The sequence below is a fragment of the Pteronotus mesoamericanus genome, unplaced genomic scaffold (genome assembly GCF_021234165.1).
Source record: "Pteronotus mesoamericanus isolate MK-2021 breed Mesoamerican mustached bat unplaced genomic scaffold, CSHL_Meso_final contig_20, whole genome shotgun sequence".
In the NCBI taxonomy this organism is placed as follows: domain Eukaryota; kingdom Metazoa; phylum Chordata; class Mammalia; order Chiroptera; family Mormoopidae; genus Pteronotus; species Pteronotus mesoamericanus.
The window spans coordinates 72494765-72783122 of NW_026555085.1; the positions used below are offsets into that span (position 1 = coordinate 72494765).

Sequence of the window (288358 nt, forward strand, 5' to 3'; positions counted from 1 at the left end):
ATATACTAATGTTTATCCCTTCTCTTATTGATGTTGTTTGCAATTTTGTATTGTTATTAATAAAACTGTGAACATATTGTGTATATATTTTTGTTGACATATGGACTCATTTGTCTTTTATTGTAATTGGGAGTGAAAGTACTTATTAACATAGTGAAATTAACAGAGGTTACACATATACATAGAGGATGCTGAACAGTTTTTCAAAGTAATTATACAATTATATACACCCACCAGCAGCAATATATATTTCATTTCCTCAAGATTCTTGACAAGACGTCATATTGTCAGTCATTTTAAATTTCAACCATCAGGTGAATATGTAGTAATATTTAATTTTAGATTATCCTAATTTTAAAAATGAGAAAACTAAATTTAGAGCAATTACATGATTTTCCCATAACTACATATATAGTAGAAGTTACAACCCCTATCTTGGTTTCCTGATTCTATATTTATTGTTTTGCTTTTTCTAGTACACAATGCTAGTGTTTGCCCTTTCCTCTCCCCTTTCTTTTTGTCTTTTCTTTGTAATTTTCATTATAAACATGCAGAAAAGTAGAGAGGAGTATAAGAAATAACTGTATATCCATAACTTAGATTTATCATTTATACTTTGCCATATTTATGTATTTTTGCTAAAAATTTAAATTATATTCACCATGGCATTGGTACCAATCACATGCCATCATCAAACAAAAGGACCAGGAATACTTTTTTGTTTGAAGTCTAAATATTGTAGAGCATGGCAAAGCTAAACATTCCCTATTTAACATTTATTAAAACTCTGCAATGTGTTTACACTGGGTACAGTGCAAGTGCAAGGCAATGGATACTACACCAAGATACCAAAAACTTCTTAAGAAATAAAAATACCCCAGAGAGGGGGGGCTCAGCTAAAATAAGAAAAATATGAAAATTGCAAGTGATATTGAGGGGGGGGGAAGCAAATTAAGGAACTCATCTTGGGTCTTTAAAAGAATTGCTGTTAACTATACAGTCTTTTTCTCACATATAATTTCCATTCTTAGTAGGAATTGATTAACCTTTTATTGCTACTATTATTATTAATGGGTGGAACACCAGAGGAAAGGAGCCTGTATTAATTCTGAATAGAAAATCAGATGAAGCACACACTCTGTTCTCAGTGCAAAACTGCATACAATTTTTCTTGCTGCTCCAATTAAAATTTGGGTTTGTTTAAATATTTATGGCATAAGTAGAGCAAACATGTGCAATAAAAGTTTACTGTATTTTTTTGGCATCTATTTCCTATAAGAGCTTGGGCCACTGAGGGTGCTGGTCCAGTGCTCCTAAAATAGCACAGAACTGACAACAGCTGATTTGAGATTGCTGCCACATTATTTTTTTTTTTATCCCCATGGGTCTTGGAACTACTGACTACCATGTATTACTACTGCTCAATAAGTTTTGGGTTATTTAGAGTTGCACAACCATTACCTTAAAAAGAAAAAAAAAAAATCAAGGATTCCTACATGCTAGATAGGAATTTTTTTCCCACTGAAAAGGAGAGAAAAATGAAAATGATTTCTTCTTAAGAAGGAATTGTTCATGGCCATTTGGACCTTCTGTTGATTACACATCTGCCAGCTATCTCTAAACTACTGCCAATCTCAGTTTCCTCAACATTTGCTGTTTTCTAGAGGTTGTACCAGGAGCAGAAGAGAGTCTGCTTGCCAACCAGAGGAAGTGAGCACTCACCGTAAGGCAGTGAGGAGAGTGGGTCCTGACTCTCATATAGCTGGTTCACAGTACTTTATATGAATACATGTAATGCCAGTCAGACCCATGCTGGAAATTATTTCCAGGACTGAAGACAATTCCAGAAAGCAATTGTTTTGCTTACAAAAGTCATTGATTGTCCTGGGTGTTCAACACGTTGGTGAGAATTACGGTTCTTTTATTAGGGTGGGGGGTGGGGAGAGGGGTGGGTGTCAGAACATGATCCTTAAATGGAAATAAAGCCTATACAAAACCAGATGACTTCCACATTATAACTAAAATACAGTTTTAAAAATTCAATCAAAACATATCACTTCAGATTCAATAGCTACTTTGAAGCCACGTAGCACAAATATGTTTGCCTCAGTGCATAAATTTGGTTAAAAAGCTAATTACACTGCCAACTTGCTCTAATCGAATTTAAAAAAAGAAAAAAAAAATAGTATATTCCACTGCATAGCCTTTGGGTAGATGTTAGAACATTTGGAGTCCCGAGGTAACAAGGAATGCAGGCATCTTTCGACAGTCTTCTACTCCTCCTTTCAACCGAGTTTTGAGGGTGTGTGAGTTATGCTGGCAGCAGCAGTTGTTGCCCAGGGGACAGTCCAATTCTTCCTCTCGAAGACCCTCGATGTTCCACTGACGCGGGGTACTACCTCTACGCATTGTTTTTCGACCGACTTTCCATCAGGTCCACGTCACTCACGTACAAGCACACAGGATGCCTACTGGGAATCCAGGGCAGCTGTGCCCACACTTCCGGGGATTGGGTTGCCCACGTTTCCGTTGCCGGGTCTGGGAGTACGACCCTGGGAGGGCTGAACACGGCCTCAGCCTGGGGAACACACCCCCACCCTGCCCCGGCACCCCGCCGCGGTCTGGGCTTCCCTTATTCCTTCCCAGCCTCATCGCCATCATTTCTGTTTCTGCTGCAACTCAAACAAGATAGGCAGAGGGAGCGAGATCCCACGGCCTCCTCGGCAGCTCTGCAATTCACACCGGGGGTCTTCTGCCTCCCCGCTCCCTTTTACCAGCAGTGTAAGATTTCTTGGGAGAATAAAAAAGCAAACACTCCCAAAAGGTTATGAATAGTTGAATCAGGGGTTTGAAGCATTTATATAAAGTCTCTATTTTTCCATTCACCAGTGTTAATATTTTTACTTACGAAGGTACTCTTAATGTTCCCCATAAATTATAGCATGTGTTAAATATAAAAACAAGGCTTTGGTTTTTGTCAAATTTTTTAAAGAAAGAGTTGGATGCTAGATCCTTTGGAAAAATCATCCATAAAGAAACCACAGTGGGAAAAAGGTATTTGGAAATAGGAAAAAAAAAAAAAAATCCATGAAAAACCTTTAGAGACATGAAAGTGGATTCAACTACTGAGTGTGAATAGCCTGAAGTAGAGTTTGGCTTGTGGCACATTGAGGAAATATATTAAAGAAATGGCCTTTAAGCTTAATTTTTACCTCTTCCTATTAGTTTGGAAGTATGCCTGGATTCTCACTACAGGAATAAGGGAGAAAAATCATATGTTGGTGGAGACATCCATGAGAATACTAAGGCAGTGCAAAAATTCTACTTGGGTGAGACTTCAGTTACAACAGCTATTGGAACACACAGTCTGGGCACTCACTCTTCTGCCCCTGTATCTGAAACCTCTCTGGACTCTTAGATAACAAATTAGAAGGACAACCTCCTCCCATTGTCATTTAATCCAAAGAAAAGCCCTCACAATAGTTAGGAGATGGTTAGTGGAAAGATACAGAGCAAATTGTCCTAAGGCTTCTCGCCTCCTTTATCCTCAATTGCTCTAGGGGAAAAGCACTGTAAGAGTCTGGCCTTTGCACTTTCTGGTATGTTTCACCATACACAGAAGCCAGTATCTCTAGGTACCTATCAGTGCACAGATAGAAAGTGTACTGAGTACATGAATGTCAAATATTACAGTCTGGAAAATCCACTACTTGAATAGCATAGTATAACAGATGGGCTAAGTGTCTCAAATCAACTTCCCCAGAAGCAGAACCTGAGATGAGGATCATTGTGCAAATCATTCCCAGAAGTAACTGATAAATAAAGGAGAAGAAACGAGGGTGTGATATCATGAAAAGTACTGGAGATTTGTAGCTTCAGTCTGATCCTTTAAAAGTTACCACACCTCAGAGTTTTCCTGACTCTAGGCAAGGTAGCAGAATCTTTTAAAGTCACATGTTTATGGGGAAGAAGAGAGAGGGAAGACACAATTTGCATCTCTTCTGGCTCTCCACAGCCAACAGGCTCCAGTAACAAACAGTAGTTTTCGGAAAAAGAGCTGTGGGTACTTGCTGTTGGAAAAGAAAACCCACCATACTAGTGAGTCTGAGTGGAGCACTGATACATATTATTCACTTAAGTCCACCTGTCTTGTACCATTCACATACACTTGCGTCTCACATTAAATTTACTCTATCCTGTTATGGGTTGAATTATTTGGTGTCAACTACTTAGTAATTTGAATACAGCAATGTAAAAATTGTTTATGATAGTAGGGGATTAGGGTAGCAAAGGAGTGACTAGTAAGAAAGAAAATTCTAAATAATAGGAATGCCAAAAATAAGGAAGATCCACTACTACCAAGGCTGAGATAGAACCCCAAGGAAAACGTTACTTAATCTAAATCCATGAGCATTTGGGTAAAGATAAGGAAGAATTAAACAAATTTAGAAAATGTTAAAGGTACTGTTTTGTTTAAAGAAATATAAGTATTTATTTTTTAAATAGGGCAAGAAAGTAAAAAACCAGGAAGAGTCAGACAAATTAAAATAAAAATATGAGATAAAAAATGTGCAAATATGTAATTATTATAAATTTACATTGATTTAAAGTTTAAAAGCTTCAGCTGTCAAACTATATTTAAAAATCTGGCTACATACTCTTTACAAAAAATACATCTTACAGATAAAATACACAAAGCTTGGAAGTTAAAGAACAGAAAAGCGTCTACCAGGAACAAACAAACCAAATGAGGTTGCTCTACTGACATCATACAAAACAACTTTAAGTCAAAAAACTTCATTAGAGCATCTAAATAACAGTAAAAGATTTAATTCACCAAGAAGAGATGAAACTATTCTAAACATACAAGCATAAAATAAAGTTCCCAGAAGATATACAAAGCAAAACTGAAATATAGGAAGAAATTAACAAATCTACCACTATAGCAGGTGATTTCAATATAGGTCTAAATCACCGCTGCATTATTGAAAATAGATAAGGAAATTAAAAATACATTTATAAACTACTAACAAGCATAATTTTATACACACACAGGTGCATGTATAAAAAATGTGTAGATCACATTCCCTAATGACAACAATGAAATGGAAGTTAATAACAAGATGTGTTAAAAAATGTTTATACATTTAAAAGATTAAGAACACTTTTAAAGAACTCAGCAATCAAACTATCATAATGTAAATTTAAAAATCCACAGAAGTAAATGATAGTGAAATACTAACATATCAAAACTTTATAGATGCAGTGACAGCAGACCTGCAGGTAAAAAAAGAATTTATCTATTACATATTAAATAAGAAATTTTGAAAATAAGTTTAGTGCTTCAATTAGAACTTAATAAAATAAAAATATAGTAAACACAGATAAAAAAGGAAATAAATTAATACAATTAAGAACAAATTTTTTACATCAAGACTAAAGACACAATGGAGATGATCAACAAAGTCAAAACTTAGTTCTTTGGAAAGAGCAATACACTAAACAACATCTAGTAAAACCTCATGAAAAAAGAGAAGGCAAAGAGATAAATAGTATTTGAGTGCAAAAGGAGACATAACTATAAGAAACAAGAAAAAACACTAACTTTATAGCAATATAGTTAGAAACTTAATACAAGGGATATATTTCTTAAAAATATAACTTACCAACTTAAAAAAATATAAAACTTAAGAAGTTCCATAAATACTTTTTGAATTAAAGCAGTTATCAAAAATTTTCCCATAAAGAAAACACCTGACAGTTTTAGAGGCTAATTCTAATATTCAGGGGAAGATCATTTCAATTTTGTGCATGCTTTTCAAAAAAACACAAAAGTAAACAGTTTCACTATTTGATGAATCTATAATAACCTTAATATAAAATTGAAAAAAAATAGAGAAGAAACAAAAAGCCCTGACCAATCATTTACTTTAAATCATCATTTACTCTTATAAACATAAATGCAAAATCACAAACAATATATTGGTAAATATTAAAATAATAATATGTATTGACCAAGTAGGATGTATTCCAGAAATTTAAGAATGGTTTGATATTCAAAAGTAAATTAATGCAATTCACCAGATTTATAGATTTAGGGGGGAAAATCATAATTATCTCAACTGATGAAGAAGAACTTGATAAAATTAAACACACATTCTCGTGTTTTAAAAAAATTGCTAACTAGGGGAAAATGAGCTATAATTTGGAAAAAATTATAACATTGCGTTTTAAAAATTAGACTAGTGAAAGTTTAAAAGATTTCCTTTTGTGATTTAAGTAAGACAAGGATCTCCACTGTTGTATGTTTTATTCAACATTATGCTATATGTTCTAACAAACAGTATCAAATATCCTAGCTAAAGAAGAAAATAAAAAGATTGAAAAGTTAAAAATGAAATTTCAGCTCTAATCATATTAAAGGTGATTGTGTATAAAGAACACACAGAAAAATTAGAATAGATTGCCAGATAGAAGAGTGATTGTACAATTCATTTGCATTTCTACATACCAGCAACAAATTAATTTTTAAAAAATAGTTTAGGCAGCATGAAAATATAAATACATAGAAATAAATATATAAAAAATGGCATGAAACCTCTATGCAGAAAACTGTAAACACTTTTTTTTTAAAAACTAAGTATAAAGAAGGATTGGAAGATATAATATTATGAAGATATCAATTATACCCAAATTTATTTATCCATTCAATGCAGTGCCAAAAAAACTTACCAGATTTTCATTTTGGGGCTGGGATAGAACTTTATGCAAAATTGATCCTGAAATTTGTATGGAAATGCAAAGAATGAAAAATTTCCAAGTAACCCTTGAAGAAGAACAAAGTGAGATAAAATGACTTGCTCTACTCTATTCCAGGCTCATTAAAGTGTAGCAATTAGGAAGTGTGCTATTGGTACAAGAATGAACAAATATAGAAGAGGGATACCCAAATATACCAAAAAAATTTGGAATTTCAGGAAAAGACTTCAGACATATTTAGCACTTGAAAATTGACCAAAACATCACTTTCAAGAAAAATAATGTCTATAAATTAATAATAAAAAGATGGGCAACCCAACTGTGAGCAAAAAAAGGGGCGAGAGACTTTAACACATTGTTTATAAATGACAATATCCAAACACCATAATATATGAAAAAGTTTTCAACCTCAATAGTAACCAGAGTAAAACAAATGAAAACCACAATATACTGTCCATGTTTGGGGGTAAAATGAAATAAGCATACTCTACCCTGTCTCCCTCAATGAATTAGAGCTATGAAACATTGGCAGATGCCTGAAACAGCTGTTTTGAAGACACAGAAAATTAAATATCAGAGGAAGATTGCAGAAGGCCAAAATTACAAAATTGTCAGTAAATTTGTCATTTTGTTCTTTCAGTATCCACTGAACTGAACTCACAGCACAGATGACCTCTCAGAATGGGCACCAGTCAGAGAATTCTTCTAGTTCTGGCTTGAGGACCTGGAAAGGGAACTTCTAATGCTCAGAGAGAGCAGCAGTGTGTTCTGTGCTTTTTCTTTTTCATCTCTCCATTGTATGACACCCCACCCCCCTGAACACTTCCATGGTGATGACCGTGGTGGTGGCAATGACCAGTAAGGAGAACCCACAGGGAAAAACAAAAGATAATGAGAAACTTCCTCTTCAGTTGGTGAAGCTGGGTTGCAAGAAAATGGAGCCGGTACCCATTATTTTTTTTCTATCTGTGCTACCACCACTTGGCCCTAGATGTGAACATAGTTGTAAAATTATGTAGCAGATAGGGTAATTAAGCCCCAGACTCTAGCCAGAAGACCAAAACAGTACTTGACTATTTGTAGCAAAAGTAGCAGCAATATGGTAAAATGTGTGACAATATTGCAAATGTTGAAATTGGGAATATACAGTTGTAAAATTCTTACACTGTATGTGAAGCAATATAACATTTTTGGAAGGTAGGTTGTGATTAAAGGTAAAAGAGATATGTTACTTATTACTGTTGTTACATTATATATAGTATACATGTATATAACTAATAATATGATAATAGTGGAGATAAACCATGAAAAACATTCAATTAACCAAAAGGCAGAAAAAAAGATGTTAGAACAAAAAACAAAACAAAACAAAAACTAGCAAGAGGGTAAATTTTATCAATAGTTACATTAATATGAAAAATCTAAACACCAATGAAAGGAGGATTGGATCAAAAGCAATTGATCTAATGACCAATTGAAAAAAAAATGGATAGAAAGCAAGATTCACATATATACTATTTATAAGAAACCCACATGAAATTCAGAGACATAGATATATTAAAAGTAAAGTGATAGAATGAGATATATCATGCCAACACTAATCAAAATGCAGCTGGGATATCTATATTAATACTTGAGAACAAAGACTACTACCCAGGGATAATGTGGAATATCCTTACAACTCAATTCACTGCCAAAGTTACTGTAACATTTTCAAATCTCACTTTCCAGCATTCATGTAAAGAATTAGCTCCCCTACATACCTCTATGCTATCAGTGGTTTTACTGTTGTTTAAGAATTTTATTTTGAAATTAAAGAGAATGGGAATAAGATGAAGCAACATAATATCGAAGTCATAATAGATTTTCATTATGTATAAATGATTCTAATAGGCAGCAGGTTATCACTGCTTTCTATATCCAAAGGCAAATTATTTTAAGACAGTCTTTCTTGATTAATACTGGAGTATCATTTTTGAGTGTCAAAAACCCATTAAGCACTGGTTAATTATGATTATAGACCAGATTCTAAAAAGAGTTCAGACTTGTTTCACTGATATATCTGTAGAAAAAGAGTAGCTCAGGACTACCATATTTTCTGGAATTATCTTAAAAGAATGTTTTATTTAAAATAAGTTGCATGTGTGTTTTTACAATAGGTTTAGTTTCATTGTGCAATCAGTGATAACTGACTTATGACTGATTTTAGACTCTGAGTCCTTTTAATGAAAAATACATATTTTAGTGCCTAGTATGCCCACAGCCCTTACTGTTTTATCACCTCATTTAATAATTTTATTCTGAAAATGTCAGTGGAGTCCAGGAATGGGATCACCTGGAACTTTATTAGCCATCTGTGCCTCACTATGAATTAAGCTTCAGTAACATAGCACAGCGAATCAGAACCAGCGGTTAGACTAAAACAATCCCAAGGAGTCATGTCAGTCAGTACCCTTGTTTGACACTGGAAGCAATGAGGCCACAACGACGCAGGTGCTGAGATCACATGAGTTGCTCATGGCAAAAAGACTAGACTTATTGAAATTGCCCTAGTGTTCTTCACTGCACTATGTAACATGATTAAATTTGAAGAGATTCAAGTTAGGTGATGCTCCAGCCTGTGGAATAGAGAACAGGGGTGTCTTGGAAACCAGGAAGGACCAAATCAGTTGGTTCTCTAAGGAGAATTAAGGGCAAATAAAGAGGCAGGCGGGTGATGGAGAAGAGGTACCAATAACAAGTTTCCTAAGGAACAGTTTTATCCAGGGCGAATGTTATAGCCATGTAGCATTTTAAAACAGCATCAAAGCTATTGTCAAAACCTTTTCACAAAGTACAAGTCGTGCAGATGGTGGCCTTTCAAGGTTACATCCTTTCATCTACTCTCTATGGCTGTTTTATGCAGTCAAGGGGATTCTGAACAATGCTTTATTTTAGCTTTGCTGTCATTAAGGTCTCATAAACTTAATTACTTAATATTCCTTAAGAAACACAGCTTGAAATAATTGCTTCATTAGAAAAATTTAGTAGTGTTCACTCTAACTCTCCTGAATAGACTTTTGTTCTAAAGTTTAATGTTTTAGTTGTACTTTCATTATGAAAAACACGTTTTATGATGTTTTGCACATTAGATGAAAATGAGCATACTTTGAAAATGATAAATCACTGTACAAAATAGAGTACTTTTGTTAATTTTCCTTGGCGTTATTCTGCCTTTTCAGTAACACTGGGCATGTTCTATGTACTCAGGTAAACTTGTGACTTCTACTTCTTCTCTGTTTTTGTTTTGTTGTGTTTGCTTTTTTTATATTTAACTCTTTAGGGAGAACTGGGCTTTCTGATACCCTGGCGAACCTAGGGCTGAGACACGATTCAAGTATGCCTGAGTCCAGAGTCAGTTTCCTTCCCCAGGATGGGGAGGTAGCCTCAACGGGTAGTTTCGTCAAGGACCAGCAGGACCAGAGTTTGTAAACATTTCTTCTACCTGAGGAATATAGTTTGGACAAGCTCTTTGTGAATAATGATATAAGCTCAAAACATAAAATAATGGGAACAAAAGAAATTGAGTTTTTGAATCTTAAACCGCACTTTGCAGATTCACTGGCATATAAGCTTCCCTTACTATTGACTTAGGGGCCAAGAAAACCTACACTAAATATGCTGTATCTACTTCTATTAAATATGGCCTCCTCATTTCTGATAAATTTGTACATCCTTGGCTAAATAAGTCAGGACCTTAATCTAACCTTATTGTACCTGTGTGTGTGTATTAGTGTAGTGTTCCTGCCAATCCTGAGCCCAACTGCAATACCTTTCCATTTGCACACTCGTGTCTTTTCTGATTCCTGTTAATTTTCCAGTCTGCAGTCATTTTACATTTATTGTAGACAATTAAACTTGGGAATATTTTTTATTGTGCAAATGACTCTAAGTGTCAAGGTGAAGACAGTAGAATTAGGTTACATGTGCTAAAAATTATTGTATTCCGTAATATTCAAACTACAGAACTGTGATCAGATGCCAGTTCACTGATGAGACTGATATTCTAATGGCTCTCTTTAGCTGTTCCAGCTTTCATCTACAGAAACAAGACCTCCTTGATAGCACACATATCTTCTAATCAAATGGTATATATTATGTCCATTAAACTGTTTGCTAATTGGTAAAAATATCAATGAAGGATACAAATTAACTTTCTGAATTGTAATTACTAGACAATACACTTAGATTCTCAATATAAAATCTAATAAAACACTATGAAATTAAGAACATGCCCATCTAGACACATCAAAAATTATTCAGAAAGGGGATGCAGAAATGGGAAAACTCAAAGAAGCTAACAGGGTATTTAATGCTAGATACAATAATAAACAACCATATGATTTCAGTCCCTTAATGCAGGATTGATATCTTTCTCAGGTCACAGTCCAATACGATTTGGTAGGAGATTTTGCTTTTCACAAATGCAAGCATCCAGGCTCCAGGAACACCAAGAAAAAGAAAAACTCAGAGAGAGGGCACATTTGCTGCTTATGCTTTGGTTTGCTCACTTAACATTGGATAAGTTGATCAAATGCCCTGAAATATACTTAGCCCAGGAAGAGAAAACTGATTGGTGAACATCACCAGTCTCTGCCATAGCCATCATCCATTCTAATAAATACATGTAAGCAAAATATTAATTTGAAAATTTTATTTTGAGTGAAATTGAAAAATGTAGGTAGTTATAGACAAAGTATGGAGTTCATTTGATGAAAAAAAAACGACTTTGTTTTCCATTATCTGATGATTTCCAGTGAAACTATGGTTAATTATATTTGATATTGTATGAAAAAGGATTATATTTTAGAGATGCTCTACTAGAGATGAACTTTGGCATTTTAGCAAAAGGCTAAATATAAATTTGCTATTTAATAAAAAATAGCAGACACATTCTGATAATAGCAGCTCAACACTTAAGTCCTGGATTAGATGATCACACTTTAACAGCCAACATTTTAATAACTGTCTCCCCCAGTGTATCTCAAATGCAGTCTATTAGCAAACATGACAGTCCAATTATTTCCATGGTGCTTAGCATTTCATGGTGGCCTATTGCCAATAGGCGAATATGGGGTGGGAAACACGCCAAAGGAGTTAACTGACTTTAAAATCTAAAATATTGCTAGTGCTGAAAATTTAGAGTTTATGTGAGGCTAACTGCCTTGACCCTATTTAATCTCATCAGATAAGTAAATATGTTGGCACCAACTTAAGTAATAACTCTCTCTTAATATTCTGCTGAAAAAGAGATGTCAGTTTTGCTACAAAGAACATGTTAGTAAAATTTTATGTCACAGAAAAGGAAATACTGCTTTATCACTGGAAAATATTAAACAATTCAAAAATACACTGATAATCCATTATACAGCAATCTGGTTTACATCACTAAACATAGAGTATGAAAAAGTAACCTTTCAAATCAGGAAGAAAACATGGGAAAATTGGATAAACTACAAAAATATGTCTAATATTGGACTGCAACAGATTTTTCTTTTCTGTGATTCTATAATTAGTAAGGGAAGCATAAATAGAAAAATATAATCTGTTACTCCCAGAAAAATATGAATGAGGGAAACTATTAGAACAATAGGTGACCAAGTGCCTAATCCACAGTAGGAATTTAATAAGGCTATATGGAGTGACTAAATTAATAAATAAATAATACAGTTGAAAGAGGATTGAACTTGAAGTCAGGAGTACAAAGCTCCAGGCCATGATGCTATAAACTAGCCACACAATAGCAAATAAAAATAGGTATAAGTTACTGAATGTTTACTAATGAGTTGTTATAAGCACATGTATTACATCATAATCCTACGAAGTAGATACTACTGCTATGGTCATTTTACCGACAGTTTTGAGGCACAGAGGCGTTAAAATACTTGATGATAGAGCTGGGATTTCAGTTCAGTCTGCCTCTTGAACCCTCATTTTACCTACTGTTTTATATTTCCCCTCTATATGATCTTGGGACCTCCTCTTTATTATCTGAGTCATTGCTTCATCATTAGTAAAATAAAGGTTTTAGATTGGATGTTCTCTAGTCTGTGTATCTCTAAGAAGCTTATCCTACTAAAGTAGATTTGGATTTATATGTGTAATGTATACTCTAAACCAGAGTTGGCAAAAGTTTCTTGTAAAGGGCTAGATAATAAATATTTTAGGTTTTGCAGGTGACAACTAACTCTGCCATTGTAACACAAAAGCAATAGACAACACATAAGACAAATTAGCATTGTGGTCCAATAAAACTTCATTAACCAGCCCATGTCTAAACTAGCATATATAATAAAGGAATAGTAAGGCTACATTTAGCAAGAACAAATTTGGAAATATTCAATACCCTTTTTTCTACGAGAGATCTCAACAGATGTTCAAGTCTTCTGCTTTCTGAACCACATAATTTAGGACATATGACTGTCTCTCTCATGGTTTTTATGAAGAGAGACTATACACATCCAAACACCAAATTGACCTATCAGTTTTTATATATACAAGATAAGTACACCTTTGCACACATGATATATTTCAAAAGGTGCAGTCTGATTTCCAAATCATGGTTAGCTTCCCTGGCTAGGTCACACATGCCTATCAAATGCATGTGATAGCCCAAATAATATCCATATGCAATAATACAATGACATATATGCACAAGCACACGTGTCCCCCAACACACAGAAGGAAAACTTTTACACATGCACATTTTAGTTACAACCATGGCTAAAAAGAATTTAGTGAGCTATTATTTCTATTAAAATATATTCCTTAGTAAGCAGAAAACATATCTGTACCAAAAATGAAAGTTATTAATTTCATCCTTGATGTAACTATTTAAGGAACTGGGAGGGAAATTTGGTCCAATATTTCAAACTGTTCCCTCTGTATCAATGTGATATTCAAGACAAGTTTGCTATTTTATTCAGCAAACAGTCTGATACTCTGCTATGTGCCTAGCACTAGGCTAGAATTTCTGGGAGGTAAGAATTAATCCACATTGCCTCTCTATTTGAGAAGATTACACTTAAATTTGGTAAGATAATGCTCCCAAGAAAAGTATTTACTAATGATACATTTGTTGAATAATAGTGCTGGCATTAAATAACAATGAAAATTAAAAGCAAATCCAAATAGTAATATAAGGAATAGCATCTAAAACTATATATAGATAGATGATAGATAATGAGAGAGAGAGATACAGATACAGGGTGGTTAAGAAACCTGTAATATAAGAGGAAGGAGAAAAGTGATGTAGAGTGTTTTGCAAGTTATTAGATTAGAGTGATCTAATCTAATAGATCAGATTAGAGTGATGTAGAGTGTTTTGCAAGTTATTGGTTATAAGTTTCTTATACTAAACATGAAGTGGTGTAATATTGAAGGGAGAATGAGATAACTATAGATGTATAATATAAAACTGAAAGCAACACTAACAAAAGAAAAGAAATACCTTTAATAAAAAAATGAAAGACATTATATGGAGTCAACTAAAACACAATTAATCAAAAGTAAGGCAAAATAAAGAAGCAAATAAAACATTTTAAACAAATAGAGAACAAAAGAAGTTAATATAAAATGTAAACCCAAACATATGAATAATTACATAAAGTGTAAATGGTCTAAACATCCTAATTAGAAGATGATTTGTCAGACTTGCAGCAGGGGTAAGCTCAACCAATTCTATGCTGCCTATAATAAAATCACTGTAAATATAAAAATACATAAAGGTAAAGTAAAAGAATGGGTAAAATCATGCAAATTCTAAACAAAAATCCAAAAACCTGCAATGGCCATATTAATATTAAACACAGTAGGCTTCAGAAAAAAGAATATTAGTAAGGATAAACAGCCACTTCAAAAGGATAGAACAGTCAATTCATCTAAAGGATATAACATTCATAAAAGTTTATATAACTAATGTAACTGAGCTTCAAAATTCATAAAGCAGAGACTGACAGAACTGAACAGAGAAACAAATCCACAATTACAGTCAATTTCAACATTCACAATAATTGCAAAAACAAGTAGCAAGGAAATCAGTATAGATGTACAAGACAAACAACAATATCAAATAACTTGATCTAATTGAGATTAACAGACCATACAAACACAGTAAAACATATACTTGTTTTAAGTGTATGTGGAATATTTACAAGGTAGATAATATTCTGGGATGTAAACCAATTTTCAATAAATGTTTAAAAAGACTGAAATTATATAAGGGATGTTCTGACCACAATAAGATTACACTAGAAATCTATAACAGAAATATTCCTGAAAATCCCCAAATATTAGGAAACTAAATTACACATTTCTAAATAACTCATGAATCATAAAAAATCCAAAGATAAATTACAAAGTATTTCTAATTAAATAAAAATGTATAAACAGACGTCAGAGTAATGGCAGTGGGAGAATTCCCCTTTGTCCTCTCCCCTTGAAGTTTCAACAGTTTAAACAGCAATAAATCAACAAAGGATTCCCTGATCAATGTACAAACGTGTCTGATCCACACACTGAAACATCTGAAGGTGAGCAGGTGGGAGCAAACCAAAGAGGTGGAAAGAGACAAGAGCTAAGATGGTGCTAGAGATGTGTGGCCGAGAGCTTACAGCCTGAAGCTTATTTCAGGTCTCAGTTCAGAGAGGGGAGGAATCAGGCTGTCACTGGCACTCCCTTCAGCTAGGAGGAGCAAAGAGATACAGTGAGCATTCCTGCCAGAGTGATCAGTACATGCTATGGTTGAGCACAGTGACCTGGGCAAGGACAAAGCACAGAGATATGGCCACTGTTGTCTGACAATTGACATTCCAGACAGAGATACCAAGCCATGGAGTCTGGCCACCTCTCCTCACACTGCCAGAGTTAGCAGAAGGCCCCAGTAAAAGCTCTGGCAGTGAGGGTTAGTTTGCAGAACACATTATCTGCAAACCTAAGAACTGATACTACAGAAATATTTTTTCCCTGAGCAACAGGTACACTCTGTGACCAATCCCAGGGTTGGGGGTAGGCAAAAAAGGGAGGCTACAGAGGCTAACCAGTCACCATTTCTGGGAGAGCAAAGCAATGAAGGCAGCAGCAAGTTTTTGCCAGCTGAACCAAGCCCCACACATCAGAGCTGCACTGCTGTGGCAATGTCCAGTTGCAGAGGACAGCACTGGGATTTCACAGATTTGGAACCCCATTGTCCACCACATTTCTCCATGGGGTTGGTCATCTGAGACCAAAGCAGCCTGTACACAGAGAAGATACCCACTTTTCAAAGGAAAACAGTCCATTTGCTACCACGCAGGAGATATCTGAAAGGCCAGAGCAGTAGAAGAAAACTAAAAAACTTCTGATTCAGTGCCATCACTAGACAACAATAGACTTTTTCTTATTAATCTACTAGAAAAGTGGCACTCATATATAGATGCCTAGACAGAGAAGGAATCCATCAAATACCATAAATAACCAGGGTAACAAGGAAGCTCAGAAAGAAAATGAAAAATCTCCAGAAAATAAACTTCATGACATGGAAATATGAGATTTAAATGACAGAAAATTCAAGATTGCAGTTCTGAAAAAACTTACTGAGATTCGAGAAGACACAGATAGGCAGTTTAATGAGCTCAGAAACGAAATCAATGAACAAAATGAATACTGCAACCAAAGATATTGAAACTAAGAAAGAACAAAGTAGAAACTGTGGAGGTGAAGAACTCAATAAAAGAGATAATGAAGTGACATAGGAAATAGAGCTGACCAGATGGAGGAAAAGATTAGTGATATCAAGGATAGAAATCTGGAAATGACTCTGAGGGAAGAAGAGAGATACATGAGCATAAAAAAAATGAAAGAACTCTATGAGAACTATCTGATTCCATCAAAAAGAACAATATAAGAATAACAGACATACCAGAAGAAGAAGAGATATAGAAGGGGATGGTGGGCCTATTCAAACAAATGGTTGATGAGAACTTCCAAAACAGAGGAAGAGCTAGATCCTCAAATCCAAGAAGCAAACAAAACACCTAATTACCTCAAGTCAAAAAAGGCCTTCTCCAAGGCACATTGTATTAAAACTGTCAAAAATTAATGAGAAAGAAAGAATTCTCAAGACAGCCAGGAAAAAGAAGAAAGTAGCCTATAAAGGAAAGTCTATTAGGTTATCATCGGACTTCTCAGCAGAAACTCTACAAGCAAAAAAAAGAGTGTCATCATATACTGAAACTATTAAAAGAGAGAAATTACAAGCCAAGAATAATATATCCAGCCAAATCATCTTTTAGGTATAAAGGAGAAATAAAGAGTTTTCCAGAAACACAGAAGCTGAGGAAATTTGCCAACAGAAGACTTCCACTGCAGGAAATACTTGAGGAGGTTATTTTAACTGAACAAAGAACAGAAGGTCAAAAAACTATGATTAAGATCAGCAACAAACAGCATAAACAGCAATAATTTGTGAGAAAAATAATATAAAAAAAGGTGAGGAATAAGTCTGAATTTGCAAAGAGTGATGGAGATTAGACACATTCCAAAGAAAAAGGACTACCCTACATATGAAACCTTCTTTTAAATAAACGTAATGATAACTGCACACATGAATACCCAAAACTGAGACCCATAATTTTAAAAAAGAGGAAATAGAGAAAAAAATCATGGAATTCCCCTAAACAAAAACAGCAGAAATATAAAGGAAAAGAACCAATGGAGGTAGAGTAACCCTAAAACAAAAAATAAAATGGCTCCAGGAAATCCTCATACATCAATAATTACCTAAATGTAAATGGACAACTGAATGCACCAATAAAAATGAAGAGAGTAGCAGCCTGGGTCAAAAAACAAAACCCAACCATATGCTGACTTCAAAATATGTATCTCAGCTAGAAGGACAACTACAGAGTCAAAATGAAAGTGTGGAGAATCACTCTCCAAGCAAATGGCATGCACAGAAAGGCCGGTGGAGCATACTTATATTTGACCAAAGAGATTTCAAGAAAACAAAGGTAACAAAAGACAAAAATGGACATTTTATAATAATTAAGGGGCACTATGTGAAGAAGGCATAATACTTCTCAATATATATGCATCCAATTGGGAAGCACCCAAATATATAAAGCAACAACTAACACCATTAAAGGGAGAAACTAACAAAAACAGAATCCTAGTAGGGGGCATAAATGCCCCATTGACAACACTGGAGAAGTCATAGATGACCCATTGACAACACTGGAGAAGTTGTCCAAACATATCCATTTTAAAAACTGGCCTTAAATGACACAGACCAAATGGATATAATTGACATGTACAGACCCTTTCATCCCAGAATATCAGATTATCATTTTTTTTCTGATCCACATGGAACATTTTTAAGTATAGACCATATGTGGGATCAAAAAATTTGCCTCAAAAAATTTAAGAAGACTGAAATCATACCAAGTACATTCTCCTACCATAAGTCTTTGAACCTAAAAATTAGCTGCAAAAAGGGAGCAAAAAAACAAAAACAAAAACAAAACAAAATCCAAGAACATGTGAAATTAAACAACATGCTAATAAAAAAATGCCTGAGTCAAAGAAAAATAAAAAGTGAGATCAAAAGATATATGGAGACAAATGAGAATGACAATATGACATAAAACTTCTGGGATACAGCAAAAGCAGTATTAAAAGGGAAGTTTATATCATTATATGTCTACTTCAAGAAACAAGCAAAATCACAAATAATAAATCTAACAGTACACCTTAAAAAACCAAAAAAAGAAGAGATTTGAGAATCAGCAAAATAAAGGGGATAATTAAAATTAGAACTGAATTGAATGAAATAGAGAAAAGACTAAACAAAGCGGGGGTTCTTTGAAAAGATTAATACAATTTACAAACTCCTGCCTATCCTTACTAAGGAAAATAGACAAAAGAATAAAAAAAATCAGAAATGAAAGAGACGTTACTACAGACATCATAGAATACAAAGGATCATACAAATATACAATCAAGTACTGTATGCTACCAAATGCAATAACCTAAAAGAAATGAAGCAGTTCCTAGAAATATATAACCTCCCTAGACTGAATCACAAAGAGCTGGAAAATCTAAATAGACTGATCAACAGTGAAGAAACTGAAACAATCATCAAAAATCTCCTCAAATGTAAAAGTTCAGGACCAGATGCTTCACTAGTGAATTCTGTCAATCATTCAAAGATATGATACCTATCCTTCTCAAATTCTTTCAAAAAATTAAAGAAGAGGCAACAATTCCTAACACATTTTTTGAGACCAACATAACCTTGATAACAAAACTGTTAAAGGTATCACAAAAAAAGAAAACTTGAGACCAATATCAATGATGAATGCAGATACAAAAAATCTGAAACAAAATACTAAGAAATTGAATAAAACAATACATTAAAAGGTATTATATTATGATTGAGTGGGAGTCATTACAAAGGTACAAGATAGTTCAACACACAAAAATCGATAAATATAATGTACCAGATTAACAAAATGAAAATCATATGATCTTAGCAATAGAAGCAGAAAAAGCATTTGATAACATACAATATCCATTTATAATTAAAACAGTCAATAAAGTGGGAGTAGAAGGAAAGTACCTGAACATAATAAAGGCCATATATGAAAAACTCTTGGCTAATATTATATTGAATGGTAAAAAAACTGAAAGCTTTTCCTCTAAGATCAGGAACAAGACAAGGATGTCCACTCTCACCACTATTATTCAACATAGTACTGGAAGTCCTAGCCAGAGCAATCAGGCAGGATAAAGAAAGAAAAGGCGTACAAATGGGGAATAAAAAAGTAAGTGTCACTTCTTGCAGATAACATGATTCTTTATATAGAATAATAAAAACTCCACCAAAAACTATTGGGAAAAATAAACAAATGCAATAAAGTTGTAGGATACAAAATCAATGTACAAAAATTCACTGTTTTCCTGTATACTAACAATGAAATTTCAGAAAGAGAAATGAAAAACAAAACAATCCTTTTTGCAATAATAACAAAAAGAATAAAATACCTAGGTACAAATCTAACAAAGCAAGTGACGGACCTATATACAAAAACTACAAAGCATTATTAAAAGAGATTTAAAAAGACACAATGAAATGGAAAGATCTTCCATGTTTATGGAGTGGAAACAACATGGTTAAAATGACCATATTACTCAAATCAATATACAGATTTAATGTAATTCCCATCAAAATCCCAATGAAATTTCTTAAATAGAATAAAAAACATTATCAGATTTGTATGGAACCAAAAAAAGACCACAAATAGCAAAAACAATCCTGAGAAAAGAGAACTAAGCCAGAGGTATCAAACTTTCTGGCTTCAAATTACACCAAAAAGTGACGATAATCAAAACAGCATGGTATTGGCCGAAAAACAGACACCCAGGCCAATGTAACAGAAATGAGAGCCCAGAAATAAAACCACATATATAGTAGAAAATAATTTTTTGACAAATGAGCAAAAAACACACAATGGAGAAAAGAAATCCTCTGCAATAAATTGTGCTGGGAAAACTGGAAAGCCACATGCAAAAAAATAAAAATAGATTACAGTTTGTCCCTATGCACAAAAATTAATTCAAAATGGATCAAAGACCTAAATGCAAGACATGAACAATAAATTACATAGAAGAAAACATAGGTACTAAACTTATTAACCTTTTCTTATAGAATATTTTATGAATTTGACCCCAAAAGCAAGGGGTAAAGGCAAAAATAAATTAATGGGACTAAATCAAACTAAAATGCTTCTGCACAGCAAAGAAACTTACAAAAAGACAAAAAGTCAACCAACTGCATGGGAGAAGGTATTTGCAAACAATGGTTAGTAACCAAGGGTATATGTGTATGTGTGTGTATAATATAAATATAAATATATTTTTAAATTTATAAATATAAATATAAATATGTAAATATATATAAAATATATACCTCTACACTAAGCAAACAATCCAATTTAAAATTGGGCAAAGGACCTGAACAGACATTTTGTTCACAGAAGACATACAAATGGCCAATAGATATATGAAAATATGTTCAACTTCACCAGCTATTAGCAAATGCAAAGGAAAACTACAATGAAATACCACGTCACACCTGTTAGAATAGCTATTATCAACAAGACAAGTAATAAACGTGGAAAGAAAGAAATCCTCATTCATTGCTAGTGGGAATGTAAACTAGTACAGCCACTATGGAAAATAGTATGGTGGTTCCTCAGAAAATAAAGAATAGAGTTAGCATATGACCGAGCAATCCCTCTTCTAAGTATCTGTACCAAAATTTTGAAGATATTGATTCATAAAGATATAGGCACCCCTATGTTCTTTGCAGCATTATTCACGATGACCAAGCCACAGAAACAACCAAAGTGTCCTTTGCTGGATGATTGGACAAAGATGTGCTACATATATACAATGGGATAATGTTCAGTTAGGAGAAAAGATGAAATTCTGCCATTTGTGGCAACATGGATAGACCTTGAGAATATCATGCTAAGCAAAATAAATCAGACAGAAAAATTTAAGGACCATATGATTTCACTCATATGTGGGATATAAAACTGAAAGCAACAAACAAATGAGAAAAACAAAAACACAGACACAGACAACAGCATGGTGGTTACCAGATGGAAGATGGGTAGGCGGATAGTAAAAGGTAAAGGGGGTCAAATGCACGGTGACAGAAGGAGATTTGACTTTGGGTGGTGGGTACGCAAAACAATATGCAAAACATGTATCACAGAAATGTATACCTGAAACCTATATAATCTTATTAACCTATATAATTTTATGTCACCCAATAAATATAAGTTTAAAATAAAATCATCATAGAGGCATCCGTGAAAGACTAGAAAAAGCACTGGTAATGAAGTTGGAAGACCTAGTTTCAAAAGAAGTTGGTCCCATAGTCAGCTGTGAAAACTCTTTAAATCTCATTTTCTTAATTTTATTCAATGAAAATAACATGCACTTAATAAAATTTTTCTGAGGATTAAATGACGTGACAAATTTAAAATCCCTGGGTATTCTAAGCAAAGCAACAAACAACAAGTGCTGGTGAGGTTGTGGAGAAAAGGGAACCCTAGTGCACTGTTGGTGGGAATGAAAACTGGTGTAGCCACTGTGGAAAACAGTTTGGAATTTTCTCAAAAAGCTAAAAATGGAATTACCTTTTGACCCAGTGATTCCACTGCTGGGACTATACCCTAAGAATCCCAAAACACAAATTCAAAAGAACCTATGCACCCCAATGTTCATAGCAGCACAATTTACAATAGCCAAGTTCTGGAAGCAACCTAAGTGTTCATCAGTAAACAAGTGGATCAAAAAACTATGGTACATTTACACAATGGAATACTATGCAGCAGAAAGGAAAAAAGAACTACCACCCTTCACGACAGTATGGATGAAACTGGAGAGCACTATGCTAAGTGAAATAAGCCAGGGGGCGAAGACAAATACCATATGATCTCATCTATATGTGGAGCCTAATCAACAAAACAAACAAGGAAAATATAACCAGCAACATTAAAAGAAAAAACAAACTGACAGTAACGAGAAGGAAGGAGAGAATCAGGTAACAGGGACAAGTAGGGGAAGGGTCATGTATAAAGGAACAAGTATAAAGGACTAATGGATAGAGCCAAAGTGGGGAAAGATTTAGGATGGGAGGAGGGGGTGGGTGGGACAGGGAAAAGTGGTGGCAGGAAAATGGAGACAAATGTATTTGAATAATAAAAAATAAAATAAAATAAAATAAATAAAATCCCTGGGTATTCTACAATGATACTAAGTACCATATAAAGTAAGACCCAGCAAGCCTTCATTACACAGTCAACCCCTGAACAACATGGGTTTGAACTGTGCAAGTTAACTTACAGTGGGTTTTTTCAATAAATACTGTAAGTATATTTTCTCTTCCTTATGGTTTTCTTAATAACATTTTGTTTTCTCTAGCTTACTTTATTGTAAGAATACAGTATATAATACATATAACATACAAAAATGTATAAACAACATATCAAAATTTGTGGATGAAGGTAAGGTAGTACTTATAGGAAATATTATAACACCAAACATCTCCACTATAAAAGGAAAAAGTACTCAAATTAATGACTTTAAGAAACTACAAAGACAAGAGCAAATGAAGCTGAAAATAAATAGAAAAAGAAAGTAAATAAAGTTTCACATAAAGATCAAAGGGACCAAAAACAGTAAAATAGGGAAAACTGATTAAACTAAATGCTAATTCTTAGAGAACATCAATAAAATTTATAAACCTAGCCACGCTGATCAGGAAAGAAAAAAGAAGATAGAAATCAATAATATAAAAAATGAAAGTGATGGTATTACTACAATATTTACACATACTAAAAACGATAACAGTACTATTATGATCAATCTGATGCCAACAAATTTGACTTGTTGCTGAAATGGAGAAATTCCTTGAAAGAAACAAATTACCAAGGCTCTCTTAAGAATAAATAGATAATTTGAAGAGCCATGTAGTAGAGAAATTGAATTTTTTGTTATAAATCTTATCACACACACACAAAAATATTCCAGACTTCACTGGAAAATTCTACCATTTATGGGGAAAATAATATCATTTATACAAAAGCTTTTTAGAAAACAGAAGATGAAAATCTATCAACTCATTTTATGAAGCCAGTATTACACTGATATCAAAATCAGAATAAGAAAACCACAAGTCGATATAAAAACTCAAATTTTAACAAATCAAATCTGATAACATAAAAATGATAAAATATCATGACCAAGTAAAGTTAATCTTAGGAATGCAATGTAGGTTTAGCATTTGAAAATGTTGGTGAGTCATCATATTAGTAGACTAAAACAAACAAAAAAACCCCCTCAAAAACCCCTTACATGATTACTTTGATATAAAACATTTAATAAAATCATTTTCAAACTGAAATTCTGTTCCCAGAACTCTCACTAAAATAGGAATAGAAAGGATCTTTTTCAACCTAAGGTATCAATGAGTAACCTGCAGGTAACGTAATTGCTAATGCTGAAAATTATCCATTATGATTGATTTGTGACTGTCTCTTTATTGAGGTAAAATTTACATAAAATTTACCCATTTTAACCATATATTTCAAAATATTTTATAAAAAAGTCATGTATCCATTGCTACATACTGTGCTCTCTTCCTCTATGCAGAAGTCCTCTGTCTTCATACCAAGCCCCAGCCCCCAGCCCCAGTCTGTGAAAACCACTAATATTCTGTCACTATAGATTTCCTTTGTCTGGAATATAAATAGAATTCTATAGCTTGAATTCTTTTGTAACTGTCTCATTTCAGTTAGTGCAATGCTTTTTAGCTTCATCCATGATTTTGTGTTCATTAGTAATATGGCTATTTTTTAATGCTGTATTGTTTCATTTTATGTCTAAACCACGTTTACCCATTCACAGTTGAGGTGTGGGTTGTTTCTAGTTTAAGGCTATTATGAATAAAGCTGTTAATTATTATTCATGTATAAGTCGTTGTATGGTCATATATTTTCTTTTGGGGAAATACCTAGAAGGGGTATTGCTGAGTCACATAGTTAAGTGTGTATTTAAAAAAAGAAAAAGACAAAGCCCACCTTCCAAAACAGCTGTTGGACTTTTCATTTTTTAAAAAACAATGTGTGAGAGTCGCAATTGCTCCACTTCCTTGCCAATCCATGCAACGAGGTATTTCCCTTTTGTTTTGGGCGTGTACTTTAGTTTAGTCATTTAGTAAGTGTCTCCCCTGGTTTTAATTTGCATTTCCCTAATAACTAATGACGATGGGCATTGTTTGTGCAAAGTTGTCATCTGTGTATCTTCTTTGGTGAAGCTTTTGTTCAAATATTTAGCTTATTTTATTATCTGTTATTATTGAGTGGTTAAAATATTTTTCATAATGTGAGTACAAGATCTTTCACTAGATGTGTGTTAAAATCTATTAAATTTGTGGTTTGTCCTTTCATTTATTTTAGTGTCTTCTAAAGCATTTTTTTTTAATTTTGAGGAAGTCTATAAAAATGATCAATTTTTTCTTGTACGGTTTGTGCTTTATGTGTGGTAAGAAATCCTTGTCTAGTTCACTATCTGCTCCTTCCTGTGCCTTCACAGTGAAATGTAGCTGCAGGAAAATATACAGCTTTGCTAACTCATCTCATGACTATTAAATCCCAGTACATTTTCCTATTCCATTCACACTCCCGCTGTCCCTGACAATTATCCCATTAATTCTCATCTCTTAAAATCTACCAAAGTTTTTGCCATCCTTCCTTTTAGCTGATGCCCTTCTTCCTATTTCTCTGAGAAAACAATAACTTCCAGAAATGCCCATCCTGTATCTTTGCTCATTTATACCAATTCCTCTTCTGCTACTTGAAGTGTCTATGCTCCAGGCAAAGGCTAATTCCAAAACTTATTCACTAGATCCCATTCCCCAAACATTTTCAATTCATGAAATTCACTCCAGCATTTCTCTCTTCAGAATCATCATTTTTCCTTCTTTACTGCATCATTCCAACCCGCATATACACACATTTCCAGTTCCCATCTTAATTAGGTATTTTGATCCCATGCCTCCTCTAGCTACCATTCACCCTTATTCTCTCTCCCTTTACAGTGACACTCATAGAGGGCAGTTTCCACATCTTTCCTCTCAGCATCATCCAAACCTGCTCCAACCAAACCTTTGCCCTCAGTAATCCATCAAAATTGCTCATCAAAATCACCAAATCTGTAGGTCAATTCTCATTTGTCATCCTTATAACTAACTGTATTTTCACAGTTTTAAAATATGGACTCTTGAGAGGAGATGTACCTCAATTTTCCTATTTTGAATATTAAAAATATTTAATTATATGTACAACCCTCATAACATATTGGTTTAATGACCAAGGAAATTTCCATAGTATCTTGGAAATGAAAGATCAAATTAGAGCACACCATAATTTAATAACCATAAATTTAGAGAGAATTCTGTTGGAAAGTTTACATGAATTTCTGAGACTTATTTACCCTCTCAGATTCTTTAGATGCCTTTATAGCATAAGAAAGCATAACTACAAAGATTACACTATGATGACAGATACTCAAAGATTTATACATGTGCACTTAAATTATTCACAAATCTTTTTTACATTGTTTCATAAAATATAGTTTATTACAACAAATCCTGTAAAATGTATGGTCCTTTCATAAAATTACAATAAATTTGCCTTATGACCTTACATTTTAAATAATTAAAAACAAAAATGAGAAGCAAGATAGGCTATTTATTTCTATTCTAAAGAATATCATTAAGATAAAAACAGGTGCAAAAATAATTTGCAGTGTTATCTATACAATAGCTAACATGTAAATAGCTAAAATGTAAAATACAAGTATTTCATATTTTATTTCACTAAACTGCTCATTGTTTTTGTCACTGTTCATAATACACTTATCAAATGAAAACGAAAGCCTTTGGCTCCAGCTGAAGTTAATTTTCCAAAATGTGACTGTTATTATCTAGAACTTGCTCAGTTTCCAATCAAAATCACCAATGGATTTTGTAAAATTAAGTTATAGTTCCTTCTCCATTTATATTTCCAATTACCATGTAATAAATTAAAAAAAAATAAAGCTGTAGTTTTCTTTAGGACTAATAATAGTAACTCAAGAACTGAATGGAAGGAAATGGACCCATAAACATGTATGACAGGTTCTGTGGAAGAGCTTTGCAAAATTAAGTTTGAAAGTACACTAAGCTCGGTGTTACGGGTCACCTAGGACTCTCTTACTTAACTCGTATCAGTAAGAGGTAAGTGAGCAATATGTCAAATTAACTCGCTCAATTTTCTTTTCTCAACTTTTCCAATGCCCTTTAGGAACACCATTACTGATAAGCTATTGTTGCATTTACAGATAAAACCTGATTTTGGAAGGCTGATATTGCAATAGCCTAAATACCACAAAATTGAAAACTGTGCAGTACCAGTTGTTTCATCATACTAAAAGGAAAAATGAATTTGTGGGTGAGCCATTTTCTGTTGAAAAGGGAAAAAAAAAGCTTCAGAATGACTTTACTGGTTGATTTCAAAACTTGTTGAGATTGCTGACTGAAAAATTAGCGGTTTAATATTTTTACATATTATCTTTCATATATGAAATGTTACAGTTATAAGAAAACAGACCCTAGCATATTGTATTAATCTCATTGAAGCAGGAATTCTATTTAAATAAAACACAGTGTTGGTAATTTAAAATAATTTAGAAATCTATTCTATTTAAAGTTTTCAACTTAGTACAAATCAAATCTATCACCATGGAAAATGCATAACTAATGAGACTCAAATTCTTATCAGTATGAAATAACTAATCTATCTTTTAAATGAACCATGTAGAGACTATATTTCACATGAAAAATTATAAATTGATATAGGTATCAAAAGCAATTCCTAAAAATACAATTATGTCTGAGGACAACATTTATCCTACAACTTGCCATGATAAATATGATTTGTTACTTTTTCTCCACATGTCAAATAAGCAGTGTGGTTTTGTCTATTTTCCTTATATGTGCAGACAAAAAATAAAAATAAAATAAAAACAATTGTCTTTTCCTTGTCTTTATGGATTTCTTAAGGCTAGTCAAACAATTATTTACAATACTGTTGCTACTTTCTAAACTCATTGGAAAAAACATTTTAATCATCTGGTGATGGTGGAGATCTAGGTTGGAAATATCTTTTAAATATAAAAAACCATAAGTAAGCTAGAATTGTTCTAAAACAACCATATAAAACAATAATCTTAAATGTATTCGTTTCATGTCAAAAATTGACCTAATAACTACTTGAATATATTATTATATTACTTAATTTACAGAATTGATTTATAAAGCATATATTCACGAAGCATATGTTGTTATGGACACAGAGAGGAAACAATCAAGTCCCTTTGTTTTATGATCTATGTGCTTTGCACTCTAATGTTCCGCATGTCTCTCAGCAACACTGGTCGGTAGTTTTGTTCCAAAATTTCCATGTATTCAAAGTAATCACTCACTCGAAACCCATGCAGTGCTTCTTCCTGTCAAAAAATATAAAGGGAACAGTTCACTTGCTTGGGTAAAGACACACAATTCTAAGTTAATAAACTGTAAATAGTTGGTGTGTCTTTTTTTCCAGCTATAAACAAGGAGTTTCATGTTGCTAGTAAATGTGTAATTATTTTCTATTTGATAGGCTGTGCATGTATATGATAAGAAATCATGTCCCTAATGAAACAAGGTTGTCTGTTTTCAAAACCAAAAATGTTTTACAGCTAACAAAAAATAAAACAAACTCTTAGATAATGAAATCTTCCTAATATTTTAGATATAGTAGGTCTCAATTAAAGAATGATTATTTACATTTGTAATTAGTAAAGACCCTGGAGCTTTTCTATTAAAGAATACTATAATACTGCAAGATAGATCTGTTTACAGCAATTGTTCATAAAACCTTCAACAGCCTGCAATTCATAATGCTGGTACTATGCACGTCTATACTAATTTGGAATGTAATGGCTAGTGTTCCAAATGAGGCACTCAAAAGTAAAACAGTAGGGACATCCAATTAGAATCTGAGCAACTGTTGGACTATTTCTTTTAGCATCTTCAAATACTAGCTCTTCAATACCTACCGGTCAAAGTTAACAACAACAAAAATCTGCATAAGGAAGATTATGTTTGACTCAGTGTAAGAAGTACATGTATCATGTTAGAGTTTTGGAGGTTATAAGAAATTCTGGATAATTCATGCCCTTCTGGAGATTTTAGTTTAAAGGTAAAATTTACTAGAAGAAGAAGAGAGGGGGAGGAGAACAGAGAACCCATTGAAACAAATAATTGATGAGAACTTTCCAAACCTATGGAGAGAGCTAGATCCTCGAATCCAAGAAGAAAAAGAACACCTAATTACCTCAATCCAAAAGGTCTTCTCCATGGCTCACTGTATTAAAACTGTCAAAAATTAATGTCAATAAAAGAACTTTCAAAGCAACAGGAGAAAAGAAGAAAATAGCCGATAAAGGAAAGCCCATTAGGTTGTTACTGGACTTCTTAGCAGAAATTTTACAAGCCAGAACAGAATGGAACTGACCAAATGGGAGATGATATTTGGTAACAACAGCTCTGACAAGGGGTTAATATCCAAAATACTCTTATATAAAGAACTCATATAACTTAACACCAAAAAAACAAACTATCCAATTAAAAAATGGGCAGAGTACCAATGGATACATGAAAAGGTGCCCAACTTCACTAGCTATTAGGAAAATGCAAATAAATTAAAACTACAATGAGACACCACCTCACATCTGTTAGGATGTCTTTTATCAACAAGACAAGTAGTAACAAGTGTTGGGGAGGTTGTGGAGAAAAAGACACCCCCATTTACTGCTGGTGGGAATGTAAATTGGTACAGCCACTATGGAAATCGGTATAGCAGTCCTCAAAAAATTAAGGAGCGGGACACAGGAGCCAGGAATGCCTCTTCTGAGTATTTACTTGAAAAACTTGAAAACATTTATTTGCAAAGATAAATGTGCCCTTATGTTCATTGTAGCGTTATTTACAGTGACCATGACATGGAGACAATTGAAGCATCCTTTGAGAGATGAGTGGATAAAGAAGATGTGGCACATACATGCTATGGAATACTGCTCAGCCACAAGATGAAATACTGCCACTTGTGACAACTGGGATGGACCTTGAGAATATTATACTAAGCAAAATAAATCAGCCACGTAAAGCTAAGAACCATATGATTTTGCTCATATGTAGGACAGAAAACTGAAACTCACAGACACAGACAAAAGCATGGTGGGTACCCAAGGGAAGGGGACTGGGAGGGTAGTAAAGGGTTAGGGTTAAGGTTAGTAAAGTGTACAGGGGGCCGAAGAGATGATGTTGCAAGACAAGTTGAATTTGGGTGGTGGGCACACAATGTAATATACAGATCATGTATCACTGCAATGTACACTTGAAACCTATATAGACTTATTAACTAATGTCACCCCAAGAAATTTAATAAAAAGAAAAAAGTACGGAGGAAAAAAAGTAGATAAGTCACTTCGAGTGGGTTATACTGTAATAAAGAATTGATTCTCATGAATAATCACCAGTAAGTAATATAAAATAAACATTTGCCACAAAAGGTGTAGAAGTTACTGTACACTGAGGTCATTCAACGAAGTGTTTGCATTAATGTCAAATTTCACATAAGAAGAAACAAATCATATAATGACAGTCACATGAGAAAAGGGGTTTTGGGGACACACCCCTGCTCTTCATCCTTGCTAGACATGAACCTGTGTGTGCTGTCTGACCTAGAGTATGAAAAAGAACCTTCTTCTTTGATCAAAGGGTAGAAACACAACCTGCAAGTAATATTTCTTCTAGAGGATGTGTCCTGGGGTACTTGGTAAAATTAGAAATTTTCAACGTCATATCTACAAAACTTTTGAATCCTGATTTTGGCATTCTGGATTCAAGCTCCAAAGTTAACATTTTTACATATTCTAAAAGTTTTGAGCTACTTGAGAATTTGTACAGAATCTGAGAACTCAGGACTCTATCATGAAAATTCTGTCTTAAAAGGTCTGGGGATGGGTCTAGATATATCAATTTTAATAAGCACCCTTGTGATTCTTAGGATTAAGAAAGTTTAAATAGATGTGTGGTTCTGGATAGAATATGAGGTTCTTAAATATTTAGATAGAGTAAGGGGTTCTTAAAGATTTTTAACTCAGCTGAAGAGTTCATGGGCATACGTGATGACTAGAAAGATGATTTAATCTTGACTGGGTATGTAAAGAAATAGACCTTGAGCAGATACAATGTAAATGAATGTCTCCGATGTAGAACTGAAGGTTATGACAATGCCAGCTATTACTATGATATAAAATACTAAGACATCTTGGGCTGGAGGGAAAAAAACGGGAGCAAAAGTATATCATCTAGCTATGGACTGAGCAGAAAACTCTGTTTATTTTGTTTCATTCTCTACATGACCTTTCTTAAATAAGAACAAGAAAGACATGGGAGAGGCATGGAACAGGAATGTAGAAACTCATTTTTTTTAAGAACTTGCAATGTGCCAGAAGGTGATGTTTTAGAAGTACCTTACAGATATCATCTCATTTTATTCCTCAACAGCCTTATGTAATAGGTATTATTTCACACCCAGTTATACAAATGAAGAAACTGAAGCACTGAGAGGCTAAGCAACATTCCCCAGTTCACATAGTGAAAGAGCCAGAATTTTAATTCAGGTGACCTCAAGTTATAAGGACAAAGCAGAAAACATCTGTAAACCACAGTTGACAAAATAGTGAGCATGTTTTATCTATTCCCTCAGATAGTAAATTATTTTTATTATTATGCGTACTTTTGCCTTTCAAAGTTTAGCATTCAATTGGTTTTTCTCAGTCTAATCACCATTTCTTAGCCTGTCAAGATGTTCTGGAGCAACAGCTGCAAGAGCAACACACACACAAAAAATTCCTCTTGACAATTAACTGATTGGGCTGAAATTAATCTGATTTTTTTCATAATTATAAATTGATTTTGTCATAATATGCAAGAATATACAAGATTTAGTTGAAGCATTTTAATTAAGTATTTTGAGCCTTCACAGCCTTTCACTGGAAGGCAATCTTTTCCTAGTTTGGCATTTCAGTGACATTTGTCCCCAGGTTGAATTCACAAGCTAAAAATCAAGATCACTGCCAGCCTATTAGCATGCTAGAGAGGAATGAAATAGTCAGTCAGTTGGCTAAAAGAGAGGGTCTTCTGAAATTACCTTTAAACTCTCAACAAACGTGTCTGTATCTGTGTCTCCTGTGTCTGTGTATTAGTGTGAGTGTGTGGGGGCGTGTGTGTGCGAGAGAAAGAGGGGAGAGGACGGCTGCATTAACAAAAAATGTAGACTTTCAAGCTTGCTGAGATAGTTGAGAGTATTTATTTTATTGGATGTTTTTCCCTTAAGGAGTTTGACGCCTCCAGATTTTCTGAACCATCATCTGTCACAGATAAAAATGTTCGGAACAAGGGCTAAACTCTTCAGCATGCCTTCAGGAGTTGCCATCTAGCTCAGTACTAATCTGTTAATCACCATAGTGTGGGAAAAATGCACTTAGCTGCTCAATGATCCAACCCATATTTTTGTTGTATCTGCAAAGATACTGTGAAAAACTCAGACAATACCTTGCAGATATCAACTTACACTCATGATATTCATCGAATCTAGTATTTAGTGGTTTAATCAACTGGGGAAAAATAAACATTTTTTTGTTTGTTGTTTTGTTTTATAGTAAACCTGGGCTGTCCATTAGTGTTCACCATTCTGGTCTAAGAAATTCCAAGTAGTCTTTGAAATATATTGATTGATCATAAAGAAACATTCAGTGGGCTATTAAAAATTTGGAAAAGGAGTCTAGACTCTCAACTGCCTTAAAATATTGAGCTGAAACCAAAATGAAGACAAATGCGTTGATATTTTCTTCATGCTTCTATCATGCCACTTTCTGTCAATAAATGAAACTTAAACTAGGAAAAGAATTGCATGTTTTCAATCTTCTGGAACCATCTCATTTGAAGTTTCTCAGGGTTACTGATAATAGTGGAACGCATATGTTTATGGTTTTTCAATATTTTAGAAACTAATTCAGTTGGGCCTAATTATTTGAACCTATTTACAAGTCAGATGTTTGCTTTGTCTACTTTTATATAATGATTCAATTTCCTTTTAAAAAGTAGTTTTATTATCAAAGAGATATGAGCTCATTTCTTCAAAAATAAAGTCCACTGAAATACATGCGAATATACATATAACAACAAGTAAAAGCCTTCTACTTTACCTCCTTTCCTCTCAGAAGCAATTATTACAAAATATGTTGATCCAGGAGATAATATGTAATTTAAAAGAATTTATTATGGTGTGACAAGTACTAGAGAATTGCTGATAAGTGTTTTTTTTCTCCCTGAGTACAATGCTGAGACTTTGGGTCAGAAAGTATAAAATATAATTTCAAAGGTTTAATCTCTATAACTTAGAGTTAAATGAGTGATTTTTTAAATCATATAGCTACTTCTGACGTAAGGGATCTTCTGAAGGCTATATAAAAATCATTTCATTAATCAAAACTCCATTATTAATATCAATAAGTGAAAAATGGTATAAGTTATGTACTTTGCAAATGAAAGAAGACAATAGAGTAGCTGAAGGGTTATGTAAATGTATACTTAAATAAACTACACTTGAATTTATCTCACAAAAAGAAAACTGCCCACCGGAAGAGATCAGTGAGGTTAAGACCTATCTGCTGAAAAGCATAAAGTCAAGTGAAGTCATGAGTAATGTTACTCAAGGGGCATTTTTCTAATCCCTCATATGACTGCAAACAGCAGGAGTCAGACATAAAGTTTGTTCCAGGACAAGTGCTAACAATTAATCCTTTGCCAGCATGTCCTTAATTTGGATTTAAACCAATTCAATTAAAATTTTAGTAATTTAAGTAAGACTTAGTTGGTAAAGATAATGTTTTCTCCTCATTTAAAAACTGTTTAATTTTAAATTGATAGCATTATGCCTGGAGCACAACAGAGTTTGGGACACATTTAAAGAGGTCACCATTTGCAAAATGATCCTGGCATTAGTGAAGAAAGAGATGAAACTGCAGTGATCACCACTGTTTATCAGATTTAAAGGTAATGAAATACAAAGACACCCTTCTGGCAGGAAGTAAGGTAAGTGACAATCATTTGAAGAATTTAGTAATGTTTGTTATTCAATGTGAATAAAACTAAGTTCACTCATCATTCCCTTTATATTTATTTACAGTCTTTGTTTATTCTAGCAACAAGTATTTATTGAGCATCTACTATGTACTAGGTACTATTCCAGGCATTGAAAATACATTAGTAAACAACACAGACAAAATCAAAGTTCTTGATGAGCTTATCCATTATACTGGGGAAGACTGACCTAAATACATATAAAATAATTTCAGCTAGTGGCAAACACTGTAAGAAAAACTAAAGTGGGGTAAGAGATTAGAAAATTATGGGTTAGGGATATATGAATATAAGAGTTTGGGAAAATTTCAGACTCTGAAGCCTCTATAACTAAACATGTAGCTGACGAAAATATCTCTTGCTGAAAAGGAATTCACATTTTGTTCTCAACATAATTCCCATTCACTTAACCATCCCTGTACTCCAAATTCCCTTTTGCAGGTCATTTTTTTTCCACTTAAGTTTTCCTTCTACATGTACAACCATTGCCTTGGTATACTTTTTCATTAAGAATTTTTCTAAAATCATACTTCCAGTAATATATTTAGGAAATTTGAGACCTTTGGATCCTGCACTTATGAAATAAAAATAGTTGATAGTTTGGCTATCTTAAATGATCAATGACATTTATTTACACAAAATCATCATTAAATGGAAAACAACTACAACAAATACGTAATGGTAAAGAAATAAAGATAAAATTCATCTACATGGAAATTTGTCATTGATTAGAGAGTAACTAGCAAATGCTAAATATTGGTTTTGGTGTACACATGTCAATGTGTACCTATGGAGGGTAAGGGTAATAAGGGAACGGAAACAGACTTAAATCCAAGGAAAGATTTTAATTTAAAACAAATAGAGTTGGACTGCTACCACAAATCGCACATGGGGATGTATTTATATATTATGTATTTCCTAAAGTCCACTGCTTCAGAAGTCAGATTACTGTAAATAAGAAGGTAAGCAACTATGTCTTGTTTTAAAATATTAACATATATGGTTACGACATTTATTTTAAAAAGTGTTATGATAGCATAATATTTCAAGAAAACCTTTTATAAAAATTAGAAGTTTAAAAGAATACAGAATGTGAAGGCATAAAAAGTTGTATTAAATGTTTTTTAGAAAGTATCAAACTTCTGTATTAACATAGTAACTTGAACTTTAATTGACTAAATAAGATATAGAAATAAAAAAAAATATATCTTTTTACACAAAATACTAATTAAAAGCAAAGTTTTGGATCCAGACAGCTTAAGTTCACATTTCAGCTCCATCATTCTCTACTTGTATAATTTTGGGCAATTTACTTAATTTGGTGGCTCAGTTTCCTTATCTCTAAAATGAGGATAATAGCACCTACCTCTAGTGGTTGTTTTTAGGATGAGATAACAGTCTAGAGAAGTATCAGACATTAAGCACCCCATCAAAGTTACCTATTAAATCTTAACTGTTTTCCCTTTAAATGTAAAGACACTTACTTTTAGAAAAACGTGGAGATCTTGAGTCTGGGTGTGCTGTAGAATGTCTTGTTGGAGGTGTTTGAATATAGCTATACAGATATATACTTGATAATCGGGACCAAGGAAAACACAAGTAGCAATATAATGGCAGATTTCTATCCAATCTAAGTAATTCCAAAAACACTGAGTTATCCATTGCAGACAAATCTAGGAAAATAAATAATCAGTTCATTAGAGTTTATGATGTTCAAAAAGCAGTAACTAATAATTCACACAAAACCAATGAACAGCTTAGCATTTAGTCAAAAAAAAAAAAGAAACATCCTGCACCTAAGCCTAACAAGGATGCTTCACCTATTTGCGTAATGCATGAGAAAACTTTCATGGCCTTCGGCCTCAGGACTTGGGGTCACCTGATGGTGCCCACACTGCTCAGATGTCTATTGCTAAATGCCTTCTTTTCTCATATTGTCTTCGCTTCGATAATACCAGTCTGCTCTCTACAGATACTAACAGAAATGGAAGTTTTTTCTATCCTACCTATAATCACAGATGTATAATTATGCAGATGACAGATTGCTAAATGTTACATTAATGCAAATGGACTCTTGATGAATCAGAAAACAATTTAAACTGAACTGAATTATATAACATAAAAACTGAGAGCTAATGTACAGAATATTTTAAAATGAGACTTTAAAAAATCATTTATCTTACTTTTTGAATAACATTTGTTCAGATTATAAAAGAGATAGATGTCCATTGTGGAAAAACAGTAAAGTTTAAGAAAAACTAACAATCACACAGAGATTAACATTGTTAAAATTTTGGTACATTAATGTTATGAATGGAATTGTGTATTCCTGCAAAAAGTATGTCAAAGCCCTAAACCCAGTATTTGTGAATGTGACATATTATTTGGAAACAGAGTCTTTACAGAAGTAATCAAGTTAAAATGAGGAAAGTGAACCCTATTCCACTATGACTGGCATCCATATAAGAAAAGGAAATTTGGACAAAGAGACAGGCACATACAAAGGGAAGATGTTGGAAAGTCACACACAGAAAATGTCATACATGAAAAAAATGACTGATGTATCTACAAGCCAAAAAATATCTAAGGCTATTAGAAGCAAGGAAAGGAACACCAAACTTTACCACTGGTGTGTTCAGAGGGAACATAGCCTTGCCAACACTTTGATTTTGATTTCTGGCTTCCAGAACTGTGAGACAATAAATTTCTGTTGTTTTAAGCAGCCTACATTATAACACTTTGATACGGCAGTCTTTGGAAATCAAGACAATTAACTTCTTTCTAGTAGTTCAGTTTTCATTAATGATCAACAAATTACCACTGAGGAAAGATTTCTTTTACTGAACCTATCTTCTCCTATAGTTTAATGTCTCAGGAGGGTGGGAACAGATATGGTAGCTTATGTCAATTTATGAAAAATACAAAAGATACAGAGACACAAATTTTATTTTGTTCTATCATTTTGTTCTTTTAAACATATATACTTGAGTAGTTTCAAAAATTTGTTTTTATGCCCCGATTCAAGTTTTTGAGATTGTTAAGCCTGCTTTTAACTTGCCTTTAATACAGCATATTAGTTTACTAGGGCTTCTATACCAAAATACTGGATACTGGGCAACTTAAACAACAGGAATTTATCTTCCCACAATTCTGGAGAAGTCCAAAATCAAGGTGTTGTCAGGGTTGGTTTCTTCTGAGGCCTATCTCTGTGGCTTGTAGATGGCAGCTTTCTTTCATATTTTCACATGGTCTTTCCTCTGTAAATGTCTGTGTCCAAGTTTGCTATTCTTATAAGGACATCATTCATACTGGATTAGGGCACACCCTAATGACCTGATTTTAACATAATTTCCACCTTTAAAGACCTCATTTCTAAGTACTCATGTGCTGAGGCACGAGGGGTTAGAACTTCAACAGATGAATTTGGAGGGACACAATTCAGCCCATACTAGATGGTATCAATGAATTTTTGTTTTTCATACATTATTACTGTGGTCAGCTATTAACCTTTATACATCAGCCATTATGGGCATATCTTTTCATTTCCTGATGATATTTCCTATTTTGTTATTGATCATGTCAACACTATATGACCAAATATTTTCTCTTGTTTTTTATTGTAATTCTGTTCTCAGGTGTAAAATTTTCCTTTACAAATATTAAGTTCTTTTCTATTATGCTTCAAAATATTTTTATAGCGCTTATGAGTTAACTCAATGTTGAATTAGAATATATCTATAAATGTATACTATTTGTCAACACTGCCTGTTGGGGCAGGATATATTTATTTTCCTTTGTTGCCAAATTTACTGTTTACTTGACATTGATAGGATTCTTTTCCAGACCTCCACCTGGAGGGTCAGCTGGCATGCACAGTTCATTACCAAATTTCTGTTGCCCACTAAATATCCACAAAATGTGGCTCTGCTAGAAAGGGGAGAAAAAAATACCTCCTGCCCCTATTGACTAGACAGGTTGGAGCATTCAGTGGTTCTCTAACTGAAAGCAATACTTTTCGTTCCTTTACAGCACTGCCGCCAGGGTCCTCTCTGTCTCTGTTCTTTGCTGCAGCTACTAATGCCAATCAACTTATGACCAGGTTGTGTTCATGAAAATGAGAATCTCTGGAAGAATGAAGGAGAAACACCAGAAGAGTAGAAATTAATACTAATAATCTCTACAGCCAGACAGAGCAGTTCCCACTCAGTTGTGAGTTTCAGGGATGACTAGAAAGTAAACAAAGATGAAAGAGGTCACAGGTTCTGTCCAGCTTCTTTCTAGTTGGTCTTAACTTTTCTACAAGTTGAATGATGTGAAACTGCTGCTAATCGATTCATTTTAACTTTTAAACGTACCAGCTTTATTTGTTGCAACAAATATATCTGAAGTTACAATGTATGTAGAAAGATAGTTATCTATCTACCTTTAAGTTGATTGGTTAAAAGAAAGTCACCCCAGAATCTGCAATTAGTTCTTTATTATACAATTTCTAATGCTGTTGCAATTTTCTGACATTTATGTAAACTCAAACATTGTTTTCTTTCATTTAATGGAAATGTAATACCTGTCTTTTCTACATATGTGAAATTTAGGAGAGGAAAATGAGAAATAACTCACAGCACTTTGAAAATATATATGCTATGTTTATGTTATTCTATAACAAAGATACAGATGTCTAATATTCAATTAAAAATATTTATCGAGTACCTAATATACAAGGTTATGATTTTAAGTGAACAAAAGACATTTAGTCTCTGCTCTCTCTCTCTCTCTTTTTTTTTTTTGTTCAAATACATTTGTCTCCACCTTCCGTGTGTCCCTGTTCTCATGGGCCTTTTTTTAATTTAAAAAGAAAGAGTATATATTTGAATATCTATTTCCTTTCCAATCTCAGCTACTCTTAAAAGAAACTCTAATCAACAAATATGTATTTCTAACTATTCTTTTTGTATTCTAGTTGAGATTATTATTTTTACTGTAGAGAGCTGCATATTTTATTTAGCAAACTACCCACAAATCATTCATTAATTTACCAATCTCAATTCCTTCGTATCTATAAATTAACAACTTCAAAAAGCACTGCTTCTAATTAGGTCAAAATGAATATGCTTTGAAATACAAAATTTGTATCCTAATTACTTAACTACACATACCCATCTAGTTAATTAAAAGTAGTTTACATGTTTTATAATAAGCAGTAAAATGGCAAATAACATCAACAAAGCAACGATACATACTTTAGACAAAAAATGATTAGTTCAAAAAAGCCATTAAAGAGGCATTTTTACATTAGATAATTTAAGAAACACAATATTACAACAGAAAAATAAAGTAGTAGTTTTTATTAGATAAATCTGCTTGCTACATGTAAGGAGTTTCAAACTGATAAAAATAACACTGAATTGATAAAGACATGTCAAGTTGATAAAGAGATGCCAAAATGATAGATACAAAATTGAAACAGTGGGGCCTGATGTATTGCAAGTTTTTCTCAGTCTTGGGTAGTCCATCTGGAAATTAAAGGTTATATGTCAAGAACTAATAAATGATTGGAAGTATTAGACAATACACATTGTATCAATCATGTCTAGAATGGCAAAAAGGAACTCTCAGGAACATATTGCTCCTTGACTTGGATTTTTAGAAGAATGGATTATTGAGCTTATATTAAATGTTTAAGAAACTACTTCCAACCAAAGTTAAACATTTTTTTCTTCAAAATTCCCAGGAGTGTTTTAGGTGTATACATAGTAAGAGCTACAATGGGCTGAGAAAGAATATTCCTTTCCACTACATGCAATTCCTTGCTATATTTAGACTTCTTATTAATTTCAGGAAATTTAAAACTCAACTGGTGTAGTAACCTGATAAAAGTAAATGTAACAAATGACATAAGGGCTCCTCAAAGTAAGTATAAAAGCACGTCATAATATTAAAAAGAATTACTGTCTAATTAAAAGGAAAAGGTTTCAGGGAGGACAAATCCAAAGGAATGAAGGATAGTTTACTATTAAGAAATCTATCAAGTATGTCACATAAACAGGTCAAATAAGCTCCAAGATGAAGATAATCTTAACCATAAAACATCTGTGGCTACTGCCATGTGACCACATGCATGATTCCAGGCCCTAGAAAAATCATTAAAACTTCTTAGATCCCAACAACAGAAACAAGGCTCTGGGCTTTCTTGTTAGGTAAGATACAGTATCACTACTTGTTAATGATGACCAGCCATTCTGATAGGTGTGAAGTGGTACCTCATTGTGGTTTTAATTTGCATCTCTGATGGTTAGTGATGCTGAGCATTGTTTCATATGTCTATTTGCCCATACTTAACAAATCAACAAACAGCAAGTGCTGGAGAGGATGTGGAGAAAAGGGAACCCTAGTGCACTGTTGGTGGGAATACAGACAGACTGGTGCGGCCACTGTGAAAAACAGTATGGAATTTCCTCAAAAAACTAAAAATGGAACTGCCTTTTGATCTGGTGATTCCACTGCTGGGATTATACCCTACGAATCCTGAATCACCAATTCAAAAGAACCTATGCACCCTAATGTTCATAGCAGCATTATTTACAATAGCCAAGTGCTGGCAACAGCCTGAGTGCCCATCAGTAAATGAGCGGATCAAAAAACTGTGGTACATTTACACAATGGAACACTATGCAGTAGAAAGCAAGAAAGAGCTCCTACCCTCATGACAGCATGGATGGAACTGGAGAGCATTATGCTAAGTGAAATAAGCCAGGCGATGAAAGACAAACACCATATGATCTCCCCTGTAAGAGTAACTTAATGAACAAAACAAACAAGCAAGCAAAACAGAACCAGAGACATGGAAATAAAGAACAAACTGACAGACACCAGAGGGGAGGAGGGAGAGGTAAAATGGGGGCAAGCAGGGGAAGGGTCTAGTCAAGGAGCAAGTCCGTATAAAGGACCCGTGGTAATGGACAGACAGGGTAGGACTGACTGAGGGAGGGGGTGGGTGGGCAGGGCAGGGGAGAGCAACTGAGGGAGGGGGAACTGGGACAACTGTAATTGAGCAACAATAAAACAATAAAATGTACAGTATCTCACATACCAGATACTCAGTGCTGGTAAGAATTACTGCCCTCACATTACTTAATCCTTACATTAGCCTTCTGAAGCATATATCATCTTCATTAAAAAGCCGATATGTCATAGACTTTCAGAATATTTATACCTTTAAATAGCTGAATTTGAACTCGAATTCTGTGAGTGCCAGATATCTACTACAAAGTAAAGCTATATATTATAATAAACCCAAGAAGAAGAAACCAGTTTAGGTATTTAAACCCAAAGGAATACTTACAAAAATGATTTTATTAATTTAAATGTATTTCTTATATCTGATGAGAATATAATTTTCTTTAAAGACACTGCAATCTGGGAGTTGAAGAAATGTTACTCCCTTATGGATTACCTGCGATGGTGCGAAACCAGACATGTGAAAAGCTGAAAACACAAGCGGCACCTCCGCCTTCAGGAGCATTTCAATGTAGTGAGTGCTGCAAAAATACACTGGGTGGATGCCCGAGTCTCTAGTGTCAACAGGTAGGTACTTCTGCATAAAAGAGAGAAACTGAGAATTAATGAATAGGCAGCTAATTTAAAATCATCAAGCATCTAAATCTTTTGCTTTGAATTGCTACTTCAAAATTAATGTGGTCTCATAACAAGTTATGTAAATGTTATAGTTACATAAATTCAAAAGTCAGATGTTAAACACTGTGGAAAATATAAATCTCAATAAAGGCAATATAATATACCTTCCAAGACACAGGAATGAAGTTGATGTTTTGCGATTTTGGCAACTTCAAGCCCTTGTGGAATGATGGGGATGGGAGTTGTACAAAAAAATAAATATATTAGTGAGTGCATTTGTAATAAATGCTTTGCTGTTTAATACTATGTGTATTTCAATATACTTATCCTTGGCTTTGGCCAATGATTCCATAATGTTACAAAGTTTTAATTTGTCAGTTTTTAGAGATATTTTCCTGTGCCCCTTTTTTCTAACTTAATGTTAACCCAAATATAAATCTGTGTTACTAATAACTGAAATTGAGTATGCCGTAAGAAATACATCTCTAAAACTGGGTAAAATTTACATAATGCATTTATGTATTATGAAAATAAAGTGTTATTTATGTATTATGTAACATTTATGTATTATGTAATAAAGTGTTCAGGCCAATACATACATAATTTATATATATAATTATATGTAAATAATTATATGTAAATAAATAAGTATATTTATATATAAGAATATAAAAATAAATCTATATGAAATTTATACTTATATTTTATATGTATTTATATGTTCACATTCTATATATGTATGGATATATAAAAACAAATATTTACAAACTAGTGTTTCTCAGTAATTTCTTCAAAAATTGTTTTATTTAATTTACCTCTTAGATACAATTATCATAAATGTTCTATAATGTTTTAATGAGTGTTACTATAGATCTAACATTTAACCACAATAATTTGAACAAAGAGTAAACTTCAAGATATAAGTTTATGCCAAGAGACACTCTTATTAGACTAGCAATTATATCCTATAGACTTATAATAAAAATACTCAAATTAGATCTAAAGAATACATAATTAAGAAAGTTTCAGAAAGGCATTTTATGTTCCTGCCTTTACTGGGCAATTCTTACTTTTAAACCTTTTTATAAAAGAAAGTTAATAATTTTAAATTAAAATAAAACGCATATAAAACAATTACATAATAGTTAAAATAAGAAGAATTTCTTTCCAACTTTATTGCTACGTTGCTTTTATGGATTTAGGTTTGAGTTATATATTAAAATTTCTGAAATCATTGGATTAATTTATTAATTTATCATTCATCATAATAAATGATGATTTACCATTTTGCATGCAGAATTATATATTTGTAGAAAATAGATGTTGTAGAAAACTGTATTTTATGACATGTTCTCAGGAAGATACCTCACGATATACACAAAAAACACTAATTTTCTATAGTGATGAAAGACATATTGGACATCTTATAGTCAATTGCAGATGGCTATCTAGGACAAAATATAACCTTTCTATTGAATAAATAAAAATAATCATATAAACTGCCTGACGATTAGTATCCTTTAGCTTCCTTGTATTTTGTGAAATGCACCATGTGTTCTACTAGTGAGTACTTGCAAAGTAAAATTAATGAATCTAATAAACATATATAAAAGCAAGTCAACATACATACATAATATTTTAATTTTCAATACAAACTTAGGTAACACTTTTCTGAATATATGTATAATAATAGTGTAAGAATTATATATATAAGAAATAATTCTTATACAATATCTATGTAGCACTGAAAACAACTTAGAGTCGGTCTCTTAAGAGATGGTGGTAATAGAATAAATTACATTCTCAAAGAAAACAAGCCATATTATGTAATGAATTCCCAAAGATAAGGAAAGAGTTCTTCTATTATTATAGATTATACTGTTGGAAGAAATTATACCATACTTTCTGATAACCAAAACAAGCTCCTAGCACCAAACCATGGATAGAGTAGTTACTCAGCAAATTATTGACCGAATGACAGAAAGAAAAGGTGCTAATGATTACGCGCAGTACTCACAGTAAATTCACTTATAATAATTTTATTAATTGGTCTATTAATTACCATTTCATAACTCTAATTTATACTAAATTGTGTTCTTAAAGCCAGGTCAATGACAGCTGTAAGCCACACAAATACGACAAAGAGTATTCTGACTCTTCAAATTATGTTTGTTGAACTTTTAGGGTTTTGATGTATTTTGCTTAGTCACAATACTCTAAAAAAATGATAATTCTTATTAAAGGTAACTCTAAATAAAATCCAGAATATGCCTTGACTGGTGTGGCTCAGTGGGTTGGGCACATCCCACAAACCCAAGGGCCATGCTTTAGTTCCCAGTTGGGGCACATGCTGGTTGCGGGCCAGGTCCCCAGTTGGAGATGTGAAAGAGGCAACAAATCGATGTTTCTCTCACACATCAATGTTTCTTTCTCTTTCTCCCTCTCTTTCCCTCTCTCTAAAATAAATAAATAAATATTAATTAATTAATTTTAAAAAGTAGGTGAGTAGATAGATAGAAATCCAGAGTACAGGATTAAGTGGAACACATTTAGGATAACAATAGCATTTACTATACCATCTAGGTAACATATAAACTGATATATAAACTATGCTAAATTTGCAAAAAATATTATCAGTAAAATTTTTTGGCTTGGAATATACTACAAATTAGCATAATATGACACGAGGACTTTATAAAATAATGAACACTCAGAGTATTTTACTTTTGTGACTAAAAATAAAAGATATGTGCTTTTTTGAAATGAAAAATAATAAGCAGTTTCTTTGATTTTTTTCCTTCCACTATAGGTCATTCTGATGAGTCATTTTATTCCTGACACTAAGAAAAATCTAGTTCTGTGTGGCTACGGAAATTAAACAAAAAGGACCTATTAGAAAGACAAATGCTCCAAACCAGTCCAAACTGATCCAAATCCAGCCCCAATGCTCCACTCTGGGAATCTGTGGCAGACAGCTGGCCACACTTAATCAGTGATACTGCAGTGATCTGTGCAGCATGTGCAACATCATGCAGAATTATGAAGAGAAAATGTTGAAGATAGTTTTTAAAAATGTGATTCTATAACTCTATAAAACATAAATCTCCTCTCAGATAAAATAAAATACATGAGAAAAATGGAATCTTCAGATGCAAATACGATTTAAAGTCACACGTAAGAAAGGGAAGAGGTTTCGACTCTAGTCTTTCCTACACGTGACTGGTCACATGACTTGCTATTGCTAATGCCCTGCAAGTGGGTCACAAGTGTGTCATGACAGGTCGGTGGTTGTAAAATTTAAATCTAAATGTATAGGTGGCAATTGCAACACAACTTTGGAAAGCATAAAGACTTTGCAGGCCTGAAAAAGCTGAATCTTAACAGCAGAGAAAGCTGAGAACCAACCAAATTTATCCTGAAGAATCCTCAGGAATCTCTGGAAGTGGGAAAAAAGAGGAAAGGGCTAACATGAGAAGGACTGGATGGACCTTTAAGCATCTGACCTCTCCTGGTACCTGGGAAGGAGTTTAAAATTTTATTTTCTGGAGTCGATAAAACAGAGGGTCTGGCTTTCTGGCTGAAGGGACATCAAGATATCATTAAGACCAGTGGTACAATATCAAATGCAGAGGAAATTTACAAAAAAAATTTAAAAAATATATAAATGTGTATGTGAATTCTATTAGAATTTTGAACTCTAACTTTCCTGTGTTGGGTAATTATTATTTTGTGAGGAATAAGAGAGAACTGTGTGTGATTTTTTATCAATGGAGTTTTGTGTCAATGTGAATACAAAATACTTCAGTTTTTAATCTCAAGTTAAATTGTTCTACTTTTTCATCTTTTTTCCTAACATAGAAAGCATATATGATTTTTACTTTTGTTATAATTATTATTTGAGATTAGGCATTCCTATAGAAAAAGCTTATTTCTTTCTATATCTTAATCTCATTTTATTAGCTGCTTTGGTGTTAATAATTAGCCAAACTCTGATTCTTGATGAAATTTCATAAGGAATAGTTTTTGAGCCCTGACCAGTGTGGCTCAGTTGGATGTGCATTGCCCTGTGAAGTGAAAGGTCACTGGTTCAATTCCAGGTTAGGGCACATGTATCCAGTGCAGGTTCAGTCCCTGGTTGGGCCATGTTCAAGAAGCAATGAATCAATGTTACTCCCTCACATTGATGTTTCTCCCCCTCTCTTTCTCACTCCCTTCGTCCTCTCTCTAAAAATAAATAAGTAAAATCTTAAAAAAAAGAATGATTTTTATAAACTTCAAATTGATATTTTATTATTTCCTATACCGCTTATTGTAGGCCAAGTTTCTAAGCTTTTTTTGATACAATATGCTTACAACATTCTTAAGAATGCAAAGGATCCAATATCTTTTAAATACATTTCTCAACTAACATAGGCCTAATGTCCTTTACATATTTCCAGTTAAATATTAACTCCCACATTCAACACATATTTATTAATTAATATGGGCCACAGTTTGGGACACATCAGTAAACAAAAGAGAAAACCTTGCCCTCATAGAACTTAATTTATGTATTTATTATTAACTCAAGTGTATTAATAATATATAAATACATAAATTAAGCAACATCAGAAATTGATGTAGGCTATGAGACAAAAGGACAAAACAGCACAGGATAATGAGGTTGGGGAATATGAGACTGGGGAAACAGGTTGAAGCTTTTGTGAGATTGATTACAATAATGTGAGATGGAGCTACAGTAGGTAGACAAGTTTGTGCTACTAATAGCTAAAGTTAAAGTGTCTCACCACACTGCAGATTTGCTTATTTTATAAACCTGCATAAAAACATCAGTGCAGGAAGACTTTCAGTCAAGGTGATAGCTTTGGTAAACATGCTTACCTCCTTGCATAACCACATCAAAATTACAACTAAAGTACAGAACAAACATCACCTAGAACCATCAGACCAAGTTGAATGGAAGTTTGTCAACTACAGAATTAAAGAAACCGCATCCATCCGGACCGTTGCGGGGAGTGGAGATGTGGAACAGATTAGCCCCACATGCATGTGTAGTGGATAAAAATTCAGGATGGCTATCTTGGGGCAAAGAGTCCCAGCCCCACAGCCCAGGGTTTTAGTGCCAGGAAGGTAAGTCCCCATAACATCTGGATGCAAAAACCAGTGGGGACTGAGTTGGTGGAAGAAATTTCTGGAGTCCCAAACAGTTCCTTTTGAAGAACCCACACACAGACTTACTCAGACTCACTTCTCCTGAGCCCCAGCACAGGGGTAGCAACTTGAAAGGCACCCATGCATAAGCACGGGTTCCCAGTCCCTGGACTGTGTACCAGTAGCAGTCCATGGCCTGTCAGGAACTGGGCCACAAGCAAAGCCCGCCTGCCTCGCCCCCATCCACAGAGTCCACAGTGGGGTAGAGTAGTTCACTGAGCTCTACCTCCGGCCACCCCCCGACCATCCGCAGTGAAACAAGCAAAGCTCACCTAACCTAAGCTCCTCTTCCTGTCCCATCCCCTACCCCCCAACCAAACCGGTCTGTGGTGCCAAAAACATTGAGGACCACTGGCACACAGGGAGGAACTCAAGTTTCTGACATCAGGGTGAGAACTGGGGGACAGCATTCTCCCAGCTAGGAAGGGAGGCAAAAGCCATTGTCTTTCTTCTGAACCCTCCCCCAACAGAGCCACACATCTAGCAGGTGGGTGCCATAAATGAGACTCCATCCATCTGGCTAACACTGTTTGCCCCACCCTGGAGATCCTGAGACTTGGTCACACCAAAGTAACAGGGCCACCCAAGCTGTTAACAGACTTTTCCAAATGATTGGCTGGTCTTGGCTCATGTCTGACAACTTCCTAAGTCCTCTCAAAGAAGCAACAGCCACCATCAGTGAGCGCCAGCTCCCTCACCTCTTGCTCAGTGGCCTGAGGCCTGGCACAATAGAAGCCACCCTAAATTCACAGTTTGGCTTCACCTGGGAACCTCCAAGCCCAGTACAAGTAGCAGCCATCTCAGAGTGCTTTACAGCTCAGGCAGCGTGGCCCTGGACAGAACACAGGTGGGGGCTGACCTTGCCTGCACCACCCAGGAACTCCAGGGCCAGTGCACCCAGTAGATAAAAACAGACCATGTCAGAGCACCACCACCCTGCCCCTGAATCTGATCCTCCATGGAGAGTGAAGATTGGTGGTCAGCGGTCACAGCCAGTCCTTGCAGCTGACTGGCCTGGGTAAATCCCTCCCATTGACCTGCCAACAGCTATCAAGGTTTAAATATAAGAGGAGGGTGTACTCAGCCCACACAGAAGGTGTACCTTGAGTACCCAGCTTAGATAGTAGAGGAGTTTGTGCCACTGGACCCTATAGACACTTACTATAATAGGCCATGCTTCCAAGACAGGGAATCATAGCAGCTCTACCTAATACACAGAAACAAACACAGGGAGGCTGCCAAAGTGAACAAAGAACATGGTCCAAATGAGGGAACAGATCAAAACTTCAGAAAAAGAACTAAACAAAGTGGAGATAACCAATCTATCAGGTGCAGAATTCACAACACTGGTTATAAGGATGCTCAAGGAGCTTAGTGAGGACCTCAGCAGCATAAAAAAAAATTCCTGTCAAAAAATGAAGGATACACTAACTGCAATAAAGAACAATTTACAGGGAAACAACAGTAGAGTGGATGAAGCCAAGAGTCAAATCAATGATTTGGCACATAAGGAAGCAAAAAAAAAACAACCCATCAGTACAAGAAGAAAAAAGAATCTCAAAAATGAAGATTGTATAAGCAGCTGCTGGGAAAACTTCAAGCATTCCACATTCACATCATAAGGGTGCCAGAAAGAGAAGAGAAAGACCAAGAAATTGGAAATCTACTTGAAAAAATAATGAAAGTAAACTTCCCTAATTTGGTGAAGGAAATAGACATGCAAGTCCAGGAAGCACAGAGAATCCCAAACAAGATGGATGCCAAAGGGCCCACTACAAAGCCACATTATAATTAAAATGTTCAAAGTTAAAGATAAAGAATCTTAAAAGCAGCAAGAGAAAAGAAGTTAGTTACCTACAGGGCAGTTCCCATAAAACTGTCAGCTGATTTCTCAAAAGAAACTTGGCAGACTAGAGGGGATTGGCAAGAAATATTCAAAGTCATGAAAAGCAGGGACCTACAGCCAAGATTGCTCTACCCAGCAAAGCTATCATTTACAATCAAAGGGCAGGTAAAGAGCTTCTTAGACAAGAAAAAAACTAAAGGAGTTTATCATCACCAAACCATTATTATATGAAATGTTAAAAGGACTTATTTAAGAAAGAGATCAAAACTATGAACAGTAAAATGGCAATTAATACATATCTATCAAAAATTTAATCTAAAAAACAAATTAAGCAAACAAGAAGAACAGACAGAACTATGGATACAGACAGCATTTTGATGGTTGCCAGATGGGAGGGGGGTGAGAGGCAATGGGTGAAGAGATGAGGGGATTAAGAAGGGCAAATATGTAATTACAAAATAGCAATGGGGATGTAAAGTACAATATAGGAAATGGAGTAGCCAAAGAACTTACACACATGACCCATGGGCATGAACAATGGTGTGGGGACTGCCTGAGGGAGTGGGGAGTGTTGGGTGGAGAGGGGCAAAGGGGGAAAATTGGGACCACTGTAATAGCATAACCAATAAAATCTGAGTAAAAAACTGTTAGGACAATGTTTGAAACCAATGAATCAAATAAAAGAAAACCAACCACTTTTAAAGTAATATATTAAATCTTAATGCATTAACAAGTCATTAACATAGAAAAACCACCAATCAAAAAATTATTAAATAAACAAAACTTATACTATGGAGCGGTTAGAGTACAGGCATTTGTATCTATAGTTAGCTAATAGTTTTAGATAGAATCCTTGAAGATGAATCTTAGCAGAATGTTATTGTTTAATTGAGAAGCACTAAAACTACCGGTAATGAAATATTCAACCTTGTCTATTTGTACTTGAAAAGAAAAAAATGATACTATGGAAGGCACTGCATAAGTTTTCATTGATGTTATGGCTGCACCAGCTAAAGGGTGTCAAGGCTTTACAACAGGGTTCATTCTAACACCCAAGCTATGTGTCACTCCATTCCCCTCACAAATCTATATTCCACATTAAATGATGGCTTCAATGTAGCAAATATAATAAAATCCAAGCCTCTACAGTCATGCCTGGTTTCAGGTTTATAAGAAGATATGCTATTAGAACACATTACTGTTGTTATGTTAAAACTAAAATGTGTTATGAGAAAGTTTATAAATTCAAAGCAGAAATGTTACAAATTACGGGTAAAAAACGTTCATGGGTGATGTTTGACAGTGTCAAAATCAGAACACTAAAGTAGAATTTGTTAGTAGACTAACAAAATGTAGGTATCATTTAAGAATACTCAATATGAAAATGTGTAAATGGGCTCATAATCCATATTTATCAAAAGAATTTCCAACATCACATTTGTAAATGGAAGAGTGAAAAATATGTGAGATTTAAAATTTTTTTATGCACAATTTAAAGAATTGTTCAAATTCTTGTTATCAGAAGAAAAGTATTTTCATTAGTTGGAAAGTCTTATTCAGGAATTACACATAGCTATCTCAAGCATAAAATCACCAAATCTTAATATTTAATGTATTCTTGATGTGTTGCTTTTATTTGCTTTATAACCAAGATATATTATAAAAACATCTAATAAATGTTTTCATTTAATTTCATATGTTGATATTCTCCAGCCCCCTTAACTTATCCTTGGGTGCCACATGATTCCATTGTTCATGTGCAACATGTCATGGTAAAGGTTTGGGAAGTATTAGCATAGTTTTATATAGTACACAGTTTCCCCAAGTTGAAGATCTTAAATGACAGTAATAAGTGAAAACAAATGCAGAAATATTACTTGAGCATTGCATTTACCTATAAACTGAACCCTGAGATCTCACGGGACTAGTAAAATATTTTAAAATATACTATAATACCTTGATCAAAAGTCATGATAGATTAAAAAAATGTATATAAAATGTGTTTTTCCTCTATAGAATATGGTTACAATTTCAACTTAATACTTTCTTATACTGTAATTTTACCAAAAAAGTATTTCTAACAAAGCAACAAAAAATATTTATTTAACAGTTCTCTCTTTGCATACAGAATTTTGTAATTAATTAAATGATAAGTTTAAAATTTAATAATATATCTATTATCATTAATCTTTCATTCAGCTACCATTAGGTAAGACACCAAATGCTTGAGAAAATGTTAACTCTATATCTTCAAAGAGAATCACTCCAAAGCATTCATTTAGAAAATGAATACAAATTAGTACAGAATTCTCTATAAATGAAATAATAAGATCTCAATGAATTTAAAAAGATTTAAAAATTTAAAACACTCCTTTTAAAAAGACTAACAAGTCTTACTGAAATATGTAGTCTTGGCAACCAGAGGAAACCAGATGTCAGAAGCCTGGAGAACTGTTGAAGAAATTGGAATGTTTTCTGTTTGTCCCCCAACATTATCATGAACAAAGAAGACACAAACCAGTCGTGGCCAGCATAACTGCCCTGCAGGCAGATTGAAAAATACAGTTAAGGAACTGTTATAATATATTATCTTATAAAATTAAACATAACAACTCCATAAATAATCAGGATGTCTATGAGGAAAGATATATTAACAATAGTTCTCATTTTGTCTTTAACCAATTTACAAAATATTGATGTAAAATTAAATCTTATTAAGTAAAAAAGTTACACAGTAACTATTATAATGTACTACTTGCTTAAGTATCTAGGAGAGGCCAACAGCACTAGCAACTGGAGAAAAAACTATCTGCTTTGTCAAAACACACTTGGTGAAGTCATGAACAAAACTGTACCATCCCTTCTGTTCAGGTTATCTGCTAAATTATTAGCATAATCCAGTATTTAAAAAAATCCACACATTTGTAGATTCAATAATACAGTTTATTTTTTTCTTCAAGTCAAATTCTATTTCTGAACTATATTCAAATAAAATAATAAATAGATTTTTTTAACTCTTACTCTAGGTTTACTAAATTTAGGATAATATTTTTCTACATCAACTAATTGTATTTTAAAAACTTTCTTATATACTTCTGAAAATATATTTTAATAACTTTATTATTCAGTTCCAGATTCAATGAATAACACTGAATGTAATAATCAGTACTCAATTTAATAAAATGTACATTTAAAATACAGAATAAAATACTATAAAGATATATCATAAAAAATCAGTAATATAGGTTAAAGTATTATTTTACTATAAAAGTGTTAAGGTACCCCATCAAAAATTATCAAAAATACATGAAGGAAGTTGAACTGTGAATCCATTCAAAAAGGATATGAAGAGAAGAGTTTACATGAGCCTGCTGCTGTTTCAGGAATCCCTCGCAGTGCTTTAAAACCCAGGTAAGATCACTTTCTGCACCATCTTTTAACAGGTTGAGGAACTTGCCATACCTACATTAAAAACCCACAAAACATGCAAAATGATAAATGTCAGGTCCTTTATTGCAAACTCATTTTTAAAAATCTATCAAAATGTAGTACTCTTGAAATCTTAAGGTTTTAAGTTTTCAAATTTCTACTTTTGTCTTAACTATGCTATACAGACCTCTTAGGAAACATTAACACCCAATATATGTTACTCATAATTACGATATATTGGATAAGCAGTACTCATCTGGTAAACTGGTAACTTAAAGGAAAATAATACAGTAATGAGAGAACAAATGTAGATACTGTAGATGTAGAAGTAGAATATAAGCATTTCATCTTGAACTGAATCTACAACACTGAATATTGAGGGATAAGATTGTTAAATCTAAGAAGCACTTTTAGAGTTCATCCATTCCAATGCTTCTGAGTAGGAGGAGCACTTCCCCCAGGGACCACTTTGGAAGCTTATGGGGGCTTTTTTTATTGCCACAGTGACTGGGAGCTCCACCGGAAGTCAGTGAGTGAGGGTCAGGAGGGGGCATGGGACAGCATGAACACAATCTGCAAATGCCCTGCCCATTATTTGCACGGATTAAAAACCTACTTATAATAATCTAAAACTGACCATTTTATATAAAATTATGAATTTTTTTCCCTGTATTTTTCACACTGAATGCAACCATATGTACAATAAATTGGGAAAGATAGTACTTCGATTCACTTGAAGTCTTACCAAGCTGTGTTCACCATTTTGGAAAGTCACTTTGCCAGTGGCAACTCTCTTGCAGTATTTGAAAAACCAAAATAAAATCAGTCTCTGTTTGTAGCTGCCAGATTCGTGATGGTTTTATGTGAGCGCCAGCTATGTCTTAAACTGCAGTTTTATACACACACTTCATTACAAATCATTTTCCTTTTATTTCTTACCAATAAGACATTTTATTGAATTTAAAAAATGTGACTAGACTGCTTATATTATCTACAGATTCTATTTCACTACAGAAATAGGGCATTTAAAATAAAAAGCAGGCTGCAAAACAATCAATGTTATATGCCCTATGTTATAAAGCTGAGCAAGCTAGAATTAGTAACATTTTCATTACAAGGCTATGAATTTTTAAAAACACTCAGTATTTTTAAGATCTTTCACATGTACCTTTCTAAAACTTAATTCTGATTCCCATCCTTCAGAATGAGACTATCAATGTCCCCATTTAATAAGCAAAATTGGAGGGGGATAGTCAATGACTCAGTCTTAACTTGCAGCCTCCTTAGCTTGTCCATTTCCTTTGAAAGTTACAATTTGAACAATAAAATTCAAGCTACTATAATTGGTTTATTCATTTTAACTTCTGCACCTATTCTTAAGGTACTTTTGCACCCATCACCATAGCTTGTTAATTTAAACTAATCGTATTTTAGAAAAAGGCACAATTGTGCTACCAGTGTACTGATTTTTTAGGATGCTATTTTTGGAAAAAACCTGATAGTCATAGAGGCTTAAATACACTGGAATTAAACTCTGAAATAATAATGAATTCATAACTGATTTACCTACAGAAATCAATTAATCACATCCCAATATCTTCAAAATAAAGTTATTTTCTGAATGACAAATTATGCATTTAAATATACAAAACAGGTGGTTGTTAAATACTATTAAGCACATTATCAGGTAGATTAAAAAAATTCTTGAAATACACAAGGGAGTTATTTCCCTGTAATATACCTGACAGTCATTTTAATGCCAAGCTGTTGTACCAGTGAAAGACTTTCATTCTTCACATTTGCATCAGTAGCTAAAAACAATAGAGAACTAGATTATAGAATGTATAAAAGTCTGCATAATAATCACATTTTAATTGAAAATTGATGAAAGCAATATTTTAATGTGAATTTTGAAAACACTAATGAATCCGCTCTTTTAAGACCTGTCCGCTATATTTTCAAAATAATTAAAAGGAAACTTTTTACAACAAGAAAATAAGAAAAGCATTTTAAAAGTATATTAAATACAAAGCAACTAATCATAGTTTTAAAGCAATCTACATTTACTTGGTTCTCAGGGCACAAAAGCTATTAGCCCCAAAACATTCTAGAATATTGACTTTTGTTAAGCAATGCATATATAAGATTTTGAATTTATATATATATACACATATATATTTACTTTTTAAAGATTTAAACAAGAGACTCAGAAAGGAATAATCAATATTCTAATTTTAATGTACAACAATGGATGAGGGTGGAATAAACAAGTTCCTTCCTACAGGCAAATTCTCTGAGAAGTAGGAATTGTGATAGTCTACCAAAAATGAAGAAGGGGTTCCCTTTTCTCCACATCCTTGTCAACAGTTGTTGCTGGTTGATTTACTAATGATAGCTAAGTGAAATAATCCAGTCAGAGCAAGGAAATACCACATGATATCACTTATATGTGGAAACTAATGAATAAATTGAACTAACAAACAACATAGAAACAGACTCAGAGATAGAGAACAGACTGACAGCTGTCAAAGGGGAGTGGGTGGGGGGCTGGGTATAAAAGGTAGAGGGATTAAGCAAAAACAAAACAAAACAAAACAAAAAACCTCATAGACAACAGTATGGTGATTACCAGAGGAAAAGGGGTCGGGAGAAGTAAGAGAAGGTAAAGGGGAATAAATGATGATGGAAAAATATTTAACTTAGGGTGGTGAACACCAAATACAATATACAGATGATGTATTATAGAACTGTAACCCTAAAATCTATATAATTTTATTAATCAATATCACCAATAAATTCAATTTAAAAAAAAAAGAGAAAAAAAGCACCTGGCATGATATGACTTGCCTATTAATAAAACTATAATGACAGAACAGTATAAAGACATAAGGAAAAAAAAAAAAAAACCCTAAAGAAAGGGTTGTTCAGTACAGAGAACTACAGGAGAGGTAGAAGGTTTAGTTCTTGAGAACACTGGATGACCAAGCAAACGAAGAACACTAAAAAGAATCCCTAGATAGCACCGAAGGTCTAGCTGAAACTTTCAGTTTTTGGCTAAAGAAACAGTGGTGTGAGTACATACAAACACACAACGTTAAGGGAATTGTCCAAAATCACATATTGTCTAGTGGTAGACAGGATCAAAAGCTAAGTTTTCAGAATCTCACATCACAAGTTTTCTTTCCCTCCCATTATATACTGGTGCATCGCATACTATCAGTGTAATCTACTTAACTCATGGACTCATTCATTCCTTTTAATAAACCTTTCTGATAAAGTAAGTGTAGCACACCATGCTAGAAAAGATAAATAATACATCATGTCCTAAAAGAACTTTCTATGTAGTGTCAGAGATAAAATTGGTATATAGATAGCTCTAATTTTTGAAAGTGCTAAGAGGAATAAGAATGGTAGAGATAAAATGTTATGTGATTTCAGAAGACGGAGAGATGAGGAAGACACAGCATTTCAACTGAACCTTAAAATATGGGTAGACTTGAGATCAACAGAGATAGGGAAGAACAAATTAAACATCACTGTTATCACACATCTACCCTTTGCACCAGCAATAATTCATCTTTTAGCACTCTTAGAGTTAAGGTAACCTACTTCTTCTAGTTTACCTAGTAATTTCATGCCCGTGAATTCCTCACAGGACCAGGCAAACAACACTAGTTGGTCAACTAGCCAGAGTGATCATTTTCATAAAGAAAAAAATAGATACAAATGTGTTAATTTCTAGATAAACTATTGATACATCTGAGTTTTACTTATTTAGATCTGAACACAAAATATAGCAATATTATTACATTTTGCCTATAATGACAACACTTAAGCTATATTGCATTTAGCTTAGAATTCCTTGTTGTTTATAACCTTCACTGTGCTAACAAATGTGCCTTCTATCCTTAGGGGAGAATGATACTGGTTCTGCACTTCTAGCAACAGGTTAAGCAAGGGAGACTACTCAGTGTCTTCTCCAGATTTTTCAAACTGGGGTGAGGCAGGCATTTCTCCCCTATTAAATACAACGCTATGAGGTGCCCTAGGTCTCCTGCAGAGAAAAATAAATCCAACATACAAGGACAGGGAGAGACAGAGGAAGGAGATGGATTGCTAAGAACAGCATTACCCCATTTGTATGGACCAATGATTCTGCCTCATTTTCTCTTAGACCTCCCCAAAGAAAAGTTTGATTTAATTTTCCATCACTTGGTACAAAAAAACACATGTATCACAAATTATTCTGACTCTGACAAAATAATAGCCAATTTTCAAAACTATTAATCATCATTCATAGGCTCACCATAATTTCAAGTTTTTAATCTTATCAACAGCACTTTTTTTATTCAGTCATACTTTAAACACAGCTTTTGGTAAGACCCACTACAACCCAATCAAGTTAAATTCATTTGGGTAAGGACTAGGAAGTTCTTTTTGTTTTAGTACCTGAATCTGCTCCTGGTGATCCTATATTTTATGATTAACTATATTTTAGTTTCCCAAGTTTAAATGTCTAAAACTTTGGTGGTATAGTGTTGGTGACATTGGCTGATTTTGACAAATTTAAATAGTTTCAATAAGATAAACACTCTGACTTTATATATTCATATAGCCATGGTACAGATCTACCTCCTATCATAATGTAATATGATGATAAGATTGATATTTATCTTACTGTTGCAAAAAATGTTAAGTTAAATTAGATAACACTTAGAATACTGATACATGTAAACTGGGATTATTAAGCATGAAAATATTTATCTTCATTAATATTTGGACCTGTGTGCTTGTAATAATACTAATACTGAGAGAATGAATGAGTAGATGAATAAATAAGTGAATAAACAAACATCCATTGGACAACAACAAAATAAATTGTGTTTTATATATCCAACTAGAAGCAAGGTGGAGAAAGAAATGGTTTGGAGCTTAAAAATATTTTCTGTATATTGAAATCAACTAACAAATACATAACATAACTTCCTAATCTGTGGAGTTGCTATAAAAAGCTTAACAAAATACTACGTTGTTAAAAACAAAAGTCAACCAAACAATGACACCTGTAGTATTCTATTTACTCTCGTTACTTAACAATGCCTAATTCAATCTCAGCATTAATATTCAATCAACTATTTAAAATAACCAGTTATTTTAATTATAAATAAAATACTCTCAGAAAAAAATGAGTTGAAAAATTTTACTTAATAGTGACTGATATCACTGACTCTGGTAATGCATCCTGTTCTATTTTTGGTTTGCAGAGCTAGCACACAGAGTAGTGGTAGAACAAATTAAATCTATTCTGCCTGGCACTTGGCTAATGGTGTGGAAAAAAATAAATTTTTAGAAGAGTAAAGAATTTCTCCACTGGAAGACAAATCCATGGTTGAAGAAGCAGTGACTGCTTGACTCTCTACTGAGTCTCCTGCAGCCCTGCTGTATCTGTGGTAAAGAGAGAGAAATATCAATCACCCAAAGAAATCAACCAGTGTACTTCCTCATACCTCCTTCCTTCCCAGTCAGTATGCAGATTCTGTTGCTTCTTTTCAACATGCGGTTATATCTGTTTGTATTATTCAATTCTTACTGACATAAAATTCAATTCCTGGTAACAAAGCCCGTCTCCTAACTGGCACAGTCAGTGTTGTTTGGTAAAAAGCATTTCTCTTTCCATGTCTTTAATTATGCAATTTACCCCTATCTGCAAGAGTCTCCCCCATCCTATTCCTTCCATCTGCACCAGCGTCATTCCTCCTGCTCTATCATCACTCCCTCCTTTTACCTTCCACGATGGCCCGAGTCAACAATGATCCTTCTTTCCACTAAACACCTGCAGCATGTACAGTAAAAACCCTCATAATGTAACTAGGGTACTTAAAGGCCCTAGCAGATTGCTTGAAACAACAAAGCCAGATTTTAAAAAAAATGAGTTTTCTTTTATTTCTTTATTGGGTATTTTACTATATGCTTCAAATTACTAAATTAATCACTTTCAGTGTATGCTCTACCTTCCTTCCTTCCTTGAGGAGAGGGGCATTCCTATTATATCCCTCCTTGTGCAAATGTGCAGAACTTTCTCTGTTTGTTCTTTCCTCTTTCTTCAAGGGGATAAACAGCCAAACTAATTTGATATTTTCAGATTTTATAATGGATTGAAATCCTGAGGGAGCTAACAACAGATGGATGACTATGTTATTCTAATTTCAGCTACCTTAGGGTTTAGCAAGCTGTCATTTTAAAAAAGACAATCAATTTCTCATTTCAAGAAACATGAAAAAACATTGAATGTATCTATCCAGCATTTGCTTTAAAACATCCCTTATATCAAAACAGCTTTTGTTTATTTAAAGTAAATAAAATAAAATTTATAATAGTAAGACATTGTTCCGTTAGCCAAAAAATGATAAAGGATGAGGATATCTAAAGTCATGGGAAGAAAATGATACTACCAACAAACTTACCATATCATAATAATAAATATTAAACAGTCAATCAATAGGAAGCCACTTTGTTTTTGCTGTACTATAAAGTTTCAGTGGATAGTTGTTCGACTGGAGCCTTTAAAGAATTGTAATTCACATCCAGGTTTTATCTGCCTAGGTACTACATTCAAAAAAGACAATGTGTGAGATCTTCCTTAGCATAATTCAGAAGTACAGCAGAGGGCAGGAAATACATGCACACTGAGCAACTGGGTTGTTGAATTTTTGGATAATGTATATAATATTGTTAATTTTATTAGTTTATCTACAGAAAATATAGTCCAATAGAACAACGTGCCTAGGCTGCATTGAAAGGTGCAGAAATTAGAGATTTTTATGCTGAAGACCGGAGAGATATCCAATCTGACCATGCAAACCTCTATGATTACTACTGCTTACTGATTTCCTCTCTTACTCATAGACTTGAGCACAATTCCCTGTACATTTTCAGGTTTGTTTGTAAAGTTATAATTTTCTTCACAAATCGTTTTCTTCAAAACTGTCTTCACAATTTCTGGTTTCTCTCCTATTTACCTCAATTTCCTGATTTGAAATGTAGTGGTTATAACTACTTCAGAGAGTAATTGTAGAGTTGAATGATGTGATGCACATCAAGTGCCACAGTGCACTATTTAACTCACAAGAAGTGCTCAACAGTTATCAATTCCCTTCACTTACCTCAGCTTCTGATTAATGTACTTTTTTCTCATGTCATTGTTTTCATTTTCTTATGCTCTCTTTTATCCCTTATCCCAAATCTACATTAGATGTTACTATGTGTAAATAATTATGTATATGCTCATGTGTGTATTTGTAATTATCAATATATTTAGACTTGTTATACAAATGTATTTGTGTGAATATAGATGCTTATTTATCACTATGTATATTTAATTCAATAAAAATATATCAAAGGCTATATTAAAGACACAAAGGAGTTTGAGACATTTTGGAAAAATTTAAGCTAGTCATATATAATATAATGAATATCAAAATAGTAAAATAAATGCAATAGGAGCACAGAAGAAGGACTCTGCTTAGGTGTAGAAGGAAGATGACATTCTAGCTGCAACTTTACCGTTGGAGTGGACATTATCATATGGATGTCATGGGGAGGGAAAAGTTTATCCAGAAAGAACAGTAGGAGCAAAATGTTCAGTGACACAAATGCATAGAATGTGCTTGGGCAGTGGTGGCTAACAGGGCTAGAAAGATAGGCTGGGACAGATGGGAAGTGCATATACACACACACACACATATATATATATATATATATATATAAACTTTATCGACATATGAAATATAGTGTCTAACTTGAAAAAATAGCACATATTTGAACAATGGTTTCTTCAGCAAAGAGGTAATATCACCCTTATGAAAAAGAAACGCAATATCCCTTGAGGATTTATTGTCTTGGGTATACACTACCTCCCTGCTTTCTGCACCACCTCTTGGCTTGCCAGCGCCAAGTACTGGATATTCGCCTTTGGCAAATTTCTGTTCTGCACTTTACCTCATCTTTTACACAGTTATTAAAACAATCTCCCTAAGGTACAGATGAATCAAGTAAAGCTTCTGCTAAGAAATCTTAAATGGTTTAGTCTATTGCCTATTAAAATCAAGGTAAACTGATTGGCACAGTATATAAAGTCTCCCTCATTCATTCTTTTATCAATTCTTTCTATTATTTATGCAACATATATTGACAATGTTATTCTAGGTGCAGATGATACATACAATAGTTAAGACATAGAACTATTTTACTAGCATTTACAGTCATGTAAAAAATCAGACATTGTCAGAATATGAGAAGGATATGACAAAGAGATGCAAATTGGCTTTATATACTAAGCTGATGATTTAATAATTTGTATTTCCACCCAATACCTTTCCCCTAAATTCCATATTCAAATATGTAGCATGTACTAAGCATGTCAAGTTAAATGTGTAATAGGTATTTAAAACGTCACATTAAAAGCAAGCTCTTAAATCTCTTTTCTCAAACCTCTTCCTTTCCCATTCTTCTCCATCTGAAGGTATGATAATCCCATTCTTCCAGTGACTCAGATCAGTAACTTAATCTTCTCTGATTTCTTCTTTCCTGTCTTTCACACCCATATTCAATCTATTACCCATTTCTGCCGGTCCTATCTTCAAAATATACTCAGAGTCCAAGCACTTCTCACCACCTCCACTGATATCCTCATCCAAGCCATTGCCATTTTTCATCCAGATCTTCTCAAAAACCTTCTAACTTGTCTCCCTTGCTTTAACCTTTTTTCCTCCTTCATTCATTTTTCAATACCGCAAACAGTGCTCTTTTTAAAATGTAAATCAGAGCATGTCAATCCTATGCCCAAGACCCTGCAATAACTCTCAAAATCTTTTTGACTTCCACACAAATAATTCTGCCTCTTTATTTCTTTTCAGCAATACTATTTGTCCACATCATTTGCTGAAATTTCTTCCCTTAAGAATATCCATTTATCTTGCACCCACTTCTGCTGGTCTAAACACTATTTAATATTGTAATCCTCACCCTCAACTAGCACTCCCTAGCTCCCTTCCCTGCACTGTAATTCTCTCCTACCACTATAACATTTGATATACTGAATCTTTTACTTAATTATTGTCTATCTCCCCACCAGAAGGTGAACTCTGTGAGGGCAAAGTTTGTTTCTCTGTTTTGTTCAATGCTGTGTCTGAATGCCTAGAAGAGTCCTATTACATAATAGAGGACAATACTATTTATTGAATAAATGATTGTGTGTGTGGTGAGGGAGAGAGGAAGAAGCTGGCAGTGCTACTAACAGTTTAGTGTTCATGAAAAATAAATATGAGGCATGGCGAGAAAGGGATAAGAGAGAGGAACAAAGGGCAAGACTAATTTAAGACCTTGGGTATCATAGTAAGAGGCTTATACTTCATGCAGTGGTCAATGGTGAGCTTCTATGGGGTAAAAGAATGAGTGGATCAGATTTGGGCTTCAAAGGTCACTCTAAACGCAGAATAAAGAATGCCTTTGAGCCCTAGCTGATGTGGCTCAGTGGACTGAGCATCGGCCTGTGAAGCAAAGGGTTGCCAGTTCGATTCCCAGTGTAGGGCACATGCCTGGGTTGCAGGCCAGGCCCCCAGCAAGGGGCACATGAGATGCAACCACACACTGATGTTTTTCTCCCTCTCTTTCTCCTTCCCTTCCCCTCTCTAAGAATAAATAAATAAAATCCTGAAAAAAAAAAAAAAAAGAATGCCTTTGAAAAGAAATCAGACTCCAATTAGAGACCCGGGTAAAGAGGCTGTTGTAATATTCTAGGCAAAAAGTAATGGTGGCCTGAACTAATGTAAAGAAGAGTAGAAATCAATATAAGTAGATAAATTTGAGATACATTAAGAACACAGAATTAACGTGGTTTGGTATTTGGGAAGAAAACATGGACTTAAGTGAGTTCATCATTCCTTGGTTTTTGGCTTAGACAGCAGGCAATTGTGATGCCCACCAAAATAGACAAGGTAGGAGCAGGATGTATAACAATAAGGTATGATGAGGTGAGATTCCTGTTGGACATTTAGGGTTTGAGGGTTTCTGAAGCACATCTAGGTGATGTTTACCTATTAAGCAGTTAGAAATATGAATATAAAACTTAACAGTGTATCTTTTGAGTAGAAGATGTAAATTTAGAAATCATCAATAAATGAGATATGTAAAATAGTATGAGAAGATGAGATCACTAGGGGATAGTGGTTTAAAGGAGAAGAGTGGAAAACATTGCCTTAAAGAAAAACAATTTTTAAGGGGTAGACAAAAAAAGGGCTCAAAATGGAGTTAGAAAGTTACAAGGAAACCCAGACATTTGCAGAGAAGAGACTGAATGATATGTGGAATGCATATAGGAGACTTTTAGAATGAGAAATCTTGTGCATATTTGTAATACAATTACACATCTCTATGAAATACTATCTATTTGCACATCTCTATTAAATATTATCTATTATCTATTTTTGAAATTCAAAATGTTTAAAATGTACCTGTATATTCTACTGAGGGGAAGTAGCACTCCAATGGGCTTTCAAAGAGATGAAGCACAAAATTTTCAAGTAATTCTACTAAAGCTGTAATATACAAGAGAATAATATACAAGATATTAATTAGATATAACAAGATATTAATACTAATATACAAGAGAATAATTAGAATATTAAAGGACAAGGATCATACATGATAATGCATCTCAAATCACAGAACAGTACATAAAAATCACCAGAACTTCTTTAGTTATGCCCTTAAAGGGGTCCAGTTCAAAACACAAGCCATTTTAATATTCTTAACAATGTTTCTGATATAAATTAAATTTTAATAGCTTCACTGAGAACCTATGAATGTAGAACCAGAAAAGAATCATCTGTTATCTTTAGAGTCTCTAAGGATTACTTCAAAATTTGCTAAATGATTTCAATACAGAAAGAAAATTATCACTAATTAGACCATAATGTCTTATCATAATTATCTATACATACAGGAAAAAAGTTATGCAAACTACAAGACCAAGATTAATGCAAGTGCACATTTCTTTCAAAACCAGTACATATTATGTGTACTATATACTTTGCAACTGATAGTATCTGTTTAAGGCAACAAGATCAAAAGAAAGCTTGGCAGGTGTTGGGGGAAAAAAGAGAAATGAATAGGTAGGCAGGGCACAGGATTTTAGGACAGTGAAGCTCTTCAATTCACTGAAAATACCATTACCTATAACTTAAGAAAATTAAATCATGTTATGAAACACTTTTAACTTTAAAAACAAATTAACTCTAGGATATTACTATCCAGAAAGTTAATTACAGAATATTGCTTTGTCTTATGTAGATCTTAAATGGAAGATCTAGAATTTCTATAAATGATTTTAAAGTATGAGCCTTTTCTTTTTAATTATATTTATCCTCTGAGGTAGGACTATGACATAAATAGACTATAAAACCAAAGTTTATAATATTTACATACTAAAAAGGGGACATGAGTTTTCTGCAGAGGAAAAACTAAAGTCAGATTATTCAGGCATATGTGGGTATCTACACTGCTTTCTTTCTCCCTGCTTGTCATTGCTGCCATCCCAACAATAGCTGATTCCAAAATTAGGACAGCTCAGTGTTTGTGTACATGCAAAACTTCTCTTTTAAAATTTTGTATCACTGTTAGCATTTCGGCAGATCACAAGTAAATTACAACTATCTCCCAATAAATTCATCTTCATGTAACCATCAGATGTCTGTCCCTTGAAAACCTCCTTATTCAAGATCTTACCATGGTTCTCTCTAGTGATGGGTTTCAAGCACTTTACAATCTCATAGCATCAAACCATATCCAGTTATTCAAAATGCTATAAGCGGAGAGAATTTTTTCAATTGACTAACTGAAGAATGGGAGTCAAAGTACAAAGGGAGAAGTCAAAGAGAACTAGCTTATTCCTTTCAATGACTGGGTACATGCTAGTGATAGCAATCAGGAAAAAAAATGCAAGAGGAAAAATATACATTACTTGGTATTTTCCATGATATCTCACATGGAAATAAAATGTAAAATGGAGATAGCATTGAAATTTAAACAAATGATAGCTCAAAAGGGAAAATTCTATTAAACATTCAAAGAAAATAAAAAGGAACTTAAATATAGCCAGAAATAAATTAGAAAAAAACAAAAATATACTCTTTTGTTTAGATGTGCTTTTGCCTCATGTCATCTTGTTGTCCTAATTATGTGAAGCAATCTAATGTACATTGTTGGAGTGCAAATTTAGTCCCTAACATTATTCTTGAACTCTGTGTTTAAGAGCAGGAAAAATGAGTCTGGACAACTTCATTGCTATTACTAAGCCAGGATTCTTTCAGAGGTAAAAAGAAAAAAAATAGTTTAAAAGGACAAAGAGGCCAGCTTTTAAAAAAAAGCACTCCATACAGTCCAAGTTGTGATAATTTAGGCATCTGAAAGATGCCCAAAATGTATCAGATGGTTACACAAGAGGTATTACTGTTAGAAAGTATGCTACAGTCTCCAGTGTTGTCTATCAGGTATGTTGTATATATTATCTAGTGACTAACTCCAATCACATGTATCCTACTCCAGTATTCTGTTTATAAACTGTTACCAATATTAGTAAACAAAAATAGGAAGGCCATCCTTAGAGTATATTTAAAATTATACATTTAATTATTGGGTCTCATATAAAAGTTGATTAAAAACACTGATTAGGAGATAATGTGAAAATGCAGAGGTTTCTTTTTGTAGGGAAATGAGTGTAGAACAGATATAAAGATTAGGAAATATTAAATATGCATTGCATTTGACTATAAAATCTACTGTTTAGGTTGAACAGGCATCAAAGGGTAGGTTAGTAAATTCAGGAGAAACCAGAGGTCAAACAGACCTATAAGGGGCCTTTCAGACAATGAGGGCGGGGAGAGAAGCAGAACTATGGAATGATCTGAGTTATAATAAATAAAAAGAGGTCGTTCATGAACACATGTGAAATTCAACCCAATGGAGTAGAGTATCTACGTTCTCTCCCAGTGCTGAATAAAATAAACACATAAAAATAAAAGAAATTAATTAGGGTTCAGTAAACATGTTCTAGTTATTTCTATTTTACAAAGAAAGGTCTGGGATATAATAGGATGGGATATTATGGAGGGGAGATATATACAGACCAAAATAAGGTCATAAGAAGAATGAATCTGACTTATGTTTTATTCACTAGACGTGTGAGCTCTGGGTCATAGAAGCTATTGCTTCCCCCAGAAACTCATTACAAGTGAGTGCAGGAATATCCTGTAGCTGTACCTTCACAATGTCTCAGTTGTTCTTATAAACTAAAAAGCCTGGAAGGAAAAATCCAGAAAGACCAGAAGCCTAAGTCTCAAAAAAGCTGGAAATTTTCTCTCCTGGCAGCTGTTTAGAAAGTCTGGGTTAAATCAACTTGGAAAGACTACTGATGGATTGTTCTCTCCCCTTCACCATTAACACAAAGGTTAGCAGCTGTCCACAGTGGGGAGGAAAAAATAGTCAACAAGTAGCTTCTCAATAAATTCTCATTAACTGAATTTCCTTGTTTATTTCCTTTTGGATTTATAGAGAAATAATTTATAAAGAAATTAACTGAATTTATAATTTATAAAGAAATTGAAACAAATTCATTCACTCACTACTTAATCATGAAAAACTATTACTGAATGTACATGGTGTTTACTTTGTATTGCAGAGCCAGAGATTTTAGGGAGAAACTGCAGAATAGGTGATGATAGTCTAAAAATCTTTGGTTCTTGATGGCTGTAGACTGCTTATATTTAAGATTTGAGTTGACCCAGATAACAGAGCCAGACTGTACATGTGCTTACATGTACACATAAATACATAAATTAGCATGACTGCCTCACAAGAGCATAAATTTGCTTAATATTTATATATTGAGAATACCTACAAAATCAGTGCATCTTAGTTTACAGACAGGAAACCAGTGTTATGAGATATGAGACATTATAAATTTTATCATAATTCATCTAAACCAGTATTATGCTTACCTGTGTTTAATAAATATTGTCTCTGATGTGTAAAAAACATTAGGCACTAAAGAGGTGGCACAAAGAGGCAGTACAGCAAAGTGATCCAAAACATGAATTTTGGTGGTAGGTTGCCTTGGTTTGTTTCTTGACTCTGCCACATGTGAACAGGGCTACATACCTAAAATTTCCAGGCCTTTGTTTCCTTATCCATAAAGTGCAGACTGTCTTATAAAGTTGCAGTGAGAAGTAACAGAGTATGGTGTGAGCTACTAGAACAAGCTGAGCATAGAGGCCTAGATTTATTATTGAAAGTAGCTTACAATCTAATACTGGACACTGTATCAGGGCAATGAATAACTGAGGTCAAGACTTGTGGGCAATGCCACAAGATCCCAAGGGACTACAATTTTCATAGCAAAGTTCTATTGGTTTATCCTGTTTCATAATCACACATATATTTGTTATATTTAAACTGAAACTACCAAGCTGCTGCTTTCTCAATTTGTTCTGTACATTTTGATATGTGTAAAACTCACTGATAGTCTATTTTAAATATTCTTTATGATATAATCAATGATAAATATATATTTATGATAGATATTTTATAAATATTTTATGGCAAAACATAGTTTACTCACTTTATACTAAAATTTGAGAATAATGTTTGATTTCTTGCCATAGATATATATCATATTCTCTCGAATATAATTTCTCCAACAAATAGAAACTTGTTTTTATTCCCCACTTTTAATTTTACATGACATAAATATGAAAACCAAAAAGTGTGTTGATAAAGTAGACAATTACTTTTAAATTATAGCTTTCAATAAATCTAGCTTATATTAATACCATAACTTTTATCTTAGACCTTTTTCTTTACTCAAAATAATATTAATTAAAAAGTGATGATTTTAGAAAACAAATGTACATGTAAATATCTGAATATAAAACAACTCATTTACTAGTTTAGAAAATATAGCCATTCCCTCAAAACAAAATTTCTTTATGAGTCACTAAATTTATCAGGCTGGAAGTAGCAGAATTTCAAAATATCTGTCAATAAAAATTCAATGAAACTTCACAAATATAGCAGTATGATAAATGCAAGTGAAAGCTGGTAAAACCAAGCAAACTGTTACCTGGGCAAAGATAAATCACTGTTTCAGTTTTGCTTACCAAAATATCTTAGACAGTTTTCAAAAAAAGCTTAGTCATCTCAGATTTTAATTTTTGTTCTCCAGCATCGCAAGTTTCTCAAAAGTCAATGGACTTCTTGAATTAGTGTTATGTATTCTAGATATACCGGTACTAACCTCAAAATACAATCCTTCTATTAATATAATTTTCATAAGAAGAAACACCCCAGAAAAATAAAACAATGCACTCACCACTTCCACTGATTATATCAGGTTTGGCCTTCATTATTTTGCAAAATTGTCTTTGGTAGTTTTCTATCCAATCAGTTTGTTTATCAGACATCTTGAAGTGTAATAAAATTTTGCTGAGATCGTTGTCTAATAAGAAAGATAGGATGTATTATTATAAGACTTGCTAAATACATTGAAAAATTAAGTATTAATGTTAAGCATGTAAAGCTATGAATTCTAGAAATATATAGACTATATATGGCTTTCAAAGGAAAAACATTTTTCTGTAATTACATCTTATACTATCAATTGCTGTTTACCACATTTATTATAAATAGTACTGACACAGCAGTGACAGTTGGTGGAAGGGCTGAAGATACCAGGAAACTGGTTTGGAGGAGAAAAAGAACTGCTGAGCTGGAGACAGACTGACTACAGGACTCCTAGAGAGACAACTGTATTATTTACACACTTGTGGTTACAGTTTCCCCTAACCATCAATAGAAGTATGAGCTTTTCAATTTGCATTTCTCGCAGTTAAAAATATTAACGTTAATTGACAAATGTATATCTATCATATTATTATGTTTAGGAGAACACTAATTCCCTTATTTCACACTCCAGATCTGGGTTCAACTGAGAAGTAGACAACAGTAGATAAATGGAGTTCAAAGTATTAGCGTTAATACCAAAACAGCTAAATTAGGCACCGTTATTGAATCTGTGGCCACACGGACTTACAAATGTCTCCCCTGAACTGAACAAATCTACTCAATCACAGACTATGGCAGACAACTAAAGTCCTCACCTGAGGGCTCTTGTCACAAACAGTGTCAATATAACCTAAAGATAGGCTCACTTGAATGTATAACCTACAACTAGCCTAATCCAAGATTTTTCCATTCCTTCTCCCAAATTCACCTTCCAAACATTTTTCTTACTTAACTAAGTGTAGAATAAGTAAGAAAGTCCAGAAGAAGTCAATGGTGTTAATTCCAGCAAAGGCACCTGGTATACAGAAAAATGGGACAGGGGAAAGAGAATCACAGGAATGGTATCTTAGAATATGACAACTCGAAATTAGTAACTATGTGAGTGGAACTGTGAATGACACATAGGATTTTACGTTTCCCAAAATTTTGATGTTTATAATCACACACACACAAAAATAAAAAAACAGAGTTTTGCTTCTGGTCATGAAGGAGAACAGACTAGACTTGCCATCCTGCTGCAAACAACTCAAACACCAAATAAAAAATATCAAAAGACTGTTTTCAGACATTGGACGAGAGATACTGAAAGACGGCCATATGTGAGAAAAGGGAAACTGACGAGGTGAGCTTTCTAATTAGCTTTCTTTTTTTTCTTGAAGGCACATTTAATATTGCTGTGTAGAAAGGGCGAGCCCATGAAATCTTGATGAATTGAAGAGACAAAAGTTAAACTGCAGAAAGCCTGAGAAGACTAAAATTTGTGGATCAGAGTACTGGAGAGGAAAAGCAGACAAAGAACTTGAGAAATGTGTGTAAGTCTTTGTTAAGTTGATTGCAAAATAGTCAGCTGGGCAGTTGAGGAGTAAAACTCCCACAAGGCTGGGCAAAGGACAGCTGGGGATTGTAAAATGAACAATTCCCACGTAAATACATGTAAGTCTAAGAGTTATCCAAGTTCCAGTCAGAGTGAAGGGTCCTCCTTAACTACCAGGGCATTCCTCAGAAGTGCCAAAAAAGTCACACTTCAGTGAAGGAGCTAAATTAGCCATAAATAAAAACAACTCTACACTCAACCTAACCAAAAAAAAAAAAAAAAAAAAAATTAAAGCTTTACAACACTAAACTGATCCATGAGTAACATAACCTACATATCAAAAAATGTCCATTACTCTTTAAAGAGAGACAACAAAATTCAGCACTCAATTATGTAAAATTAATAATGTCCAATATTCAATTTAAAAAAAAAGCTAATATGAGGAAAGAAAAAAATGTGACTCATAACCAGTAGATAAATGAATATATACTAAGAAAAAACAGAAGTGATACAATTAATTAGCAAAGGTTTTAAAGCAGTGTTTTGGGGGGTGGGGTAAAGAAACTACAAACAAAAGGAGGATATTTAACCAAATTGTACTGTAGTTTGAAAATACTAGAATCTCACTCAGTTAAAAAAAAAAAAGCAATAATACATGTAATAAACAGGATGAATATCAAAACCATTGTGAAAGAAAGCAGAAATAAAGGAAGTATCCTAAATGATTTTATTTGTATGAAATGCTAAAATATGAAAAACTAATTTACAGCGGTGGCTCTCAGATGGACTAGGTTTTTGTTCTCCAAGGACACATCAGCATGTCTAGAGACACTTCTGGTCGTCACATTTGGGAATGGGGCCTATGGAGAGAGCTCGACTGGCATCCAGTGGGCAGAGGCCAGGGATGCTGCTAAAAGTCTTGTATTGCTCGGGACAGCACACTGTGGCAGCAATTGCCCAGTCCAACATAGTGCTGAGGCTGAAAAATCCTCATCTACAGAAATGGTAAAAGTCGGTGATTGCCTTTAGCTGAGGGTAAAGATAAGCTGACTGCAAAGAAACAAAGGGAGCTTTTGTGGGGTCATAAAAATGTTCTATATTTTGATTAGGGTGGTGGTTATGTGGGAATAGAGATCTGTCAAAATTCAAACTGCATTCTTTAAATGAATACGTTCTGTTGTGTATGAAATTGATTATGTATGTGTACATATGTGTGAATTAAATGTATGTGGTATAATTCAAAGTAATGTGACTAAAACCTTCTAAACTTAGTAGTGTCATTAAAATATGAGCAGTTATAGTTTATAATTTGGAATAAAGTCTATATTAGAACTTCACTAAATTTTAATTAAAAGTATGTGCATGTATATAATAATTGATTTGCAAGAATTCTGATCACTGTATAAAAGTGTTTTAAAGTACAAATTTTCGAATCCTCATTAATCTCATGTTCTGGCTGTTTTCTGGGTACAATCCATTCTCCTGTAATTATACAAATATTCACTTCTTAGGGTTAAATGAGAAAACAATGTATATATTTCACCAGGAAGAACATAGGTTTATATTCTATATATTGACTGAATAATCCCTTCCTTAACTTATACTTTATTTTTGATAAGCACCCATTTTTACATATTTCTAACCATACAGTATTATTTTTAGAGACAGTATGGTATAATAAATTAGGTTTCAATATATCAATTATATATCAAGCTATGATGAAATCACCAAGGAAAACTAGCATTTTGTTTCCCGAGAAAGGTGTGGTGTGTCTAGGGAGTAAAATAGAGAAGGGTGTGCTCTTCCTCTCTATGTTCTTTCAGAGCACTATGATTTAGCAACTATGAAAAATTGGAAGAGAAGTAAAAAATATACAAATTTTAAACTCACTCCTTATTATCACTGTGGAAATAGAAAAGAAAAAAGAAACATCAAGTTTTGTGTTTATAAACTTTTACCCATCATAGCTGATAATATTTTATATCTAAACTCTGAAATTCTTTGTTATGGTAAGTACTATGACATTTTCATACTTAATGATATTGTATAGTTTGTTTCTCAAAAGATTATTATATAGAAAATTATATTGATTATAAAGTTATTATAGATAATGTGAAAAGAGCCTCAATTTCAAGGGCAGGAAACATGCAAATAATATAAATTTAAAGAAAAATCTGCTATTTACTCAGAAAACTTTCAGTACTTCTTTCCTAGGATGTCGGTCAGTAATTTTCAATGTCCACTTTATATATAATATAAAAACAGATGCTACAAAAAAAATAAAATGAATGGAAGATTTCATAAAGCAACAGATTCCAAAGCTTCACTTATGGCCACCTTCTATTATCTTGAAGCTTATTTGTGGAATATTTGCTTTCCATTTGCATTTTTGCTTACCTCGTCTCTTCTTCCATGTAAGTTAACATACTCATTTCAATGTACTCTTATTATAATAAAGATGTTAGTCTTTGGAGTGGTCAAGAGTCTATATATTCAAGAAGCAATTGGAAAGATGCTTAAATTCTCTGATTACTAAAGTTCTCTGTAGCTCTCTAAATTTGGGAGTATCTACCATTTTACACATCTTTTATTTTGTTTGAACAGCTGTAAATTCTTAATACATGAAATCTACATTTTATACAGATTATTCTCCATTTTGGAATTATTGTATCAGTTTTATTTTTCTTTAATATGTGATAATTGAGCATATAGTATAGGAGAAATCAGTGAAGAGTCTTCCAAAAATGAGGAATTACTTTTGCTTTATCACCTGCACCTAAACTAGCAGGTGATCTATTCCCCTGTACAAAGTACATAAAAATAAAAAGTTTTACTATCCAAAGAAAATACTTTGATTTTTAATCGAAGTTTCTCAATGGCTGTAGCTCAAGATTTACTACATGGGAAATAAACTATAATCTCAGACTCCCAATTTCCTTAATTAACAAGATGAAGTCAAATAAAAGTCATTTACCTTTATCTGCAAAAAGCAAATCTTAATTCCAGGGTTATGAATAATAAGGAAAAAAAGAATGAAAATATGTCTGACTCAATATAAAGGCCTAAGAAATATTTGATAAAAGGGTGAACTCATCACCAAAGATATTTATAGACTGACTATATGTGCAAGACAATATAAAAAGGCTTCTAAAATCAGAAGAAAAAACAATGTCATTATCATGTTGTATTACTTTTTATATAGTACCATGCTATTTTTCAAAGCACTTTCCCATATTTTCCTCTGGGGTTCTATTTTTAATTGATTGGAAAAGAAGCTGTAATTCTAATTCTTACAAAATTTATCAGACTAGCAACGAGGGCAGTCTCATCTACTCATTTGTGAATTGGGCAATTTTCAATCTTTTATTAAAATGTAGTTGTCATTGTATGTCATTTAATTCTCCCTTTTCTTTCCTTAAAATGTTTATTTCTACATACTATGTAGATTGCATTTCAACTTTGAATCTATGCTGTTAGGATTGTACAATGGGTAGTCATACCACTTGTAGATTAAAAAGACATGAAAATAATTCATTAGGGCATGGAGTTAATGTCTGAAAAGACAGAAATTATCAAAGTTTCAGCAAGAAGCAGTATCAGTGTATAAAGAAATAAACGCAGTGAAGACATAAGAATTTATTACATAAAAGCAAAATAAATGAAAACTGTCTTGTAGAATAAGGATACTGCTCCAAGTGGGAGGAGATAAAAGAAGGTAAAGGGGAGAAAGCGGTGATGGAACGAGACATGACTTTGGGTGGTGAACACACAACATAATGTACAGATGATGCATTATAGGATTGCACACCTATATAGTTTTTTTTCACCTATATAGTTTTATTAGCCAATGTCACACCAATAAATTTAATAACAATTTTTAAAAAAGGATACTCTTTTGATAACAAGATAACAATATTTATAGGTAAAAAAGCTAAATTTCAACATATCAATGCATACAATTTAAAGTACTATCAGAATATCTTAAGAATGAGGATAATATATTGGCATCATAGACTGTAACTACAAACTCCATAAACTTTATTCACTGAGTAGTGCGTAACTCCAGAGACAGGAAGTATGATACTCTTGTTCTTCAGCTCCATCTCTAATTTAGAAACTTTATCTATTAATATTTGTTTCCTTACTGACCAAAATACATTGCAATGATTAACTCACTTATAAACCAGTGTTCTGCAACTATATATGTAAAATAAGCTTATCTATGCACATAATATCAATCAAAAATCCATTTTCACCACCACCCAAATATTAATACCTAAACATTGCCAATGGTTTGCATTTTCACTGGTACTTAATTATGTAACATACCAAATTTATGCAAATAATACAAATTTAATATAGTGGCTTAGAATCACTGTCCTCTCCTAAGAACATACTATGGTAACTCACAGACAACTGATCAACACAGAGAACCAAATGATTAAACACATATTTAATACTGAATTCACTCAGAGCTGAAAATTTATAAACTATGAAAAGCAAGTTCTAACTAGAATTTGCTTCAATTCTGTGTGACATTTTCCCTCCTTTTTAAATTTAATTTGTAGACAGAAAAACTATTCATGTTGAGGCAAAAAAAAAAGAAAAAAGAACTATATCAAGATATTTATATCTCACATATTATGAACTTTAAAATGATGTTTTCTCATATAAAAATGTCATCTAAAAATATCTAAACAATCTGATAAATATTTTAATATTATTTGGTGCATTACATTAAAGGGAATGATTATTACCATGGAACTTGTTCTTTTATATAGTATTTGAAAGAGAATGTTTCGCCAGGCAGAAAATCAATTTCCTATCAGATAAACAGAAATGCAGTTGGAAGAATCAGTGAAGTTAAGACACTGAAGCTATAAAAGATTAAATTTAAACTATTCACCAAATAAAGGCTGTGCATTTTTTGGTTATTTTTTCAATTGTGAAAAAATGCACACATTTTATGTGCTATAAAAACATAACGGGCCACTTTGTAAATGATACAATAACTATAATAAAGGTGCCTATTTCATAAACAAGGTTTCCAGAAGTTGAGCCCAAGGAGCCTTCTAACTGCAAAGCTATTCAAGCTCTAAAGAATCAGTCAGATAAGAATTTTTTCCAGGTATGAGTAAAAATTTCCAAACTTACATCAGATTAGCCAGGAAGAAATTCCCACTGTTCACTAACAAAGATTTGGAAGATAGAGTTTGATGATGGCAAAAAGAAAGAAGAAATTCAATGTTAATTCATATGTTCATTAAATAAATACTTATTACCTACTATCTAAGGCAGACAGCATCTCTGTCTCATGGAGGTTAGTTACATTCTAGGCCAGCAGACAGTGAACTAATAAATATATAAGCTCAGAGTAAGGTTTAAGTGCTGTTAGAGAAATAAACAGGGAGCCAGAGAATGATAAGCAAGGAAGGAAGTATATTTTAGACAAGGCAGAGATAACTCCTCTGAAGAAGTGAACATTCAGACTAAGTTCAAAATGTTTAGAAGGAATAATCCATGTAATAGTGTAAGTCAGCACTTCTAGAATAGAGGCCATCAAGAACAAAGAGGCATAAATTAAATATATTTTAAGATGTGAAAGAAGTTTCCAAATCATATATGTGATAAAAGACTTATTCCTGGAATATATGAAGAATTTTTATAACTCAATAAAAAATAATAATAAATAACGTGATTTAAAAATGGGCAAAGGACCTGAATAGCTATTTCTCCAAGTAAGATATACAAATGGCCAATAAGCACATGAAAAGATGCCCAACATTATTTGTAATCAGTAAAATGAAAATCAAAACCACAGTGAGATAACACTTCACATCCAGTAGGACAGCCAGGATCAAAAGTCAGAACACAACAAATGATGATGTAGAGAAATCAGAACTCACATACCCTGCTATGGGGAGTATAAAATGATGATGTAAGCGTTTTAGAAAACAGTGAAACAGTTCTTCAAACTATTAAACAGAGAGTCACCATATAATTCATTTATTCCACTTCTAGGCATGTACTCCAGATAAATTAAAATGTGATCATACAGAAACTTGTACAGCACTCTTTGTAAGAGCTAAAAGGTGGAAACAATCCAAGAGTCCATCAGCAGACAAATGTATAAACAAATTGTATTTTACAGCTATACCATAGCATATTATTTGACCATAAAAAGGCAAGAAAGAAATACTTCTGTATGCTACAACATGAATGAACCTTGGGAACATTATGCAAGGAAAAATAAGCCAGTGACAAAGTAACACATACTATATTATTCCATTCATATGAAAGTCCAGACTAGAAAAATCTCTTGAGACAGAAGTAGACTAGTGGTTGCATAGCGCTACGCGAGAAAAAAGGGGGGAAAAAGAGGGTGCTGGGTTTCTTTTCGAGGTGATAAAATGTCCTAATATTGTCTGTGGTGATGGCTGCACATATCTGTGAATATACAGAAAACATAAAATTGCACACTTTAAGTGGGTGAAGTGTATGCTACGCTAATTTTATTTTAATAAAGCTGTTTTTAAAAACCGAACAAGCAAAATAGAGACAGACTCACAGAGAGCAGGACGACAGCTATGGGGTAAGGGGTGGGGGGGTGGGAGGATCGAGTAAAAAGGAAAAAGGACTCATGGACACGGACAACAGTGTGGTGATTTCAAGGGAGGGGTGCAAAAGGGGGATAAATGGTAATGGAAAAAATGCAATAAAAAAGAAAAAATAAAGTTAAAAATAAAGCTGTTTTTAAAAAGGACCCACATGGTTGAAACAGAATATGTAGGATTACTATAGAAAGAGAAAGGCCAAGATGAAGTAAATGGTAAGGGAACTGAAATAATGGGAAAGAAATACATTTGTTTATACAGGAGGTTCACATTAGCTGTCACTGTTTACTTCTTAGAAATCCCTAAACAGGTAAACTTTCAAGAAGGGCCTCAACAGGGATATATGGGTAAAGAGTGACTATTGAGGAGTTCCTAGGAGCACTGAGGAGTTCACTTGCCTTAGCAATTACTGATATGTGTGAGGCTTTCAATGAGTAGCTTCGTGAATTTCTAAGATCAAAGAAAGGCGAACAACACTAAGAGGCCTGGCCGCCAGCCACCCTGTGAGTCGGGGCTTTGCTGCTGCTCTTCTGTGCACCCTGTTAGAAGTAGTAGAAACACACAAGCAATGACAAAAAAAAAAAGAAATTCTTTCTCTACTATTCTCCACTTTGAAGATAACAGCCTCAGCTGAGTAAATATAAATCCAAATGGTTTCTCAATAAAGGCAGAAATTCCACAATCCAGTCGGCCCTCCGTTTTTGCATGTAAGGAATTAATAGATACAGAGAGCTGACTAAACAGACTTGAGCACTGGCTGATTCTGGTGTCCGTGGGGGTCCTGGAACCACTTCCCCACAGATACCCAGGGACATCTGCAGTAAGGTATACAGGATACAGGTGTAATCTAAATTGCAGATTACTTTATAATTGAGCCTGAGTAAACATTATAAAACTAATAAAATGAAAATAGAATTGTAGAAAAGGAAGTAAAAAGAGCAAATGTCTTATATTGTTCAGCTATGATTCTCTGATGCTTCCAGTAACTAGCATGTGCTATCCAATTTCTTGAGTCATTTTTATTTCTCAGTATGGAAGTAGTGGATTTCCCTTCCTCCTTAAGAGAAAGAAATCTGCATCCGAAATACACCAAAATGGAATGCAGGAGAGCAGACTGGCCAATTAAGGGTATAATTCCTGGGAGAGCTAATTATAGCTTACGAATACACAAAAAAACAAAAACAAAACAAAACATATTGCTATCTAACAATCTTCCTGTTTCATATAGGAAAGGCATTATGAGCCAATCTCCAGTAGCTCCTTTAACACATCCTGATATGCCACCAGGACTTGACTTTAACCATTGTACAACCCTCCTTTCTCCATTTCCCTTGTTTCTGCCTCATCTTCTACACAGGTAACAATAAGTTACTGCACTAACACACTTCCTCTTACTTATCTAAACTCTCAGGTAACAGAGAGATGATTCTCTGCAAGTTATTCCTCCAACATGAAACAGAATTTTTTCATGTGTGTAGGATGATTTATACATAATTATATGTATAATTTTATATGCTCACATGTCACACATGCATGTGGACACATATATGTACATGTATACATATATACTTATATATCACACATATATACAAAATACACACACATAAAAATATTAATCAGTAGCTTTTAAAGGGTGTTTAAGTTTTAATGTGGTGACCCTAAAAATATAGACAAAGAAAAATGACAGAACCAGATGATATCTCAAGATTCTTATTTACAGACAAAGATAAATCATAGGATAGCTAACACTGATGCCAATGAGCTAACAAGAGGCAATTTAACAGATGAGGAAATGCTAACTGTAGCAAAGAGGATAAATCTAGAAGCTGGGAGACAAATGAGAAAGATGTCACTATGTGCACACAACTGGAGTGATTCTTTTTCCACAACAATGAAATAATATCACAAAATTTTTCAGTGCAAATGGCAACTAAAATAACACCTATCACAGTAAGTGAGTCATTATTTCCAAATAAAAAAAATTAAAATGAATTGTATAGCAAAACTTGCCTTTAAAATAGCGATCTGTATCTTAAAATACTACTAGCTTAAACATAGTATTTTTTAAAATACATAATGTTTAGTTTACTGCAATGTATTTAACCAGAAACATTACTTTCAAATTAGCTTTATACCTGCTAGAAATGCATTTGGCTCCACTTCTGTCATTGAATTCATAGAGATATCATCACTCTACTCCCTTAGGTACAAGGAGAGCCAGACATAATTCTGATTTCCTTTCTTATTCTCTGCCATCCTACTATGAATACAGGATCAGTAACACATCAGCAATACCAGAATCACATATATTTTATCAAAACTTTATTCAAAATGTAACTATGTAAAATCTGTTCCTGAAGTGCCTCCTGGGCTATCCACTGGTGCCTAGATCACTCTCCCTGCTTAACAGTAATCATTGTAAATACAGGACCACTATTATTAGGAGGAAATATTAGATGATGCTGTTAAATTAAGAAAAATTGTCTGAAACAAATGTGTGTTTTAGGGACAAACACAAAAACAGTAGAAATTGCTGTTCAATACTTTGGGAAAATATGGAATTAAAGAGGCTTTAAATTAAAACAGAGCATATGACAGGAAGAAAGTCATAAATGTGTTGGACCTTTTAGACTACAGGGAGGTCATTGGAGGGTTTCAATTAGAGGAGTAATCTGATTCAACCCACATTTGAACAGCATTACACTGGTTGCTGTGTTGTGAATACACTGAGAAATTAGCAGGTTACTGCAATATTACAAGTGAGAGATGATGTGGTAGTAGATAGGTAGAAGTGGTTTTTGGGGTTTTTTTTCCAGATAAGTAGAGTCAAGAGCATATGCTGACAGATTAGATGTAGGACCTGAAGACAGAAAAGAACCAAAGAATTCCTCCTGGTTTATTGCCTCAACAATCTGGAACACCAAGTTGCCATTTCTGAAATGAGCAAGATTACCAAAGGAACAGAGATTCCCAGGGAGTATCAGAAGTTTATCTCAGACTCAAGTTTGATATGCTTATTAATCTTCCTAGCAGAGGTATTAAGTAGACAGTTAGATATGAGTGCAGAGTTCAAGGTAAAGATGGGCGTTAAATATATAAATCTGAGAGCCACAGGCACGGTGGACAGTATTTTAGTCATAAACTAGATGAGATCCTCCCAAGAGTAAGTACAGCTAGGACAAAAAGGCAACCGAGAACTGAGACGTGGGGTAATTCAAAGTTTAGAGGTTGGAGAGAGGTGAAAGATCCAACAGAGAAGACAGAAGATTTGCAAAAAATCACAGAATGTATGTTCTGAAAGACAAGGGAAGAAAGTATTTAAAAAAAGAGGGACGGATCAAAATGTTCGGTGCTAACGCTAGGTCTAGCAGGAAGCGGCCTGAGCTCTGACCAGCAGACTTCATCACAGTGGGACACTGGGGAGGAGAGCCTGACTAGTTATCAAGTGGCTTCAAGAGAGAGTGGAAAGAGAGTACCCGGAATACCAAGATTAGACAATCCCTTCATTGAATGTTGCAGTAAAAGGACAGAAATGAGACTGTAGTGAGGTGGGAAGGGGTTCAAAATAAGGTATTTTAAATATGGAAGAATTAAGTGTATTCTTGTTGGCTTATGGAAAAACTACTGTGGAGATTCTTCCTGGCTCCCGAAAGAAAATCATAAATAAAGAAAAAGAGAGAACTGTTAGAAGCAGTATCTTTGAGAAGAGGAAGGAATGTAGTGCACAAATGGAGAAGCTGGCTTTTGTAAGTAACATAGGCAGTTTATGAATAGTAACAAAAGACAGATTGTACAGATGCAGTTGAGTTCATAGGTGTCAGAAGCATATGGAAATTTTTTTGTTTCTTTTTTTGTCAATAAAAGAGCAAAGTTACCATCCAACAGGATAGACAGGGAAGAGGTGAGGAGGGTTTGATTAAAGATGTGAAAACAGTCAGCTAGGAGACTAGGAGAGGAAATTGACCTGGCATACAATGTATGACTACCTGGCAGCAGTACAGGCCCACTGTGGTTAATAACGATTCTGCAGTTATATTCTACACTAGACAGAGAAACTATTATTACTCCCTTTTCCAAATCACTTATAAGAGTAGAGAGGGCAAGGAGTAAAATTGCACTCCTCTGAGCACTGATTTCCAGGAATTGGTGACATATTTTCTTTTACTCAGGGAAGTAGCCACTTAATCTTACTTTTTGATTTCTGTCTGGTTTGCTCAGTTTAAGATAAAGGAAATTTTTACCAAACCGGTTTGAAAAAACAAATGATCAAATGTGGTAGTCATGCAAAAAAAATGATCATAAATTTGTTGTTAAAAAACTGATAAAGAAATATCTGTTTCCAAGAGAAGCTTAGCAAAGATCACAGTATTATATTGTAATAAGAAAAAGAGATTAGAAAGAGAGTTGAGACACTGAGAATGAACCATGTCTTATACATGATCTTATCTCCAGTGCCTAGTGGAGTTCCTGATAATCAGCACTTGAGAAGCATGTTAAACAAAGGAATGAGTGGGAGAATAAATGATGAAATCTAAAGCAAGAATGACCATACATAAAGGCTGATTAAAAAGACCAAAAGTAAGATTGGAAAACATGAGAGAAACAAATTCAGAACAGTATGGGTTCACTGAAAGATAAGAGTAGACAGAGTTCAAATGATACTCTCTTAACTGTCTCTTCTTGAAAATGATTAGTATCACTCCCACATCTCTGAAAGCGATAGATTAGGTCACAAAAGAGAAAAACACAAAGGCAAGATTTTTAAAGTGAGTTATAAAGACAAATACTAAAAACTTTAAAAGCTCCCTCATGCCTTTTCTCCTTTCCTAGCTCTAAGTATAAAGAAAAAAAATAGAATTTTTGTTTCCACGCAATTGTGAGATATATAATGTGTATCTAAAATACTGGACAGAAACAAAAATAATGTATGTTAAGTGATGGCCTCTATCAATTGCTTTAAAGCAAATAAATGTAAGGAGAGGTAAGTGGGATATAAAGCCTCACCAAAAAAAATTCTTATTTTCAACAATCATTCTATAGAATCTAACGTATATGAAATGAATCTTATGTTATTTCTTTCCAAAGAAAGTTTAATGGTATTACAAATAAATCCATGTTAATATAATTAATATAATTAAGATTCTCAAATTAATGAAAAATTTGTTCATAAATCTTTATATTTTTACCTTGGACTCTCCAGTCTAAAAACTGTTTGAAATTTCATTGCTCTTATGAAAAAGTCTAATAAGCACCTGAACTTGAGCTACACTAGCCTTATTTGAACTTAGTTTACCTAACTAGTCTTATCCCTGGTGACTCTTACACTCACATTACAAATCTCAGTCATCCTTAAACTACTCATAGTTCTTTGAATTTGCTCCTTCTAGCCTCTCTGTCATTTCTTCTGGCAAAAAAAAATCTTCTGTTTAGCAGAAAACATATTTAAATGCCATATCCTGATTTATACATAATTTTTATTGTATATTTAGCTTATGTCACATTGTATACCTTCCAATTATCTGATTATTTGTAGGTACTCTCAAAGAATTCATGAACTCCTCTAAAGTGGTTACCTGAATTTTTATTTTATTGCATGTATTATATATATATAAAGTATATATAGTTCAAGTCTTAATCATACAGGACATGTAAGACACACTGATACTTAAAAAAAATATTACTCTGTTGAATAAAGTTCTACATACCTAAATTAATTAATCAAAATTCATTAATTATTTTTTAAACCAAAAAAATGTTCTGATAAAAACTATCTGGGACCCAAGGTGGCAAAGGAGTAAGTGGAAGCTACCTTAACTTCCTCCCAGGACCAAACTGGAATTACAACTAAATTACAGAAAAATCATCCTGAATAACCAACTGAACACTGAACATGGAGAAGGCTGGAGAGAAGCCTTATAACCATGGACAGATGGAAGAAGCTACACCACCACAGCAAGACTGGTAGGGAGTGTGGAGGAGGCACGAGAGGGCTGGCTGGGCTCCCAGAGACAGTAGCTGAGGTGCTTGAGGGATATTTCAGTCACCAAGTGGGCTCCCCCTAAGAACTGTAGGGTCTAGACCACAAGATAAGCTTCCCAGCCTACAGCACCAGAGCCAGGAAAGAAACCAGAAAACATCTATCTGTGAAAAGCAGTGGGCTTTCTGTCTGCCAGGGAAAGACAGTGGTAGATGCAGAGAACGTCTTAAAGGGCCAACACACAAACTTTTGTTTGTAGCCAATTACGCTGGGCTCTGGCAGAGGGAGGGCAGAGTGGACTAGAGACATGTAAGGACAGTCTGGGGGCTGGTGGCTCTGAGAGAACTAAAGGAACAGCCACTGGGATCCTTTCACTGAGTCATTCCCCAATAGCAGGAGCCATCTTTCTCAGGCAGAGCATGGAGAAACTCTGCACACACCCAGGCCCAGCAGAGGGAAGAACATGCTGTGGGCTGCTGATAGCTTCAAACAGGTTGCCCAGGACCAGTCATAAGAATGTTTGACTTAGGCCTGCACAACAGTCTTTCAATCTATCTATTATATAGAAACAAAAACACAGACACAGCCAAGAAAGGGAAAACAAAGAAACATACCCCAAATGAAAGAACAGAAAGAATAGAGAATTTTTCAGAAGAAGAACTAGATGAAATAGAGGCAAGCAATTTAACAGATAGAGAGTTTAGAGTAATAATTATAAGCATGAAAAAGAAATAGAAACTATAAAAAAAGACCAGTCAGAAATAAAGAATGCAATATCTGAAATAAATAATTCACTGGAAGGAATAAACAGTTGGTTAGATGAAGCAGAGGACAGGATCAGCGATTTAGAAAACAAGGTATGAAAAAACACCTGAGCAGAGCAGCAAAAAGAAAAAAGATTTTTTAAAAATGAGGAGAGCATAGGAAACCTTTGGGACGACACATAGCATAACAACATTTGTACCGTGGGAATACCAGAAAGAGAAGAGAGTGAGCAAGGAATTAAGTTCCTATTTGAAGAAACAATGGTTGAAAAATTTCCTAACCTGGTGAAGGAAAAAGGCACAGAAGTCCAGGAAGCTCAGGGAGTCCCAAACAAGTTGGACCCAAGAGGTCTACACCAAAACACATCACAATAAAAATGGCATGGCCTAAAAACAAGGAGAGAATCCTAAAAGCTGCAAGACAAAAGCAGGTAGTTACCTGCAAAGGATCATTAATTAGACTGTCATCTGCTTTCTCAACAGAAACATTTCAGGCCAGAAAGGAGTGGTGTGAATTCAAGGTGATGAAAAATAAGAACCTCCACCAAGGCTACCTTATCCAGCAAGGCTATCATTTAAATCAAAGGAGAAATAAGGAGCTTCCTAGACAAGAAAAAGCCAAAGGAGTTTGTTAACACTAAACCAGTATTGTAACAAATGTTAAAGGGCTTACTTTATGAAGAAGAAGAAGAGAGAGAGAAAGAAAAACAAACAGGAGAACAGTCTAACAATAAAATGACACTACATACATATCTATCAATAATCACCTTAAATGTAAGTGGCTTCAATGCTCCAACCAAAAGACAGAGGCTAGCTGAATGTATAAGAAAACAAGGCCCAGATATATGCTGCCTCCAAGAGACCCATCTCACATGAAAAGATACACACAAACTAAAAATAAAGGGTTATAAAAGTATATTTCATGCAAATAGAACAGTAAAAAAAGCTGGGGTAGCAGTAATTATATCTAACAAAATAGACTTTAAAACCAAGGCTATAGTAAAAGACAAAGAAGGACACTAAATAATGATAAAAGGAACAATCCAACAAGAGGACATAACCCTAGTAAACATTTACACACCTAACACAGGAGCACCTAAATATGTAAAGCAAATCTTGATGGACTGAAAGGGAAAGACTGACAGAAATACAGTTATAGTCAGGGATTTTAACACCCCTTTGACTGCAATGGATAGATCTTCAAGACAGAAAGTCAACAAGGAGGCAACAGCCTTAAATGACCCACTAGATCAAATGGATGTAATTGGTAGCTTCAGAGCATTTCTCCCGAAAGCAGCAGACCATACATACTGTTCAAAAGCGCATGAAATATTTTCTATGATAGATCACATGCTAGGACACAAAACAAGTCTCAATAAATTAAAGAAGACTGAAATCATATCAAGCATCTTCTCTGACCACAATGCTATGAAACTAGAAATCGATCACAAGAAAAAAAAACTGAAAAATACATAAAGGCATTGAAGCTAAATAACACATTATTAAACAATGATTGGGACAATAATGAGATCAAGGAAGAAATCAAAAGATACCTTGAAACTAATGAAAATGAGAACACAACAATCCAAAATCTGTGAGACACTGGGAAGGCAACCCTAAGAGGGAAATTCAAAGCATTATAGGCCTATCTCAAATACAAGAAAAAGCTCAAACAATCTAACTTTACACTTAAAAGAACTTGAAAAAAAAAACAATAAACAAAGCCCAGAGTAAGTAGAATGAAGGGAATAATAAACATCAGAGTAGAAATAAATGAAATAGAGTCTAAAAATGATACAAAAATTAATAAATCCAAGAGCAGGTTCTTTGAAAAGATAAACAAGATTGACAAATCTTTAACCACACTCATTTAAATATTTAAATAGCGACAGAAATGAAAGAAGAGAAATAACAACTGACACCAAAGAAATACAAAGCATTGTTAGAAAATATTACGAATGATTATATGCCAACAAACTGGACAACCTGGATGAAATGGAAACATTCTTAGAAACATACAATCTTCCACAACTAAATCAGAAAAAATTAAAGAATCTGAACAGACAGATTACACTTAGCAAAACTGAAGCGGTAATCAAAAAAACTCCCAACAAGCAAAAGCCCTGGACTGGATAGTTTCACATGCAAATTTTATCAGACATTCCAAGAAGAACTAACACCTTACTCTCATAAACTACTTCATAAAATTCAAAAGGAGGGAAAGCTACCAAACTCCTTTTACAAGGTAGATTTATCCTAATTCCAAAAACTGATAAAGACACTACCAAAAAAGAAAATTATATGCCAATATCTCTGATGAATATCAATGCTAAAATCCTCAACAAATACTGAAAACCCAATACTCAATATATCAAAAAGATATTAAAACATGATCAGGTGGGATTTATTGTGGGAATGCGAGGTTGGTACAACAATCACAAATCAATAAATGTGATTTGCCACATAAAAAAATGAGGGATAAAAATCACATGACCATATAAATAGATGCAGAAAAAGCATTTGATAAAATCCAACACCCATTTATGATAAAAACTCTCAGTAAAGTAGGAACAGAGGGAACATAACTAAACATAATAAAGGCCATATATGACAAGCCCACTGACAGCATCACACTCAACGAGCAAAAACTACAAGTGACCCTCTTAAGATCGGAAACAAGACAAGGATGTCCACTTTCACCTGTCTTATTCAACATAGTACTGGAAGTCGTAGCTACAGCAATAAGACAAGAATAAATAAAAGACATCCACATTAGAAAGGAAGAAGCAAAAGTGTCTTTAGTTGCAGATGGCATGATACTGTACATAGAGAACCCCAATGCTTCCACCAAGAAACTACTAGAGCTGGTAAACGATTTCAGCAAAGTAGCAGGATACAAAATTAATATTCAAAAATCAGTTTCAATTTTATATGCCAATAATGATCTAACAGAAAGGCCAATTAAGAAAACAATCCCATTCACAATTGCTTCAAAAAGAATAGAATACCTAGGAATAAACCTAACCAAGAATGTACTTGGAAAATTGTAAGACACTGAAGAAAGAAATAGAAGACACACTTAAGTGGAAGCACATACCATGTTCATGGATAGGAAGAAATATCATCATTAAAATGTCCATATTACCCAAAGCAATCTATAGATTCAATGCAATTCCTATCAAGATTCCAATGACATATTTCATAGAACTAGAAAAATACTTCAAAAATTTATATGGAACCCAAAAGGCCTTTCATAGCAACAGCAATACTGAAAAAGAAGAACAAAGCTGGAGGAATTATACTACCTAATATCAAACAATACTATAATGCCAGAGAAAGCAAAACGGCATGGTACTGGTACACTGGCATAGTGTACTAGGCACAATAGAACATACAAGAAAACATTGTCCCTGCTCTTCAAGAACTTACTTTCTAAAAGAAAAAAAAATACACCTCTTTTAAAATGGTATTTTTTTTTTGGAGTTTTGGCAAGGTGAGCTTTGGGTATAAGAACCCCATTATTTAAAGAAGGGAGGGAGAAGGAGGACCTTAAAGCAGCCAATGACAGACATTCCAGGTAGGTAGATTGATGGAATACAGACCAATGGAACAGAATAAGAGAGCCCCAAAATATACCTACAACTTTATAGTCAGTTAATATCTTTCATAGGAAGCAAGCACATACAATGGGCTGAAGGCAGTTTATTCAATAAGCGGCGCTGGGAAAATTGGACAGATAGGTGCAGAAAAGTGAACCTAGACTATCTTCTTACACCACACACCAGAATAAATTAAAAAGGCATTAAATACTTAAACATGGGCCCAAAACCATAAAAGTCATAGAAGGAAACATAGGCAGAAAAATCTCAGACAAAGCTTGTAGCAATATTTTATCAGATACCCCTACTGAGGCAAGGGAAACAAAAGAAAAAATAAACAAATGAGACTACATCAAACTAAAAAGTTTTGCACAGCAAAGGAAAACATCAACAAAATAAAAAGACAACCCACAAAATGGGAGAACATATTCGCCAATACATCTGATAGGGGGTTAATATCCAAAATTTATAAAGAACTAACAAAACTCAACACCAAATAAAAAATCCAATTTAAAAATTGGCAAAGGACCTTTATAGACACTTCTCCAAAGAGGACATACAGATGGTCAACAGACATACAAAAAGATGCTCAATGTCACCAATCATCAGAGAAATGCAAATTAAAACCACAATGAGATACCATCTCACACCTGTCAGAATGGCTATCATCAATAAATCAAAAACAACAAATGCTGTTGAGCATGTGTAGAAAAGGGAATCCTTTTATAATCTTGGTGGGAATGCAGATTGGTAAAGTCATTGTGGAAAACAGTATGGGGATACTCAAAAAATTAAAAATGGATCTGCCTTTCAACCTAGAGGCCCCACTTTTGGGAATATGTCTGAAGGAATCCAAAACACTAATTTGAAAGAACATATACACTCCTATACTCATTGCAGCATTATTTACAATCACCAAGGTATTGGAGCAGCCCGTGTCCATGAGTAGATAAAACAACTATGGGACATTTACATGATGGAATACTACTTGCCCATAAAAAAGAGGAAAATTGTACCCTTTGGGACATTGTGGATAGACCTGGAGAACATCATGCTAAGTGAAATAAGCCATTCAGAGAAAGACAGATACCATATGATTTCACTCATAAGTGCAATCTAATGAACAAACTGAACAAACAAGGAAAATAGAGACAGACTAATAGTAGCAGGATGGCAGCTAAGTAGGGGGAGGGGTTGAAGGGTAGAGAGTAGAAGGATTGAGCAGAAAGGGAAATGGGCTCATGGACTCACCACACTGATTGCGAGGGTAGGGGAGCAGAGAGAGGTATAAGGGGACTAAATGGTAATGGAAAAAAACAATAAAAAAACCATTTGGTATCATACAAATATTAATTTTATAAGAAATTTTTACAGTACACATAGATATAAGTGTATTTGCATTCATAAGCAGAATGAAAATAGTATTAATCTCCTTCTCAATACCTTCTTTTTCAAATTACAACAAAAGCACTAAAATGACATGACATTTGCTAGCAAATATTTTACCTTGTTTTAGATAAGCATTTCTTGTAACTTCTGACAGATAGCAGTTTGGTAAAGGATATGATGAAAACATTGGCCAAGGATATGGATCATCACCCTAAAAAGGAAACAAGACAGATAACTTGGAAAGCAGTTTAAAATAATATTGAAATTTAAGGCTTTCTGAAATATCATTCATTGAAATTGGCTTTGTTTCATAAAAATTCTAGAGCAGTACCCTAGCTAACGAAAAGCTATTATAATTTAATGCTCTAATAAATAATTACTAAAATGAAATAGAATAGAAACAACATTAAATAAGCAATGAAGACAAATATGTGGTAACTTGTTCTAGAAAGTAGAACTGATTATGATGGCTTTAGTATTTTTTTTAATGAAAGGAAATTTATGGTCTTCAAAAGAAACCTGTATTTCCTATGTTGCTCACAAAGCTGTTTCTCTTGTACTGTCAATCATTTCTGTCTCATCTGCCCCAGAGTGACTGCCAAAGCAAAATGTACTTAATACATAAAAAACCAAACCCTTCAAGAGAACCCTAAACTATTACCATTGATGAAGGATAGGTACACAATATTGCCAATTAAATACAAAAGAATATACACATCTAATAAAAATTAAGTGTCATGAAAGAAAGACATGAAAACTAAAACATTCAAAGACACACAAAGATGACAACTTTTACATAAAATAATACTCTACAACACAAACTAACACTCATGGCCCATTGCCATGAAGAACAGTATTTTTGTTAGAAAGTGTTTGCTTTCATCCTAAAGTTTTTCTAGTAATAAAAGTTCACCTCTTGGATACAGACATTTGATAGTTGTTGTTTTGTGTCAACTGAGTTGGCTACCTTGCTTGAAATCTGTCAGAAAAGCATTCCCTAAATAGCCTCAGCAATTTTGAGAAAGAAAAACAAAGTAGGAGGGATCACAATACTGGACATCAAACTCTACTACAAAGCCACTTTACTCAAAACAATCTGGTACTGGCACAAGAACAGATCCATAGAGCAGTGGGACAGAATAGAAAGCCCAGAAATAAGCCCAGGTCTCTATGGGCATCTAATATTTGACAAAGGGGGCAGAAGCATAAAATGGAGCAATAACAGCCTCTTCAACAAATGGTGTTGGGAGAGCTGGACGGCTACATGCAAAAAATTGAAATTGGATCATCAGCTGACACCATACACAAAAATAAACTCAAGATGGATAAAAGACTTAAATATAAGTCGCAACACCATCCAAGTCCTAGAGGAGAACATTGGCAGGAAACTCTCAGATATCCCACGCAGCAATTTTTTCACTGATATGTCTCCTAAAGCAAGGGACATAAAGGAAAGAATAAACAAGTGGGACCTCATCAAAATAGGAAGCTTCTGCACGGCAAAAGAAAACATCAGCAAAATGAAAAGGGAGCCAACCTTATGGGAAAATATATTCGCTAATGATACATCAGATAGAGGTTTGATCTCCGAGATATATAAAGAACTCACTCGACTCCACTCCAAGAGGACAAACGATCCAATCAAAAAACGGGCAAAGGACCTGGGCAGATGCTTTTCCAAGGAGGAGATACAGAGGGCCCAGAGGCATTTGAAAGGATGCTCAGCATCACTAGCCATCAGAGAAATGCAGATCAAAACCACCATGAGGTACCACCTCACACCGGTCAGAATGGCCATTATAAACAGATGCACAAACAACAGGTGCTGGCGGGGCTGTGGAGAAAAGGGAACACTAGTCCACTGTTGGTGGGAATGCAGACTGGTGCAGCCACTATGGAAAGCAGTGTGGAATTTCCTCAGAAAGCTGAAAATGGAACTGCCTTTTGATCCAGTGATTCCCCTGCAGGGTCTATACCCTAAGAATACCAAAACGCCAATACAAAAGAACCTATGCACCCCAATGTTCATAGCAGCACAATTTACAATAGCCAAGTGTTGGAAGCAACCTAAATGCCCATCAGTAGATGACTGGATCAAAAAATTGTTGTACATTTACACAATGGAATACTATACAGCAGAAAGAAAAAAAGAACTACTAAACCTTGCAACAGCATGGATGGAACTGGAGAGCATTATGCTAAGCGAAATAAGCCAGGGGGCGAAAGACAAATACCATATGATCTCACCTATAAGCGGAACCTAACCAACAATACAAAGATGCAAGGAAAATAAGACCAGCAACACTGAAAGGAAAAGAAACGAACAGAGACAAGAGGGAAGGAGGGAGGGGGGGCGAGGAAAAGGAAGGGAAGGGGAAAGTCAAGGAACATATAGCAAGGACTCATGGACAAAACCAAAGGGGAAGAGCTGAGGGAGGGAAGGTGGGAGGGGGCAAGGGAAAGTGGTGGGGGGTAGGCAGAGACAAATGTATTTGAAAAAATAAATTAAAATAAAATTTAAAAAAAAAGAAAAGAAAAGAAAAGAAAAGCATTCCCTGCTCCTCATACCCTACTCACCTTCTCTAACATCCGGGGAGGCAAAATTCGTTCTGCTGGCCCACCAGTAAGATTTATTCTAACAAGAACATGATTTCTCTCTACTGATAAGCTGTCAATTATAAAATCCCTGAAAAATAAACATATCAATTTTATGTAATTAATTAGCAATATAATTTAGTTTTAAAATCAAGTTACTAGAATGTAAAGAAAAAAAGGCAGACAAACTTCTGTGGAGAATTCTGGAAATTAAAGTATTTGTTATTTTTACTTAGAAATACAGGTGGGGCAAAAGTAGGTTTGTAGCTGTGAGTATGCAATACACAATTTATTCTTGTATTATTATTTACCAATTATTGTCTTATTTTCCATATGAACAATTGTAAACCTACTTTTTCGCCATCTTTTCTTTTTCCCTTTTTGGCAAATTGTATTTTGCAGTTTTTCATATTAATAGAAGCCATGACATCCTTTCTCAAGTTCTTTCCCTCCCCTACTTGTATTAGCCCACTGTGGACTGCCCTTAACTGCCCTTTTATGCATTTGTGGCTAAAAATTTTGATGATATGCTATCTTCTAACCTACACTCAAACTTTGGGGTTATTTCTAGGATGAGAAAAGGGAAATGCCAACTTACACTACCATATTTAAACTAGGAGCCTATGTATTGTTTTGTTTTGATTCCATTTCATTGTATCTAGCAAAATGTTTTGCCTTTCATAAACTAAGCCTGGAACATTTCTCTAAATGGATGATAGATTTTCCCTTTGTTTTATTTGCATTTGGTTAGTTTTGTAAGGTTCTGGGAAATGATATTGAATTGCGTTTTTTGACTCTTAAACACACCCACCAAACACTTTCTTATAGATGAGTGCTATTAAGTAGCTGAACCATGTTATTGCACCAAAATTCAAAGACTATAAAAATATACAGCAAGAAGCATGTTTCCTTCCAGTCTCTCAGATTCCTTTCTAATTCCTGTATAGCTAACAATTCTTACTTTTTTTTTTCGGAGAAAGATCCCATATTAAAAACAAGTATGTGTTTATGAATACATTCAAATATTCCTCCATTTTTGTTCAAATGATACTACTATATACAATGTTTGTGCTTCTCCTTTTTCACTTCACCTTGGAGATAATTCTTTATCAAAATATATATAGATGTTCTGTTCTAATATCTGCATAGTATACCACTGTACAATTGTATCCCAAACATTTTAAACGTCCTGCTATAGATGGACATTTAAAAAATTTTTTGGCTCTGACTGGTGTAGCTCCATAGATCAGGCATTTTCCCACAAAAGAAGAAGTCGCTGCCTCAATTCCTGGTCACAGCACATGTCGGGTTTGCATGTTTGGTCCCTAGTCAGGTGCACACAAGAGGCAATTGATCAATATTTCTCTCTCACATCAATGTTTCTCTCTTTCTCCTTCCCTTTCTCTCTCTTTAAAAACAAGTAAATAAAATCTTTAAAAACAATGTTTTTTGTGCTTTTAAGACCATTCCACATTAAGTATCCTTGTACGTAGGCCATTGTGCTTGCTTAAATATAGCTCTAAGATTATCACTGTTATCACTTCAAAAGAGCTAAATTAACTCTGTATTTTTTGGCTTCCTTTGCTAGAGAGCAAAAAATTCATGGAGATACAACTGACACAATAAAAGGAATGAAACTAATAAAAGAATATTTCCTTCACATATTTTACTGTATTTTTAAAAATTACCAATATTTTTAATACTTAGTAATCTGGTTGTGACAATGATGTGTTATTTTAATTGTTACTTTATTATTTATTGAAACTCAACCTGGTTTTGTATATTTCTTGCCAATTTCTATTAGTTTTAAAAAGCTCTAAATGACTTTTTGATATTCTTTATCCATTTTTTTACTAAATGTTTGTAGGATTTTTTTTCCCTAAAAATAACTATTAACACTTTTTTAGATGTGTTGCAAATATTTTCCTATTCTATTACTTGTCCTTTAACTTTTTTTATATGTATATTAGTGTACAGTCTTAAATGTTTAATATAGTTATATGGTCAATATTTTACTTTATAGCTTCTGGGTTTGAATATTTTACTTCAGGGTAAGAAAAATGTTATTTTGTATTTTCTCCAAAAACTCCTTAGATTTTACATACTGATTTTTAACTCACCTGAATATTTTTTGTATAATGTGTGAAATAGGGCTCTATATTTGTTTTATTTCAAGTAATAGTAGTCCATGCACCTTATTTGTTGAATAAGCCTTATTTTCCCCATTGATTTAAAGTATCAATTTAATCAATACGTTACATTGTTAGACAGATATATACATTTGTTTCTAGAATGCTCATTTTATTTCATTGACCTACTTGATTATTTCTGTGCTGGTGTCATGTTTTAATTGCTGAGATTTTATAATATATTTAAATTTTTTAATATTTTATAATGGATCTTGACATTTAAAAAAATAATCAATATGCATTTTTAACAAATGGAATTAAGACATGCATTATTTTCACAATGACTTGATCACATTTTTATGAAAGCTCCCTTAAGTTCTAGACCCAGTGTCTTAAATTCAAAGTCTCAATGTTGCTGTTAAACAGCCTCCACAGCTACTCTCCCTGCAGCTGTCAACACTATCCTGTATCAAACTTAGAGCACCTGGGAGTGGGCCTGGCCTTCCACAGTGTTCCAAGAGCAGCTGAGATGAAGGTGCACTTTTTTTGAAAATTATAGACACAAAAACAGTACCAGCTATTAAGGGTGCATTCAATAAATGTCAGCCATATTGAGGTAATGGCAAGTGTGATATATTAACAGAAAAAATCCAGATATGATCATAACCTCATTTTGCAATAATCAGAAGTTATGACTATGAACTAACATAATTACGAGAATGAAAAAAAAGAGTTCCTCTACAAGTGACACAAAAATCAAACATTTTGTTTAATGAGTTATCTTACAAATGCAGTCTGAATTTAAAGAGGATCAAACTTCATGGAACCATTAAAAAAAGTTACCACTTAACTATTTTGCAACACCAAACAAAAATCTAAGTTAAACCAAAACTGAGAAAGTAATACTCTGTAAGTCCTCTCCAAGAACATCTATCAAAATATTTCTAACTGTGACATGTATATTTTAATTGTTTTTTAACTCTGTTGTTTAAATCTGTTGAATTCAGAGTGGAGAAACATTAAACAGACTATACAGAAAATTACTGTCTTAACAAAGCATCTGTAAAGAAAAAAAAAGTTGTCATTTTCATGTCTTAATAGCCTTTTTATTTCCTTTTTATTTTACCTGTGGCCCTCAGAGGTCTCTAAGATATTTTCTTCTTGAGCATATAGTAATATTTCAGATACTTGATACTGAGCCTCTAATAGAAGGAGAGTGTCTAAATTACAGCACATGACACTTAATAACCTGTATAAAGAGAAAAAATAAAAAGTAGGTTTTACAAAATAGATCCTAAAACTTTAGAGACTTTCTTAGTGTCTTAAATATTTACACATAAAATACAAAGTTTAAGAACTATCACATAGCTATTTCAGATATACAGGGTCTGGCAGAAGTAACGCCTGCTTGAGTGTGGTTGATAGGGTAATAATATGGGTGTGATAATTTATAGTTTTAATTTGAACATTTCACCTAAAATGTCATATGGTGTGCTTGAGTGTGATATTTTTATGTTTCGCAATTACATGCTTATTATTTTGTTATAAAGGACTTTGTAACAAAAAAGGGATGTCACCTATGCCAGAGCCTATACTTTAATCAATATGAACAGCAAAGACTGCAAAAGTTTTTCCTATGAAAATACTACTATTTAAAGACATGGGTAACTCCTAAGCTTTAAAAAATTTTAAGCCTAGAAATAGTACATTTTTTCTCGTTAATTTGAAAATTAGTTAGGGAGGCCCTGACCAGGCAGCTCAGTCGGTTGGAACATCATTCCAATATGCCAAGTTGTAGGTTTGATATCCGCTCAGAGCACATAAAATAATCAACCAATGAATGCATAAATGGGAGAACAACAAATTGATGCTTCTCTTTTTCCCTTCCTCTCTCTCTCTAAAAATCAATAAATAAAAATAAAATAGTAATATCAGCAAACTCATAAAAACGGCAATTCCACGGCTGAGATTATACCCTAAGAATCCTGAAACATCAATTCAAAAGAACCTATGCACCCCAATGTTCATAGCAGCATCATGCACAAGAGCCAAGTGCTGGAAACAGCCGAAGTGTCCATCAGTAAATGAGTGGATCAAAAAACTATGGTACGTTTACACAATGGAATACCATGCAGCAGAAACAAAGAACTCCTATCCTTCGCGACCAGACAGATGGAATTGGAAAATGTAATATTTATTACACTAAGCGAAATAAGCAATGGGGTGAAAAACAAATACTATATGATCTCACCTATAAGTGGAACCTAATCAACAAACAAGTTGAGAACAATACAAACAAAAAAAACAAACAAGTGAGAAAAAAAGAACCAGAGACTTGGAAATAAAGAACAAACTGACAGTGGCCGGAGAGGAGAAGGGGGAGGGATAATGGGGGACAACAGGGGGTCGCCAAGGAGCATGTATGAAGGACCCATGAACAAAGACAATGGGGGGAGGACTGAATGTGGGAGATGGGCGTGGGTAGAGCAGGGGAGAATAATGGGGGAAAAATAGGGACAACTGTAACTGAACAACAATAAAAAAATAAAGATTATGCCAATGGCATAGCAATAAAAGCATTAACTTTTTTTTTAAAAAAACTGCAAATTGCCACCATTTTTGTTTTAGCAATTAATTACAAAAAAAAATGACAATCATTTTGCTACCAGTCCAGGAAATGTTTATTAGGTTAAGTATCAATGGCTAACTTTTTAATTCTCCGGTAAAGCTGAAAAATCATAAATATTTTATGAGTTAATAAAGAAGTATTTTTTAAGTACCAATAATGGGTAGAATGTAAAATATTACAGAGAAGTAAAATGAGTCATAAAATGAGGGCATTGATCTACCTTAACATTACTAAAAGAGAGACAAGTAGAAACCATGTGGTTCCTGTTGCAACACAGGAGAATGTACACTGCACCCTCTATAAAGTACTCTTTCCAAAAAACTGAATCTGAAACTAGCCAGTCCTAGGAGTGCACTCGGGTGAAAAACCTGACCCTCTTCTGCAACACTGCAAATGGAACACAGCACAGCACAGGAAGATCCCTGGTCCTACTACAGTTCTTAGTCAAATGAACAAGATGGAACAAGGAGTCATAAATGATCCAATTATTTATTAAGGGTTATCAGCTATAGAAACAATTAATAATAAGTAATACTACCTCCACGGTAAGCTCAGAGGGAACAGCTCAAAAAGGGGACAAAGCACACACAAAAACTTAGGCCTGTTGAAAATCCCAGCTAACCAGGACCATGACACTCTAACTTCTAATCAACACAAAGGTTTAGGGAGAACCTAGTGACCTTTTTCCTTCCTTTAGGCTACTAATTCAGTGAACTGGTAATGGAAATGACTCCCAATGTCCTCAAGTTTATGATTTGAAATAAAGGTTCTATAGGGTCTAGGTGGACAATGAGAAGATATAAAATGAACTGGAGCAAGTCTGAAAGCAAATAAATACCTGAGCGAAATTTTTCTCATTACAGGATGAGCAAATAGAAACTATAACAAATGATGTAAGACTTTTAAGATCTTACAAGTACTAGGAATAATATAAAGTTTAGCAAATTTTATCCAGCAGTAAATTAAAAGAATAGCACACCGTAACCAAGTACAGTTCATTCCAGGAAGAAAAGGATAGTTTAATACAAAAACATCTCCTAATGTAATTCATGACATCAATATGTAATAGAAAAGAACCATATAATCATCTGACCGGAGATACTTAAAAGCTTCTTGATTTAAGATTCAACATCGACTTTCTATTCCCTGTCCTTTAAAAAATTCTAAGTGAATTAAAGAAAGGTTACTTTCTTTAACTTGATTTACAAAACAAATTTATCTCAAGGCAAGAGCTAAAAGCATAAACAGGAGAAGCATTCCCACTAAGATCACGAGGAAAGCAAAGTCATCCATGATTATTTAGCAGTGTTCTAAAAGTTTAAGCCAACACAAAGAAGATGAGAAAAAACAGAGAGGCATGATATCTGACAAGAGATAATAATATTCATTACTAGAATATGATAAAACTGTTTATTTGGAAACCATTTCATCCATGAGATAAAATTCAATTTACTGAATTTTAAAATATTGGTCGAATACCAAATATCTATCACCATTTTAAATACATCACTGTATATACATGCATAGAAATTCCAGTCTGTATGGAATGCAAAATAATAGAGGAGGGAAATACATAATGAACAAAATAAAAAGTTAAAAACCAAAACAAAAAACAGCATGGATACAATTAAACCAGAGAAGTAAATAAAAAGTTCTACCAAAGGGGTGTTGTGGATAAATAACTGTATGCAATGTTAAATACGGTGGTGAGGAGAGTCCCCTCACCAAGGTGACACTTCAGTGAAGACCAAAAAGAAATGCAGAAGCAAGCCATGGAGTGACCTGGGGAAAAAGTGTTTCAGGCACAACAAACAGCCTGGGCAAAGGACCTAAGGTGGAAGTATATCGGGCATGTTTGAAGAGTAGTAAGCGGGCTCATGTAGCTAAAATGAAGTAAGTAAAGAGGAAGTATCAGGAGATGATGTCAAAATAATATTAAGGGTCCAAATCACACAGGACTCTGTAAGGCCATTGTGATGTTTTCTTTGATGACATGAGAAACCAGTTGAGTATGGTTTCATCCTAATGAAATGAAAAACCTTGTGAATATAGAACTTAGATTATCTGATTTGTGATTTAACAGGTTCACTCTGGCTGCTGTGCACAGAATAGGCTGATATTAGGCAGAAAGAGAAGTATAGATACTGGTTTAAAAAAAAAAGCTATAGCAATAATTTAGATAAGGTAATAGCCTAAAACTGAGCATTGTCAGTAAAGGATCTATATATTAAAAGAAAGGCTCTGTGGTGGAACCTTAGGGTGTCCCCCATCATCCCCACCCTCTTGGTACCCATGCCCTTGTGAGACTCCCTTCTCTTGATTATTGACAGGACTTGGACTTTTACCTAACCACAGCCTGTTACAGGTGATAGAATGGATGTGGTTACATGTTTGCATTGCATAAAACTCTGTGCCCTTCTTGCTAGAGTCTTTCCCTTTTGCTGGCTTTGAAGAAGCAAACAGCCATGTTGAGAAAAACCACATGGTAAAGACAATAGATGACTCTAGGAGTTGAGAGCAGCCTTCAGTTGACAACCTACGAAGGCCTCTATCCTCCATGAAGCAAGAAAACAAGACCTCTAAGTCCTAAAGACATGAACAAATAATTCCAACAATCTCTGTGAGTGTGGAATAGATCCTTCCCTAATTGAGTCTCAAATTAGAACATGGCCAAAGCTGACACTTTGATTATGGTCTTGTGAGACTTTGAACAGAGGACCCAACTAAGGTGAACCTAGACAGAAACTGAGTTAATAAATGTGTGCTATTTCAAGCCACAAAGTCTGTGGTAATTTGTTACATACTGATATAAAAATAATACAAACTCCAAAGTTTACACCTAAGAACTGCAAGTATGATGTGCTTCCTATTTGGTTAAAATGGAGAAAACCACTAGAAAGCTGGGGAAAACACGTGTTGAGTCAATGCAGAGGGGAATGCACGTGCGTGTGTGTATGTGTGTATATGTGTGTATATATGTATATGAATATGAGAATTAAGTAGGGTAACCAGTAACACAAAATAATTTACTTACACTAGTAATAACAAATTAAAGCATTACCATGGAAAATATACATTAACAATAGCGAAAATATATAAAAGATAAGAAATTCATAGGACCTATATGAAGAGAGCTACATCACTGAAGAATATAAAAATAATTCAATAGACAGCACCTACCAGGAAGAGAATATTAAATATTTAAAGATATGTATACTTTTCCAAATCAATTATAAATTTAAATATACACTGTATAATAATTTAATAAAAAATTAAAAGATTTTCCCCCCAGAGGAAAATATATTTTTATTTTTTAATTAATTAATTTAATTTTCCAAATACATTGTCTCCACCTTCCCCCCACCACTTTCCCCTAAAAGTTTTTATGGAGCTCAACGAAGTACCTCCACTAATAACCCAAAATAACTTTTTAAAAAAGAATAATGAAATGAATGAATAATTTATAAATCTATACACTCTCATAGACATTTTTATTTATATTTATATTTTTAATTCATTTTTATATTTCATTTATACTTATATTTTTAATATTTCATTTATATATTTATATTTTTAATATTTTAATATTTCATTAAAAATTTAAGGGCTAGGATAGGTAATAGGAAAATGTATATCATTATACCTATAAGAAGTATAAACGTATATTCAACAAACAAACAAATTCAAAATACTAATAAAAGAATGCATACCCTACTGGCAAATATATCACTGGCAAATATATTTGCCAATGAAACTTCAGACAAGGGTTTAATTTACAAAATATATAAAGAACTCACACGACTCCACTCCAGGAGGACAAACAATCCAATTAAAACATGAACAAAGGACCTGAACAGACACTTCTCCAAGGAGGACATAAACAGGGCCCAGAGACATATGAAAGGATGCTCAGCATCACTACTCATCAGAGAAATGCAAATTAAAACCACAATGAGATAATACTTCACACCAGTCAGAGTGGCCGTCATAAACAAATCAACAAACAACAAGTGCTGGAGAGGTTGTGGAGAAAAGGGAACCCTAGTGCACTGTTGGTGGGAATGCAGACTGGGGCAGCCACTGTGGAAAACAGTTTGGAATTTCCTCAAAAAGCTAAAAATGGAACTGCCTTTCACCCAACAATTCCACTGCTAGGATTATATCCTAAAAAGCCTAAAACACTAGTTCAAAAGAACCTATTCATCCCAATGTTCATAGCAGCACAATTTATAATAGCAAAGTTCTGGAAGTGCCCATCAGTAAGTGGATCAAAAAACTCTAGTATATTTATACAATGGAATATCACACAGCAGAAGGAAAGAAAGAGCTCCTGCTCTTTGTGACAGCATGGACAGAACGGGGATCATTATGTTAAGAGAAACAAGCCAAGGGGTGAAAGACAAATACCATATGATCTCACCTATAAGTGGAACCTAATCAACAAAATGAACAAGCAAGAAAAATATAACCAGCAACATTGAAAGAAAAAACAAACTGACAGTAATGAGAGGGAAGGAAGGAGAGGGTAAGAGGGAAAAGAAGGGGAAGGGTCAAATCAAGGACCATGTATAAAGGACAGATGGACAAAGTCAAAGTGGGGAAGGATTGAGGGTGGGAGGGGCAGAGGAAAGTGGTGGTAGGAAAATGAAGACAAATGTATTTGAAAAATAAAAAATAATAATAATAAAAGAGAAAAAAAGTGCATACTTTAATGATTATGCATAAAGATTCTTGTAAGACTGTATAAAAACTACTGTCATTTACCACTAAGTTATATAATCATCTAATAAACAGATTTTAATGACTCATTAATTTTACTAGCATGTTTGTATAAGCTGGGATCTAGAGTGAACATGGAAGAAAAAGCCACCTGAGTGAGACAATTTTATTTCTTTAGCCTAACCATAATACCAAGGCTAGGTTTACACAGTGAATAGAAGTATAGATTAATTTATATCCACTAATCTAGAAAAATGATCAGACAAACATATCTCAAAATTTATATATGATTAGGCTTATAAGCAACAAATCGTGAAGTTGAATTTTTGTTGGCTCCAAACCAAATTGCCCATTTTGCTGTTTACTTCACATATAAAGCAAGCTGGTTATATCAAGAAGTATTCCAAAAAAAGTCAACAATTATCCAAGGTGAAACTAAATTCATGGGTAAACTAAATAAAATTTTAATGGTATGTTTTTGTTTTTTATGAACAAAGATAACATATTAAAATAATTTAAAATAAATTAATGTAAATATATCAACAGTTAGTGACACAGGCAAGTTTCATTAAGTGTTTGTATGTGTCTTTCTCAGGATACAGGAAAAGTAGATTAACTTTACCTACTAGACAAAGGAAATAAATAGATATGCTACTTCAATATTTTCCCTCTCTGAAAAGCTATGAAGCTATAGTAGTCCAGCTGTAGCAAGTGCTAGCATCTCACACAGTATCATCTATGAACTAGAGTTAACGTTTTCTTCTTCCTCGGTCACCTAAATTAGAGAGTTTCCATTAGCCAAAAGTATGTGTCATGAATGTGTGTGCTAAATGTTCATCCAATTCACCTGTGTCCTCAGGACCAGATTAGGCTTCTTACAAATGCTATTTGGACTTGATGGTGAAGTTCTGTACATGTACAAATCTATGTTTTAGAAGATCATAATGCACAATACCAGCTGAGTCAGGTAGTTTAGGGAATAATCCTATAACCCTATTATTGAAAATCTTAGTCTTCCACCTAATCTGCTTTCATCTCCATTCTCAGTGGTGCCTCTAATTCCTACTCCTTCTAGAAAGCTGTGATATTCAAAAGTTGCTACTGAGCCTCTTCCCACTGCCAGCTTGGGTTTTAGCTTTCTTGGACTACTAATATGTTTTAATTCATCAATTTGTTCTGTAGCTCACAAAATTATATTATGAAAATCTCCAACCAGTGTCTGTCTCAAAAATTTTTGTCCCACAAACCTTTCTTATTGAGAAAGTATCTCCATCAAAACAAGGGGGTACACCAAGAAATAGGAAATTTGATCCCAGGTAAAAGAAGATCCAACTCAGAAGAAAGACAAAAACAGTTCCCAGGATGGAAAAGGGAAATTCCAAGAAGGCTAATACATAGGGCAAAAGAATCCTCCAGTACAAAATGGAACAACAAGATGTGATACAACAAAAAACAATAAAAACAGATGTCCTCTAGTTTACTGGGTAAACTAGGTATATGTTTTCACAAATAAAAATGGAACATGGCCCCTGCCCTCAAGAATGTAAAAACCTGGGACATAATTAGACAGAATAATTGTAAGGCACTTCAGCGTTTATCTCATGATGCAGTAGAATATATGGGTCAGATATTATATTCCCAGGAACCAGAACATTTAGATTCAAATACCAGCTTCATCATTTACTAACTGTGTCACCTTAAGAAAATGTCTTAACTTCTCTGGCTCAGGTAAGTCAACTCACAAAAGTGGAGATAAGAAGAGCACCTGTTTCACAGGACTATTCTGAAATAAGTGACTTAAATGTAAAAAATAGTACCAGTTCCTAAGACATAATAAGCACTGTGTAAGTGTTACGCAGCAGAGGAGGTAGCAGTGTATGTTTTAGAATAATCTAAGGATACATTAGTCATGCACAGAAAATAAAGCAAACGAACAAAATCATGCAATTATTAATTTCAGGAAAAACTAAAGTAGAAAAAAGAAAATATAATCATGGTATACTATATAAATAATGAATAATGTTTACATAGATACAATACTGCAAACTTTCAACAGGGGTTTAATCAAGATTGTGGTAAAACCATGGAGCAGGGAGAGAGGAAGAGCACAGGAAATCTAAATTCTAAGCTTCTATTGATAAATCTCTAAAGGCAACAGATAAAGTTTAAAAACCAAGACATGGCATAGTACAAGCATGTTATTTAAAAACCTGGAGCTGAATACAAAAAGAATTCAAGGAGTTGAAAGTAGCAGCTTCTGAGAAGTGGGGCTTGGGAGTGGGAAGGATGGGTAGAGGATAACCTTTCATTCCTATCAACCTTCCCCTGCTATTTGGCTTTTAAACTATGTACATTTAGTACTTAAAAATAAATTAAAAATAATGGTTGGTAGATAACACATAAACCATGAACAAACATCTTGTCTAGCTATTCTGTCAAAAAGACAGAGGTTCTGCTGGTGGTGGGAAGTCGTGGAATCCATACGTGGTTCAAAAATTTAAACCACATAGAATTTAAACCACGTAGAATCCGAACCTTTACTCAGTTCTTTACTTTTACTCAAATAGGTAAAACAAATATTTGGTTTTTAAGCTCTAAATTCTCTTTTAAAAGTTCTTTTTACCTAATTAAATTTTGTCTCTAATATAATAAAACTAAATCAATATGATTTAATTTCTGTCATAAAGAAAAATATTTTGGGTAAGAGAGCTATAAAAAATATTACACATGAATTGGATATTCAAATGAATTTACCTTGTTTAAATTAGAAACCTAAAATAAAATTTCTCTGGGTAAAGGATTTAGGTTCAACCATAAGAAACTGGCATTACTGAGTGGAAAAAAAAAAATCAAAATATACTCAGGTAGGACTCAGAATGGTTAACCAAGGTAAACAAACTACTAAGATTTGCAGGATTTTGTGTTAAAAATTAGGACTCAAATTGGTTACTGTTCTTATGAGATAAATTATAACCTTGATATATTGATCCTGTAAATTTTGTGATATAGTTATATGTTTTATATATATTATAAAATATAAATATACTAATGAAGGGCTTCTTAGCACTGAAAAAAATGCTCTTAACATGTTATATTGTATAACCCAAAATAATGTACAAACATCCAATTTATCACTGTAATGTCACAGGCAGCTACGTAAATTTTTGATGCTCCCCAGGAGACATCAATATATCTTTGAATATGTACCAGTAAGCATAATTAAGCAAAAGAAGAGTTTGGGGCCAGATTGTTATTATCAACTGGTCAGGATATGCGGTGCACCAGCTCACACTGACCACTGCTGCAAGTCCTCTACGAGGCTCTGTGTCAGTGCTGACTTGAGGAAAGCCCACCATGCCTTCAGTGAGCCAGGATGCTAAGAGTTCTGCAGTTGAGCCTTAGGCCCAGATTTCCACAGGAAGACACAGATATTGTTTTGCCTCAGATGCAAAGGGAGCCTCCCAATCTAGTCTGGAAATGGGCATTTTACATCACTACAAAGCTAGATTCTGAAATACCACACACTGTATAATTTATTTCTTTTCCCTTCCCCCAACTCCTTCCGCCTGAGTGATTTAAAAATTGCAAAGTCATGATGTAAAGGTCTGTGATTCCTTACCTGTAAACCAAAGGACAAAGAACTTAGAATTTTTAAGCATTCAACAACAAAATACAGGACAGATGGAGTCTGGAGCAATACCTCATAAGCAAGCACATTAATACTTCTTTGGCAAAAGATATTTATATTTCAAATTCCTCAGGTTAAATAAAAATTATAAAGTCTCACATTGTTTCAGGTAAAATTAGGTATAGATAGAAAGTACATTATAAAAAAGTTTATTATTTTTTTAAACTTTTTCTGAATTTTAGAATTTCACAGAGATTGTGGCACTTGAACAGATAATGCTAAGTTAACACCCACTAAAATATTCATAAATTTAGAAGAATCTGTGTTTTTAATGCATGGTATACAGAAGTTTACCCTTAAAATTCAACCAAACATCTCTGAATTTCAATTAATTTTTGGAAATGAAAATCAGTGTCTACTTAATGTGAATAATTATTTTAACTATTTACAGGAATAAAACAATGTCTGAAATTCAGGAGTAACTCTTTCACTTGTTTTGGAATGTAGTTTGAATATGGTAGATACCCCAGGAGTTTTCTAATAACCCAAATCAAATCTCACCAACAGAAGAATGATCTCTTTCTTAATTACCACACACTTTGTATATCACTTATCGAATATTATCACATCATGAATGTGCACAGGCAGGCACTAGTCCAGGGTATGGGAATGGTTAGTCCTAGGTATAATCTCCACTTGAAGGAATTCCAAGCACGTTCTTTGCTTACCTCGTGCCTGCAGTCACATGCCCCTTCTCTTTACCCTGTTGCTTTCTCCTAATATTTCTCCCTGAGATAGCCTGAGTTAACACATTTCATTTTCACTAATATTCTAAATATTTTGATATGTGTATCACCTTAAATTCCATGTTATATTTTTACAAACTCTTAAACAAAGATGTACATTGTGTATGTTATCTCACTTAACAAAACAACATAGTAATCTAATACAAAAGATTTCCTTCTGATCAACACAAACTAGCTAGCAGAATTGCAAAGCCCAATTACCTGTCTGATAACCAAAACCAAGAATGGGACATGAATTACGTACAAACTGACGACACCCCCAAAACTAGAACCTCAAGTTTCTGAAACACATATGACGGGGTCTGGAGAGGAGAAAAGAGCAGCAGGGCCAGTTTGCCAACAAAACATTGTGTGAGCCACAGACATGAGCAGGGGCTGTGGAGAGCCTCTTGCTCACTTGCTCTTGTGCCAAATTCAGATCTTCGTTTCAGAAAGTGCACTGAGATCTCCTGAAGCTGGAGGTTGGTATGGACTTTTGTAAGTGCATGGAGTATAGTTTTGGGACATACTGAGTTTGCTTAAATTGCCTGGTATGCAGATCCAAATGCTCAATAAAGTTTGGACATATGATCAAGGGAAAACTTAGGGATTGATTCACAGACACAGGATTAGTCAGTAAAGAAGTGGTAATTTAAGCCATTGTAGGGGGAGGAAATGGCAAAGAGGACTGATGACATATACTAGAAGAGAGTTCAATAGAAAAGGCAGGTAGAGAGGAAGGAGAATCAGAAAAGAATGACCAATAAAAAGGAATCCAAAAATAAAGAGGAAAAAGAAGTCACATAACTCTCAAAACAAACTGTATATAGCCATGTAGCACTTAGTAGAAATTTAATAAGTATTTTCTGAGTGAATAAAAAAGTATTTTTAAAGTATCAATAGTGGGTAGAATATAAAATGTTACAGAGAAGTAAAATGAGTCATAAAAAGAGAACAGATAGAAGTACACTAAGGGTTGAAAATTGCCTACTCTTGAATTTCACAAGTCCATTTCTAGGGATTTGTTGTAAAGAAATAATTATAGGCATAGAGTTATTTATGAAGGTATATAATAATTTTAAATAACCTACATTTACTGGAATACTATTCAGTCCTTTAAAATTATGGTATAGATAAATATTTATAGAAATAAAGGATACTTTTAAATAACTAAATAAAAAAAGACTATTTTAAAACAGTGAAATTCCAATTCTTCAAAAACATATTTCAGCTAAAGGTTGAAAAATAAGGGCATGAAGAGGCTAATTGTGGATATCTTTAGGAGGTAGGATAAAGAACATTGTTTTCACTATTTTCTAATCTGTGTAAACAGAAATTTGTTGATTAAATAAGAACTTTAAATCAGTTACTGATGTCTTCAAATAGTAATAGATCATTTGATTATTTTCTAAAAATTAATAGAGTAAAATTAGATATTGGATATGTGTATACGTAGGTCTGCATGTCTGTGTGCATACAAAATCCAAAATGTAGATGATTTTGTAGTCAGATTATATTCTAATTTCTGATATTAAAAAAAGGTTACAAGAGATCATTCTAAAATTATTTCTCATTACTGTTAATCATATTTAAGTTTATTTAGCCTCTGGGTCACTGAGAATAAATAATTTGATGATTTATTATAGTAGGATACTGATGTGTGTCTATGTTAAAATAACCAAAATGTTTCTAAACAAATAAACAAATATATTTTTTTTACTTTTCCTCTTAAAGTCATCTTATAGGTCAGATTTTTTTTACAAAGAAGATAGTTATGCATAAAACTGTTCATCATATCATGTACAAAATCTATTGCTGGTGGATAAACAAAATAACTGAAATAGCAAATGATCAATTTTAAAGGCAGTTCTGTAAGTATATATTCTTGAATTTTGCTTTGAAGAAAATTAACAATAAATAGACAACAGAAGGGTTTCAAATGTATTAGAAACAGGTTTTAGGAGAACTGTATTCAACCTTTCTTTAATATTAAATTTTAATGTATACATTTAATTAAAAATTACTTCATAAGATTTAAGTTGTTAATAAATAATTCTAAAGTCTGTAAAATTTAATTTGCAGTTTGATATAAAAAACTATTAATATTGAATGTGAAATTCCTACAAGTGATACACAGTCTTTATATTGAAATAAAATATAGGGCAAAGTATAACATTCCCCTAACCTAAATATAGTTAAAAAATCTTAAGCTGCTAATCCTTGGGCAGAATCAAAACTTTCCAGGGGATGTGACACCAAAACCAAAGGCAACAGAAGCCAAAAAGACAAGTGGGACTATATCAGATTGAAAAACTTCTGTGCTGCAGGGAAGTCATCAACTAAATGAATGGGCAAGCTACTGAATGGTTAAAAATATTTCCAAATCATATATCTGATAAGAGGTTAATATCCAGAATACATGAACTCAATAGTAAAAATACAAACAACCTGATTAAAAAAAGGGCAGAGGATCTAAACAGACACTTTTTCCAGAGAGACATCCAGATGACCCACATGTACATAAAAAGGTGTTCAACATCCCTAATCATCGGGGAAATGTAAGCCAAAATCACAATAAGATATCCTGTCACAGCTGTTACAATGACTATTATCAAAAAGACAAGAAATGACTAGCGCTGTCGAGGATGTGGAGAAACGGAAACCCTTGAGCACTGTTGGTGAGAACGTACACTGATGCAGCCACTACAGAAAACTGTAGGAAGGAAGGTTTCTCAAAAAGTGAGAAATAGAGCTATTATATGATGCAGCAATTGCAGTTTGGGGTATTTCTCTCAAGAAAATTAAAACACTAATTCAAAAAGACAGGTGTACCCCCGCCCCCCTCCCCCGCCGCCATCATGTTCACTGCAGCATTATTTACAAGAGCCAAGATAGGGAAGGAACCAGAATGTCCATCTATGAATAAATAAAGAAAATAAATATATACAATGGAATATTATTCAGCAATACCAAATGAAATCTTGCCAGCCGCAACACATGGATGAAACTTAAGGGCATTATACTGTCAGTCAAACAGACAAAGTCAAATACCACATTATCTCACTTTACATGGAATCTAAATTTTTTTTTAAAATGACCTCATAGATACAGAAAACAGATTGGTGGAGCTGAATGAAATGGGTGAAGGGGATCAGAAGGTACAAACTTCTAGATATGTTAGTCATCGAGATGCAGTACAGCATGGTGAGTATAGTTAATAACTCTGCAGTGCACATTTGAAAGTGGCTACAACCGTAAATCTTAATAGTTATCATCATAATTTTTAAAATTGTGTAACTATGTATGGTGATGAATATTAACAAGACTTACTATGGTGATTATTCCCCAATATAAACAAATATTAAATCATATTGGACACTTAAACTATTATAATGTTAAGTCAATTTTTAAAAAAAAAGAATTAGAGAGAGTAAGAAAAAGATTGTGCTTTATTTGGTATCCTTAAAAGACCATGTATTCAAAAAAAAATTTACATCCAAATTTTTCAATAAATGCACTGCTTCCTTTTTAAAAAGAGTTTCAAGACACTGGTTTATTTAATCAACAGATTTAGCAAATAACTGTTAGGCAATAACCAAAAAGTACTTGGTAATGTGGTGGACATAAAAGTTAAGGAAAATAATATGTATTCCAGATGTTTAAGTTTTAGTCTGTGGGAAGGACCATAAAGGCAAAGGACATGCAGTAAAGACAAGATCAGAGTTGTGATAATAAGTCACAAAGGAAGTAATTCATGAAGCAACCTTGGCCTTGACAGATGAGCCAAATTTGTGCAAGGAGACAAATGTGAAGGAAATATTCAAGTCATAAAAAACAAGTATAGAGGCCATAATATCTCAGAGCATTGTTCAGGATGAGGAAAAGAAGAAAATAACATGCATGGGAAAGGTGATATATTATGCAGCTCCTTGAAAGCAATATAAAGGATTCCAAAATAGAAAGTTATTTAAAATGGGAAGGGTGAGGAAATTCACAAGGATGTATCTCTTTTCTGCATTAATTACCTCACATTTTTTTTCATTTTCCTAATATCTGATTCCTCACTACGTAGTGAGGTTAAAGAGAATGAGCACCACAGCTTACTTGTCCTTTTATCTCCACATCTCACACAAAGCACAATAGTGCTCAATAAATATTGCTGAGTAAATAAAGTAGATAAAAGTAAATTAAAAAATTATAAATCTTATTCTGCAGTCATATATAGTAAGTACTGCATATCATGTCACTACACCAAGTGACCCAGATTTGCCTAAACTCCCTCCAGGATAGAGGGAAAAATAATAGGATCTCAGACTCATGAAGACAGGTCAGGAAAAGGCAGAGCATCCTTCTAACTTAGGTAGAGACAGGGAAGGTGGCAGTCCAATGACCTCATTTTTCATACTAGAGAGTCAATCAGTACTGTCTAAAAGTGAACTATAATGCTCAAACCACTTGAAATGTTTTACATAATATTTTCTTAACTTTGGGGAAATCTCTGGGGAAATAACTACCCCTTGAATTTAAAAAGAAAAAAAAGTCATATGAAGTTCAGCAATTTCTTCTGCGTCACTTGGGTTTCTTCTCTTTCATACACATTTCAGTTAGAATATATATAGAATTATATAAAAACCATGTGATCGCACTTACATGTGGAATCTAATAAACAAAATAAACCAAGGAGCAAAATAGAACCAGAGGCATAGAAACATGGAACAGACTGACAGCTAAAAGAGGGGAGGAGGGAAGCGGGGACTGGCTGAAAGCAGAGGAAGAGATTAGCTGAAGAACATACATGCCTGGCCCACGGACACGGACAATGGTGTGGGGGTGCCTGAGGGTGCTGGGGGGACTTGGAAGGGAGCAAAGGGAGTAAAATTGGGACAATTGTAATAGCCTGAACAAATATATAATACATATAATATTCTGCAGTCATATATAGTAAATATAAAAATATATAATATATAAAACAATGCAAAAAACAGAATTATTCCCTTTTTATAAAAAATTATTTCTCTATATTCTGTATATACATAAAAAGACATCCACAATGATTTTTCTTTAAGTTAATAATGTCACTTCAGAATTAGTAAGAATTTCACTTAGTTGTAAGTAGTTTCCTGCATCGGTTAATTTCTTTAAAAAAAAGATAAATTGCTTGAAAAGCAAAGGAAAAAATTAAGATGACTCTTAGTATTAAACAATTATATACAGGGCTGGGCCATTTACTGATTTGTTTTGTTTGTTTTTTGTGGGAGATGTTTCAAGAGTTTAGTTTTAGACATGTCAAGTTTGTGATGTCTGAGAAATGTAGGAATTGAGATGTCAGGAGGGAGTTGTACATGTGAGTCTGCTAGCTCAGAAGCATAGTTTAGGGTAGGGATATAAACTGGGACATCCACTGACATACAGATGATACTTAAAGGCAAATCTAAGTGGATGAACTAGCGGCAGAGTGTATACAGTAGTCCCCCCTCTTCTGCGGTTTTGCTTTCAATGGTTTCATTTACCTATGGTCAACTGCGATCTGAAAACATTAAATGGAAAATTGCAAAAATAAACAATCCTTAAACTTCAAATCAGCGTGATAAAGTCTCACTCCAAACCACCCAGATCATCAATCATTCCTTTATCCAGCGTACCCGTGCTGTATAATGCTACTCCCGCATTAGTCACTGAGTAGCCATCTTGGTTATCAGATCGACTGGAGTGGCACTGCAGGGCTTGCGTTCAAGTAACACTTATTTTCCTTAGTGATGGCCCCGAAGTGCATGAGTATTGATGCTTTCAATGTGGACACGCTAAAGAGAAACCGTCGAGTATATGTACGTAGAGGAAAAAACATACATTCAGAGTTCAGTACTATCTGCAATTTCAGACAGCCACTGGGGGGCTCTTGTGGATAGGAGAGGACTACTGTGAAGACAAAAAGTGGGCCTGGGACCACCAGTAAGTAGTCAACAACATTCAGAGCTTCCTTCGGGAATGCAAAGGACAAGAAACAGCAGTCATCGAAGTGTGTGGTATCACAGAAGTGAAGAGACTGGAACATTCACACTAAAGACATGGTCCATTATATCAAATGCTGCTGATAGTCACAGTAAATTGAGAATTAAAATGAGAATAATCCACTAGATTCATCATTATAAAGTTACAAGTAATCTTAAAATGAGCAGGATGTGCAGTTCTGAGAGAGTTATAGAATCATTGTCAAATCCATGTGGGCTGAGAAGCAAAGGGAGGTGAGTAAGTGGCAACAGTTTGTACAGGTTGTCTTTTGCTATGGTGAGAGGCACGGAAATAGGACAGTAGCTGGAGAGAGACGTAAGGTCAAAGAAATTTCTTTTTGTAGGTATTTTGATCTTTCATTTTAAGAAGGAATATGTGAATGCATGTCTGCATACTGACACCAACAGCAGTAAAGGATAGATTTACCATATAAGATTTGTAAGATCTTCGCAAATAAAAATTCAAATTTTTAAAAATAATGTGATGGTGTTGAAATGTGACAATCTACATTTTACTAAGTCCCATATAGCTTCATCTACGTGTTGCATAAACCTAAAGGAGTTGTATCAAACTTACCCTTATGCTATTTCAAAATTTTTGAAGCAGGGGCAAACATGAAGTAAATGCAACAAGGAATGCTAAATGTAAAACTTAAACACATTAATGAGATGATCTGAAGGGAATGGTACAATTAGAAACAAACATAAACACTATGGTAGTGAAAGATACAGGTAAGAATCCAAAACACATAGAAACACTATATTTATATAATACAAAGCAGTGATCTAAATTATCACTCCATTGGACTTCAATGACCAATGCAAGACTGAAATTAGAAAAAAACAGAAAGTAAATAACTTTAAAGTATGACTTAAAAATAAAACTGAATCAAATATTGGGTTGGTCCAAAAAATCCATTTAGACTTTTCCATAAAATAAAATACATGTCTCATTTTCACCAAAAACTTTATTGATTTGGATATTTTGACTATGTCTGCTTTCTCCCATGTGGTATAATGTAGACTGTTCTCAATTAATGTCTCAATTTAATTGCTATAAACTTCAACTGGTCTACCAGACCCTGGAGCATCATCCAGCAAGAAATCGCCAGGATGAAACTTCGCAAACCACTTTTGACAAGTTCAATCAGTCACAGCACCTTCTCCATACACTGCACAAATCTTTTTATGCATTTCAGTTGCATTTTTACCTTTCTTGAAATAACAAAGCATAATATGCCAAAAATGTTTCATGCTTTCCTCCATCTTAAATATTAAAATGGCTACACAAAAATTCACCAATTTGCTAAGTTTTTTTAATGCACACTTATATAAGAGCTGTCAAAATACAATCTAACAAAATTGTTTCAAATGAAGTTAAAGACAACTAGGCATTACTAGAGCCATCTTACCGAAAAAAACCAAAAGAGCTCTTTGGCCAACCCAATATTATACGAAAGTTCTTCAAAATACAATGAAATAGATTTCTTATCAATTAAAAACTTGTTAAAAGGCACATAAAATACAAACGTCCTCAGAAAGTGATTTTGTCATTTTCTTTGAATAGTAACATAGCGAACTATTTGGCAGCATGTAGAAGACCACTGGAATACTGAAAAAATGAAGACAAAATTTATTTCCTAGTAAAACACAAAAATAGTAAAGAGCAAGAAAATAAAAAAACCAACACTTAAAGAACCACTACTATTTATTACTAACGTTTTTATAGTGCTTGTTACAAGACAAACACTGTTTTAAGCCCTTTTACTTTTCATATGTAATTCTTACAATAACTCTGCAAAATACATGATTTTCCCCATTGTACAGATGAGTAACTGAGATCTCACCTTGCACAACTAGTGAATAACAGGCAGTCTGACTCCAGAGCCCCTGCTGCTAACTACTGCACTGCACAATTCCATTAAATATATCAGCAATGATATGACAAATTCTCTAGTGTAGGATAGACTGACTCCATTTGGATGTTATGAGAAAGCGCATACTATGAAAATTAATGTATTTTATTGCCAGGACCATTTTACTTTTGGATTGCTTTGTACATAACTTAAAATCCTATTGTTAAATTTTTTGCCAGAATAATAAAGAAAAACACTATTCTATCAAAATATAAAGAAAATAGGAAGAAATTCATTTAATATATCAATAACAAAAGGCGAAAATCTATGTTCTACAATGAAAAAACTCAGAAACATAACTGCTATGCAAAAGGAGGTTCTACTGAATGAATTTTTCCTAATATTCTTCATCACTCTTTGCTATGTGATATATCAGATGTTATACACAGAAAGTTAAAATTTAGTGTGAAATTCATTTAGAGATAAAGGGCACAATAGCCAACAGACTGTAACAGATGCAGATTTTTTTTATCTTCTTTGAACTATTAATGAATGGTGAAGTGAAGCTCAGCTATTAATGAATGGTTAAAACATTTTGGGTACAAGATCTATAATATACATTACTATAAGATAATTCTAATTTTAAAAAGGTAATTGCTTTATTTCTTAGGGAAAGCATTCTCCTTGATCCCCTCCCTCATTCTTGAAAAGGTTATTTTTCTATTAGAAAGAAGAAAAAAAATCACAAACCTAGGAAAATTTCTTTAATTCAGCTGCTTTTACAGGTATTAAAGTGTAAATAAAGAAGCCAGTTATATGTCCAAATGTGACCAAAAAATTAAGAATTTTTATGAGTTGCTGTAGCCCAAACACTTCTTCTACTTACCCTTCTTACTCCAACCCCAGCCATTTGAACATGCTAAATAAAACCTTAAGGAATATACGAGGTCTGTCCAGAAAGCATCCAGCCAAACACTAAGTAAAATAAAGATTTCATAGAAAAAGATACAAGATACAAGAACTATTGTACGCAGGACAATGATGCCTCAGTCCCCCTCAACGGAGGTACCTTGGGACCTCACGCAGTTTTTCCTGCGTCTCTTCCACTGTTCAAAACATGGTCTTGATCTTGCTGCAACTTTGCCACACCTTTGGGCGTAGTGAACTAGGCAACTTCCACTGGGACGACTGGGCCTTGGTTTTTGGATCATAGCCATAGACCCATGATTCGTCTCTGGTTATGACCTTCTTGAGGAAATCTAATTCATTGGTAGCAGTTTGAATCAAGTGATTAACAACTGCAGCACGATTTTCCTTCTGTTCTGGTAGCAGAAACTGAGGAACGAATTTTGCCACAACATGTTTCATGCCAAGATCCTGAGTCAAAATCTCAGTCACAGTAGTTTTTAGAACCCCCATATCAGCTTCTAGTTCTTGCACTGTTAGTTGCCAATCTTTAATCTTTGTTAACTGCAGCATGTACACGCTCAACATTCTCATGTGTTCTGCTTGTTACAGGCCTTCCAGAACATGGATGATTTCAACAGATTCTCTATCATCTTTGAAGCATTTATGCCACTTTTATTTGCATTGCAATCATTGAGTCATTCCCAAAAGCCTTCTGAATCATCTGAATGGTTTCCACAGAGGAATGTTCAAGCTTAACACTCATTATGAAGCAGATTCATTGCTCTACTCTCTCAGTCATTTTGAATGCAATAGCCACACAATACACACGCTCACTCAACAGCATCTATCACCCCCACTGACTAGTACAGTGAAGTCATCATTGTTCATGCATACAAATTCCAGTCCACTCTCTTTGGCTTCCAGTTCACATCAATGTTGTGCAAACCCTCCTCATTATATTAACAATGGCTGGACTTTTCCCGGACAGACCTTGTACACTCAGCCAGAAAGATTTAAAACTTGGGAGACTGAAGTTAAATAATATGATTAACATAAAAGAGTAAAATTTGAGCTTCAAGATAAATCAACTATTTCTATGCCTCTTTCCAGACTATATTATGGTAGGAGTCTAATCTAATACCAAACCAGGAAGCTCCTGAGTAAACTGTACAGTCTGCAAAATGCCTCTATATATCTAAAAAAAGTAGAAGACACTGTAATAATACAGAACCTAAATGTAGACAAAGGCCATAATAAAAATATAATGGCTATACTTTACATTGTGCAATATTACAGGAAGGCAAATTACCTTTAAATATGCTTTAAAGTTAGTTTATTTTAAATACTTCTTGAAAAGATACAGAACGTATGTTTTTTCCATGCTTTTGCAATATCAAAATATATCTCAAATAAAATTTAGCATCTTACCGTAGGCCAAAGATGTGTGATTGTTCATAGTTGAATAAAGAACGAATTTTAGCTTCAGAATTCAAAATTATAAGCCTATCAATAATATCCTGAAAAAGAAAGACTTAGAGTGAGACTGTGCTTGACTGAAACCATTTCAAGAAAATAAAATCAACAAATATCTATTTAGATTTGTGGTTCTCAAACTTGGATTTACATTTGTATCACCTAGGGAGCTGTTAAAAAAAATTACTAACACCTAAGTCTCATCCCTAAAGATTCTGAATTAACTGGTTTGGGTATGACCTGGACATTAAGATTTGTGAAAGTTCCTGAAATAATGTTTAGCCAAAGTAGAGTACTGCTCATTTATATCCCATTCTGGTACTGTGTGATCAGCTTATGCAGCCAGTCAAATACTGATTAAACTACTAAATATGTAAATTACTTTGAAAAACAAATATCAAATCGACAAAGGTGAGGCAAGAAGAGTTTTACCTAAAAACTATTTGAGATTTTGTTAATATATATTCTCTGTTCATGTAACTCAGTGGTTTCCAACACTGGCTGAACATTGGAATCACCCAGGGAACTAGATAGATAGATAGATAGATAGATAGATAGATAGATAGATAGATAGATAGATGATAGATAGATAGGCACACAGACAGGTGTCCAGGGTCTATCCTAACAACTTAATCACTATCAGTGGGGGTACAATTCTGGCATTAACATCCTTTTAAAAGCTCCCCAAGTTGTTCTAGTGGGTAGCTTGGCATAAACATCACTGACACAAGTACAGGGAAACCTGATGACCTACGTGCCACCAGTTTTCCCAAACATCGACAACTTCAAACTAACACACAATTTTGAGCACTCTGTAAAAGGCTCTTTCTATAATGCCCTGCTTTTGTGTATACCTTTGGGTTCAGGCCTAAGAAATTTATTCATAGACAGACACTTGTCTCACATTTCTCGTTTTCCTGACCAAGAAAACTGCTACCCTCCAGTGAGTTTAAATTCAAGATAATTCTGTGACCAATAGGGTAAAAGAAGAAAGGTTTTACTAGGGAGTAAAGTCACGTAATATTTACTGAGGTTTATGTGAGTGATAGGACAAACATCATATCATCAAATAAGTAGAGGCTAGAGAATGAGTTTGTAAGGAGGAGGACATAACGGATAGCTCAAAATCACATTTAAAAAATACTGATCAAAACATAGGAAAAACCAGATGGTATGTTAACTTACCTAGTAAAAGTTTATACCCAACACTTAGGAATACATTTACCGTTCTACAGATATCTTATAAAAATGTGTAAATAATATTAGCACAAGTATTTACAATCATCAAATATTAAATCAACTGCCTAATTGTCAAGAATAAAAAGACTGAGCTCTTAAAATAATCTGTCATTGTTGTCTGCTGCTTAGCTAGGCACTCCCTGTTTCAAACATTATGACAGAATAAAATTCATTCATATTCCCAGCTTCATATTTATATTCTCATTAATTGCCCCATTGCTTTCTCCCTTCCTTTACTAATTTTTCCACTCTGATAGTCCTGATTTAGCTTGGGTGACAGAGCCTCAGAACTCTCCTTGACTTTGCCCTGGCACCTGGATACTATCAAGTAGTCTTTGCAGTAGACATATGGAGAAAATTGTTTGCTACGTAGTTCTCTTCAAATACGTACTTGTTCAAATAGGTAGATATTTTTATTGCATAAAATTATAATATTTAAGAAATGACCTATTATCACTTTTTACCATGGTAAATCTTCACAGACTGATCTGGAATTGATTATGTATCACTAGCTTTCTCTTCCCTGAGAGGAGGGAGACTGTCAATTAGTTCTTAGCAGTTTCTAAAAGGATTATTATAGATTCCTGTTCATTCTTAGTGTACTAGTATAAGTAACTAAAACTGGAACAGATATCTGAGTTTTAAGTTCAGACTATTTGAGAGCTGATGATACCTCGTGACTCTAAAGTTCTAGCTCTGAATCTAAATACTAGAAACTGTAACAATAAAAAAGAGAATGTATTACCAACAAACTAATGGAAGAGTCGATTACAGCCATCTATCAATGATAATGCATTTTCAGAAAAGAAACATTACAGTAAGTAATTTCTTCTTCAAAGAGGATTACATTGATGGATCACCACTTAGGGAACAAAACAAAACTCCTGGGAAGCCTGCCTTATGGAGAACTTCAGTTTCTAAGCACTGCAATGCGTGTCAGTAAGGCAGTTTCCTGAATCAACAGCTTCCCAGCAACAACTTAATACCAGAAAGGCTTGGGACTCACAAAAAGTAGTCTGAAGCTCTGTCCTTTTAAAAAGATATTATCCAGCTTGAGAATATGTTTAATAATCTAGTAGACCATAATAAGACCAAGACTGGAAAAACAAAGAGAAATACATATCTATTCTATGTAAATATATATTTAAGTGCATACTCTGCTTACACTTGTCTCATAGACTATGTTTGTACTGTCTGACCCCTTTCATTTAACAAAGGACCAAGTGAAGGATGAGAGACTGGTCAATCATAATGCCAACATTTCTGCACCTGCACTACTAGGAGTCGCTTTGGACTGGTTAGTCCATGAACATCCATAAACACCACTCAGTCTGTCCAGAAAGGTCCTTCCTTAGGATTGTTCAAAATGATAAGTGTATTTGTCCATTCTGGCTGCTATAACAGACTACCACAGGCTGGGAGCTTATAAACAATAGAAATTTTATTTTTTCACTGTTCTGGAGGCTGGGAGGTCAAAGATCAAGGTGCCAGAAGATTCTGTGTCTGATGAGGTCCTACCCTCTGGTTCATAGACAGGCATGTTTTCAATGTGTCCTCACAGGGCAGAAGGGGCAAGGAATCCCTCTGCAGTCTCTTTCACAAGGCACTCATCACCTGCTAAAGACCCCAAGTCCAAGTATCATTACATTGGGAATCAGGTTTCAAGATAAGACTTTTAGGGGTGTACGAACATTCAGTCTACAGCAGAGCAGTAGAGCAAAATGCCTCTCTCCTGTTTAGTGGTATCGTGAGTTAAATCGTGACATTGTTCCCACCCCACACCCAAAAAGATCCCACACACAAAAAAGGTTATGTCCGTGTCTGAATTCCCAGAGTCTGTGATTGTTACCATATTTAGAAAAGGGATCTTTGCAAAGGTAATTAAATTAAGTATCTCAAGATAAGAACATCCTAAGTTATAAGAAAAAGACAAAGAAGTTACTCCACACTGCCCTCCACAGTAGCTGCACCCGTCTGCATCCCCACCAACAAGGTTCCCTTTTCTCCACACCCTCACCTATACTTGTTCCTTGTTGATGTGTTAACAACAGCCATTCTTACAGGTGTGAGGTGATATCTCATTATGGTTTTAATTTGAATGTGATGATTAGTGACATTAAGCATCTTCTTATATGTCTATTGACCATAGCAAGAAATTAAAAATGGGACTGCCTTATGACACAGCGATTCCACTTATGTGAATTTATCCAAAGAAACTCAAAACACTAATTTGAAAGAACATATACATCCAGTGCTATTTACAACAGCCAGGACTTGGAAGCAGTTCAAGTGTCCATCAGTAGATTAGTGAATAAGACAGCTATGATACATTTACGCAATGAAGTACTACGCAGCTGTAAAAAAGAAGAAAATTTTACCCTTTGCAATAGCATGGATGCACGTGGGGAACATTAGGCTGAGTGAAATAAGTCAGTCAGAGAACGATAAATATCATATGACTTCACTCATACGTAGAATCTAATGAACCAACTGAACTACTAAAATAGAAACAGACTCATAGAGAGCAGGCTGACAGCCCTGGGGCAGGTGGGGGCGCTGGGCATGGAGGGATTGAGCAAAAAGGGAAAAACACAGAAAGAACCCATGGACAGGATGACGATGCGGTGATTGCTGGGGAGAGGGGCGTGGGTGGAGGTGGAAGAGGGTTTGGGGGAAGAACCGTGATGGAAAAAAAATAAAATAATTTAAAAAAAGAAGGACAGACAAAGATATTTAAGGCAGAAGAGGAGAAGACCTTGTGAAAATGGAGGCAGAAAGTAGAGTGATGCAGCAACAAACTATGAAATGACTGCAACTCCTAAAAGCTGGGAGAGGCAAGGGAGCCTTCTCCTCTGGACCTGTTGGAAGGAATGTGGCCCTAGTGACATCTCGATTTCACACTCCTAGCATCCAGAACTGTGAGGGAAAAAATTTCTGCTGTTTGAAGCCACCTGGTTTGTGGTAATTTGTTATGGAATCTCTAGGAAACTAATACTAACGGGAGTTGGGTAAGATGTAAATATGGACTAACAGGAGTCCCATGTCCTCTCCTATAGAGAATGCCATCTGGAGAAGAAGAACATCCTCATGATAATTATACCAAACAATTACATAGCACTTATCTGCCAGGCAGTATTTTAATCTTTCATGTTTCATTTAATTCAATTAATGTAATCATCACAACAATCCTGAGACAGGAATGTTACTGACCTCTTTTAACAGAGAAGAAACATAAGATCTCACCTGTCCAAGGTCGTACTGCTCCTAAGAGGCAGAACCAGAAGCAGTCTGGATTCAGAAAACAAATTCATAACAACAACTACACTATGTATATGCCTTTCAATAAAAGCAAGCTGGACAGCAATAACAAGAAAGGGTGCAGGGCGGGTGGAGCAGCAGGGATCAACAGAGGTACGGACAGATATTAATCAGACTGCCTTCAAAGTTCTACTTCCACTTGTCCCTGATTTTCCTACCAGGTAGTTATGAAAGTCAACAGATTTCTTCTTTTGCATAAAGTAATTCAAACTGATTTTCTCCAATAACCAAAGGGGTCCTACCTAATACACCACTTACATAACTAAAGAGCAATTCAAAATTGTACCTGTTAGAGCAGCAATTTTCAACAGGTGCTGCAAGAGGTACACTGATATGTCACAAGAATTTTTAAAAGATGCAATACCTGATTCTTTACTCAGAGGCACTGACCTCTTTTCCCTAAAACTGTCAAATTAATAAAATGACAACAGCCAACACAATAATAGCCACAATAGCAAATGAATCAAAATTATACCCATTTTTTGTCATATTGTCAAAAAATATATTTTTTGCTGTGCTGCAGAATTTTACTAATTAGTTTATATGTGTCATGAGATGAAAAAGGTTGAAAATTGCTGTGTTAAATGGAAAGAATATTTGTATCATTCATCTTTAATATACTAAAGAATAACTAAAAAGTTATTTGAAGGGCCTACAGTTTTGATAGATAACTGATGCAAAACCATGAAAACTTAAGAGCAAATATACCTAAAGTATAAAGAATTCCCTAAAATTGAGAACAAAATGAGTAATGCAAATAGAAAAACCGCAAACATAAACTGAAAGACCATAAAAAAAGGAAGAAATGTCAATGGCCATTAAATATATGAAAAAATATTCAGTTCATAATGAGAAAAATGTAAATTAACACTTCTCTTCTGTCAAATGGACAAATATCTAAATCTCTGAGCACATATAATCTTCTTAATGAGCTTGCCAGGAAAGAAGCACTATAATATTTATGGGAATGCAAAACGATTATTCCCTGTGGACAAAAATCTAGCAATATATACCAAAATTACATGTAAATTTACCTTTCAACTCAACTATACCTCTTCTAGAAATCTAGCCCAAAGGTACTGTGGTAGGCAGAATTCCAAGATGGCCTCAAGATTATTAGGTCTTTAACACTAAAACAGGTACTGTATTAGTTTTGCAGATGTAATTAGTCCCTAATTATTTGTATTTAAAAAGGAGATTATCAGGATGGCCCTGATCTCATCACATGAGACACTCAAAAGCAAAGTCAGGCTGATCACAGAAGATATAGTCAGAGATATACAAAGCATGAGAAGGATTTGATATGGGGGAGGTTCTTCATTGCTGACATGGTGCAGACCACAGGACAAAGCCTTGAAGGCAGCCCCTGATTGGCAGTAAGCAGGAAATCAGGTACTTCAGTCCTACGACTCTAAGAAACTAGACAACAACAACAACGAATTTGAAGTGGATACTTCCCCAAAGCCTCCAGACAAGCGCTGGCCAACACCCTGATTTCAGCCTTGTCATATTCTGAGCAGAAAACACAGGTGAACAGAGTTGAACTTTTAACCTACAAAATTGTGAACTAATAAGTGGGTGTTATTTTAATTTGCTAATTTGTTAGCAATCTGTACTGCAGCAATAGGAAAAAATGCATACACACTGGTAAATACAATGTAGTATAAGCCAAGGCTTTTCATTTCGGCATAATTTACAAGAGCAAAAAACTTAAATAAAGTAAAGTTCCACCACTAGATGACTGGATGAATAAACCATAGCACAATCCACACAATAGAATACTATGCAGAAGGATGTACTACAGTGCTAAGTACTATAAAAAAAAAGAAAGAAAGAAAAGAATGAGGTAGAGCTCTATATACTGCTATAAAGTAATCTCAAAGATAATAGAATTTTAAAAAATGCAAAGGGCTGGATGATATTTATAGCATACTATCGTTTGTTTAAGAAATCTGGGGGAAAAGAAAATATATTCTTTTCCAAAGGGACAGCAGATAAATCAAAAACTAATAAAAACTGTTAGCTATAAAGCAGAGCTACAGAATAAAACTTTGTGCAGTGATGGGAATGTTCTCTCTCCATGCTGTCCAATGTGGTAGTCTTTAGCCACATATGGTTTAATGGGCACTTGAAAACTTGAAACGTGCATAGAATTAAAATAAATTTCTAACTTTGTTTATTTGTAAATAATCTAAAATTAAACATTATATATGGCTAGTAGCTATTATATTGAAAGTCAAATACTATGGTAAAAGAAAAAATGGAATATGTAAGAACATTCTGTGAATATACCTTTATATATATGGAAATCACAATATTTTCTATAATTTAAAAGACAAAATTAAGGCAAAAAAAGGAAAATAACCTATCTAAATTTCAAACATTCTGAAACAAACCTATTATTAAATTAGTGACATAACCAGGCCAAATAAAACTTCACTTACTTCAAATGACTTTAAAATAATATTTTGATAGTAAATCCCCAGTGGCATGTATTCTAAGGACAAAACTAACTAAAAAGGAATGTCGGTATGCATTCACTAATCTTATTTTGAAACTGCTATATGTACATTATACAACAAAACAAGTAAGTAATCTTGTTCATGCATTAGGAACCCAGTTTTTCAGTGAAAGATAAAAGCAATAAAAAGCAGGTAAGAAAAAGTATCAACATAGGCTCATGATTAACTTTTCTCTTAAAAAAAACTACTATATTTTTCCCCTTGGTTATCCACTGAAAGGACTAGTAATAATGACACTCCTAAATATTCCCAGTACCCAGATTATAGTTTCTAAATTCCACTTTCTACTAAAAGAAACAAAGATTTGAAGATGGCTGATTCCAGGCCTGAGCCAGAAAATGTATATGATAAGCTTGAAACACCTTACAGAAGAAAACAAAAAAAGCAAAATATTAAACAGTGATGAAAACATGTCAAAAATACTCAGTAGCCAAAGGAATATCATGAGCATCAAAAATAATATTACTGCATGGGACTGAAACATACCCATGTAAAAACTAAAGTTCATAATGATAATAATAAAACTTCCCTTTTGGAGATACTAAAGGACCAATTTATTATTCTAAAAATTTATTTAAAATAGAAAAATAACATTTATTTTGTCATTATGAAAGAATTGTATTTGCAGGTTTCCTTTATTAAATAATTATAGTTAAATAATTATAGTTAAATGACGAGAGTCACAAATTTATACCTCCTAATAAAATAATGACTCAGTAACCCAGGACAAATAATGCAGTTCCTTCAATAAATCAATGATCTAAAAACAAAAAGAGAGCAAGAACTGTTTTAGAATAAAAGAGACTTAAAAGACATAATGACTGAATGCAACATGTGAACTTTGTTTGGATTTTGACCTGACCAACTATAAAAAAAGGGTCTGTTTGAGACAACAAAGCAAACTTCTATATTGACAACAATGATATTAAATAATATCAACAGGTTACAGCTACCTAATCTTTTACATACAGTAAAGGTTTACAGGATGGTAATTCAAACCAAAATAAACCCCCAAAAGTCCTTATCAGCTAGAGATAAAAATTTACAGATATAGTGACATTATGCCCAAACTATGCTTTATAATTCTCCAGTTAAAAAAAAAGAAAAAGCAGGAGTAAAGGAGAAAATACTGGAAAATAGTGGGGGAAAAGTAGAAGAACATGGTCAGAATACTGATAACAGCTGAAGTTTACTGACTGGTATATAGGAATTCATTATACTATTTTTTAATATATTGTGTTGGCCAAAAAGTAAGTTTGTTTTTTCCTGTAAAATGGCTCTAGTAGCGTTTAGTTGTCTTTAACTTCATTTGAAACAATTTTGTTAGATTATATTGTAACACCTGTCATATCAGAGTGAATTTAAAAAATACTTATCAAAATTGGTGAATTTTTGTGTAGCCATTTTAATATTGAAGACAGAAGAAAATACACAACATTTTTGGCATATTATGCTGAAAGATAAAAACACAACTGAAACACCCAAAAAGATTTGTGCAGTGTATGGAGAACATGCTGTGACTAAGAAATGTGTCAAAAGTGGTTTGCAAAATTTCATGCTGGTGGTTTCCTCTGGATGATGCTCCAGGGTCAGGTAGACCAGCTGAAGTTGATAGTGATCAAATCGATACATTAATTAAGAAAAATCAATGTTATGTCACATGGGACATAGGCAACATACTCAAAATATCCAAATCAATAAAGTTATTGGTGAAAATGAAAAATGTGTCTTTTATTTTACAGGAAAAAAACTAAACAGACTTTTCTGCCAACTCAATAAGTTTGAAAAATGACCACAAAATAAAGAAAACACGCACATCTGTGAATATATGTACACACAGAGATACATTCACACAGACACACACACAAAGATAGACACACTCACACATAGACACACACACATCATACTTCGCTATCACTTCCTAGGATTCTTGCCATCATGGGACTTCCAAAGAAAATAAAAAGTTACTGAATTAAATCCTTTTGAATACAACCTAACAAGGACCCAAGTCACTAAGTGTATAGGTCTAGCCAATAACAATTAATTAAACAGCGATGTTACTGAGAACCTACCATTCTCATAGTAGGAAAAAAAACAAAAAACAAAGCCCCACATTTGTTAGGCATTCAGAGCAAAAGACAAATAGGACACAGTTCCTTTCCTCATGGTGCTTCTGGTCTGTTAGGAGAATACAAAAATAATATAAAATAGTGTGACATATGCTTTATTCATGGACAAGGTGCAATCTATGAGAGTACATTAAGAGGAACCCACTAGAACAGTGGCCAAAGAGAAAGGACAGAAATGACTTCAGAGAAGGAGTAAAGCTATAGCAAGTCCTAAAGAATGGGGAGCTGCAATCTAGCTAAAAAGCAAGGTTATGTACTTTCCAGACTTCAGAGAAAAAAAAGCTTACCCAAAAAATGTAGGGGTTAGATAGTGGAAGGTAAAATGGGGGGAAAAAGGAGGCTTTGAGAAATGAGAAGTTGAATACCAACAAAGGAATATGGACCTTGAATGAAAGGAATATGGAGGCAAAGGGAAATCAGATTTTAAACAACAGAATGACTGCATCTGGTTTTCATTTTTAAAGGACGACTTTGAAGATAAATTAGTGTGAGGATAAATTATAGGCTGAGAATGGAAGAAAAACAGCAATTAGAATCCCACTGAAGTAATTTGGCAAAAAAATGAGGATCTAAGCTAAAGTGGTCGTAACAGGAATAGAAAAATAAATAAGATGAAGTTATTAAGAAGGTAAAACTTGATGAATTCATTGCATCTACAGAAAGAGGACGGTGCCATTTGCTGGGACAGAAACATAGGAAATGGAACTGATTTAGGATAGAGAAAACATTATATTTCATTGTTCATACAATAAAACTGAGAGGCCCATGAGTTTCCCAGATATCCTTCTCGTAGAAATCTGGGCACAGACCCGGCAGTCAAGTGAGCGATGCAGGAGCGAGAGTGGTCAGCACACAGCTGAGGCCAAGGAGCTGGAGGAAATCAGCCCGGAGGACATAAGACAGAGGGGAGGGAGAGTCTACAAAGGAGACCATGTAGGAGAGGCCGGAGAGGCTGGGGAAAAAACATTAGTACCACGATCATCGAAAAGAGTGACAATAAGGAAGGCTGGATCAACTGTGCCAAATGCCACAAGGTAGCAAATTGAGTTAAAGGAAAGGTATATAAATGGCTAATTATAAAACTACTTAAGAAGTGTCACGATCCAAGTAAGCACAAGATAAAATTGGAACACTTCAAAGAATAGAGAATATAAAATAACAGTTGAATGATAGAGGTATCTATCTTTGTATTTTACTCAGGTAAAATATCAGAAATTTTCCACAGTAGAGAAAGTTTTAGAACATTAAAATGTTTAGAGTTAACAAGGACTAAAAATATTCAAGAGAGAAAAACTGTTTTAAAAAAAAAAAACACAGGACAAGTGACCAGGAAAATAAAAAATAAGGATTAATAATGGAATTTCAGTATTAATCAAATAATTCTTTACTAATGTATATATACATATTTATGTGTGTTAATTCATTAACTTATCCAAAGATGAGGAACTAAATATCTCTGGATGATTAAAACCAGTTACCAGTCTGGGAGTATGAGTACAAAATAAATCTCTATTGAAATAAATATGTATATACTGCCCTCAAGGGGCAGTTAATATGTAGTTCATTAAAATATAAGGACAAAATGTACTGCGTCCCTTGAATACAATTTATTCCTAATTATCCTGGCCAATAAAGGAGCAGCACTGGTATGACTAATAACATAATAAATCATCTACAATCATTCATACACATATTTTATTTACAAAGTCTCTTTCCTTATTAGGGAGTGTTAACCTTGTATTCATTCCGATAGGTGTTGCAGCTGGTCAGGGGCCTGGATCAAAGATTCTGTTCACAGATAATTCCAGAAGCTGATATTCCATGGACAAACAAACCAGCCTTTAAGTGCCATTAAATAATGTTCCTTTTTTTCTGTCAAATTGCATTTTTACTAGAAAATTCCAAAAGTGTCATTTATAAAAGATAAAAATTAAAAGAAAATTACTTACAATAATACATGTGGGAACTTCACGAAGAGAATATTCTTCTTTATTAGGAAGATCTTGATTGCCTACCAGCTCATAAATAGCAGGATAAGATAAGAAGTTCACCAGTGCAAGAAAAGACTAGGGGAGGGAGAAGGAAAAGTCATTTAAATAGTTCACTTTTTTAAACCACATCCACGGAAGAATCATTAATGTAAAATTTCATAGAAGTATGACTGTAAGTATTATTTTTTTAAATAAGCCTAATTAATCCATATAAATGTGACATACATATAATATGTACAAAATAATGTATATGAACATGAACAATAATGTATATGTTGACAAAGCATAACAACTATTGTAATTAGTTAAGAGTTGAAAATACTTTAAGATATCATGTATCTCTTGAAAAGTTTGGTTCTGAGGATAAAAAGATCCATCTTTCTCATTCTTTGCATTTGTTATAGCTGGTATGTAAGAAAATATCAGAGAATAATATTTAGGAATTTTGGGGCAAGATGATAAATTCTATATATTCTTCACTTACATCACAAAGCCATCTTTATCCTTTAACTACATTCACTGGAAATCTAACTAATCTAATTATAATTAATTTTAAAAAGCCATGGCTTTTCCTATCCAAAGCAGCTCATTTTCTGGTGCAATCTTCTCAAGTTTATCTATCCATGAAGTTTTTAAGCTCCCAATCTCATTTTGCCTTAAAGACAACCTAAATATTTTTCTCAGGCACATTTCCTTCTACCTATCCCCTGTACAAAAGCATGCCGTGGCTGCCCATCACTAAACATCAAAATTACCTCCTTAACATACCTTTCAAGGCACTTTACTAACTGATGCTTTTTTCTCTTCACATGCTCAAAAGCCGCATTTCCCATTATTCCTCAGCATGAAGTCACTACTTCAATCAAATCTGCCTGTGGTCTTCTTCAAGTGTCTGCCACATAAACAAACTTTTCTTGTCTACAAACATGCTTCTCCTCCCTCTCACGTACTCATCATCTGACTTCAAAAGCTTTCACATTGTTTTTTTTTTCCTAGAAGCCTTTCCAATTAACTCTATCCACCTCTAGAAGCCCTATATTTTGCCAATACCTACATGTTAAGGGTTTTTTGTATTAATTATACTTATTTGTAACTACTGAATTTCCTGCTTGTTGTATTTAAAAATTTTTGCTAGACTCAGAAAATTTAAGAATCAAATTGAGAATTTTCACCAAAGTCAGAACACTGAGAAAATTAAAAAGAGCTGATTCAATCTCTCATTTAGTAAATGAGAAAACTTAAGAACCAGAGAACTGAAGTGACTTAGCCAAAGACACACAATCAGAAAGTTGGTCGTAAAACAAATCTGTATTTTCTTATTTTCAGGCTAAAGTTATTCAATACAAATCACTATAAAATCTTCAGACACTATTTAACAGTATCACTCCTTGCTCCATAGTCCTTGTTTGAGGACCTGATAGGTATAAGTTCATTGAATACCCCTTCCCTTAATATACCAAAAGCAATGTTACTTAACAGTGGCTAATTAACACATACTGGTTTTTAACAAACGCTGCTATCGGATGAAAAATGAACTCACATCAATTTTTGTAAATGTTTTACTTTTTTAAAGATTTTATTTATTTATTTATTTTTAGAGGGAGGGAGAAACACATCGATGTGCGGTTGCTTCTTGCACACCTCCCACGGGGGACTGGGCCCACAACCCAAGCATGTGCCCTGACTAGGAATCAAACTGGCGACTCTTTGGTTCTCAGGCCTGCACTCAATCCACTGAGCCATACCAGCCAGGGCCCACATCAAATTTTTTAAAAGCTTCCTTCTCCCATAAATATTCCATAAAACAAAGATGAAACTTCTAACCAATTCTAAGAAAAAAATAATGTATTTGTGGTTTAAATTTGGAAAGCAATAATATTAGGACAAAGTAGAATAAATAAATTTAATAGCCTAGTTGCCATTTACTAAATGCCTATTTAAAGATAACACTATGCTAAAAATATGCACTATATAGGAGGAAAAAAGAAAAACATGTGAAGGAAAGAATGTTTGAATAATATATCTACTAATTACATATAAAATGAACTATAGCAAAACTACAGGGTTCATATCCACACAAGAAAACACTGTAAAAATTCACTAATCACCAGGGTGCTCACTAGAAAGATAATTAAAACAGATGTCATAACAGTTTTGTTTTAGTCTAATTTATCATAAAATATAAGCTTAAAATGCTTTAAAATTTGAATATACAAATATTTCATAAATGTCCTTAATATTAATCCAGTAATAAGTAGATAACTTTCAAATAAATCTTTTATCTTCAAAACATCTTTCCTATTATAACCAGACAGATTATTAAAAAATGTAACAAATGTCCCTTTTGACAACTTACACTATCCACAAAAATACAAGGTCTTTACAAATCACATATATCAATATTATATCAAGGGCTTTTGTACTGTTTACACATGAAAAATTCCTTTGGTGTTTATGGAGCCTTCCTATCTCCACCTAAGAAACAAAGCAATGGGGACTACATAACAGAATCGTAACTTCTGATACACCACTTGAAAATTACGTAGAATTCTAGGTGAAAACAATTCAGTAATTGTATTTGAACTAAAACAACCTAAACAATATTTTAAAGAAACTTAAGATTTCAACAGCTTGTTCCTAGCAGGAAGAAACCTTTCTTTCACACCGAGCATTTTTAACTGACATTAATGTACGGCAAAATGGTGATGTGTTGAGCACTTCTAGAACTCAAGAAAATACTTACAATGTAATCACTGGTTCCCACAAAAATAACCTAAGATGTTACTAATGTCAGGGACCAATAATTCTAAAATTAATAGTAGCATAAAACATAATTCTGTTTCATTGATATTTTGAAGAATGAGATTCTGCGTTGTAATGATAAGAAAAGTAGTGGAAGATCAAATGTTTTAGATATTTTAAGACTACAGCATAAAATTAAACCTAAAGTCAAGAATTTTTTCTTATGCACTCAAAATCTTTCAGGTTGATAATGATAATCCATTCACGGGCTTATTATCAGCAATGGCACCAGATGCTAAGAATAAAAATATGAATGAAAAAATGATCTCTGCCCTCAAAGACTCACAGTGTAGCATAGGACAAATACTCTATTAAATGACTTAAAACAGTGTGCTGAATGACCTGATGCTATTGAACTATTGAGTGGGAGGATGATAAGGGGGTGACTACATATGCAAAGCAGGGAGAAGTGAGAGAGTGCTGCACAGGTAGCAGGCAAAGAGGTAGATGCACTATGTTAATTAGCTCTATCTTTACCATCTAGGAGAAAGAACGAACTAACATAGTGTTTCAGAAAGTAATGGGAATTATACTGTACATATTAGATAGAATGCTATGAAGGAAAATGGTTTTGAAGATAGACAAAACTGAGAGAGAAAAAATCAGAATTTGGAAGTTCTAAGAATGACAAAGGTATCAGTTACACTAATCATACCAGACATGTATTTTTAAAGTGTTTAATGGAGTAATCATAAGGTGATTCAAAGGCAAATTCTTTTTTTGGATGAGAAAAATCAAACTATTTTTAAATATATTCTTACATGTCTTTCCAATCTGTATGCCTTCTATTTTTTTATTGCCTCATTGTACTAAGATCTAATACAATATTGGAAAGTGGTAAGGGTAAGCACATTTTATGTACAATATTTCACCATTAAATGTTGAAGATGTATGTTTTTCAAAGATAGGGCTCATCAGATTGAGGATTAGACCTGATGAGTTTTTATAAACAGGTATTAAATTTTCTCAAATGTTGTCCACATCTATTGAAATCATTGTATGAGTTTTCTCTTTATTGTCACTACGGTGAAGTGGAGTTTCATTTTAGAATGTTAACCCAATTTTGTATAATTGGCATAAACTTGATTATAATAAATGGTCCTTTTACATATTGCTAGATACCATTTGATAGCTTGTTGAATATTTTAAGTCTACAATCATGAGAAATATTAGTCTATAATTTTCTTTTTTAGGAAACATTTGTCTCGTTTCCATGTTGGGGTTATGCTGGCCTCATAACGTAAGTTAGAAACTGATTCCTCTACCTCTGTTTTCTGAAAGAGTGTGCACAATTGGTGCTCTTTCTCCTGCAAAAGTTTTATAGGATTCACTGGTGAAACTATCGGGTTTTCTTTTTCAGAAGGGTTTTTCTTTTCTTTTCTGTTTTTTAGGTGTTTTATTTTCCGTCAACCTTACTTCCGTATTTCCATTCCTTTTTCTTCTTTTTTTTTAAATTTATTGTTGTTCAGTTACTGTTGTCCCACCTTTTTCCCCATTGCTCACCCCCACCCCATCCCCCCATTCCCACAGTCAATCCTCCCATTATCTGTGCCCATGAGTCCTCTATTCACATTCCTTTGCTTGTTCCTTCCCCTTCTTTCCCACATTATCCTCCTCTCCTCTCCCCTCTGATCACTGACAGTTTGTTCTTTATTTCCATGTCTCTGGTTCTGTTTTGCTCATTTGTTTTATTGATTAGGTTCCACGTATAGGTGAGATCACATGGTATTTGTCTTTCACTGCCTGGCTTATTTCATTTAGCATAATAATCTCCCAATCCATCCATGCTGTCGTGAAGGGTAGGAGCTATTTCTTTCTTTCTACTGCACAGTATTTCATTGTGTAAATGTACCACAGTTTTTCTGATCTACTCATTTACTCATGGGCACTTAGGCTCTTTCCAGCACTTGGCTATTGTAAATAATGCTATGAACAATGGGGTGCATAGGTTCTTTTCAATTGGTGATTCAGGATTCTTAGGGTATAGTCCCAGCAGTGGGATCACTGGATCAAAAGGCAGTTTCATCTTTAGTTTTCTGAGGAAATTCCATACTGTTTTCCACAGTGGCTGCACCAGTTTGCAATCCCACCAACAGTGCATTAGCATTCTCTTTTCTCCACAACCTCGCAAGCACTTGCAGTTTGTTGATTTATTAAAGATGGCCACTCTGACTGGTATGAAGTGGTACCTATTGTGGTTTTAATTTGTATCTCTCTAATGGCTAGTGATGTTGACCATTTCCATTCTGTTAAGAGGTTGTGGAAGAACAGTTTAAGATCCCTCAGTGGTTGTTCCTATCCACTCAGTGGCCTGAGCAGTTGGGGGCTGCAGTCTTCAGTGTCAGGCTGAGCGCTAAAGTATTCAGTAGGAAACTACTGAATAGGCACAGAGGGCACATGAGCCTTCAGACCAGTCTGCAACCTCAGGCTGAGCATCAGTGAACTCAGGAGCCGGAGCAGTACATTCACCCTAAACTCTTCTGTGGTCATAGCCTTTCCAGCAGCGGTCTGCTCTTCCTTCTCAATCTCTCTAGGATCTCTGTACAAGTGGAGGTCAAGCAGGACCTCCCATGCATGCTCACGGGAGATGGTGTCACATGAGTAGTAGTTCTGGGGGCCAGCATCTACCACATCAGACCTACCAAGTAACCCCCTTGTGGTTGACAGGGTTTGAAATGTCCACAAACTGCAGAGGAGAGTCTGGGTGACACAGAGCAATGATGATCAGGTTAACGTAAGACGCCTCTGTGAGAGGCTGGTGGTCAGTCCTGGGATCAGTAACATCCAGAGGTCTCAGTTCCCAGAAGGCTGCCCGGATCCGGTTAGTGAAGTTCCAGGAGTGAAGTGCCTGGCAATGGGAGTGGCTCCAGTGGCAGCTGCAAACGTCAGCACAGTTCCCTGGACGATATAACGCTGACAGCAGCGGGGTTTCGATGGCAACAATGGCACACGCTGCCAGCAGAAGCTTCTCCCAGGTTCTCTTCAGATTTATGATGCAGATGCTGTCACGTTTCCTTTTTGCACATGTACTGCCCCACTTGGAAGTCAAGGTTGGTGCCACCTCAGTGGGTTCCTGCTACAAAGAATTTGAAGACATCCTCTTCCTTCATTTGCAGGACATCAAGGGCTCCAGACATTGTGAAAGTTTCCATTTAAGTTACGTGGGAACCAAGGCCAATACTATCTGGGTGTTTTTGGGGAATGCAGAAAGGTTCTTTGTGGGAAGGTTTTTAATAATGAATTCAATTTCTTTAACTAATACATGGCTATTTGGATTTTCTATTTTATATTAGGTCAATTTTGGTAAGCATATTTTTTTAATCCTCATCCAAGGATATATTTGTTGTTTTTAGAGAGAGAGGAAAGAGAGAGAGAGAGAGAAACATCGATGTGAAAGAGAAAAATCAATCAGTTGCCTTCCATATGGACCCCAATTAGGGATCCAACCTACAACCTAAGTATGTGTTCTGACCAGGAGTCAAATTCACAATCTTTTTGCAATATGGGATGAAGCTCCAAACAACTGAGCCACCTGGCCAGGGCAGTAAGCATAGCTGTTAAGAAGTGTGCCATTTTTATGTTAGTTGTTGAATGCATGGCATAAAGCCAATCATAATATTCCCTTACTGCTCTTTAATATCTGTCCGTAGGATCTTCAGTACAGCACCAATACTTGCCCTTAAGCAAGTATCTGTTAAATCTAGACTGTCAAGGAGTACACTTCCTTTCAGCTGTATTGACTCCCCTCCATTTTTTGTCTATATTTTGCCATTCCAAAAAAACAACTGATTTTTAAGTTATTTTTAAGTTATTTTTCCTGAGTTTGTATTTTCCCCTGGAGGAAACTAGTCTACCATTACAGAAAGCAGACTTCTATTTTTTATTTTAATTTTGATTATTTTGTAATATCTCTTGAACGAAAATTTTCCAGGCTACTATAAAGAATCATCATTTCTTTTCAGTAAAATTTGGAGAACATGTTACGTACGTAAAAGCCACTGAATTATAATAGAACATTGTGCTGGTGCTAAAAGAGTTTGTTTGTTTGTTTTGCCACATTACTCTGAATTATGGCATCCTCACTCTTCCTACACCTTCCAATAATCCTAAAAAGTTTCTATTATATTTGAGTTCAAGGGCAAAAAGAGCTTCCTTGTTTTATTTTGATTGGTTGGTTTTTGTTTCAGGGTTTTTGTGTGTTTGCTTGTTTTGTAATATGTTCTGAGAAGCATTACTCTTTATTAAGGAAGAAAATTTATAATAAAATATTATGTAAAAACAACATCCTTCCAAACGTGACTCCCAGAGAACACAGGTATTTCTACCATTCACTAAATTTATTGTGAATATTTTAAGATTAGAAATGAAAAAAAAGAGAGGAAATAAGAAAATTAGGAAACGCTGCTGTTATAATTGAATAAAGCCTGCATAAATTAATTTCTGAGACATACACTTAAAGCCTATACATGGCTGGATAAATCAAATCATTTCTTACCTTTTGACAGCTTTGGTCAATAGGGTCCACTGGAGTAGCTCTGGGATGGGTTACTCTAACATCATCTCTTCCACATTCCAGGTTGGCCCATAATTCAGTTATAAGTGCATTAACATACCCTAAAAATAATTGTTTTGCATCATATTTATAGCATACAATTCCTCTGTATTATGCAGGAGAGATACAATTATCCCTCAGACAAGACTAGTCCACACTGACCAAAGACACACGATAACCTCTAACCTTGGTGGAGACTGTATTTGTTATTGTTAATATACTTTTATACCCCATTATCATAAAACTGTGTCCTGATGAAATTCTGAAAGATTATTTTCCTTTGAACTGAATTTTGAGTCCCAGATTTTATCCTCTGGACAATAGCTTCTCTGGGCATGATTTTTTGAAAAATATTAAGGTTTACACTTCACCCTGAAAATGAGCCAACAGTGAAAGGCAGACTGAAAGGAGAGGCGGGGGGGTGGGGGCGGCGAGAGAGAGTGTGTGTGTGTGTGTGTGTGTGTGTGTGTGTGTGTGTAAGACATCCAAATAGTATATGTTCCCATGTTGTAATTCTTTTTTGTAATTCCACCTGCTTAAAATATTTTCCCATGTCACACAACTTTTGGCTCAGTACAGTCTTTAAATTCTCATGAGTCAGATACTAAATGAAAGGGATTATTAAGCATGGTTATTAAATTCCTTTATGAAGAATCATATCATATAAGAACATGTAAAACAGAACATCTAATCATCAAATCAATAATCTTATAATAAAAACATTTGAGGAGAGAGAGTCCCCTAGGTATCAAAAGAAATTGAGACTATCAGGGTTCAAACTACAAGCCTGACAGTTTATTGGTGCATGTCTTTAGAAAAATCCCTTGACTTCTCAGAGCATCAGTTCCCCCATTTGAAAACTGAAATAGCACTACATAAAGGGTTGCTATGGAGTATACATGGGATCTTATCTATAGAGTTCCTAATATCATACCTAAGACACCACAGGAACCCAAAGGGCGTTAATATTCCTTCCTTTGTCTTATGAAAAATTGCATTTAACTTTCTCATGAAAAGTTTGATATTATGAGGTTCAGAAGTTTAATAACTTGGTCAACAGGGAAATCTGAGATAAATCCAAATGCTTTCATTAATGTGCCTTGAGTAGTGAATAAATTGGATTTTATTCTAAGTAAAAGATAAAAATAAGTGGTTCAGTTAGGACAACTTCTGCCAGAAAACATGCTTCATAATACAAGTGGTCCAAATTAGTTCAGCCAAAAAATATTCAAAATATGTTATAGAATATGTTTATTTAAAAAGAAGATCAATAGTGATCACTGATGTTATGATTCATCAACTCTAACCCGTCAAAAATATAATCATAGCATCTCTTTTAGAGATTACATCTTGTTTCCAGTTCAGGGTTCAGATAATCTTAAGATATGATATCTTAAATTCCCAATATTTGAACTTCTGAGAAATCCAACCATTGTGGATGACACATGCTGACTGCAAACTGCAAAGACAGTGGTTAAAGGTAAGTGGCAAGAGAGAAGCTTTCAGGAAAGTAAGAGGAAGAAAGGGAGTAAGGAAATGATGTGTATGTGTAAAAACTATTATGATTGTAAATGTTGATGCATCCATAAATCGCTGAAACTGAGCATTAAGAAATCTTACATGCAACTCATACCAAGAGAGAGGATGATACCCTTTTAATTTATAAGAGGAGGGCAACTTCTTAAAGCATCGAATACTTCTCAGTTTAGTTCGTTATGTGCCATTGTTCTGATCCGCATATAGTTCACAGGAAAAGAAGATTCCCAGTGGGATCTCATGGACAAGAAGAGATGAAAAGGAAGCCCTGTAACTTTGTCTTACTCAAGGCCTAATTTGGGAAAAATAACTTTAGAGTAATATCCTGATACTTGACCATGCCAGTTAAATTTTTCATTAGATTACTCATTTTATTTAAATAATTATAATTCTGAGTAAAAGCAAAACTTACCTGAATTTTGTAGTGCTATTGCACCTACTGCTGTTGATGCTACTTGTGTAACCAAAACCCCACAGTCAAACTTTTTATGCCTGCTGATCTAAAAACATAAATAAGGAAGAACAGTGAGACACAGGGAAACATAGCATGCTAATATTTTACTTACACGTTACATGTAGAGTTACTGATTTTTTTAAATTAGAACACTAGATATTATTTCAAGTAAATATAACAAGAGTAGCAAAAACAAACTCAGAAACTATAACAATTAATGAGTTTATACCAATGTAATATTTTTGACAATTTTATTTCAGATCTAGATAAGACAGAGTAACATCTGCCTTCCTCCATAACACCTGCAACTGCAAAAACTTCAACCCCCTTGTTGCTGTAAAACCGGGGCTCAATGTCCCAGCCTGGAAGCTGAGTAACTTTTCAACCTTGAATAAGTCTCTTCTCTCTCTAGGTCTAAGTCTTACATACACAAAATAAGGGACTTTGACCAGATGTCAAGTAAGATTCCTTCCAACTCTAAGTTCTATTATCTTCCTGTTTAATTCTTTAGATTGGTTCTTCAAATATAAATTTCTTCATTAATAAATTTGTACTGGCTGCCAGTTTTTTAAGACTATTTGATTATGTTGTAATCAAACAGTTTTAAAAGGTACAATGGTCTCTTCTTAAAAATGACAATTATTTTTACAGACAATGTGGTTTTATTCTCTAAGGAAGGGAATTTAATACATAAAATATACACCGAAAAGAATGTTCATCATTAATGTATAGGTTTCTAAACAGTGTTGCACAATACTTTAAATAATTTGATATTTCACAAAGAGATTATACATGTATTCATGGTAAAGTATGTAAGTGGCTATTTCTCTTACCAGAAATCAGAATAAGGAAATAACAAAGGCATGTAAACAGTGTTCTAAAATAACTTAAATTATTTGATATTTCACAAAGAGATTATACAAGTATTCATGGTAAAAAGTACAGAAGTAAGAATATCTCTTAGTAGAAATCAGAATAAGGAAATAACAAAGTTTTTCTCAGATTTTGGCTATGATCAGGTTCGTTTATAAAATGTTTGACTTCTAGACAGAGGTAACCATTTCTAACCTGTATTTTTTTCAACACATCATTAATAGAATCTATTTTAATCAAAATTTTAAAATATAAATTGTACACTCAGTTTTAAGAATAAAGAAAGGAGACACAGAAATAGATTAGTGTCTTCAATTTTCTGCTGTTTTTTTATTTACCTTTCTTCTTCTATTTTTATTTCTCGTATTTTCTGTTTTCCTTAATTTACCATCCATTAGTTTTGCAATTAGATAAGACAGAGGTAAGCAAGATAAATGACTACCTTTTCACATCTGCCTTCCTCCATAACACCTGCAACTGCAAAAACACCTTACTCAACTCCCCTCATTGATGCTGCTGATTCAGACATAAGTGGCCTGGGGGCTTCCCAGATTTATACTAAGTACTGAAAAGGAAGGGGCAGGAGAAGAAAACATAGAAGCTAGAGATACTTAACTAAATAAGACTCAGATTTCAGGGACACTGTAAAATGCAAATCTGAGTTCTAGTCTTACTCTGTCAGTTACTAGAGCATAAGCAGATCATTGAACAGCCTGGGGCTCTACTTTCCCTCAGCAAAATTAAGAATATGGCCTAATTGCTTTTTTACATGGTAGGCAAAGACTAAATTTTCAAAAAATGTTGTGAATAGCATAAAGCACCATTAAAGTATTATAATAACTTATAAGGTTATTAAGTTTCTGTGGTCTCAGAAACAATATCTTCCATAATAACCACTAGTATTGTAGAAAGGAAGACAAGATTGTCCTAAAATTTATAAATGTAAAAAATAACATCTAGTCATAGGTGTATTATCACAAGGGTAAAAGCTGTCTGCATGGTTTCATGCATTGGAATTATAAAGAAAAGTGTCTCTGAGTTGCTTGAGTATTTTTAAAAATATAAAAACAAAATGAAAACTAATATGATTAACTAGTAAACCAAGATTCAAACTCACCAGCAAAGAAATTCAAATTGAAACAACAAATTTCAGTTATGTAAACTTAAAAAGGCTGAAAAACTTCTATGTTTGATACAGTCTGAATATGTCTCCTCAAACCTCATGTTAAAATCCTAATCCCCAAAGGTAAAGGTAGTAAGCAGAGCCTTTGGGAGGTGATTAGGTCATGAAGGTGGCGTGTCCTTATGAATGAGGTCAGTGCTCTTACAGAAAAGACCCCAGGGAGCTCCCCATGTGGCTTCCTGCCACGTGGAGATGCAGTAAGTCTGCAAGCCCGAAGACAGCCTTCGCCTGACCATGCTGGCATCCACATGTTGGACGTTCAGCCTCTGGGACTGTGAGCAATAAAGTTCTGCTATTTATAAGCCACCCAGTCTGCGGTACTTTGTAATAGTGGCCCGAATGGACTAAGACAATATTACACAAGAAGTATACATATTCAAGAATATTAAACATACCATATTGGTATGAAAGCCTGGAGTAAGAGAATACATGCAGAATGAAATGAAACTCTCAATCAGGAATGACAGGAGAATAAAATTAATCAAGTAAGAAATCTTGCATGGACAGATAAAGACATTATGCCACAAAATGAGGCATGTAAATAACTGAATTCTCTATACCCAAGGTCCATTTAAACAAATAAAAACTCACCAGTACATACAAGCCTAATACCATATACCCATGACCTAATGTTCCTGTTTTATTTATAAGGAGATTATCAGGGCCCTCCCCCAGGGACTATTTATTCTTCATAGGCAAAAGCAACCCTAAAAAGTTAATTATTTGTTTTTTTTTAAGCAAAAGTAGAAAATTAGAATTGGCAACTAAAGAAGAACAAATGCAATGAAACTTATAATCAGGCAACCTAATAAAATAAAAACACGACCGCTTCCAGAAACAGCGAAAAGCACATCTGTGATCCTAAAAACCTCAGAAGTCTTGGATATTCACTTTGACAGCAAAAAGCTGAATACATCTCTATGACCTCTACCTGTGAAAAGGCCACATTTTGTTGCAAATATTATTTAACAGTAGCAATAATAAAATCCCTCTACAAATGTAGGTTTCTTTTAAAATGTGAGGCTTACACTCTCACTGACAAACACATTTAGCCCCAAATGGTTTTTCTCCTGGAGTTCCACCCAGTTTTAGTATATCCAGATATTTGCTGTAACATTTATAAAACATCTGGATAATTAACTGAATTTCTCAATTGCATCTGGATGTTTGTCATCCAGTAGATACAGCCATAGATACATCAACTCGTTAATGCTTTCCTAAAAAAATATCAAGTTGAACATTACAACGCTATGTGGTTTTTTAACTCAGGTTTAATAACCTCTTCACGTACAAAAAACAGGATGGTGTTCTTAATGGCTTTTAAAGCAACAAAAGTTCCTTCTGCCTGTAGCAGATGGTAATTCATACCTGTAATTTTTTTGTATATCGGTTGAACATAAATGTCACACATTCACTGATGGCATCTGTTCTTTGAAGAAGTAGTAGTCCTTTAGGAGTGGCAGCAAAATTTAGTAAGCCATCTAATAAATTCTCTTCCCAAGCCACACTGAAACAGATAAAGAAAAGGTGTTAAGTGTCTTTATTACACTCAAACTGAAAGGATATATTTTAGCTTAATACTGTTGGTAGTTATATTTATAGAGTACACATTGGTTACAAAATATTCAATAAATGTTTTAAAAATATGATTAAAAAAACATAGTTTCCTTAATACTGAATTATCTTAGTCTTATATCTTCTATGCCCATAATTTTCCTTCACTGAAGAATCAAATATTCACTGCACGTCGAGCATTTTTATTATACCTAGGTTCTATACAACATGCTTAAATTCATTCTATCGTGCTATCATAATTCTGTTGTTCTGGATTCCCTAGCCCAAACTCTCCATTATTTTGAAATTTACTTTCTTTTTATTATAGAGTATCTGTCTTCTGACTTTCCAAAGCATATCAGGAATATTTATCTTCATAGGTTTTTAATTACACTTTTGGGGAATGACTATTTTTTTTTTCTCAGAACACTTCTAAAAGAAAGGCTAGTAACATTCTCCAGAAAAATAAATAAATAACCCTGAAACAGTCACACAACACAGAGTTAACAGCAGAGTCAAAGCTAGAAATTTGGAGATACAAAAAGGAATGAGAATTTCATTCTAAAGTACCAGAAGTAAGAGAAAACATACTCTCTACTGGATATTCCTAGTTGTCTGGAAAGTGTGGAGGTTAAAATAGGTCAAAATCAAATGTTTATATGTACAGTAAAACTGAGTATGTAAAAAGAGTGCCTTTCCATTCCTCCCCCCAGGAAGTTTCAGAAGTCTATTTTGGAACTGATTTTAAGAAAGATTTGAAATCCAGGACATTCCTGATATAACAAAAAAAAAAAAAAAATCAGTACATGTTTTGGCACATACCCTTCTATGATAATAATGCAGCAATGGTCAAAGATATAACCATGTTCAAGTACAAAATAATTATCATCATGGACAAAAAGAGCAGAAGCATAAAGAAGTGACTTTAGTTTTAAGGCAAATGCAGGCAATGGAAGCCACATTTGGTTCCAACAGAATATAAAGCACTAAAAGAGTTACATGTGAGACACAAAACCAGTACAAGGCTCAAGATTGGAAAGACTAATAAAAATAATATATATTTAATTGAAATTAAAATTAATAATTAATTTGTATATTTAAAAAATATTATAACTATATATTTATATATATCAATATATATCTATATATTATATAGATATTATATATTATATATAGATATAATATATAGATATAAACTATAAATATATAATATATAATATATATACATGCACAGAAGTAAAATATGGAGTTAGTTTTAAAAACAATTAAAAATCTTGGAAATAAACAAATAGCCATGTAAAAAGCAGATAGGAAAAACTCCAGGCCATGGTCAGGGAAAGAATTACTGAATTGAACCGTAGATAGATACGAAATGTTTTAGAAAAAAGATGAGACACAGAACATAGACTGAAAGGTCTCAATACACATCTAATAAAAGCTCCAACAGAAGAAAATGGGGAGAATATTTGAAAAGAAAATGAGAATTTTCTAGACTTTAGGAAAGACTCATCTTTAGATCAAAAGAACACTCAAAGTACTAAGGAGGATAAAATTCAATCACAAAGAAACAGCAAACATCCAAAGAAGAAATTATAAGCGTTAGGGGAGAAAAGATATAACCTGTAAAAGAAAAGCAATTGTACTAACAAATTTATCAATTACTACTTATTCCAGAAGACAATAGAGTAATTATATGGCAATAATACTGACATTTATCAGCAGCTACTTATTCCAGAAGACAATGGAGTATTAGCATCAAATACTAATGAGAAATAATTATCAAAACTTTTACACCTAGAAACTACCATTTAACAGAGAAGGTGAGGTTGGGGAGGAGAACTGGTGCTACATCATGGCATCAGACTAGTCTAGTTAACTGGGCCATACTGTTCTACCAAACTACAAAGGAACAAACAATGCCTGTCTCATACTAACTTTACAGTTAACATAAAAGAGCAAAAGATACTTGATTCTTTCAAAGAGGTAATTTAATATTGATTATAAAAATGATCAACATTTTGACTATTATCAAAAACTCTATTAAATCTTTTGTTTTAAAGACATTAATATCAGATATTGGGGAGCCTCCTTTCCCCTAGCATCAAGTTTCCACATGCAGCACAGTCCCCCGTTTACCACTGCTTGCCTTTCTCTATCTACCACGCATTCCTGCCCATGGAGATTTGGAGATTGGCCTAACATGTTTGGCTGGGTGCTCTCCCCCAGTCCACTTCCTCTTTGGGATCCAGTTACCTGTAGGAAGCACACATTCTGCTCTGCTCTAATGTGTAGTTAAGGTTGATCTTTGCAGGCATGGCCTAAGAGGGAACCCTATGGCTGTCCACGGTTGACTGTGACGGAACGGCAAATTTGTCTTGCGATCAATTTTTAGGAAGTATATGTTATTCAGTGTTTTGATCTGCTTGGCTTTTTGTCTATTAATTGGTTCACAACTCAGGACATAAGGAGCAGTGGATGACTTATTAGTACCCTCAGACTCTGACATCAAAAGTGTAAAAATATTACTGACAGTAAAACATGTTAAGTGCATTAATCACATTCCCCCTTATTCCAGCCTATTGAATATACCATTTATTCCACAAGGAACAATGTTCTCCCCCTTTTAGACAGCTAATATCCATTACTCTTTTTTACTTAATTTATCAACAGTTTCTGGGAAGATTTCCCCTGTAAGTTCATTCTCAATGGACCTTGCATGGCCTCTATCATAAACTTAACATACTATATTGCTACAATGTATTTATTTATTTGTATTCTACACTAGACAATAAGCTCTCTAAAGTATATAGGTATTCTCAGAACTCAGCAAAAAAAACTTGGTGCAATAAATAACTGAATAATTAAGCACAAAATGAATGCATGAAAAAATGAAAAATCACAGAATTCTATAAAAAGATCTAAAATTTACCTCAAAAATGAATTGCAGAAATATTTTTATCACTCCCTTATCGAGGAAAAAAAAAAAAGTCAGCTAATTTAAGTCTATGACAACTATATCAGAAAAAAAGTTAATGCTCCAAAAATTAGCTATAATTATTTGCTGAACTATGACACTGATAAAAAAAAATGCAAAACGCTTTCTGTTTGACCGGGTGTTTTCTTTTAGTTAGGTTATGCCTACCTAAAAAAGAATATTAGTTAGGATTTCTCTTACGCGTGTTCCTCAAGATTCTTCTCGCTAACTATGATCTTTTTAAACTATGCCAGCACTCCATAAAGAACAGAATCCAGAAACATATGTCACATCTTAATTTTAAATATATATATATACTTCCCCATTAATATGACACCATAACCTATTGATATCTGTGAAGAAACATGTATACTTCTAAATTAAAAATGGGTATAAATACTGATGTAAATGATTTCTCTTCTAAAGTCTTATTAAAATGCATTTCACATGTTTTGAAAAATAGCACATGGACTTCTTTGGCATTTGAAAACACTTTTCTTCTACTGAACTTCCTAGTTAGGTTACCAATTTTAATATTTGGTAATTCTCCAAATTTTCTGGAAACAATATAACATGTTAAGTTTCCTAATCCAAAATGTAAATACAAAATTAAGAAAATAGAATAAATATTGCTAGATTTTTTTAGGTTACAAGTTTTATATGATCTCTAAACTTCCTCCCAGGTATAATCTTCCTGTATCCTATATATACAGTTACCTTCCTGTAAAGTATTTTTGCTATAGTAGTCTATTACACTTTCATTTTTAAATTATTTCAGCAAATTCATATTTAAAAAAGAGGAATTTAATCAATTATACTTACATGTTTTGGGATTCTTGGCTTATCGAAGAAACAGAATCTGAATCCTCTACTGGAGTAGGAATTCTTTCTGATAACAAACTTATCTAAAATATAACAGATTAATTTGCATTTATTTTTTACTGATAGAATTACCCATAGATCTCATGCTATATTTTTATATTTGATCGTTAAGGTAATTAAAATTAAATTACCTTCAAAAGTTAAATTTGGTTCTTAATTAAATATCATATGAAGTGCTTCATAAATAAAGCAGAGCAACAGGGAAAAAGACATCTATATACACTATATTTAACTGTTGCTACATTATGATCTACAGTGTTCATAACAAAAATCCAGCCATCTGTGAAAATTGCTCAGAAATAACTTCCAAATAGGAATGTCAGTCTAAGCAAAGATAATTTATCTAAGCTTCTCCTACCAGAAGACTTTGTAGTATCCAGTAAGGTCCTAGAACTGTGTCCTAGAAAGAGGAGGCACTAAAGTCATACTGTGCCAAACTAAAAAGAACTACGTCCTCTAGAGTATTGGGATGCTAAAGAAATCATATTTGGCCCTGACTGTTGTGGCTCGGTTGGATGAGTGTCATTCTGAGAAGCAAAAGGTCACTAGTTTAATTCCTGGTCAGGGCACATGCTTGGGTTATGGGTTCCATCGCCAGTCAGGGCACATACAAGAGTCAAGCAATTGATGTTTGTCTCTCATATCGATGTTTCTTACTCCCTCCCTTTTCTTCTCTAAAAAATAAATAAATCAAATCTTTGGGAAAAAATAAAAGAATGCATATTTTCCCCAGCAAAATATTCTAACTGAAATATTACACTACAATGGTGATTATATTTAGAATAAAGATTTGCAGGGAGGAAAAAAATTACTTTAAAATACCTACCTTCTTCCATGCCGTTGCTAGAGATTCATGTAAACTATAAGGGATTAACACTTGCAAACCTTCACATGTGCCATATATTTGGCAACACGTGGAAATAAAAGCTCCTTTCACCATTGGCAACATTTCTGATCCAGAAAAAATAGAAATATCTTCATCAAGAAGTTTCTTCAAAAACCGGGCTATTATATGAGCACCTGTAGAACTAAAGGATGGTACAGAAAGGTGATTCAAAGGTTATAAATCATGACTTTATAAAGTACTACCAAAAAAGCTAATTCCACAAATTCCTCATTTGCTTGACTTGCTTTTAGTCCTCCTCTAGCTTTTCTCTGACATGTCAATATTCTTGTTCCCATCCATGCTCAGATGTCTAATAATGAGAGCATTTTCAATAGAACTGAGGAAAAAAATATGAAGATAGAAAAAGCAACAAAACTATACACTTAAATGTTATCCAATATCCCCTTAATTCTATAGTGAAAACATAATCCTGAGTTCTCCGTTCCTAGTACTTGTTATACATTCCCCAATCCATTAACTGTTGGGGACCACTTTCTGTGATATCTAGAATTGTAGCCCCGCGCAAGCCAGACCTCTAAAGGGGTCTGTAAGTCTTGACCAGAAAACTGGGAACACTGCAAGGCAGACATGACCCAATGCTAGCACTGAGGGTTCCTGTGGGAAATCAGGCCCAAAAAATGCATTGTACCCTTCAAAGCTTGCTTTGCTTTGTATAGCCAGCCCTGTTAGCATAAATCAGATGTTTAAGCTCCAGACAGAAGAACTGAATTCCTGAACTCAGGAGCCATACCTTAAGGACCATCTAACTTCAGCATGTCTAACAGACCCTGACCTGAGGCAAATCTCTGTGTTTCTTCAACTGTTATCTATAATTTCTATCTGTTTTCTGTAAATATAGCCCTTAGGCCTTTACTGATAAGCTTTGCTTGTATGCTGTATAACTTGCTCAATAAAAGCCACTTCAGAGAAGGGCTGGGGCATTCTCCACTAGAGGGAATAGCCACCCCTTTCTCTGGGCAGACTAAGTGTGTCTGGAATGACTCATTTTTTCATCTGCGATGGCCAGGAGAACTCTGCAGGATGAGGACTCCCACAATTAACAGGACTTAGCTCTCTCTGCCTATCTCAAAGGTTGGGACATTTTAATAGTAATAATAGTGACAGATAAGGAAGAACATAGTAAATGTTCATAATGTGCCAAAGACTGTTCTAAGTATTTTAATACATTAACTCAATCCTTGCAATAACTCTATGGGGAAGGTTTATTATTCTTCAATTTTTACAGATAAGGAAATATAGTTAATGCTTACAAAAGTTAAGCAACCTGAACAATATCACATAGCTAGTAAGAGGTAGAGCCAAGCAAGACTCAACAAACTCAGGTTGTATGGGCCCAGAGCAGGACACTTTTAATTAGTTTTTGGATTAAAAAGCAAACAAACAAAAACAGTAGGCAGTATATAGAATGTACCCCTCATCCATCTTCAATAGTTAAAACATTTGCCAGTCTTATTTTTTTCTATCCCCTGACCTCCCATAACCCCCACTCTGCTGAAGATCATATAATTCCAGATATCATGTTATTTTACCCAGTACACATCTCTAACTGATAAAGCTTCTATTTTACACGCTAATACCCTTACCTAACAAAATTACAATTTCTTAATATTATCTGTTAGTTAGCCCATATCAAAAGTCTCCTGCTTGCCTTAAGATTGTCTTTTTGTAACAGATTTGTTCAAAACAGAATTCAAAGAAGTTCCATAGAACGAATTAGATTATTATGGTTATTTAGGACCCCTATTTTTTTCTCCATGCCATTGATTTTTTTGAGAAACAAAGCTGTTTTTTCGTGCTCACTCTTTATTTGAATAATTGCATCACCATGATGTCATTTAAAGTGTTCCTCTAGTTCTCCATATTTCCTATAAAGTCAAAGTTATATCTAGAGGTTTAAATTTAAGTTCAATTTCTTTCTTTTATGTGTCCATGTACATCTACCTCCAACTGCTCCTGAGAACCCAGTAAAATAAAAGTGCAATTGTACAAAAAAGGGGAAAATCTCTGGATGGTGGCAAGGATGAAAAGGAAGTTTTTTGTTTGCTTGTTCATTTTTTTTCAAGTACAACTGACATTCAAAAGGAGAAAGTTTTAAAGACTTCTGGGAAAAGGGCAGACTGGGAAGGAGCAGCTCCAGATTACACAGAAAAGACCACAGTAAATGCCCCGCCTGAGCTACAAAAGAGGAGACTGGCATGGCAGGGCTTTGGGTTCAGAGTCAGCAAGTACAGGGGGGCCCACAGTGAGGAGGGGTCTGCAATCTGCCATTGCTTGACACTGTTTTATCCCAGTGTCAAAACTCTGAACAAATGTTTAAAGCAAGTGAAGGCTACTCCTGAGACAGAAGTCAGCACCCAAGATAAAAGCCACCTTTTTTCTGGCATCTGGAATGTCCTCAATATGATAGAAAACTAGGAATTCACTTATTTTCAGGGAAAATCTGCGCATTGATTTGCCACACTGGTCCACACAAAGATACTAATCAGAATCTTGTGCAGGAAAGGTATAGCTGGAAATCCTTCACCTTGTAAAAAATAAGTGGAGGAGTCCTCATCTGTTTTGTCTTAAATATGGACAGAACAAACTGAAAAGGCCAAATACCACAGAAAAGCTGATCCCAGATGAAAGTAGAGAACTCTCGGAATAGATGACACAGTTACCTACTGGGTTCAAAGAGATCTGGAAAGATATCATGGCCATTAAACAAAAACACATGACCAGGATAGCAGATTAGGCATGGCTGATTAAACCACATTCTTATCTCAGTGCTCTCCCTGCAAGTTCCAGGAAAACAATGGGCTCGAGATATAAAGAGATATAAACCCACAATGAAAAACACAAAACAAAACAAAATAAAAAACAAAACAGAAAGAACAGCCAAAAGATGTCAGAGAGGAAATAAAAATTTTATGACTATGAATACATGTTTGACATATCATTATAAGTGCAGAAAAGTGCAGAAGTATAGCCAAAATATTGCCATTGATTAAGCCAGGAGATGAAACTGAGTGATGGTACAGAAGGAAGATAAGGAAATAGTTACCTTTTCCTTTGTACACCTTTGTTAGGTTTGACTTTAGTCAATCATGTGTGGCTTTGGAAGTTTAAGCGAAAAGTGTAAGGGAACAAAAATATCCCAAATAAAGTGAACCCTCCTATTCTCATTCTGAAATTTAGACATCAAGACCTGCTCTGCCTACATAAGCCATAGTCCTGGTTATCCCTTCAACTTTCTGAAGATGATCTCATATGTTATTAGAGGATGGTCAGGAAATCTAACTATACCTAGAATAGTTACCCATATTTCCATTAACATATAGCATAACATTTTGGAAACTTTGAATCAGGTTGATAAAATATGTTAGAAATTCCACAAATTATTTAAAATAAACATGTACCTTTTTTCTTCAGAAGAGTTCATATTTTCTCCATAAAGAAGTAAAGTAAGCCCTTCTTCTACAGATGCAATTCTTGCCAAAACATCTGCTATATAAATTAAAGCTGTTTCAGAGCAATCTGGAGCAGCCTGTATATTAAAAAGGTAAAATCATATCATTTTATGACATGCTAACATATCACAGATTAAAATTCAAGGTGATAATATAATCTAACAAAGTTATATTACCATAACAAAAACAAAGTTATAACTATTTGGCTGAGAAATAATATGTCTGAATTAAAAGTGTCATTAGATTAGATTCTCTTACCAGCATAGTTGTGAGGTAAACATAGACTTTTAACACAAATCAATTATTGTTTCTTAAGACAGTTGAGAGAATTACTGTTCCTATTACAATCTCATATATAATTCTGGTGGGCAAATGCCGTAGCTCCTCTATTTCCATTTTGCCCTTTACTTTCTATTCACTGATTTCCTGTACAGGAATACCTTAGAGATATTCAGGTTCAGTCCCAGACCACGGCAATAAAACGGGTTATAATCCTTTGGCTTGCATATGCAATAAATCTAAGCATAATAAAATAAGGTTTGCTTGTATATGCAATCTAATTTTATTAACACACTACCATCCTATCTAAGGAATACCATCCTTTCCTACAACTGATTGGCCATGCATGAGTTGTAGATCTGACTAAGGACGGCCAATTCGTGGGCTGGCCAATAGCCAATGATGTGACCTAATGAGAAAGCGCAGGCTGGACCAATCATATTTCCTTACTTTTTATTTTAAATGGAAGTACTAAAAATAGCTTTGCCAGTGTATAGCAAATTAGTACAAAGCAAATACTAAAAACTATGGAGTCATGTTAATGCTGAAACCCATTCAAGGGCCTGAGTCTAATAAATTTCCTATTCTTCCTAGGGTCTACTGATTTATCTGTATCTGCATGGATGCCAATGCACATAATCTCTATAATAAATCTGAATATATACACAGTGAAACCAATATACTCCAATAATTCAGTGGGCTAACTTAACTAATGAGTCAGGTATATTCACCTGGGAATTCCTAATTATATTAGACTTACATTAGTCTATTTCACACTACACATCTTTCTTAAAACAACTTCTCTGCCTAGAATACTTTCCTTCACTCATACAAACCCAAACTCTTTAACTTTCTGTTCCTCATTTTCAATATTTTCTGTTTAATAGTCTGCCTTTCCTATTAAAGTAGGCTCTTTAAAGACAAAGAATATATCTTAGCCATTTCCATATTTCAATAACACTGCAAAGAGCCAATGATATAGCAGTGGCTCAATGCATGATACTGAAGGTCTTAAGTTAAATACTGAATGTTATGTGCCAGAGAGCTGTTTCTTAATCTCAACAGTAATTCCAGCATAAGCACAATTACCGAAGTACATAACACAGAAATACAGCAGGTCCTTGAATAACCCTGTTTCTTTACAAAATTGGTAAGATGCTGTAGGAACTTAACTCTTGCTTATGTCAATTACTTTATGGTAAAATAGGTTTCCTTATATTTCTCTTAAAGTCACAGAACCTATGAACAAAATTAAGTGAGTACTTACTGTATAGAGAAAAATTGCTTCACTGATAGAACTGGAAAAACATTTCAGAAAAAAAATCATAACCCATAGTCTGAAGAGAGGAAGTTTTTTTAATGTGTAGTTTTTTAAATTTTATTTATCGTTAGAGAGAGGGGAAGGGAGGGGGAAAAAGGGTAAGAAACATCAATGTGTGGTTGCCTCTTGCACGCCCCCTACTGAGTACCTGGCACACAACCCAGGGATGTACCCTCACGGGGAATCAAACCAGCGACCCTTTGTTTCGCAGGCCAGCACTCAATCCACTGAGCCACACCAGCCAGGTCTGAATAGAGGAAGTTTTTAAGAAAACCAAGTTTAAGACTTCCCAGGATGGAAGAAACATGTGCCAACCCAGGGAAATGTTATAACCTTGTTTAGAAAATGTAAATGATATGTTATAACTGAAATATATAGGAAACAAAATAGGTAGGACAAAAGAAAATGTAAAGTTTCATAAATGTCTAGTTAAAAAGTTTGAAATTTATCTAGCAAGCAAAAAGCAGAAAACAATTGTGACAACCTTCTTGACAGTGGAGAGGATAGGCTACAAAAGTGAAAGACTGAAAAAATGTAAGAAAATTATTTCAACATTCCAGTCAAGGAATTATTGGGGTTTAAACAAAGGCAGTAAAGTAAGGATTAAGAGAAATACATGGATTTTTAGAGACATATAGGAAAACAAACCTAGAGGCCTTAATTACAAATTGAATGAAAAGAATGAGAAAGGATTCTAGATTTATAGTAGTCCTCTTCTCCACACCGGGAAATGAAAGGAAACTTGAAGAAGTGGAGAATGGGCAGAAATATACTGTTTCAAAAATGTTGAGTTTAACTAGCTCATAGAATAACCAGAGAAGGTGCTCTTCAGGCAGCTAAAGAAAATCTGGAGCTGAAGAGATCGACATTTAGCTGTTAATTATACATCTAATCCATGGACTAGAGACAATCATCTGGGAAAAGTGTACTGAGAAAAAAGAAGATGAACCAGGTCCTGAATCACGGAAGACAGCCAAGACCTAGGAGAGGAGTCCTCAGAGGTGAGAGAGGAAGGATGGTAAGAAAGGGAGAAAAAGCATGGTCCATTTGTAATTTTATATACCATAAGGTGATTAGATTTAGTTTCATTTTTTAGCCTATAGATGTCCAATAACTCCAGCATTATTTGTTGAAGAGATTTTTTTTCTCCATTAAATTTTATGGCATCTTGTTAAAAAAAAAAAAGTGGGGGGCAAATAGAATGATTATAGGAAAGCCAAGTAAACATAACTTCAGAAGCTGTCTAGTGTAACAACGATAAGGTAAATAAGAGTCTGAAGTGGTCACTAGCTACATATTTAGCATATGGGCAACAGCAATCAAAGCTAAGTCAATGATGTGATGGAGGCAAGATCATAATGCAATGACTTGAAAAATGATTGGAAAGAGAGGAAGCTAAGACAATGGCAGCCTTCCATAATTAAAAGCTTATCATTAAAAAAATCACATATTAAATGGTATTTAAATATGTGTACAATCAAGAGTTTCTCCTATCTCAACTATGAGATAGACTCAAGATATATTTATAAGCAATGGAAAGATGTAAAAAGAAAATAAAAAGTTAAAGATATATAAAAGCAAAGACACAAACAATAACTATGGTATAAGATCCAAGAACACATTTCTCAGCCCTGGTGTTTGTTTTCAATTTCACAATACTATTTATATTATGGCATTCATATATATATATATATATATAAGATATATATGATATATGTCTGAATATATATCTATATATGATATATATATGAAAATGTTATATATACTATATACATATATACACACATACATACTATATATAATATATATCTGAATATATTATATATGATATATAATATATTTTTATATATATATATACACATACACATACATGTGTTAGGTATTCCATTTGTTTTTCTTTGTTTATTTTGTTTTCCCAAGGTTGACTATAAAATCATCAAAATAATTTATCATTATATCCCCTTATTTCCCAGAAATCCATACTTTGTACCACAGTCACGTAAATACTTAATGTTTTCTGAATGAGCAATGAATAACAAATTGGTGGGTAGTTGCCCAGTCCATTTAGGGGTAGGTGAAAGAGGGAGATGAAACCAGTAAAAACATTACATAATGCAGACATGGAAAGGCAAAAGCATTTGGCTTATTGATAAGCTTTAAGTCATTCCCCAGAAGTTTAAATCACTGAAATGGAGGGATATATTACAGACAACAGTCCTTGTAGTGGTACCAACTCTGCCACCTGCTAAATATCTGACCTTTAACAAGTTACTTCTTTGATTCTCAGTTGTGAGAGTTAAATTATATAATGCAGGAAATATACTATACAAACTGTAGAGAGATAATATAAATGTTCAGACCTTGATGTTTATAAGCTTTTTTCCCTCAAGTTCTTCATATAAAACAAACTAGTTCTTCATATAAAACAAAGCTGGCTCTTCAGAAAAATAATCACATTTCCAAAGGCTATAAAATCGCCATTAAAACAACAAAACATTCACAAGATTTACTAGATTTGCAACACAAATAGCTTCTTAACAGAATAACTTTTCTTAGCTTTTATAACCAGCAGATCTAAGCCAAGCTAGAAAAAAATATTTTTAAGATGTCATTTTCTGCCACATTGCCATAACTAATAAATCAACTGCCTACATAAACTATGATTTAACAATAAATAAAAATCTACATCAGCATAAAATACATTCATGTATGGAAAGAGAGTATAATAATATCACATTTCAAATGTGTCAGATTTAGAAATAGAGTCCCACTGAATATTTCCTAATACCCAAATAAGAGACTTTTTCTCTTTAGTAAATAAAACCTACCTTAGTTCCTTTCATTAAATCATGAATTGGCTGAAGAAGTGCCTCAACCACAGTGTTGTTATATAAGCATTCGATTGCACATTCCTTTTGATCACAGAGTATCTGCAGAACTTCAGTCACCATACTTGCAGGAGAGTAATTCTCTGTAACGCAAAAAATTTTTTATTAATTAAAACTTTAGACATTAGGTATTTAATATATCTTTTATTTATGGATTAGCTATTGCTGTTCCAAAAAAGTTCAACACAAGGTTAAATAGTTTAAAAAATCATATAACTCAATGCCAAAAGAATGATGTATTACTAAATTATAACCTAAAACTTAAGGAAATATAAATTAGCTTAACATATCTTCAAGTTAATAAAAAGCGAATAAATGACAAATATGAATGCCAAAAGACAACAATATAAAAGTTCATTCACTGTTTGACATTAAATCGTTGCTTCACAGTATGGATGGGATTAGAAGCAAATTTACCGTTTATCTCCTGGCAAACACCAACTTTCTCTTTTATTATTATATATAATATTAAATGTATCTGGGTATTGATTCTGGTAGAAAATTGGTCATTAAGACAAAACAATGGCCAAAAAGAAGGCAGAGAAGAGAAACTTTCCTTTCGATTAGTATACTTCTTACAATACCATAAAACCAATGAAAAAAGTGAGAATTTTTTAAATTTTCTTTTAAACTATATATAAGAAAACACAAATTCACATAAATGTAAGATGAGGAATGGTCGTTAAAATAAAGATATTTTTAGTTTCATAAATTATTGTACTTTCAGATTATTTGACCTAATGTACTAAGAAAATAGTGTTTCACATGAAGAAACTAAGGAACTAAAAGTTAACAAGGTAAGGTTGTCCTAAAAAGATACAATACTAAAATAATACCAATGTTCAAATTTTATTTTGTAACATTCAATACTCTATGAACACACTAAGACTGAAAGTCAATACTTGACAAAAAGAAAATGGAAAAATAAAGTTAAGTAATTTTTTTAACAAACTCCAGATAAGAAACCCTGTATGCAACAAGAGATATTATTGATGAGCATATGGCCATTCATTCATCAATCTAATTATCTACTATTTTTTCAGTGCCTACTATGTGCCAAACACTGTGCTAAATAAACACCATAGACAGAAATAAGAAAGACAAAAAACAGTCCACTAGATGGTAAACCAAGACATTAACAACTATTATAATAAAGAAGGAAAAATTTTATCATGAAGGAAGCACAGTGTGTTGTAGGAGCATAGAGCAAGGGAACCTAATCTAGTAATTTATAGATGTAAATGCTTTAAAAGCAAAAAGAAGTCTGAGAGCTATTATTAGGACTAATAAGCTGTTATAAGTGCATACATATAACCTACTAATTGACAGATGTATTATTATAGCACTAAGCTATGACCCAAACGTTTTTTCCTATGATTCACTTGAGCTCCTCTTAGAATTTGTGCCTACATTTCTAGAGCAATTTACAAATTTAGGACACTGTGAGTGTATGGATTACAAGGCTGTTTAGATAAAGTGTTTCATTTTGCAAACTTTTCTTGATATTCAAAGGAAAAATTATGTATTTTTAAATGTTAATATTAAAATACTTTAAAAATATTAAACACTAACAGTCATTTTACTAAAAAACATGAAGTTTTTTTTTGGGGGGGGGTTAGTAAAAAGAGAAGATCCTGAAGTTTTGGGTGTGAAATGAAAAAAAACAAGGTGATAAAAACATCCAGGAAAATATAAAGGATAGAAAATATCCAGAAAGAATGTATCAGTACGTATCAGTCAAACTTCCCTTAATAAGTATTTCTTAAGAACATCTCGATCTTAAAATATAACATTAAAATTCCCAGAAAAATCCATTTTAAATAAAAAGGTGGTAGATGCATTAGAAACACCTTAAAACATCAATAAACAAATTTAAATTCCATGGTTTACTTCCAGGACCAGTGTAATTTATTATGAAAAACACTACATCTTATGAAACTTCTCAACTAAACTAGGTCAGTCACTCAAAACTTCCAGGCAATACAATATTATTTTTCCATTTAAAATAGAAGCATAATTACCTATATGTGCAGCTGATGTCATCTTTGGAGAACTTGGTGATAAATATATAAGTTGGGTAAACAGAACCAGAAGATCTGTAAGGGATACTGAATCTTCACAAAGAAATAGAAAAAAAATTATTTTCTAGTATAGACTTGCAACGGAAAAGATTTAACTGAGCTTCCATCCCCCTAGTCTGAGTTTTCGCAGAGAGTGTGGTGCACTCAGGAAGAAGGAGGCTATAATCCAAGAAAGAAGAATCCAGAAGAACAAATTAGACATAGTAAATTAAAAGGTGGCGAGTAGTGCAGTAGGTGCTTTTGTGACAGTGCAGTTTTACCATTTATGTTGGACCAGTTAATGTACATTTACCGTAAGAAGACTCATGAATCTGATCAGGATTGTTTTATATTATTCAATTAGGAGCAATACAATTCAGCTTAATATGTTGGTCCAGCTAACCTGCCTATATAGCACAGTAGAACTGAGGTCAGAAAAAATTTCTGACGCAGCCAGTAACTGTTTTAGACTTTGTGGCCAGTTTCTTTCATAAATAAACTCTGATGTTGTAGCATTAAAGTAGCCATTGACAATATACAGATGAACTGTGGCCATTTTCCAATAAGATTTTATGTATACCAAAATTGGTATTTATATGTTTTTCACATTACAAAATACTCTTTACTTCTTTCCAATAATTTAAAAATATAAAAAACATTCTTAGCTCACAAGACATACAAAACAGTGTGCCAGATTTGACCTATTTACTTTACCAACTTCTGCTACAGAATCTTCATTTAAGAACATTCACAGGTGAAAGCGCATGTGAAACTTAAAGATAAACATGGATCTATGCTAATACAGTAAAACAGATTTCTCAAAACTGAGTTTAGAGATGACCTATGATAATCTAATAAACCAAAATGCAGAGGTTAAAAGTCAATATAAAGTGCTAAATAAATGACAGGTGACAGACATATAAACTTCAGTTAAATACCTACAATAACACCATAAGTATATACCAATCATTCTATTTTTGTAAAGTGTAACAATATCCTATTAAATGGCAGCTCTTCTCTTGAAAGTCAATTCTCTATTGAGTGCCCATTATACATAGAATTATACTACCATGGGAAATAAAAGAGAAGTATACAAAACAGTTTCTTTTCTCAAGGAGCTCACAATCAGGAGAAAAGATTTAGGTAAGTAAAACGGTAAGGAAACAGTAAAAATAAGTGTTCAAAACAGAGATATTCTATAACAGAATTGGCAAATTATAGCCACTATAGTCTAATTTTGTAAGTCTTGCAAGCTGAAAATTTTTTTCAATTTTATAGGTATGTAAAATGTGTCAGATGTCCCCAAAATCATGCCCGTATTCAATAATTTACTACTACGACTTACAGGATTCAAAATATAGGTGTATTCCTAACTATGATTTTTTATTTACAACAAAAGGATACAAAGCAAAATTAAAAGGGAAAATGTGCATAAGGTGAAACGTGGAGCAAACAAACTGCAAGAGTCCAAGGGTCCTCTCCCAGTGAGTCACGCAGAACACACTCAATTCTTCCAGAAACAAGTTATGACAACATATACAAAACGTTGTTTACCAGGGAAGCTCATTATATACTCAGGACCCAAGGTATTTACTTGGAGTTGATCACCAAAGCACCCTCTGTCTAGCACACATCAGGACTCCAAACTCCCAGAAGGAAAGCAGATATTCATCATAAGCCACATTGTGTACACAAAGAGTGTACCACTTCTGGGAAGAGTGAGATACCCAAGTTTCTAGCTGCCAGCCAAGATCCAACCTTGCAAGAGTTCTTTCTAAGGATAGCAGTCTTGGGCTTGCTATGATAACTCTTTTTTGCACATGTAAGAAGATGTATACACACACATACACAGAGAGAGAATAGAGAATACAACAGACAGTATGTGGCCTACAAAACCCAAAATATTTACTATATGGCACATTACAGAAAATGCTGATCTTAATACTCTATTCCTCCTATAAAGTTTTAGGGAGTTAAAGAAGATAATTAATAGCATGTACTGAAGTCTGATGGAGGGAACCCAAAATGGGGAATAGGGTAACAGTAACACAGAAAAATATCAAATGGTGCAGGGCTTTGCAGTTTATAAAACAGTATTCTCAAACCTCAGGTTTGTACGTCACAAAAATTCTGTGGGCCCTGCATCACTGATATCATTATTCCATTTTTACAGATAAAGAAAATGAAACTATATTTAAGTAATTAGTGCAAAAGATCTCAACTATTTTATAAAAAATCAGAACTTAAGATCTTCAAGTTCTAAATCCAGATCTGGATAGTGTATTCAATATGTCTAGAATTTTGAAGGGCTGGATAAAAAGAAAACAAACTACACAAGAAGGAAAAAGCGCACACTGGAAAAGAACAAAAATGTAACACTGCGAGGTATACAAGCTATCAATAGACAAAAAGGTGTGTTGCTAAGTACCACTGAAGAGACCATGCAGTATCTCCAAGTTCTAATAATCCATAGTACACAAATCTTACCATATCAAGACATACCCATTTATCCTGATTGCACATACCTTTTCTACTCTTCAGCTTTATGGGAAATAGCTTTCTGCCTTGTGTATAGATCAATAATCTTCCCAAAAGGCACAGAGAATGGATGAAATAAATATATTGTAACTCTTGCCCTGAGTAGTAGAACGTTTTCTGCTTGTTCCCTTAAGAAAGAAGCAAACAATTACATTTTTTAATGCCATTATATATTATAGTTCCTGTCATCATTACCTTCTAAACATTAAAGAAGTTTGCAGTCTATAATGCAGATACTTCGTGTAAATTTAAAAATATTTTTTTCCTTACTGTTTCCTAAGATCCCTTGACACCCAACTCTCTGAAGAAAAGCATTCATTATAAAATTTAACCAACTCATAAAAATTTAATATGTATATAGTGTTCATTCTAAAAAAAAGTACACTAAAATTGTCAGAGGTATCATCTGTCATCAAGAAAGACTTCAAGTTAATGGAGAGAGGAAATCAATAGAAAACATTAGTGTTTAATTTTACCAATTAAAATTCAATGCTACAAAAGATCATATTTATAACATGTGAGCAAATGAAATTAGAATCTCTAAAATATATAAGTCTTCTAATATATTTATCTAATATATGTTCACTCATTCATCCATACATTCATGATCTGAGTGCCTGTTTTATATGAGATCTTAAACTATTTACCAGTCTCAAAAACCAATAAGAAGCAAGAAACTGGATGGCCAAGATGGAGGCATAGGAAACAGGCCTCCCTTCTTTGCACAACCTTAAGAAGGATCATGACTAATCTCAAAACAAAAAACCAGAACTCCCAGAAAATCTAACTGTAGGGAAATCTGACAACCAAGGATTTAAAAAATAAATATGCATCCAGATGAGGAGGAGGGGCGGAGCCAGGGAGCCAGAGCAGAGATGATGTGGTGTGGCGGGGGCCAGGCGGCGGCAGCAAGGCAGTGACAGCTGCAGCTGGCGGAACAGGCTGTCCTACATTCATGTGTGGCAAATAGAAACCAAGAGGTGATCCCAGTGAGTGATTCCAGCCCCAGGCCAGACTGTGCAGCCCAGGGTTCCAGCACGTGGAAATAAAGCCTCGCAACTTCTGGCTGTAAAAATCCAGAGACAGTTGGGGCGGTGGTAGAAGAAATCGTCAGTCTTTCAGATCCCAGAACACGTGCAAACCCACGTACTCTGGGAACCACCACAGAGCAACAGCTAGGGGGGGTGCATGCAAGAAGTGGGTGAAATCACAGAAAATGGGGCAAGTGGCAAGCAAGCAACATTGATCCCTCTCTGACCCCTCCCCCACATTCAGAGCCACAAAGCAGTGAAGCGGGTTACCCTGCCCTGGTGAATCCTAAGGTTCCGCCCCTTACTAAGCAACAGGTGTGCCAAGACAGGGAGTCAAAGCAGCTCTACCTAATACACAAAAACAAACACAGGGAGGCTGCCAAATTGAAGAGATGAAGAACTATGGCCCAAATGAAAGAACAATAAAAATTCCAGAAAAAGAAGTAAGCGAAATAGAGAATGACAATCTATCAAATGCAGAGTTCAAAACACTGGTGATAAGGATGCTCAGAGAACTCACCGAGTACAGAAAATGCATAAGGGAAGAAATGAAGGCTATACTGAGTGAGATAAAGAAAAATCCACAGGGAACCAATAGCGAAGGGAAGGAAGCCAGGGTTCAAGTCAATGATTTGGAACATAAGGAAGAAATAAACAGTCAACCAGTACAGAATGAAGAAACAAGGATTCAAAAAAAAAATGAGGAGAGAATAAAAAGACTCTGGGACATCTCCAAAAGTGCCAGCATCTGAATCATGAGGATGCCAGAAGGAGAAGAGGAAGAGCAAGAAATTGAAAACTTATTTGAAAAAATAATGAAAGAAGATTTCCCCAATCTGGTGAAGGAAATAAGCATACAAGTTCAGGAAGGTATGACAAGTTGGACTCAAAGAGAAACACACCATGACACATCATAATTAAATTGCCAAAGATTAAAGATAAGGTGAGAATCTTAAAAGAAGCAAGAGAAAAAAGGAGTTACCTACAAAGCAATTCCCCTAAGACTGTCAGCTGATTTTTCAAAAGAAACCTTGCAGGCAAGAAGGGGCTGGAAAGAAGTATTCAAAGTGATGAAAAGCAAGGACCTACATCCAAGATTACTCTATCCAGCAAAGCTATCATTTAGAATGGAAGGGCAGATAAAGTGCTTTCCAGACAAGGTAAAGATAAAGGAGTCCATCATCAACAAGTCCTCATTATATGAAATGTTAAAGTAACTTATCTAAGAAAAAGATCAAAACGATGAACAATAAAATGACAACAAACTCACAACTATCAACAACTGCATCTAAAAAACAAACTAAACAAACACCTAGAACAGGAACAAAATCATAGATATGGAGATCATAGAGGATTATCAGTTGGGAGGAGGAAGGAGGGAAGAAGGGGTGGGGGAAGGTACAGGTACTAAGAATCACTATTGGTATGTACAAAATAAACAGGGAGAGGTTAAGAATAGTATAGGAAATAGAGAAGCCAAAAAACTTATACGCACAACCCGTGGACTTGAACTAAGGGGTGGAGGATTACTGGAGGGAAGGAGAGTACTGGGTGGAGAGGAGCAAAGCAGAAATAAATGGGGACAATTGTAATAGCATAATCAATAAAATATACTTTAAAAATAAAGAAGCAGGAACCTGGGCTTCTAATTCAGAGTACAGCAAATAGTCTGGTATAGCCACAGAATAAGGAAGACAAGCTGGGGGGACAAGAGGCTAGCAGGTATCAGGGTCTTTCATAGGTCTCCATTTCACTTAGTTCTTTTTCTGGAAGTTTCATTGTTCTTTCATTTGGGCCATGTTTCTTTGTCTGCTCAATATGGCAGAGCACAGTAGACTTATCTGCAGAAGCAATATAGGCCCTATTATAGAGGCAGGTGGGACGATATTAAAGGGTTTTAAGCAGAAAAGTAACAGTCAAACATGCATGTGAAAAACCAATTCTGATGGCAGCATAAAAGATGAATGGAAGAAGGTCAGGGCTTGAAATAAGAGTCATAAAAAAATCATGAAAAAAATCAGCAAAAAGAATGGAGAAGAACAAATAAATAAAAATAAATGTTTAAGAAAATAAAATCAATATGCCTGAAGAGAGAATTGCATGTGAACCATGAAAGAAAAGAAAATTCCCAGGTTCCTAACTCAAATATCTGTGCACATAGTGTCTTCCTCCTATTTAAGTAATTCTAAAGAGGATTAATAAAAAAGTCTAGAAAAAGAAGAAAGTAATTTCAGTCTTTAATATTTTAATATCAAAATGCTCATGGAGCACACAGATAGTTACACTAAGCATAATGAGTACATGAGTCTAGAATTCAAGAAAGGCGTACAGACTTAAACATTTCAGAGTCACAATATACATATAAATATAAAATATTTAAAAGCATGAGTGTGAATGGCTCCCCCCAAGAAAGAAAAGGTAAAGTGTGAAAAGAACAAAGAGCAAAACTTTTGTGAGTACAAATATATAAAGAAAAGAGCGTTTTTAGTGATTAAAAATTTGTTGGATAAGAATGAGGAAATCCAAGAAAGAATGGTACCAAGGAAGATGAGGAAAAGGGTCAAAAGAGCCAAATGCTGCAGAATGAGGACAAGAAAGAGGGGAAGTTGGTAATGGGAAGGTCATGGAGCACCAGAAATAGAAGCCTCATTTCTGTGACTGCAAGATGAATAAGAAAAATAAAGTGAACAACAGGTAAAGAAATGGGGCTTGAGTATATAGTGAATACTTAGAAGAATTTTCTCTGAGGGAAGCAGAGAGATAAGGTACACGTGCACTTGCTCAGTTTTTTATATGAAAGACATACAAGTAGCTTTAGAGGATGCAGGAGAAGATCCCAATAGAAAGGGAGATACAGTAACAAGTAAAGCAATGTCCTAGTTTTAAAACAAAAGCAAAGACTACCAGATGGAAACAGAATCAAAAACAAAGATCACCTTGGAACAGAAGGATGTCCCTTCTTTGTAGCCCAAAGAAAGGAGATACTGAAAAAGACATATAAACGTGAATTTGTATGAATAGCAGCAGGGAGTTTGGGGAATTCATATCTGGAAAGTTCCACTTTTTTTAGTGGAGTAGGATGCAAGATCTTCTCTTGAGAGAAAAGTGGGCAGGGGCAAGGCAGGGCCCTTGAGGAGGCTGGTGGAGGCTTGCAGCAGCTATTATGAAACACTGGAGAGAGAGCATCTCAAAGGATCCCAAAGCAACACAAAGAGCTGCTGAGGTTAGAAAAATATATGGGAACTATCAATTCATGTCACAGATGCTCTCTGCTCAATTTCCTAAGGACCAGAGAAGATGGAAGGTTAAACCTGAAGTTGAGAAACAGAAGGCAGGAAACTCTGAAAGAAAATAAAGAACAAAAGTCTTAAAGACCTGGCAGAAGAATGCAGTGAAGCACTTCTGAGAAGAAAGGGGAGAAAGAAAAGCCATAGAAAGCTGACAGAGTTGTAGGGGAAAAGAAGTGCTACATAATAACATTTTAATATCAAAAAACTAGAAAAATCTATAAATTTATAAATAAGATGTTTACATAAACTTATCTACTCTTTTTTTTTTCTTTTTCTTCCTCTTGAAGAATGAATTCTGGTTTCTGTACTTTGTCTTGCACTATAAAACACTGGCTTTTGAAGCCCATTAACTCTCAGTGTTTAACCATTTTTCGTGCTAGAGTTAGATAAAGATTTACCCGGGGATAAAAAAAAAGGTATCTTCATGCTCACAGAGAACTTAATACTTACTTAGAGAGCTGACAAACAAAATAATAGAATGATAAATACTAATTCACATGGCAAGCTGTGTGATATAAGAAAAAATCAAGAACAGGAAAAAAATCCTTTGTGAAAAATTTAAAATCAAAGTTTATTTTTTCACAATAAATAAGATGTATTGGTGCAAGGGATTATGGATAGGGCAGAGGGAGTAGGAATAATAAAGCTATACAGACATTGGCATACAGAAGAATCTTGACTGTAAAAAAAAAGATATATTTTAATCAGTAATTAGGCCCAGCACTAGCAGCAGCCAGCCTAGGTTCACAGCTTGGCTTTGCCTGGGAATGTCCAAGCCCAGTGCAAGGAGCGGCCATCTCAGATTGCTTTATAGCTCATGCAGGGTGGCCCTGGAAAAACCAAGGTGGGGGCTGACCTTGGCCTGAACCACCCAGGACACCCCAGAGCCTGTGCACCAAGTGAATAGCTACAGACCATGTCAGAGCACCACCATCCTGCCCCTGAACAGGTGATCCTCCACAGAGGATGGAAGGTGGAATGGTCAGTCAATCCTTGCAGCTGACAGGCTTGGGTAAATCCCTCCCTCTCACCTTCCAGTAGCAACCAAGGCCCAACTACAAGAAGTGGGTGTACTCAGCCCACACAAGAGTGTAGTACCTTGAGTACCCAGCTTGGGTGAATGGGGAGGCTGTGCCACTGGACCCTACAGGACACCTACTACATTAAGCCATGCTACCAAGAAAGAGAGTCATAGCAGCTCTACCTAAAACATAGAAAAAATCATGTGGAAGCTGCCAAAATAAAGAAAATGGCCCAAATGAAAGAATAGATCAATACTCCAGAAAAATAGCTGAACTAAATGGAGATAAGCAATTTATCAGATGCAGAGTTCAAAATACTGGTTATGAGGATGCCCAAGGAACTTAGTGAGAACCTCAACAACACAAAAATGATCTAGTCAGAAATTAAGGATATACAAAGTGAAATAAAGAACAGTTTATAGAGAAACAACAGTAGAGTAGATGAAGCTGAAAATCAAATCAATGATTTGGAACATAAGGAAGCAAAACAAACAAACAATCAGAACAAAAAGAAGAGAAAAGAATACAAAAAAGAACGATAAAGTAAGCAGCCTCTGGGATCATTTCAAGCATTCTATTATTTGCATCATAGGGGTGTCAGGAGAAGAGAAAGAGCAAGAAACTGAACATCTGTTTGAAGAAATAATGAAAGATAACTTCCCCAATTTGGTGAAGGAAATAGACATACACATCCAGGATGCACAAAGAGTCCCAAACAAGATGGATGCAAAGAGGCCCACTCCAAGACACATCATAAATAAAATGCCAAAGTTGAAAGATAAAGAGAGAATCTTAAAAGCAGCAAGAGCAAAAAAGTTAGTTACCTATAGGGGAGCTCCCCTAAGACTGTCAAGTGATTTCTCAAAAGAAATTTTGCAGGCTAGAAGGGATGGCCAAGAAATATTCAAAGTCATGAAAAGCAGGGACCTACAGCCAAGATTGCTCTATCCACCAAAGCTATCATTTTTGAATCAAAGGGCAGATAAAGAGCTTCTCAGACATGAAAAAACTTAAAGGAGTTCATCATCACCAAACCATTATTATATGAAATGTTAAGGGGACTTATTTAAGAAAATATAAGATCAAACTATGAACTATAAAATGACAATAAATACATAGGTAACAACAATTGAATCTAAAAAACAAACTAAGCAAACAAGAAGAACAGAGACAGAATTATGGATACTGAGCATTTTGATGGTTGCCAGACGGTAGAGGCTTTTGGGGAATGAGTGGAGGAGAAAGGGGATTAAGAAGTACAAAGAGGCACCTGTATTGTCATGTATAATGTGAACTTTTTGGCCCAAATTTTTGAGGGAAATATAAGGAAAAATAAAAAGCTATAATTACGGTATATATTTCAAATTTGTGAAATTACTTTACATTAGCAAAATGATATAATTTACCATGCTACTAACAACTATTTTAAAAAAAGAGTTACTTCTAAGCTTTTTAAATTAATAACCTGTACCACTTTTTAAAGTATGTAACAGAGAAAACCATACTTACCACAATGCTTTGAATGTCCCACAATCGCATCGGCTTTCATGGTCTCACACAACTCCAAGTACTGAACACACTGCTGAACTGCTGTAGTTATCTAATAAAATAATAACTTATTAATTATAAAAATTTGCAGCCTACAAGTCCTGGCATATGCGAGGCAGAGGGTGCCTACATAACCAACCCCCAGTTTTAAAAAAAAAGGGCAGTCTTTAATGAGTTTCTTTGGTAGACTGCACTTCACAAGAGCTGTCACAGTTCGATACTTGGAAAAAGCCCGAGAAGCCTACCTTGGTGTCCTCCAGACTTCACCAAATCCACCTTTTCCCCATGTCGGTTTTGCTTTGCATCCTCTTTCTGTTATAAATCATAGCTGGGAATATGACTATATGCTGAGTCCTATGAGTCCTCCCAGAAAATCATCAAAACTGGGGGGAGGTCTTGGATCAATGCTATACAATTGCCTCCTCAAAATCTAAATCTCACACTAAATATGGTCAAATCTACCAATCCTAAAGTCATTACATTTCCCATCTCTCCTATCTTTCTCTTACTGAGTCATGCATTTCGATAAATAACTCACTCACCCCCGACCCCCATTCAAAAGACCAAGTTCCATGAATCCTGCATTCTAACTGTGGCACCCCTAGGTCCATCCATTTATCCCAATTCACTCTGTCAAGAGCCCTAATCCATGTTTCTGTCATCTTTTGGCTTGGATTGCTGAGAAGCCTCTTCCTAATCTTTTTGCCTCAACACTTCTGTCCTATCTCCACCTAGCACCTTAAACCCATTTTCCAAATATTCTGAAGCCTTAATATGATGTTATTTCAGTACTCAAAAACCTATCAGTGACTTACCATACCTTCAGAATAAATGCCAGTCTCCTAAATTTGATGCTGTACAATCTTATCCTCAAGACAGCCCCTGCCCTAACCACACACACAGGCACAAACAAATTTGGAAATGCACCACCTGTGTAAAAATCAGTCACCAAAAGCCAATCTATCATGCAACCAAATGACCAACTCATCAAAAGCAAATTCACTAAAAACTGTTATCAATCAGCACACACCAATTAGATTGGAAACACACTCAAAACTGATATTTATGTCAAACTCAACACTGTTACTTGCAAAAGCAAAGGAGCTGTAGATTTCCTTTAAAAAAACAGTATTTTCTTTTTTACGGAATTATGCCCTGCCCCATGCATGAGTGAAACAACCTGAAGTCAATTGACACACACCCAATTTAAAGCATCCAAGAATGTTTAAAAAACCTTCATCCACTAAACACTACTTTTCAGAGAAGCAATTTTCAAGAAATTTCTCTAATACCAATTCACATTTCTCTTAGCAATCTATGTCATCATATAAAATGTACAGTTTCCATATGGACATGTTCTCCAATTTCTAAGCCTTTGAACATGATATTACATTGCCTAGAAATATTCTCTTACCACTACCTCAAGCACACCCACTGCTTTTCCAGGATAACACCCATTCATTAAGAATAAAAAATTACCCATAATCCTCATAAAATTGTCGTTTGTTTTACAGATTATTTTAATCTACTTAATAAATCAATGATAAATCTATGTAAACATGGTAACAGGATCTAGCAGAACAAGTTTAAACTTTTGTAAATCAATATATGTCAAAAGATCTCAAAGAACTTACATCTGAAACCCAAGCAATCAGTGTTAGCCCGTTGCTTCTGAAAAAAGGCAGTAACAGACACACTCCTAGAAATATACTTGTCCCAGCCAGCCAGCCAGCAGCAATCCCACCTGGGTTGCCACTCTTCTACCATTGGCTAAACTTGCTCTCCCCTCTGAATGCCATCACTCCCTGAGTTTGGCTTTTCTCCAAACCCTACAGTATTAAGAATATGATTTGCCTAATTTATGTAAGCAACAAATTCAGCTTTATGCACTGTTTCTGAAAAATGGTCTTAATCCTTGAAAATTCCTGCAGCTTCCATGAAGATTATCTTGAAGACTCTGACTTAGCAGAATTCAGTGAGATCTTAACACAAGAAGAGTTGTTCACTAGCCCCTCCCCTTTTGAATCCCAAACTGATATTCCTTCAGATCTGCTACCATGTGAGTCTGTGTTAACAATAACCTAAACTCTAGCTCCCTTCACTTGAGCTTTCATTTCAAAATTTGTTATCCTATTTGTAATAAAAGTTGTACAAATTTGTACAAAGTAACCTTTCATTTTGGAGAGTCACCATTGGGTAAAAATTTTTGCTATTAGCCTCCTTACTCTTCACTTGTTTTGTTTTGCTATCTGTACAGTCTTAACTTCAGTTTTATTCTGTTTATCCTGTGTCTACTTCCCGTTTATCTTGCATCTACTGAGTGCCCCGGGGGGAATAGAAGGAGGCATAGTTCAACCCAATGAATCAATGCTAGCCACCCCAGATTTTACCAGCTACCAGCAAAAACGTTGTGGAAAACCAACTGGTCAAATTGCCTTGGACTCCTACAAAAATTTTATGACACTCCCTGGCTTGTCTGCCATGGCATTGATCATATAGCCCCTTCTAAGCTCCTGATTGGTCAGAACCTGAGACAACATTTATGAGCACCCACTATTGCCCAAAATTGTAGTGATATGTTTCACGTTTGACGTGAGTTTCTCTAAGTCAACGTCTCGGCCTCTTCCTGATAGAACTCCCTCTTTCTAGATAAACTTACTCTTACAATCTTAATTTTTACACATACCTTGGTAAAAAGCAACGGTAAAAAATGATTTAGAATAACAACTGCCACTATAGAAAAGTAAATGCACTTAAGCTCTAAAGAAAAAGAAAAGAGCAGAGAATAGTCAGCTTCTTTTTTTTTTAACTGAAAACTCTAAACACTCTCTCCGAAATAATCTCTCTCAAAGACTGTTAATTTTCATTCAAACCTTGAGAAGCCCACTGTCCTCACACTTATTTCTACCTAGCTTTACCTTCACAACTCACTTACACCCACTTCTGTTCCTACTAGTCCTTCCGCTGGCTTCTTAAATGTGTCACATCTTACTTGAGAAAAAGTAACAATCAGAGAAAAAGTTACCACCTCAGTAGAGAAACACTCACATCATATAATATATTCCTTTAAAATGCAGGAGCAGAAAGCAGATCTAGAGTTGGTAAATTTAAACACTAAAGAGTCCAATTGAAGGTATAAAGAATGATTATCCTAAATCTCAGGCAGATAGAAATTTGCTGTAAAATTTAGGATCTAATCTGATACTTATTCTCCTGCATATCAATATATATCAAGACGAGGGGGTAGAGAGGGGGTACTAAAAATATACTGTGGTAGGAAGAACCTATGATAGAAAAAAACAAACTGAGAATTTAAATAACATGAATTTAAATTACTGTCAATATTTTTAAATGACTTTGTGAGAGCAAGGAAAATAGAAAATGCATTACATTAACCCATTTCAGAAGCCATTCCCTTAAGAGTTGATGGGCAAAGATTCAAGTTGTTAAAAATAAAAGGTTAAATATTTATGCTGATAGCCAAAATGCTTTTCAACTAGTTCATGACTTTGCAGTACTATGAAAATAAAGCTCTCAACTTCCTCAGATATCTCTTTTAAAAATGACAGCATATACACATAACTTATTTGTTGCCTATAGCTACCCACTGAAAATCTCATAAATGTCATAAGTCTAACAAATGGAATCACAGAGAGTAGCCACAAACCAGATATTAGTTATAAAGAGAAATTAAATAAAATGAAAAATTCAGTGTCTCAGTCTCCCTATTCACATTTCAAGTTTTCAAGAGACAGATAGAACTTGTTGCTCCCCTATTGGGCAATGCAGACATTCCTCTGACACAGAAAATGTTATCGACAGCACTGAAGAGAAACTAGAAGAGATGCCGTAGCAAGTCACCCTGCTAAATAGGCTGCTATGATCAAAGTCTTTATGAGAGGATCTCTTACAGAACAAAAGACAAATACATGGAATTGTTCAAAGTCTCCACTGTACATGTACAAAATCTGATCATTAATTCTGAAAATGGGAATAAATAGCTTTTATATCCATTTTTTCCCAATGTTTCTACACAAAAACTGAACCACGTCTCTCTTTAATTTAAAATGTGTATTTATTCTTAATATCTTTAAACTTAATGTCAAAGTACTCTCCATTTGATGCAATATACCTATCGAGACTTTTTTTCCACTGCTCAAAACAGTTTTTGAACTCGTCGATCTTGATGCCTTTTAGTGTTTCTGCCATTTTTTGTTTCATCTCTTCCACATCAGGAAAACGTTTGCCTTTGAGGACTTTTTTCATCCAGGGAAATTAAAAAAAAAAGTTGCTCAGGGCGAGATTGGGTGAATAGGGAGGGTGGGGCAAGGGAGTCATGTTGTTTTGGGTCAAAAACTGCTGAACACTCAGCACTGTGTGGGCGGGTGCACTGGTGAATCACCCATCATGAAATGGGCAAATGCACTGAAAGAGTCTTCAAAAAAATTCACTGAAACTGAACGCAACCTCTCACAACAACACCAGCTGGTGCACCGATAACAGATGGGCGCCTAGAGCACTCACCTGATGGGGAAAGCCTGTATTATAAGGGGCCCACCCTCCAGAAGATAATTCCGGTTATTTGGGGGTCTCCCCTCGTGTGTGTGTGAGTCTGCATGAAAAACCTTTTGATATTTTACAAAATTAGAAAAACTTTTTAAGAAAAATCAGGTTTAAGTTGAAATCCCATGCAAGTTTTACCCATAATGTACATGAAATAAAATATTTGGCCAAGTTGATAAAATATTAAAATTGTTTAAAATGAAGTAGCTATATGCAGGCTAAAAATTGGGGATAGCATAATTAACTTTTCAAGTAAGGGTTAGATTTTAAGAGTTAATCTATAAAAAAACAAAACATTTAAAATGCTTCCATCGGGGTCTATGTGAAAGCAACAGTGAGTTATCTGTATGCCAAACCACAGGTAGGAAAAATCACGCTGGTCTTTGCTTTTTCTCCTTTAGCTATTCTAACAAGATCTATGATTATATGGCAACAACAACTTTTCCTTTCAAATGGGAAGGGAAGAGTAATGAGATGTGGAAAGACTTTATTTCAATTCAGTTTGTCTAAAGATTTTTAAACGCCTATTACCTCTACAAATAAATTCCATTTCTTTTTTTCAGTATCCTTCTTCTCATTTCTGAAACCCAATTCTTTTGATTCTCAAACACAAAACAATTACTGTTCTCTTTCATTTTACGCTCTACTGCATTCACCCAAAAATTCACAATTCTATGAATCTTTTCCTTCACCTGACTTCTAAACTCAAGATTCTAACTACATAAACCACAGTTACCATCTCAAAGTCACATTAGTATAATTTGTTAAATATCTTAATAAATTTCATATTTTTCATCTGTCACAACTATTTGAATTGCTGATTTCTTTTCATTTCTGTCAACTGCCCTTACATATTGTTCTACTAAGAGCAATAAATGTAAAAAATTATGGTACTAAATTTTACAGTACTAGTTTCTATTTGGTGTAACTCGAATCAATTTTGCAAATGTAAAATCAAAAATCATTCTGAGTTTTTTCATTCAACTTTAAGTCAATAGCATGGACATATTTCACAGAACTCACTCCCTTACAAATAACTGATATAAATGAAATTACATGATAATATTTAAAAATGTGGTTTATATCTCAAAGCTGCTTGTTAGCATCCAAAACTACTGTGTAGTTATGTATTTCCTACTTGCTATCCTAACCGCAGTTTAAGTCTCTACCATTATCCTTTTATGTTTCAGAGAATGGTAGTTTGAAAATCACATAAAAGGCGGACTCCTTCATTATCCAATAATTATCACTCAACTTTGCATGTTCAAGTTATTACAATACATATCTTTTTGTGATATTATATCTCAACATAACATATATAGACTTACCAGAGATTTATATTTCTTTTCAAGAAGTCTTAGTACAACAGTTCTGCTATAATAGCCATGCTAAAATTAGGAGAAAAAAAATGATATTTAATATTCAAGCTATACTATTCAAAATCTTTTTCCTGCATCATTTCCAATATTATCATAAATTACATAATAACTTAGTTTCAAATTATTGTAATCAGTGCCAAACAGGTTTTTCTCTGTGTAATAGGTTATGGGCATAGCAATCACAAGAGTCCAAATTGTATCAAAAAACTGGATTTACTGACTGACCAGTAAAAAAACATTCTATCTTCCAACTGTGACCAGTCTCCATACTAAGCTATTTTAAAACCTCCATCAAAAAAACCTGACTAAAACAGTATAAGACAGAGCCTAAAGACGAATACAAAAGAGGATCTGAGGGTGGACAGCACAACTCCCAAACTGTAGAGGATACTGTACTGTCTATATACACCAAAATTTGACAATGTTGAAATGCTCTGAAGGGACAGTATCATAATCATGCTCTGCCAATCATATTTTTAAAGGTTTCAAAGTGCCAAAAATCTTTAATTTTCTCCTTAGAGCTAAATATAGATGTGATTAAAATATGCTTCTTATGCATTGTACAAAGCAAGGGGAAAATACACGTAAGTATTACTTAACTAAATTAATGTTAGATATCATCGGTGCTCAATGTAGTTTCTTCATTTTATTTGGGAATAAAAATTAGCAAACAGAATGCTATTCAGTAAGAACTATCAGAATTCTGGGGAAGAGAGTTTAATTAAATGGGATTTTAGTTGATCAAGGGTTAATCAAATCCTGTGTTTTTTAACCATCATAGCTTAAAATGTTCTCAAAACCATTAATAATTTTCAGGTTTATAAAAGAAATAGGTTGACCTACAACTAAACTATTGACCATGTTCTGATAAAAAAAATATCATAGTGCATCCTTCAGACCACAGTAACCAAGTTATAGCCCTCAGGCCAAATTCAGCTGCCACCTGATTTGGTAAATAAAGTTTTATTGGAACATAGTCACATCCATTCATTTTTATATTATCTATGGATGCTTAGGGCCACAAAAGAAAGTTGAGAAGCTGCAATAGAGACAGTACAGCCCACAGAGCTAAAAATATTTCCTACATGGCCCTTTATATAATGCAACCACTGCCTTAGAGGGTGTAGGAGAATCTGATGAATTTTCATCAATACTAGAACACACTTGGAGAGCTGATTTTTAGTAATTTTTCCATTGGTTAGTTCCTGTGATCTTCTTTATTCTCTTAAGAATCAAGTAATGACAATAAAAACGTTAAGTGAAAAAGTTATAAATAGTTAGTAAAACATGATTTTTGTTAAGAAAAACATAAATTTAAAAGTACATATAATAAATATATCAAAATCTTAATAGTTGTTATCCTGCGTTGTAGACTTAGAGAATTTTAATTTTATTTGTGCTTTTACATATTTTGCATATTTCCTATAATAATGTTGTGATTTGATCATCAAAAAAATTAAGGAAAAGGTCAGACTCATGTGAGAAACAAAAGGTTCAGGTTAGTTCGATTAGGCAAATATTTATCAACAAATACTAGATAGGCTATGCAAGGGTTAAGCACTGGACAGAATTGTGTTTTGGTTAATTGGGCACTATTATACAGTTTAGATAACACAAAGCAAAAAAAAGAAGAAGAAGAAGAAGAAGAATCCATGAGCTAGGTAATGTCCAAATTGTGCTAAGCAATAAAAGAATGTCTCGCTACTTTGCATGGCAAGTCATGGGCCCAGCTTCTCCCTTCCCTACATATACATAATGCTCAGTAGACAAGCTGAAAGGGACAAAGACGTGGGAACATAAGGGAACACTGCTGCTACTACTTCCAGACACTGGCCACTCTTACTCAACAGCAGATGAGGGAGGAAACAGTGTAGGATCTCTTTACTCTTAGTGTTAATTTCACTTCGAAGACAGTGATGAGCTCCATAGGAATTCCCCAGCATTCAGGCATTAAACACATTTCCCAAACTGCAGGTTCAGGAAGAGGCAAATCAAGGAATATTTTCAGACATATCACGTAACACCAGAGAAAAATGAGCACTGAACTTACATTCTACCATACCTGCTTTAAAAATTTGAGGTTTTTAAACTAAAGATAACTAGTTTTGAATAGGTCATTCAGCTTAATATGTTCAAATGTATTACCATTTAAAACTCTCTTCTGGTTCTATGGCTTACTAGATAAACAACCTTGAACAAATCATTTAACTTCTCTATGCCTCAGTTGCCACATCTGTTAAATGGAATAATAATACCACTTATCTCATTCATTGTTATAAAAACTAAATTAGTTAATACATATAAAAGTGATTATAACTCAATACATAACAAACACTCAAACATCAGCTATTCTTTGAAACATAGCTATGCACTGAAAAGTAGAAAAACTTATTTTATTTTTTCTTACCATCCACTTTTTGAACCACACAGCCTTGGTATCAACCAGTACAAGAAAGTAGATGGGATGCAAAATCTTTTGTGAGACAAGGTGACTCTGATCATGTTTAACTGATAATAAGGACAAAGTACTCTCCACAATTTCTTCCATATACCTTAAAGTTTGGGAAAGAAAAAACAAATGCTAAATACACACACATACATAAATATACATATATATACACATACATAAACTTATCTCTGTGTGTGTATGTGTGTGTGTATAACTGGTGATACATTTTGTATTTATGAAATGATAGTGCTAAGTATCCTTTAGAAACTACTTTTTCATATTTCAGTAAATGGCTTTTCTGCTTTATAAACTTATATCCTTTCTATTTCAACACTGGCTCTTCAAATTTAGCTTTCCTTTTTAGACTCACAGTTGCTCTGAGAGCCCTATTAAACATTTTAGAGCCAAAAGGAAAAAGTTTAAAAGAACCCTTAAGGAACTTATCCAAAGTAGCAGAGACCCGTAATGAAAGAACCAGGAGTTATAACACCTTCTTTTTACCTTATGGTGATAAATAAATGATGCAAAATGATACCAGCATAGAGCCATTCAAAAAACTAAGTACAAAACATGAATAGCTAAAAAATAAAACTTTATTAATACCTTCCTAATCACATAAATCAACTAAGACACTCTCTATTCTTTCTCTTTAAACTGTATGTGGGACAGTAATACTTCCATATTTTTTGTTGTCATATATTAGGGGACTGACTTCTCAGGGTGACGAATCCAGAAAGATGGCGCCTCCTTCTGATATTCATTTAGAAGACGAACCTGTAAAGCAGGGTATAACAGTTCCCAAAAACTTAGAATTCTTAAATATATAACTATTTAAATAAAAATAAAAGCACATTAGAGCAAATGAATACCTTTTTAAGTAAGCGGATCACATTAGTATTAGTTATATCTATGCCAGTTGAAACAGGAGGAATATGATTTTCTCTGGAGAGAAAGTATAACTCCAAATATTTAGCTGAAAGTGAAAATAATATATATATATGACTAGTATGCCACTCAATTGTAGTGATTTCTGAAAAAAAAGTTATTTCTGACCTATTTTTCTTAAATACAAATAAAAGAAAAAAACATTTTAAAAATGATTTAACAAACACACCTAAGCTTGTATAGATTTCCTTTGTCAGATGTAATGGTGAAAGGGTAAACGTCTGTGCATAGAATTTTAAAATCCGGTCCTATGGAAATAAAACAAAAGAGTTACATAAAAAATTCTTACAAAAAATTGAATAGAGATGAATAATTTTTCATGTAGTAAAAAACTTAGAAAATAAATCATCCCGAAACTTGCGTAGGAGGTATATGGGAAAACAATTCTTGAAAAAGGAGCCAAAAACACACAATGGAAAAACAAAAAAAGTCTCCTCAATAAAATTAGAAGCCCACATGCAAAAGAATTACAATAGCTTACAGTTTGTCCCCATGTACAAAAATGTATTCAAAATAGATTAAAGACCTAAATATAAGATCTGAAACAATAAATTACATAGAAGAAAATATAGATACTAAACTTATGGACCTTGCTTGTAGAGAACATTTTATAAATCTGATCCTGAAGGCAAGGGAAGTAAAGGCAAAAATAAATAAACAGGACTCTATCAAACTAAAAAAGATTCTAAACAGCAAAAGAAACCAACAACAAAACAAAAAGGCAATAAAGTTAATAAGAGATGACATACACAAACGACAGCTCCAACAAGGGGTTAATATCAAAAATAAAGAAAGAACTCATACAACTGAACATAAAACAAACAATCCAATTTAAAAATGGGCAGAAGACCTGAACAGACACTTCTCCCAAGAAAACACACCAATAGCCAACAGATATATGAAAAGATATTCAACTTCACTAGCTATTAGTGAAATACAAATCAAACTACAATGCGATACCACCTCACTCCTGTCTGAATGGCTCTTATTGACAAGACAGGTAGTAACAAGTGTTGGACAGGTTGTGGAGGAAAAGAAACTCTCATTCACTGCAGAAGGGAATGTAAACTGGTACGGCCACTATGAAAAACAGAATGGCATTCCTCAAAAAGTTAAGAATAGAGTTACCATATGACCCAGCAACCCTCTTCTGGGTATCTACCCAAAAAAGCGAAAATCATTTCTTCACAAAGATATATGCACCCCTATGTTCACTGCAGCATTATTCACAGTGGCCAAGATATGGAAACAACCAAAGTGTTCTTCAATAGAGAACTGGATAAAGAAGATGTGGTACAGGCAACACTACTCAGCCATGAGAGAAGATGAAATACTGCCATTTGCAACAACACGGATGGACTTTGAGAATATTATGCTAAGCAAAATACATCAATCAGGAAAAGCTAAGAACCATATGATTTCACTCCTAAGTGGGATATAAAACAGAAACTCGTAGACACAGAAAAACAGTAATGCGGTTACCAGAGGAAGCGGGGGGGAAGAGTGAGAACGGTAAAGGGAGCCAAATACATGGTTTCACTGTGGGTAGTGGGCCGACAATGCAATACACAGATCATGTACTGTAGAAAGATACACTTGAAACTTGTATGGTCCTATTAACCAATGTTACCCCAACAAATTCAATAATAAATAATAATAATAATAAAACTTGTGTAGAAATGTACCTATTTTAAAAAGGGTACATTCTTGTGTTGATCAGAAAAAAGTAACACTGACTAAAACTAATAGTAAATTAAAGACAGCAGTATATTGTTGTAAAATCTCACAACAGATACAAATGGGTCGAGTGGTGAGGTTTGACAGAGAAGCGTACAATGTAACGGTGTCAAGGAAACAGTAGGATCACTAAACGTAAAAAAAATAACACTCCTTGCTGAGTCCAACATTTGTGGCCTTTTATTTAATTGCTTACATGGGTAGTCTCAGTAATTAGATATATAGGATTCTAATAATCTTGCCTCCTCACAAGGAAAAGTATTATGTAAAAATATACTTTCAGAATTTTATTAAAACTTAAAATAAAAACTATCACTAGGTAAATGAATTAAATGAGATAACAGATGTAGTTTGAACAGTACCTGGCACTTTCAGGTACTTAAAAATGATAGCTATTACTATCATTTTAATAATATCAACTTTAATAATGAGATGAAATTAGTCCTAATAGTGAGGTTCAACTTCCCACTAAATAAAAACATAAAATTGCCTCAAATGTTCTACTCTGAGGGAAAAAAACGAATAACTTTACCAATATCAAATATTAGAATGGTATGCTAACAAAACAGGGTTACACAAATGACTAAAATATTTTCTAATAACTCCAAGAAATTCCTGCTAAACACATAATATTAAATTACTTGGGAAGCCTATTTTTATAGTTGCTGCAATTGATCAGTATCTGTCACACCTTTCAAACTCTATAGACTTCAATCAGTTATACCTTAAAAGTCCTTCAGAGTAGGAAATGAAGAAACAGAATTAAACTCAAAAAGAATTTGGATCAAGCATAAATTCAAAATGAAAAAAATACTATGCCTGTTTTCTATTCCAAAATGATTGGTTCTATTACCATTCCCCCTTTTTAACAACTTCTTCCAATTTTTTTAACTTAATTATTAACACTGACTCTTGCTGCGTAGTAATCTATGGTGGCTAAATAAAGCCACTTATACTGACCCATTAGGATCTTTTCTATGTTTATAAAGTTGCCATATAATTTTTTAAAATAATTAAAGGAAACTTATCTGATTACTATTCTGTCATTGTTAAGTAAAAGAAAAATACAGAGAAATTTACAACTATATTTGCTGTTAGAGAGCCTTGAAGTATTAAAGGTGAACCTAAAATGTTTTCCCCTTTGAAGTTCTTGAATCACTGAGTTTGGTTTTTCAGTTTTTGAATTTGTTTATGGAAGTCTGCATCGCCTTCTGGTGTTAGTAAGGTTGAACTGTATCCAGGTATCAGGTAATTAAACAGCTTTTTCTCCCTTTTAAAAATATCAAACCACTTGTTTACAAACCACTCTTGTTTACTAATAAATCTTTACTGATGGAAAAGATTTTAAACACATAAATGTATTGAGAGTCTTTATAGCTGTTTGTTTACTATCTTCTCTACTAGAATGTAAGCTCTATGAAGGTAGATCACTGTCTTGCTGACACTGTGTGCCTTGCATTTAAACTAGAATGATGCACCCTGTAGGTATTCAATAAATATTCATTCAACAGCTAAAAAATATTTAACTCTATACTAATGCCTCAAAAATTCTATAAAAACACTATCAATTTTAAAGCAAAATTTTTCTTCACTGGCATATCAATTATGAAGAAAAAGACTCTTTAAAAAAAAACTAATTTGTATTTAAACATTGTGCTAGGATACAGTCGAGATTTCTTTTAATTCATGTCATAGATAGCCAAGAATTACTTCATTTTTCAATATCACCTTAACTTTAATTATACACTAAGTATCCCTGAGAAGTTATATAAAAATTACTTTTTATAATCACTTATTTCTATAGACTTCATAATTTCATAATTTAGGGATTTTCTGTATTTGTGTAATCATTCACCTCGATTATCTCCTAACAGCTTTACATTCAAACTTCTCTTTTTAAGTAGTTAAGAAATCTCTAAATAAACACTTAAATGCATAATGATAATTCTTATGAATCTTTTGGAATAAATTCTAATTCATCATTTTAGTTCAAATTTTCATGTATCATGAATTCTTTCAAAAACACTTTAAAAGTTTTTCAAATAGTTTTAATTCAAAAGCAATGACGCATACTTGCACATACTTTTACAAGATTAAAAAAAATGTACATGGCAACACAGTCTACTATAATTTGTCAATGAAGTGTGATACTGACCATACAGAACTTTGAATCTAATCATTAAATAGTAAGTTAATTCCTTTTTTAAAAAATCTCCACAATTCGAAAGCTAGAAGTAAAATTTCACCAGCATTTGAGCTACTATTAAAGAACATTATCATATTCCATTTGCTTCTGGTAGGGAAAACATTATCTTTAGTATATCTAGAAGCATTTCCTTACGCTGAACACAGGATCAGGATCTGAAAGAGACATCGTCAGTTTTTCACAGACAGTGGTCCAGTTTTCACAGTTCAGTACGTCCGATGGTGGAGCCGAACATAACATATGCAAGGCTTCATATCTCACCTGGAATTTGTAAAAATATTTTTATTAATAGTCAGCTACTAGATAAAATAAGACCAATTCTCCAAATTTTAGCAAACATTGAAAGGCAGAGTCTGGGTAATCGTTTTAAAGAGGTCATTGAAGAGAACCAGATGTTATTTTATAAAATAATTATTTTTTATTACATTTATTGAGGTGACATTGGTTAATAGGATCATGTAGATTTCAAGTGTGCATTTCTATAATGCTAGATCTGTTGTAAGAACTCATTTTAAAACTTGTTCTTAAACAGAGAAAAAAATAGGTTATTTTATGTAAAGCAAAAATAAAAATACTAACGTGTGTTAGACATATGACCTAGACTCTCCTATGTGGACGAGAGAAAGGCGGCCGAAGGTCCCGAATCACCAGGTCACAGTCGTCCCATGGCCTGTCCTGCAGGCCTTCCCCACCTGAGGAGGTGTTCCTCCAGTCTGTGGGCTTTAACAGAGAAGTGGTCCCATTCCAGGATATACGAACAATTCTCCCAAAACATCTACACTTATTTTTGCTGTTACACCAGATTTTCTGACTTCCTAACCACTGAGGTAGAAAAAAGTTCTTCAGCAGCATGATGCAAAATTGAATTTCTGTATTTTCACAGAAAGCTTACTTCTTAATCATTCTTCTCAAAATCCAATCAGAATTCACTCAAAAAAGTGTGACCCAAGGGACAGCAGTGGAAAATAATAGCTCTACCCTAATTACAAACGTCACAAAGTTTCTCCCCCATTCACTCTCCAACTAGTAAGTAATAACACACTGATTCTAATCTGTTCCTCAAAACCTGGTTTTTCCCAGTGGAAACAACAAAGAGATTTAAAAAAAAAAAAAAAAGGTGAGGAGTCAGACATAAGAGCTGAGACCTCAGAAACCAGCGACTTTGAATCAGGATTTCAAGTATTAGGTAAAAAAGACAGAATACAAGTGCATTTTTAAAATGTCTATGTATTCATATGAAATAACTCCTAATACAACTTTATTTGTGATAGGGTTTAGAGGGACTATGAAGAGTTTTTAAAAACATTTTTCCTTTTCAGTTAATTTTTATGACAAAATCCCATTGAGAATCTCCTATTAGCAAAAGTAGAATAAGGTCTCTGAACAAGTATATATTTCCAAATAATCACTTAAACTAAAGACAATATGACTGTTATCATATAACATTCAAATCCCATTTCAACATCTTTGGAAATAGTGTTTTCTGTGAAACTAAAAAATAAATCAAAATGTAAGATTCTCAGAGGAAAAATTTACCCCTCTGTGATTTTTTAGAAAATTGGTGGGAGTAAAGCATAACCATTCATGGAGACCAAATGGCAAGACACAGACAAGAGTCTTAGGTACTTGAAAATCCCATCATATTTACTACTTCAGCCTAACTTTCAAATGTATAATACTTCCTAAACAGTAATTTACACAAACTTTTAAAATGTGTATAGATACAATTCAACAGCACTGCTTCTTTAAAATCATTTTTCTAATAAATGAATATTTATTTTCCAGAAATAGACAAAACATTAAATGATTTTTTTTCTTCAAAGAAATCACTAAAATATTGTATACAAGCAACAGTTCAGGAACAGTTTGGGGGAAAACTGTTTATAACTTCATCCCTTCAAAACTGAAACAAGAAATGAAAATTTCATCATACAAATCATGACTATTCTCTAAGGAGAGCCGCCCTTCCTCGACCTTTCATTTCAAGACTTAGAAGTCTAGCAGGCCTATCAGTCAAGCATTGTCATAATAAGACAAGAATCTTCAAGAGGAAGAGCCCAGATGCTTCTAATTATAATCTTTACACACATACACACACATGAACTTAACAGCTATCCTTTAAACTTACCTCTTTTGGTTGCCCTGGATCCAACTGGTCTAAAATCAACTGTAATTTTCCTTGACAAAATTTGTAACTCTGTAATACAACAGAACAGTCATTTATTTAGTACACTTTTAGTAGTACTGCTAAAAATGATTTTCAAATATAATTCCAAGCAAAAAAAAAAATGCATTCTGAACAGGAGAAGGAAAATAGTGATCTATTTTGATTTGGCAGCAAACATAAAATGTTTGTTTCCGAAGGCATTTAAATGAGAGCTGAAAGTCCCAGTAGAACACTGTACCTTCGTGCAAATGAAAACTATTATTATTTGCTGAGCAATTGCAATGTGAGGAACATAATAATGCTCAGAAGACGTAAAGCCAAAATGTTTTGTACCCAGAAATGTGAGATGAATAATACTGAAAGATAAAACAACATAAAAAAGAAGGCACTAATAGCACCCTAGATATAACTACAATGCTGCTTGAACTTTTGTTCTTTTACTTTCCCGTACTTTTCTTCAGTCTTTCTCTATGCCTCAAACGTAATGTAATCACTCACTGAATATATAATTCTAGAAGAAGTTTTTTATGGATTAAATCTTTAATATTAGGTTATTTTATCGTTTATTTTTCTTCTGAATCTTAAAACTAGAAAGCAGAGAAATAATCCAGCTGATAAAGAATGTTTTAAAGCTAGCGTTTATTAAATACTATTTCAAGACATAAATGCAAAACTTAATAACATACCTGATTGAATGACGAATCACTATCAGAGCAATTGTCTGTGCAGTAACTATTGCTTTTCTCCTTTTGCATTTTTTTCTGCCTCTCCTGACTTCGCATCTCATCTTCTTCAAACTTGTTTATCATAGATTCCACCACTACCATCATGATGTTCTTCAGGGAATGCATCATTTCTTTGTATCTTTAAATTCAAAACAGTCTTAGTAAAAGACTATTAGTACAAATTAAAACATTCAACTAAATTAAACTACCTGACTGTCTTTTTCTGTAAACTCCCTTTAAGAATAAAATTCTAAAGAGAATAAAAAATATCTGTCAGTTTTTCTTAAAGAACAAACAGCACAACAGAATTCACATGACAATTATAAAAATTAAAAAGGAATCCCCAAAGCGTGTTTTGCCAAGGTTTCTGTCACCTGGTTACATGGACCAAAGTAGTAAAATTAACAGACTCTAAGGCAAGATATTCCAGTGACATGGATTCCAGCATTTAGCAATAAAGTCAACTGTTAATATCATACTACCAAAATGCAGGTTATTTTAAACTTTCATGTTTTAGTTCTCTATCTTCCCTCTATTTTCTTTACTTCCCTTAAGACCTGCCAATTCTTTCTATCGATAGGCACCAGTAGCCACAATTGAGACCTAAATAATAATTAAGCTATCAGTGGGCCACTTCAACAGAGGTTAGAGAATCTACTATCAGGGACATTAAAAAAAGGATTCCTGAAATTAGTTGGAGTATGAGCTGGATAACTTCTAAGATCCCATTCAGCTCTATGAATCTAAAATTCTAAAAAAAAAAAAAAAACCACCACATTTTCCCCATTTATTACCTGCAAACTCTCAAGTATTCATATTTATATTCAACTGAGATCTACATCCCTAGAAATAGAATTTTAGAACTAAATGAAACCATAAAAATGATCTAGTCTAACCCTTTATTTTACAAATAATATGTGACCTGAACCATTGAAAGTTCTAATCCCCTATATATTTAAGTAAAGATTTAAATAAACATAGCGAATAAAGTACTAAATTTGGAGTCAAAAAACCTGAATTAGAATCCTGAATACTTTACCTATCAACTCTGTCATCATAAGTTTTGTTTCCCTCAACTACAAATAAAAGGAATGCAAACCTATTTTGCATGGCTCTAACAAGAAATAATTGAGAATATAAAAGGTCTGTCCAGAAAGCAACCAGCCATGTAATATGAAAAATAGAGACATTTATTCATGAAGATACAAGATACAAGAAAATTTGTAATAGGACAACGCTATCTCATTCCGCTTCAAAGTAGGCATGCTGGAACCTCACAGAGTTCTCTCAATTACCATCAGCTACCCCTTCATATTTTCCCAAATCTTATCAATGGTCTGAAGTCTCTTCTCTTTCAAAGGTGATTTTAGTTTTGGGAAACACCAGAAGTCACAGAGTGCCAAATCTGGGCAGTAGGGGGCTGAGTGACCAGAGTGATTTGATGCTTCACCAAAAAACTCTGCATGAGACATAATGCATGAACAGGACTGTTGTTGTGATTAAGCTGCCAATCACCAGCTTCCCATAGCTGCAACCTTCTGAATCATCCGAATAGTTTCAACAGAGGAATGTGCAAGCTTAACACAAAATTTGATGCAGACTCATTGCATTTTGAATGCTACTGCCACACAGTACACATGCTCACTCCATGAGGCCTAACACCCCCACTGACTAGTACAGCAAAGTCGTCACTGTTCACACAGGTGCATTCCAGTCCACTGTCCCTTGGCTGCCAGGTTATATCGGTTGCACAAACCATTCTCATTATAATAGCAATGGTTGGTCTTTTTCCAGACAGACCTCATATATCTGAAAGTTCTTTATACATATAAAGCACAATATAAATATTTATTGTTTATCACTATAATAATGGCAATAAATTAGGAAAATAGGCACAGAAATTCTCCTTTTTATATTTCTGGTTAATAGGTCATTGTGACAGCATAAATCAAAGAAAGGATAGGTAAGGTACCCTCTCTCTCTCTCATAAAAGCAATAAAGTCATGCCGGGGCATTTGGATAAAAATACTAGACTGAAGTTTTAAAGTTTAAGGATTAAACTTTAATTTAATTAAAATTTAATTAAAGATTAAAATTAAAAGATTTTAAATGATATAAATTATATCTCATTAAATATATGTAATTCCTATATATGATATATATTTAGTCATATTATTTAACAATATATGATTTACATAATATGTAACTAAATAAACATAACACATATAGTTATACATATACACATTTTTAAAGCCCCAAAAATTATGATAAAATATGGAGATACTGAAAAGAAGGTGAGACTACATTAGACAAAACAGGGTGAAAACACACAAAATAACAACTGCCACAGAGGTGAGGTAATCCAGGGAGGATCCAGGATTAAACTAAAGGGATCCAGAAAAAAGGAAAGAATCCTAGGACACTGATTAGACTAACTGGTTAAGTACTTATAGGATAACTGGGCCAGGAATCCCCAGCTTACTCCTCTACAAAGTCTGAACAGCAAGAAATAGGAAAACATAACAATGCCCTGGAAGCAATTAATAACTATCTACCAAAAGCTGCTCTCCCTTTCTACAGGAATTGAATTATAGCAGGACATAGGACTAAACTACGCTGCTCAGACTCCTTTGCAGTTAAGTACAGTCAAGCGAATAACAAAGTCCTATCCTCTTAAAAGTTACAATATGATGATTTAATGAGAAATACAAAAGTAAGTCTCAATGATTTACAAAGAAAAAGTAAGGGTAATTAAAATCCACAGAAAATTTGTTTCATTTAGACATGATTACTCCAGACCTTTCTGAAACCACCACCATGAATTCTCTGCGAGAAATATCAGCCAACTGGCACAGAAAAAGATAAGAATGATAATTTTGAAAAAGAAACTAGAGAGCCACACCCTCAGTCAAGAATTCAATGAGCTATAACTCAACAGTAGCCATTGCAGTTTTTAAAACGCCAAGGACAAACAGACATAGGATATCATGTAGACACCACTGAGAAGATTCCTTTATACTGCAAGAAGTCAAAATAACAAAAAGCTATAAGAGGTAGTGAATAAAAAAATACACCAAGTAACAATAAAAATCGACATAGTATTTTTACGTATATGTGAGAAATATATAACAGATCCTACAAATGAACTCATGTGTACACCTTTATTTAAAAAAATAAATATCAAAATATTTTATTAGGAAAGTAATTTGTAATTATTATAGTAAAAATATTGTTAATAGATGCACTGTTGCCACATTAGCCCTAAGTAATTTCTAAAGAACCACAAAAAAATATTGAAAGAAAATAACACTTTGCACAACTCAAAATCTTTCATGTTCACAACGTGGAAGACAAGCATTCATTAAGACTTTTAAAGTCTCTGTGAGGTGATTACTGTATTAATTTTTACATATGGATGAACTAAAACACAAGAAAATTAAATGGCTTACCCAGAGATAAAAAATAACTTCTTAATAATACATATAAAACTTTACCCTTAGCATTAAAATGCTTTCATTTTCTGACTAATAAAGAATTTTAGTACTGTTTAAAATAAGTTTAATAAAACTGCCAGAAATAGACTACTAGAGTAATAATATCTCTCCCAAATAGAAATAATTCCAAGAAATTATTTCTCCTAACCAAGAAATAAAAAGTCTTCATTTCTATGGCTTTTACTTAATATGTATTAGTGGTTTAAGCTTGCTAAATTTATTAATAGCTGTACAGTTTCACTTTGTTCAGTAATATATTTACTCAAATAATATAATCAGTTGTCTAAAGGGGAAGAAGTCCTGTCCAAAGTAATAAATCAGATTTAATGTTTTAAAATCCAGTATATAACATAAAACTGAGATATATATTCCAAGTTTTCTAACCCTGGAACAATGAGTTACATTCAAAGCTTCACATCTGTCTTCATACTATACACAACAATCATGATGGCACAGCATGAAGAGAAACCAGGTGCAAAAAGCACCTAGAGACATCACTTACATCCAAGACCAGAGACTAAACTAACAAAGCAAATGTCTGTATCCAAATCATCACCAGTCTCTACTGTAGATAAAAAGTGTGGGCAGATGCCCAAGTTTTAGTCAGTGGAAAGTGTGTGAATAAAGAATCTTACCTTCCACTCTCTCTTCCTGTGGCCAGGTTGAAAGACAGTTGTATGGTTAGTGTGGCTGCTTCAACCATGCAGATGGCGGCAACACCCAAGGCAGGGGTTGGCAAAATTTGTCTTCTGAACATAAACTAACCTACCACCTGTTTTTGTAAAGTTTTATGTCAGTTGTCCCACTGCAACAACTTGCAAGCATAAACTATTTAGGACCCTGTACAGAAAAAGTTTTCCAGCCTCTGCCCCAGGGCAAAATGGAACAATAAAACAAAAGGAACTGGAGTCCCTGGATAAACTCCTGGAGCTGACCCACCCACCTACCTTGCACTGGTGTACTTCTGAATTGTTATATAAGAGAGAACAAACTGCCTTCTTTGAAGCACTATACTTTGGTGTCTATTTGTTGTAGCTGTTTAATGTATATTCTAATTAATATACTCTTCCTCTATATTTTGCATATATCATGATACTTACCATACTGTGTTGAAACTATCTCTTTCACATTTCTATTGGGTTGGCCAAAAGTTTGTTTGATTTTTAAGTAAAAATAAAAGACATATTTTTCATTTTCACCAATAACTTTATTGAGCAGTGTATTCACCACTTCATTTCATTACCTTCTGCCATCTTTCCAGCAACTTCACAGTTCCATCTTCCCAAAACTTTTTATCTTTTTGAGCAAAGAACTGTTCCAGGTGCCTTTTGCAGTCTTCCAGGAAACTGACATTTTTTCCATTCACAGAATTTTGTAAAGACTGAAGTAAATGAAAATCCAAAGGTGCAATGTCTGGTGAATACTGTGGATGAATCAGAACTCCCCAACCAAGCTGTAACAGTTTTTGCTTGGTCATCAAAGAAACATGAGGTCTTGCATTATCCTAATGGAAGATTATGTGCTTTCTGTTGACTAATTCTGGATGCTTTTCATCAAGTGCTCCTTTCACTTGGTCTAACTGGGAGCAGTACTTGTTCGAATTAATCATTTGATTTTCTGGAAAGAGCTCAAAATAGAAGACTCCCTTCCAGTTCCACCAGATACACAACATCACCTTTGGATGAAGACCAGATTTTGGTGTGGTTGCAGGTGGTTCATTTCGGTTGCCCCACAATCTCATCTGTTTCACATTATTATAAAGTATCCACTTTTCATTGCCTGTCACATCTTGTTTAAAAAGGGAATGTTTTTGTTAAGTTTAAGTAGAGAATCACATGCAGAAATACAGTCAAGAAGGTTTTTTTCACTTAATTTATGTGGAACCCAAACATCAAAACAATTAACATACTAAATTTTGCAAATGATCTTCAACACTAAAGTTAAATATTTTTAATATGCCAGCTATCTCCCACATGGTAAAACATTGACTGATCTCAATTAATATCTCGATTTGATCTCTATCAACTTCAACTGGTCTTAGTCCAGTTGAATATTTTTAATATGCCAGCTCTCTCCCCCATGGTAAAACATTGACTGATCTCAATTAATATCTCGATTTGATCATTATCAACTTCAACTGGTCTTTGTCCAGCGAGAAATCACCAGCACAAATTTTCACAAACCACTTTTGATATGTTTGATCCGCCTCAGTAACTTCTCCATACAATGCACAAATCTTTTTTTGCATATCAGTTGTGTTTTTTATCATTCTTAAAATAATAAAGCTTAATATGCCGAAGATATTGCTTATTTCCTTCCATCTTCAATATTAAAATGGCTACACAAAAATTCACCAATTTTGACGTGTTTTTTTTAATGCACACTGATATGCCAGCTGTAACAATACAATCTAATAAAATTGTTTTGAATGAAGTTTAAGACAACTGAGCACTGCTAGAGCCATCTTATGAAAAAACCAAACAAACCTTTTGGCCAACCCGGTATTTCAGTATCATGTCAAACTCCCAAATACATTATGACTTACTGGAGAGTAAGTCATCTTTATATTCCCAAGATCCAATACCTAATATATAGTTGTTACTTATTAAATATGCAATGAGTATATAACAGATCAGAGAGGAGAAAAGACAAAATGATTTATTGCTAAAGTCAGAATTATGACAAGTGGCCAAAATCTAGAACACTGACAACATCAAACGCTAGTGAGTCAGTAGAAAAACAAGAACTTGCATATTATTCTGTCAAGAGAAGATACAAGAAGTCTTCTCCCTGGAAAAGGGCCCTCACCCGACCACGCTGGCGTTCTTATACTTCCAGCCTCTAACCATACCTTACATGGTCTTACCTTGATGCCACAGAACAAATCTTAAAGACAGACTCATGGAAATGCTTCTATTGTGCTGAGGAAACTGCTTCAGTATTGTGCAAGATCAGGACTTGCTACAACTATTCAACTAACAATGTTCCAGTTGCTGACAATGAAATCTACAGAGAGATGATGTGATGTTGCTCTGTTCTGCAAAGAGGCCTGGATATCAGGGCCAGAGCTCAAACTTCCACATATCTGGTCAGAAAGTTTTTGGAACATATTCATTTTACATGAACGTAATTTAGTTTTTAATGCATTTGGATGTTAAATTCTGAATCTACTTGCTCATAATGCAACCCCATGCCCACAGTGATTTGGATTAAAATCAAAGACAGGACACATATACCAATTGCTATTCACTTTGCAAGTGCCCCACTTCAAGTGTAAATTCTTCAGTAATCACCAGCACATAAGCAGGGTGCATTAGCGTTATCAAAATTTTAGCACACCCTCCTGTTCTTTCATGATCTGCAGGATAACAAATGCATTTAAGCATAAACTAAAATATTTCACAGAATTTTGCTCTTCCCAAATTCCAATATCTTGAATAAATATAATATTCACACAGAAAAAATTACTCAATTTCCAAAAATTAAGTTCAATGGCACATGAGCATAACTACTAATATAAAAATATTCTCATTCCATGATTATATTAAGGGTAATTCTCAAGTAAAGAATGAACACTTAAAAGTCCACACCATTCATCTACCTTTCAGAAAGTTCCAGTATAAAGACAAACTAGTTAATCATCAATTTTAAAGTGACGATAAGCAATCAAATAACACATGAATGTTAGAATGCAAAGTGATTTTATTCTCTTTCATATGGAATTGTCTTGTTCAGGGTCCTGAGGCATAAATTTAATAAATATCCATTTATTAGGCTTAATTTGCTAATGTGGCCTCTAAAAACATCTAGTAATAACCAAAGTGCTCCAAAAGACTTACTTGAGTATCGATAAAATACAGGAGAAAGGAAGCATAAACTATCTCAGGAAAGGAAAGAAGATACTATTAATAATGCAAATTAATAAATGTAACTTTGCATTATAAAAATTTGGGGGAAGTGGGCAAGCCTTAATATTTGCTATTACGGGTTTTCCAGAAATTTAAATTTGAGTGACTTTATGATGGATGGAAGAAGGGTGTTATGGAAAAGTTAAGGTTCAATTTAACTTGACATTTATATTTCATCTATTTTATAATGATGTGTGTGACTACAAGTTTAGACATCTATATAATGTGATTTAAAAATTTAGTGACTGGTGAGGAAAAAAGAAAATATGAGTTACCTAATGAGTTTGTTTATATGAGTAATATATGTAACATACTTTAAACCTTTTTTTATTCAGAGCTTTAATTTTTTCTATACAGAGTATTTCAAGTCTCTAAATTGTCAACACATGTAAATAACATATTTGCACTTAACAAATATCCGAGCCTAGAAACAATATAGGACTTTTTAAGGCAAATTTATGTTTGTTCTTAATTTGAAGGTATTGAGTTGAAAAAATTAAGATTTATTTTACCTATTAAAAAAAAACTTTCATATAGTGCTGGTGAAAATGCAAAATGGTACAGACACTTTAGAAAACAATCGGTAGTTTCTTACAAAACTTAACATATTCTTACCATATGATCCAGCAGTCACTCTCCTTGGTATTTACCCAAAGGGGCTGAAAACATATGTTGTCACAAAAGCCTGCTTGCAATGTTTATAGCAGCTTTATTCATAATTGCCAAAGCTTAAAAGTATCCAGGAAGCCTGGTACATCTAGACAATGGAATATTACTCAGTGCTAAAATGAAATGTGCTGTCAAGCCATGAAAAGACATAGAGGAAACATAAGTGTATATTAAGTGAAAGCCGCCAAACGGAAAGGCTCTATGTTGTATGGTTTCAGCTATATGACATTCTGGAAAAGGAAAGGCAAAACGATAGAGACAATAAAAAAGATCGGTGGTTGCCAGAGGTTGGGAGGACGAGGGGTGAATAGACAGTGTACAGATTTTTAGGGCAGTGAAACCACTCTGTAAGATACTATAATGCTAAGTACATGGCATTATAAATTTGTCCACATCCCAGAGAATACACAACATGAAGAGAAAACACTAATGCAAACCGCAAACTCTGGGTAATAATGACACATCTATGGAGGTTCCTCAATTGAAATAAATGTACCTCTCTGGTGGGGAATGTTGATAACGGGGAAGTCTGTGCCTCTGTAAGAACAGTGGGCCTATGAGAAAGAAATATGAGCCTTCTGCTCAATTTTTCTATGAACCTAAAGCTGCTCTAAAAAGTAAAGTCTATTAAAGAAAAGTAAAGGAATAAGCCATGCAAATAACTAGGAAAGGGCAGCAGAAGCAACTGGAGTAAAAATCCCTTGGCTTGTTTGAGAAAGAACAAGACCAGTGTGACTGGCACAATGTCAAAGGGGATATGATAGGAAATGAGGTAGCAGAGGGAGCAGAAAGCTCATGGCGGGCCGTTTGGCTACAGATGAATCTGGATTTTACTAAGAATGAGATGAGAAGCCTTTGGAAAGTGTTATGTGGACGAGTGGCACAATCTGACTCACTGTTTCAAGGGACCATTGTGGCTGCTGTGAGGAAAACAGGCTGTGGGGGTGTGGGTTAGGAGGGCTTTCAAGGAGCCGTGTTGAGAGACAAATTATTTTAAAATATTATTGAGGGCATACTCACTCTTTAGATTCCTGAGTTCTCTTAGTAACATGCTGTACAACTGTGTCATAGCCAGACTCCTCACCCTGACTCTGATCAGATGTCCATTTTTCCATTTCTTCTTCAATCATAGACCCCAACGTGCTGTATATATGCTGTCTAAGGTATTTCACAAATTCATAGCTGAAACAAATATTTTAAAAATAAATGCAGTAAATATCAACCACATCCAGAAAAAGTGTTAGCACAGAATGATTTGTAACATATTCCAATTTCTTACCTTAAAGTAGAATTAAATTAGTTATTCATCCCAAATCATTTAACAATATGCAGTGTGACGGGGAGGGAAGGGAGTGGCAAATTTCAGGACCAGCCCAAACTTTAGTGGGTTAGTCTTTTCACACTTCTTTTTAATGCTCCCATCTCTAATGTGTAATGCACATTAAAGGAAATGGAAAGCAGTTGTTAAAGGTTTTTGTAATTTTTCAAGCTGATGAAGCAACCAGGCTAGAATAACAGCAATTATGAAAGAATAAATTGGAAAAGGTTAAACTCCAATCAACAGGTTTTTTGTACACTTCGAAAGTGGTAACTAACCTAAACTCCACCTAGTTAGCTCTTTTCTATGTTTACAGAGAGAAGTATTTCAGACAATTCAATATGCTGTACATTTTCCTTTATACTGATAGGTTCCTGCTAACATTAAAATTAACTTCCAATACAGCAAATATGAGAGATTAAGAGTTCCAAAAGTGGATAATTATTTTGTAAAACACGTTTACTGAAAATAAAGAGCAATGATTATAATATCATGATTTAGAAACGTTATCGAGTTCTTACGGTCTCTCAAATGACAAGATAACTTAGGATGTCCATTTTGTAAATGCCACTATGTTCAGGGCCTTCAGTTTAATTAACCACTGCATCAGAGCCTTGCATATATGCAGGACAGGAGATCAAGGAGAGCCTGAATAATTTTCTTCCCATAATAATGAATCCATCATGGTATGCAGCATATAGTCTTCAGTCCAATATTTATTAAACTACTGAATGTGCTCTAAAGAGCAGCCACCTCACCCAGGTAGCCAAAGGATTCCATTTTCAATGTTAACTGCTTTTGATTGAGATTTCCTGCCCTGCCCCATTTCTCCTTAGCTCTGAACACATCGCTGCCCCCTGGAATGCCCATGGCTGCTTCAGCAGTTTGTCAGTCCTCCTTAGACAGCGCAGACCTCAAAAGCCAAGTAGACATATTTGACATGAAGCCACATGAGGTTATAGCAAAAGTACAAGCTGAGAATCGAGAAGGCCTGACCACTAGCTCCAGCTCTACCAATCTAACTGTGTGACCCTGGGAAAATCTCAACTTTTTCATTTGTATTTTGGCAATGATCCAATCTACTTTATCTCACTATTTTAACTTAAAGAGGCAGTAGACAAAAACTTAGACTTTGTCATTATAAACTAACCCGATTTTTTCTTAAAAGGAGTTTAGCAAACGTATTCTCCTCTCCCCTAGCTCCAACTTCGGATTCATTATAAAAAAGTTAACATCTTTAGCTCTTTCTTTAGCCAAAAGGTCACTCCAGAACTCCAGACCTACATATGATGGACAAGGCAAATTTATGTTCTTTCACCACCTCCGTCAGCACACCAAATCCATCACCCTACCCACCTCTCACACCACTTCTTTCTTCTAACATAGGTCTTTGTTAATGGTACCATCCTTCAAACAGATACCTGTGTATAGCCTCAGACAGCTGTAACAACAGTCTTCTCCATTACATCTCATTTCTAATTAGTCAGCTATCATTCTATAAATTCTTCCTCTACAACTTCTCTTTCCCTTCCCACTGCCACTAGATGAATGTTCACATCTTACAATCTTCAGCTAAATAGCCAGAGCCCTCCTATATATCAGTAGTTCTCCAACTATAACATGAATTAGAATCACCTAAAGGACTTGGAGCCCCACTCTCAGAGCTTGGATTCTTAGAGCTGGATTCAGTGGGTATACAGTGGGGCCCAACAATTTACATTTCTAACAAGTTCCCAGGTAGGTGATGCCAATGCTAATGGTCCCAGGACCATATTTGGAGAAGCACTGCTCTAGACAGATTCTCTATCTGGATAGGTTTTAAACTAGCCTAAGGTTCTGGGAACTCTAATCAACAGATTCCTACTCAAAGAAGCAGTATTAACCTAAAATATTAAAGAATAAATGCACATTTAGTTGCTTTATGTTAAAAATATTTAAATATGTATAATTTTATGATCCTCTGCATTAACTTTTTGATTAACAGAACAAGCAATAATCCCAATAACAGAATAAGCAGGTCATGTCATCATTTTAGGGTTCACACAGAATTCGTTTTCATCTCCCCCATTTAATAGATGTATGAGGCTGCCCAAATTAAATATCCTCTCTAGGCTTCAGTCTTTTTCCATCTACAAATTGGGGAAAGCATCTATCATGGAAATTATTATAAAGATTCTAGATAATATGTGTCCTGCACCTAATACATGGCCTAACAAGGATTTAACAATAAGCGCTAGCTATCATTACTATGATTATTATTAAATTTAAGACACATTTTGTCATTGACTTTTAAAGCCCTCTTAGACCCCAATTTATCCAACCAGTAATGTCTCGTTAGTACCCCACACACATGCCCAACACTCTCCATGTTTTGTTTTCCCAAATATTTGATAATATTTCATCCATTTAGAGTGTTTTACCACCACTTCTCCCTAAGTAGGATCATCTTCCACAACCTAAAATGCTAACTCATGATAAAGCCTTTCCTAGTTCCTCAAACCTGATATTCTTTCTCTCTTGAGCCCCTACAGTGCATTGCCCCTCACCATTAGCACTCAAAATATTGCTTTGTGAATACTGTACCCCCATACCTGGTCTTCTATTCTTCCTCTGTTCCTCCCAGTACAAAAAAGGGAAGAGAGAGGAAAGGTAGAGTGCAGGGGAAAGAACTCCCTTCTTCCCAACCACCCATCCCATTTCTCGCACTAACATTACTTTTCAGGATTCCCAGACTTGACGCCATGGAATACTCTCCACCTCCATCTCTGCGCCACGGCCCAGCAGCTTTATCGCACCCATCCAGTCACCGCTGCTTGTTAGCATTTCCTGCGTATTCCCTGGCTTCATCACTTCCTGCTTTTTTTCCATTTTTGTCAATCAGTATAAAACCGCATCACCTCACACAGAGATTAGTAAAGCAGCCTTCCTGCTTGTCTTCTCACTTTCCTCTCTTCCTGCTCATATTTACCCTAAATGCTGAAATCATATTAATTCTCAAAAATCACTGATTTCATTTTTCTAAGTTAAAGCCATTTTACTCATACCAATACCTCAAACCATACCACATACATAATGTCTCAATAAATAATTGTTGTATTTAAAACTAATTATTAGCTGCCTATTAGCTTTCAAATACAACTTCCTTGACCTGGAATTTAAATACTTAGTTAATCAAGCCCCTTTATCATGGAATCCCCACTTAAACGAGGCCACACTCAATATTCTCAACCAACCACCAACAATGTTGATTTGCATATAAACAAGGAGGTACTTTCAGGTGACTAACGTGTGCTAGACTCAGTGCTAAGTACGTACTGATATTGTTTTATTTACCATATGAGATAGGTAAAATAAGTAAGGGCATAGATCGAAAAGTTAAAAAGCCCTGTCTAACAAACAGGCTACTAATTTAGGTCCACGTTACCCGAAGCCACAGTCACCCCCACACCCCACACTTTCCCAAAGATGTAAAAGCTCCAAAACAGTCAAGTAATAAAATAAGGTTTTCTATAGTGGTAAGTTGAGATCGGGAAGTGAATACAATACTCATGTTTTTACCCATTTGTATACTATTTAAATTTCACTTAGAGAACTAAATCTACTATATTTTCTTTTCTCAAATAATTAGCATATTAAAAATATAATTTACTTAAAAATTTATTTTGTTATTCATTGAATTTACATTTAAATATTTAATATTTATAATCAGTGTTTAACCAGTAATTTAAAAGCTTCAACAAAATAGGTATCTATTAAGAACAGCAGAAGAGGAAGACAAAGTTATTTTGTAAACTTAACATTCTGCAATACTGGATCAAAATAACAAACACTAATAAATTTTTTTTTAATCTTTATTGTATTTTTTTTCAACCCATCTCCTTATACCCCGCTCCCCTCAGCAATCACTTCACTGTTTTTCACGTCTATGAATCCTTTTTCCTTTTTGCTCAATCCCTTCACCCCCTAATCACCCCTTCCAGCTATATTTTAAATGTTAACTTATTTTTTGGGTGTATACTTCTAACTATAAACCAAATCTTTGCATATTTTATACAAAATGGTGAAAACTTACAGAAGAAAAATTCAAAGATTAAGTTTTCAAGAGAATCCTTTAAAGATGTTCTTAATTTTTTAACATTTGACAGTCCCTAGACTGCCTCCACCAATACGCAGCCGGCCCTGAGACAGAGCTGGCAGCTGTGTGTGATGAGATCTGAAGAGTTCAAAAAGATGTGTGTTCTCCAGGACAACTAGCTCACCACATCCAAGAATTCTCTGAACAAAGAATTAGAATATCTTAAGTATCAATACCATACACTTATCATTGCTTTCTTTAGTGTATCTCTGAAAAAGAAAAAAGATCCAGGTGTTGGTCATCCTTTTAGCCAGTGAGTGTGACCTCACATCCAGCCTGTTACTACTGGGAAAGAGAAGAGAAAAGTGAACATGGGAGAAAGTACATAGAGAGATGAAAGTCCCCCAAAACAACGTTGACCCCCTTCACAGTCCTGCCCAAGCGTACCTAGGCAGTCAGGTGCACCAGTTTTCCTCCACATCTCGGGGATGTTCAGTGAGAAATGGAAGGCGGGACAAGCCTAAGTTATTTCTCTGAAACTAAAGCGACAGCCTCTCTGAAGATGAATTCTGCATCCCACCATCAATCCTACCATGGAAAGACAGAATTATCCTTATTTTTTAGTTTTATCAGCCCCATCTCTGTGCTACAAATCAGGCAGTTAGGAAACATGCGTATTTAACTGAAAAATGAAACTTTTGTGTTTGTTTTGTTTAAAACCAACCTATAAGCAACAAAAATGATGTTTTCATAACTAAAGCAGCGGGGAAATACAACGTAAGCCCATTAAGAAAACGGATTCAAGAAAACTAAGAGAATACCATTATAAAACAAAAGGTACAACAATAAAAACTCTTGGGGAACTTGTATTACCACACACTTTTTTCTAATGACATCATTTTTAGACCGCAGTGATATCTATAATCACAGTAATCTCTCTCAGAAGATCCCGTTCCAAGAGCTTCAAGGTTTGGTTTACCTTCCAAGTTAAATGAACCCAAGGAACCCCAGACTGAATCTTACCCAAACAAGTTACTCCTCTTTTGGAATAAGCCTTTTAAGAAAAAGATCTCCAGGGAGGGTACGACTTCTGTTATTCAAGGACTACCAGGCTGCCTATGCCCTTAAGATGCTCTACTAATTCATTGATCATTGGAAAACTCTAAGAACCTCCAAAGACAAATTAGTGAACATTCATTTCTTTTTAATGAGTCCTTCTAAGTTAAGAGTAACCAATCTTCAAATTCTCATCTGAGAATTCATTTTGCATTGGTTCTCTTACGATCTAAATTCATGGCAATAGACAATAAAATCCTAGAAAGTATGTTGTTCTTCTAAGATGGTGCTTCAGGATAGAATATTGTTGGAAAACTAATAATTAGTTTTAAATACAACAAATATTTATTGTTGCTATGACTGGGAGAAATACTTCTTCAAAAGTAAGTACTGTTTTTCCTTCATTATAATCCTGATAGTATTGGTGCCATCCATTTGCTTTTATAAAGTCTGTATCGAATCCAAAAGATCATTAATAATGACAGATGTTTTTGTCAGCCCATTACATCAATTTTGGAAATTATTCTCGATGTAGAGCAATATTCTGCTTATTGTGTATAAAAATAAAAGCTGTGGGTGCCTACAAGAGCCTTTCAAAATATCCACAGACCAAATATGACCTGAAGGATGCCAGTCTGACTGTTCAACAACTTCTCACTTCAAGCATTACAAAACTCTGAATACTAAAGATATTGATAAATCTCCTCTATGTTTAAAACTTCTATTTAAGAAATATAAAAATTGCCTCAAAAATATATAAGTTTTTAATAATTTATTTTAGAGGATCCTTACTAGGATTAATTTAAGTCAATCCTGCTAGTATTTTAGGCCCTTTCCTTTCAGATTTATTTTTAGCAGACTCTCCTGTGTTAACATTTTCTGACTGAACATATTCTAAGTGTGCTGGAAAGACCAAAATTATAATATTATAGGTTTTCATCAAGTTTAAGTTCCACATCTCACACCAATCAATTTTACAACCTTAGGTTATATATTGACCTTGCTAAATTTCAGTTTCCCACAACTTAATGATGATGATCATCCTAATGCAAAAACTGTTTAATACATAGTATTTTCTTAGACCTTGAAGCTTTTCTCACCAACATATATTTGACTAACCTGTTATCTTAAAAATAATTTAATAAGAAAAATTAAAATTTGGTTTCAATGACACTATTACCAAATAAATGCAAAATTAATCTTTCTCCAAAAATTCCTAAACGGGAGAACATGAAAACCCAAGAGGACAGTTGTTTGATGCTAAAGAAAAACATGTTGACCTCACCATATTTCAGAAGCCGCTCAATTAAAATACTCAGCAATGTGCCTTAGTATTTTGTTTTACTACTGATGAATATGAATTTTTTCACATTTACACAGAAAATCTTACAAAGTTGAGTGAAAGAACATTCACTTTTTCCATTTTCTTTTTACAGCGTTGCTACCTAGATTTTGCAAGAAAATGTAATAATTTTGTTTCATAATGAATTTCTGACATAGTCAAAATATATAGACATAGAGATTACTATTACAACATAACATGAAAACAATTCTAGTACAAGTTTATTTCAGGAAATCATTCTCTTAGCAATTTAAATATGAATTTTTTCAATCATATACAAAAAATTATCAATAATGGTATGTTTTAAAAAGATATTTTATTAGCTTAAGTTATGAATTATAATGCTGTATTTGGAATTTTTAAAACACTGTATTTCAGAATCATGGGATTTACTAAATGATAAACTTAACCGTATCATATTAGTATATAAAAGACTATGTAAAAACAAAAAATGCGTATTTTATATCACCTACAACCTTTTGATCACAGGTAAAACTTCTGAGTCACAGTAAACACTAAGAAGGCATTCATTAGTTATGGAAGCACACATATATGTGTTAGCAATTTCTCTATAAAGGGATAACACTTTACATAATTAATGGTTTCTTAAAATTAACACTGGAACACACTAGAGTTCAGTACCTAAAGTCACTGGTAGATTCTTCTATAAAACAAAGAATAAACCCCCTTCAACAAATATTATTGCTCCTTCCACATCAAACCAAAAATACCAGATACAAGGCTACAATCATTAGCGTTGGTGAGTATTTAAAAAAAAGAAAAAAAAGTAAAACGATATAATAGCTCCCCCTTATCTGTAGTTTCTCCTTCCTCAGTTTGTTAGCCACGGTGAACTGAGGTCCAAAAATATTAAATGAAATATGCCATAAATAAACAATAAGTTTTCAACTGAGCAGCATTCTCAGTAGCACAATGAACTCTTTTGCCTTCTAGCTCCATCCCTCTCTCGACATGAATCACCACTTTGCCCAGCATATCCACGCTATACATGCTCCCTGTTCAGTAGTCACTCAGCCATCTCAGTTGTCAGGTTAACTGTAGAGGTACTGCAGTGCCTGGGTTCAAGTAAACCTTACTTTACTTCATAATGGTCCCAAAACACAAGAGTAGTGATGCTGGCAATTTGGATACGCCAGAGAAAAGCCACAAAGTGCTTCCTTTATGTGAAAAGCTTCTATCAATAGGAAAAAAACATAGTATATATAGGGTTTGGTGCTATCCTAGATTTCAGGAACCCACCAGGGGCACCGGAATGTTTCCCCCAGGGATAAGGGGAGAACAACTGTAAGGCAATAAACACTGAAATGCAAATAAGTCAACCCTGGCTGCCTATCAGAATCACCCAGAGAGCTTGTCCAGAAACACCAAGGCTCAGACTCCACCACTCCTCCTCTGCCAGACCCCACTAAATTTTGATTCATCAGTAGTTTTTAAATGGCCTCCAACTGATTCTAGGGTAGCCAATATTAAAAACTAGGGCTGTTTGTTTTACAAGAGGGGCAGTCCAAGTATAAAAATGTACACAGCACATGCACACACAATATAAGCAACATCTGTTTTCCTACTTCTCTCACCTCCCGCAGACCTCGGATCCTTGGTGCCAGTTTCAGAGAAGAGGAGGAAAGTTTGGGCCTTTTAGAGACTGTTTAAAGTTTACAGGAGAAAAACTAAAAGACACTATGGGAAGCAGAGATAGTGTAGGACAGCTGTCCTTGGGACAATCACCCGCTATACAATGTAGGGCTATACTGCCTACATGGTGCTTTCTCCTCAAATGATTAGATTTTACCCCACTTTATTACACTACCTGAAATTCCATCATTTATGGACTTAATTATCTTAACAACCATTTTCTTACAAAATGCCAATCACCCAGGGACACCAGTCTCCTCTCTAAGTCTGTTTAATAAAGTTACTTTTCTTGCTAATACCATGACAAGAGCAGGTGAGTTTAAAAAAGGAATGTTCTGAAAGTGGAGATGGGAGGATGGATATCCTGAAATGTGAAACACTTAGGGAAGCAATACATATCTAAGTGACTTAAGAACATTTAGTGTTCAAAAAGAGTTAAGTCAGTGAAGAAAAAAAAAACAAGAAAATACGAGCACCTGAACTAATTAACCTTTAGGAACTCTTCCAACTCTGAGATTGTAAGAGTCTATAAAAATACCAAAGTCAAGGGTCTCCTCCACCCTTTCCTTTCCTACATAAAAATTCCTTCCTCCTAAGACACAGATCTCAGGCTAGTGAGGCTAACACATGAGTTTTACTATCTGTACTTTGAACACCACAAACTACTCAAATACTGTTAGGATTATAAATCTTACTTTTAAGAATACACATTAGTTATAATATGAGTGTGTATGGATTTTTTTTTTTAGGTGGGCCACAAGTAAATCTCCTCAGTAAATATTTAACATTATACGAGTTAATCAACAGATATTTAATCTATCTAATAAAATGCTGAAGAAGAGTAAATTACATTATTATTACAGTTGTTAGACTAAGAACCACACTGAGCCACCTTTAGCTTGAAAAGCATTTTAAAATTGACACAGCTAAAGTGATACAGGCAATTGTGTAGTCTTATTTGCTTACATAGAAAGAAAAGCTTCAAATTAATGAGCTAAGCATTCATTACAAAAGTTTTAAAACTTTCCCACAAACAAAAAAAATAAAAAACAAATTAACATCCAATAAGATATTAGTAGTGGATTTAACGAAGAAATAAACAAGAAAATCATGGAAATACAAAAGAAGCCATATGTATAACCAGAAACACTAATAAAATTAGAAACTCCACATTAATAGAAATTTCTTCCACTTTTTAAAACTCCCTTGAGAATCTGGTGAAAAGGTATATGTTTTCTCCATAAAATTGCAAGCAAACACAAACTTTTGGATAAAATATTTAACTGCTCCAGAATCCCCTGATGCCCACATATGAAATGACTAGGAGTTTGAGATAAGGGTAAGTTCAGGACACCCCAAAGTCAGTAAAGGTTAAGATAAAAAAGAAAAAAATGTAAACATCATCTCTGTGAGGTCAAAATAAAATGAAAACACTAAATTAAAAATACTACTACTACTAAATTGACAGACCCAGCAGTGAACTTTTCAATGCAGATGCTTAATTTAAATTATATGAATCAAATCAAAAGAAAAAAACAAGTCTCTAAAGAAACATATCCTTCAGGATATACCTGAAATTGTACCTCTCTTATTCACCTTCCTATCCCTACTGCTCTATAACACAGAGCACTCTGTACTTTTTCTATGACATATGTTCCTAACAGGTATCACAGACATATGAGTATGTGCCTTATTCCTTCATAGAAATTTAATCTATTCCATAGGAAGTAAATAATCTCACTTCAGGATTCCTGCAGTCCTCAGAATGGACAATTGGTACAGCCATTGAGCTATCAGATCAGCAAAGGAATAGGAACTTTGGGAACTCGAATGTTTTTTTGATATAGAAACAGGAGTACTTTGAAATAATAAATTTGGTCTTAAAAGAATATGTAAAATTTATAATTAATATTTCCATGTTGCCCCGGAGGAAAAAAACGGAGAATTAGAATATGTTGGAGTTGCAGCAAAAACAAGGAAAGAATAAATTCGGTATCTGGATAAATAAAATAATAAACCTCCAACTTGGCTGCTATTTTAACAATAATCAAAGGTCCATTTTTTTATCCAACTACATTTTTACTTTTCTGGGTCAGCTGGTTTGTTTGCTTAAGACATCAAAAGCAATTTTACTTGTGAAAATTTTCATCAGTTTCCTCCAGGTGTAAGAGGATCTCCTCGGCGCACTCCAGGGAGGGAGCACCAGTGATTTTCTCCTTCACGTTCTGGAACAACTGCCTCAGCATCGCCTGTAGCATCGCCTGATCCTCTCCCGAGAAATGGGCCATTCTGTCAAAAATCAAAAGCCCACGCCCATTACTCTGGGTCCGAGGAAACACTGCGCACTGCGCACGCGCGCCCCCATCCTGCCCCGGCCTGCGCGCAGCGCCGTTCCCCGGGAAACCGCGGCAAGCACTTCGGGACGGGCCCTTGGCCGCCCATGCGTCGCTCGGGAAACTAGTCATCTTACTTTGGGGAAGCAGAGGTCCGCAAGGCCTCCGCCTTTGCTGCTCTTTGTGGCTGGTCTTCCGTATCAATAGAGCTCAAGGTGCTCCGCACGTAACCGCAAAAAACATCTCCAGAAGACTCAGAGAGTTGGGCCTTGACGGTCGGACGTCAGCGCTACGTGTGACGTCAGCACGTAGGTGGGCGGGAGTGCTTGCAGATGGCCTGCGGGGTTCATGGAAGATTGCTTGGTAGTGCACTCCCTTCCTTTGGGATTATAGGTGGGAGGGAAAAGTGCAAAGGAGAAAGGTCAATAAAAGTAAAATAACGAAAGTGAAACTGAAATCGCTGGAAAAGTTTCAACTGAAGAGGGAACGGTATTGAAAGGTTGCAATGCTGTTTTCATTTAACAGCTAATCCTACCCTTTACCAAGCACTTGCCGGGACCTATGAAGACACCCTCATAATCTAGCAGACACAAAAAGGAGTTAATTACAACTCGGTGCAATTAAAGTTCATACTAGAGAAATGGGCCAGTGCTGTGGAAAGCCAGAATCATCTTTTAATCCAGTAGAAAAGTTGAGGAAGGGAAAACAAACTATATGCGATATGCAAAGGATAGGAACCTGAAAGAGTGTAGCGTATTCTGATATTTGAGTTAGTAAAGTTGAAAAGAGAAAGTAAGGAGTCTAGAGAAGTAAATGGATCACCTCTGGAAAAGTCTTGTTTGGCACTTTTAGGGGATTAGAGAATTATCTTGCAAGTAGTAGGGCACATATGGATTTTAGACCCCATGGGATACCGCCTGTAACGCTTACTCTGCAAGAAACTGCAATGTATAATCATGTTTCCTCATCCAGTTTTCAATCTTGATAAATGCCCAGACCATGGTCATGTCCAAACTAAAATAAGCCAACCGCAACCCAAACCATGGATAACAGGCAGTGTCATTAAATCCTCTCTCACCAGCTTATTTTACTCCCCAGTCCAACATCTGATTCACTCTGTATGTTAGCCAAGATCAATAAGCTCTGTCTATGCTACTACTTCCAGGGACATAAGTGTATGTCTTTGGTAGCCCTAGCAGCATGTTTCCTGGTAAAATGCATATTTAATCTCCATTGCCTCATGACTACATAAAGGGGAAAAAAAAATTTAGCAGAGTATGCACACTACTAACTTTATGTGTGGGTGAAGCTATAAAATTCAATACATATATGTGCATATGTCTGTGAATAGCATCACCAGCAAGGTCTGGTGTCACAGCAACATAGTCTGACTAATGCAAGTGTGTCGTACTGGCAACTCAAGTCCAGGATTAATATAGCCATTAATGATGTGACTTTCTGAAATAGTAAACTGCTATTAGTAAAATTCAGAACAAAATTAAAATACTCTTCTCTTGATTTACAAAGTTTATACAATCATAGAAAATTTAGTGTATTAAAACTGATAAAAGTCATTTTTATATAATGGAAAGAGTTCCTAGACTCAGAAATTTATCAAGGGCTTTTCATCTACATGAATGTCCAGCAGGACCATTGAAATTCACAAAGGAGCCAGAACAATTATTTTGTGTGGGAGATAATCCTATGTGTATTTCAAGGTGTTTGCCATCCCTAGCGCACATTCAAATGTTAGGAAGTAACAATCACTCATTGTGATGAAAAAATGTCCACATGTATCTTAAAATGCCTGGTTGGTTGGGGAGAGGTGTGGAAATGAACTGCATAGCATGAAAACTTCTGTTTCAAAAAAATATATTAACATAGAAAGAAGAAAAATAACCTTAAAAGAATGCATGAGATGCAAGAAGAAAAGATAGACAAAAAGGGAATATGGGGGGATGCATTTAAGTAAATTTCAATAAACATTGTCTGTATAAAATAATAATATCAATACTCTAATTTGTTAAGATAAAAATGCATAGTACTAAAAAGCTGTAAGTGACCATGTGTGAGTAGGAAGTATAAGTTGAAGTATTCTGAAACCCTTGTATTTTTCAAATTATATTTCATTTATTTTGCTACTACAGTTTTCCCAATTTTTCTCTCTTTACCTCACTCTGCCCAGCAACCCCCACACCCTCAAGCAATTCCCACATCATTGTTCATATCCATGGGTCATGAATATAAGTTCTTTGTCTACTCCATTTCCTATACCGTACTTTACATTCCCATGCCTACTCCATAACTCCCTTTGTGTACTTAATCTCCTCACTTCTTCACCCATTCCCCTATACCTCCCTCCCATCTGGCAACCATCAAAATGGTCTCTATATCTATGATCATGTCCCTGTTCTTCTTGTTTGCTTAGTTTGTTTTTTAGATTTAATTGTTGATAGATATGTATTTATCACCATTTTATTGTTCATAGTTTAGATCTTCTTTTTTTTGAATAAATCCCTTTAACATTTCACATAATAAGCGCTTGGTGATGATGAACTCCTTTAACTTTACCTTATCTAAGAAGCCCTTCAATTCTAAATGATAGCTATGGTGGCTAGAGTGATCTTGGCTGTAGGTACCTGCTTTGCATAACTTTGAATATTCCTTGCCAATCCCTTCTAGCCTGCAATTTCTTTTGAGAAATCAGCTGACAGTCTTATAGGGACTTCCCTCTAGGTAACTAAAATCTTTTCTCTTGCTGCTTTTAAGAATACCTCTTTATCGTTAACCTTTGGCATTTTAATTATGATGTGTCTTTGTAGTGAGCCTCTTTCCATCCGTGTTGTTTGGGATTCTCTGTGCCTCCTGGACTTGCATGCCTAGTCCTTCACCAAATTAAGAAAGTTTTCTTTCATTATTTTTTCAAATAAATTTCCAATTTCTTGCTCTTTCTCTTCTCCTTCTGGCACCCCTATGATACAAATGTTGGAACATTTGAAGTTGTCCCAGGGAATGCTTACACTATCATCTCTCTTTTTTTTAATTCTTTCTTCTTTTTGTTCAGATGGGTTGTTTTTACCTCCCTTATGTTCCAAATCATTGATTTGATTCTCGGCTTCATCCACTCTACTGTTGTTTTCCTGTAAATTGTTCTTTTTTTCAATTAGTGTATCCTTTGTGTCTGACTGGATATTTTTTATGCTGTTGAGGCCCTCACTAAGTTCCTTGAGCATTCTTATAACCAGTGTTTTGAACTCTGCATCTGACAGATTGCTTATCTCTATTTTTTTAGCTCTTTTTCTAGAAATTTGATCTATTCTTTCATTTGGGCCATATTCCTTTGTCTCCTCATTTTGGCAGCCTCCCTGTGTTTGTTTCTATGTATTAGATAGTGCTGCTTTGACTCAGTGTCTTCGTAGTGTGGCCTTAATGTAGTAGATGGCCTGTAGGGTCCAGTGGCACAGCCTCCCCCATCACCCAAGTTGGGTACTCGAGGTGCACCCTTCATGTGGGCTAAGGACACCCTTCTCTTGTAGATGAGCCTTGACTATAATTGGCAGATCAATAAGAGGGATCTATCCAGGCTAGTCACCTGCAAGGACTGGCTGTGACCACTTACCACCAACCTCTTCCCTCCATGGAGGATTAGCTGTGCACAGGCAGGGTGGTAGTGCTCCAATATGGTCTCTGGCCATCCAGGGAGAGTACAAGTTCTGGGGTTTCCCTTGTGGTGCAAGCCAAGGTCAGCCACCTCCTGTGTTCTGCCCACAGCCACCTTGCATGAGCTATAAAGCAATGTGACATGGCTGCTATTTGTGCCGGGCTTGGAGATTTACAGGCAAAACCAAGATGTGAATCTAGGCTGATTGATATTAATGCTGGGCCTGGGACCACTTAGCAAGAGGTATGAGCCTGGAGGCTCACAAAGGCTCACTGTTGCTTGTTTGAAAGGATTTAGGAATTTGTGATGAATTAGCCAAGACCAGCCATTCACATGGAAAAGTCACTGGGTGAGCCTAAAAGTTGGGTGGGACAGAGTATCAGGGGATCTCCAGGGCAGGGCAAACAGTGTTAACCGGGTTGATGGAGTCTCAGATATAGCACCCACCTGCCAGCTCTGTGCCTCTGTATGGGGAGGGTTCAGAAAAAGTACAATGGCCTCTACCCACCTTTATGTCTGTGAGAATGCTGTCCTCTAGCTCTTGCCTTGATGCCAGACACTTCAGTTCCTCCCTGTATGCCACTGGTGCCTATCAAGCTGCTACCCTGGTGCTGGAGCTCAGAGAGATTGATTCTGTGTAAGTCCACATATGGGTTCTTTAAGAGAACTGCTTGGGTCTCCAGAAGTTTCTTCCTCTCACTCAATCCCCACTGTTTTTTGCAGCCAGAAGTTATTAGTACTCATCTTCCTGATGATGCTGGAACCCTGAGCTAGGAGCCTCATGTGGGGCTGGGACTCTTCACTCCTGAAATATACTTCCTGAATTTTTATCCATTGCACATGGATGTAGGACCAGATCATTTTGTGTCTCTACCTCTCCTACCAGTATTGATGGATGTGGTTTCTTTAATTCTATAGTTGTCAGACTTTCATTCAAGGGATTTCTGACAGAACTGAGTGATAGCTGTTCTGTAGTTTAGTTATAATTTTGATGTGGTTGTGCAAGGAGGTGAGCTGTGTTTACCTATGCTGCCATCTTGACCGGAAGTCCCATACTTTTCTAAAGGAAGTTTAAGACATTAAACTTTGTTAGGTAGGCATGGTAAAATTTCTAATGTAACCATTAAGATTAAAATTTACATTTGAAAAATTGGAGGGAAATAAAATAAGGAGAGGAAAAAAACCTCAATGAATTTGAAAGAAAAGTCATGAAAGAAAACAAAAGCCTAGGAAAAATTGAAAAAAATTAAAATGTACAAAGACATGATACATGATAGAAAAAGTCCAAAATACTGATATGTTAAAATGAACTTAACCCTCCACTTAAGTGAACTGCCAGGCTGAATTTTAAAATAGCCAAGTATATGCTATTTAGCAAAACCTTAAAATCATCAAAAGTCAAAACAAAAATGTGGAGAAATATAAACCAGGTGAATATTATCCAAAAAAAGCTATAAAAACTGTATTGGCATCAGCAACAATAAAATTAAAGAAAAAAGATGTTAGGGATATAGCATGTCACTTTCATAATTTGTTTAAAATTAATTCAACAGGAAGATAAACAATTTTGAACTTAAACAAGATTCTTAATTTCTCCAAAAAGTCTTTAATAATTTTTGAAAGAAGTTTTCTGAATATGTTCTTTTACAATATCCTTGAATAAGATACACTTCAAATGTAAATGCCTAAGATTTATCTTTCTAAAATATGCTTTTTCAGATTGCAGGAAACAGGTAGGGAAATTATAATTGCCTCAGCAATTACGCAGTTAGCATCTATGAAGACCTGAAATATCACTTATCATTTTTATAGATAGAAAAGCTTATCAGGATATCTAAACCATTATAGCAACCTAATTATTTTTTACACTGCAATAACCTGATCATTTAAATGACTCAGTTTGCCTCTTTATCATCTCTGCTTCTACTGCTTCTGACCATCTTTTCTCAGCATTTTCCACATTCAAAACTCCTTAAGACTAGATGTCATAGTACACAGCCCCGATCTCCCTTCAGAACCAAGCACTCATCCTCCAGGTCCTTGGAGTGTTGGCTGCTGGCATTTCACATCTGAGTCCCTCCTCTGTAACTGTGGAAGAAGGAAGCAGCTATCTACAAGGTTGTGCTCCCCGCCTGAGGGAGGCCCATGTCTGATGGCTGGTCAGTGTGGGCCATCCCTCTTGTCTCTATTGAGACAACTCTGAAGCACTATACCCGCTTCAGAACTCATATGATTTGCTAAAGGCTCTAAAATTATCCCTAATTTTGCCTCCTAAACTCCTACCATATATTGTTCCCAAGAGCACACACATATAAATCTAATGCTTACAAATTTCAGATTCTCAGAGTCTGTTTCCAAGGGAATGCTATCTGCTACAGAGTTTGATTGGGTTATTTAGATGCTATCCCATTATCCAATACACAATGTTCCCAATAGGATGGGTTTGTGATGATGGCATAAACTGTGAATCTTCCTTAAATCTGTTCTATACATGGTGGACTTTTGCCAAGGTGCTGATTTTTGTTCCAAACATATATGTCCACTGTAGAAGGGTTAGTCACCTAAAACATGGTTTTTATGTGTTTACTTTAACCAGAAACAAAACTAGACTGTGGGCATAAATGCTTAAAACTCATGGTCTTGCAATGAGATTAGTACATGTAAAAGGCCAACAAAGGCCTTGAATTTGGGGAAAGTGTTCAATAATTATTGGATATAATTATCATATTTGCCAATTGCTACAAATTTGAGTTGAATATTTTCATAGGACTTGCCCAGATTCAACTTAGATAATCTATTAAGGGAGTAAAGCATTTTAAATTTTCAAAGTTTTGAAACTGGCTCTTTTTTTTTAACCTAGACAATAAATCAGAGTGAAATTAGGTTATAAACCTCCAACAACCCTAATTAAAACCTTTTTTACCTTTGGCATCCTGCAGCTTAGAATGAACTTCACTTTATTCCTGAGAGATATTTTCATTTTTTGCAAACCAAAAACATACTGATGAAAAATTCCTCCAAACATCTGACATAGAGTTTGGACACTTACCCAAAATATAAGAGCTTGGCTTTAAGGGTTTGTTCCAAACTCTGGAAAGATAATTTGATTTACTAGGGATATCTATTTTTTCTTACCTATAGAGTTCACTTACTTGTCCTACCTAATGTGGCCTAAGGAATTTTCCAAATTTGCCCCTGAGTTTTTGTTCTAGCCTGCCTATCTATCCTTCTTTTAATAGATAGCAGCAAGACAAAAATCTCACGCTTCAGAAAGCAAGGTTATAGTACATTCACTCTGAAGTATAACTGAATTTGGCTTTTGAAGACTTGACTTAACATTGTTTTTAAGTATTGGGTTGGCCAAAAGGTCTGTATTTTTTTCCCATAAAATAGAAAGCACATTCTTCATTTTCACCAATAACTTTATTGATTTGGATATTTCGAGTATGTGAGCTATCTCTTACCTGGTAAAATATTGATTGTTCTTAATTAATGTCTCAATTTGATCACTATCAACTTCAACTGATCTACCTATCTGTGGAGCATTGTCCAGTGAGAAATCTCCAGCACAAAACTTTGCAAACCACTTTTGACACTTTCAATCAGTCATGGCACCTCTTCCATACACGGCACAAAATCTTTCTCGTGTGTGTTTCAGTTGCATTTTTACATTTCTTGAAATAATAAAGCATAATATGCTAAAAATGTTGCATATTTTCTTCCATCTTCAATATTAAAATGGCCATACAAAAATTCACCAATTTTGATTTTTTTTTAATTCCATGCTTATATGACAGCTGTCACAATACAGTCTAACAAAATTGTTTAAAATGAAGTTTAAGACATGTAGGCACTACTATAGCAATCTTACAGAAAAAGCAAAATTAACTTTTTAGCCAACACAATACTTACTCAACTCTATGTTTTGAGAACACAAAAGTCTTTTTTAATATAAATTGTAAAAGAGCTATTATTCCAAGTCATACTTATAAACATAAGATATATATGCTTCCTCATTAAACTAGATAATACCTATTAATAAAGTAGCAAGCATTCATTTTTAGACTTGGGCTCAAACTTCAGGGTTCACTTAAGTTTTCTATCAATTTAGGTTATATTATGAGCCATTGTAAAAGGAGGAGGGCAAAATATAGCAGCTTAAGCAAAAAAAAAGTTTATTTACCTCTTATATAGAGATCCAGATGTAGTCATCTCCAGGCTGGTAGAACAGCTTTGTGTCATCAACCAGGAGTTTTCATCTTTGGATGCAGGTGACTCCTCCAGGTTGCATAACATCTGTTTCTCAGCTAGCAGGAAAGACAGGCAAGGGCATCACCAGAAAGTGACATACATCACTTCTGTTTACATCTCATAAAGTAAGACTGTATTACATATACACAGGTAGCTGCAGCAGAAGCTAGGAAGTGAAGTCTTTGCCTGCATAAGAAAATCTAACATTTTCAGTGACTAAGAGAAAAAAGGAAGAATAGATATTGGTAGACAGCTACCAGTCTCTGCCAGATATCCCTGTGGTAATATTATCCTGACTTTCCAAGTTATACACATTATTAGTAAATGGCTAGATCAGTCATGATTCAGGTCGGGCAAACAAACTACTCTAGATATTTTAAGAAAGACAGGTATTTAGGAATTTACAAATTGCTAGAAACTCAAGAGAAGAAGGTTCTAATCTGAGGGTCCAGAAATTGTACCTGGAGCACTCCGGAAATGACCCTCCAGTAGAAATACTTTCTAGTTTACCATAGAACATATTTATGAACACAAGGCAATAGACAAATTCAGGGATAAGAGGCCTTATCCCTGTCTAGGAGCCTCTATAATCAACACAAGTGCCCATCAGATCCCACAGAGGTGCTTATTGGGCACTGAAATATGGCCAGCATCTCCACTGAAATTACTTCAAATATATAGGAAGCTAGAGAGGAGAATATGGAATGCTGCTCCAGAAAATGTCACATTTCAATGATCATGTATACCAGCTCATTCACAACCAAAAAAATGCATAAAACATTTACCTTCCAAATTATCCAAGTGTACTTAATTTACAAAACCTAATTCACATCCAGAACATAACCTATCAAGGAGCCTAAAAATGTCATTAATAGTGCTACAGTCTTTACAGAACAGGAAGTCACCATAGAAGGAGTGTGGATTTGAAGGTGAAAGAGTCAAACCATAGTACGCACCACTGTGGTAAACAGCTTCATATATTCTAGAAAAGGAATTAATTATTCATGGCATAGACACAGCTGAAGCCTTGCCCCATCCAACTTTTTGGTTCACCCAAGGTGTTTTCATATGATGACTTGTCTTGGTCAGATGCTTCATATTTAATTCTCTCAAACCAGCAGCATCTGGCTTCAGCAAGCCCTATCCCTCTCACTAGGTTGCCCCAGGCACAAAACTAACAGCCACCGGCCTTGTTCACAGCTTGGCCTCACCTGGGCGCCTCCAAGCCCAGCACAAGGAGCAACCATCTGCAGATTGCTTTGTAGCTTATGCTATGTGACCCCAGACAGAACACAGACAGTCATTGATCTTGGATGTGCCAATAGCAGTCAAGGCTCAACTGCAACAGAAGGATGGACACAGCCCACACAGTGAATGCGTCTTTACTACCCAGCTTAGGTAACGGGAAGCAAGGGTTCTGTCACCAGACCCGACAGGACACCTACTACGTTAGTCCACACCACCAAGAAAGGGAATCATAACAGCTCTACCTAATACACAGAAACAAATACAGGGAGGCTGCCAAAATGAGAAGAAAAAGAAATATGGCCCAACTGAAAGGACAGAACAAAACTCCCCAAAAAGAACTAAACATAATAGAGACAAACAATCTACTAGAGGCAGAGTTCAAAACACTGGTTATTGGGATGCTCAATGAATTTAGAGAGAACTTCATCATTATAAAAAAGATCCACTCAGAAATGAAGGATACACTGATTGAGAAAAAAGAACAATTTAAAGGAAATCAACAGTAGGGCAGATGAAGCTGAGAATCAAATCAGTGATTTAGTATATAAGGAAGAAAAAGAAAAACCACAATCAAAACAGCAAGAAGAAAAAAGAATTAAGAAAAATGAGGATACTGTAAGGAGCCTCTGGGACAACTTCAAGCAGACCAACATTTGCATCATGGGGGTGCTGGAAGGAGAAGAAAGAGGGTAAGAAATTGAAAATCTATTTGAAAAAACAATGACAGAAAACTTCCCTTATTTGGTAAAGAGAATAGATATGCAAGTCCAAGAAATGCAGAGTCTCAAATAAGATGAACCCAAAAAAGGTCACATCAAGATATCTTATAATTAAAATGACAAAAGTTAACAGCAAAGAGAGAATCATAAACACAACAATAGAAAAGCAGTTACTTACTTACAAGGGAGCTCCCATAAGACTGTCAGCTGAATTCTCAAAAGAAACTTTGTAGGCTAGAAGGGATTGGCAAGGAATATTCAAAGTGATGAAAAGCAAGGACCTATAACCAAGATTACTCTACCGAGCAAAGTTATCATTTAGAACAGAAAGGCAGATAAAGAGCTTCTCAGACAAGAAAAATCCAAAGGTGTTTATCACCAAACAAGTATTATATGAAATGTTAAAATGTCTTCTTTAAGATGAAGATCAAAAATATGAACACTAAAATGACAATAAATACATATCTATCAAAACTGAATCTAAAAAACAGAATAAACAAGCAGAACAAAAACAGAAACATAGATACGGAGAACATTTTGATGGTTGCTGGATAGGAGGGATTGGGGAAATGGGCAAAAAGGGGAAAGGATTAAGAAGTACAAATTGGTAGTTACAAAAACATCATGGAGATGTAAAGTACAGCATAAGGAATAGAGTAGTCAAAGAACATATACGCATGACATACGGACATTGACAACGGTGCATAGGTTGCCTAAGGGAGCTAGAGGCAGAGGTTTGGTGGAAGGGAGCAAAGGGGGAAAAATTGGGACAACTGGAATAACATAAACAATGAAATACAATTTTAAAAAATAAAATAAAGTCCCTGGCTGGTGTGGCTCAGTGCATTGAGCAATAACCCGCAAACCAAAGTGTTGCAGGTTTGATTCCCAGTCTAGAGCACATGCCTGGATTGTGGGCCAGATCGCAGTAGGAAGCATGCAAGAGGCAACCATGCATTGATGTTTATCTCCCTCTCTTTCTTCTTCCCTTTCCCTCTCTAAAAATAAATAAATAAAATATTTTAATAAATAAATAAAATAAAGTAAAAAGAAAAACAACTTGGTATCTTCTCTGCTTACTTCTCCTAATCTTAGGTTACTACAGGGATTTTTTATCACACAAAACATGCACATTAAACACCATATACACCATAGCAGTTGAATGTTAAAAAGTAAATAAGATAAAACACAAGAAAGAACAAGATCAAAATAGGATCATAAAGCATGAAATACATAACTAAAAGAAACATTGTCCCTGGCCTTCTAATTTATAAAAACCATTTCACCTCAAAAGGGCAGTGATAGCAAAGATTATTTCACATATTTCAATAGCAAAATGTTTTATTGAAATTCCATGACCTACAGTATATAGTGAAAGGCAAAATAAATATAAGTAGCCATGCTGCTGCTAATTTTTACTTCACTGTGAAAATTTACTAAGATTGCTAATCCTTAAAACTTTCCTTTAGGATTCTTTTAACATATAAGGAATAGGCAATAATGCCAAAACAAAGAGGTAAATTAATTTATAAAGTACTTCTTTAAAATGTTTCAAAAGTCAAATTGATGAGATAGCTAAGGAAATTGAAATGTTATGTAATGATGAATAGGCATGAAAAAAATCTGCCACACTTGTAATTTTTAAAAACTGCAAGCTTAAACAAGGTAACTATTTTAAATTTACAGAATTTGCAAACTTTTAAAGCATAACTATATTTAGGCTTGAATAATATTTAATAAACTAATTACTCTTTTTCAGTATTATTAAGAGTGCAAATAAACAAAATCTTCCTCAAAAGGAAATTGGCAGTATGTTATCAAAAACTTTTGACTCAGTAATTCCATTTCTAAGAATCTACTCCAAGGCTCAGAGGTGCAATTGATGGATTTATTACAAGGATGTTTGCAGACAAGTTATTTGTAACTTTAAAAAATTGGAAAGCCTTCTAAATATTTCATAGCATGTTGAAGGTTAAATAAATTATATTGCAACCATATGCTGCTAATGTCAACGAGTTTAAAAAAAGTTTCCTGTGAATGTTTAATAGCATTCATAAGGAAAATACTCACATTTTAAAAGGAAAAGTTTGTATATAGATTATGCACATTCATTCAATATATATTTATTTAGTGCCTAAATTGTGCAAAGCATGATCTTACTAGGCAATATACACACACATATCACAACTATAGATGAAAATGTCTTCTACCATAATTGCAATATTAGTATATAAAATGCTAGACCTAAAAAAAAAATCTTAGTACAAGGGTGGTATAAATGCACTAAAGTCTCATAAACTATAAAAAAAAAAGAATGGATTATATCTAAACTTGATAAATTGGTAAATAAAGGCATAGTTTTAATATGTTGATTAACAAGAAAACTCAAGAAAGGTAAAAACAAACATTTAAATATGTTTTCTTCTGAGAAGTTAAACTGTGATGAGATTGGAACAGCAATGAGGCAGAGGCTTTTGCTTTTTCTTATAAGCCCTATTACACTACTGATTTTTATGATTTTTATTAACATATATTTTCATTCTGTAAACAGAATGCCCTGTTAAAAGCTGGTAGTACGTGGGAGCCCAATAAATAGCACTTCTCTTTCTCATCCAAGGTCAGAACTAACTGCAAGGTTCACAAAGGAGTCAAACAGCTGGAGATAAAATATCAAACTCATTAAAAGTTTAATTGAAGAATGTGACTTATGTATCTAGTACAACAGGCTTGCTAATATTTTACCACTAAATTAGCCTTTACCCACTCTGTAGCACAGCTGTAAAACAGCAAGCTAGCCTCAGAGTGGCAGGCAGAGAGCAGAAGAGAATGCATGCATGCTGTACCTAGGCTGAGGCTAAAAATCAAAAGGAGAAAGGAGCAAATGTCTTGTTTCTTCTTCCAGAGTCACTGATCATCTCTATAAAACTGCTCACTAGCCATCTACGAATCAAACGTATATAAGACATATGCTATGTGCCAGATACTTTACTACATGCCATGCTAGGCTGAGCAAACAATAAGACAGGGAAGACAAGGCTGCTGTTCTCAACAGCTCACAGTCTGGTGAGGAAGACATGGCACATGTAAGAAAGATGTGTACAAATAATTAGACAGGATGCTATACATCATCTTTAATGATTCCCTCCAGTTCTAAGAATCTGTGCTGGGGAGACTTTTTAGTTCATCAATTATTTGTCCATATAAAGATAGTAGGGTTTTTCAAAATTTTCTTTTAATTTTGTTATATAATATTTGCATTATATAAGTAAAGCTGAAATGGTCTAACTTAAATTCTTCAATTGCCTATATCCCTTTATTACTTTTGAATATGTTTTCCAGGACAATTTTTTCAAATACAGTTTTAAAATACATTTGTTTTCCATAATATTTAATATATTTGTGTGTCAGTTTTTAAGTTTGTTGATGTGTTTCAACAACAAAATTAATCTTATTCTTTCATTTCCCAGGTATTTTTTCTGTTGATACTAACCATGAACACTAAGATAATGCATTTTGAAGATAGCAAGGCACTAAAATGAACTTTGAATTGGAAAAATCAATCTCTTCCATAGAATTTGGTGACAAGTTTTTCTATAAATTTTTTTTCTAATACAGATATAAAAATTACTAACATAACCCAATAAAACCCACAGTATTCTAGCAAATTACAAAATTATAATAAAATGTCAAAAGTACTATTAGACTACCAACAATAAGCACTAGACAATTTTTAAAACCTTTTTTTATCATTTCAAGAATCTTATTTTGTTATTAAGCAAGGTCACCTGTACAGTGTACATTAGTTATAACCAAAAATACACTATAAGAAAATTTTACTGGATTTTAAGGATGTAAAATTTATTTGGTCTCTTGGATGGGATGACTTGATTAACATATGCATTTATTTCTACTCTGTACAGGAACTACTTGAAAATGATGATAAAACATACAAAATGCATAAACCCACAAGGACAAAGAAAATGTTAAGAGGGGATAAAAATTTGGGTTGTTCAAGTGTGGAGACAGTAGGTGAAGGTTTACCCACTCAGATATAGGCTGACCATTCTGAGAAGAATCTTTGGAAGTTGTGGATGATATGTAAAATCTTACTTTGCCCTATAAAAGAAAGCATACTTTGGGAAGAATACTTATGTTCACGTAGACATGAATTTTCACAAGTCAAGTTGTATCGTAAAAGAAAAAGTTGAGTAAGAGCCATATGTGTACTCTGAGTGGGCAAGGGTCTGAGGTAAGTCAAGCCTTATTGAACATGAAGAGACAGTCAAGAGAAAAGTTTACGTGTCCTCTGAGTGGGAGCACAGACATACCCTGAAATCATACCTCTTCAGACATAAGTAGATATATAAAGAGGGAAAGCCTTTGGTGTACCAGGAATATAAGCATGGATTTGCTGCCATGCCAATGACAAAAAAAACTTGAGAAAGAATCTTTATGTTTCAGAAGAGTGAAATGAGTCAGAAGACATAACCAACCGAATTCAGGAAACTATAGCTTAAAGATACAATGATTCAAAATACCATGATGACTCTCTAGCTTTTACCTCCAGACTAACCTTTCACCTGTAGTGTAGATTCTTACATACACTGCCTATTGAACATTTCTATCTGGATAGATGACAAGACTCTCACACTTTAATACTTTCAAATCTTTCTACTGACAATACTATGTCTCCTGTTATGTCCCGGGCCTCTTCCATCCTAGTAAATGACCCATTCTCATTTTCAGTTGCTCAGCCTGACATTTTCAAGTCACCCTTGAATCCTTTCCTTCAGTCATATACTATACTCAGGCAATTGGGAAATTTTGTCAGCTCCACATTCAAGCATATCCACAATCTGTCCATTTCTTACCACATCCCTGATACCACCCTAGATGACCACCATCTGCTCCCTCTCTGATTTCATCTCCATCTAATATCCCTCCACCCTTCCCTAGCCATTCTGATACTTCCACACTTCCTTACTATTTCTAAAACACATTAAGCATTCTCTTCCCACAAGGCCTTTGGTATTTTAATTTCCTCTGAATGGAATGCTCTTTCTTTCAGATATTCATATAGCTGATCCTTTCGCTTCCTTTACATCTCTGTCCAGTAACAATAAAGCAAGTAGAGATCAGTAAAGAGAGATCTTTACTAACTTGTATTTTTAAAAAATAAACTAAATACCCTTTCCCAATCATTCATCATAAATAATAATCTTTATAGTCAGATTATTTCCAAGCAGTTGAATCATGAAAAAAAACTTTTCAACTCTTTTTTTTTTGAAACTTTTAATACTGATATTTTACTTCACTTTCGAAAGTAGTATCTATTGTACTTTGGTATCTCAATAGAAACTTCCAATTTAACATCCTATTATATTTCTTTCTATGTTACACTTCTCTCATTAGCATTTTAGTTCTATAAAAGAGGGACTTCATCTCTTTTTTCATCCATATAACTCCAGTACCTATAGTACTAACTGGTACATAAATTTCTAGAATGTTTGTTGAATGGATGAATGGATGCATAAGAGAATGAACACAGAAGAGGGTGAGAGTGTGATCTGGATGATGGCAAATCTCAATATCAGAATGGCAGGCCTGATAGACCGGAGTGATACACCAACCTCCATCCTCAGAAAAATATGAACAATTAGACAGCTGGCTGTGAACAGAAACAGTTCTGAGAGAGCTCTGGAGTCCAACTTTAGCAACACAGTGCAACAAACAAAACATGAGAATAACTGCACAAGACAAGAAGAAAGCAGCTTCATTTTCTCTGTATCATCCCATCCCCCAAGTTGTGATTGCTCAGTGCCAAGAGAGAGCTCCATAGCTAGAACGCGTTTCCCTCAGCAGGAAAGGAAAAACAGAATGAGCAAGCAGCTTTGCCAGCGTTTGGGGCACTACACGAAGGTCCCGTTTTAGTTTTACCACACCCAGACCCACAAAGCTGAGGTGTAGAGAGAGACTATAGACATTGCTAGGAATACAGAAGTGAAAGAGAAACAAGCTAATCAGTAGCAGCCATGCAGTGAGAGATAATCACAGTTCACAGTGACCAGCTCTAGAGAAAAACACAGCAGACTGCACTGCTGGAGAAACCAATAGACAACACAGCTTCCATGGACCCCCTGCACTTTTCACCACAGGTATTTGCATTCACTGGGGCCAGCCAACTGGGTTCCTCCCTGCTTCTCCCTCTACCCCCACTGGAGCTTGGAAACCACACTGGCAGCCAGTTCAGATTTCTATAGCTGTCTTACTGGTAGATGACAGCCTAGACCCCCTAGAGCTGACTCATACTGCCACATACAAGCTTGGGGCTACCTCCTCCAGCTGTGCATTTGCACAATGACAGCCTGACACCTTCATTAGCATCCGCTGCACTATGTACATGCAGGGGAAAACATGCAGACATGGGATGGCACACTGACAGGCAGGGCCCTCGCGGCTGCTTGTGGGCCCACATGGGGCCCTCTCTTCTGTCATTGGCTTGTAATATTGTGTCTGCTCTTCCCTCTCCTATTCAACATAGTACTAGAAATTTTAGCTAAAACAGTCAGGCAGAAAAAAAGAAATAAAAGGCACCTAAATTGGAAAGGAAGAAGTAAACTGTATTTGTTTACAGATGATTTGATTTTATACAAAGAAAATCCATATGACTCCACCCAGCCTTCGTTAGATTTATTCTTAGATATTTTATTCTTTTTGAAGCAATTGTAAATGAGATTGTTTCCTTAATTTAACATTTTGTTAGTTCGTTATTGGCATATAAAAGTGCAACTGATTTCTGGGTATTAATCCTGCTACTTTGTGGAATTCATTTATCAGTTCTAGGAGTTTCTTAGTGGAATCTTTGGCATTCTCTATGTACTGTATCATGTCATCCAAAAATACAATTTTACTCCTCCTTTCTCATTTGGATGTCTTTTATTTCTTTTTTTTCTTTTTTCTTTTTTTGTTTGATTTCTTTTGCTAGGACTTCCAGTACAGTGTTGAATAAAAGTGGTGAAAATGGACATTGTTGTCTTTTTTTCTATCTTAAGGGAAATGCCTTTGGTTTTTTTCCCATTGAGTATGATGTTGGCTGTGGGTTTGTCATATATGGCTTTTATTATGTTTAGTTATGTTCCCTCTTCGCACTTTGTTGAGAATTTTTATCATAAATTAGTGTTAGATTTTATTAAATGGTTTTTCCACATCTATTGATAAGATCATGTGGTTTGTATCCTTCATTTGTTTATGTGGTAAATCACATTTACTGATTTGAAAATGTTGTACCAACCTTGCATTCTCAGAATAAACTCCACTTGATCATAGCATATGATATGGGAGAACATATTCACCAATACATCTGCTAAGGGCTTAATGTCCAAACTTGATAAAGAACTTACAAAATTCAACACCAAAAAACCAAACAACCCAATTAAAAAATGGTCAAAGGACATGAATAAACATTTCTAGTGGCCAATAGACATGTGAAAAGATATTCAAGATCACTAACCTTGAGAGAAATGCAAATTAAAACCACAATGAGGTGTCATCCCACAACTGCCAGAATGCCTATCATCAATAATTCAAAAAACAAGTGCTGGCGAGGATGTGGAGAAAGAATGTTTTGCACTGTTGGTGGGAATGCAAAGTGGTACAACCACTGTGTAGGAAAGCAGTACAGAGGTACTTTCAAAAAATTAAAACTGGACCCAGTGATTGCACTTCTGGGAATAAATCTGAAGAAACCCAAAACACTAATTTGAAAGAATGTAAGTACTCCTATGTTCATTTCAGCATTATTTACAATCGTCAAGATATAGAAGCAGCCCAGGTGTCCATCAGTAAATGAGCAGATAAAACAACTACGGGATATTTACACAACGGAATACTACCTGGCAGTAAAAAAGAAGAAAATTTGACACTTTACGATAGTATGGGTGGAACTGGAGAAAATTATGCTAAGTGAAATAAGCCCATCAGAGAAAGTCAAGTACCATATGATTTCACTCATATGTGAAATCTAATGAACAAACTGAATTAACAAGCAAAACAGACAAACTCATAAAAAAAGGCAGTATGACAGAAGTTGAAGGGAAGGTAAGGGAGTGGAAGGACTGAGCAAAAAGGAAAAAGACTCACAGACATGGACAACAGTGTGGTGATTGCAGGGCGGGGGAATGGGGGGAATGGTGACAGAGGTGTAAGGGGACTAAATGGTAATGGGAAAAAAAAAATTAAAAATGGGAAAAAAAAGCCTCCACCCAAACCAAAACTCTTAAAACTAATAAGTGAATTAAGTCAAGTTGTGGGATACAAAATCAACATACAGAAATCAGTTGTTTCTATACACACGAAGAATGAAACAGCTAAAAATAAAAAATAAAGAAAAATTCCTATTTATAATAGCATCAGAAACAGTAAAATACTTAGGAATAAATTTAATCAAAGAAATGAAGACTCTGTACACTGAAAAATAAAAGATTTTAATGAAAGAAACTGAAGAAGACACAAGCAAAATAGAAAGATATCCTATGTCCCTGGATCAGAAGAATTAATATGGTTAAGGTTTCTATACTACCAAAAGCCATATATTTTCAGTACAATTTCTATCAAAATTCCAATGACATTTTTCACAAAAATAGAAAAAAAGATTCTAAAATTTGTATGGAACCACAAAAGACCCTGCACAGACAAAGCAGTCTTGAGAAAGAAGAACAAAGATAGAGGCATCACACTTCTTGTTTTTAAACTATACTACAAAGCTTCAATACTCAAAGCAATAGGGTACTATCATTCATATAGAAAAGGTAGGCCAGTGCAACAAATTAAAACCCAGAAGTATGTCCTCACAATATGGTCAACTCAATGGGAAAGGATAGTCTCATAAATAAATGGTGTTGGGAAAACTGGATAATCACATGCAAAAAAATAAAATTGGACCCCTATCAGATACCATGCACAAAAGTTAATTCAAAATGGATTAAAAATTTAAACGTAAAAACTGAAACCATAGAACTCTTAAGGAAACATTGATAAAAGTTTCTTGGCAAAGATGTTTTGGATATGGCACTAACCTCACGAGGATAATCCAGTATGCACAATTTTTAAACTGACTTTATGTCTATCTCCCTTGGTTCAAATTCTATACACTGAGATTCTGAATGATTAGGTTTATGTACAGAATGTCTAACCCTCATGGGATCACAAAATACCAACATAACCACCTGAGCCCATCACTACAGCAAGGGTTCTGAGAGGGACAGAACTTCAAAGAAGTGGCTGCTGTTGGGAAGTTATTTAGACCATACCTAGTTCATGGGATCTAATTCCATGCTCACCAAACTATCTTTTAATAATTTGGTTTACACTGAAACTTGCCTAGTAGGGGAAAATGCACTGGCCTTTGGACTAACATTTCTATGTCTAAGTGAATAAATTGGCTTATAAAATATAAATAAGAGGAGATAAAATAAACAGAGAAGATTGGTCTGCAGAGTGCAAAATAGAAAAATACACAAATGGAAGTACAGACAGAGAGAGAGAACTAGGCAATTATTTGACTTGTCAGTTCTGGAGATTCAGAATCACATCCTGAACTTCTTTCTATGAGATTCCCCTGTAGCTGCAGATATATCACAGTATACTTCAGTGTATTTCTGGTTTTTCAGCTGTAACACACTGATAAAGTGTTTAAAAAATTTAAAAGCCCGAAACACTATCAGACTCTAGTGTCAGACTACACTAAATTCTCCAAGGTAGTGGAGTGCCTGTGAGGTTTCTTGGTAGTCAGCCAACTTTAGCTAACCTTCCTTGATTCAGTAATATTTATGGGTTTGCTTATTCAAATTAAATATCAATAATAAAGGGTCTATAGTAATATTTTTTACTTGCACAAGGAAAAGTATATATACCGCGAAGATTTTAATTAGCAGTAAAATATGAAATGTTGTCACTGAGTTTTGTTTCTTCAACCTTTATTGGTCCAAGGAGTAATTGTAGGAAGGTCATGAAAGTGGTATGAATAAAATTATGATAAACCTAGCACATACTCATTTTACAGAAAACAAAGATGGTGACAGATTGCAAAATCTCAATATTTTTATGTCACAGGTATCATCACACTGGCTTCCTCTGTAGTTTTATTTGAATCATGTTTAGGTCTTTCTTCACATGTCAAGACATAGAATACAACAATGATGGTCATTGACACTCCTCACAACTTTGTTTACCTGAAGTAAACAAAGTAGACATAACGGAAAGAAGGATAGCATGGTATCATAAGTGCTGGCATTACAGTATGCCAGAAGGCATGGCGCACGGATAAGAAAAAGTGCTTTCAAGACACATAAAGTACAATGTTAACTCCTTACTAACTGAAGAATCAGGAAACCCAGAAAAGCAGTTTAGAGAAAATAGGCGAACTCACTGTAGCCAATATTTAAAAAGGAAGGAACAATGGAAGGAAGGAATGAAGGATCAAAAGAAGGACAATTTTTCCCTCAAATTTAATCACAGTAATTGCAAAAGAAGCATAGATATTACAGTATTAACTTTTGCCCTATGTATTATCACTTCTGTGTCAATGACCATAAATTATGGTGCTGGGAAACGCCCTGTCTGGTTTCAGGAACTGTAACCCCGCCAACAGGCAGGAGGGCCCCAAGGCTGGAAATAATCGAGGAGGCCTTGGAAAAACAGGCCCCTGAGGAGACGAAACCTGCCCCCCTGGCAGTGGGTGCAGCTCCTGCCTCCCTTGCATCACCCTGCTTGACCCTGTGATAGTCAGTGATCCATGATGGGTAAGTTTTCTCATGAGGAAAAAAACAACCTAAGACAGACATCGGCTGGTATGGGCAGCAGACAAGGGCATGGGGGACAGAGAGAAAGGGCAAAAAGGCCCTCGGCTCAGCTTGGACGGGCTGGAGTCTTCATTCTATTTGAAAGCAGCCTCCTTGTCTCTTGGCTGCTCCCTCCCCCAGCCTGGCTCATGCTTGAAACAATACTGAAGCCAGTCCTAAACTAGATCTGGTGGTTCCCAGGAAAATCAGGCCTAAAAGTAAATTCTTTAAGGTGTGCTTTGTTCTTCCCTCAGAAGCTCTAGCCGGCTCATGCTGGGAAGGAAATTTACATTATTCACAGACCCTAACCTTAGACCCTTTGGCGCTTTCATATCTACTAAGCTCTCATGTTTACTCCTCTCTCTTGTCTACTAGTCTCATCTCAGACCCACGTAAATCAGTGTGTTCCTGCCATTTGTTTTCTTCAAAGCATCATCTATTCTCTCTCTGTAAACATTAATGTACTATTGTAATGAGATAACCTGTGCATTCCTATTACCTAGCCCCACTGATAACCTTTTCAATACAAACCTTTGAACAAAGGGACTCGGGGCCGTCCCCCACTAAGGGGATGTGCAATGCCCCGCTCCTGGCAAACAGAGAAGTGTTTGGGACGACTCGTGTTTATTCTCCCCATTCGTGACACTCTCCGGACCGGCTCTGCCAGATTCAGAGTCCCCCCTCCTATCTCAGTTGGCTCCGGACGGTAACACTCAGATCCCAGAGTGCCCCACTTCCCGTGACACGATCTGTCCCTTACGGTAGTCGTTGCCCAGACCTGAACGAGAGGCGGCCCCTGGCGCTCCCCCTTGCGCCACGCAGCATTATGGCACAACATTAGATTTTGCATATGTCTTCAGATGTTACTAAATGTCACTAACAGGAATTAACGATGGCCCTGTGAAATGTCTTAACATTATCTGAAAACTAGGCTAACAGAGACAGAATTTTCTCTAAATTGCTCAGATTTCATAATAGTGCTTAAAGAAGATTTTATCCTCCAGCGCAACAACCTGAGCTGGGGTTTTTTTTCTGGGCCAACTTCTCTCACAATTAAACATAAAGCATACTTTTGCTCACTATAAAAAATTGTTAATATGCAGTCGTGATGGAAACAATAATTTATACAGGAAAAAAATGAATTCTTTATATGTTTTCCCAAAGGTCTAATACCTAGACTTTAAACTGTTTTCTAAGGCAAATGATTCTTTTTGATATAGCTGTCAAGGCTTTGAATAAAAGTGTGATAATCTGCAGTAAATACTCAGATACAGTGCTGAAATTCAAAAACTCTTGATATTTATTGATTGTGTATGTTTCTTTTTTTATTTCAGATGACCAATATATTTCAGAAACATATCTCCCTGTGTTAGATAATAACAAAAACATAGCTCATAACTTCCTTCTAAATATCCAAATGAAGGCTCAGAAAATCCTGTAGTTGGCCCTTCAATAAGTCGTTTGTTAGAAGAACCAAAAGAGATGTCAAGTTCATCCCTAGCTTTTTACAAACAGCATACTTTCAGCTATTTTTTTGTCTTCATTTAAAAAATGTTTTTCAAATGATTATACCATCTGTAAAATAATATAATATTTAAAAGTATTCTTAATCTAAAAACTCATTTTGGGGTATGTTTAGGCAGTAATATAAAACAATTAAACATTTTATCACTTGGTAATAATTTAATGTTGTATCAAATAATTCATTCCTGATTCTGCTTTCTCATGATGAACGGAACATATCAGCAGTAAGCTATATCAGAGAAACTGGAAAGTAAGATTTACTAAACTGGGTACTATTTAGAATTGCCACTTTGACTTTCTCTTTCATGTTCCAATAGAATGTTTCAAATTGGCAAAAATTCTTCTTTACTGAATTTTAAAAATCATTTGTCTGATAAGGCAAGTTCCCCATTCTCTCATTTTTATTTTAAAAAAATAAGGAATAGAGATTCAAAAACATATTCAGAGTTAGGAAGATAGCTCAACTAAGTATTCTGATAAAACCGAATTTTAATATTATTTTTGTCTATTTTTGGAAATAAAGGACACTGTCCAGAGCACATGCTTAATCATACCTATCACTAATATGCAAATACATATAATACTTTAAGGTGTAACAGATCATTACTTTTGATTAGAATCAATTGACCTTCATATTCTTTCTTAAAGTAGACTTGTCTTACAAGCTTCCCATATGTCTAAAGGAGCCATGATTATAATTAATGCTATATTTTTACATTTATTTTGCCAGTTAACTAGTAAGCATAAGTGAGGGTTGACAAATAAATACTATAAGTTTATGTAAGTTCATGTTAGTATTATCGTGTATTTTTTTTTTCCTGTTTTATAACTCCAAATTGTTACATAAAATATTGGAGCATTTTCATATTCTTTTTCTTTCCCTGCTCACTATAAATAATTCTCTTTTGCCTCTTAAATTCTTGAGTTTTACTGTGTAGATCAGGATACCAGATGAGGGAAGAACTGAGAGGAGTTTAGCTAGTTAGACTGTTTTAAATTGGCAATAACAAAAGAGTTTCTTGCAGAAGAAAATTATAAAAAAAAAAAAACATAGAAAAGAGAGCAAGGAGACAATGATCAATCAAGGCTGACTTTAGGAAATGTTTTAGTTCTGAGGATGAGTTTAGGGTGATCTGTTCTACCATATGGTACAGGACTCTAGGAAAGATATGTGAAACAAATTTAAAGAAATTTTGTTTCCCTGGCTGGTGTGGCTCAATGGATTGAGCTTCCACCTGCGTATCGGAAGGTCACAAAAGGTCATTGGTTCCATTCTTGGTCAGAGCATATGCCTGGGTTGCCAGCCAGGTCTCCGGTTGGGGGCATGTGAGAGGCAACCCATCCATGTATATCTCGCCCATCAAAGTTTCTCTCCTTCTCTTTCTCCCTCTCTTCCATTCTCTCTAAAAAAATTAATGAAGTCTTAAAAAAAAAAAAGAAATGTTGTTTTATATTATGACTGAAATCATCAGTAAATTAAGTTGCTTTCCATAATTTTAGGGATGTGGCATTATATTTTTTGTGGTTTTTTTTCCTCCAATTACACCCGTGTTCAGATTGATTTCAGAGTGAGGGCAATGAGGTCCAGCTTTAATTATGTGGATCGCAGTACAGATTATAAACTATTGCTGTACTAGGTGGTAGATATTTAATCTGTAATTTCAAAGAAAATTAGCCTCATTATTAAATTTCTCCCTTAAATTTTGTTGTGAGCTATAATATAATAAACCAGATATTTAGGAAGCTAATGTATTTTGCAGCTTGGTTACAAATACTAAATACTTTATGAGTAAATATTTAAGACCAAAGTATATTACCACACAAACTGAAGCAGATATGACATGGTAAGACCACAATAATGCATAACTAACATTTATTGAATGCCTACTCTGTGCCAGCTTTGTTCTAAGCAGCTGACGTGCTTAATTAATATGATATGCACACTACAACTCTGTGACATAGAACTATGTTTCTCCATATTTTTCTAAATAGGAAACTGAGGGAAAAAGATAAATAAAATGCTTAGGGTCACACAACCCAGCTGGTAGATACTGATACTGTGTTAAAAAGCAGACAGTTGGGTTAAAAACATGTCTTCTTAGCTTCTATATTATTTAGAAGAAGCTTATTTATTTATAATTAAATTTATTTTATTTATTATAAAGAAGCTACCTCTTTAAACAAGATTTATAATTAATTTATAAACTATAAAACACTTTATTAATGGTACTTGCCAAAAATTATTGAAATGTAACAGCATACCATAATTAATAACAAAGCATATATAAGGAAATACATTTTCACAATATGAATTTCCAAACAATCCTACTTTCGATAATCAAATAATAATACTTTCAACTGCATTTCATTTACTCACCTTGCTTTCCAGCAAGAGCTGCCATTGTTACTACTACTGAGCAATACACACATAAATCTTGCTGTGACTTGTTTAAGAAAAAAATAACAAAGTCAGTTTTTTCCTGCATTTTTTTTTCCTTAAATGAGGGAAAAAATAGTATGTCAGAGTGTTCTAGACTTCTAAAAGGAAAATTTCACTAAGGCCTTTAAGGAACACCTAATTTCTCCCATCCTCAAAAGGATGGAAGCTGTCTGCAGAAAGTGGTGATTAGATAGATGCTAGAGAGAGAGATAATAGATAGATAATTATATATAGCAATTTATTTAATGTATAGTATATATATTTGGCCAGACTAATAGATATAAATCCTATTGTCGAATCTGGGTTGCTTCCTGAGAAAGTTATATCTTACTTCCCCATTGTTGCTTTAGGGGCATAACAGAGCTGATGGGAGTGAACCTGGGGACACAGATATCAGTTAAGATTCATGGTCACTTTAGAGAGTAATGCATGTAACAAAAATGTGGAAATGGTCCCAGCAAAGTACTAAAAGGGTCAATCTGTGGACAAATACATCCAATGATCACCATGGTAACAATCCTGATAGCTGAGGGTAAGCTTTTCTCCTTCATCACAAAAGATAATTCTCCTGAGGATGGCCTTGTACTGAGGCTCCAACAACTTTAGCTGTTGAAATAAAATTGCCACTCTTATAGGGAATCATCTAAAAAATGACTTTTTCATGGAACAGCCTGAGTCACTTCAAAAACAGTACTTAAGGGGCTACTTTGAGAATAGTGAGAGCATTAATAACATTCTAAGAGGCTGCTCACAGAATCACCCAGACTGAGCTGATTTCCAAACCTTCTAGACTCCTTAAATATAAAATTTAAAACCTAAAAACTTTTTAATTTGCAGATGAGTTCATCCACAAAGCTCTTTAGTTGACTCTAAAAATATTTTGTGCTGTTTTTGTGATTGATCTTTTTACTGCAGAGAGATGAATGTGTTAAGAAGACCATCAGAAAAATCTCAGTTGGGGAACTTGAACTATCTGCTACAACCATGTAGTAATTTCTCCTCTCTGCATGGGAAGTGGGTGAGATTAACAGACTCTGATATTTGTCTGCTGTTCTTTCTCAAAGAACTGTCAGTATCTATGGCTCTTTCTCTGTTACCAAAAAGAAAAGAAAAAAACAAAAAAACAAAACCAGCAGAGAAACAGGCTGTTTTCTCTGCTGGAGAAGAGAGTTTCTTGCGGTATACATCCTCAGCTCAACGTGATTTTGTTTAGATATCAGTCTTGTCTTTTTTACCTTATATAAAGGACAAGGGGAAACTTGCCCTCAGTGCCCCAGATGAGGTATGAGGATTATGAGTGGGTCTCACCACGGGCCCACAATTTCTTCCCTGAAGAGGGTAATGAAAGAGGTTGGACACCTTCACCCCTTGTGATATTGATCCAGTCCTGCTGATAGAAGTTCCACTGAACATGCTCTTTGTCATCCACTCCAAACGATTTGGAAAATTACAGAATCCCACCTTCAAGCAGAGGGCAGGAACAGTGCAGGTAGTATCTGGATATTGCTTGTCACTCTGAGTGAGATAGAATAAAATGACAATGAAACTTTTTGGCCGATGTCTCTATCTTGAAGACTTACTATTTTTCTCTTTGTGCTATAATAATTTCAGTAAGTAAACAAACTGCAAATGGGAAAGTACATATCTCTACTTTTGACTAGCACCAGAACTGTAGAGGAACCACCTAGCTTTTGACTGAAATTTCCCAAACATCGACCTCATGTAAGGGCAGATCTTAAATAATGTAATAAACAAAGAAGCACAATTTAACAAATTAAAAAGTACGTGTAGAGGATACAGAAAAAATGTGCTAACCTCATCATAAATTAGGAAATATGTGTAATCCATGAGACTAAAAGCAAATGCAACTGTACATAAGCGCTACCGTGGATAACATCAGTACAGGTTAACAGTTTTAATACTGCTACCCGGGCATGCTGGAATTGAAAAACTGAGTAAGCACACTAGATGGTGAGGCCAAGCATCTCACTCTCAGTGTGAGAGTTCACACTGAGAAGTAAAGAAGGCTGGAATGATTCTGCAGTTGCAGATTAAAGCTAAAGACATCAGTATGAACTCAGGTTTAGCTTAATATAGACTCAGCGGGTTACATATAGAAATATTGATAGATAAGCATATACACCTGGGTTAGTATACATGTACATATTTCCTTGTTCTATCAGTTGAGAGGGTCTAGAAACAATGAAACCCCAAAAGCAAAGAGCATACCTGATATTCAAATCTGGTTTTGAAGATCACCGTCCAGAAAAAGGAACATGGGATCTTTGAATAAATAGCTAATTCTAGAACTGGCATAGGCAGTGTATGACATGCCTGGATCATCTTGTAGTGTTAGAAAGTAAGGAGGTGATCAAAATGAAACAAACCCCAAGGAGGCCTACTGAAATAGCTCCCAATGACCAAAATTGTCACAATTTGAGCAAAAGATACAGTATTGAACTATAACCCAGTGTAAAATTAATCCCCATGAGTTCATACTAATATAAATTAATGATTGAATAAATGAGGGGAAAGAGACAAATCTCTCATAAAGAATCCCAAATATACAAGATCCATGACTTGCAATATTTCCACTTAACTTTTCATCTTTATGGTGATGAGAAAGAAATACACATCCAATAGAAACCATATTTAGAATTTTGGATTTTGATCTTTTCCCTGGTCAGGGATATGTGGCAAGATAATCTCTCATAAGGCTGGACAGAGACAATGAGCCATAGTTCCCAGTCAGCCTCACAATCAAAAGGGTAAAACAACCAACACTCTACAGTGTGTGTTGACTTCTGATATTTAGAACTCACAATGGGTTTATCAAGACTTCATGCCAATCAAAAATTGAGGAATATCTGTAGTTTATGTAGACACTGTGCCCTTGAGGTGAAGCATAACTCCCACTCCTTACAGCTGAGCTAAGCACAATGACGTCCTTCCAAAATTACCATATAGAAGGAGAGAAAGAAAAGAATAACTTTGCAGTGGAGAAATCTAACAAACACTAACTACCTTAGCCAGGTAATCAAGGTCAACATCAATAGTTTAAGTCATGTTGACAGCAAGTACCTTTGGTACGATTCAATGAAAACAGCACTTTACCTCTGTAGTCTTCCTCTCAGAACCCATAAAGCGAGTCCAATAGTGAGAAATATATCAGGAAAACAATAATTGAGGCACATTCTACAATGTACCTAACCAATACTCTTCAAAACTGTCAGAGTCATCAAAAACAAATCTGAGAGACTGTCACAGCCAAGAAAAGCTTAAGGAAATGTCACAACTAAATATAATGTGGTATCCCAAATGAGACCCCAGAAAATAAAAGAACACTTGGTAAAAACAAAGAAAATCTAAATGAAATCTTTACATATTTTATACACTTTGGTTAATAGTAATATATCAATATTGGTTCATTAATTGTAATAAGTGTACCATACTTATGGAAGATGTTAATAATATAGAAAACTAGGAAGTATATGTTAATTCTCTATATTATCATTTCAATCTTTCTGTAATTCTAAAACTTTTCTAAAAAACAAAATTTATCATTAATAGTAGACATTCTGGCAGGTATGAGGTAGTATCCCATTATGGTTTTCATTTCTATCTCTCTGATGACTAGTGACATTGAACATTTTTCATATGTCTATTGGCCATCTGTATGTCCTCTTTGGAGAAGGGTCTATTCAGGTCCTTTGCCCATTTTTTAAATGGATTGTTCACCTTCCTGCTGTTGAGTTGTGTAAGTTCTTAAACAGCAAGTGCTGGCGAGGATGTGGAGAAAAAGAACCTCAGTGCACTGTTGGTTGGAATGCAGATTGGTGCAGCCACTGTGAAAAACAGTAGGGATATTCCTCAAAAAATTAAAAATGGAACTGCGTTTTGACCCAGCAATCCCACTTCTGGGAATATATCCTAAGAATCCTGAGGCACCAACTAAAAAGAATATATGTACCCTTATGTTCATAGCAGTGTTGTTTACAATAGCCAAGAGCTGGGGAGGGGGAGCCCAAGTGCCCATAATTAAATGAGTGGAAAAAAAAGATGTGGTACATTTATACAGTGGGATACTACGCAGCCATAAAAAAGAAGGAGCTCTTATCTTTTGGAACAGCATGAATGGATCTGGAGATTATTATGCTAAGTGAAATAAGCCAGCCAGAGAAAGGCAAATACCATATGATCTCACACATATGTAGAATTTAATGAACAAAATAAACTGATGAACAAAATAGAAATATATGCATAGATGCATAGAACAGACTGACAACTGTCAGCGGGGAGGGGTACTAGATGAAAGAAGGTGAGGGGATTAGCCAAAGAACATATATGCATAACCCATAGACACAAAAAACAATGTGGTGACGTCCAGAGGGAAGGTGGGGGGAAGGTTTGGAGATAGCTGGGCAAGAGGGGTGAAATGGGGACATCTGTAATAGTTGTAAACAATCAAAATAAAAATTAAGTTAAATTTAAATGCAATATAAAATGAAAGAAAAATATAGTTTGTTAGAAAAAAATACACATCTCACAGTGTGTGTCTAGTTCAATTTATGGGCTTTTTGCAAGTACAGGCAAACCTTCTCTAATTTAAGATAATTTTCAAGTGTTCTTACCAAAATATCAATTTAAAATCTTAAATAACATAGACACCTGGACATAATCTGAGCTGGGTGCTTCACATATATGACTTAAATCAATAATGCATTTATAAATACCTTTCTGAATTAAGGAAAATAATTTTTAAAAGCTAACTAGCCTAAGGTCACGTAACTAATACATGATAAAGTCATGTTAACTTATTGTCATCCTAAAACAAAGTCTACCTTCCAATTGCACAATTTCATTGTTATAGACGTTAATTACAAGGATCAATTTACAGTAAGGTATTCTCAGAGGATCCATGCCTAACATCAGGAAGAACTGTTTTGGAAAAAATAAGATACCAGTAGCCAAGATCTTTTCTCCAAGCTTTCGAAGAATAATCTGTATATATTTCATCTAAAAAGATTTAGATTCAAATCTACTACATCTCAGACCCTATACTAGATATTTTCATAGATAATAACTTTCAATATTTCAAAGACAGTTTATTTCAAAAAAAGTTATAAAGTGAAATTATTTCTATAAGAATTAATGTAAAAAATCCACCTAGGTAACCAGAAATCCAGCAATCAGCATTTTTTAAAATCCATTAACACTGCCTCTAACCATACTAAGTGACAATTTAAAATGAATTACATATGTAATGAAAATAATGAAATTAAATAAAATCTTAAATAATTTTAATATAACATATGAATCTTTAATCACAAAAGAATTATATACTCTAGATGATTTGTCAACTAATCCACAGATATATAAAGATAAAGTTATCACCCTGCTCCTCTGTCCTGCATTATTAATAGTCAGGTGTGTGTCCCTCAGACCATTTGTCATATAATAAAAACATATACATTTATAATTGTTAGTGAATCATATTATGTACGTTACTCTGGAATTCGAATTTATCATTTCATGTTACATCACTCATGAGCATCCTTCCAGAAAAAGATATATATAGTGTCAACTCTCTCTATAATGTCACAAAATTCCATTTTATGGGAATATTAGAGTTTATCTAACCGTAACTTTATGGATCCTATTAAGGTTTCCAGATTTTACCTTTTCTGTAATTTAATAAATATCTATTACAGATATTCTGCTACACTTATGTTTTTATTTCTATAAAGAAGATTCCCTGTAGTGTATGGGCATTCTAATTTAAATAGACTTTCCAAGTTAACTTTCTGCAAAGTAGGAAAATAGCATTCCAACTAACAATGTATGACAATAATTCTTTCCCTATAGCCTCACCAAGCTAGATGTCTCTTTTTTGGGGTTTTACCGATTTGATGAATAAAAAATAACATTATTGTTTTAACTTTCTTTTCCTTGACTAATAGTGAGAATAAATATCTTTTCATATATACCATATCTAGCATGGAGTTAATAACATGGCTACTGTAAATAGTTATTGTGAGAATTAAATTATTTGATATATGTAAAGCACTTAGAATAGTACCTGGTTCATGGCAAATGTTCATTACATGTTAGTTGCTATTTTAATTACTTCTACTATTTTCCCCCAAAACATATTTTTGTTTGAAACTCATCTGGGATATAATTTGCTAAAATAAAACATGTTTTTAATTAGGAGTAGACAACATGTCTACTTTTCCTTTGTATCTCACTTATAAAAGTCCTACTGACCATTTTATATAAATTTTCTCTTATAATTTTATCTAATATTTTTATTATCTTTGTTTAAACATTTAGATGTTTAATCAGTTGAATATAGTTTGATATATGGGATGAGAGGAAGATCCTGATTTTACTTTCAGGTTGTTTTTTTTTAGATGGATAACCCATTATGCTAACATGATTTATTAAATACATAATCGTTTACCCATTAATTGTTATACCACTATTGTAATAAATTAATTTTTTGTATATCCTCATATCTTTTCCCGAACGCTTTATTTTCTTTCTCATGCCAATACCTTACTGACTTGGTTACAATGGCTTTATAGCAAGGTTAATATCTAGTAAAGCAATCTCTCTATTTTTGTTCTTTTTCATATTTTGTATTGTTTACTCCTGGTTATGTATTCTTCCATTTGAGTTTTAAACAAAACTATTCTTTTCACGTGGAGAATTTCTGGAGAGGGAAGAGCACTTTCTATATGCTTTTCAGGGGACCATGGTGCACTTGAGTGCCATCATTGACAGCAACAACCAGAATCACATGGCTTACTTATATGTATCATCTCTTCCTCTTTTGTCCTCTCACTTTTTGCACTACCACACTTCTACTTTCTGCCAAATATACTCTTCATCACCAAGACCTTTTCTTAGGCTCTGCTTTGGGGGATACAAAAAATAAGATACTTTTCTTTTAAAAAAATAGAAATGTTTTATAACTGTAATTTATCTTGTGAGAGCTGCTTTAGCTGATCCCATGGGGTTGGTAGAGAGTGTATGCTCTTTTAATAATTTCTGTGTAATTAGTGATTAGTAATTTGAGTTTCTTTATTAATAAATGGATATTTTGGAGAGTTTTAATGATTTTAAAGTAGCTTTTTACAATTGTAATTAGAGAATGTGGTGCATAAAAATCTCTGGTATTAAAATATATTTTCTATTCTTTTGTTATGAGTATATTATCAACTTTTACAAATACTCCTTGTATATAAGAAGAGAATGTATAGTCCCTGTTGAGTATGGGATCTATGTACAAATCTAATGAAGCAAGTGAACTTTTCACTAATAGTACTTAGTCTATAACTGCCTTGTTCTATCAAATAAATCAATTTTAAATATATTCTGGGTCAATAATGAAACTCATATTATCTTAAAGAGATATAATAGAAAATTATATACTGGTTATTTCTAGGTTTTGCTTTGAATATTTCATTTATGATATTATTTAGGACATGCATTTTTGTTTATCATTACATAGTTTAATGCATCATCTTGCATTAAATTTTCACTTGGTTTTGTTTTAATTTTGCCACATCTGCCTTCTTTTGGCTTTTCATTTGCCTGATATAATTTTGCCTGCTTCTTTATTTTTAACTTTTCCCCTTCACTTCCTTGAAATATGTTTGGCTAGATGTTAGATTGTTTTTCACCCAAGCTGACAAATCCCTGTTTTGTAATTGTGAAAACCAGTATTTCACATAAGCTTTAATTGATCATTTTTCTCTACTTTGTCTTATTTTATGTTTACTATTCAACTGTTTTTTTCTAATTTCCTTTGTAGGTAAATGACACAAACAATATATTTTTATTCCCTTTTTTCTTTTCTTTTTTATAAGATTATATTTATTTATTTAATTTTTTAGAGAGAAGGGAAGGGAGAGAGAAAGAGAGGGAAGGAAACAGCTGATATGCTAGAGACACATCAATTGGTTGCTTCTCACATGCCATCTGGGGACCTGGCCTGCACCCCAGGCAAGTGCCTTGACCAGAAATCAAACTGATGACCTTTTGGTTCACAGATCGGCTCTCATTCTACTGAGCCACACCAGCTAGGGCTTTCTGTTTTCTTTAGTAAGTTCTAGTATATGTACCAGTTTTACTTTTTAATCTCCTATTCCTAGTTTATTTTAAAATACAAATGATCTCTTCCAAAAAGTTTCCTCATCGGTCTACTTCTTCCTTAACAAGATAAAAATTTTAGAAGTATAGTCTATTCACTCAGTTTAGCCATCCCTCTGAATAAAATGTTTAGCACATTATACTCCCCAACTAAACATCACACTCCATCAACGACTTTATTTTTACCTGACATTATTTAACATTTTGGGTTCTAGGCTATCATTAGAGTTTTTCTTATAATTTGTCTCTTCTATTTCAAAAACTCTTACTTTATCATTCTGTTACAAATTCCTAAGCAATAATTCAAATCCCTTAAGATCTGTAGCTTTCTCTACAAGATTTATTGCTCCCCATTCTTTTCCCTGCTCTTTTTCTCTTCTAGTTTGAAAGCTCTCTTATAATTCAACTATCATTTGCTAGAATACTTCTTAAAGCATTTTTGGGAAACAGGATATATAATTGTTATTCTTCCTGAATCCTTGCAAGCTCAAAATGCCCTTCATTTGCTCTCATGGGTGAACGGCTATAATGAAGAATGATTTCTTAATGACAATCTCCTTCTCCCAGCAGACTATTGTCATTGTTGTGCTGCATGCTAGTTCCTGATATTATAGATGAGAAGTCTTGATACTAGATGTTAATCCTTTTTTCTTTCTGGAAAGAGCTTCCTTTATCCTTGAAATGCAGAAATATCACCATGTCATCTTTTTTCAAATGAATCCTGTCTGAGACACAGTGAGCCTTGTAAATCTGCAGACTTTGTCAAAAAAGGAAATTTTATTTTGTTTGTTATTTCTGTTTATTATTTTTTTTCTCTTTCTGAAAACTCCAATTGTGTTCTGACTCCTGAAACTATCCTCCAAGTCTCTTCTCTTTTCCTCGTAATTTTCATCTCTGTATTTTTTTTTGTTTGTTTGTTTCTGTTTTGGCTTGCTTTTCTTCACTTAATCTTCCAAACCATTAATTTATTTCTCAGAAGGGATCATTCTTGTTTCAGTTAATCTAACGAGATTTTTTCCTTAAAATCATAATTCTAGAAAAATTTTAATGCTAAAATTTTATCCCTGGAAGCTTTCATAGCTTTTTAATTTAAGGTTAATTCTGCCTCTTCTACCACTTTTAGTCTATTGAGCTATCAGAGTTTAGCTCAGCCTCCTTGTTTCTGGTTACTGAATCTGCTCAAGTGATTACCATTTCCTCTTTGCTCAAGTTTGATCTCCCTCCACTGTTCAGTCTGTTAGGCTCCTTCAAACAGGGACAAACTAGCAAATGAGAAAAGATACAGCAGAAGAAAAGGTGGGGCAGGGAAGAAGGTGCAGCAGTTCATTGGTTTATCTTTTCTGATGAGACAGAGTTGTTTTGTTTTGTTTTGATGTTACCTCTCTTTTGAGGCAGAAGAAAGGGCATCTTTGCTCTCTGGTCTCACCCAATGCAAACAATAGTCTTCTTGCAGCCACAGAGACAATGAACAAATCAGCCCAGTAGTTTGTCTCCAGAATTGCTGGGTTCAGCTTGTTTCCTTCTAGGTACACAAGCCCTCCTCAAGAAGGAACTTACCAAACTACCAGTAATCCTATTAAAAAACCTCCTCACTCAAACCCACCAACAGTCACATCACAGCCTCACCAATGTAACTCACCTGAAAGACTCTTTGGGCCCATTTAACCCCCTCATGTCCTCATGACCTATAGCTCTGATCTGTCTACCCGGGACTCTTCACTACTTACTTTTCACAGGTTTCTCATCAAATGTAGCCTCCCAGAGAGATCTTCTCTATTTATTCTACATAAAATAGCAAAACCCATTTATCTGTGTTCATAACCTCCTTTATTTTTCATCATAGCAATCACCTTGTTTTTCTTATTATATGTCTCCTGCTACTAGAATATAAACTCTATAAAAGCATGGGATTTTATGTTTGTCATTATTGTATCCTCATTGACTAAATCAGTGCCTGAAATGTCATAGTTGCTTAAAATATACCTGTTGAATGAAGACATAAATGAGATTCTCATACTCTGTGGCCTCAGATGCATCTTTTTGACCTTGTCAACTTGCAAATCTAGTTGTTTTATTATTCCATAGGCAGAGTAGGGAGTAAGAAAAATCCAGGGTATGTGCTCAAGCCATGTTCTATTTGAATACTCCTACCATGGACCATGTGAAGTTTTTAATCCAATTACTTTTATTTTCAAATAGATAAATTTGCATGAACTCCCAATCAAAAACAGCACATTGAACACAGGCTGCTATTTAATTCCCTCTTGAAACTACACTAAATCGATTTAAAAAAAAAAAGGATTTTTAAGAACATAAAGTCACATAAAGGGAGAATAGGTGCAAAGATAACAGCTATAAAATTTTATAAGCTAGAAAGAAAATAAATAAGCAGGAAATGACTTAGCAAGCCTGAGTAAAATTAAACTTAAACTAGCAGAGGGGAAAACTAAGAACCAAGAGCAGGAACCTGGTTTAAACGATAGAATTGCCTAAATGATCAGAAATTGGCAACCACAGATACCACTAGATATGGAGATGATCCCCTGTTATATCTTGGGGATAAAAGGGATGTATTCTCTAAAGAGAATTCTGGACTTGGAAACCAATGTTGAGGCAGGCAAAGCATACTTAAAACAAAGACATCACATGAAGATTTGCATGTTCAAGTCTATAGCCACCCCTTCTGCCTCCCATAACAACCAGTCACAAAACAGCTAGGCCACTCTTTGTGCTAGAAATGATAGACTCTTCTCTGGGAACTGGGCCCGCCCAAAAAGAGAGACCAAACTTAAACAGATCAACCTACAATTACACTCATTTGTTATATTGATCTATTGCCAACAGGGCTAAGTTGGGAGCTACATGTGTGGCTCCCTTCCCTGTGTGGTTATGAGTTAGAACTGCCAAGACAAAATCTTGCATGAAATTTGGGTATAAAAGTTAAGCAGTGGTCATTACTCTCTAAAGAATCCCATGGTCAGATGTCATGCTGGAAAGATCAGAGTTGATGGTAGGTAGCAGTTTGCTTCTCTCTCTCCTAACCTCCATGTTTAGCACTTCTTTCCAACTATAGGCCCGGGTAATTAGCAGCATTCTCAAGCCCACCACCAAACACCTGGTGATGAACCTGCAAAGACTATCTAGAGGTAATAGTTCTCACTGTTTCTCACTGAGCTCCTGTTTGTAGTCCCACTTGGGTGACTGGATATAATTCTTTTCTTAGATACCCTAGAAGTCACAGTTTGTACACCCACCTCAGTGCATGAACGAGAACTTGCTGACTGTTCTTCTGATCTGCCAGTCTTTCACTTGCAGGGCCCTCTTCCAGTCCCCGTCTGTAATTCCTCCTACAATTATTTAGGTCTAGCCCCTAAGACAAATTTCTTAACACAAATAGATTTAGAGAGTACACAAACCCCATTAATGTACCCTGAGTTCCCAATCAGCTTTTGAATCCCCTACTCTTTATTTTGCCTGATCAAGCATTTGGGGGAAGCCTCTAAAGAAGGTCTCTAATAGGAAAGAACTAAAACAAATCAAAACAAACAAACAACAACAGTTAAAAACAAAAAAACAAAAAATCCCTTAGCCTTGACTGGTGTGGCTCAATGGGTGGGGCATAGATTTGCAAACTGAAAGGTCACTGGTTCAATTCCTGACTTGGGCACATGCCTCAGTTGCAGACCAGGTTCCCACCAGTTGGGGATGTGTGACAGACAACCATCGATGTTTCTCACATCAGTATTTCTCTCCCTATCTCTGCCTCCCTTCCCTTCTCTCTAAAAATAAATAAATAAAATATTAAAAAAAATTTTTTTAAAAGCTTATAGCAATCAAAGAAATAAATTTCCTCTCCCAAAATGCTATTATAAATTTCCTTTTGAAGAAAAGAAACAATATTTCAGACACAAAACAAGACAAGATTTTATAATAAATAAATATTTAGACAACAAAAAGAGCTCTGGAAATTAGAAATATGATAGTAATAATAAAAAAACTGATTAGAAGAACTAAAATATAATATTGAAGCTATCCCCATAAAGTACAACAACAACAACAAAGATGAAAATAGATTTTTTTTTAAATAAAAGACTAATCCAGAGGGTTTACTATCTAAAACTACAGGAAGTTGAGAAAGTGAGAAAGTAGGAAATAGAAGGGAAGAATTCAATAGTGAAACAATTCAAACAATGTTCCCAGAACTGAAGAGTTTCTAGATTAGAAAGGGCTCATACACTGTCCAAAAGAATGAATAAAATTAGACCCCCATTGAAGTACATGGCTTGAGATTTCACAACACTGGAGCAAAAAGAGTATCTTAACAACTTCTCAGGAATAAAATCTGGTCACACACAAAGGACTAAAGGTAAGGTTGGGTTTAAACTTCTAAACATCAATAATGAAGCAATGTCTTTACATTTTGAAGAAAAATCTTTTTCCATATGCAATTCTATACTTACTAAGTCAAATGGTAAACTTTTATACTTGGCCAAGTAAGAATTTAACTCACCCTTTCATGAAGCTGCTAGGGAGATGGTCAACCTAAGTAAAAGTTCTGACAATTTCAAAACCTGAGGTTTTTTTCCCCAGTTCACCAAGAATTCTCCAACACCAGTTGGATATCCTACAGTTCAACTCAATCCTGACACTATCTAGCTGGAGCTAGTGTCAGATACCACAGGTTAAGGACTATAAGACTGCCTCTCCCCTCACATCCCCCAACTTTAGGTGCCAAATGAAAGACCTGTGCTTCTCACCAACTACAGATTGGAGGTTCCAATGATCCCCCCATTCCCACTTGTGTTTGATTAATTTGTCAGAGCATCTCACAGAACTCAGAGAAATACTTTACTTGTTAGGTGACCAGTTTATTTTAAAAGGATATAACTCAGACACATGCCATATGATTTCACTCATTTGTGGAATCTAATGAGCAAACTGAACTAACAAGCAAAACAAAGAAAGAACCATGGGTTGAGGACAGGCTGACAACTCCGAGGGGGTAGGTTGGTGAAGGAGGGATCGAGTAAAAAAGAAAAAGAACTCACGTATATGGACAATGGTGTGTTGATTGTGGGGGATGGGTGATAATTAAGGAATAGGCAGGCGGAAGGCAGGCATAGGGCAAGGTTATAAAAGGGCATGGTGCTTCCATGCCCTTCTCTTTCCAGCAATACCATTCTCCATTCTTCCTGAATATCCATATGTCACAAACCCGGAAGCTCTCCCGATCTTGTCCTTTTTGGGGTTTTGGGAAGACTTCATTATCTAGTTATGATTGATTACATTATTGACACAGACTGGGTGGCTTATAAACAACAAAAATTTATTTCCAAATGCTGAAAATCTGAGATCAGTGTGCCAGCATGGTGGGGGTGTGGGCCCTCTTCAGGTCACAGACATCTTGTTCCATCCTCATATGGCAGGAGGGACAAGGGAGCTCACTCTGACCTCTTTTTTAATGGCATTAATGCCATTTGGCATTAATGGCACTTAAGAGGGCTCCACCCTCCTGACCTAATAACCTCCCAGAGAACCCCCTCACCTTCTAATCCCATAACATAGGGCATTAGGATTTCAACATATGATTGTTGGGGGGACAGGAATATTTGGACCATAGCAGCAAGTTTATGATTTCAGCCACCAGTGAGAGTTTAGAGGAGAGAAAGCAAAGGGAAATCAAATTATTTATTTTCTTCCTTCTTTATCTTGAGCAGCTATGTTAGCAAGTTGTGTTTCCTTTTTGATTCAACTCATCCTTAGATATAGAAAACATGACTTCAGATGCTGGAATACCATCTTCCTTTGTTTTTCTTTCTCTTTACTCTAGAGGTGCTAGTAGCTTTCTGCTGTTGCTGATTTTTTTTTAGTTACTTTTCTACTATCTCTTAGCTTCTCAGCTTCTACCTGCATTCCAATTCCGTGTATTAAATTTTCTTCACTGTAAATATTGGAAGTGGTTTCTTTTTTCCTGATGAGTCTCAGACTGATAGAGTTGAATTAAAAAGAAGTAAAATCCAAAAAAAAAGTAAGAGAATCTAAGGAAATAACAAAGCAAAATAATTTGTAGAAGGGAACAAAATTTGTGTAGGAAGAAGGTATTCATATTTTACCATATGGCTCAGCTCATTTTTATTTAAATGCTCCAAATAATACAAGTGATGAATATTGAGCTAACAAATATTACATGCACGCTTAATAAGCCAAACCCTCCATTCTGATATACCAGATAATAGTATTTCTCTGATAGAGCAGAAAAATATTCTTTCAACTTACAATGGCTAAGATATCTTGAAGTCCTATTGTAGAAGAATATATTATAGAGGATGTAAAAGGAAAACCCTTCCTTTCTGGTATATTAAGCAGGGAGAGGAAAGTAGAGAGAAGAAAAAGGAGGGAGTAAGAAAATGTGGGAAATAAAATATGTGGATCCTGATATATTTCTCCAATCTCCTTTCCAAAGAGGACAAATAAGTTGTATAAACTTCAAATGCAGGATATCTGGCCCTCCTCTGTTTTTGAAACTTTCAAAGAACACCCACCTCTCAGAACCAGAGGCAGAACCATACTAAGTAAATATGGCAGCAACTCAGAATTCTAGCTGGGAGTTTGATGGGGGTGGCTGCTATAGGAAGGATCTGACTTTTCAGAGCCAGAGATTAAAGGACAGAACACTCTGACTGGGGTATAGAAGTGTAGACAACATTGAGTGCCAAGGTGGAACCGTTGGCAGTAAAACGGCACCCGTTGTTACCAGGGATTGGACCTCAGTTCAGCAGACTCAGTACTCAAGATCTGGCTAAAAAAAGGAACCAACCATATGGGAGAACATATTTGCCAAAGATACATCTGATGATGATAATCTCCAAAATATATAAAGAACCCATACAACTCAATACCAGGAAGACAAACCAGTTAGAGAGAGAGAGAGAGAGAGAGAGGGAAAATGGTCAACGGATCTGAATAAACACCTCTCCAAGGAGGATATATGGAGGGCCCATAGAAATGTGAAAAGATACTCAACATCACTAGCCATCAGAGAGATGCAAATTGAAACCCCAATGGGATATCACCTCACACCTGTCAGTAGTATGACCATTATTAGTAAGTCAACAAACAACAAGTGCTGGTGAGGACGTGGAGAAAAGGCAATCTTAAGGCACTCTTGGCAGGCCCAGACTAGTACAGCCACTCTGAAAAACAGTATAGAATTTGCTTTAAAAACTAAAAATGGGAACTGCCTTTTGACCCAATGATTCTGCTGCTGGGAATATACCCTAAGAATCCCAAAACACCATTCAAAAGAACTTATGCACCCCAATGTTCATAGTTGCTGTATTTACAATAACCAAGTTCTGGAAGCCACTTAAGTGCCCATCAGTGAATGAATGGATCAAAAAACTGGTACACTTACACAATAGAATACTATGCAGCAAAGTGAAAGAAGGAACTCCTACCCTTCACAACAGCATGGATGGAAATGGAGTATTATGCTAAGTAAAATAAGCCAGGCAGTGAAAGACAAATATCATATGATCTCACCTATAAGAGGAATCTAATAAACAAAATTGAACCACAGGCATGGAAACATGGAATAGAATGAAAATGACCAGAGGGGAGGGAGGAAGGGGATAATGGTGGAAAGAAGGGGAGGGGACCAGGGATGTATAACCCACAGCCTGGGATGGCTACGTATGTGGCCCAACACAAAATCATAAATTTACTTAACACATTGTGAGATATTTTGTTTTCATTAGTGTTTGTATATTTAATGTGTGGCTCAAGACAATTCTTCTTCCAGTGTGGCCCAGAGACACCAAGGAGTTGGACACCCCTGGCACTAGACAAAGAGCAGGTATGAATGACCCACAGACACGGACAACAGTGTGGGAATTGACTCTAGGAGTGGGGGGGGTGGGTGGGAAAGGTGGAGGAGGGCAAAGGGGGAAAATTGGGACCACTGTAATAGAATAACAATAAAAAATACTTAATAAAAAAAAACTTAAGTAGGCTTATCTTTTAGTTTCTTTGTACTTTTTTATATTTTCTAAATTCTATACAGTGAAATAAAAGAATAACTAAATGTTTTAAATAAGTACAAAGACCTTCAAGTTTTTACTTCATGACTTTATTGCCAGGTATTTTTCATAGTAATAATGGGAGGTGTTCACAACGACTTATTTCTATGGACATTAATTTTATATTTATATTTATTTATAATTAGTAATATAATTATGTTAGAAAATGAGAATTATTACACTGTCACCTGCTTATGTAATATTAAATAATGTTACATTTCAAAATATTAAAAGTCCTCTTAATGGTATGTTCAAAATATTAAATGAAAAAGCAGTGTAAGATCAATATAGTTGTTGATAATTGTAATAAATGTAACTGAAAGCGAAATAAAAACAAATCAAAACAACTGTGGCGTCTTGATATAATACTTTGTCATTTATAACCTTCTGTTAGATATGTTCTCTCCTGTCATTCTCACAATACCCTGTGTGATAGATGATATAGATGAGAAACTGGTTCAGAGAATTAAAGTGATTTCTCCAAGGTCATGTAACTGGCACATGAGGAGTTTGGATTCAAAACCATATCTTCCAACTGCGAATCCTTGTTCCACACAGATTCCTTCCTGAATTTATCTGATTTGCAACAGGGCAATGACTCCCTAACCTTAAGTCTGCCCTAGCAAATTACTCATACTTTTTCTTTATCATCAAAAAGTAGTTTGTCAAAAATCACTGTCAAATATGCTTAATCTGGTGAACTGTATTACCCTTCTAAGTTTAATTCTATATCAAATTATGCATAAACAGAGATTCCTTGGCCTGCAGGTCCAAGATTCTGAAATTTTCTGTAGTGCCTGACAGAACTTTTTGATCCATCACATTTGGTCACATCAATCATATCACTTTGAAGAACACGTTGTAAAGAAAATAATGTAGCATGATTGATGCGAACAGATGTGACATGGGATCATTAAGTTTCAGTTTAAGGACCCAAGAAGAAAAACACCTGATGCTCTGTAAGGTTCACTAAACAAAGACTTCATTGCTAACAGCATAAATATAATTTACAGACTTTGTTTTCCCAAGTGGGAAAAACAAGAAATACAATATGTGTAAATGGTATAATGTGTGTTTATCAACCATGCATGGGCAGAAAATTTCCTCTGAGAATCTGAAATCTAATATTTCCCATTGCATTCAGAGCCAGGTTGAATTTTGCAATGCTAATCCACAGTGGAAAAATGTGTTTGAGGAAATAAATTATTTATCATTATTATACATATGGATGAGAAGATTTCAAAATAATTCAGTACATATATTACTTTAAGAAAAATAAAGGATTTTAATACATTATATGTAAATATTTTATTGGGAATATTTATTATATGTAAATATTTTATTGGGAATATATTTAAAGCATTTTAGATGGTAAATTTTTAAAAGGCATTTACATTGTTATGAAATGTGATCATTCCTTTCAAGATCTTTTTTGAGTTTTACTTCATCATGTAAACCTATATAAAATGAAGATATATGTATATATGTTATAAAAACAATATAAATGAAGCCATTTAAAAATGAAGTTGGAGCTGTCATCTCAGAGGAACTGCCTTGCAAGTTTTCTTCTTCAAAATTTTGGAATATTAAAACTGGGCAAAATAACTGTTGGCCTGGGTTTAAGGCAGCATTGTACTGAAAAGCTAACAGGAAAGCAGGTACTGTGACTGACTACCTGACTGAAAATCGAAGACATTCTTTAGAGTTAGTATCATTTTGTTAGCTTATCTGCACCTAGAGAAATTCCTTCCTTAGCTTATTAACAGCCATAAAAATTCCTTCCTTCTATTCCCATAACTTTTTCCCTTCCCTGTCTCATAAGTACCCCTTGCCTTCACTTCCTAACCTGGACACTATGTGGGTCTCTGCCTGCATCGGTTCCTCCTGAGTAACGATTTTTGGATCTCAAATAAATATTGTAGCCTCTCGCTTTGCCTTTTTATTTTCAGGTTAATAGTTTTATATATATATAATCTTATATTACCAATGTTTTCTTGGGAGTCTTTTTTTCCCATTATATATTGAGAGATGTAATATTTGTACATTTAAGTATCTTGGTGAAGAGAATGATGATTTATAATCAACCTAATGCTTTTAAAGTGGATCTTTATGGTTCCTTTTCAATGTTTCTCTTTCTTATCTCTATTACTCTTTCTCTCTTGCTTCCTTCTCTTCTTCTTTTTTTCCTCAAGTATAATTTGTACAAAGGGAACCCTCAATATTCCAGGGTCTAATTCTCAAATGCGATACTTCTAGCTCCTTGTGTGTGGTTGGTGCTTCCTGGAAAGCCTGTTGCACACCCAAAACTGTCTAGACATGTAGGTCTATGACCTTGGACATATGGCTGAAGTTCTGTTCCTGAGGTTTATTATCTTTATTCTTGACATAAATCATAGCTATATACTCATGGAGTCATTTGTGAGAATTAAATTAGGCAATTCTAAAATGCTTAACATATTTAGTAGAAGATGTTCAATATATTAGTTTCTTTTTTTCACTAATTAAAGATTAACAGTTCAATTTTTTTGTTGTTGTTGAAGCTACAGTTTTCTCTCCCAACTTTGTATCTTATTTCTCTTCACTAAGGAAAAAAAACAAAAAAGGATATGAAGATGTAAACTACAGATTTCTTCTCTTTTTCTAATTTAATTTAAGCACACGGTATAAAGCTTTTGGCATGGTGCTGTTACAGTAGGCAGTTGGGCATGTGCAGAGTAGGAACGATGGGCCAGGTACTGAAGGTCACCAGTGCAAAGGCCCTGGGTGCCTGACAATGGACAACTGTACGGTGGGACCTCACCCCAAAGATGACCTTTCTTCCACTACGGTATCACTGGCTCTGCAATTTAGACCCTCTGTGCTTTCAGATTGCTGGTCATACAGTTCAGACCTTCCCCTGACCTTTCCCCCTTTGGCAGGTCACCAGTCATTTGGTAGACCCCTTTCGAGGAGGAACAAAGGGGGCCAGAAAATAGCCTCATACAAGCCCTTGCATGGCCACTCCCTTCAGCACTAAGCTCTAGAGATAACACCTGAGCCTCAGTTGTGTTTCAGCTCCAGGCCTAGAAAAACAAGAAGGTCAGGTAAGGCAATGCTACCATGGTGATGTCAGGACCAGCTGCAATGACTAATGACTCCCTGCCCTAGTGCCAACCAATCAGTGGAGACCATGACCCTGAGAGGACACACCTGGAAAGCTGATGACTATTCCATTGAGATCCTCCCCTGAGACCTCCCGATAAAAACCCTCAAGACAAGGGACTCAGGACTCTCTTTCTCCTTCCTTTCCCTCTCTCCTCCCTCTCCCTCCTCCTCTCTCTCTCTCTCTCTCTCTCTCTCTCTCTCACATGTACCTTTCCCCACCCACTTTGTTCCCCAAGCACATTCTCTCTGTCTTTCCTTTTCCTAAGTTCCAAGGGTCCTTCTTTTGCCTCTGTAACTTGCCTCTGTGTGGGTTTCCTGAACCCACGCAGCCCAGCAAGCTCATTTATTTCATGGCTCACTTCTTCTACCTCTGTTGCTTTCTAAATAAACTTTTGCTTGTATGTATTTGATTCTTGGTTCTAAATTCTTTCTTAGTCAGAACTCAAGTACTGAGGTTACTGAACCGAGGTCCAACCCCCCTGGGAACATCTGTTGCCATTTCACCACAAACAGTGCCATGCTCTGTGAGAACTAAAGAATAAAACAATTTATAGGGAAGGAAAAGTTGGGGAAAGGAGTGGAGAAGCATTATAATTAGGGGACAAAACATCGTATACAACATCCCAGACCCTACAAGCACATAGCCTCTCCTTACAAGAAGTACCTACTTCAGCCACAATAGAAGGCTTTCCATGCCCCGAACTTTTCTATTCCTGTGTTGTTGCCCATCCTATTGTCCTTAACTAAAATGGCCTTCTATCTCTCTATCAAAATTCTACTCTTTGGATTGAGCACTGGCTCGAGAACCAAAGGGTTGCCAGTTTGATTCTCAGTCACGGCACATGCCTGGGTCGTGGGCCAAGTCTGCAGGAGGGGATGTGCGAGAGGCAACCACACATTGCTGTGTCTCTCCCTCTCTATCTCCTTCTCATTCCCTCTATAAAAATAAATAAATAAATAAATATGTATTTTTTTAAAAAATTCTACTCTTCAAGAACCATCTCAAATACTGTCTACAATGGGAAGTTTTTCCTGATTCTGCCAAACGAGATTAATTACCACCTTGCTTGTTCCACTTACTTACAATTTTAGTATAGACCCAATGTTTACATGACAGCTTCCCCTACAAAACTCCTTGAAGATGGGATCTTGCCTTATTACCTTATTTATCCCTAGTAAGAAAATTCAGTAAATTTTCATACAATATATGATTAAAAATATACAGGTCTATATAGCATAATTGACTTTAAGAGTAACATTGTTTCTTAAATTTACTTAAAATAACAATTTATAGGTAAAGAGAGTTTAGGACATCTCTTCCAACTTGCCTACATAGCATGCACATGATAAGATTCCCTCGTGCAAGCACAATTGCTGACAAGAAGCCGAGAGGTTTAGAGAAAACATTAAAGTGGAAGATTGGAAACCTGGTTTAGTACCAGCTTTCCAACTCATTAACTGCATCACTTTGAGCAAATCATGTCTTTGGGCCACGATCAACTCATTTATAGAATAAGAAGTTAAGTTGTATGATTTCTAAGGTTATTTCCAGACCCTGAATTTAAGTAAAAGTTTTAAAAAGATGAGGGTGTTGCTTTCAAAACAACTGGAGAAACATTATTTGTGATTAGAATGTTGTGTCATCCTTTTCTTTCTGAAAATTTTGGGAAAGACATCGGTCTTAGGTGCTCTGAGTGTATAATCAATGATTACGTTAGGTCAGGGTCCCTAGAAGAAGAGCCACAGATGGAGATTCCTGTTTAAATAATTTACTGGGAGAGCGTTCTCAGAAGAAGGGAAGTGAAGGAAAAGAAATGGGCAGGGGATATTAAAGCTCAGCAAAGGTGTAGTCTCAGCAAAACAATCGCTTTAGTCTGATTCCACAAGAAAGCTCTGGAACATGAACTACATCACAGATTTGACTCACCTTGATGCAAGGGAGCTAACCATTGGATTCTTAAGTCAGTGAGTCATTGGGCAAGGTCAGCGGTGGACTGTAACCTCCAACATAGGTAAGGCAGCTGCTGACTTCCCTTGACCTAAGACAATTAAAAAGGATGTTTTGAGCTGTTAGTAGTTAACACTGAGTCCCTGTAAGATAGAGGCTTCAGCTGGTAAGAGGAATCTAGGAGGGCACCCACATTGTTCTTTGATTAAATTTCCTTTGCCTTCCAGAGCAGAAGTGCTCAAAATGTAGACGTGTTTTCATGTTGAAAAAACTGTTAATAGAGTATTCTAAGTTCTGGGGGTAGCCATGCATTTACTTATTTGAGTCTTCATGTATTCAATTAATAAACATTTATTAAATGTTTATTTGCCACTTTGCTTGTTCCACTTATTTACAATTCTAGTATAGCCCCAATGTTTACAATGTTTACATTTATTAAGTCCTGCTTAATATGACCCATTCCAGTGAGCAACGCAACTGTGTTCAAACCAGATGCCCTTAAATGTGACAGTTAATGGATTTTAACTATTTAGTTTGAGAAACCAAACCATACATTTGGAGACTCTTCTGTTAGAGTTTCTCATTGGGTTGGATGGTTCTATAACACTATCCTTTCTGAAAAGGGCCTCTAAAGAGATGACTCAATAGCTTACACTGAGCCCCAGCTGTACCAGAGGGTGGGCCTGATCTACTAGGAGCACCAACCAGTGACCTGTTGGTATCAAGACCCAGGACCCAAGGATATTACCTTTGCCAAAACTAGAACTCTTGGCAGTATAGGAGCCACTATATGGCATTACAGAACATGTGGGGTTTTGAATTTATGCTGTATAGTTGCATATTTTCAGTTTGGTTTTATCTCTTATAATATTCATTTGGTTCTTTTCTCTTGATTAAACTTCTTTAAGGTTGCTTGTGACCAGTAAGCCTGCAAGTAAGGACATTGTAGCCAGCCTGCTGGAATGTGCAGAGAATATTTATTACAACCTTTAACCTAGGTCCTATGAGCGATGGATGTCTGACAGATATGAAAATTCATATTTAAATCACATATTTCCTGAAGAGAATGGCTGCAAAGAATGACTCCAAAGTTTCCAATGTAATTGAAGAAAGGAAACAGTACTAGCAAGTGAAACAGAAAATACTGAAAGAAGAGATTTGGAAGACAAGTGTTTGAATTGGCTCAAAGAATCGAGCAGCTCTTCCCATCCATGCACATACCTTATGAGAGGTTTCCCCTTGTGGGAGGCTGCGTCTTGAGCCTGATAACTCCTTCTTGCCTGATGTCATCTCTAGTTTACCCCTTTGGACCCAGTTCTTTACGCTTTTCTCCCTAGTTGTAAACCTTCTTGCTTACTTACCCACTTTGCCTAGTGCCATGGTGTCTTGTGATTTGTCCATACTTTACTTATGGACTAGAACTAAGCTTATCCTTTCCATGCTTAGCCTTAAATTGTGGAATTCCAGACAAGAAGAGCCCAGATTCCCCAGTCACCAAGAAAAGAAGGTCTTTCATTTATTTTCCTTGAGGCCTCAGGGCTCCATGAGATTTCAAATCCCTAGGACAGTGGTTCTCAATCAGGAGCATTTTTGCCCCTGGGAACATTTGGCAAGGTCTGGAAACTTTTTTGATTGTCAGAGTTGTGGAGAGAGTGTTCCTTATATCTACTAGGTCATTAGCCGAGCACAGGGCAACACCCAGAAACAAAGAATTATTTGGTCTACAATGTCAATAGTGCTGAAGTTCAAATCTAGGACAGGATGAGAATGCTAGCCTTCCTCACTTCAAGATTCCACAACTTAGCTCTTCTCTACCAAAGTTGTGAAACAATATCCTCCAGATAACAAGAAGACATCTGTTTTCCTCCCATCGCTTCCCATCGCTTCTCAGCCTTTTGGCTAAGATCAAGTGTGGTGTCTGTTCTTATCAGTTTAACAAAAGGCTTCCCAGTTTCATGGTCAGTCTATTTCCAGATGCTAATGAAGAGCAAGAAGTGACTAAGGAGTTCCCTAGCTGACTTGCCACTGCTCTCCGTGGTCTGATTTCGCCCTCTCGTGGTAAGCATTGCAAATGCAGCTGGACAGACAGAATTCCCTGTTCCCTGGCGTCAACCTAAGGAGGGTGGTACTGCGAACTGGAGTGCTGTGCTTTCACGGACTATCCCTATCCTCTCAACTTCTAACGACAAACGTATTTTGGAAACATAATAGAACTTTAATGGGGGTTGGCATTCAATAAATGGCAGATATAATTATTATCTGGACACCATGAATTCTGGGTTTAGACAAGCAGCATCTGTCACCTTTTTGTTTTTCATTAAGTGGGAAAAGTAAGAAAAGTGCAGTGGCTCTCCCTGGCCTGCTCAAAACTACCCCGGAGCATTGCAGCACAAAGCTGCCTGCTCTTTGGCCCTCTATAAAAACAGTCTTCCACACTTATTATTGACAACCCCATCAGAAGTCAAATTAGTGGCCTATTCCACTATGCAGTTCCCGCTTCTAATCAGGCGTTGACTGACAGGATCTTGACCTTAAGTCTAGGAAGAGCCCACAACATAACTCAATGCCCTGGAAGGAACTATGAATCCCCAGAAACTCCAGATGTGCTTGATTTCACTGTAAGCATATTTAACACAATCTACTTATTACAACCCCTGCTCTCCCTTTATCACTCAAGGGGATGGGAATCAAGCACATGTGGTCTAGTTCAGAGACTGCTACGCTACAAAAAGGGAGGAGGGGTGGACCCTTGTGTTTGTAATTGCAAATGTAGTTGATAAAACCATAAAGAAAAGCAAGAACATGAGTATAATAAAAACAGATTGCAGTTATTATAAGGGGAAAAGGAGTACATGATGGGCTTCTGGGGAGCTCATAGTATTCACGTGACACAGGGGATCATGCGAGTGATTTAAGATAAAAATATGTATCTAAATCCAGAACAATTCTTTCAATAAATATAAAACAAAAATTCTAAGATATAATAAAAAAAAGGAGAGAGTTGTAATAGAAGTGAGAGAAAATGTCTCATGTGTCTGTTGGCTCTTTTTCCCAATCAATACCCATGTATGCTGGTTCAGTCAGACTTATGTAGTCAAGATTACTGCCTCCAGATGGTCCTGAATGCTGTTCGTCCATTTCTTCTAGTGGAATTTCACCTGGAAATCTCTGCCCATCTCTCTTTCTTGTGGAAGTTGACCACAGCAGTCTCCTCTGAGACTTGGGGGCACTCTCTTCCCAATAATGTTCTCTGGTGAGCTGAGGTTTCAGGTCACAGACTTTGCCAGAAGATCCTTTGTCCAGAAAACTTTGTAACCTTTCACTCCACCTGAGCCAGCAGATAGAATAAAAATTATTCAGAAATGAAAGTGTAGAAAGTAAATTAACTCTGAATATATTTTATGTTTAGATAGTATATTTAAACATTAATAACAGGATATCATAATTATAAGATTTTGCAGAAAGACCATTTATGTAAATTATTTTTATGATTGCACCTGAATGGTACTGTACATGAACAGAAACTTCTCACATGCAATGGCTTTGACAGAATTGTTGACATTCACTTACTTAAAGCGAGGAATAACTAACATACTCTAATCACTACAAAAACCTACTTAAAACCTTTCTTACCTTTTCAATTTTAAAAAATTCTCTTAGAGGTTATTTTTTAATCTCTCCAACAATTCATAGATATTTGGATGAATGAACAAATGAATCAACAGATTTTATTTATGGTTCCTCCAGAAGAACATAATCTCATGGAGCAAATAGAACTGACAGTTGATTTCATAAGAAACACACTAAATGAAACAATGTAACTAAAAAAACCTTAGAATTATGTTTGGGACATTTTAAGGATTTAGATAAGGTTTTAAATTTTCAATCTAAATACAGTGCACTTCTCAGTTGCTTATTGTAATGTGCAAGAATATGAAAATTATATACAATAATATTATTCAGATTAAAAATTCTTACCATAAAATAAGCACTCCAAAAATATTTGCTTTGTGAATAAATTAATTTCAACAGTTCTTAGAGCTAATTATTATTTTAATAGAGTTTCTTGTTTCTTCTCCTGTGCATTTTTTTTACAGAGGTGAGATCACACTCTATTCATCGTCATATATTCTGCCTTTATGGCTGTATATTATGAAATGTTCTTTCTTCATAAGCAGTGAAAACCACTTGAAAATATAGTATTAATGGCTCCCTAAAACAGTTTGTATTCCTTAATTAACAATTCTCCTGTTGTTGAACAATAGCATAGTTGAAGGGGTTTTTTTTTTTTTCTGTTTTTTAGCACTGTAATTGAAGCTCTGATAAACACTGAGGTATATCTGCATCTATTATTTTTTAACATTGATTCACAATTTATGTGTTATTAGAAGGTGAAATTGTATTCATATCGTAAATATGTATTGATTTTTCCTGATTCGCCTTACTTCCTCCTTCTTCTGGTGACGACAACTCGCTTTGGAAGATCACCTGTATCTCGGGAGGTTTGCGTAAAGCTGACTCCCTCACTGGCTCCAAGGTGCATGCTGGACCCATGTCCGGGGACTTAGGCCATTCTACTCTCTTGGCTGCAGTGACCAGCTCAGGACTAAACATGAGATCCAACTCAGGCAACTAGATTCAGTCCTGGGTTTTTTCCAGGAACTACAGTGGAAATCCCTTTCATTAGGGATTGCGAACCTGGTATAAAATAAGCCCAATTTTCTAGAGACCACTGGAAAAACCCTGTCCTCGTTGGAAGCTAACACAGAGAAAAAACAGAAGTGAGAAATAAAAATGGAGGGAGGGAGAGGGAGAGGGAGAGAGAGAGAGAGAGAGAAATATGCAGGCTCCTAATCACATAATTTCAGTAGTGGGTTCCATCTGGAAACTAGGATAAAAGCTGATTATTTTGAAGAACCAGAAGGCTGAGAGAGAACCTTGGACCTTTCCCTTTACTGCCTGAGAGAACTGAGATAGAGGACTTGCCCTGGAAGGGAGCTCTTATCATAGATAACTGTAGTTTAATATGAACTAGGTGTGATAGACAAGGAGGAACCTAGCAAGGCCCTTTGATTCAAGTCCTCTCTATACCCTAATGTTAACAATGGCCCAGCAAATATTTAATTACGAAACATTTGCTCTTCTATCTCCACGTGAATTACCTTCTTCCTTTGCAGTACCAAACCATTCACACACCCTTCTCCTCACCTCAAGATGGCATATAAACTTTAACCGCCTGATCTGTTGATCTGTCCTTGGAAACCCCATATTCTTATGGAACTTCCTATGTATATATATCTATTAATTTGACCCTTTTCTCCTGTTAATAGGTCTCGTGTTATCTCTTGACTGGCTTTTTAAAAAAATTGCCTTTATGCTACCTCTAATAAAGCAAGTTTTGATAATGTGTATGTTCTTGACCATCTAACCATGTCTCATCCTCCTGTCCAATTCCCCATACTTTTCTTGAGGAATTTATCAGAAGTAATAATGGAAACCTCAAAAGTAGACAGTTGAAATGCTGAAAAGGGTATTAACACCAATTTTATGAAGTCTTTATAGCAACTAAGATTATAAAACCTCTTCTAAAAGTCAAAGACAGCGAGTGCCATCAGACTGTGGACAGCTTAATTGAACTCTCTTAGCACTTAGCTCATTTTATCCAAACTACTATTATAGCAACAAGTTTTCCAAAAATGCAAATTTGATATGTATATGTCACACTACTCAAAAAGAGAGATAAAACTATCTAATGGAAATTATTTTTGTCTTTGTGGAAGTGGGTGAAATGGCTTTTCACCAAACGCTTGTGGCCTTGTTTAGAAAAGCAGCAGCTTAATGCTCGCCTATAATGTCTTTTGAAAGGTGGGTGTACGTTCTGTTATGATGCCGATATGACACTGCAAACTGTAAAGGGAGCCATTATTCCTCTCCCTTGCTGAGTATTTGAGTGTGAACAATGCACTCTGTGTTCCATTAGGGAAGAACAAGATTGTGAAGTGCCCATAGCATTGTCAGTTTATTTTCTTAGAGAGGTGATTGTACTTCAAAGGGAAAACTGAATGAATATTGGCTTGGTGCTGAGTCTTTATCTTCCCCTGGGACTTAAGTCTCTTGTGATCAGAGCCCCACAGTATTCAACTTTGTACCCTCAGTGCAGTGCACTCCCTAGAACCTGGCAGAGCACAACAATTTCTTGTTATAATAAATGGATAAATAAATGAGCAAATGAATAAGGCCAGACATTTCTTGATTTTGTAGGGGGAAATAGTATGCATATTTTACTGAATTATAGTTCTGTGTCATTTTGGTATCAGTACTAATAATTATAATGATAATAAAACATAATATATTAAGTGTTATTGAATTTTTCTTATGTGCTAGGTACTATATTAAACACTTTGCCTTGACATGATCTTAATTCTCACAGTAATTCTGAGGTGGGTGCTATTATTCTCATTTTACAGATGAGAAAGCTGAAGAAATAGAACTACAGAGAAAAGCAGAAACTTTCAGGAGGAGCCCTTCTCCCCTATTTCATTTTTTTGTATTTGTTTTGTTTTGCTACTTAAATGACTTGCCCAAAGCCACATTTCAATCTAACAAGACAGTCAGTATTAGAACACAGTTTTCCAAATTATCAGATGAAAACAATTTCCTCATTACTAGAGGGGCTTTGATGTGTTTCAGAATCAATCTATGGATCCCCTTTTAGAAATATAGGTCCTTAAGCTTCCACCAGAAGATTCAGATTCAGTACAGCTCTGGTGAATCTCAGTCATCTGCATTTAAAATAAGTTCGTCAATTAAGTATCACACTCGGCAAATTCAACAACTATTACAGACCTTAGAATAAACATTAGAGCGATAATAATGGTATAAGTAAAACCCTTTGTGAGCAATGCTTAGACAACATGGTCATTGTAAAAATGCTTTTCATTGTGCAACGTGGTCTGCCGTCCCCTCGTCATGATCTGTGCCTGTTCATGGAAGGTTATCGTATATAAACCAATAAAAATGTTGGCTCGAAGTCTTCTGTCCATATCTTGATTTGGTTTTTAAAGAATCAACGTTAAGAGCAAAAACTGAACACCTTAGAAACAAAGAGGGCAAATGTATGCACACACTGCATTAGACTGACACCTGCTGTAGCAGTATTTTTCTTCTTAAATTCATGACTGTTAACGTCCTGAAATGTTTTATTATCAGCCTTAAAACTTTGGAAATTAGCATGATAACTGGCAACTGCTTTCAGGTGTCAAGTATACACTTGAAAATTTCAACAAATATGAAGGTTAGGTAACTTAAGCAAAGTAGGGTCAATGTGAACAAACTATTTCTGCCCACTGACATTTGTTTTCTACATGGTAACTTGTCAAATTGTGTGTTATTTGGGTAAAAATGTAGCCTTTTAAATCATGTTACGTGATTTTATTTTGTTTGTGAACTTGAAGGAAATACCTTTTAGCTTATAAACCGAATTCATCATGTAGGAAATTATTAGAGAAAGACTGGAACAAAGTCCACTCAGAGGCTTATGTCTTTCTATAAACATGAGACAATTCCAAGTGCTAAGCTGGGAAGTAAGAGACCTGGGCTCTAGTCACAAATATAATTACTAGGCCCCTCTGGGTCTCCAGTACCTTATTAATAAAATGGGAAGGTGAAGGGTGGGAGAGAAAGAAAAATGAGAGAATCTCAAGGATCTTTTAAGAGTAAAGGCTGTCAATTTTTTTTCTGTAAAAAGTTAGAAAGTGAATTATTTTAAGTTTAGAGGTCATACTGTATTGGCTGTAACTACTTACCTCTGCTGTTGTAGCACAAACACAGTCATTGACAATCCAGACACAAATGGTCGTGGCTCTATTCCAAGATAAAATAAAATAAGCCTTTATTTACAGGTGTAATTAGTCAATAAACAGGCTTAATCTCGGGTCCTTTCAGGAAGCTGTGAATTTAAAACAACATATTATAAATGATTAGTCATCTGATTGACATTTCCTTGGCCAAGATTAGGAGCCAGACTTCCAGATGTCCTTGGAGATAACCACAGAGCCGTCCTAATCCAAACTGATGTTATCCTATACAAATTCCAATAAAACAATTGGCTGATAAAACAAAAGAAATAACACACATCAGGGGAAAATAACAGAATCCATAATCTGAACAACTTAACATTTATAATTTTTAGGATACAATTAAAAATTCCCAGACATATGAAAAACCAGATAAATGGACTACACTGCCAACAGGAAAGAAAATGAACTAAGAGCAAACCTGATATGACCTAAGTGTAGGTACTAGAAGTTAAGGGTTTTAAAGTGCTATTTTAATCTCAATGGAGTAAAAAAAATATTCATAATATTTTTTAAATTGGGAAATCTCACTAGAGAAATAAAATAATAAAAAGAAAACCAAATAGAGACCCCATTGAGATATACATATAGATCTCTCTCTCTCTCTCTCTCTCTCTCTCTCTCTCTCTATATATATATATATTCAGAGTTCATTTTATTTTCTACACTCTCTCTCTATATATCTCAATGAATGGGGGTAGGGCATAGGGGGAGAAAGGAGAGGGTGAAAAGGGGATAAATGGTGATGTAAGGAATCATGACTTGGGAAGGTGAACACACAATACATTTTACAGATGATTTATTATAGAATTGTACCCCTGAAACCTACAAAATTTTATTAACCAATGTCACCTCAATAAATCCAGTTTAGAAAAAGAACTAGGGACAACCTGAGTTTACATGTCATGTCTAGTTATCATATTAATAATGTCCCCTCAAAACTGTCCCACCTTGATGATAAATTACCTGGTCATCCTAATTATAGTGTAGATCACACTGGGTTCTAGTGTCTTCCTATGGAGACTCGGGGTTCCTTGGGGAGGGGAGCTCTGACTTTTTTATTTATCATTGTGTCCTCAGTGTCTAGAATAGGATCTGACACATGATAGGTACTCAGGAAGTGTTTAACTGAAGATTAACCAGTCACCAAAGGACTGATATTTCCTATTTGGATATATTGATTAAATACAGTCTTAATGATTTCATTCTATTTACTGAATTGGGTTTGAGCCTATTAGCTAAGCAGCAACTGGCCGTTAGTATGGCAGGAAAAAAGTGAATGATAGTTACAAGATACCAGGCAGAGAAAAACAGAGGCTAGGAGGTGAGCATGATCAAAAACCAGGGAGTATTCCAGTACAGAAATGACCCCAGAATCTTGTTATTTAATAGAATCTGCTACTCCAATACCAAGGTTTGGAAAATGCAATCTACCTGCATTCAGAAATTATAAAGATCTGTTAATATTTATGGAAATATAACCTGCCAGAAAGACAAAAGTATTTTTAGCTCATGACTTGCCTGTAACTGTAGAATGACACATTTTGATCTTGAAAACATAAAAAAAGTTCTTTATAGAATGAACAATAATAATTGTCTAATCCTTTAGGAAAAGAGCAAGAACCCTTGGGAAAATGCATGTTAAGATTCAATTCTAATATCATGTAATTTACTTTTATATAGTAGAATAGCAGACACAGTAATTTTGATGTAGAAATTTATTCTCATGTTAAAATTATTCCCAGTGTGAGGATACTTGGTAAATTAGGTTATGAGGGTGGAACCCTCATGAGCAGGATTAGTGGCCTTATAAGAAGTCAGAGAGCTAATTTGCTTTCTTTCTGCCATGTGAGGGTACAACCCAGAGAATGGTTCTCATCAGAACCCAATACTGGCACTCTGATCTCAGATTTCCAGCTTCCAGAATTGTGAGAAATAAATTTCCACTGTTATATGCCACTTAGTCAATGCCGCCTGTTGTGGCATTTTGTCACAACAACCTAAAATAAGACAATTAAAAAAGAAGTTGCAAAAATAGTAGAGAGTTTCCAGGTACCTTTCACCAGCTTCCCCTATTGGTTACATCTGAATAGGGTATTATCCAAACCAGGAAATTGACATGATCACCTATTTTTGAAATACCAAGTATTTTGGGAATATCCTGATATAAATATGGCAAGAGGACGGTAAACGCACGATACAATATACCAATGATGTATTACAGAATTATACACCTGAAACCTATGGATGGATTTGGCAGAATAGAGATGACAGAAGTAAAAGCAAATGAATTTGAAGACAGAACAAAAGAAATTACTCAATATGAAAAATACAGTAAAAGAATGAGTAAAGCCTCAGGGACTTATTAGATAATAGCAAACATTTCCATATATATGATGGTCCAAAATGGACATGAGAATGAGAATGTAGCAGAGCAAAATTATTTTAATTGAATAGATACCAAAATTATCCAAATTTGATGAAAGATAAAATTTTCAGTTGCAATATCTGCACCGTTAAAAACCAAAGATAAAGAGCAAATATGGAGAACAGCCAGAAAAAAAAATGACACTTAAAATATAAGAGAATAACAATTCAATTAACAGTTCACTTCTCAGAAATTGATTCCAGAAAAGAGTAAGGCATTAAGCAAGAAAGTGCTTAAAGAGAAAAAAGCAAAAAACAAAAAAACCCTGCCAACACCAAATTCTATATCCAGTAAAAACAGTCTTCCAAACAAAGCAAAAGAAAGAATCAAAATCTACATAATCATCCTGAGGCATTCTAAAAAATATCTCAACAGGATTTTTTTTTAGAATTGCTTTATTTATTTTTTTTTATTTTACTTATTTTTAGGGAGAAGGGAAAAAGAGAAGGAGAGAAACATCAATGCATGGTTGCCTCTTGAGTTCCTCCTACTGGGAACCCATGCATGTGCTCTGACTGGGAATCAACAGGCAACACTTTGTTTCACAGGCTGGCGCTCAATCCACTGAGCCACACCAGCCAAGGCTCAACAGGATTTTTTTAAGTTAATTTCTTTATTTTTTGTGTGTATGTGAAAATTGAGAAGACAATTTTTTTAAATTATATAGAAATGCAGGGCCAAGTACTGTCAATAAGATCTGAAACAGAACAAAGCTGGGGTCTTACACTATCCTGTATCAAAACATACGATAAAATTATCATAATTAAGAGAATATGCTATTGGTGCAAAGATAGACGAACTAATAGAACAGAATAGAGAGTTCAGAAGTAGAAACAAACGCATGTGGTCACATGATTAACAACAAGGCTATAGTATAATGGGGAAAAGATAGTTTTTTAAATAAATACTGATACTGAATAAACTGAATCTCTATTTTGACAAAATGTATTTTGACCCTTACTTTATACCATATACAATTCAGCAGTATTACAGTTCTAAATGTGAAAGGTAAAATAATAAAACTTTTAGAAAGAAACATGGGAGAATCTCTCTTGATTTTGGTTGAAATAGGCAAATATTTAAAAGATTATAAAAAATGTGCTAAATTAAAAGAAAAAAATTGATGTTAGATTATATTAGATCTAACAATTTCCCTATCAAAAGGAATGATTAAGGTAAGTAAAAATTGCCCTGGTCAGTGCGGCTAAGTTGGTTGTGCATTGTCCCACACAGCAGAAGGTCACTGGTTTAATTCCCAGTCAGGGCACATACATGGGTTGAGTCCAATCACTGGTTGGGGCATGTGCAAGAGGCAACAAATCAATGTTTCTCTCTCACATTGATGATTCTCTCCCTCTCTTTCTCCCTCCCTTACCCTCTCTCTAAAAATAAATAAACGAAATTTTTTTTAATCAGCCCAGAGGAAAAAAAATCTTCACAATATACTTATCTGACAAAGGATTCATAGACAGAATAAGAACTCCTACAAATAAATAAAAAATGACAGAAAACTAAAAAAACTACTAGAATGTTCATATAATTTTTATTTGTAAAATCCCCAAAATGAAATTTAACCTAAAGACTTTGTAATAGTAGAAAAGATAAATTATGGTATATTGATACAAGGACATATTACACATAAATAATAACTGATCTATGACTGCCTGCTGAAAATAATATAAATGATAGTGAAAAGAGGGAGGCCAGATTAAAAAATGTACATTTTTAAAGACTCAATTTAATTAAAGAAAGGGGGAAAACATGAAAGACTGGATATCAATTACCCTTACAGGAGAAGTAATGAAATGAAGAGGCTTCAAGGAAAGCAGCAGGGATGCCATGGATGTAATTTTCCATTTCTTGTTAAGTTATGAGTTAAATAGGTATATTTGACTTGAAAAAATTCTTCAAAATACACATTTAGGAAATGTTCTGTCTCTGAACATACATCACACATCAAAAGTTCGTATCAAAGAGAGAGAGAGAGGGAATTATCCAAGGCAAGAATGATGACTAGCTAGTCAGTGGCAAAGGCAGAGCTCCAACTTGTAGCCTGGAATGCAGATCTTTTCACTCAAAGGCCAAGAGACAGAATGACAGGAAGGCATTATCAGAAGGATATTGGTCTGTGTCAATACCCTTCTGGGTCTTCTATTGATGAAGGGCCTCAAATATGGAGGTTTGATATCATTTCCAAATAAGGTTATATATATAATTAGAAAAAAAAACTGACAGTTTGAAAATAAGAATATGTTCTTCAAAAACCTTTAAACATTATGAGCTCATTCTGCCTCATGATGAATTATTAGGCAATTTTATGTTATTTTTAATATATCCTAATTATATGATATGAATAGCAAAATTATATCCTTTCTGTAGGTTTTAATTAAAATGGTTAACTATTTAACTTAACTATTAAAGTATACTGAACATTTTATAATCAAGCTTTGCCATGTCTTTGTTTTTAAGGAAATTGGAATCTTCTCCAAATGAATCCAACTTATCAGAATTGCCTATACATAAAACCACTGAAATACTAAAGAAATAATAGGCTTTCCATTAGTATTTCTTGAATCTGAATCCAAAATTGTAATTTTCATTGCTTAATTAAGTTCTAAAATAAAGATTGATTTTATGTCCTATCTGATTTACTAGTCAATTCATTTAAAATGCCTGTTAAAGATGGCTACATTTTAGAATTTAGCCTAAACACACAATATGCAGTCTTTTTTTATGGATGGGTATAATCAAGAGGTCTGACTCACATCTCTAGTTTTTTCCCCCCACCAGGTAAATAAACTGTTTCATAAAAAGCCAAGCAAATTACCAAAATGCTTGACATAGAAATCCATGAAACAAGAATTTACTAGTGCTTTAACATTTTTAAAAAATAGTTTATTACTTACAATAATTATAACTTTATTTCTTTTACTTTCTGCATTTTGATATTTAAAATCCATTAGTATTTTATTTGATAATGTAAATAAAAGAACTAAAATTAAGGGACAGTGTGTTACTGGAATGAATTCCACATGAATCTCCAATAGACTTAAAAGTCACCTGAACCTTCCAAACACATCAAGTCTGCTATTTTGACTGGGATTTTTATAAAACAGAATTGTCAGGAGGTTATCAAATATCAGTTGTCTGCAAGATCAGAAGTCAGGTAATAACAACCTGCCTACCAGTATTTCAACATGAGTGAACCAGGGCCAGAAAAATGCTGGAGTGCAGGGTGGAGAGTGGGCTGGAGGACGTCAATGTGAAACATAAACGAAAGCCTCAGTGAATATGAATAAATCTGAACTTCACATGATACAAGATTCAAACTATGTATGAAGTAAATTAAATATTATGAAGAATAAGAACATATATTAAATTTAAACGAAAAGCATTTAAAATATCCATGCCTTATTTTCGGTATAAAGACATAATTTTTTGAGACGGGGGTCATTCAAATGTAAAATTGTTAAAATTCCAATTAATTCTTAATATCCTCCAATTCTTCTGGAATCTTCTTTCAACTTAAGGCTTTCACTTTCACCTCTTACCTCCAGGAATCCAGAACCTAATTCCATTTTCTAATGTGCTAATTGAACTATATAAGCAGTGCATAGCAGTGCATAGTGCATTGTTTTAAGATGTCTGTAATTTACTTTTAAGAACTTCAACAAAGATACCATCCTATAAATGCGTAGGCTTAAAGGAGTTACACATAGAGTCTAGATACTTAATCAAGAATTCACTGTCTAGAGATATATGGCAAATATATATCAGAAAGGCCGTCTCAGATGTGACTACAAGTTCTGTATTCATGTCTTCGAAACACACCAGGCATTTGCTAATTAGCATCCTGAATGTCTGATATGGCCTTTCACTGGTTAAATTAGTGCTTTGTTGATCAGCAGAATGAATGTTAGATATAGGTTCTCCTTGATGAAATTAGTGATATTTAACATATATAGATTCAAGATACTAATGACTTGACTCAAAAATAGTCCTGTGTCCAGTTGTTGATTCAGAGGATATCTGGTAGCTGAGTCTTTCTATTACAATATGAGTAGTGTTTCTGGAATACAATCACTTCTGCCTTCAAAGAACTTTTCACGCAAGATTGTGGTCTCTGTACCTGAAAAGAACACAGTCGGGACTAAATAGAGAATACAAAGCTAGCCCTATGAAATGTTTAGTGCCTGCTTTCTATGCATTGCTTATTAAATTAAATGTGAAGTTGAACTTGGCCTAAGGTTTGTTTCATTTTAAGCTGGTACTAATGTCATAGGGGAGTAGCTTTAATACACCTCAGTCTTATTCTTTGATTACCACTAATATATGCCAAAAAGAACATAAAAGTTGCATCCAACCAAATTAACTTAGGTCAGTTTACAAACCCCTTGATTTATTTTGGTTTATTTCTATAAAAATGTGTATCTCCAGGCTTTTAAAATTCTTTTCATAAGTCACAATGGTAAACTAATTTTTGGTAATTTTTTAACTTTTTCCAAATAACATACTTTCATTTCCATTTTTGCCTTCTTAAAGGCTTCAATGTCTTCTTCCAAAGGTGGAACCTTCATGGTGGAAAATCTAGCCTCCGTAGGGAACAAGTAGGGAGATGGCTTTGGATTGAAAGAGCTTTGATGTCCTTAAAGCTATATTTCATTGGGTGATAACATTCTGACTTTATACTGGACTGGCCCTGGACTCAAGTGTTTTGTTGTGACTGCATGAATTTCCAATAGTTTATAAAGCACCTAACCCCTCCAAATATATTGTTTGTAACAATAGTTTTGGACCTTGTTTTTATATCATAACAACCTGACACTAAAGTACTACTCATTTCTAGTAGTAAGTAAATGATTAATAAGAAAACTGGAAGCCCTCTTAAAAGTCTAACAGGGTTTTTTAATTTTGTAATTCTTAGAACTACGAAGGCTGTAATATTTTTAATACATATAAAATTTGTAGTTCCTATGATGCATGATTTCTTAGTGATAATTGTGTTTTCATGGTACCCTAAATGAAAATTCTATTAAATTTGGTGGTGTCCATAACGGATATGTACTCTATAAAGCTGTCCATAGGTACCTTTCCCAGTGCACCAAAGCAGACTTAGACATACACCAGAAGGGCATTTTAACGACTTTGGTAAGTGGTGCTATTACCAAGCATATAAATATTTCATTTGGGAATTTTTATCTCCGCTGACTTCTGAAACAATGCTAAGTCTTTTCTTTTTCTTTAGCATCAATCCAACAAGCATGTAAATAATTGTATTTATAAATGTGTTATTATAACCCTATGTTTGTTCATGTTCTTAATTTTTTGTAAACATTTTACATGTCAAGAAATCACCTGCACTTATAAAAATGTTTTCTATGTTCTCCACATTTCCACTTTATCTAGTACAATGCCAAACACAAAATGATGGTGAATGATTATGCTGACAAGATAACTACTCTGCTGAAAAATTTTAATTAGATAAGTAATTTTCATTTTATTTGTCCTAAAATATTATAATATTTTCTAATTTCTTAGCTGATACTTAGCTCACAAATTGTTAAAGCAAATAGCTGTCAATCCATACAAATGCTTCATTTTCTCTCCTTATATAGTCAGAATTAACCTATGTGTAAAATCAAGAGTTTTAGATCCAAAATCTTTAGCTTTCAAGGTATAGCTCAGTGGGAGAGCATTTGACTACAAAATCCCTGGTGATATTTAAGTGGGCACACCATTAATATGATGCTTTAAAATAGCAATCCCTTATGGAATTAGAGAACATTTTTTAAATTTATAAACATTTTTTTAAAAACTGTTATTATTTTTCCTACCATCATTTCCTTGCTTTTTCAAAATTTAGGTTAAAAAACTCAGCCCTTCTACCCCAAAAATAAAACTCAAGTCTAAAGCCAAATAAAGTAGTTCCTAAGAGATAATAAATATTTGCTGAATAAGTGTAAGCATTCACAAATGACCGTAATGATTAATCAAGCTTAATAAAAAAAAGTGAAATTTTTAAAGTAAAAGTATTAGATGATTTACCAGTTACTTCCTTATGATGTTCATTTTCACTCTGTACAGAAGGTGGAGCCAAAGACATATGTATCCACTGGCTAGAATTCTTTCCCTTTAAACAGAACGAAATAAAAATTCTTCCCTTGACAAAAACTTCTTTTGTGTGTAGCCTCACAGTAAGATTCACTTGGCAATAAATGTAGGCTACGGAATGAGTTCAGATTTTACTTAGGTTGAGACAATATTTGATACTTAAATCTCTCAATGATGATAGAATGCTAAATAAATGGGAAACAAGTTTCAGTTGAGTGAATACTTTTGAGTTACAAAATATAGTCAGAGCCCAGAAATATATCTATTGAAAAAGGATTCTAGTGCAAGTCAGTAATATGATGGGAAATCTTCATTCACTAAATGAAATATGGTTGATCAACAGTCAGGTTAAGAATACATTTTCTGTCTGGTTTTACCAATGTGGGTAGAATATTTTTAAACCTACATATGTACGATTGGGTTCCCAATGAACTTTTTCTACTTCCTTACTGTATAATAAATATTAGATAAAATGAAAATTTAGTGCGTAGAAAAGATTATTCTGACGCTAATGAAAGGCAATCCATAAGACAATGCAGTCTTATGCCATTACAAAATAATTTCAGACCCTCCCAGTCTGAGATAATCTTTTTATTCTACACTGCCTTGGGATCCCCCAGAGGTACTGCTTTTCGACACTGATCTACTTGCTTTACTTTCAGAGTCAGCTGATAACCTCACCTTCTTTATGTTGCCTTTAAACCTAACTTCCTAATGCCCATACTCTCCAACTCAAAACATTTATTTTTCTTTTATGGTCTGCATTCACTCTGGTTTTAAAGCAATAACTATCATTTTTTCAAAGTTAGGACACCTCACAGTGCCGAGGTAATATTGTTCTTACAAACAAGCCCACTTGTAGCCATTTAAACACCCTTCCCTCTTCCAGAGTCTACCTTGCCTTTTTTTTTTTTTCCATTCTTTTTCTTTGATTTAATGAGAGAATCCACTGAACGTATGTGTGTGCTGTTTTTTTGGCACACTGCTTCAGTCTATCTCTTAGTAATTTTATCTGTGCCTGTGGTTTCAAATATCAATTCTATGAGTATAATCCCACATTTTATAACAATTTTAACCTAAACTCCCAGTCTTTGTGTTGCCATCTTTACCTAGCTATTTCAGTTCTTCATACCAAAATGTTCCAAATTGAAATCATTAAATCTCTTTCAGCCCACCAGTTCTGAAAGAGAGAGAGAGAGAGAGAGAGAGAGAGAGAGAGAGAGAGAGTTGTTTCACTTATTGATGCATTCATTGGTTGATTCTTGTATGTGCCTTGATGGAAGACTGAACCCACAGCCTCTGCATATCAGAACGATGCTCTAACCAACTGAGTACCTGGCCAGGGCAGTTTTTTTTTTAACTGTTCTTTGTAATTTTTTAATTATTATTTTTTTTACAGTTTACATTAAATATTATTTTGCATTAGCTTCAGGTGTACAGCATAGTGGTCAGAGCCACCTGGCACCATACGTAGTTATTATAGTACTAGTGACTATATTTCCTATGTTGTACTTTACATCCCTGTGACTATTTTGTAACTACCAACTCTTACTTCTTAATCCTCTTACCTTTTTCACCCAGTCCCTTAACCCCCTCCAACAGTTCTGCTGTTTTGTTTATACATTTGAAATTAAGGAAGAGACATTAGGAAGATTATAGAAAGGTGGGAGATAGAAAGGTGGGATTGGATTATAGGATAGTTAAGATTATTTGCTCTTTTGAGGGTAACTACATCTTAGAAGGAGGGGTCTCAAAAGGTGATTAAAGAGGCATTTCATAGGTGTATTAACCTAGCTGTCCATAAACAATGGACAGGGCTGAAGAAAAAAATAAACCTTTTACTAAAGTTATACGCCTACCTAGTTAGGGAACTTACAGTTTATTATAACACCCATTTTTTCCCCACAACCATTACACAATTCTCCTTTATAGTCTCCAACCTACAGTCCCCAAACATTTTGGAATGTTTATTCAAAATTAAAATCATTGAAGTGAAAGTAATACACCAGAGTGTGTGTGAGATAGGCATCTCAATTCCTTAAGAATTAACTCATTTATCTCTTACCATTCCAGAAACTGAGATTCTGAAACAAAGGTAAAAGTTCAAAAATGCAGTTGGTTTTCAGAGTAAGAAATATTTCTCAGAATTCTGAGAAAGAGCCTTACTCTCCACTGTACCAATAACATGCATTTCTCAAGGCACAGAGCAAGATGTATAAGAGTCTCTGGCCTGGATCATGGTGGTGATAAAGAAACTGTGCAGAAGACGAACTGTAAATGACCGTCACTCATCTCTCTTGAGTAGTGTTGCCCGGCTAGCAAATCAGCCTGTATCAATTTCTTCTGCATTGACGGGCCTGGCAAAGGAGAAGTTACAGTTTTGGGGAAGTTGATGTTGTTATTAATGAAATGGCATTGGCATTTCTGAGAACATGATAAAAAACATTTAAAAAAAATCATTCCACAATTTTTGCAAAACATTCCAGGTGAGACAAGGTTCTAAAAAAATAATCTTCAAAATAGTATACTCAACAAGTGAGATAACAAAATCATGTCTTAAAACTACAACATTTCAAAAGGTCTTTTATTAGTCATTTTAGTGCAATTATATTTAAAGAAAAGTATCTACCAGAAAATATTTGCCCTTCTCTTTTTTTCCCTTGATATTTGTACCAGCAAGAAAAGGGTAAGGAACATTAAACCTGGATGAATTTCTTTCCAAAGAATACTGACCAAGAGATTTCCCTATCCATCTCTGGGAGCATCGCCGAAGCCTGTTTACAGGGAATTGTCCTACCTCTGCCCTCGTGTATAGCACCTGGGAGGTCCTCAAAGGAGCTGCCTCTCTAACAAAGAGGCAACATGATTCAGGCTATTATTCACCCTAACACAGGGTGCTGAACAGGAAAAGACATGGAAATGGTGGAAAGGCGAATAAAAATGATATGCTCAGCTCCACTGTCACCGGACAGAAAACTCCCCAGCTGGTTTTAGAAGAGATGGTCTCAATGAGGTTTGATGGTTTTGGGACTCTCTTAATGCCAACTTACCACATCAGTATTTCATAAAAAAAACTATCCTGACATTTCGCTACAGAACAGATGCAGTTTCTAGTTCCTTGCCATGAAAGGAGCTGAGGTGCTATAAATTTTCAGTTCCCTGAAGATCTCACAGAGATTTATCAAGGTTTCACAGTAAAAAAAAAATGTACTATAGATAAAGTTATAAATGTAAATATAGTTTTTGCCAAACTGAAGGAAAGAAAAAAGATTCAAAGCAGTCAAAGGGTTGGAAGTTATATTTGGGATGGGCACACCAGCACATTTGTTCATTTTTTAAATTTCTCTTGTTTCTTTCCCACCCCCACCATTTCCTTGTTAATTGTCCCAACTTATGAGAAAAGGAGTTAGATCATCAAATAACTTACACCTACCTTTCACTTCACACACCTTGGCCAATATGAAACAAATCTGCACTGGCTACACTCCTTTCCACCATTTTTTATTCACTGTAATACGTACATTTTACTTTAGAAAAGTTTGTAGTATTATAAAATATACAACTTTTTATTATCTCTGGATTTTTGATAGAACAAGCACTAACTAAAACCAGTAGTTGTTCTCTGTAGAGAATAACTTCCAAGCAGTGGCATTCACGTCTCTAATGCTTTCATTTCTCTCATCAGCAAATTTAAACCACAACTTTATCTCGCCCTCGCTACTCCTCTTCACCCCCACCCTTCGACGTTCCCTCTCCTGCGCTCTACTCTTCTCCCCGCCTTTCCTCTTCTCCTCCCCTTTCTAGTTCTAGCCCCTCCTCCTGTTGAGTCAGTGGCTTGAAAATTTTAAAAGCTCGGTGCTCCAAGTGAGAAAAAAGTTTTTACGAGGTACCAGCACTTTTCTTTCATTAGGCTAAAGGAGTGAGGAAAGTACCGAACAGCAGCAGACTTTTAAACTTTAAATATAAGCAGGTCTGAGTGCCTGAACTTGCTTATTCATTTTACTTCATCCTCTAAGGAGTTCAATCAGTTGGAGTGCCTACTTCACTTCTTTTAAGAGAAAGAGTAAGTTTAACATTTTTTTACCTATTCTTTTCTTCTTCTGCAAGTAAAACTTTTCTCAAGTTTTCGTGTTGTATAAACGTGCCTTTAACATGATAATGTAAACGCAGTGATGAACTTGAAAGTGCTTCTATAGTTTTAAAGTCTAAATTGAATGTTCGGTGTTTATTTTTTTGGACTGTTAAAAAGTTTTTATTAACAATGCAACAGGTAAAATAAGATTCGGACCTTTCTGATGAAAATAAAGTAGTACTTTACTGGGTATTTTTGGTTCTTCATTTTGGAGAAAACTTTCACCTTTTTTCATAATCAGTATTAGTCTAGGTGCTTTGTAAAGGGGGGTGGGTGGGCATTTGGGAGCCTGGGGTGTGAATTTGACTGACAATGTCACAAAAATCAAAGTGCAAATTTGCTTAGGGTGCTCGCTGTACAATTCTACACTTGGTGCTTTTTCATATGGAAATCTTGATTGATTGTTCTATAGCTTTGCAAAGCAAGCTTCTTAACAAAGTGCTTTGTTAAGACCGTGCGGTTACTTGACTTCCACGTGGTCCTTTCGTAGAATTTCCCCCCATAAACAAAAAGGTATAAAAGTTTGCGTTGTAATGTTGAAGTTTTTAAAGCAACAGTAAAGAGTTACTTTGTTTCCCTACCACAGTGGGAAAAAATGAGACCCTCAGGAAAGCCACTTCTTTCTCAACCACGCTGGCAGCCCAGGAGATGAAATCCCTTGAATGGGGATGGTGGGTGGTTACTTAGACAGCATTGGGGTGGGAGGGGGGGCCGACCTCCAGAAAACTCTGTATGCTGCGGTGCATTTCCGAAACTATCTGCTAAAACCGAAGCTCCTGGAAAGAATATGAATCGAAATTTGTTACGCAGCGCCTGAGCGGGAGCTGAGAAGCCCCGACCACCACCACCTCCCCCCACCAACGCCCTCCCCGCCTTCCGCCGGGCGGAACCTGTAGCCGACTTCAGAGCTCTGGGAAACGCTTTTGAGTGGGACCTGCCAGTAGGCGAAGATTACGGCTCGTTTGTCATTTTTAAAGGACTCAATTTATTAAGTGCTCTTTTTTTTTGTTAAAATACATTCTGTAAGAGTGTTTGCTAAGGGATTTTTTTCTGTTCCAGCGCCACAGACCAAAGTGATTAGTTTAGATTCTTGGTATGAACCTGCAGTTTGAACTATTTGCACCGAGAATGCTGAAAAACATTAAAAATGAAAGCTTAGAGGAGGGCAGGGCCCGGGCGCGTCCCGCCGTCTTAGCGCCCGGCTCGCCAGGCTCCTGCGCTGCCCCAGCCGCCAGGGGTTGGAACGGTCTGCTGAGCTGTCGCCCTCGGATCCTTCCTTACGCGCCAAACCCCGCGCAGGTCCGAGGTCCACCGCCGAAAGGAAGGGGGGTCAAGCGGGGGGGGGGGGGGGAATAGACTGCGGGCCCAGTGGTTAAAAGAAAAGCAATCATCAATGTAATTAAGCGTGTCGATCTAATTCCTCTAACCTCTCACCCCCCCATCCGCAGGGTTGTCTCCCCCCCCCCCGCCCCGTGAATTCTTAACTGCATAACCTGTTGGTAAGGAAATCTGAGTACCTTGGGAATTGCCGTGCTTAAATTGCACATGTAACTCTCTTGGAAGTTCTCGAAACTTCCCAAGAATGAGAAGTAGGGCGCGAAAGCCGGGGGAGGGGGGCGAGGGAGGTGTAGAGGAGCGGAGAGTGGGAGTCCGGTAATGAAATTAGGAAAGAGCCCATGACGCGTCCACTGGCGAATCGGTGCAGGATTCCGGAAACTCGACCCAGGAGTTCGGAGCAGCGGAGGGCCCACGCTATCCTCCGGCCTGGCCACCCAAGCATCCCTGATAAAGCTCATCCTTAATCACTCCTTCTCATTCTGAGGCTTGCCCGTGTTTTTCTAGAAGTGCAAAATGGGCGGGGGAAGAGAGAGCTATGAATTTGGAAAAATAGACATGGCTTTATTTGGAGGTAGGTTTAATAAATTCTTCTGTTTTCCAAACTAGGTTAGTAATGAGATTGTTAATTTCACCTTCTGAAAAATCGGGCAAACTTAAACTCAGTCAAAAGTGGCCTCCTGGCGATTTAAGAAAAAAAAAACAAAAAACAGGTTATGAGAGTTTTTTGTTGTTGTTTTTTTTTTTTAAAGAAAGCTAATCTTTTGGGCCTGCTGAAAATAAAAGCCTGCAGTGATGCAGAGATCTCATTAAATTAGCTTCATTCCCAAGAATGAAATAAGCCAGTAAGATAAAAAAATACCTCAGGGAAGAGTAATAAATTCTTCTAGGTAGGCCTTATTGACGGGGTGTTGTACCGATGGCAGAAGATATTTTCCGTCCTTCTGGCAATGTGTTGAGTTCTATGCTGCAGAAACATGTTTTCCCAACGTGTGTGATGCTTTGAAGTTCCCAAAGTCGGGGTATGGTTGTTACCTGTCCTTTGCCTGGAAAATGCGGTGGTAGTGCTTTGCTCCCACTTCCTTCACTGTTCAAACATTCCGCATTTTTCTAATACCTTTCGAAGTTTATCGGCACAGCTGCCCCATACACTTAGTCCCTCACCCTTTGCAGTGGGATTCCTACCTTGCTGGCTCAACCTGGGAAACACAGTTCCTAAGATTCCCTGCAGCAAGGGTCGAAAAGGTGTGTTTGCACATACTCACCAGTGCCTTGTTACCTAAATGTTTCTAGTTCCTGAATGGAGAAGAATGGAAAACTCATGATAACAACCCATTCCTTAGGTTCTCTTATATTATCCAGAGGTGTCCCTAGGTGTGAGCCTCAGAGCCTTTGTACGTGACCCTGGAGGAAAGCCAATGATAGGAAAGCCACGGGCGATTAATACCTTCTACTCCACCTTTCCTGTTGTTCTGACTTCCCTTCAAGATTCTTAGCTGTTTGAATAGATTGTTGAATCTTGGCCACACATCATTTCAGCTCTGGCAAGAAAAGGAATTGCCTCGTGTGTATCATTAATGTCAATATTCAATATAGATAAGTCACATTAAAAACAATTCTCCAGTTTCTCCTCTGTGGGTGGTTAATTAATTTTTTTTTTCTTTTGGATCCTTGGGGTAACAACCTAAATTCTCCACTTTGCCTGTCTAAATTCACTGTTTTGCAGTGTATGTACAAATTATCTTGCCAAAATTAAAACACAAACCATGGTGAGATGTACTTATATCTATAGTATGTAAATAAACTCAATGACTTTAGCCCTAAAAAGTTCCATACTCTTCATCCAAATTTCCCTACCTTTCTAAGTAATTTCTAAAAAATAGGCATTTTATGCAATGCTTGAAATTTACAATAATTTAAAAATAGTGTGTAATTTTGGGAGGGTGACTTTCTGCGAACCAGATACTTTGCATAGGCTGTGGCTTTTTTCACAGTTTTGGGAAGATGCCTCCAAACATGAAGAAGGCAGACACCCTTCCGGGCCTTTCTTTCTATCAACTGATACAAAGCAAATCCTCACCAGATGTATGGGACTGCTAAAATAGCAATTCTGTACTCATTACAAGAATGTCTTGAAAACTAATTTTGATTACCATTAGAAAATGTTAATCATTTCTTAGTTGTTATTTTGCTAAAGAAAAGATGCCAAAATTAGAAAGTAAATGAGCTGTAATTTACATCTAAAGATCTTTACTAGTTAAACTTTACTGACCTCTTGCTGAGAGTTTCATATGCATGAGTTATCTCATTCAGTGCTCATTGAAGAAAATAGACTGTTCTTAATACACTGGTGAGCGTCCTAAGAGTATCTTTAAATGAAGACAAAATAACCAGGTTATTCAACAAAAATAGTCAATTTGGAGGGCATGGGGACATTAAGAACTGAGCAAAACAGTTTTTAAGTCCATCACTACAATAAAAAAAACATCGCTTTTAACCTGCAGCTTCTGACTTTAGGGTGTTTCATCTAGCACCCCTAAAGTGGCCATGAGAAACTTGTGTGAGTGGGGAGTTGAGTAACTGTTGTTACCTGAGGGAGGGGATTGAATTGCCCCTATTCGGCAGACATTATCTTCTCTTCGAATGGAGTTCCTCAGCCCTTGCCCCACCCCCACCATCTCGTTGTTCTGTGGAGGCAGATGTTGGTTGACAATGTGATGAAGAGGGGTGAGAGCCAAAGAAAGAAAGGCCTGTCAGTATGTTTTTCACCCTGGCAAAAAAAAAACTTTATGCAGTTCAATGCCATATATAACATACCTGTGGAAATGTAACTGTATTATTCTTCACAAAGGAAATTTAAGGAAAATCAGGGAACTGTAGGCAGAATGTTAAATTGAATAGATGTTTATATGGAATTTGCTACATCACAGAGTTAGGCTAACTGTCTAGGTATAAGATGACAAAAGGTGTATATTTTCTGGTGAACTGGGAATATTTTCCACAGTACTTTATAAATCACGTAACAGCCCTCATAGACTGAGACTATATAGTGATGTTATATTAATCAGGGTCAATGTCAGACCTTGTTCTTCCTTTTCAGATCCCAACCTTCACCCAGATTTGTCATCCTTGAAATAAACAAAAGCGTAATCAGGCTATTTCATCTTGCAACTGTGTTCTCAGTGATAATAAAATCATGTGGTATAACCAGAGTTAGAATATCACAAAATTGGGGGACAAAAATATGTTTCTGTTATTTTTAGATCTTAACCTGTAACAACATAACATTGAAACTGAGTAACCATCTTGGATACATGATGCAGTTCTGGTCTAATAAATTCAAGAAGCTCTTAAAGAGCCTTTTTTTTTTTTTTTTTCCCAGTCCTATTGCCTGCTCAGGGATTATTTGAAGCGTGTTGTTTCCAACAGTTCAATTTCAGCAAATGGCACTTGAAAATTTAATAGCATGCATAATATGAGATGCTTACATCTCATATCCTCATCCTTTTTCCATCTCATATCCTTTTTTCACAGGAAAGTTACTTTTTCAACTAACTTGAAAATTTAGAAGTTTGGGATACATACACTTAAGAGAATCCCAAGGAGTCTGTAAAATAAATTAATTTAAATGGTGAGACCTGTTCGTGTGTTTTCTTTTCTTGCAGTAGACACCATTTAATTCAATAGATACTATTATATTTACTCTTTTAAGCACTAGATATACAGCACTGGACAAAGCCAACTTCTTCATGGAGTTCACAGTCTTGTTGAGGAGAACAGGTGAACATATAATATGTCAAATACAGCTAAGGGCCATTAAAAAAAATCAGGACCAAGGGAATAGTAAGTGACAGGGCTGGAGTGATGGCTGCTGACGCGAGACCAGAGCAGAGATCTAAAGTGAGGGTGTGAGCCACACTGATGGGACAAAGCTGACGAGGCAGATCAGCTTGTTAGTTTATTTTTTCAAGATTAATTGAGGAGAACAGGTTGGCATGCAAGTTGACTCGGCTACTGATGTGTAACATGGAGAGATAGCTGAGACCAGGCTAAGAACAGGAATGGTGGTGAGACTCAGTCATAGTTTGGATTTTGGGAAAGATGAACCTGTAGTATTGGTTGATGGGTTGAAAGTGTTATGTTAATTATGTGTGGGTATAAATATTACCAAAAGAACATCTGGCTGTTGTAACTGTAGAGGAGTGGTCACAGCTGAGCCCACTTGGACATTTCTTGCAAAGACAGGAGTACTTACAAAAGTTAAAGACATTAGGAGGGTTTACATTTCAGTTTTGGGACTTAAAACTTTTTGGTCTTAGTATATTAGAAACACACACATGCCATTTCCTTTTCCCCTAAGAAATCCATTAAATAATTTTATCAGGAACCTCCATAGGCCTTTCATTATGCATTTTTAAACTTCGTGATTTTATTCTTTCAAATATTAATGCTTTCATCTCATCTTCCCAACTTCGATCATAAAAAGGTGGTAGATATCAAGTCTCACTTCAGTTTTCAACAATCCTGTTTACCTTTCTATTATTTTAAGTCCCCACTCTCATTCATTACAGTTGTCTTCTTCTTGGGAAAAGTCTTTAAAATTGGGAAATATTTTCTAATTCTCTTAATAATTATTGAGACATTAATGAGATGAAGTTACTCGACTGCAGCTTTGGCGCAATGATTTGTCGAAGGCGCTGGCCAAAGAGATAGTCATAGCTAATTTAAAATTGAAGCTTTATTTTCATTTTGAATAAAGTATTTGAGACCTTGTGCTCTTGGGAAGTGTCTGTGCTGACACTGACCTGGGGGAGGGGCAGTAAAGGATGTGCTCCCATCCCAGGTGCCCAGACACCTCTGCTCCTCATGCTGCTCCCCCTCCATCACCCCCAGCCTTTGCAGACACTCTCTATCCCTTTCCGCTCTCCTGAACACTTGGAACAAGAAAGAACCAAAAATGTCAAGAAACCATTATTTATCTCCTGGCCTGAAACCTTACTTCAGAATCCACCTGGTGCATTTTTTTTTTTTTTTTTTTTTTTTTTTAAGTAAAGAAACAAGTTATTCCTTAGTGCCTCTCCCTCAAAAAAAAAAAAAAAAAAAAAAATCAGATTCATTCAGAATGCTGATGCCAGGAATGTATGTTTTTAACAAATGCTGCCAGGTGATTATGACACAGTTCCAAAGCCACGCTAAAGACACCAGAGGGTCCTTGCGCGGGTCGCACTTGAGTGCCTTTGGCTTTTGGCCTCTAGTCTAGATCACAAAGAAAATGTGATCTAACATGATACAAAGAAGGCACAAGAAGGGGAAGGGTTGTCCAGCTGCTTGCAAGCATTGACTCCCAATGAGAACTTTGCACAAGTCCTTAACCTAGACCTTACTTAGTCTACACATAAAGTTCCAACTTTGGAACCCGGAGATAAAGGCAGGAACATACATGATATACGTTCAGCTGCCATGGTTTTCTCATGTATCAAATTAAGGAATCTGTCTCTTGGTAAATATGTGATGTATATAGTCTGTAGATCAATGCCAGGGCTTCTGTAAACATGTAATTATACCCTTTCCCTTGGATCGGAGGAAAAAAGTTATTTTTTTAAATAAAAAAGCATTAAGTTTTCAACTAAAATTTGAAAAAATGAAAATATTAATGGGGGCAATCATTTGACAGACTTTTTGATTCAGAACAAAGTGAACAACTACCAGAAATTACTACTATTTTTGTTACCTTTCCTTGAGAATCACAAGCACAAGCCATCACATTAAATATCTGATGGTCTCTGTAATAGTGGTAATGACAGGTATGTTCATGTTACAGGATACCAGGTGTCCAACTAGATGATCTTATTCAGATGAAAGAGTTTAACTCATTAATGCAAATGAAACTGTGTGGGTGCTTAAAAGACAACTTTGCAATTAAGTTGTTGGTGTATTTATAAGGAACTATTACCTAGAGATTTACTCAGTGACCTAATTCACATATTGTGGCAGTAAGGGGTATTTCTGTGGCATCTCAAAATCATATGAAAATAAAGTTTAATTGAATAGGATGTAAAAAAAAGTAGGCAATTGCCATAAGCATCTACACAATCATTTTATTTTGAATAATTATCAAACATTGACCAAAATGACAACTTCTATGTCAGGTCATATTTCTAAACATAAGTTTGTCTGGAGCTTGATCATGCTGTAAATATGAGAGGTATGCAAACAATTTACCATTTTACACTTGATTATTTCTGTTTTTCCTCCCAACCCCTACTCCCACCCCTCACCACAATTGTAATATCTGAGCAAAAATAGATGGCACTGGCAAAATATTGTAATTCTTTACAAACAGAATTAGGGCCATTTACACACCATTACATAGAAACTGTCTATTAATATAGCTTCAAAAATTCTGTTATGTTTGTTTGACCCTCATGGATAGTACTTCTTTATTCCCAATGTATTTTCTGCAACATTGTAGGTATTTTTCTTTTACATTCTCACCACCAAAATGTTCATCAGACCTAAATTACTCTCACATTTCAAGCCTTCCCTTGGCGATTTAACTCTCTGTCAACCCTACAGGTCTTTGTTCTTGTTTGACTGCTCTTTTCATACATCAATTTTACTGTCTAACATGTGACTACAGGATCTAAAATGGTCCTTCCTAAAAGTAGAAGGGAAGCTCCCTTTTTATGACCACTGGGAGAGCATTATTTTTGTGTCCTGCCGAGTCACCTCCCACACTTACCCCAGCATTCTTTGGCACCAGCCTCTGGCTCTCCTTTAAGACGCCCGTTGTCTGCTAATTTCCATAGCTTGTGCATAGTTGCAGCCACCTCTTTGTTTCATTCAGGAAATCACAGGCCAGGTTTCCACTTCATTTTTTTCTGGCTCTATAGCCAGGAAGTGCCAACATTAGACAGAAAACTAATGTTGCTGTGGTGGGGAAGAAGACTCCCCTAGGTTTCGCTCATTTCCTCCAAGGAGAAGACAAAGTCCAAATACCAGATGAGAAACCTCTTTATAGTCAAATAATGAACATAATTCTAAGAAGCCTATATAATCCTACTTTTAGTCACACTATTTAAAATTCATTACTAAGCTCCTGGAGAATCTTTGCTTCGCTTGTTTTTAATTATTAAATAATCTTTAACTACTTCATCCTTTTCTAAATCCCCCAATTACTACTCTCTGCCGAAAATTAGACTACATTCTCTATGCCTGCCACATGTAATATTACTTATTTCTTCTCAGCGTTTAGCCCTCCCTAAGACTGTTTATCAAAGCATGGAATCATTTCTAGCTTAGCGAGCTTTATTAACTTTATAACCAGTGTGATACATTGGAAAGCCTTGGGCATGGGATGGTAAGTCTTTTTCTGGCTCTCCTGATAACTAAATATTTCCTACACTCTTAAGACCTCAATTTTCATCAAGTAAATGAACTGGCAATTAGAAATATAAAATGAAACAGGCATTTAGTTGTTGTTTTTGAAAATAGGTTCCTGCATATAGTGACACATTGTGTCAAAATGGTGCATTTCAGTACAGGTTTTTCTTTGGGCAGAAGACAGTTTTCTGAACCACATAAGGCACTGCTTAGGAAGGCAGGGAGAAGTATAAATGACCACAATATGCAGAATGTACAGATTGCACTTGAAATACCAAGGATAATTTCAGAATACAAGTAGGAATGAGGTGCTGTTAAGATTGAAGTTTGGAACCAGGTTACACAGGTGTGCATCTGTACGTATATGTGTGTTCCTGAGTGTCCTCACCTCAATTCTTAGGTAATAGGCTTTTTGAATAACACATATTAACATTTTGCATAGGCATGCATTCAGCCACAGGCCTACCAGGCAAGAACTGTCTTCATTTATCAGACGGATAAAATAAGTAGAGGCACTTAGCGGACAGAAGCTCCTTAAGTCACGCGCAGAGGCAGTGGTTGAGCAACTAATACATGTTCACAAGTTAACATTGCAGTTGACCTGGCACATAGGCTCTGCACTGTTGCTTTTAAATCTTTCTGTACCAAGGAAATTGTAAGACCTCTTTGTGGGGCAGGGGTGCAGGGGGAATGGGGCCGGGAGAGTTTATACCTTTTTCTTGCTGGGTGGGGGTGGCGGGGGGGAATCCCTAGGAAGATCTTGGGACCTTTTTACAATATTTTGACAGTCGGCTGAACGAAACTATAGATTAAGCTAATAATTTGCAGTCTGTAATAACCCAGTTGTTTTTTTGTTTCCTTTCAGACGGCGCCCAGGAAACATGGGTGACTGGAGTGCCTTAGGTAAACTCCTCGACAAGGTCCAAGCCTATTCCACTGCTGGAGGGAAGGTGTGGCTGTCAGTCCTTTTCATTTTCAGAATCCTGCTACTGGGAACGGCAGTTGAGTCAGCCTGGGGTGATGAGCAGTCCGCCTTTCGTTGTAACACTCAGCAACCTGGTTGTGAGAACGTCTGCTACGACAAGTCCTTCCCAATCTCTCATGTGCGTTTCTGGGTCCTGCAGATCATCTTTGTGTCTGTTCCCACACTCTTGTACCTTGCTCACGTGTTCTACGTGATGAGAAAGGAGGAGAAGCTAAATAAAAGAGAGGAGGAACTCAAAGTTGCTCAAACCGATGGGAGGGATGTGGAGATGCACCTGAAGCAGATTGAAATGAAGAAGTTCAAGTACGGTATTGAAGAGCACGGCAAGGTGAAAATGCGAGGGGGCTTGCTGCGAACCTACATCATCAGCATCCTCTTCAAGTCTGTCTTCGAGGTGGCCTTCTTGCTGATCCAGTGGTACATCTACGGATTCAGCCTTAGTGCCGTTTACACTTGCAAAAGAGATCCCTGCCCACATCAGGTGGACTGCTTTCTCTCTCGTCCCACGGAGAAAACCATCTTCATCATCTTCATGCTGGTAGTGTCCTTGGTGTCTCTTGCCTTGAACATCATCGAACTTTTTTATGTCTTCTTCAAGGGTGTTAGGGATCGTGTGAAGGGGAAGAGCGATCCTTACCATGCTACCACTGGCCTGCTGAGCCCCTCCAAAGACTGTGGATCTCCAAAATATACTTATTTCAATGGCTGCTCCTCACCAACTGCTCCCCTCTCGCCCATGTCCCCTCCTGGGTACAAGCTGGTTACTGGAGACAGAAACAATTCTGCGAGCCGCAATTACAACAAACAGACCAGTGAGCAAAACTGGGCTAATTACAGTGCAGAACAAAATCGAATGGGGCAGGCAGGAAGCACCATCTCCAACTCCCACGCACAGCCTTTTGACTTCACTGATGACAACCAGAACTCTAAAAAACTGGCTGCTGGGTATGAACCACAGCCACTAGCCCTTGTGGACCAGCGGCCTTCCAGCAGAGCCAGCAGTCGCGCCAGCAGCCGACCTCGGCCTGATGACCTGGAAATCTAGATCAGGCATGAGAGAATCGAGATTCCACTCAACTGTGGAGAAGAAAAAGGTGCTGTAGAAAGTGCACCTTAGGTGTTCATCAGTGAAGGTGGTACTCAGCAGCCTTCATCGGGAGGCTTAGAAAACACAAACACATTAGAATACCTGGGTTCATTGGGGGTATTTGGGATAGGCGGGTGGAGAGGGAGGGGATAAGGGAGGTACATGTTGGTATTTAATGTAGTTGGTTCAAAGAACTTAAGTTCTAAATAAAAGTTGTTGCATTAGGTGATACATAGGTAAGGGCTTTTTCTCTTCCCCTACCCCCCAGGCTCCTGATGCCATACCCCTAAGAATATTCCTAAGAATATTTCTGTGTATGTGAAAGAGTGGGTGATATTTTGGCTAAATACTTTTTTTTGTTGTACCAAGAAACTGAAATAACTTTTTCCAAGAAAAAATACTTTCTGGATATCTTCTTTTCTTTTTTAATCAAGAAAAAGATAGAGGATTGTTCTTATGTCCCTGCTAAAACATTCCATTTTTTTAAATTTGCACTTTGAAGGTAAGCTTTCTAGGCGTGACCCTCCAGGTGTCAATGGACTTGTGCTACTATAATTTTTGTTCTTGGTATCAGTGAAAAGTTCAGACAAGGCCCGCAGGGAAGGACTTTCCATGCATTGGCAAATCTCAGCCATGTTAAATGTACATTCTTTTCTTACATCCACTCACATATTATTGACATCACTTTTTCATCATTCCTCAACTACTATTCACATTCATTTAATTATTTCTGTAAACATTTTTAAAACAGTTGGGGTGTCACAATATTTTTGTGTTGAGTCAGGGAAAAAAGCCATGTTCAATATTTAACAGTCACTTTGTATGTGTATGTGTGTGGAAGAGTGTGTTTTGTCATATATTGGTACAAACAGATACAGTGTAAACTCACAAACACAGATTTGAGAATAATGCACCCACAGTGTTCAAATTTGAATTTTTCTCATGGATTTTGTGGTGTGGGCCAATGATGGTGTTTACATTATATAATTCCTGCTGTGCAAGTAAAGCACACTTTTTTCCTAAAATGTTTTTCCCCATGTATTCTATTATGGATACTGGTTTTGTTAATTATGATTTTCCCCCTTTTTTTCTTTTTCCTCTCTTCTTTTGTTTTTAGAATATAGCAGTAATGCTATTGCTGAAATGAATGATTTTCTTTTTCTGAAATGTAATCATTGATGCTTGAATGATAGAACTTTAGTACTGTAAACAAGCTTTAGTAATTAACTTGAGAGACTTAGAAAAAATGCTTAGAGTTGACTATTATGTGTGTAAATGAATTTTACAGAAACTGGTATTCTTGGTTTTGTCCTATTTCATGCACATTAATTCAGAGCTTGTGTTCTGTTATGAGTTTGACAGTCTTTTGGATTGACCATCAAGTTTCATGTTTGCACTATGATTTTATTTGGTATGCAAGAGAGATCAAAGGAGATTCAGTAGTACACATGTAACTAATTTATTTGAAATATATCTTAAAGAAATCTTCCAGTTTCTTCAAATGCCTTTTAAAAACTCATCACAGATGATTAGGGAAAATGCAGAGTATCATACCTTTCTTGCATGTCATCTACATAAATAGTTTTGTACAATGAGAAATACTAATTTGTTTGACATTCCATGTTAAACTACTGCCATGTTCAGCCTCATTGCATGTAACATAGACCTAGCCCATCAGATCATGTGTTCTTGAGAGTGTTCCTTATTCAATAAAGTTTTAATTTAGTGTAAAGATACCCTCTGTATTGTGTGTGATTTCTAAAACTCTTCTGCATCTATTTACAATCATCAAAGACATTTCCACTGTTTACAAGAATTTGGGCAGATAAGATTCACAAGATTCAGGAATCTTTGAAAGGGCTGTATCACTAGGACAACGTTGTTAAAGATAACATTGAGTAATTTAGTAGATGTACACATGATAAAAGTAAGGATAAAAAAGACAAGTATGCTGAAACTTTAAACTAAAATCTGGAGCTAAATGAAGAAGGCCAGGGTTGGTCTGAGTATGGTTATGTTCTGTGATGAAAGAAATAGATCTATGATGCTATTATTTCAAAACACTGAAAACACAGAAAATAAGATTTAAAAAATTCTTAACACCTAAGGAAAACCAAACCATTTAGAGATAGTAGAACAATCCTGGGCAATTGATAACCATGTAATTTTTAATATCAAGTTTGTTAACATTTTAAGTCACATTTAAAGAAGGTATTTAAAATTATTCAAATTATTTACATAAATATTTAATTAGCTCAAAGCTAACTAGTAGATTACTGGAGCATAAAAATACTAATTTAGAGATATCTAGTTCAGTTGCTACTTTTTTTTCTATTTTTATGAACAAAGGTTATGAGATTTTCCTAAAATCAAAGGATTATCGAAGAAACAGTTTCTCAGTCCATATAATTAGTAGTGGCAACAGTTTAAGTATTGTCATTTGACTGGCTGAGAATCCAATGGGAGAGGCTGGTTTTCTCTTCCTGGTGTGCTTGCATTTAATATGGGGAATGGAGAAGCTGATGATTTGAGTGTATGTGTGTATCTTACACAAACAGGCTTTACTGGGTATGGATAGACAAATTATACTACTGAATGTTAGAGTAGTAAGGTGGAGTTAAAAATGGGTTTCTGCTGTTTGTGCAGGGGTGGGAGGGCAGGCTAAATCTTTAAGATACAGTCATAGACCATGCTAAGCATTTCCCAACTTGGAAGCTTTTCATTGTTTTAAAGTATTTAAGCATATTATAAATTGCAGTTTTAAATACAAAAGTAAATGAAATAAAAAATCAAATGTCTCGCCTCTCCCCATTTTCCAGCATACACATCAGAAAGTTCTAATTCTGAAAAGAAATTACTGCAAACAGAACTCTTATGTAAGTACTTTGTTGAGTAGCAGTTCCTAGAATGACCACACAGTGCCTGCTCTGTGAAACTCACAATGTGCACACTTCCAGATGTTTTTAAAATGATGTTCCATTCCTCATTTTTCTTACCTTAATTGGCTGCCTGCTTTCCACACTAAAAATTAAGACAAAACTATGCAATTTCATTCTACAAATATTTATTACTCATTTTTTTTGCATATAAATTTATGTTTAAAAACTGAAAATTTTTTAATCTAGAAGTAGAACTTCCTGGGGTGGTGAATGTTTTATTGTGTTCACAATGGTAGCCACTACTATATGTCTATTGAGCACTTGAAATGTGACCAGCGAGTCTGAGAAAAAATGAGTTAATTTAACTTTATTTAAATAGCACATGTTCATGTGTATCATATTGGGCAGTGAAGTTCCAGAGTCTGCTGGGGGAAAAAAGTTTAATATTGGGTGGAAATTGAGGAGAGGGCAGTCATGTTAGGAACAGGAATAGGGAAGATGAACTTAAAAGTATTTTTTATAATCATAACAGTATTTCTCAGGCTGTAAACAATAGGAAATTTATTTTAAGCAAAGCTTTTGCATTTATATAAAATTCCCTAGCCTTTTTTTAGATAATCATATGTTTTATATTAACATTGTTTTACTCAGAATTTTGTACACAAACTTACACTCTTCTATTTTTAAAAGTGGTAGGATTGTCTAATGTCTTCAATATTGGGAAGAAGCCCAGTGCCTTTATTTGTTTGGTTCAGTGCATTAGCATCCTAGATCTTGTTGGCCTTTATTAAACTCCCAGACCACGGGCTGTTCTTTTACCTTATTTTGAGAAAATAGCTGAACCTCAACCTGCCTAGTGTGCTAATTTCCTGCCCACTCACTGTCTTTCCTAACAAGTCCAAACTTCAAATTCCAACATGCCAAAACATCCGTGCTTTATACTTGCCGGGAAACAAAGTAATGAAGTTTGGGGGCTTATTAAAGTTTTAAAGTGAGTTATTTTTATAAACAGCACACCAACAGCGTGGAAACATGTTTATAATCTTTACCGGCTCCAAGATTCTGTTTTTACCTTTTCTTGGTTGGGCAAATACAGCTGAGCCCTTGGCATGTCAGAATTTGCAGCTGGCAATTTTCAGAGCTCAAGAGCAGACGTGGAACAAACACCATAGAAACAATGCTTCAAGAAGAATAGAATAAGAAAGTAGCCTATAAAGCAGAAAGCTAATTTGGAGGGAAAAATTTACATTTGTTTCTAGGTCTTCAACAATGTTGAAATTTTAAGTCAGATTATTTCTTCTAGTCTCCGGATGTTTCTTTCAAACAACCAAATGCTTATTTGAGCTATGACGTGTAGAGTAATTTCAGTGCCCACACACTTTCCTGTTAAAAGTAAAAACTGTCTCAAGAGGCACCCACTTTAGAAAGCAAACCCTGGGCCCAAGTCTGTCTTAGTGCAATGAGCCATCTGCTGCTATGCAGTGTGGAAAGAAATGGAGCCTGGTATTCGTGCTGGAATCTCTCGTCAATCAGTCACTTTTTACAAAACTGCGTCTCAATTAGTATAGATAGCAAGGTAGTTTTAGCTGCTTTGGCAGCAAAGACCATGAGGGTTATTTTATTTTAGTAGTAAAGAGAAGTGTAAGACTGCCTTCTGCTTGGAAAAACTTGATTCAGAGTTAAATATTTCATTTATTACAGAATAATAAATATTCGGGTACATTTATTAATTCTGAACACCATTAGCTAATTTAGAAACCCACCCCTTTGAAAATTTAAAGTAACCCTAAGCCTAAACTGTGAGAAATGACTACAATTGAGGTGAACTCAAACAAGCTAGAGGAAAAATGGTAAAATGTTGAGATTCATTAAAACAGGACCAGACGCCTCAATTCCAATCAGAGCACCAGAGTATGAGTTGGCCATTGCCTTTGAAGACTTAATATGAATGTGGCTCAATTTCAAGTTAGTTCCACAACTTAGAGCAACTGGAGTTAAACTGACCTTTATAAATCTCTAGCATATTAATTCCTAATCATCGTCCAAGCTACTCATTATATAAGCACTTACTCAAAGACACCACTGGAGAACTAGTTAAGAAAATGTTTGTTCTGAGACAACTTTCTCTATTTCGGCCAAGGTTGTCAATGACTGCCTTTTTGTGGGCAGGTAATTTAAAAATATGTGGGTGGCGGGGGACTGTCTTACATTCACAAGTTTCAGATTTCAGTGAGATTGAAGTAATTTGGAAATTAAATGTAAATACATCCAGTATCCTGTCATCTATAATCAATGTAAAGTTATAATAGACATTTGCCTATTTCATTCTTTTATGTGTATTTAAAATTGCTTATAATTTAAAAATTCATAATTTAAAAAAAAAAATAACGGCTGATACAATAAATTATAATGTGATTGGGGTTATTTCTTTCAGTTTAGAACTTTAAATCGTATTTCTTCTTTCTGCATTTTCACATTCTTAGTTTCTTCAGTCTAACTTCTCACCAGAATTTTCTGATTTGTGATAGCTTTAAATGTGTATGTGTGTGTGCATGTGTGTTTTTCTCAAGTTTCATTCACAGCTGAAGTTTCAATTCTATAATTTGTTTTCGACTCTGAATCTGCCATTCAAATTAAAATGGATTCAATAATAGAAAGCTTCCATCAAATTCCTTTTCTTTTTTTTTACATATATCTAGAACAATTTGGTTATTAGACTTTGTTGTTAATTTGTGCTATCAAACACCTCCTTTATATCATATCTTTTACACCTAGATCCCCTAAATATTTACCTTTTAACAAGTAAGTGCCAAGTTAAACATTTCAGTAGTAACGCTGGAATACTCTAGCAGGTGTTTAACATTTATAATCAGTGGGAACCATCAAAAAAAACTCATTTACTTCCCATCTTTACTCTGGTCCTCACTTGCCTGGAGGACCTACTGCACCGATAATTAAAGGCTGCACAAACTGCAGGTGATGGTTATCTAAGACTCCAGAGCGGCAAATGTGGGAACCCAGGTGCCATTTGGCATTTGACCATGTTTAGTCAGCGTTCTAGCCAAGCTCTGCCTCTAAACTGATCATTCTACATGAAAATTAACTATTATGTGTGTGAGAAAAAAAAAAGCTAAAGAAGCTATAATGTATTGCAAGTTATACTAGATAAGAGAAAAATGTCACTGTGGGAATCTGTTCATGTAAAAGTAACCTTGTAAGGAAAAGTTTATAAAGGGTACTTCTGATAGGAAAAAGTATAATCAGCTAGTTAACAAAGGAATTTACAGGTTTTGTTTCTTTATCAGCAGCACCATAATTTTGGAAATAAATTATTAAAACAAACAAAAAAATGACTCTTAACTTGCTGTGCGTCAGCCTACCACAGGTAAGACCATAGTTAGTGGTAACAAAGATAACCTGATCATTGGTTCTGGTATTTAGACAGGGTTTTCTTTTTTTATATAACACTTTTTTTTTTTAAACAACGCTCTCAATTTGTGGCTAAAAACAAGATAACCTTTAAAAATGCAGGGACTCTTTTTAAAAGCCACATAACATTAAGGCTGAAAATGTTTTCAAGAATTAGAAACATGTATATCTTAAGATTTCCCCAAAATCCCAGGACTTCTGGGGAATTTCCAATATTTGTAGGAGAGAAACTCTGTTGCCTCTTGAAAAGTGTTCAGCAAATTTGGATAATCAATGAAAGTGTGCTATGTGGTGAAACAAGCAAAAATTATGTAGTTGGAATTAGGTGAGAAATTTGCAAGAAAAAGGTGTCTGAAAAGATTCTTGCCATATTAAATAAATCTTGGTCTTGTGTTCACTCTAACACATTTTTAAAAGATGGTGGTTTAACAAGTCTTGTGTCTTTTCTTGTTATTTTTAGTATCTCCCCAAACCATAAATACAACCATATGTCTGGGCAAAGATGTATTGATGATTTGAACATGGTGTACTTACTTTTATTTCTACCATTCATTTCCATTTATAGCAAGTAACATGTATTTTTCATCAACAATCAGATTTTGTATATTCTCAGTTGTTTGTGGGCTAGAGGTTTGAGGAGAATACTTTTCTTCTCATGCTTTTCAATTCCAATAATTTCAAACATGATTTTTTTTCCATCTATCTAGGAATATTTTTAATTTTTTTTCAAATTGATGGTTCTAAGCATTTTTAGAGCTGGTAGAAGCACAGAGAAGCTGAAACTGACTACTTGGGGATGTGTTTGACATCTATTCACTGTGTGGCCTTCAGCAAGATACACAGGTACCTCCTACTTTTGAAAGTTTGTTTTATGTCACTTTGCTTTCACAGAAGACCTATATTAGAACCTGTGTTTTGCTAACTGGGAGAAATCCAAAGCAAATTTTTGATTTGATAAAAAAAGAAGGTGAAGAGTGAAATAGTGTTCAACCTTCATTTTGCAGAGAACTGTTAAGTCAACACACACCCTGAGTGGCAAATGGCCTCACCAAGCTCCTTCCAAAGGGACAACAATCAGTATCTGGGTATCAGGCTGCCATAGCTATGAACTGTGTCTGTGAGCATCTGTGTTTTATATCAATTTCTTTTGTGCATTTGTTACAAGAAATGTCCTATGGGCTTCTTCGCTTTATACCATTTCCATTTAGGAATGCACTACTTTCAAATAGCAGGGGAAACCTGTATAACCTCTGAGCCTTAGTCTCCCAACTATAAACAAAAATAGAAATTTACTCCAGCAAGGTAGTTGTGATGATTAAACGAGACATGAGTAAAGTGCACAGGACCTGCACTAATTCTTTGGGAAATAGGATGCAGTAACTAATGGTTGCAATTTCTCTCAAGGGAAGTGAACAAAGAAAAAAATAGTACTGCCGAGGGGAAAAGACAATCTAGTACAGTCAGATTCTAAGTGTCAAAACATTACTTGTGTGTTTTCTAATTCTATAAATATTGTAATAAGTAAAACAATGACATGCAATTTGCATAATCACGAGGCCATTCAAAAACAAACCTTAGTGCCTTATATCACTTTCAAGGTCCTGAGGACTGGAAAACAGGAATAGTATAAATATGAAAAGAAAACAAGGTGAGAAGCACTTTAAGTAAATTCAGTTCCTACAGCAGATAGGCACACATAGTCAATCAGTTTCAGAACTCTGAAAATTTGATGAATAAATAGCAATTTATAATAATGAGAATCAAAATGTGTCTTCACCATAAAGCCCTTTAGAAGAAGGAGTACTGCTTACACACCAAGGAAAAGAGTAGCAACAGGAGGCAGAATGAATTTCCAGTTTAGAAATCTTTAATGGCTCCCTTGTCTTTATGGAAATGATACAGCAGTCTTTCAGCATGCCTCTAAGACATACCGTCCGCTGGATCTGGGCTCTTTTGCAACCTCATTGCTCTTCATAGCTCTCTGAGCTATCGCTGTTCTGGACTTTTGCCAGTGCCTCCAAAACCCTCAGTTTCTTCCCACCTATGGTCCTTGTAGGAACAATTACCTCTGCCTGAGTCACATTCTTCTCTTTCACCTGGCTAACTCCTACTTGTCTTGTTAATTCTCAGCTACAATCTTTCTTTCTGGTGCTTTTCTCTAACTCCCTGTGGCTGCTCATTTTATACTTTCATGACACTTTGGTCTCTTCTTATCACAATATGGTTCAGTGTTTGATTTCCTTAATCTACTTACAGCAAAAATAGGAGACTTTTCTGTCTTTTTCCCTGCTGTATTGTCAGTGTCTAGCATAGTAATAATAACAATACTAACACCTCTTGACTGCTAACTAATTAATGCAATTGTAGCAGATACAACTCTCTGGTTCTCTGTCAGCTATAACTCCATTAGGCAAGCAAATATGTAAGTTGAAACTACATATTCATATAAATATTCATTTATTCATATAAAATTCTTCCTCCATTTTCTGTGCTAATCCAGTTGCCTCTGCAATATATTAATTTGCTCTTTTCTGCGCAACAAACCTGAGAAATAATTGTTAGTATCTTCACTTTACAGATTAGTAAACCAAGGTTAAGTAACTTGACCAAAGTCTGTTCTGTAAGTGGCCCAATCAAGATCTGAAACTGTGTTAGCATGCTGTTAACCACTCTGCTCTCCCATACAGAGAGAAGACCAGACTGATCAAAGAATGCGAGTCTCTGGTCCAATGTTTATAGCTATGTCTAACTATAAATGTATGTGATGGTTTCCTAGTTTTTTTTGGTCTGCCTCATATTTGGGGAAAACATTAGGTCTGCCTAATAGATAGGTAGTCAGAAATAAATCAGCTCTTGGTAAACTGACACTTGAGCTGCATAAATTTAGAAGCACACCCTGGCCTACTTTGATTTCACTAAGATAGAGCTGTGGTGTAACACCTTATCTGGATAGTCAAGGCCAACTCTAGATCCATCGGATGGCAGCAGCTATAAATTTTCCTCTTTTTTTTTGTTTTTGTTTTTGTTTTTGTTTTCCTTCTTTCCTTGCTCTACTACTTTGGTAGTGCTGTTATTATTAATTCTTCTTTTCCTCCTCCTTTCTTTCCTCCCCCTTCTTCCTTTTTCTCTTCTTTTCCTTCTCTTCCTCCTGTTGTAATAAAATCAACACTTTCTCATTACAAAAATGCAAACAAAGGCAGACATACATAAAAAAGTGAAGGCTCCTTCCAACTCACTCCCTAAAGGTAACCAAATTATACACAGATAATACTGCTTGTGAATTATTTTACTTATTCTCTACAATGATTTTCATGTCAAAATATATGGATCCACCTTATTTTTAATTGTTATATAATATTTCACAGAAAGAATATTCTGTATTACATTTAATTATTTCTTTATTAGTGGGCATTTTAGTTTTTTCCTCCAGTATGTCATTACTACAAATTATACTGCAATAATTATATATTAGCAGTGTATTTAAAATAAAAAGAAGAAAATTTAGTAAGTAGAATGCTCTTTTTTCCCAATGCGACAGATCTTAAATATTTCATAAATGCACATGGTTCTTAATATGGTTGATGACATGTTTGGCTCCTGATAGAAAAAGTCTTGGTTCAGAATAATACGAGGCATTTTCTCTCACAATATCCAAGAATTTTGCTAAGGGAAGATCAAGAGCTCAGCCAGAGATCTCTCTTTCATCTGCATTCAGCAATTCATTCTCACTTTCTGCTGATCTAGCTGTTTGATATGAAGACCTGTAATTAAAGGACAAAATAAATTTCAATATGACATAGTGTATCACTATGAAGATCAAGGAGTAGCTCAGATTGCTTAATGTCTATATCATTCTTTCCTGACAAACACTAATTATAAACACTGTAAGTAAAACACATATTTTTCCAGATTCTATTTAAAAGTATTATAAAAGCAGTACATATGTATTAGAAAAAATTTGCAAAGAATTTAAAAATTAACCAGAAAGCAAGAAAAAAGAAACTTCTATCTCAACATCCAAATAAAAGACTGATTACATGTAGAGATTTGTTTTAATATTTTTAAATATGAATCGATTTACCTTCACTTTGAAAATGAGTAACAATTTTTACATGAAAATGTTTTCCTGAACTTTAAAATGTATGCATTATTTTGCCCTGGCTGGTGTGGCACAGTGGATTGAGTGCCAGTTTATGAACTGAAAGATTGCTGGTTTGATTCCCACTCAGGACACATGCCTGGGTTGTGGGTTGGGTCCCTGGTTGGAGACATGCAAAAGGTAACTGAACAATGTGTCTCTCACACATAGGTGCTTCTTTCTCTCCTTCTTTCTCCCTCCTTTCACTCCCTCTCTAAAAATAAATAAATAAATAACATCTTGAAAAAACTAAACATTTTTGAATTAACAGAATATTTTTACTTGTCATTGAGTATGTGAGCTATGTTTTTCTAAAGATTTTATTTATTTATTTTTAGCAGGAGAAGAAGGGAGGGAAAAAGAGAGGAAGAGAGAAACATTGATTGGCTGCCTCTCACATGCCCCCAACTGGGGATCTGGCCAGCAATCCAGGCACTCGCCCTGATTAGGAATCGAACCTGTGACCCTTGATTCACAGGCTGGTTCTCAACCACTGAGCCACACCAGCCAGGGCTGAGCTATTATTTATATAATTATTTTTCTATTGTCGCACTTCTGTTTGTTTTCAATTTTTTTGCTATTGTAAGTTACATTTAATGAATACGCTTCTTCACTGTTAAAAAATGAAGATTTATTTCTTTAGTATAAATTCTAAGAATTATAGTCAAAGTTTGAACATTTTAAAGACTTTTTTGAATCTAGGAAGAATTATATTTGATTACGTTTTCATTGCTGTTTTGATAGGTGAAGCACTTTTGTTTTAATTAACATTTCTTTAATGATAATAATATATAACGACTTTTGCTGTGTACAAAGTGCACCCACGTTTTTGTGCATGTTAAACATGGGATTATTATACCCATGTATAATGAGCATCTTTATTTTTCCCTAAAAAATTTGGGCAAAAAAGTGTGCATTATACACAGCAAAATAAAGTACCTGTCAATATTTATATAGATATGTCTATGGTATTTTTCTCATATAAAATGACTGTGACCTTTGCTTTTGCTCTTCTGAGGTCTTAATCTTTTTAAGAGTTTTTCTTAAAATAAAAAGATTAACCATTTGTATTTTTTTGGTTTTTGCTGTGGCTCTTTTTTTAGCTTTTTATGTGATTTTAAACTTTAAAACATTCATATGTTGTTAGTATAAAATTACTTAGACTTTATATAGCAAAAATTTTGATGTTTACTTTTAAGATTATAAAACCCTTCTTTCATGTAAAAATTTGATATTCAATCACAATTTCATTGTATCTATTATTTTATGCTTTTATTTTTCATTTGACTCTTTATTACTCTTGTATTTTTGAAGGACGTATGTTAAGGCACATGTTGACTTTTTTCTGAACAGCTTGATCAATTTTCTCAACACTATTTTCTTTTCAAGCTCTGTCTAGATTCAGATTTCCCTGATAGTTCATACTTATCTTTTTACAATTGATTTTTTTTTTTTGCATTAGAGATCAAACAAAGTCCATATGTTACATTTTGTTGTGTCTCTTAAGTCACTAGCAGTTTCTTCCTACCCTTTCTATGGCATTGAAGTTTTCAGCCAATGCAGTTTTTAAAATTTTCCATCTGTTTCTTATTGAATTGTCATGCTTCCTATATTATAATTTACATACGATAGAATCAGTTCTGGTCCATCTAATCTGTTTTATTGAACTATGTCTCGTTGATTTATAATGGCCTCATAAAAATTATTTTTGATTTCAGAATAGATTTTATTATCTAAAAGGGCATTTTAGAGAGCAATCTACTACTTAGAAATCTATTTTTATTAAATGTTCTTATCTATTTATTTTTCCAGATACTACTTTATATCTTTTTAATTTTCTAAAGCTGTTTCTAAATCTAAATGTTTGGGTCACAGGCTCTCACCAAACATAAAAGATTATATAAACCAATATTTTCTGGAGTAATGTAATATTTTAAATTTTTCACATCAAAATTTTCTGAAAACAAAAGTAGAAACCAAATCTACTCAATACCTTCATTTAGTTCAAAAATTAATTTGAGGAAAAAGTTATTTGTAATAAACTACCCAGACATAATATTGAAGAAAAGAAATTCCATGAAAGAGAATTGGGCTGGTTGTGGTTTGAACAACTGATGAGGACATTTTTTCTGCTCATTGTGAATTGCATCCAGGGGAAAAGTGAGACGATGGGAAATTAGAGAAAATAAAGTTATAAAATCAAGGTAGAAGTTCAAAACATTTTATTTATTTAGCAACCTTTATTAACAAGGAGCAGAAGAGAAAGCAACGGCAAGGAATTAGGCTTATGTATTATCATTCATGTTTTGAAAAATTTTGTTTGTGATCCAGGCCCATTGCAGAGAGAACTGTAGATGATCAGTCTTTTAGTTTTATGCTCTACCTGACTTACTAAGTTCACAATCTATTGCTATGTGTACATATTGTGAGCATGACATTTCAAGCTTTTGCAACTTGC

General features: G+C 34.8%; 2 protein-coding genes and 2 pseudogenes across 2 annotated transcripts; 2 read left to right on the plus strand and 2 right to left on the minus strand.

The window, feature by feature from the left end:
- Window positions 1–27734: 27734 nt before the first annotated feature.
- Window positions 27735–198084, minus strand: TBC1D32 (TBC1 domain family member 32). The gene is made up of 33 exons (XM_054569887.1): window positions 197930–198084; window positions 187373–187534; window positions 178243–178420; window positions 177518–177586; window positions 175525–175650; window positions 171616–171694; window positions 171371–171474; window positions 171214–171275; window positions 170460–170604; window positions 168002–168061; window positions 162072–162162; window positions 155207–155347; window positions 152643–152735; window positions 150562–150704; window positions 146083–146210; window positions 142604–142805; window positions 141718–141800; window positions 137736–137874; window positions 134270–134357; window positions 132265–132383; window positions 124926–125042; window positions 113724–113812; window positions 92888–93010; window positions 89615–89723; window positions 87155–87248; window positions 67189–67314; window positions 62276–62359; window positions 53506–53575; window positions 51682–51797; window positions 50733–50887; window positions 41097–41237; window positions 35131–35319; window positions 27735–27897 (listed from the first exon to the last, which is right to left on the minus strand). Exons 1-33 carry the CDS (start codon window positions 198082–198084, stop codon window positions 27778–27780), a joined length of 3900 nt encoding a protein of 1299 aa, XP_054425862.1. The 3' UTR covers window positions 27735–27777.
- On the minus strand, window positions 129947–130906 carry LOC129067740 (40S ribosomal protein SA-like; annotated as a pseudogene).
- Window positions 198085–246016: 47932 nt separating the features above from the next.
- LOC129068090 (uncharacterized) lies at window positions 246017–246148 on the plus strand (annotated as a pseudogene).
- An 18257-nt stretch (window positions 246149–264405) lies between these two features.
- Window positions 264406–277174, plus strand: GJA1 (gap junction protein alpha 1). The gene is made up of 2 exons (XM_054569888.1): window positions 264406–264595; window positions 274248–277174. The coding sequence occupies exon 2, from the start codon at window positions 274264–274266 to the stop codon at window positions 275410–275412; it is 1149 nt and encodes a 382-aa protein (XP_054425863.1). The 5' UTR covers window positions 264406–264595; window positions 274248–274263; the 3' UTR covers window positions 275413–277174.
- Window positions 277175–288358: the final 11184 nt, after the last annotated feature.

Excerpts from the sequence above, each read along its gene's own strand:
- GJA1 (XM_054569888.1), top strand. The coding sequence starts at position 274,264 with ATGGGTGACTGGAGTGCCTTAGGTAAACTCCTCGACAAGGTCCAAGCC.
- TBC1D32 (XM_054569887.1), bottom strand. The coding sequence starts at position 198,084 with ATGGCCCATTTCTCGGGAGAGGATCAGGCGATGCTACAGGCGATGCTG. Across the intron at positions 170,605-171,213 it reads TGGATTCGTCACCCTGAGAA|GTATATGGAAGAAATTGTGG; the intron begins GTCAGTCCCCTA and ends CCAAACTTTAAG. Across the intron at positions 87,249-89,614 it reads CTCCCCGGATGTTAGAGAAG|GGTGATGATCCATATCCTTG; the intron begins GTGAGTAGGGTA and ends TTTCCTTTTTAG.